Raw genomic sequence first — 259,292 nt, 5'->3', positions numbered from 1 at the left:
AGAAGGAAAAGTGCTCCAGGTTGAGGGAACAGCCAGTACAAAGGCCCTGAGGCAGGACCCTGCCTGGTATGTTGGACAAACAGTGAGCCCTCTGGTTGGAGCTGGGTGAGCAAGGGAGAGAGAGGGAGGAGGTGAGAACAGGGAGGTGAAGGCCATGCAGGGCCCTCTAGGCTTTGGGGAGGACTTAGGGATTTTATCCCAGGGAAGTGGGAGAACAAACGGCCCAAGGAGAGCAGAATCTAGTCCCCATTTCCCACAGTCCTCACCATTCCCTGTTGCACTCTCCTAAAGCTCCCTGTTCCTGGAAGAGCCTTGGTGCAGCACAGGCACCTCTGGGCTGTGGACTCAGCCTGCCAGTTTGGAATCCCAGCACTTTTACTGACCAACTGGGAACATTGTCCTTAACTTTGTGCCTCAGTCTCCTCATCAGAAAAATGGGGCTGATAAAAATAGCTGTTTTAGAAATTATAGATTCAATAAATAAGTCAATAAACATTAAAGAGTACTAGGGCTTCCCTGGAGGCTCAGAGGTTAAAGCATTTGCCTGCAATGCAGGAGACCTGAGTTCAATCCCTGGGTTCGATCCCTGGGTCAGGGAAGATCCCCTGGAGAAGGAAATGGCAACCCACTCCAGTATTCTTGCCTGGAGAATTCCATGGACGGAGGAGCCTGGTGGGCTACAGTCCACAGGGTGGCAAAGAGTCGGACACGACTGAGCAACTTCACTTTCACTTTCACTATTGTTGCTACTGTGTGCTACTTCAGTTGTGTCCAATGCTTTGCAACTCTATAGACAATAACCAATTTCTTGGCCGCCCGTGCATTTTACCGCTAACCTTGACAAAGCTTTCCTTGAACAGGGAAATGAGACAGAGACTATATTCCTTGAGTGACAGAGGGACAAACTGAGGCCAGAGGAGGGAAAGGATTTGCCTGAGGCCGCAACAGGCTCAACACCAGCTTTTCTAAGACCTGGGGGAAAGTGGGATGGGGGCGGGGGAGCAGCTTGTCTTCCATCTCTGGCCTCTGCCGCCCTCTATAGGACAAACTGGAAATAAAACTTGGAATCAGGGACTGGAAGAAACCACCGCGGTCCTTGGGAGACTCTGTCCCACTCACCCACCTCCAGGGACAGGAACTCACTTCTTGAGGTCCCCGCACCATTGCCCTCTGAGGTTCTACCATCGACTCCCCAGAGATCATCCCACAGGCATCCAAATCTCTCTGGGGAGACAGTTGTTCAGGTGGAGAACTGAGGCCCACAGAGAGTGACTTCAGGAATGTGACTCCCCTCTCTGGGCCTCAGCCTTCAAGAAGACCCTTCTTAGGGCTTCCTGGCTTTGCCCTGTGACAACTAGCCTTCTCTGTGTAAGGTGATCCATAAAGCCTTCCTGTAGGGAGAGAAAGGGAGATTGTGGACTGGCAATTAATAACAATGTGCTGTGCTCTGAGTAGTCACTCAGTCATGTCCAACTCTGCGACCCCATGGACTGTAGCCTGCCAGGCACCCCTGTTCATGGGGATTCTCCAGGCAAGAATACTGAGTGGGTTGCCATTTCCTTCTCCAGGGGATCTTCCTGACCCAGGGATTAAACCTGGGTCTCCCGCATTGCGGGTGAATTCTTTACTGTCTGATCCATTAGGGAAGCCCAAGAATACTGGGGTGGATAGCCTATCCCTAGCTTCCTGACCCAGGAATTGAACCACGGTCTCCTGCATCGAAGGCGGATTCTTTACCAGCTGAGCTGCCAGGGAATCCATAATAACCATGATATGGGTATTAATATAAGTGACACATTATTAATTGCTTGTTATTATTTTGTTATTGCATTATTTTAATGGCATAGTAGTAATCATTTACCAGTAGCTGCACAATTATTGAGCACTTACTGTATATTGGGCTCTGTTCTGAGCTCTTTTCATGTATTAGCTCCTTTATTCCTGTCTCTGACCTTGTGTGGAGGAAACAGACATTCATCCCAACTCTACCTGAATCAATGGCTTGCAGAGGTCCCGGGTCCAGGGGCTGCCCCATTGCCTAGCCAGAGACCTGGGCATCAGCCTCTCCTCCTGCCACAGCCTGTCAGTCCCCATGTCCAATCTGCTTTCTCTCCAGAGTCTCTTTCTAGCCTGTCCCCTTTCCCGGCAACTCCCCTTCCAGGCCTCAATCTCCCAACCTACCCCCAATAGCCCAGCCACCCACAGCTCTTTCTAAAACCGAGCGCTGACCATGACCCTCCCCTGCTCCCACTGCTGCCCTGGCTCCCTACTTCCCTAGTCCTAGACTATGGCCCCAAAGTTTCTGCATAGTCCAGCCCCTGCCGCCTTCCCCAGCGTCATGCCTCTTCACCTCCTCACTCCCTGAACTCAAGTACCAAGTTAATGCCAGAACTCCCATGAGCTGATCTTACCTCCCAGGCTTCAAATATGCAGTTCCCTCTCCCAGTAACACAGATTCCTTCACCCAGTCACCTTGGGCACCCCACTCACTCTTCTGTTCTCAGCGTCATCTTCTCTAGAAAAGGGAGGCATTGAGGATCTTCCCCTCATTAAACTAAGTCCAGAACTGGTGGGCATCGGGTCGGCTTCGGCTCCTCTGTGTCTTCAGCATGCATGTACCAGGCCTGGCACACAGTAGGGGCTCCCTGAACACTTGCTGAGTGATTGTATCTTCTCATAGCTAGGGAAACTGAGGCACTGGGGGCATACCTCCTCTGGGCCCCGTGGGGTGTCCCACCCTCACTGAAGCTGTGGCAAGGAGCTGAGGACTTCCCAGGTGCCAGCCTGGAGAGTGTGGGGACACCGAGAAAGATGTCCCCGCAACACTGAACTGGGCCTGAGTCATACAAATGCCTGACCTTGGCTGATCTGAGGAAGCAGGAGGGAGGCAGGTTGCCCTGGGGCTCCCCGAGCAGGTGGGGAGACTGAGGCACTCAGGAGGGGGTGGAGCTGGGCCTGGGAAGGTGCCGCTGGCACTCTGCCCAGGCACTGGGGCTCTCCCTGCTTCCGTCCCTTCCTTTTATTCTTCCTGTTCCTGGCTTAGCCTTTCTTGCTTCTCTTTCTGTATTTCCTTCTCTCTGTGTGTCTATCTCATACCTTTCTCTGCCTCACTCTTTTCCCCACATATTGGCTCTCCATCTCTCTCTCTGTCATCTTTTGCTACATCTGTCTCCATTTCTCTGCTGTTGTTACCAGCCTCCATGGTTGCCCTGCCTCCGCTCTGTCTCTCTCTCCCTCCACCGTCTCCCCTGCCCTTTCTCTGTCCCTCTTGGCTGGTCGGATGGGGGAGGAAGCGCAGGGCAGGTGTGGCCCAGGCTCTTTGCCCGCTGCCGCTGGGCCGCCCCGGATTTGCGGCTTTCGCCTCCTTTATCTGGGGCTGCAGCTGCCCCTTATCTTCTGGCTTCAGGACACGAGACCAGGATTAGGGCAGCCTGGGCCAAGGACGCAAGGAGGCAGGGCCAGGCTGGCGGGTGACGAGGGCCAGGGTGCTGGGAGGTGTGTGCTGTGGGGCGCGCCTGTGAGCCTTAGCATCTGGAGCTGCCGTGCACATCTGAGTGTGTGTGTGCGCATTAGTGAGTGCGTACGTATATCTGCAGAGTGTGACTGACTTTGGGGGGTGCCTGTGTTTTGATGTGCATATTTATGAATCTGTGAGCATGTGTATCTATTGTACCTGTGTGTGTGTGTGGATACACACTCAATGTCCACACACTTGTGGCTTTCGTGTGTGTGTAGGGGGTTGTCTGTGATCTCAGCCTTGGCTCCACCTCTCAGGTGTCTCCCAACCCCAGACCCAGCCCCCTTTGCCTCCCCAGCCCTCTGCCCCACCCCCCGGCCTGATGGCTTTCCTGCGTTGCCGACCTGGGACCCCCAGGGACAGGGCCTTCGACCTGTGACCTGGGGCTGCAAATGGCCCTGCAGGGACAACTGGCGGCCCTGCTTTTTCCATCATCCTCTCCTGGAATCAGCCTGCTCCTTCCTGCCGCCCACAGGCCTCATGGGTCCCCATCCTGGCCAGTCCGGCTGGCTCCTTCCCTGGTCCCTGGGGCCCTTGCTCTGACCCCTGGCCAGGAGTGGGTGTCCAGCTGTGTTCTCGGTAGGAGCCGAGGCCTCTCTCTGCCCTCAGCATTGTCCAGCTCAGGGTGAGGATAACTTTGATGAATCTAGAGCTCCAGAGCCTCGTTTCAGGGAGCTTCTTGGCTGGGCGCCAGCAACCCTGTGCTGAAGAAACATGGGAACCATTTCACAAATGGGAAAACTGAGGCACAGCGAGCTCAGCCACCAGCATATTGAGGGGGATGGAGTAACACTCAGTGTGTGAGGATGCTCTGACTGGAGGGGTGGCTGGAGGGACAGAGAACACAGAAGGCACCAGTCCACCTCACCCCACATGGGCTGGTCCCTGGAGGGGTCCCCGAAATGCAGCCATGGGCCTGCAGGGCCTGGACCAGCTCCTGGAGTTAAGATGGAAACTTCTCCACCAGCCAAGTCTCTGAGTCTTGGCCAACGGCCACCAGCCTCCCTAACCCTCTGCCTCAGCCTCTACCCATGAAGAGAACACTCCCCTGGGAAGCAGTGACCATCGGGCGGGGGTGGGGGGTGCAGAGGGCCCTCTGACCAGAAGGGACAGGGTTGGAGGAGCAGTGGGGGACAGTGATTACATGTTTGGTAGTCACCTAGCCCCAGAGTTGAGCTACTGTCTTACTGTGTGACCTGGGGCTGATGTCTTGACCTCTCTGATCCTCAGGTTTCACAACTGCCCCATGGGCTTACAGCACGCTGCGGAAGGGGAGGCCTGACCTGGAGCTACCTGGCGGAGATATGCTGTCGAGGAGTCAGTAAAGGAGCAGAACTAATTTCCCAGTAAACATGGGAGAGGAGGTAGCGATAGGCAGGCGGCTGGGCCTGGCTGCCCCTGCCTCAGCCTTGACCTTGGGGCCAGCCAACTCAAATCAGTCACAGAGGTCACATGCCTTTGAGTGCCCCCTGCTCTTCACTGAGCTTCACCACCACCCCCAATCCGTGCACTGAGAGACCACAGTCCCTAGCCACGGGCTGACTTTTAGCGTGGGAGGTTCAAGGCTGGGTTCCACCCACCCTGCCTCACAGTAGCCCAGTCTGGAATAAGCAAGGTTTAAAAATAAAGCATTGTAAATATCCGTGTTTCCTGCAAATAGAACCAACCCCTGAATCCCCTCGGCCTCCCAGGCAGCCCGGCGCAGACAGCTCCCTTGACGGAGGTGGGGGGGCGTGTCATGTGTGCATCAGTTTCCTCTGCTGTGTGAGTCAGCCAGTGTGACAGGGTGTCTGTCTGTCACCACCTGTCCAGGGGGTGACAAAGCCTCTGGTTGGCGACAGAGAGTGGCCAGCGTGCTGGGTTGTATGAGGTGACATGCATTGATGTCAAAGGGGGGTCACATCTGTGTCTGGTGTGATCACGTGGGGCTGGCCTTGAGGAGGGTAGGGGGTCTGGGGGCCTGAGTGTGACAGGGGCTGCCTCCTCCGTGTGTGTTTGGGTCAATGTGTGTGTCCCTGAGTGTGCAGGGGTCTCCTTCCAAGTGGGGAGCGTGACCGAGTCTCCCCACGGTGGTGGAAGGTGGGCATGAGTCCTACACCCCGGGGGCCCCGCCCTCAGTCCCGCCCCTCAACCCCGCCCCTGTCCCTCTGCCCACCCCAGAGGAAGAACCTGGTCTTTCAAGTTGCTGTTACCAGGGCAACCATTTTACGAGTGTCCACATGGTGGGCACATGTGTATGTCCTGCACCCCATGTGTCTGTACGCCCCTGCCCCCATGGCTCCCAGCCCAGGCGGGGAGGGAGGGGGGTCCAGGCGGTGTGCAGTGAGCGGAGGCGGCCAAGGGGCCGCTGGTAACAGTTTAATGAAGGCTGGCTGGGAGGGGGTGGGCTCCTGGTCTGGATACGGGTGTGCAGAGGGGCTGTGCTTCCCGGACCGGCACGGTGTGTGCGTGTGGGCCTGAGTACGCATGACAACAGGGTCTCCTCGACTCCTGTGCGTTCATGGCTGTGGAGTGGGCACACGATGCTCGGCCTTGCGTGTGACTGTCAGAGGGTTTTGTGTGAAGGCGTGTGTGTATGTGTAACAATCAGCCAAGTGGACACATGTGTGCAGGAGCAATCCTACTCCATACATGGAGTCCCGCTGGGGTTGCTCTGAGGGCCAGTGGGCTGCTAAGCGCGGGAATAGCACGTGTGTCTGTGTCTCTACAGGGAACTCTGCGTGTGTGTGTGTGTGTGTGTGTGTGTGTGTGTGTGTAGGGATGGCGCTGTTCTAGAAGGGTGTGCGGGTATGCATGAGAACGAGCATGGCGCTGGGTTTGACCCTGCCTGGAATAAGGTTTGGGGGTCAGTGCCTCACCCTTCCCTCCCGGCCAGGGTGTGTGTGTGTGTCGCTGAGAGTGAGTCCTTAACGACATCAATAGTGGCAGACGCGTGGACATTGCTCAGCAAGTGGCATGGTTACTCATACTTACCAATTCGATCCTTACTGCAACCCTTGCAGGATCTACTGCTAACACCCCGTGTTACAGACAGGGAAACCGAGGCACGGAGAGGCAAGCACAGACCCCTGATCTTTGCATCCTGGACTGGAATCGGGCAGGTGCGGGGCTCCGGCTCTGACGCACACTCCCTTTTTCCTTCCCCGACAAATTCAGAATCCAGGCTGCACCCCGCTCGCGCGTCCAGTGCGCCCCACACTCCCATGGCTGGGGTGCCTGTGTGGTGGGGGTTGGGGTGGGGGTGGGGGTCTTAGGAAGACCTAATAGCCATACAAACCCCAGGCAGCTGTGATCAGGGGAATGCAGACGGCCTGAGTCAGAGCGAGGAGGCAGAAAGAAATCAGGCCGCGGGAGTGAGAACCAGAGCACCCGGCTGCAAGAACTCAGGCGGCCGCGGGGACTCAGAGGACTGGAGCAGAGCGCTGGGGCAGGGGGCGGGGACTCTGGGACAGGGGGCGGGACTCTGGGGCGGGTGTTTCACCGTAACTAGGCCGGGGTGGGGCGGGGCCATGGCGGATCAGCCCCGCCCCCAGCCCGCCCCCTGAGCCCTTTGGAGCCGCTAGGGGGCGCATTGGGAACGCGGAGCCGTCGGGGAGGGTGCCGGGTGGGTTTGGGCTAGCTGGGCCACGCTGGGCCTTGGTGCCCAGAAGAGCGCCGCAAGGAGCCAGGGGTGGGAAGATATCCCCCCGCGGGATCTGGCTCGGAGGCCAGACTAGGGAGAACGGCCACTTGATGAGAGGCTCTGTGGACAGCAGATATCGTCCGTCGTCGGTCTTAGGGTCTCATTTGCTATCTTAGGGGGAAACTAGGTCCCAGAGGGGACCTTCTTTAGCTTTCTGGAATGAGGACCTGGGAAGGGGCTGGGCGCCCCTCAATACCCAGTGAGGTGAGGGGGTAAATTGTGGGCCATGATTACCGCCTCGGGAGAGTGCTGTGGCTCTTAATTCCACGGAGGCCGATCTTAGGGGGGTCTGGAGAAGCCTCGGATTTATGGAAGATGCGCCGTCGGGGTTCTTGAAGTGGGAGTGGGATATAGCTAACGTGGAGGGACGCTGTCCCGGGGGAAATCCCCCGAGGGGCTCCCTTGGCGAGAAGACTTCTTGGGGCCTTGCGTTCCGGAAGGGGACAGAGCAGGACTAGGGGGAGGGGTCTGGCAGTAAGACCGGCTCTCTGTGGAGTGGGGAACGCTCAAGGTCGAGGGACTGGCATGGGGGCACTGTGGCTCTTATCTCAGCAAGAGGCCCTTGGAGGGGCTTTACAAAGCTGCGCCGCCTGGGCCTCTGGGGCCAGGGGATGTCGCCGTCTAGGAGGTGCTGCTGTCCTTGCGCCCTTGCCACCTGCGTTGTTCAGGTCCCCCTCTGGCGGGGCGGAACTGGGCGGGGGCGTCTCCCAGTCCCGGGAAATCCGAGCCACCGCCCCTGGCCCCGCCCCCGGCCCCGCCCCCGGCCCCGAGCCGGCCGAGCCGTCCGCGGCGGGAGCGGCGGAGGCGGCGGGAGAGCGCGCCGTGGAGCCGCTCGGAGCGCCTGGGCCCCTCGCGCCGCCGCCTCGGAGCCCAGCGCCGCGCACCGAGGCCGCCCGCGCCGTCCGTGCGCCCCTGCGCCCCGCGCCCTCTGAGCCGCAGGCCGTCCAGGGCACCCCCTCAGCCCCAGCCTTCGCCGGGCCGGGATGGCCGCAGCCCGCGGCTGAGCGAGCCCGGGGGGGCCCCATGGGCCGGCCCGCGCAGCGACCCCCCGGCGGCCGCCCCCTCCGGCCCGGGCCCCCCCGGGCGCCGCGGGCCCAGGCGGCCCGGATGGCGGTCGCGGCGGCAGGGGCAGGGGCTGGGGCCGGCGCGGGCGGCAGGCGCGGCCGCCACTGACGGCTAGTAGGGCGCCCGGAGCAGGTAAGCAAGGGCAGAAGGGGGGCCCGCAGAGGACAGGCGCGGGAGAAGGACTGGCCCCCATGGACGGAGGTTGCGGGGGCGTCCAGGGACTCCCGGTAGACCAGTGGCTTCCCGCCTTGAGCCAAGAACAAGCGTGTGTATGAGGGTGGGGTCAAGAGGCGACAGGTCCGCGCGTGGCAGGGGGTCGGGAGGGCGATGCAAGCGCCTCTTTAAGCTAGGGTCTGGCCAGGGGAGGGATGGTCCCTGTCCGACGGGGCGGGCGCGCTTCTGCCTCCTCGGACCCCCTTGTATGCTTCTGGAGAGGGGGTGGAAACAGGAGCAGCCGAACACCCCTCCTCAGCCTTTAGGTGGGCGAGACCCAGACACCCCTTCGGCCTTGTGCTCTACAAGGGGCCGCGGGGGACAACCGGATCCCACGGACCCTGAGTGGGGGGCTGCCATCGCGGCCCAGCTGCACGCAGAAGTAAACATCTGTCAGTGGCGCGTTCCAGCCGCTTTCCCTGCGCGCCGCCGCCGCTGCCGCCGGGGACACGGTGTCCTCCGGTAAGGGCCCAGCTCTCTAGGCTCCTGGAGCCTTATGCAGCCGCAAGAGGGCGCGTAACCATTTTTGAGGGGGGGGGGTCCCTTAAGGGCAAAGACCAAATTTGAAGAAGAAAGGGCGGTCTTCCTTGCTCTTTTTACTAAAGGCATCTCTTACTCAGAATGGTCCCAAAATTCTCCCAAAAAGTGTGGTTTGTCAGTTCACAGTCTTTAAGCAGAGGGGCCTGCAGACAGTGGGCAGATGTGGGCTGGGACCAGAGACAGAAGTGGCTTCTCTCCTGGGATGGGTGTCACCACAGTCCCCTCCCTAGGAAGCACCAGCATACATATATCATGGTACCACTGGCCTGGCTCAGTGGGTCTGTGGTTACCTGCAAGGCTGAGGCCAGCAGCCCAGATCTGGGGAGTAGAACTAGGGCTTATGTTGGGGGCATGAAACGCCAGACCTCTGATTTTCCTCACTCCTGCCTGCCCACCCTGTCCAACATCCTTTTCTGTCTGTTCCATGACATTCTTTGTCTGTCTTTAAAAGAGCCCCGGGCTGAGGAAGCCCTAAAAGGGCATGACTGGTCTAGGCGGATGTCAGCTGGGGGACACTTTCAGATTTGCCAGCTTTTTCCCGCCCCCAGCCCCTTGCTTTGGGCCCTTTGGACACCCCTCCCCACACCCTTCATTCTAGGACTACTGAGGTTTGAGGTTCCACAGCCACTCCCAGGCCTTACAGCCCACTCCCAGAGAGCTGCGAAGAGCTAGTTCCAAAGGTGCAGGGAAGAAGCCAAATCACCCCTCCCTACAGTTGGGCACAGTGTCTGAAGTTCTACCATCACTGCTTGTCCCTCAGGTGATAGGCCTCAGTTTTCGGGGTGTGAGCAATGGATACAGCTTTCAAGAGTCTGGGACAAGAGAGGGAACCAAACAGTTTGCAGCCAGGCAAAGAACACAACCAAGAGATCATTTCCACCAACGTGTATTGAACTGCCATGGTGTAGCTAAGTCTGTTTGGGGTCAGACTCCTGGGCTTTGTCCTTCCAGGAAGACAAACTTGAATCCAAGGTGGAGGCCAGAGTGGGGAGCAAAGGCACTACCTCCGGGTAGGAAGGTCAGGGAAGACTTCCTAGAGGAGAGCCACTGGGGTTGGGGCTGTGCAGGATGAGTAGGAGTTTTCTAAGTGGGACCAGTAAAGGCATCCAGCTAGTAGCAACTGTATATGCAAAGATCTGGAGGCAGGAAAGTGCATGGGTGGTTTTGGAAAATCCAGGGGGTCTGAGTGTGGGAGGGAGAGATCGTTCTGAAAGGTTGACAGAGACCTGGGCTGGGGCCTTCAAGGACAGATTCCTGGAGATGGGAGCTGGAGACACAGAGAGAGGAACAGGTCCTTTAATGCATCTGGCATCATTGGGTGCAGCCATCTTTGCTGAGAGGTTCTGGGATTCCTCTGCAGATTCAGCTTTCCTGGTCCCCCAAGGTGGGGTAGGGGAGTCTAGACATCAAGGCCCATGAGGGGAGACAGGACCTTCCCTCTGCCCGGTGAGCATCAACTGAGCAGGCACAGTGGGAGGCTGGTTTTCTCCATTTCACATCTGAGAAAACTGAGGCTGGGCAAGCTGGAGGGATCTTTCCTTATGTGCCATGTAATTAATTCCTGAGCCCTAAGCTACCGTGTGCCAAGCTGTACGCCAGGATGAAGCAGAAAATAAGACAGGCCCGGTGCCTGCTGCACTCATGAGGGGGAGGGTGGGGGGCATACCTGAGGCTCTCAAAACAGCCAGCCAGCCTCCTGGACTTTCAAGGTGTGTAACGGCCACCAGGGAAGCCTGAGTAAGGCCTGGGACACTTTGGCATCGGTGTTCAGGAGCAGAAAGATCTTCCCTTCCAATCTCAGAGGACTCGGGCTTTGTCTGGCCCTGGAAGAAATCCAGCAGGTGGCCCTCACTTCCTAGTGGGGGAAACAAAGCCCAGAGCAAGGGCCCCATCATCCGTGCCTAAAGAGCTCAGTATGTCAGGACCCCAAGGCAGAATTTGAACTTGGGGACATGGAAAAGGTGACTCGGGTCCCCTGGTTCCCAGGACACCTGTGTTAGAGTTTGAGAAATGTCAGAGGTCTGTGCCTTGGTTTCCCTTTCTGTCACAAGGCCAGATTTGTGTGGCGTCCTCCTGGAGGACCCATGTCCCTCGCGCCACCCACTGGGCCCCATGCCAGCTGCTCAGCCGTGCCAGGCCTCATTAGGTTGATCCTGTTATTCTCCCCCGGGGAAGTCCACCCCCAACGCCCGCCCCAGATGCCTATAAGGCCTGTCCCAGGCCAGCTTGGCTAAGACAGACCAGGCTGGTATGGTCGAGGTGGGAATTTTATGGGCCAGCCGCAGAGGGCCAGGCCAGAAACAGCAGGTCTGAAAAGCAGGCGGCCCCACCACACACATGCTCCCCGGCCCAGCCTCCCCAAGAACACGCCTGCACAGTGGCTGGTATAGGAAGTGGGCACTGGGCACTGGTGGGGAATAGGGCCCCCCCATCTCTCCTCCTCTCTCTCTGCTGTTCCCTGGCTACGTTTGCTCTGGTCACCCCGGCCCCTTTGAAAAGCTATCATCCTGTCTCTGAGCCTTTGCTCATGTGGTTTTCTCTGCCTAGAACACTGTTCCTAGATCTTCACATGGGCTCAGCACAAATCCTGCCTCCTCTGAGACACCCTCCTCGACTACTCAGCCTAAAAGCAACCCTGGTCACTATTGCTTAGCCCCCCAAATTTAGAGGCTGACAACCTCTAAATTACCCTTTCTTTCTTTTTTATTGGGCTTTATTTTTATTTTTTTCTTTTATTTTTTAACTGAAGTATAATTGCTTTATGATGTGGTGTTAGGTTCTACTGTTTTCTTCTCTCTCTCTCTCCTTCCCTCCCTCCCTCCCTCCCTCCTTTCCTCCTTTCTCTCTTACTTTTCTAGCCACACAGCTTGTGAGATCTTGGTTCTCCAACCAGGGACCAAACCTGGGGCCCCAGCAGTGGAAGTGCAAATCCTAACCACTGGACTGCCAGGGAATTCCCTAAAATACCTTTCTCTCTCTTTCCTTATCCATCTCCCTGAATGGATGGTCTGAGCTCGGCAAGGGTGGAGTCCCAGGTCGGCCTTGGCCATCCTGTGTTCCCTGGCTACCCAGCACCTAGTGGGCTCTCCATAAGTGTTGAGTGAATGTGTTGGGGGCAGAGCAGCCTGGCACACTCGGCTTCCTGCCATGTGGGTCTTCTGTTTACTTGCTAGTTCTGCTCTGCTCTGTGTCTTTGAAAAAATATTCTCCTTCCTTGGACCTCAGCCCCTCCTAAACAGCAAGACCTTGCTTTTCTCTGTCCACCCCCAGCATCACCCTTGTTACGGGGGTTGTGGGGACATTGAGAGAACAAGTTTAGAGTCAGACCCCGGTTCAGCTGCAGCTCAGCCACTTAACTTCTGTGTGATCTTGAGCAAGTCATTTTACCTCTCCAAGCCTCAGTTTCCATGTGGTAAATGGGGCTAATAATGGGCTAATAATGACAGTATCTTTCGCAGGGACTGTGGGGGAGAAATAAACTTGTGGAAAGCACTCGGCAGAGGGCTCAGCACTAAATACATGGAATAGCCAGCACCGCCAGGTGTTAATGTTATTATTCCTGTTCTGGTTGTACGAGGAAGGCCATATGGCACAGTGTTCACGAATGTGGAACAGAGGGCACTGAGGCTGGAGCTTTGAAGGATGAGTAGGAGTTTGCCCAACCGCCTGAGTTCAAATTCTAGCTTGGCCATTCATGCTCTGTTTGACCCTGAGGAAGACACTTCAGTCTTTTGGACCTCAGTTTTTCTGTCTACACAATGGGGATAAAATGGTCCACACCTTTCTATGAAGTCACTAGTTGTAAAGCGCTTAGAACAGCAGCAATGGTGTTGTTCACTAGTGTTAATATTAGCTATTTTTCTTCAATACTATTATCACAAAGCAACCAACACAGAAGTCCTCCCCAGGTGTCCACTCCTCAGCCTCACTTTGGTGAAGACAGACCCAGAGCCCCTTAAGATAAGCTCAGGACCTGAGACTTGATTCTCAGAGTAACAGGGAGCCAGCAAGCGATGGTTTTAGCAATCAGCCAGCAGGCAGCTTCTGGGTTGGAGGAAAAAAAGGAGAGGCTGGGCTCCCACCTCTAGCCAGGCCTGGAAGGTTCTGCAGTGGGTGTCTGTGCCTGCATCCTCCCATGAGGCCACCCCACAGGCTGGCCCCTGGCCCCCGCAGACGCGACATCGGAACCAGCTGTGCTAGCCAGATGTTCCTGGTTTATCCGCAGATGTGCGACGCTGGCTTGTGCCTGCCCTGGCCTCCCCATCCCCACCACAGGGTGGGGCTGGGCCCTGGGGCCCTCCAAGGGAGGGGGCACATTTTTGTGGGCTGTGGAATTTGTTTCTTGTTTTGCAGAACCATTGAATCTTGTCTTGAGAGAGGCCCAAGTCCCACCCATTTCCCCATCATGAAACGGGGCCTCAGTTTCCCCATCAGTGGATCCCTAGGGAACCCCCAGGGGCCATCTGGGGTAAACGAAATGAGCAAGGCTGCCCGGGGAATGGGCCCAGCTGCCAGCCCCAGAGCTGGAGGACTGATGGAGGAAGCAGAGAAGGGTGTGCAAGCACACGCGTCTGACACCCGGGCCCCACTGCTGCCATTGGCCAGGCCTGCAGGGCTTCACTGAACAAAAATGGCCCTCCAGATGAGGACATGTCCTGGGCAGCCCATTGTACAGATGGGAAACCAGGGCTCAGAGAGGGGGAGGAGCTTGCCATGTGGTCCATCCAGGAAGAGGCAGAACATGGATGCACATCCAGCTGTCTGGACCCCAGGTGCCACAGCATCCAGAAACACCCTCTCCAGGGGCAGCCACTCCCTCTTCTGCCCACATGACTTCCCGGCCTGGCTCGTTCTGCCCATGGGTGGCGATGACAGCACCACAGGCAACCCAGTCATTCCTATAGTGTGGGGCAGACCCCCTCGGACCCTTTCTGAAATTGGGGAAACAGATACAGGAGGACCAGACACAGATCTGGGAGTGAGGTGCAGGGGGAGAACAGTGTTAGTGGAGGGAGGCACCACACGGGCAAAAGCCTGGTGACTGTGGGTGGAATTCTCAATGTCCATCTTTGCCTTGAGGGGACCCAGCCCAGACTGTCCCTCCAGAAGCTCCTCCTGTCCAGCAAAGACAGATATGGACCCACATACTATGCTGGCAGAGCTGGGCAAGAGGGAGGGCCCTGCAGCTGTGGGGGGATGGTCAAGATAGGGAGCAGGCATGGCTTTTGGGAGGAGGGGCTATAGGAGCTGGGACTTTGAAGGATGAGTAGGAGTTTGCCTGATGGAGACAGGCGTGCTTCCCCCAGACTAGAGAGATGAGTGGGTGGACGGAGGGTTCCCCTCCCCTCCAACCTCTCCCTGGGAACAAGCATGAAGCAGGTTCCTCCCTGAGGCCAGCGGCTCCGCAGGCTAAAGGCTAGTGACCCTGGGAACAGGTATGCCTGGTGGGTGTTCCCTGGGAAGCTCTGTAGAAAGGTGGAAACTTGGAGCATTGCCGGGACATCAAGATAACGAGCAGTGTTTCCTGGCACCATCAAAGAAGCTGCCAGGAACACCCCCACACCCTCACCCTAATTGTCTGCTCCTTGGATAATTGGAAAGATCCAGCTGGCTGTGTGTCGACAGGCTGTTCATCACCCCTCTCTGAGCCTCAGTTTCCCCTCCCTCCCAGCCCTGGGGACTCTGTGACCTCCACCTAGAAGTTGAGGTCATTCCAGAACCCTCTTGCTGTAGTTCAGACTGACTTACCTGACCCCCATGAAGGGAGGTGCCCCCTTCCTTAGGCAATGAGGATTCTCCAGGGTCTGGACATTGTTGGCTTGAGAGGGACCCCTGAGCAGGTCCTGTCTGGCAGATGGGTGGCACCTGAAAGGCCAGCAGGTGTGGGCAGAGCAGGCCCTCTCCTCTGGGCCATTCTGCCTCCCACGCTCCCCTCTCCCCACTCGCAACCTGCTGTGCCTCCACTGCCCAGTGTCGCCTGGAATCTTGGTGGCCAAGGGCCACCAGCACTGGCAGGACGTGTGTGTCTGCATGCCTGCTTGCACGAGTGGCTGGAATATAGGATGCAGGTGATAACAGGCACGCCTGTGCACGCACGAGATCAAGTGCTCAAGGGATGGCTTGGAGGCGGCACGTGTGTGGCGTGCCCATTCTCTGTGTCAGCGTGCAAGACATAATATGTGTCTGAGTGTGAAGGTGCTTGATTTGTGTGGGAGTATGAGTCTCAAGGGTGTGCAAGAGCTCCCATGGGCATGAGAGAGTGTAAGGGGTGTGATCAGGGGAGCGCCCAAGGGCAAATCAGGATGTGTGTGCACGTGTGCAAATACTAGTGAGTGGTAGTGCTTGAATGCTATGTTTGTGAGTAAAATGCCCACATGTGAGAGTATCACTAGCATGTGAGTGCAGTGATGTGAGGGTGTGACAATGTTTGAGTGCACGGTCATGTTCTAGGTGGGAGAACACCGGAGTGTGTGGTTGTGTCCAAGCATGTGAGTGGGATTCTGTTTGAGGGTATGTGAGACCACTGAGTGTGTAAGCAGGATGGCATCTGAGCATGTCAGAACGTGTGAGCTGGGCAGTGTCTGAAAGTGTGCATGCAATACTGGGCACACATGAGAGAGAGAGTGTGTGTGCACGCGCACATGTGCTAAGCGAGTCACAGTGTGTGTGAGTCTGGGTGTGAACATGAGCCCCCAGGTGTGCTGTGTGAGTGCCCACCTTCCCCATGACACAAGCACACAGATCGTGCACACCTGGTCTCCTCCTCCATGCCCCCTGCCACACCCGCTCCCCATCAGGTCCATGCCAGAGACAAACCAGTTGGGTGACCCCCATACAGAAAGGCCCATTGTTGCAGACGCTTATCAGCTGTGCCTGCCAGGTCCCCTCCACCAGCAGTCCCCTGCTTTCCCATCCCCCTCAAAGCTCCAGGAGGTCTGCAGCTCCAAGGCCACCAGGGGCTCCTGTGGCTGGGCCATCTTGGGGCTGGAGAACCATCTATCCTTTCAGCCCCCTGTTTTACACTAGTGCTGTACAGGGACCTTGTTCCAATCTAACAGGGAAACTGAGGCACGCCACTCCAAGACGGGTGTGACGACCAGAGGTCTTGCACCTGGAGGGGTTTCCCTGTCTCCCCCTGCCATGGTGGGTGAGGCCACCAGAGTTTTCATCTTAGCTCTGTGACCCTGGCAGGTCACTTTGCCACTCGGGGCCTCAGTTTTTCCATCTGTAAAATGGGAATAAGGACTCTTATGAAGTTAAAATGACTTAATAACATGCATTAAGTTTGTACAATGGGATCTGGCATCAAGTAGGGGCTCATTAAGAGTAAAGGCAGTGGGTTTGGGCACTTGACAAATGCCAAGACTGACCTGTTTGCTGCACAACCTTGAGAATGAAGTCTTCTCCCAACCCACAGGGCTGCATGACCTGCACAACCTGTCCTCATCACCTCCCTACCTTCACCTCCTATTGCTCACTTTGCTCCAGCGACATGGGGTTGCCTTGATGATTCCTTCAACTAGCCAAGCATGGCCCTGCCCTAGGGCCTTTGCACATGCTGCGTCCTCAGCACTCCAGGCTGGCCCAGGGTTTGTTTACATGGCCGCAGGTTGGGGCCCTCATTATCCATCACCCCACTGACAGTAATAATATCACCACAGTAATAATAACAGCAGTATCAAATACCACCACGGACTTCCCTAGAGTCACCTGGCTGGAGAAGATCCTGCATGCCTCATGGCCAAAAAAAAAAAATCCAATACCACCAACAGTGGCAGGTCCTCAGAATGACTCCAGAGCATTTGCTCCGCCCACGTGGTGTGCATTGTGTCAAAGAATCAGGGTGTGTCTCTAGATCCTTTCCTAGCTGTGCCCTTGACTCAGTTTCTCCAGTTATAAAATGGAGGTTACAATGCCTCCTTCCTGGGCTCAGCACCGGTTCTGGTACACAACAAGGGGTTAATAAGCGTTCTCCGTTACTTACTGTCTGGTGTAGGTCCTGTGCGGGTGCACCGTTGGGGCGAGGGGAGAGGTGGTTCCAAACTTTCTGCTCTTAATCACGCCAGGCCCCCCTCCGCCGACACAGGCACATCACTCGCAAACGAAATGCAAATAGCACGCAATTAACTGCCCTGGGCAGCGCGCAGGTCAGCCTGTGCGGCCCAAGGCGCGCGCGCGGGGACGCCCAGCACCCCGCAGCCAAGCTGGGGCGCTGACCGTCGTCCAGCCCTGCTTTCATCGCTCCGTGTAAATGTTTACACCGGGCCGGCCGCCAGGCCCCGCGCCGGGCGGCCGGCGGAGTAATGTAAACGCGGGCTGGAGGCCGCTCAGTGGCGGTGAGCTTCTCAGACAGGGTGGGGGTGTGGGGGTACGCAGGAGTTATTAAACAGCTACTGTGAGCATGACGCGACTAGGCAACCACAACACTGAGTAATCAGCGCCCCAGCAGGAGAAGCTTAGACAGAGCGCCCACAGAGTGTCCTTGCACGGGCCTGGGGCTGGGGAGGAGGCGCAATCAGGGAAAGCTTCCTGGACTGAAAGTGGAATGGGAGTGGGCGGCAGTGGAGAAGAGAATGTTCTGGATAGAAGGACTCACTTGTACAAAGGCCTGGAGGTGGGTTGAGGGCAGCTTTGGTCCATTGCTGCCCACTTCTGGGCATCTATTTGTCTTGGGGGGCAGGGAACCTAGACCCAGAGCAGGGCGCAAAGTCACTTCCAGGGACATTAATATGGCTCAACCCCAGGGCTCCAGCCTCCCAGACTGTATCTATTCTAAGCACCACCTCTCCTCACCACCCTTGTCCCACAGTGCCCCCTGCTGGGGATGTCCTCACCTTCCACTCTTCCCCAGACTCCCTGGATTCCAGCCACTGCAGCCTCCTGGCTGGATTGGCCACCACGGGTCACGCCTCAGGACCTTTGCACCAGCTGTTGCCCCTGCCTGAGATGCCATTCTCTTCTGCCTGGCTAGCTCCTACCTTTGTTCAAGTCTCAACTTCAATCCTCAGGAAAGCACTCTGGGACGCCCAGATGGCGGTGGTTCCCAGGTTACCCCTGGCACAGTGCCCACCTACTCCTTGGCAGCATTTTCCACAACCTTGTTTAGTGGTTCCTAGATGAATCACTTCTATATTATTATTGGTCATTAAGCAGGAGTGGTTCAAATTCAGGGGCCCCACTGTATCCCCACTAGCTGGTCCAGCACCCTGTGCCCATTCGTTTGTTGCCTGACAGACGACGGAGGCCGTGTGGCTGACCATCCCGTGGACGCAGGCTGAGGATGCAGCGCTGGAAGGCGGCGGCCCTGGCCTCGGTGCTCTGCAGCTCCGTGCTCTCCATCTGGATGTGTCGGGAGGGCCTGCTCCTCGGCCACCGCCTCGGACCTGCACTGGCCCCGTTGCGCCGGCCGCCTCGCACCCTGGACGCCCGCATTGCCCGTCTGGCCCAGTGTAAGCCCTCCCCCACCCCGTCTTGAGTCAGATACCCCCAACATCGCAGCGACCATAATGGTGGAATGTTGTACGCAGTGGAGTGGGGCCACAGAGGCTTATTTTAGATGGGGTGGAGGGAGGGTGCAAATCCCCTCAACGGTCTGGCAGGGGTGTCAGAGGGGATGGATGCTGGGAACTGGGGTCCCTCAGCTCAGCTGTCACAAGGAATTAGGCTCTAGCCCTGAGGGGCCCGGGGGCCAGATGGAGATTAGACCTGGGCATTCGGCCCGGGCGGCCCCTGCAGCACAGCGGGGGGTGGAGGAAGAGGGAGGCTGGACCCGAGCCCCTAGTGACCTGCCGGGAGGGGGGGTGATGGGGGAGGCAAAGAGAGACCTAGAAATTGGACGAGTCCTAGAAATGGGAGAAAGACAGACATAGAGGAGCAGAAGATGGGCAAGAACGATGTGGGAAAAGGCCAGGAGGTAGAAAAATGGAAATGTCAGCCCTGGGGGGTGTGGCTGCATGGTCCAGCTCCCCACTCGCCCCTGATGCCTGCCCCCTGCAGGTTCTGTGGGGCTGGAGCGGTGCGTGGGCCCTGACTTTGTGGGCGCATGGGTGTGTCCATACGTGCATCCGCACGGGTGAATGGGGATGAGGTGTAGGCGGGAGAGCGTGCGTGGGCCCCTGTGGGTAGGGGGTGCGTGCACGCCTGTGTGCAAGTCTGCACGCGCCCTGCCAGCCTACACAATCCTTCTTTCTTGTCTTCACAATGGACAAGGGTGGCCTCCGGCGCAAGCTCCACTTCCGCCCCCGCCGCTCCCCCCTTCAGGCTGCTAAGTCCTTCCCAGGACTCTGGGTCCCAGAGACCCGGGCTCCCCAAAGCTAGTGCTCCAGGCCCTGGGGGCAAAGGCCCAGTGGTGAATTTCAGGCACCAGGGAGGATCTCAGCCCACTGTCGGGTCCTGCCTGCCCCGCATCCTGTCCCCGGATCCAGCCTTACTGGAGGAAGGACATGGATTTCCATACCCCAGAGTCCGTGTTCTAGATTCTGGGATTAATGCACTGACGGAGGAATCTCAGGCTTGGGCCAGGGAGGTGTGGGCATCATCTCCTTGTATTCCATGTGTATTCCTGTGCACGTGGCCAGGCCTGCTGGAAGGACAGATATACTAGAAGATTATTGTTTATCTGAAATTCACACTGAACCAGGGATCTGTATCTTAACCTGGCAATCCCATGAATTAACTCTAGACACACATCTTTGGGGTGGGCACACTGGTGGAATTGTAGGCATTGTTAGTGAGGTAGGCTCACCCTGATTCTAGAGCAAGCAGTGCTTGCCACCCTACTCCCACCCATCTCCCAGAAGATGCTGTTGGGTGGCCCCCGATGTCTACCCTCCCAGCCGCAGCCAAAGTAGGGACTCCGCAAGTCTCACTGAGCAAACAATGAAAGTAGGGTACAGCAGGGTACAACGGGTGCAACCAAAGTAGGGCTGTCATCTGCCTGAAACCACAAGGCTCAGAGTGGGCAGAGCAAGGCTCAGGACCGGGGCTTGTCTGCTCTTGAGACCCCCTATGGGAACAGACAGCTCCCAGGGTGAGACAGCCCTTCCCCCTTGGGCCTTCCAAGAAGCTATTTCTTTTGACAGCCAGGTGCGCCAGCCTTGGGGGCAGGTGAGAGGTTAAACTCGGGATTTCCTCTCTCATCCACAAGAGTGACTGCCACCTGCTCAGGGGCTGGAAGCCCCGTGTCTGCAGACCCAGTGTCAGTTCAGCGCTGTCTGCTATCCCGATGTCTACACTTCTCTCCTGGGGCTGAGGAGCACCGGGGCAGGACCAGCCGCTTGGGAAATAAATTCAGGCCGTGGAGCCCTGGGAATCTATGGCTCAGGGCACCTCCAGGCAGTTGTGGGAGAAGAGGGTTGGACTTGCACCAAACTTGGGCACGGGATGGAAGTGGGAAGGCTGTTTGGTTTTCTCTCTCTCTGCCACCTGCCAGTGGTGAGGTCTTAGGCACCTCTTTTCCCCTCTAGATGCCCGGTTTCCTCACCTGTAACATGGGGGGAGCCCCTGACAGTAGCTGTCACCCTATGTGGCGGGGCCAACACACAGGTCTCAGTGTCAGCTGCTCGTCTGTGCATTTTGAGAAGCTCACACATCCTGCTTTGGTGCTGTGAAAGGGGAAACTAAGTACTGCCACACGGTGGAGCAGGAGGGATGGGGGGAGGGGGAGGCGTTGGTAACAGGCCAGAGGTTCCGAGAAGATGCAGAGGTTTGGGTGGGGATCCCAGAGACCGAGTGAGAGACCCATGACAGCTCAACCAGAGTGGAGGGTTGGGGTGTGGGAAGCAGGCCCCCAACACTGCTCAGAGAGGATGTGCCAGTTTCCTGGAGCAACCAGCGTGGGGTGGGGACAGCTGGGGCCCAGGAGGGACAGGGATTTGGTTCACTACACCGCTTGCTGAGCGCCACCCCCCCCCCTTTTTTTTTTCTCCAGTGAGGTGAGAGCAGCTCAGTGAAAAAGGGAAGAATTTCCAGTGCTGCCCTGCATAGGGATGGGGTCCACAGAGAGTGGTGGAGGGGTGTGCCCCCAGGGAGACAGACACCGGGTCGGCTCAGCTCAAGTTGGGGCAGACTGGTATGTGGTACAGGAAATGGTTCTGGGCAGTCCATCTTAGGTGTAGGCTCCAGAGTAGAGTGCTGGTAGCCTTGGGGACCCAGCCTGGGGGCCTGGATATGCAACCCTCCCCTTACACACACGCCGCCCAGAAAGGGAGCATGAGCCGGAATCAGGGAGCAAGATAAGATGTGGTCGGGAGAGGGTGCGCTAGCCCTTGAGTCACCACAGGGTCCCTTTTCGCAGAGGAACAGCGTAGATGTGGCGCTCCTTCCCATGCATCCACCCACTGACCGCCCCCCGGCCCTTCTCCATCCCCTCGCAGACCGTGCGCTGCTGCAGGGCGCCCCGGACGCGGTGGAGCTTCGAGAACTGACGCCCTGGGCCGGGCGGTCCCCTGGTCCGCGCCGTCGGGCGGGGCCCCGGCGGCGGCGCGCGCGTGCGCGGTCGGGGACACGGCCTTGCGGGCTGCGCGAGCTCGAGGTGCGCGTGAACGAGCTGGGCCTGGGCTACGCCTCGGAAGAGACGGTGCTGTTCCGCTACTGCGCAGGCGCGTGCGAGGCGGCCGCGCGCGTCTACGACCTGGGGCTGCGACGCCTGCGCCAGCGGCGGCGAGTGCGGCGAGAGCGGGTCCGCGCTCAGCCCTGCTGCCGCCCGACGGCCTACGAGGACGAGGTGTCCTTTCTGGACACGCACAGTCGCTACCACACGGTCCACGAGCTGTCGGCGCGCGAGTGCGCCTGCGTGTGACCCTACCTCAGCCGGCCTGGAGAGACGGCGGCCACGGCCCCCGCCCCGACGGCACCCACGGTCCCGCCTGGCAAGCCCCGCGACAGACTGCCCACGAGCAGAAGATGCCGTCCAGGGCTCAGGACTCTCGCGTTAACTGTACCAAAATAAAGTGTGGAAAATCCAGCCGGGGTTGTGATTCTGCGCTGAAGGCCTACGGGGAGGAGACGCCATCTCCATTGGGAAGAGGGGGACGGGTACCACCTGCACTATGCTGGGAGGATCCCATTTGCTTTGGGCTGGGGGAAAGAAAGACGGTTTTGTTCAGGCGTGCAGAAAGGAAAGAGGGGCTGAAAGGGGGCATGTCCACAGGGACCTTCCTTCGCATCTCTCTACAGGCTCTCTTGCCCCTTCCAGGTGTGTCCTAGCCTACTCCCCGGCAAGGTGTCCTTCTGGGTAGGAAAGATTGAGCCACAGTGCAGATGGAAAAACTGCGGTCCAAGTGGTCCAAATCTCCCTCACCCAATAGACCTCTTCGGGCCTGGTCAGCTCCCACCAGGGTGAACTCGGAGCCACTATCTCCTTTCACTAGCTAAAAATATCGGCGCTGCCCATCTCCCTGCGGGGATAGGTCTGGGGCGGGCGCCAACCCCATCTAGCCCAAAACCGGCGCCTGCTGGGGCACAGCTGGGTCCCCAGGGACCTACGTCCTGGGCCGTAAAGGCTTTGGCCAGAGCTCGAGGGAGAATTTTCCAGGAGCCCCGTGGAGGATGGAAAAAGCGTGATGTGGTGTTTAGATTTGCCCACGGTGTCACCTTGATGCTTGGCACGCCCAGAACGGGCACAGGGTGTTGGGTTCCTAGCAGGCAGAGAGGGGTCTGCTGGTCAATGGTCTGAGGAGGGTGGGCAAGAGAGTGGCTGCTGCAAGCCCAGGACTGGCTCACGGGAGACCAGATGGAGTGGACTCCTACCCTTCTTCCCCTCAGACTGGGTAGCACGGGAATGTCTCCAAGGCACAACTGCCCCTTGGCCCAGTTTGTCTAAGGGCACAGTCCCTTCTCTTCCATCCTCCCACACTAGACTGGGATTCTCAAAAGAACAGCCCCTCCCTCTCCTTTACTGTTGTGTCTCCTAGACTGGCCTCCTCTCTGCTGCGCTAAGGACCACCTTCTAGAACCTACCAAACATGGTGTCCTGCGCAGACCCAATCCCCATCCTGATGCTGGGAGACTCAGGTCAGATGCTCCCCCCAGGGAGGCTCACCTGGCTGGGCAGGAACACTCCCAGCTCCCTGCTTTCCAGTCTTCTATTTTGCTGTTGCGGCAGCTGGACCCCCTGGAGTCAGCTAATAGGCAGGACTTCCAGAGAGGCCCAAGAGCAGCACTTGGAGGCCAGGCCCCAGACCGTGGGTGGTCAGCTTGGAAGGCAGTTTCAGAGCATGCTGGCTGGCTGGGGTCCCGACACACCCCCTCAGTCTTTTGACTCTGAGGTTTGGGGTGGTGGATTCTTACAACATTCGGGCTGACTCAGCCCAGCAGCCGTGGCAGAGAGGCCAGAGTTCCCAGAAGCCGAGGAAGCTGAGCCTCAGTTTCCCCATCCTAGAAGGCCCTGAGCCTCAGAGAGGGAAGTTGCTCAGCCCAGGACACACAGCAGGAAAATCAACTTTGGTGCTTGGGCCTGTTGTCCCTGAAGTGCCTTGGGGGTGTGTATGTGTGTATGTGTGGCCTCCTGGGACCACAGCCTCCCTGTCTCCCACTTGGATCCAACCACAAGGCGCTGGCCCAGCCCACCAGAGAATTGGAACATAAACAAGCGCTGCCTTCGCAGAACCCAGGGCTGGGGGTTCTCAGCAGTGCACATCATACACACACACACACACACTCACAGGACACAGAGACTGCCACTCACATGGGGCTTAGAACCATGCACAAACCTCCTTTAGGGGCATGCCCTGCCCCTCCTCTATCCTTGCAGTGGGTATAGACAATTCACTTGTCTCAACCTTGCCCTATGTGACCTCCCAGATAGCCCCACCCCCACTATCACCTGCTCCCGGCCTCGGTCTTCCCACCCTGCTTGAGGGTTTTTCCTACCTCTGAACACTTGGGGCCGGTCCATTCTCACAAGTTCAGGGCCACTCTGGGCGCTGTAGACTTTTGGGCAGGATGTCTGGCTCCCCATCTACTGGATGCTATCAGCCCACCCCATTTGTGACAAGCACAGATGTCGCCAGACCCTGTGAGTGACCCCTGGGAGCAGAGTTGCCCTGAGAGGACAATGCTGGTGTGGAATAAGGGAGGACACGCCAGTTTTCCTCAGAGCATTCCCATATGGAAAATGGCGTCAGTATTGCCAACCTTAATACCTCAGAGGCAGTTCATCAACAGCAGCAGTAATCACAAACCAGTCCACCAGAGCCATCACCAGAGGGCAGGATGCCAAGGCCAGTTCCCCAGGGGCAGCCATAGCCCCTGGCAACTCACCCCTGCCCCCACCAGGTAAAGTTTCTAGCAAGCGAGCTCCCAGGGAGGAAAGACCCCTGGTGAAGCCCCAGGTAAGGGAGAGCTCCAGCCACCAAGGTCCCCAGATAGTCAGCAGTGCAGGTGCCAGGCTGGCCTGCTCACTGGAACCAAGACGCGATACTGGGCACCGTCTGGTACCTGGGCTCCTGCTGCAGCTTCCAGCAGGCCTTACAGAACATAAGGGCCCAGGAGAAGTACCGAGGCCGCAGCGTCTCCCGCCAGCGGAAGTAGTTCAGGTAGCTGGCGTAGTCCTTGTCCAGTGCTAGCAAGTACTGCGCCAGGTCTTTGGGGCTCTGGAAGTCGTCGACATGGATGAAGGCATTGGGTGGCAGGAACTGTTCATAGTTGGCCCGGCTGGGGCCCAGGACCACTGGCACGGCCCATGCCTGCAGGGCATTCTTCCACAGCTTCTCTGTGATGTAGTCGGGGTGCAGGGAGTTCTCAAAAGCCAGGTAGAACTTGTACTGGGACAGCTGCTTGGCCATGAGCGCATAGGGCAGTGGGGTGTGGAAGCGTCCGTACACGTCCACTTGGAGGTGTGGCTTCAGCAGCTTGTAGTAGTGCACCCTGATAGAGTCTTCCTTCCAGTTGGACACCACCCAGGCCACCAGCTTGGTCTTGGCCGAGATGTTGAGCAGCGTCTCCACAGGCTGGCCAGGCCACGGCTCGAGCCAGCCGTAGGGCATGAAGATATGAGTCCCGGCGGTATGACATGGTGAGGTTGAAGTAGCCGTCTAGGTCCTTCAGTTTCAAGCAGTTGCTGGGCGATTCCATGCTGAACCAAACCCAGCGCTGGCCAGGGGGCCGTGGGGAAGGCGGGAGCTGCATCTGGGGCCGGTTGCTGACCTCCCGGTGGTGCACGAGGACTGCGTCCGCCTGAGGGTACTCGCTTCGGTTGACGGTCAGCTGGCAGTCAGCTGTGCCAGGCCACAACTCCGAGCAGCGGGACAGAGCCACTGGCTGGTTGAATGGCCACGTCCACAGCAGGACGCGCAGGGGCAGGTGGGCGGAGGGCCCCTCAGTGGCTTGGGAAGGGGCCCCCAGTTCAGAGACCCACATGGGCTTGGGCTTGTCTTGAGACAAACGCAGATAAGAGAAGAAGCACAGAGCCAGAAGCAGCTGCAGCAACAGCCCGGGAAGACAGTGGTGCCAGGAACACTTCACCTTGGTGCAACCGGGTGGATACATGGTTTGGAGCAGCTGGGAGGAGGGGAGAGTGAACATGGCACCTTTGACAAGAAGGATAATAACACATGCGTAGGGACTTCCACCTCATGCGAAGAGCTGACTCATTGGAAAAGACCCTGATGCTGGGAGGGATTGGGGACAGGAGGAGAAGGGGACGACAGAGGATGAGATGGCTGGATGGCATCACCGACTCAATGGACATGAGTTTGGGTGAACTCTGGGAGTTGGTGATGGACAGGGAGGCCTGGCGTGCTGCGATTCATGGGGTCGCAAAGAGTTGCACATGACTGAGCGACTGAACTGACTGACTAAGGGACTTCCCTGGTGGTCCAGTGGCTAAGATGCTGAGCTCCCAATGCAGGGGTCTGGGGTTTGATTCCTGATCAGGGAAGTAGATCCCACGTACCACAACTAAAGATCCTGGCATGCTGCAATAAAGATTGACAATGCCTTGTGTCACAACTAAGACCTGGTACAGCCAAATACATAAATAAATATTGAAAAAAAACCAATAACACCCATGCCTAGTGGGCACATGTGGGTTATTTCTATTTTACAGATGAGAAAACTGAGTCTAAGGGACTCAGTGAGAAAACAGCAGAGCTGGCCCCAGAGTCCACACTCTCCTACCCACCAGGTCACACAACCTCTTGACCTAGGATAGGTTCCAATGGTTCTCAGGTCCCACCTTGACCGTGACTTTGCCCTTGCCCTTGCCCTTTCTTAGCTTCCCCAGAGTCTTCCCCAGCCTAGGGAGAAGACAGGGCTGGTTACTGGGTGTTCCCCATGGCCCTGGAGTTGAGGCTTGGAGCCAAGACTCCGTCTGGGAGGAGTACAACAGAATTATGGTAGAGGGCTCACCAGGCAGCATACGAGTTGGGGGAAAGGACACTCCTGGTGGACAGAACAGCCAATGCCAAGGCCCGAAGGTGCCAGGGAACCTGAACAGTTTGCGGGGAGAGGACAAGAAGAGCTCAGGGAATAAGCACTCAAGACACCTCCCATCCCTGGTCGTGCTCTAGGGGATCCTGGGGGTCTCTTGGTCCACTCCCTGGTCCTTTCTGTTCCTGCAAGCGGTCACAAAGCCCTCCCAGACTCCAGACCCCAGCCCCGGGAGTGGAAATCTAGGACCTTAGCCCTGTGCCCCTCCACTTCCTGCAGCCATGGAGCCGCCCTTTTTACAGATGAGAAAACAGAGGTTCTGAGTATGTCTCTTGCCCCAAAACACAAAGCTGGAGCAGTTGTGATCCAGAATCCGAACTCTCCTCTTTTAATGTAACTGCAAACTCCTCTCCCGAGTTCAGATTGGCTAGTTGTCCGTGACTGTAGTTTCAGTCTGTCTGCCCCCTGATCCCCTCTCTCAGTGCCTATCGTCTTACCTGGGTTTCTCTTACTTTGGACCTGGGGTCTCTCTTCACAGCTGCTCCAGCAAAGTGCAGCCGCCGCTCCTTACCTTGGGCGCGGGGTAGCTCTTGCACCGTCGCAGCCGCGCTCAAATTCTGAAAGAGATGGGGACTACCAGACCACCTGACCTGCCTCTTGAGAAACCTGTATGCAGGTGAGGAAGCAACAGTTAGAGCTGGATATGGAACAACAGACTGGTTCCAAATAGGAAAAAGAGTACATCAAGGCTGTATATTGTCACCCTGCTTATTTAACTTCTATCCAAAGTACATCATGAGAAACGCTGGGCTGGAAGAAGCACAAGCTGGAATCAAGATTGCCGGGAGAAATATCAATAACCTCAGATATGCAGATGACACCACCCTTATGGCAGAAAGTGAAGAGGAACTAAAAAGCTTCTTGAGGAAAGTGAAAGAGGAGAGTGAAAGAGTTGGCTTAAAGCTCAACATTCAGAAAACGAAGATCATGGCATCCGGTCCCATCACTTCATGGGAAATAGATGGGGAAACAGTGGAAACAGTGTCAGACTTTATTTTGGGGGGCTCCAAAATCACTGCAGATGGTGATTGCAGCCATGAAATAAAAAGACGCTTACTCCTTGGAAGGAAAGTTATGACCAACCTAGATAGCATATTAAAAAGCAGAGACATTACTTTGCCAACAAAGGTCGGTCTAGCCAAGGCTATGGTTTTTCCAGTGGTCATGTATGGATGTGAAAGTTGGACTATAAAGAAAGCTGAGCGCCGAAGAACTGATGCTTTTGAACTGTGGTGTTGGAGAAGACTCCTGAGAGTCCCTTGGACTGCAAGGAGATCCAACCAGTCCATCCTAAAGGAGATCAGTCCTGGGTGCTCATTGGAAGGACTGATGTTGAAGCTGAAACTCCAATACTTTGGCCACCTGATGCGAAGAGCTGACTCATTGGAAAAGACCCTGATGCTGGGAAAGAGTGAGGGCAGGAGGAGAAGGGGACGACAGAGGATGAGATGGTTGGATGGCATCATTGACTCGATGGACATGGGTTTGGGTGGACTCCGGGAGTTGGTGATGGACAGGGAGGCCTGGTGCACTGCGGTTCATGGGGTTGCAAAGAGTCGGACACGACTGATTGACTGAACTGAGCTGAACTCCCGTGTTGCACATGGAGCTCCAGTCTACAGCCTGGTGCTGTCTACAAGAACGTTCTGCTATCGTGGAAATGTTATTTGTCTGCCCCATAGGGTGCACCCGCTGGCTCTCAAGCCCTTGAAATATAGCAGTTGTGTTGGACGAACTGTTAGCATTAAGCTAAATTAAATTAAGAAAAGCTTCTCTATTCTGTACATTGAAGACAATTTCAAGATAAAAAGTAAAAACACTGGCGGGTCCAGTAGTTTAGACTCTGTGCTTCCACTGCAGGGGGCATGGGTTCAAACCCTGGTCAGGGAACTAGATCCCACACGCCCAAGATGAGGCCAAGAAAACCAAACCCAAACGTCCACCCCCCGCCCCCACAGCAAAACCCCACCAAAACCAGTGTTTGATAGCCAATTCAACAGCTGAAAATCCTGACAGGATATTTGGGACATCGTGGAGGGGCAAATCTGCTCCCACAGGACATTTTTACAAAGTCTAATTAAAGATCAAAGATTTAGAGTGAAAACTGAGTGTCCGGATTAGGTGTGCTATCGATGTAAGATACACCCCAGTTTCTAAGCCTTGGGCTTCCCCAGTGGCTCAGCGGTAAAAAATCTGCCTACAGTGCAGGAGACACAGGAGACACAGGTTCTATCCCTGGGTCAGGGAGATCCCCTGGAGGAGGAAATGGCAATGCACTCCAGTATTCTTGCCAGAAAAATCCCACAGCCTGGTGGGCTACAGTCCTTAGAGTTGCAAAAAGTTGGACACAACTGAGTGACTGAGCACACATTCCAAGACTTGGGAAGCAAATGAGACAAAATTATCTCAACCCTTCTGCTGACTTCACATTGGAATAATACTAGTTTGGAACTTCCCTGGTGGTCCAGTGGTTAGTACTCTGCACGCTCGCTGCTGAGGGCGAGGGTTCGATCCCTGGTCAGGGAACTAAGATACCATATGCTGTGCAGGGCAGCCAAAAAAATTAAAGAAGACTCTGATGGCTGGTGGGCTACTTCTCTTGGGCATAGCTGGCATAACCCTCCAAGCGCGGGATGGAGGAGCTGGCAGGTGGCCTCGGGTGATGAAAAGGGAGTGGGATTTAGAATTGTATGTTCATGCCAGAGTTCCTGGAAAGAGACCCAAAAGACAAAACCTTTGAGGAGGTTCAGGAGGCTGAACTCTGACCACAACCTACTTTGTGCAGCTGGGGTTTGGGGCCACGCACAGAAGGTTAGTGTGTGGAAATGCACTTAAAATGACTATAGTTTTTTTTGTCCTGGGTTTATAGCAGCTCCTCCTAGGAGGCACTGAGGCCCTTGACAGGGAGGAGGAGCCTGGATCGGGGAGGGGTTGGGGAGGTCAGGGCTGAGATTCCACCCAAGCGGAACCTGAGATATTTTTTCCCAGAAAGGAATTGAAGAATGCCACGATGCCGGGACGCCATAAAGATCAGATAAACAGAACAAAATCCACCCCCTTCTCCCCCCAACTCAGGTCCTCTCCCCACAGAATGGGGTGGGAAAGAGGAAGGGCTCTGGGGTGCTCATGGGGGCCAAGAAGCAGTGGGGGTTCTAAGCCAGAGCTTTGCCAGAGAGAAACAGATCGACAGAAACAGAGAAACGCAGCTCCTCCCAGTTTGGCAAATCAATCAGAACTGCCCACACCTGCTCCACCTCTGGTGCACCTGGCACCCAGAAAGACCCCTGGGTGGGACTTCCCTGGTGGTCCAGTGCCAAGGATAGGAATCTCCCTGCCAGTGCAAGGGGCACAGGTTCAATCAAGATCCCACATGAGGCAACTAAGCCTGGGGTACCACAACTACAGAGCCCGAGCTCTAGAGCCCTTGCGCGGCGACTGCTGAAGCCATGTGCCTAGAGCCCACGTTCTACAGCAAAACACCACAATGAGAAGCCCGCACACCACATCTGGCGAGGAGACCCTGCTCGCCGCAACTAGAGAAAGTCCATGCACAGCACCGAAGACCCAGCACAGCCAAAACACCAAAAATGTCTGGGAGTACAGCCTGCAAGCCCTTGCCAGGGGGCATCAGCGCCTCCAGGGAGAGGGGACGTGTTCCCCAGGAGGCCTTACCTGGAGGGGCAGTGTGCAGGGCAGACAGCAGCCGACCAGGAGGCTTAGGGCCGAGGAACAGCTGGTCACGCTGGGAGGGGATGAGGCGACTCCAGGGAGGAGAAGGAAGTGGACCTATAGGTGCAGCACAAATCAGTCCAGCTGCACCACACCTGAGTCGGATGACACAGTGTACTCTGCCCCATGAGCCAGGCCATAGTTTAATAGCAAGGGTGGGACGTGGCTAATCTCTCCCATATGGCCTGATGAGGAAGGGGTGGGGAACTGGGGACTAGTCACTGCCCTGGTCTCCCGTGTGGCCTCCAGGCTTTCCTGGTTTTGGGCATAGAGTTGACCTATCCATAAAGGGAAAGGGCTGGCCCAGACCACTGGCTCTCAAAGTGGTTTCCGTGGCGGGTGGCGGGGCACCAGGGGTTCCTTGGAGTTGGGGAGGGGCAGGTGAGGAAAATTTCAAGCCTCCTACCCTCCCTTCCCACACATCCCACCTCTTCATTCCATCTCAGTCACCAAATGTTTCTTGAGCACCTGCTGTGTCAGGCCCCAGGAATATGGCAGGAAGCAAGTGGGTGAAAGAGATAACCTGTAAGAAAACTTGTAAAAAAAAAATTACAGATTGCAAGGACTTTCTTGCTGGTTCAGTACTTAAGAATCTATGTTGCAATGTAGGGGACACGGGTTCAAGCCCTGGTTGGGGAACTAAGATCCCACATGCTGTGGAGCAAATAAGCCCTTGTGCCAGACTGCTGAGCCCGTGAGCCACAACTAGAGAGTCTAGGAATCACAACAAAAGGTCCTGCATAATGCAACAAAGCCCCTGTGTGCCCCAACTAAGATCCAACACGGCCAAATAAATAAATGCTCTTTAAAAATGTCTATTGCATCAATACTAAAAATAAATAAATTGCAAAAAAGAGGCTGCAGCCTGGTCTGGACTTCTCCCAGATGTGTGAGCTGGGGGTTAAAGCCCCATTAGAATTCTCTAACTAGGGCTTCCCTGGTGGCTCAGTGGTAAAGAATCTGCCTACCAATGCAGGAAACGTGAGTTCCATTCCTGGTCCAGGAAGATCCCACATGCAATGGAGCAAGTAAGTCTGTGCGTCACAACTACTGAGCCTGCGCTCTAGAGCCCAGGAGCCGCAACTACTGAAGCCTATGCACCCTACAGCCCGTGCTCCGCAAGAGAAGCCGCTGTGATGAGAAGCCAGCGCACCGCACCTAGAGAGCAGCCGCCGCTTGCCACAGCTAGAGGAAAGCTTGCGCAGCAAGGAAGGTCCAGCACAGCCAAAAACAAACAAAAAAATTTTAAAAAGAATTTTCTAACTAAAAAGCAGTATGAGAGAGCTTTCCAGGCAGAGGGACAGCCTGCGCAAAGGCCCTGAGACAGCAAGGAATGGCAGCATTGGAGGGGATCCAGGAAGCCTTGGCATTCGGGAGCAGGAAGTGAGGTTGGCCACATTGAGCTGCATCTGGCTGTGGTCAGAAATGGATGTTTAACACGGGGTGACAGTGGGGCCATGAGGAGCTTCCAGTGGTGCTGTCGCCACCGCAGAGACTCCTGTTTGAGATGCTCTTTCAGGCTGTCATGTTGGGGACAGACTATTGGGAGGGGAGGGAAGCAGGGCAGAGGCAGGGAGGCTGGGAGGGGGAGGCTGTGGCGGGTGGGTGAAAGCACGAGGGACAGCTGCCATGTACTGCCACTCCTCCATTCACAGATGAGAAATTGTTTCCATGAGGCTGCTTCATGCTGCCTGGACATCCACCATCCAAGTGTCCACTTAGTTCCAGGCTGATGGAGGCTCCAGGAGGCTAGGTATCCACCGGGGCAGGGCATTTGTAATACAGAATAATAAGTCTTTTTTTTTTTTTTTTTTTTTGCTGTACCATGTGGTATGTGGGATCTTGGTTCCTACACTAGAGATCAAACCCACATCCCCTGCAGTGGAAATGTGGAGTCTTAACCACTGGACCATAAAGGAAGCCCTGGGAAGAACAAATCTGACTCTGTATTAAGACATAACCCTCCTAGACTTCAGACAATACTACAAAGCTACAGTAATCAAAATAGCATGGCACTGGCACAGAAATAGACATATGGATCAACGGGACAGAATAGTGAGCCCAGAAATAGGCCCACACACCTATGGTCAATCAATCTTCAACAAAAAAGGCAAAAATATACAATGGGAAAAGACAGTCTCTTCAGTAAGTGGTGCTGGGAAAGTTGGACAGTTCAGTTCAGTTCAGTCGCTCAGTCGTGTCCGACTCTTTGCGACCCCATGAATCGCAGCACGCCAGGCCTCCCTGTCCATCACCAACTCCCAGGTTCACCCAGACTCACAGATCATTGAGTCCGTGATGCCATCCAGCCATCTCATCCTCGGTCGTCCCCTTCTTCTCCTGTCCCCAATCCCTCCCAGCATCAGAGTCTTTTCCAATGAGTCAACTCTTCACATCAGGTGGCCAAAGTACTGGAGCTTCAGCTTTAGCATCATTCCTTCCAAAGAAACCCTAGGGTTGATCTCCTTCAGAATGGACTGGTTGGATCTCCTTGCAGTCCAAGGGACCTTCAAGAGTCTTCTCCAACACCACAGTTCAAAAGCATCCATTCTTCAGCGCTCAGCCTTCTTCACAGTCCAACTCTCACATCCATACATGACCACAGGAAAAACCATAGCCTTGACTAGACGGACCTTAGTCGGCAAAGTAGCCACAAGTAAATCAATGAAGTTAGAACATTCCCTAACACCATATACAAAAATAAACTAAAAATGGCTTAAAGACCTAAATATAAGACATGACATCATAAAACTCCTAGAAGAGAGCATAGACAAAACATTCTCTGACATAAGTTGTACCAGTGTTTTCTTAGGTCAGGCTTCCAAGGCAGTAGAAATAAAAAACAAAAATAAACAAATGGGACCTAATGAAATGTACAAGCTTTTGCACAGCAAAGGAAACCATAAACAAAATGAAAAGACAACTTTCAGAATGGGAGAAAATATTTGCGAATGATGCAACTGACATGGACCTAATCTCCAAAATATACAAACAGCTCATACAGCTCAACAACAAAAATACAACCCAATCAAAAAATGGGCAGAAGACCTAAGTAAACATTTCTCCAAAGAAGAAACAGAGATGGTCAATAGGCACATGAAAAGATGCTCAACATCGGTAATCATTAAAGAAATGCAAATCAAAACTACCATGAGGTGCCACCTCACACTGGTCAGATTGTTACCAAAAATGGAAGTCTGTGTGCCCGACGTGCAGTGAGATCCATCACTACTAAAACACTGGAGTCTGGAACAGAGAAAGGCTTATTATAGGGCCATGGAAGGAGATGGCCAGGCCCTAAGAACCCCCAAAGTTACTGAAAGCTTTCGGCAAAGCCCCTTTAAAGCAAAATATGAGGGAGGGGTGTGGTGAGTTGTTGCAAACTTCTTGGGGTCAGATCCTTTGTTCTTGAAGTCAGATCATGGTCAGGTAACGATGTTCCTATAAATCTCTACCAAACGAATGTCATTCTCCGTCCTAACAAAAAGGGGCCAGCTCCCAAGACAACTGACACCTTCCAAAGTCCCTGTCCAGGCTAAGAGGAGGCAGAGCTCAGCTGGTGGCTCCCTCAGGGCTAAGTCCCCAGACCCTGCCCAGCTGTCATCGCTGAGGGAGCCAGGTGCCCAACCCAACTGGCCCTCAGGCTCCTCAGACCACCAGACGGGGAGGCCAGGTCCCACAGTCTGTGACCCAGGCAGACGGTCACTGCTATTAGCTTGAAGGGACAGGGATGGAGGAGAGGTTCACTGCTGCCTCAAGGCCTGGGGGTGGGCCTTGCTGAGGGCTCCGGAGCCCTGCAGGACACAGGCCCCAGCCTGATCCCTGGGACCCCCCAGCTCACCTGCTGGCCCAAGGCCGGGTGAGCTGGAGGGCCTCGGGGAGAAGGCTGGGATCTGGCTCTTACCTCATTCTCCTCCTCAGAACCACCAGCCCACGGCTGTCTGAATCCGCTCACCGTCAATTCTTGATGGTTGGTTGCTGGTGGGCAGGGTCCATGAGGCATCAACCAGTGGCTGAGCAGGATCCGTTCTCTGGTACAGGGTACAGAGTAATCACGTACAGAAATGGCTGTTTTGCATCCAGTAATGGATGTGCTCAGTGGGCTTTGTTACAATTTCCCCCCTTTCCCTTGATACTCCTCAGTCTTGAAGATAACACGGGAGTATGTTTAAACTCGGCAGAGGAACTTGGTTTTAGAGGGACTTAGTTTCAACCTCCAATTCCATTTCATCCTTCCCCATGTCTTTCAGGGAATGGGGTGATGAGCGCTCTAGCTACCTCCTTCCAAAATGGGGCACAGTCCTACCCTGGTTTGGGGAATGGCTACCAAGTTGAAAATACCCCTGAGTTCCAAGTCCTGGATCTGACTCTTATGTACAAAGATCTTGTATAAATTCAGGAGAATAAGCCTGAAAACCAGTCTGAACCTGGCAGTCTCGGGGAGGCTTGTTGCGAAGTAGCCCAAGTCATAGAAGTATAGTTTGCCAAATTGCTCGAAGTCATGAGTAACTTGAGAGGAAGGGCTTCCTTATATCTGGAGATATACGGAAGAGATAAAACAGAGATAAAAAATCAGTACTATTCCAGACAGAATCTATAAACATTATAACCATATATATCAGTTTAATCAGTAACCAATCCTTTTGTTACCCTTATCAAAACGATAAGGTTCCAGCACACCAGCAAGAACAACACATGTCAGAAAGGCCCTATAAAAGGTGGTATTTGGTAATGGAGGGCTGTCCCTTTTTGCTCTAAGAGTCATAGCTTGCCCCTGAGTTACTTACTCTTTTTCCCTTGATCTTCCTGCTGCCAAGGGATTGTCTCAGTAGAGCTGTGTTATTTCAGGGGGCAAAGTAAGCAATACTGAATTCAGCCTTTCATTATGCTTTTATGAAAACCAAATTTTTCCAAAGCCAGTACTTCATGTCTACAGTAGTAACATTTACCCATACAGTAAATCCTCAACGGCTTATCACTCCTTTGACAATACTTCCCATGTAATTCAACATACCAAATAAAACTCATTAAGTACTCCTCCTTGAGATGCCTTATGGGCCCCCTAATGAACCTCAAAGTTAGCTAGAGGTCAAAAGAAATTTAATTAAAATTTGATATTTTGGAAGTTTGTCAAGAAGTTTCAAAACATTAGGTCAAATAAGATAGTTGATCACTGTAAGACAATACAAAGATTACATAAATTATGACACAAAGTCTGGTACTCAGTAAATACTTAATAAATGGATGCATGCATGCTAAGTCACTTTAGTCATGTCCGAGTCTTTGCGACCCTATGGACTGTAGCCTGCCAGCTTCCTCTGTCCATGGGATTCTCCAGGCAAGAATAACATAATCTCAGTTGACCATGCATAAAACTCCTTTTTAACTCAAAACATATATCCTACTTTCCTACTTAATACTGAAATTTTTTCCTTTAATTAATTTTAGTAACTTCAATTATATATTTATATTAGAATCCTCAACTCTTAAACACCTTAATTTTTAGTGAGAACCAACAGGTAATTATAAACTGTTATACCAGCATTTTCTGACTAGAAACTTATGCTATAGTTTTCCTCTCCTAAGAAGGCAAAGGTTGGTAAACTTAGATTTGCCCAGCAACCGATGACCCAGATAGTCAATGAATTCTTGCCCTTTAAACTTAGTTCAGTTTCAAGTTGCCAAAATCTGGAGAGGCTATTTTAGACAGACTTATCATTTCATCATATCAAGGTGTTGATATTTTCTTTGCTGACTAATTTGTAACAGATATAAAGTCTTATATGATCTCTAACAAACCTAGGTACAACGAAGTGTTATACTTAAAAAACCAACAAGCTTAAGCTAACTTCAGTGAAGTGAAGTGACGTGAAGTCGCTCAGTCGTGTCCGACTCTTTGCTAACTTCAGTAGCAGATATCAATTCAGTACTGAATATTTCTCAGATCACGAGTACTTGAAATACATTTTGGCCAATTTTCTAAATATTATTAAGTATTTAAGCGCGGGCGGCTGCGACCGGCGCACTAAAGGTGCGGGCGGCTGCGACCCGCGCACTAAGCGCGGGCGAGAGGAGCTACCCCACGTCCGAGGCCAGGGGCAGAAGCCAGGAGGACCCCATGCCCGAAGGGCGGCGGCCAAGAGGAGTTACCCCACGTCCGAGGTCAGGGGCAGCGGCCTCGAGTGCCAGGCTGCGACGGCGCAGGAACGGCCGAGAGGAGCTACCCCGCGTCCGAGGCCGGGGCAGTGGCTGAGAGGAGCTACCCCACGTCCGAAGTCAGGGGCAGCGGCCTCGAGTGCCAGGCTGCGACGGCGCAGGAACGGCCGAGAGGAGCCACCCCGCGTCCGAGGTCAGGGGCGGCCGGGAGGAACAACCCCACGTCCAACGAAGGGCGGCAGTGAGGAGATACCCTTCGTCCAAGGTAAGTTGCAGCGGCTGCACTTTGCTGGAGCAGCTGTGAAGAGATACCCGACGTCCAAGGTAAGATAAAACCAAGTAAGATGGTAGGTGTTGCAAGAGGGCATCAGAGGGCAGACACACTGAAACCATACTCACAGAAAACTAGTCTTATCTAATCACACTAGGACCACAGTTCAGTTCAGTTGCTGAGTCATGTCTGACTCTTGGCGACCCCATGAATCGCAGCACGCCAGGCCTCCCTGTCCATCACCAACTCCCGGAGTTCACCCAGACTCATGTCCATTGAGTCAGTGATGCCATCCAGACATCTCATCCTCGGTCGTCCCCTTCTTCTCCTGCCCCCAATCCCTCCCAGCATCAGAGTATTTTCCAATGAGTCAGCTCTTCACATGAGGTGGCCAAAGTACTGGAGTTTCAGCTTTAGCATCATTCCTTCCAAAGAAATCCCAGGGCTGATCTCAGACAGCCATTTTGCTTTTTTGCATTTCTTTTCCATGGGGATGGTCTTGATCCCTGTCTTCTGTACAATGTCACGAACTTCTCCATCTATTAGTACTTGGATGCAGTCTCAAAAACGATAGAATGATCTCTGTTCGTTTCCAAGGCAAACCATTCAGTATCACAGTAATCCAAGTCTATGCCCCAGCCAGTAACGCTGAAGAAGCTGAAGTTGAACAGTTCTATGAAGACATACAAGACCTTTTAGAACTAACACCAAAAAAAGATGTCCTTTTCATTATAGGGGACTGGAATACAGAAGTAGGAAGTCGAGAAACACCTGGAGTAACAGGCAAATTTGTCGTTGGAATGCGGAATGAAGCAGGGCAAAGACTAATAGAGTTTTGCCAAGAAAATGCACTGGTCATAGCAAACACCCTCTTCCAACAACACAAGAGAAGACTCTACACATGGACATCACCAGATGGTCAACACCAAAATCAGACTGATTATATTCTTTGCAGCCAAAGATGGAGAAGCTCTATACAGTTAACAAAAAGAAGACCAGGAGCTGACTGTGGCTCAGATCATGAACTCCTTATTGCCAAATTCAGACTTAAATTGAAGAAAGTAGGGAAAACCACTAGACCATTCAGGTATGACCTAAATCAAATCCCTTATGATTATACACTGGAAGTGAGAAATAGATTTAAGGGCCTAGATCTGATAGATAGAGTGCCTGATGAACTATGGAATGAGGTTCGTGACATTGTACAGGAGACAGGGATCTCCAGGCAAGAATACTGGAGTGGGTTGCCATTTCCTTCTCCAGGGGATCTTCCCGACCCAGGGATCGAACCCAGGTCTCCCACATTGCAGGCAGACGCTTTAACCTCTGTGCCACCAGGAAAGCCCAGATCTGATAGATAGAGTGCCTGATGAACTATGGATGGAGGTTCATGACATTGTACAGGAAACAGGGATCAAGACCATGCCCATGGAAAAGAAGTGCAAAGAAGCAAAATGGCTGTCTGGGGAGGCCTTACAAATAGCTGTGAAAAGAAGAGAGGCGAAAAGCAAAGGAGAAAAGGAAAGATATAAGCATCTGAATGCAGAGTTCCAAAGAATAGCAAGAAGAGATAAGAAAGCCTTCTTCAGCGATCAATGCAGAGAAATAGAGGAAAAGAACAGAATGGGAAAGACTAGAGATCTCTTCAAGAAAATTAGAGATACCAAGGTAACATTTCATGCAAAGATGGGCTCGATAAAGGACAGAAATGGTATGGACCTAACAGAAGCAGAAGATATTAAGAAGAGGTGGCAAGAATACACAGAAGAACTATACAAAAAAGATCTTCACGACTCAGATAATCACGATGGTGTGATTACTCATCTAGAGCCAGACATCCTGGAATGTGAAGTCAAGTGAGCCTTAGAAAGCATCACTACGAACAAAGCTAGTGGAGGTGATGGAATTCCAGTTGAGCTATTTCAAATCCTGAAAGATGATGCTGTGAAAGTGCTGCACTCAATATACCAGCAAATTTGGAAAACTCAGCAGTGGCCACAGGACTGGAAAAGGTCAGTTTTCATTCCAATCCCAAAGAAAGGCAATGCCAAAGAATGCTCAAACTACCGCACAATTGCACTCATCTCACACGCTAGTAAAGTAATGCTCAAAATTCTCCAAGCCAGGCTTCAGCAATATGTGAACTGTGAAATTCCTGATGTTCAAGCTGGTTTTAGAAAAGGCAGAGGAACCAGAGATCAAATTGCCAACATCCGCTGGATCATGGAAAAAGCAAGAGAGTTCCAGAAAAACATCGATTTCTGCTTTATTGACTATGCCAAAGCCTTTGACTGTGTGGATCACAATAAACTGTGGACAATTCTGAAAGAGATGGGAATACCAGACCACCTGACCTGCCTCTTGAGAAATCTGTATGCAGGTGAGGAAGCAACAGTTAGAACTGGACATGGAACAACAGACTGGTTCCAAATAGGAAAAGGAGTACATCAAGGCTGTATATTGTCACCCTGCTTATTTAACTTCTATGCAGAGTACATCATGAGAAACGCTGGACTGGAAGAAACACAAGCTGGAATCAAGATTGCCGGGAGAAATATCAATAACCTCAGATATGCAGATGACACCACCCTTATGGCAGAAAGTGAAGAGGAACTAAAAAGCCTCTTGAGGAAAGTGAAAGAGGAGAGTGAAAAAGTTGGCTTAAAGCTCAACATTCAGAAAACGAAGATCATGGCATCTGGTCCCATCACTTCATGGGAAATAGATGGGGAAACAGTGGAAACAGTGTCAGACTTTATTTTGGGGGGCTCCAAAATCACTGCAGATGGTGATTGCAGCCATGAAATTAAAAGACGCTTACTCCTTGGAAGGAAAGTTATGACCAACCTAGACAGCATATTAAAAAGCAGAGACATTACTTTGCCGAGTAAGGTCTGTCTAGTCAAGGCTGTGGTTTTTCCTGTGGTCATGTATGGATGTGAGAGTTGGACTGTGAGGAAGACTGAGCGCCAAAGAATTGATGCTTTGGAACTGTGGTGTTGGAGAAGACTCCTGAGGGTCCCTTGGACTGCAAGGAGATCCAACCAGTCCATTCTGAAGGAGATCAACCCTGGGATTTCTTTGGAAGGGATGATGCTAAAGCTGAAGCTCCAGTACTTTGGCCACGTCATGCGAAGAGTTGACTCACTGGAAAAGACTCTGATGCTGGGAGGGATTGCAGGCAGGAGGAGAAGGGGACGACCGAGGATGAGATGGCTGGATGGCATCACGGACTTGATGGACGTGAGTCTGAGTGAACTCCAGAAGTTGTGATGAACAGGGAGGCCTGGCGTGCTGTGATTCGTGGGGTTGCAAAGAGTCGGACTCGACTGAACTGAACCGAGCTGGTCCATCACCAGGTGAGTGGATGAAGAAGCTGCACGTGGTGGAACACTACTCAGCCATAAAGAGTGTGCCGAGGCAGCAGCATGCACGCAGCCAGCGATGACCAGACTGTGCGGTATCACTCACAGGTGGGACCTAAAACATGGCACACGTGGACCTGTCTATGAACTAGAAATAGAATCAAAGACAGAACAGACTGCTGGTTGCTCAGGGGAAGGCAGAGGGAGAACTGGAGTGAGAGGTTGGGGTAGCAGATGTAAGCGTTTATATATAGAATGGAAAAATAATAAGGTCCTACCATATAGCACAGGGAACTACTTTCAGCATTCTATGATAAGCCCAATGGAAAGGAAGTATGTCTCCTTGCCTGGCCCTGCAATAAACCTTTCTCTGCTCCAGTCTCCATTTCGGTATTATTTGGCCTCACTGTGCGTCGAGTGCATGGACTTGCGTTGTAAGAGGAGGCTTATTCCAAGCTGCTCATGGCTCACTTCTGACAGGCAGAATTATCTGGTGACTTATTAAAATATAACTCAAGGAGGTCACTGTGTCCTCGGCCCAAGGCCAAACCTCGATGGGCAAGTCTTCAGCCTTCCCACAGCCACCCTGCCAATATGGACACTGAGACCTAGACAGGGTCACTCAGAATCTCAAGGGCACAGAGGGGTCTCCAGCTACAAAAGCTGATCTGCCAGGAACACTCTTTGCCCCTCACTGCCCTGTTAATCCCTAGTCATCCCATAGAGCTCAGTGCAGACACCTCCTCCAGGGAGCCTGCCCAGATACCTCCCCATCCCCTCAGCTGGATCAGATCCCTTCTCTGGCCCCCACAGCTGTCTGCTTGTCCCACTCAGTTGTGGCCACTCGGTGTCATTTCCTCTGCTGGGCTGACAGCCCCATGAGGACAGAAAAGCTGGGGAGAGTGTGAGAGTGAGAAAGAGAGAGGAAGAAATTGGGCTTTAAATTTCTTAAGGATTTAAAGCTCCAAAGCAGAAACTTCCCTGGTGGTCCAATGACTAAGAATCCACGCTCCCAATGCAGGGGGCCCGGGTTTGATCCCTGGTCAGGGAACTAGATCCCACATGCCGCAACTAAGAGTTCGCATACTGCAACTAAGACCCGGCACAGCCAAATTAATAAATAAATAGAAATAAAGATGAAAAAAAGAAGAAGAAAACCCCCACAATCCTCAAAGCAGGTCTCTTATGGAGGGCTGAGGAGAGGTCAAAGCCATTTCCACAATTTGTCATCAAGTTCCGCGGGCTCTGTCTACCTGTGTGTGGATGGGGACCCTGGTCCTGCCTGTTACCCCTGCGGGGCCTGAGGAGCGGGACTGCCTCTCTGGGAGCCTCTGCTGCCCCCTCTATAACACAGGGCCTGTGCTAGCACTGAGAATGCTCCCTTACTGTCTCTAAAGGGAATGAGCTCCCCGTCAAGGGGTGGATCCAGGCAGGAAGGTTCTGCTGTGGAAAGAGTTGCTGTTCAACATTGCTTTGAGATCCCCCCAGAAGAGCTGAGGCGGGCTTTTATCTGCCCCTGGGCCAGGCTGGGAAGGTTCCAGGAGGCCTCTCTGTGACAGGGCCTGATGGGCTGGGCCTGCAACCAGAGGGAGGCCTGGGTGCTCCTCTCCCACCTGCTTCTGGACTCTGTGCTTCACACCCACTTGTCACTGTGCAGCAAATACGTGGGTGGTGGTGCTGCTCTCTGCAGTGGGTCCCCGCACACATCTGGACTCAGGACTCTGAGACCCCCCACATCCCCTGGGAGTTCTAGCCATCTGTCACCAGGCCATGGGTGCGGTGGGGACTGGGGCAGATGAAGCCAGGCTGGAGGCACAGGTAGCAATTTTTCTGTACCCAGCCTGCCTGAGCCTCCTAGAGGCCTGTCGCAGCCTGAACTCGGTCCCACAGGGCAGCAGGAAGCTGGAAGACAGGGCTGGCTTCTGGGGATGGTGCTTCTGGGGTAAGTAACAACAGTCTTCCCAGGTGGCTCAGTGGTAAAGAATCCACCTGCCAAACAGGAGATGCAGGTTCGATCCCTGGTTGGGGAAGATCCCCTGGGTAGGAAATGGCAACCCACTCCAGTGGAGCCTGGTGGGCTGCAGTCCATGGGGTTGCAAAGAATCAGGCACAGCTGAGCACACAGGCACGCAAACTGGCCAGGCAGAGCCCCGACCCTGGCAGAGCCCCAGTCCCCGCGGAGCCCTGATCCTGAGCTTCAGAGAAGGGAACGTTGGAGACTGGGGTTCGTGGGAGGCATGCAGGGTTCCTGATCACCGATGCTCTGCCCACCTGCACCCTCCAGCAAGTCCCGTCACTTTGCAGGGCCTGGAGACGAAACCTGTGTGTGTAACTGGAACACAGGTTACCTCTTGCACATCCAATCCCCCACTGGACCCGCCTAGCGAGTTCCTGCACTGCCCAGATGTCACCCCCTTCCCAGTTTGGCCAAGGGACACACCTGACCCCATCCTCACCCGTTGATCGCCTCCACTCCCCACCCCGACATCCTCCTTCTCAGAGGCCTCCTTTCATGGTCTCTCCCATCATTTAGTTTTATAGCCTTAAATCCGCCTATTCTGCCTACAATTTCAGATTTTATTGCCATTTTTGCCTGCTTGGCACAGCTGGGAAGTGGAGCATGGGGTGGGGTGGAGGGGGTTGCAACAGATTTGAACTGAGGTCTCCTTGCCTCCGGATGTGTAGCTGGACCAACCACCAGGCCCTGGGGTTCAGACTTTAGGGGGCAGAGAGGAACCTCCTGCCCAAAGCCAGAGAGAACCAATGAAGTAATTCCTGACCCTCTCTGGGGGTGGCTTCCCCGGCTGATTCCACCCAGGTAGGGCCTCTATGGAAAGGGGTTGGTCCCAGGCCAAGTGTGGGGGACCTTCAGGCTTGGAATGAGCTGGGGCCAGCCAGGGTAGGGGGTGAGTTAGGGCTGTCTGCACCCCAGCCCTGCTCTTTGCCTGCATCAGACCTGCAGCGCCTTGGGTGAGTGACAGAGCTGGTAGATCACTGGAAAGTGCAGGTCCCTGAGGCGTTGGGCTGTGAGCCAAAGGGCGGCTGCCAGCTCAGGAGAAGGGCACACCCCCCACGTCTGGGATGGGTGAGAAATGAGCCACATGTGTGATGTGAGGGGCACAGGAAGGTGACGGTGCAAGGATGGTGCTTGGGTGTGAGGAGTGCTGGTGTCTCCTGATGTTGACCCACATGGCCGGCGTTCAAGGTGGGTTCCCATCCTCCTCTGAGCCTCAGAGAAACTTCCAGAAAGAGGGAGAGAGAAGGAGAAACAATGAGGTGTTCAGCTGTCAGTTTAGTTGGAGGCGGTGACCACTCTATACTCCCCAGCCCTGGGAGGCCAGTCCTGCCCCAGCCTGCAAGGAAACCCTGGCCTGGCCCTCCAAGAGCCCCGTCTGCTTCCCAAGACCCTGGCCTACAGCCAGCCCATGGGGAGGGCCGCAGGTGTGTGGTGTGGGTGGCAGGTGAGCGATGGGCCTGGCAAGGCTGGCTCAAGCCTGCGGTCACTGGCGGGCTTGGCAGAGGCCCTCGAGGCCTCTCTCCTGCCATCCACCAGTGGCCCCCTCTCCCATCCTGGGTTCTGGCCCAAGTCAAAGGCATCACAAAGATCCCTGCTGTGCAGACAGGTACACCACCGAGGCTCAGAGTGTGCCTGGAATTCTTCCCTGCCCCAACTCCATCTCCCTTGGCATTGTCCAGACAGTAGCATTTTCCCCCAGCACCAAGAAGTTCTGGAACGTTCAGGAAGTCCTCATTTAATGTCAGAATCCATCTGTGGCCCCTAAGTGGTGCATCTGGGCTGGTACCTGTCTATCTGACTCAGAGTTCTTAAACCTAAGAGCTTCAGAGCTTATCTGGCCAGCAGCTATGTGGCCTCAGGTGAGTGGCATAGCCTCTCTGGGCTTCAGTTGTGCCATCTGCAAAACGGAGCCCATGCTGAGACCCCCTTCAGGTGGTTGCCCTCCCACACCTTCTCTGCAGGGTGGGATTGTGTGCAGGGGCTGGAAATCCACAGGCCTCAGTTTCCCCTCCGATGGTATGTTAAGCTGTGAGGCCTCTCCTTGCCTAGCATTATGGTGTTGGGGCTGCCCCCTGGAGAAGGAGTGGGGGAACTCACGGTGACAGAAACCTGTCATCCCTGTGCTGCCTGCTCCTGGCCTCTCTTCACCCAGGGGCCCCTGGCACGTTCGGGTCTGCCTGCCCCTGGCACCCCAGCCCTGCCGGGTTCATGGGGCTTAAATTTCAGCCCACAGTGGGTGAGGAAGGGGATTGCCAGACACGCTTCATTTTCCAATTTCTGGAAATAAAAGCTGTGGGGCCACCTATTGTTGAGTGGAAAAAAGCTGGTTGCAAAACCGGGTAAGAAAAAAAAAACAATAGTGCCTAGGTGCGTTGCTGCTGCGAGAGACAGAACATTCCAGGGACTCTGCGGGGCCCCCAGGGAACAAAGGGCCCTTTCTCTCCCCTTGGAAAGGTCTGGTGGAGCATGTGTGGCAGTTTCAGGGTCGGAAAAGCCAGGGAAGGTATTTTGCAAGAAAGAAAATGGTTCGGAGAAGATCTGTCAGGACAAGGAGACAGAAGAGCGTAGATTTTGTTGTTTTGTTTTCAGAGGATGTTGTCCAATTTTCTAAGACACCTGTCCCTCCACTGGCAAAACTCGGAGCCAAGAATGCTGGCAAGCTGGGCTCCGGGCCCAGCCCTGCAGGGAGTGTATGGAGATGCCACGTGGGGAAGAAGTGCTCAGAATCCCCCCCCACCCTGCCAACTCCACCCCCATCATCACTGGCAATCTCCAGGGAGCAGCAATTTCCCCCCCCCACCCCCCACGCAGGCTCTCCAAATGTTCCGGAAGTCCTCATTTAGGGTTAGAATCCACCTGCAGCCACTTGGGTCTCCAGCCCAGCTGCAGCCGCTGGCCCAGTCCCTTGGCCTAAAGGGTGACAATTCTGGAGATGTACCTCAGAACGAGGGGAGAGCCAGGCAGGAGGGTTTCAGGCCACCTCGGGCTCATCCTCCGCTCAAGATCCTCCCGTGGCCCCTACAATCCCAAAGGCAGAGCGCACAGGTTCTGTGGCATTGCCCCAGTGGTTGAGCCCCAGGACCTTTGCACGTGCTGTTCCTGCTGCCTGGAACTCCCTCCATCCTGACACCCTCTGGTTCCTTCAGATATCTCCCTCTCAAATCACTTCCTGCTTTATTCTCTGTACAAAAGACTACCATTTCACAGACCATGTATTAGACTTTCTGGCATGATTAACTGTCTCATGCCTCTCTACCATCAAAATGTCATCTCTGTGAGGGATCTTGGCCTGCTTTGTGCCCTGCTGTGCTCCGAGCAGCCTGAACAGTGCCTGACACATGGGACGGCCTTGATAAACACACCTCGAATGAATGAATGAATGAATGAATGAATAGTATTAAGCGCAGCTGAAAACTCTCCTGTTTCCCGGCTTGTCATCAGTTTTCCCCAAGACTGGGAGCTCCGTGGGGCAGGGGCTGGGGCTCCAGCAGGACTTGGCACTCAGTAAGCAGGTGCCAAATAAATTAAGGCGTCTGAGAGTCCACACAGACAGAAGCTTGGAGTGCTACTCGGGGAACTGTAAACGGAGACTCCGGGCGACGCCAGAGCCTGGGGCAGGAGTGACTATCACCCACCCTTTTCCCTGCCCCCACCTCCGACTGTCCCGGGCCACAGGCTGTCTCCAAGAGGCCTACAGGTGAGGTGGTCCTGACCCAGGGTGGGTGACACCCACTCGGATGGAGCTGGATGGCAGGCACAGGCAGGCAGGCAGGCAGGCGAGGAATGCTCTGGCCGACAGGAATGAATAAACAGGCTCCTTGGATGTCAGAGGTTGGGGGGTGGGGGCCGCCTTGAACCTCATGCTTGGCCGAGGATGTTTGGACAAGGCAGGCAGCCAGGAGGTGTCATCAGGGCTAAAATTAGCCTCTGATTCCCGCTCAACCCCTCCCTCCTGGGCCAGGAGGCTGGGACAGGCCATTGCTTCGGTGAGCACTAACTTTGTCCCAGGCCAAGCTCCTCCAAGCCATGAATGCATTTAATCCTTGCAATGACCTGACCCTCAGTACTATTATTAGCAGTGTTATCATTCATCCCCATTTTACAGGTGAGGAAACTGAGGCACCGACAGAACCCTGGGTGATCTTACCGCTCATGAGGGATGGGGCTAGGATTTGAACCTGGCTTTCGGGTTAACACAGTCACCATCGGGGCCTTGCTGAAGGCTGTGGGAGACAACAGGGCCCCTACGCAGTGAAGACTTGGGGGCAGTGGGCTGACCACCCGTCCTTTCCTCTCCCCCAGGGATAATTTCAGCATCGAAATTCAAATACATCCACTGCGGTTGGCAGCTAGATGAGGCCTCAGGTGCCCCTATCCAAACCTGGGCCCCAATCCCAGGCCCCAGGTCCAGTGCCTGAGAGGGAGACCCACCTTACACGGAGGCCCCCAGGGTCCCGTGGGGCTGCGTCCCTCTGATTGGTCAGTGTGGATCTGCATCCAAATATCTGCTCCAAATGCAGGGAGGCCCACCGTGGCCCATTGTCCACCCAGGCAAGATTAGCGGCAGGCCGCTGGAGAGTCGGGCTGAGTCAGGACTTCAGGTGAAAACCATAACTATGTCCCGTGTAGGACATGGCTCATTGCTTAAAGGAAGCTCAAACTTCACTGGCCGTCTGCATTTTTATTTGCTTAATCTGACAATTTGAGGCGTACCCCCCCTACCCAGTGCAGGCAGCAAGGAAGAGGGTAGGTAAGCCACAGGAGGCGCTGGGTGGTCGAGGCGACTCTGGTTCAGTTCCCCGCACCCCGGACTGGTCCGGGAGGAGGTGGGGGAGTGAGGCCTCTCTTCCCCACCCCCCTCCCCTCCAGGTCACGCCTGCTGGGCCCATTATTCATTATTCATTTTTAATGCAGAGTGGGCAAGGAACGCCTGGGCCTGATGGTCCTACGGCACTAGGGGGGAGTGGGGGCTGGCCTGGAGCAGGAAGCGTCCAATTGGGGCAGGGGTGGGAAGCCGACTCCCACTGCAAGGGGCCGTTTCCTTTGAGCTGAGACTGGAGACCAGAAGCTGCAATTCTGGATGCTTTTATGTTATTCCACCAACCGCCGGGCAGATCCTCCTGCACCCCCAAGTCCCAGATCCAGGAGCTGGGGGTGGCGGGGCGGGGGCCTGCTCTTGCCCTCCCGGTTTCCTCCTGCCCTCTGGCTCCTGAGTGCCTGCTGCGCCCAGCATGGTGCCTGCAGAGGTCACTGAATCCTCACAGCCAAAGTGAGGCCACTGAGCCATCACTGAGGCCCAAAGAAAGGGCTGATTGGCTACCAGTGGGCAGAGCAGGGACTGGAACCAGGATCTTGTTCCTGCCACAGCCAGCGCTCTTGACCACGCCACTTTCCCTCGTGCCTCTGAGCCATCTTCCTTGCTGTTCATCTGGGCTGGTTCGCTCTCTCCCCTTCTGGAAAGCTCCTACACATGCTTCAGCACCCTATTATCCCTGGACAACCCAGGCCCGGTCAGGTGCCTGCCCCCTGACCCTGTGCACGGGGCAGCCACATTACAGACCTGGTTAGCCCAGGCTGTAACTGCTCACGTGTTTGTCTCCCTCATTGGACTGTGAGCCCTGGGAGGGTAAACTGGGCCTGTCTTGTTCATCACTGCATCACTTAGTGCCCAACACAGGGCCTGGGACACAGCAGGTGGAAATGCTCTGGGGTCTATCACAAGGCCTTGGCTCTACCCCATCTGCTGTGTGACTTTGGGCAAAACAGCTATCCCTCTCTGAGCCTTGGTATCCCCATTTGCAAAATGGGGTACTAGCACCTCCGTCCTAGCCTGAATCATATAAGAGACGTAAGGAACCATGCTTGGCTCCCAACAGGAGACTCAACAAATCTTTATCTCATATTTAAGCAAACTGAAACCACAACAAGTTGCAACTACACACCCACTGAAATGCCCCGGATCCAGAACACAGGCAACATCAAAGGCTAGTGAGGATGTGGAGCAACAAAACTCAGGTTCATTGCTGCTGGGGATGCAAAACGGGCCAGCCGCTCTGGGAGGCGGCTCATTCTCGCAAAACGAAACCTACTCTGACCAGGGCCCAGCATTCACACTCCGTGGAATTAGCCTCAAGGAGTTGGAAACCAGTACCCACAGGGAAACTGATGCCCACACAGAAAGCTGCACGTGGATGCTTATGGAAGCTTTGTTCATAATTGCCAGAACTTGGAAGCAACTCAGACATCCTTCAGCAGGCAAAGAGAAACAAAAGTGTGTAACATTCAAGCAATGGGATGCGATTCCGTGCTAAAAAGAAATGCGCTACCCGGCCATGATGAGATGTGGAGGGGGCTTCATTGCACGTGACTAAGTGAAAGTAGCTGATCTGAAAAAGGCGACGGACTGTGATCCCAGCTACAGGACACTCTGGAGAAGGCCAAGGTGGAAATGGTAGGCCCTCCCAGATGGCGCTAGTGATAAAGAGCCCACCTGCCAATGCTGGAGACATGAGAGATACAGGGTCGATCCCTGGGTCAGGACTATCCCCTGGAGGAGGGCATGGCAACCCACTCCAGTTTTCTTGCCTGGAGACTCTCAAGGACAGAGGAGCCCAGTGGGCCATGGTCTATAGGGTAGCAAAGAGTCAGACACGACTGAAGTGAGCCCGAGGTGGAGCCCCAGTGGAAGGCTGAATGGTCGGAGCGCAGAGGATTTTCAGGGCCGTGAAACCTCTCTGAGTGATACTATTTGGTTGGCCAAAAAGTTTGCTCAGGTTTTTCTGTAAGATGTGATAGAAAAACCCAGACAAACTTTTTGGCCAACCCAAAACAACGGTGAATGCTTATCATTTGACATTTGTCCAAACCCATAGAATGGACAACACCAACAGCGAACCCTCGTCCAGTGTGCACCGTTGTGCTGTTTACAATAGTGCACTTCTGTGCTATTTACAATCGCCAAAACACAGAAGCAACCTCAATGTTTGTTGAAAGAGGATGGATAAAGAAGACATAGGATATACATATGCAGTGGAATACTACTCAGCCACAAAAAGGAATGAAGTCGTGCCATCCGCAGCAACATGGATGGACCCAGAGACTCTCATACTAAGTGAAGTAAGTCAGGCAGAGAAAGACAAGCATCATGATACCACTTGTACATGGGTTCTAAAAGATGATATAAATATACTTCTTTACAAAAGAGAAGTGGATTCACAGACAAGAAAACAAACTTATGATTACCAAAGGGGAATGGGGGAGGGATAAATTAGCAGTTTGGGATTAACAGATACACACTGCTGTATATAAAGAGACGAACAAAGGGTTCTACTGGATAGCACAGGGAACTATACTCTGCTGCTGCTGCTGCTAAGTCGCTTCAGTCGTGTCCGATTCTGTGCGACCCCAGAGACAGCAGCCCACCAGGCTCCACCATCTCTGGGATTCTCCAGGCAAGAACACTGGGGTGGGTTGCCATTTCCTTCTCCAATGCAGGAAAGTGAAAAGTGAAAGTGAAGTCGCTCAGTCGTGTCCGACTCTTAGTGACCCCATGGACTGCAGCCCATCCATGGTATTCTCCAGGCAAGAGTGGGCTGCCATTGCCTTCTTCGGAACTATACTCAGTATCTTGTAATAACTTATAAAGGAAAAGGATATGAAAAATATATACATGTATGTATAACTAGCGATGAAGAATTGATGCTTTTGAACTGTGGTGTTGGAGAAGACTCTTGGACTCTAGGACTCCCTTGGACTTCAAGGAGATCAAACCAGTCAATCCTAAAGGAAATCAACCCTGAATATTCATTGGAAGGACTGCTGCTGAAGCTGAAGCTCCAATACTTTGGCAAAGAACTGACTCAATGGAAGAGACCCTGATGCTGGGAAAGATTGAAAGCAGGAGAAGGGGTTGACAGAGGATGAGATAGTTGGAGGGCTTCACCTACTCGATGGATATGAGTGTGAGCAAGCTCTGTGAGTTGGTGATGGACAGGGAAGCCTGGCGTGCTGCATCCCTTGGGCCCGAAAAGAGTCGGACATGACTGAGCAACTGAACTGAACTGTCACTTTGCTGTACATGTGAAATTAAGACAACAGTGTAAATCAACTATACTTCAATAAAAAAAGAAAAAAAATCCTATCTTTAGAACAGCGGGTGGGGGGTGGGGCGGGGGCGAAGAAGAGGGAACCCTGATGCTGGTTATGGACTTCAGTTTACAATAATGTATCAGTGTTAGTTCATCAGATGTAAGAAATAAAACGCACCAATACAAGATGTTGATAATAGGGGAGGGACTTCCCTGGTCCAGTGGCTCAGACGCCACCCTCTCAATGCAGGGGCTCATGTTCCATCCCTGATCAGGGAACTAAGATCCCATGTTCTGTGTGGCTCAGCCAAGAGACTTTTTTAAAAAAGCAGGTGGCTGGGGAAGGAATTGTGTGTGTGCACTAGGGGAGTAAGGTACTGTGTGAGAACTCTGCACTTTCTGCTCAATTTTCCTATAAATCTAAAATGGCTCTAAAAATGTCGTTTATTTATTTATTTTAAAATATTTATTTATTTTATTTGGCTGCACCGGGTCTCAGTCTCGGCCTGTGGGATCGTCAGTTGCAGCGTGTGAGCTCTCAGTTGCACCACGTGAGATCCAGTTCCCTGACCAGGGATGGGGTCTGGACTCCGTACTCTGGGAGCGCTGAGTCTGAGGACCACTGGACCACCAGGCAAGCCCCGAATATCAAGTTTATCACTGAAAAACAACTTCAGGGACTTACCTGGCAGTCCAGTGGTTAAGACTCTGAGGTTCCACTTCAAGGCATGCAGATTTGATCCTTGGTTGGGGAAGTTCTGCACACCATGGGGTGTGGCCAAAAAAGAAAAAAATTTTTAGGAAGGGTGCCAGTATGTTGACCCACAAGAACAGTGACATTGTTACAGCTTGTTTCCCTTTAATTTACCCTGACTTCTTTTTTTAAATACAATTTTATTTGTTTATTGTTTGTTTTTGGCTGTGCTGGGTCTTTGTTTCTGTGAGGGCTTTTCCCTAGCTGCAGCGCCTGGGGGCTACTCCCTAGGTGTGGCCCCTGTGGCCCTCCTGTTGTGGAGCACGGGCTCCAGGGCACGTGGGCTTCAGAAGCTACAGCTCCCGGGTTCTAGAGCACAAGCTCAATTGTCGTGGTCCCTGGGCCGTGTTGCTCTGGGGCATGTGGGATCTTCATAGACCAGGGGGTCAAACTGGTGTCTCCTGCATTGGCAGAGGATTCTTTACCACTGAACCACCAGGGAAGCCCCGCTACAGGGTTTATGGATTCACCGTTTAAACCCGCAAAATGCTGGGACCCAGGGCATATGCTTTCATGGGGACGGCCATCCAGCCCCAAGAGGAAATATTATACAGCCGTTAAAAGGCCAAAGAAGGTTCTTTATGGGAAGAAATCTGGGACATATTGTTATGAGGGAATCAGAAGGGCTGCAAAACAGCAGGGATGGATGGTATGCTGCTGTTTCTATGAGGGGAAGGGAAAAGTACACGGATGCGCTTGTTTGGGGGAGGAGCACTGCTGGGAGGGGAAACGAAACACTGGCTGGCGGCCTCTGGGGAGCCTGGGGGGCTGGTGTCTCTCCTGAACACCCCTGGTATAGTTTACATGTGTGGCCTGAGTCTGTTTTGCCTATGAAAAAGAAATAAACTAAAATATATTTTTAAAAGACTGCTGTGAAAAAAAAGGAGGGGCAAAATAAAAGCGTTTGGATGGGTGTTGTGGGGGGAAATTTTAGGCCACATCACAGGTTTGTTGCAGACCCTACTTTCGGGCTGAAAGCCTCTGGTGCCCCCCAGTGCCTGGCCCCTGTGGGAACTCACACCTTTCCTGTTCGGGGTCAAGGAGTGTTCAGAGTCCTGGGGCCCCCAGGGGTGAGACGTGGGCTGGCCTCGGGCCGGGACTGACAGAGGCCCTCGAGGCTCCGGGAAGACTCTTGGAGGCTTGGCAGGCTTCAAGTGGGGACCCATGAGTGCCTATGTGGGGCCGGCGGTCCAGCAGGACCTCTCTAGGTGCCAAACCCAAGGAGGGCCAGAGCAGAGGAAGGAAGGGTGACTGGACGCGGGGTGGAGACCCCTGGTCGGGGGGGGGGGGGTTGGTGTGTACCTCTTTCCCATGGCAGTCACTCTCCGGCCGGGGGTGCTAGAATTGGCCAGTATCTCAGGCACTGAGGACTCCCCTGGGTTCTGAGCCCTGGATGTCGAGCCAGACAAGGTGATGGGTGTTCAAAACTCTGCCCTCCACTTTCAGACCCCTGAAGTGACAACTAACCCAGCTTCAGGGTCAGGGGCTGGGATTGGCAGGGTTAGGGGTGGGTGATGATGGTGGGCCAGGGCCCCAAGTCCCCCAGCCCCCCAGCATGCGTACTAAGTCACTTCAGTCGTGTCCAACTCTTTGTGACACTATGGACTGTATGTAGCCCACTAGGTTCCTCTGTCCATGGGATTCTCCAGGCAAGAATAGAGGAGTGGATTGCCATGTCCTCCTCCTGGGGAGCTTCCTGACCCAGGGATTGAACCCAGGTCTCCTGAACTGTAGGCAGATTCTTTACTGACTTAGCCACGCCCCCAACAGAACCCAGACAGGGATCCTTGGGTCCCCCTTTCCCAAGATCCCCCACCCTTCAGTCTCCTCCTTGCTCGCTCTACCCTCCCCTCGGTGTGGTGACCCTGTGGGCATGGTGGTAGGTGCCCTTTTCGGGGGGCTCAGAGGAGACGGGGCCAGAAGCGCCTGCTATGGTGGGTGCAGGATGGGTTCTAAGGTGTCTGCTTTGACAGGCTGGGTCCACCCGGGGCCATGCCTGACTCTGCTCACAGTCCACCCTGACCTGCCACGTGGCTTCCCAGCTGGCATGGGAGGTTGCTCCCCGCTTCTTCCAAGCCCACAGCCTTTGCACCCTCTGTTTCCTCTGGCTGGAATGTCCTTCCTTCAGTCACCCCAGGCTGGTCTTTCCCTCCCTGACTGTCCCCACCATGCCCACTGGCTCATGGCCCTGTTTTTTACCGTGTCACTTAAGTTCTCTCTCTCCAGCATAGTTCTGTGTAAATCACTCTTGTTCATTTACATGTTTGCTCGTTGTATTGTTTTACTATACATATATATATTTCTTTTTTTTTTTTTTTTTTTTACCATTTTACTATTTCTTCCTCCAGACCAGATTTTTAGTTCTAGGAAGGTGGGAGCCTCGTGGGTCTTGTCACCTGATGGGACTCCAAGCCCAAGACTCTGCCTGACACATGTGTGTGTTCAGTAAAGATGTGTAAGTCTTGCTTTTTTAAAGAATTCTTTTTTTTTTAACTTTTGAGGTGGACCATTTTAAAAGTCTTTACTGAATTTTTTACAGTATTGCTTCTGTTGTTTTGTGTTCCGGGTTATTGGCCATAAGGCACGTGGGACCTTACTTCCCTGACCAGGGATCGAACCCGCACCTCCTGCATTGGAAGGGGGAGTCCAAACCACTGCACCACCAGGGAAGTCCAACGCTTCCAAGTCTTGACTTTGAGACCCTCATTCACGGATGGTTCCTGCCTGACACTGCCTCCTCCCCACACCCTGCCGCCACCATCAACTATGGGGGTGAACTGAGTGGGTCCCCACTCAGAGCAGGGCTGGGCCATGTATTTACAGAGCCCTGCTGTGTTCCTAGGCTGGGTGCTGACCTGAGGGTGTAACAACTGGGATATGCCCCATGTTCCACTAAACAATGCACGCAGTGATGACAGGGGATTTAGGAGCTGGTAAATGCAATGGACAAAAATAGAAGAGGGCAAAGGGCATGTGGGGTGCTGGGCAAGACGCAGGTTCAGAGGCGTGTCAGGAAGGCTTCAATGAGGAGGTGACGTTTGAATTTGGAACTGGAGGTGGTAACTGGGGAGCTGTAGGGGAGGGGACAGGTCAGGGGAGAGAGGTCTGGGCAGAGGGCATAGGCTGTGCAAAGGCCCTGGGGCAGGACTGTGTGGCTGGAGCAGAGTGAGTGACGGGGAGAGAGGGAGGAGCAGAAGGCAAGGGAGGGACCTGGGAGTTTTACCCCCAGGGAGATGGGAGCCCTGGAGGGCTGTGGGCAGAGTGGGGTGGGACCTGACTCAGAGCAGGGTGGAGCCTGACTTGAGTGCAAACAGGGCTGCTGCTGCGGGGAAGACAGACTTGGGGGGCGAGCGCAGAGCCGGGGACCAGGATGGGGGTGAATACCCGGGTCCAGGTGGTGCTGATGGGGGCAGCCCTGGGTTGGGGGGAGTGAGGTGTGGGTAGGTCCTGGATGGATTCTGGAGCCGGAAGGGTGTGAAAAGGGGTGAGAAGACAGCAGATCAGCCTCCAGGTCCGGTGCGGGGCAGATGGCTGGCCCGTGGGGCCTCCGCAAAAGCCTTATGTATCCCCCTAGCTCATGTCCAGCGGAACTTTTTACAAGAGTTTTGGGGCTATAATTTTGCTTTTAAGATCTCTTGGCCGGGAGCACACATCCCTCCTCCCACTGGGTTGCTTTTGTTGTCACCATGGCGACCACACGGGAAGTCTTTCAGAGGCAGTCTATAATGCTCTTTGCCAATGACAGCTAATAATAATAAAAGAACTAACACTGGGGACTTCCCTGGTGGTCCGGTGGTTAGGATTCCATGCTTCCAATACAGGGGGCGCAGGTTTGATCCCTGGTTGGGGAACTAAGATCCTCCCATGCTGCTCAGTGTGGCCCCCCCGAAAAAGAGAACTAAGTGCCCACTGTGAGCTGGGCCCTGTGACATCACCTCTAGGGGCCTCAGTTTCCTCATCTGTAAACAAGATTAAAGTGAAGAGCTCACTCTGGAGCGGGGACGGGCATGGGTTTCGAGGACTCAACAAACTGACAAAATGAGCTGACAGTAACAATGCCATCCACAACTATGTCCTGCCGGTGGTGGGAAGGGCTAAAGATTTTCCTCCTTTTGTTTTGGATTGCTCACATTTTCTTGGCCTGCAAACAGCTCAGAGACTTGGCCTGGGCTGGAGGGCTGGGTCAGTCCTTGCAGCCTTGTCCCCAGGGGTCTTCAGTCCTTGGATCTTCCTTGGTCCTCTGCCTGGGACACCCTTCCCCTCGGCGCACATCTGGAAAGCCCCTCACCTCCAGGTCCTCCCTTTGCCTCCTCCAGGAAGCCCTCCTAGTCCCCTCCAATGAGGCCCCTGCTCCTCCTCTGAGTTCCCCCTCTGCTCCAGTCCAGACCACTGGGGGCTGGGGATGGCTTGGTCTAGGTGGGTCCAGAAAGGCCCTCCAGTGCCCCACACGGGGGTGCTGCTGGGGCAGTGTGTGGGGATCCAGGTAGAACAGTGGGAGCACAGGGTGCTCTGGTTGGGGGCCATCCCCATGGGGTACCTCCCAGCCTGGTAAATGTTTATGGGAGAGGGGGCCTGTGTCTGGGGCTCCCTGGGGTCCAGTGAGCAGCTGCTCTCTCCTGCCCCATCCTGGGGGCCCTGTAAGGCCTGCTCCAACCCTCATCCCTGCCCACACAGGGGAAACCGAGGCTAGGAGGCAGGCTGGGGCTGGCTGGCTCTGAATGAATTTTTCCTCCCTTCTGTGGGCCCTTGGACCTGGCACTCGGTTTGGGCTTCAGGAGAGCCAGACTGAGGAAGGTTGTGTGGGGGTGAGGTGGGGCGCCTAGGAGGATCTAGTTCTGGAAGCTACTGTGGTGCGGGGGCCGGGAAGTGACCAGCTGCGGGGCCTTGAGCCGGAGCTTTTGGCAGCCCCGACACCATCACAGACACTACTGATTCTGAGAATCTGTCTACCCTGCTCCCCGATGCTATAAGCAGGACAGATGGGAAGGTGTGGGAGGACGGGCAGGGAGGCAGGGCTGCAGGGCCAGGGACCTGGGGGCACCGGACTGAGCAGGGCAGGCCCTGCCCCCTGCCGGCCACCGCAGGGACAGGACAGGCTGGTGCTGGAGTCAGGGACCTGACCCCTACTCAGCGGGCATGGAAGGGGCGTTCCCGTGGGTGGAGCCACATCCCCTCTTCAGGAAAGAGCTGAAGGAGGCTTGCACTCCTGTCCACTTGCCAGGTGGGGAAACTGAGGACAGAGCAGGAAAGAACCAAGTGCTGGGTCTCGAATGCAGGTCTGGGAGCCCTGAGGCCGGCTGGTCCCACGGCAGGGGTGAGGGGGTATCTCCATTCTCTCTGAGACCCCCAAGTCCGGATCTGGGTACCTAGGCCTGGATGTGACTCCAAGTTGGCGCCTGGTTCCAGGCTGCACGTGGACACTGGTGCCCACTCTGGGGTGGTGTGCTGGGAAGGGGCCATGTCCAAGCAGAGGGGCTCAGCGTGGCAGGTGGGGAGGCCGAGGGGGCAGGGCTGGGAGGGACCCGAGTGGCTGTAAGGGGTGCGGGGGCTGGGGTGTCAGCAAACAGTGGCAGCAAGGGCGGCCCAGCTGACAGCCACGGGGCTCCGTGCTCTGCTTCACACTCGGGTGAATTATTACCTGGGCTGGACACAGCGTAAATGCAAGGCTCCAAGTTCGGCTTTCAACCGTATCAGGCCCCGGGAGAGAAGGAAAGGGAGGGAGAGTTGGGGCAGACACTGGGGAGGGCCACTCCTGCCATCCCTGGACCCCTTGGGGTGCTCCTGCAGCGCCCAGACCCCCACCAGGACGCGATCCCGCCCCGCAGGGTGGGCCCTGGAGAGCACTAATTTATGGCCCACTGAGGCGTGCTGGGACACGCAGGGCCTTCCTCTCTGGCTGCCAGGAAGAACTGAGCTGGTTGTGCAGAAAGCCCAGGACTGCGCCAGCATTCTGGGGCCGCCTGCATCACTGGGCCTGACAGGCGGCTGTGTGTGCAAGGCCCTGAGTCCTCACACTGCCGACGAGGGCCCCTGCCCTGCAGGCTCCCGGTGGCCTGTCACCCACCTGTCCCACCTGATGGGGATGGGGCTTGGGGGCCAGGCCGTCTGGGGCTCTCCGCTCCAGTGCCCAGGAATTTGGAAATGGGCCGTGCGTGGGGCCTGGGCGTGTTTTCCACATGCTGTTGGCTTTGGGGGAAGGCCCAGAGAGGGGCTGGCCTGTGAGCTGCAGGGGGGCCACAGGAAGGGCTGTGGGCTGCGGGGCCCAGTCCCCCCCCAACCTCCCCAATGTCAGTCCCCAAGGCCATTCACAGAGAACTGGCTGAGGCCCGGCGACCTCTGCCTGACACCTGCTCCCACACTGGGGCCCAGCTGGCGCCGTGCCTACCCCTTCGGGCACAGACCCAGACGCCTTATCTCCTGCCGGTTCCTCACTCCCTCCCACGTCCGCCCTGAGCCGCCCTGGCCTGTCCCCCAGCCTCTGTCACCTGGACAGGGCTTCACCCTGGAGAACGACAGAGGAGGAGAGACGCACACAAATATACACAGGATTTATTATTTTACACGAGTTTCAAACTGCCCCAGGTCCTGGGAGGCGGCAACAGGGCTCACACCTTGGGTTCTGCAAACACCTTCCAGCCCTCCAGCTGGCCCATCTTGACCAGTGCAGCCGTCAAGCCCATGTATGCACAGGCAGCGGCTCCGATCCCATAGCTGCGGGCTGCAGGGGCGGAAAGACTGGCATCAGACAGCATGCGGGGAGCGAGGCTCGCCTACGCCCACCCTGAGCACCGCCCGAGGACGGTCCTCCCTCCAAGCTCAGGTGACCAGGGCTGGACCACATGCTCCTTAGGGACGGAGCCCCGGGGCCTCTGCCTTTGAAGGTGGGTGGCGGGAGTCCAGGCGTGGGGGCGTGGGGGACTGAAGGCCGCTGGCAGGTCTCAGTCCTGGCCGAGTCTGCCCTGTGGTCTGTGGAGTGGAGAACACAAGATGCCTGCGGCCTGAGAGGTGCCCTGGGAAGGGGGTTCTGCCTGCTGAGCGCCAGACTCACATACCCGGCTGCAGGCTCAGGGGTGCAGGTCAAAGCCGGACCTCAGCCAAGGTCTCCCAGCAAAGGCCAGGAGGGCGTGGCACCCTCCCTCTCTTCCCGGCTGGAACCTTCCACAGACACTCCAGCCAGCGGGCTGGGGTGTTTATCTGCGTGTGGCCTCCATTTCTCCCCTGGCTGGCCGCCCCCACCCGCCAGGCTATGGGAGGCGGGAAGAGCGGTGTCTGCTTCCTATTCCAGGCGGCTCTGCTGTACCAGGCTGGCCTGGGGCCCGGCCTCCCACAGAGGAGACATCCTCTTCTTCATGTGGGTGACCTCAGGCCATCTCATCTCCTTGGGGCCTCAGTGGCCCCGTCTGGAAGGTGGGGATGGCGACAGCCACTTCCCTGTGGGGCCCTGGGTGCCAGCAGCTCCGAGCCAGCCCCGACTGCTCCCCCGACGGGCAGTGACCCTGTGCTCTCTGACAAGACGAGGCAGAGGGAGAGACACACAAGCCAGGCAGGCGGGGGCCCAGATGTACATAGCGGGCTGGGGCAGTGATTTCTGGGGGGAAGGGTGTTCTGGCAGAGGGCACAGCCATGCCAAGGCCTCGAGGCGCTGGAGGAACAGCGAGGAGGCCGTGGAGCTGCAGCAGAGAGAGCAAGGCAGCGAGGGCAGGATAGGGGCAGAGCAAGTCCATGCAGGCCACGCCAAGCCATGGGGGCAGGAGGGTGTAGCGAGGTGGACGTGCAGTAGGCGCCTGAGCAGAGCTAAACCAGCTGGTGGCTGAGACTCAGAGGCACGGGGCCTCTTGCGGGCGCTGCCCCCTCCCCTGCCAGATGTACGTTCTGCACACCCACCCCTGATGGGCAGAGGGAGGAGGGTTGGCAGAGGTCAGGGGCGCGGGGCTCACTCACTGCGCGCTCCCAGGGTCAAGCCTCCGGCACAGCCTCCGATGAGGTAGTTGAGAGGGTCATCGGGCTTCTCGCGGACCTGGGCGCTAATGCAGGAGGTGAGGCCAAATATGGCTCCGATGGCGGCTGTGGGGGCAGGTGGGGCAGGAAGGGCCCCAGTCTGAGTCAGGGGTCCAGACCAGTGCCGGAAGGGCCCCTGAGGAGAAGCCCAGACGTCATGCGGGCTTGCTCACCTGCGGTGAATGTGTACCGTCCCGTCCTCGCCACTCCCTCCAAGAAGGAGGTCGGGGTTTTGAGAGCAACGCTGTAGGCAGAGACAACGAGGCCTGCAGACAGAGAGGGACAGAAAGGCGGCCAGGCAAGTCAGCCCTGGGCCCTGGAGGGGGCAGGCCCCTCCCCAGTCCACAGCGCTGGCTCCTTGCATTTCCATGGCAACCACCAAGGTGGCTTGGGCCAGGGTGGGCCAGGAAGCGGCTGTTACAGGGCTCACCTGAGGTCCCACAGTCGATGAGCTGGGATCTAACCTGGCTCTCCTGCTCCAAGGCCTGGGCTCACACCCCCCCTCATCCAGCCCACCCCACAGGGCACCAGCCCAGAACACGGCCCCCACTGAGGATGAGCCAGGGCCTTCGTGGCCAGACCAGCACCCCAGCGCTACTCCCCACTTCCAGCAAAGCTGTGTCCCTGCTGCAGGGCCCAGGGCTCCTGACGCCTCTTCTCGCCACTCTCAGACCTGACCCTCACCCCGGCTGGCTCAGCCTCACCACTCTGGTAAGCTCTTCCATCTCCACCGTTACCCCAGATGACCTGCCCCTGATGTTGGTTTTTACGTGTGAGGGGCCCTGGTGGGCAGCCAGGCCCAAGGTCCTACCCTGGCGCATGCTGAGCCAATGCTGACCCACTCCATGTGTCAGCCTCCTCAGCCAGACCCTCTTTGGTGGATGCACAGACCTGGCTGGCTCCCTGTCACCAGAACAGCACAGTACAAGGCTCCCCATCCTCCAGCTGACCCTGCACCACTCCTCTCCAGACAGACTCACAGTGAGGCCCAGCTGCCAGCACAGACCTCCTGGGGCCAAACCGTCCCAGACAAAACAGAACCATCTCCTGCCAGGTGACAGGGCACCCACTGCCCTCTCCCTCCTCAGGGCCTGATGGGCTGAGTCCCCTCTTGTTGCTTTGTCGGGGGGTTGGGGGGGGGCCCTCAGACAGGCAGAGAGACTCCCTTGATGCCACCCACCTGGCAGAGCAACCTGGAAGACCAGAGGATCTGAAGGCCAACCACCTTCACCGATGCCCCAGGGACGTGGGCCCCGCCCAGTCTCCAAGTCCCCAGCTTCTGCAGACCCAGCAGCTGGCGTGCTGCACTCCCCCACCATGACCTTCCCAGCTGAGCAGCAGCCCTCCAGCCCTGCTGAGGTTCAGCTCACAAGAGCTGTGGGGGATCTGTCACAGCGGACAGGGCCAGTAACCTTGGGAGCAACTCCGAGGAGGGCCAAGATGGCCAACCCACTTCCCAGATGGGGACGCCGAGGCCCAGGGATGAGGGGAGAGGAGCCGCATATACAGAGGGCACCCATATGCCAGGTGCCCACTTGGGGGCTGCCCAGGTCCAGTCCTTCCGCATCCCATGCTGAACCCTAGTGTCCCCACACTCCTCAGAGGCTGAAGGCTGGGAAGGAGGGAGCGGGCCGGAGTCTGGGGCTCCCCCTGCCTGCACTGCCCCAGCAAGCCCCTTTCCTCAGTTATTCTCTCATACGAGGGCCCGACCTGCGCCCCAGCTTGTAAAGACTTAATCAGAGCAGCTCCCTACCCTGTCTGGGACCTGGGGATGCATGATCTCTAGATGATTCTCTGAAGAGGAACCACAGACAAGGTTCAGCGATAGTCCCCAAACCACAGTGAGTCCTGGGGGAGAACCTTATTGATCCTACCCCCACATGCCTGCCTTCCTTATAGCTCAGGTAGTAAAGAATCTGCCTGCAATGCAGGAGATCTGGGTTTAATCCTTGGGTCAGGAAGATCCCCTGGAGGAGGAAATGGCAATCCACTCCAGTATTCTTGCCTGGAGAATCCCATGGACAGAGGAGCCTGGTGGGCTATGGTCCATGGGGTCACAAAGAGTCAGACATGACTAAATGACTAACACATACATACCACATGCCTGCGACCCTGGCCGAGGGACACCCAGTTGCCAGGCCGTGCCGGGCATAGAACGCACCCCAGCATCTTATGAGCCCTCAGAAGTCCTTTAACTGGGAAGGGATGACCTGGAAGCCACTGGATTATCCCAAAGTCAATGACTGTCCGTGCCGCGCCCCCAACAATCATTTAGTAGATGACATGCCAGCCAGCTCCCCCAGCCCACTTAACTCCTCAGATGCTACAGCCACCACCACCCACCCCCTCAGCACTTGAGGGTCTCCACTGACTTGGCCCCTTCCACAGGTTCCTGTCACCCCCTCAAAAGACCCCTCCTCAGCCCCTCGGCCAGCTCCTGGCTCCCCATCAGTCTTCTGAAGTGACTTCCAGACACTTCACATGAATGAATGAATGCACAGTCATTCACTCATTCTCACATTCATTCACTCACTGTTACTGTGTACCTTCATTCATTCATTCGTAAAGTCATTCATTCATTCCTAGTTACTACCTCGCCTTCCTTCCCTCGCTCATTCCATCATTCAGTTACTGTGTGCTCTGTGCTGGGTTAGAGCCTGGCCCCCTGCCCTCAAAGGGGCTCACCATCCCACAGAACTCAAGTGTGAATTCTCGCTATAGAGTGCTGAGGGGAGGCAGGGATGGAAGAAGGGAGGAGGTGTGGAAGGACAGAGGGGCATGTGTAGTTAGGTCCTGAGTGTTGAGTGGAGTTGGCTGGTGAGGCAATTCGGGTGGCAAAATGAGTGTCACAGGCACACAGCAACGCCCTTGAAGACCCACAAGCCCCCTTGCAGGGCTCCTGGAAATCAGTGACAGCCCCCCAAATCCGAGTCTCTCCATGACCACAAGACATAATGCCTCTGTCAAAAGTTTCCACCTGCAACCTCTCAAACACCCTCCAACAAGCTCCTCCAGACTCCATTCAAGCAGACGCCACAAACACCCAGCACCCAGGAATTTTGACTACCCCAGTGATCAGCTTGTCACAGATACCACAACCTCCCAGGGCCCAGGAACCCTGCTAGCTCCCCCGCCTCTCCCCGCAACGTCTACCTCACACCAGAGGTCCCCATGGCAGGCTCAGACACTCCAACGAAGACCACGTACCCACTCCACGAGATTCTCAGCCCTCATGGGACCCTCTCGGATCCTATGATCTCTCTGCGCCCTCTGCGTTAGTCCGATAACCCCACAAAGTCTATCTAGTACGAGAGCCCCCGGCGTCCCAAGGCCACCCCACATACCCCGACGACGACTACTGCCACCCCTCGAGGTCCGCAGCCCCTCCAGGACGCCCTCGGGCAGTCCCCGAGGGGATATGACGGCCTCCCTGCGCCCTATACCCTGGGGACCCGGCCGGTGCTCACCAGCGGCACCACCGATACTGGTGGCGGCGTAGGTCTTGCGGTGGCACTCGGTGCCTTCGGGGATGTCCCAGTACTGGTGAAGAAGCGTCTTAGCCATGACAGCACAGCCCTAGTCCTGCACTTTACCACCCGGCGGCTCCTGCGGCCAAGGACGGACGCCGCTGACTCTCGCGAGACTTCCTGGGCGGCGCGCGCAGCCTCTCGCGGGGGCGGGACAGCAACAAGTGAGCAACTTTATTGAGGGCCTCCTACGTGAACACGGGTTGCGCTCAAGTCCTGGAGTTGGGATGGGAGTAAAAGAAGAGCACGTGCACCACTGGCCGATTTCTGAAGGGGGAAACTGACCAGGATCAGTGAAGGCAGTTGTCGTTATTTTAGGTCAGAAGATCCTGGGTCAAGAATAGTGTGACCCCGAGAGGTAGGACCTAACTAGGGGCGGTACTATCAAAGGTACTAAGCCTATCCACATGCAGAGAGGAAACCGCGGAATCAGACTGTACTGGAGCGAGACGTCATTATGGGGCGGGAACACGGAGGGATGTGGCCACTCCCAGTGCCAGTATCTGTGGGGAGGCGTGGTCACGCCCGATGGCCAGTTTTAAGCCTAGTTAACGGCGTGCTACTATTTGGGGGCGTGGTCAGGCACAGAATTACTGTTCAGTAGCTAACTTGTGTCCGACTTTTTGCCACCCCATGGACTGTAGCACGCCAGGCTACCCTGTCCTCCACTATCTCCCGGAGTTTGTTCAGATTCATGTCCTCTGTCGCCCCCTTCTTCTCCTGCCCTCTATCTTTCCCAGCATCAGGGTCTTTTCCAATGAGTCGGTTCTTCGCATCAGGTAGCCAAATATTGGAGCTTCAGCTTCGGCGTCAGTCCTTCCAATGACTCAGGCTCAGGGGCTTAACGAGAAAGTGTCCACTCCCAGTGCTTGGATTCTTATCAGGACGGGGTCCAACCCCTGGGCGGGATGAAGAATGACCATCCACTGGGTGTGGGTCCAGAATCCCAAACATAACCTGAAGGGGACTGGACCAATCAAGAGCTGTAAAATTGCCTAAGGGGCGTGAACGGCCAATGAGAGAAGCGTAACGGGTTCCAGGGGCGTGGTCAGACTTGTGGGGCCCGACCAACTTGACGCGTTAGATTCTGAGGAGGGCGGGGCCTGCCTCGAGAGAATGACCAATCCTGTTGCCAGAGCCTGAGCTGGCCACCGGAGGACAAGGCCAACCTGGTTTGTTAAGACCTTGGCCAATCTTGGAGTTAGTCGGGGCTCAGGGGAGGAGTTTCCAGTTGCCGGAACCAGTGAGGGCGTTCGGGTTTGAGTACTAGACCCAGCCCTGAAGGGCGGAGCCTAGCGGTGAACCCGGCCAATCACGCCGAAGTCTTGAACGGACCCTCGGAGGTGTGGCCCTCAGGGGGCGTGTCCAGGGCCGGTTCCGGGCCGCCCGTGGGCGTGGCCAGGCCTGGTACTCTGCAGGGGCCATGTCAGCGCCGCCGCCCCTGCAAATCCGCGAGGCTAACGCACACCTGGCTGCCGTTCACCGGCGCGCGGCGGAACTGGAGGCGCGGCTGGAGGCAGCCGAGTGCACGGTGCGCGCCCAGGCAGAGCGCCTGGCGCGCCACGACCAGCAACTGAGTGCCGCTTTAGACGAGCTGGGACGCGCCAAAGACCGGTGAATCTTGGGACCCGGCAGGTGGACTTCTCGGAGGAGTTGGGCAGAGGCAGATCCGAGATAGGAAGGGAATACTGATAGGGGAGACGTGGGCATTCACGTGGAGCTGGACTACTGGTGGGACTGGAAAAACAAACACAAAAATACTTGAATCGTCACTAGATAAAAGTTGAGAGATGTCACTTGGGTGTGGCTATCTAACTTAACAGGGTCCATTTTACCACTAGGCAAAACTGGCTGGTCCTGAGTGGTACAGGGACCACCAGCAGCCTGATGTAGGTATTGGAGCCATGGCAGGTTCTTGGGAGGATGGGATTATATCGGCAGTTTTGAAGAGTCTTTCTAGCTGAGGATTCAGAGGGATGAGACAAGCGCCCAGGGAAGTAAGTGTTTCTGAGGACCCGGTGGGAAAAAATTCAGAGCTGGTTGGACTTGTTACTCTATCTTTACTGAGCAACCTACCATGCGCCAGGCCCTGTGCTGGTCATTAGGGCACATCAGTAAGACCTGTACAGCCCTGCCCTCAAGCACACTGTTTGGCAGTTACAACACAGGGTGACTGGGATGTGTGTGTATGATGGCTGGGGAGGGAAGTGGCAACCCACTCCAGTATTCAACCTGCTCACAGTATTCTTGTGTATGATGGAGGGCAACACGGCTCTAGGAGGGCCCGGAGGGAAGGCTTCTTGGAGGAGGGGGCATCTAAGCTGAACAGCAAATAGGAAGAGATGGAGGGGACAAGGGAACTGATAGGGGGTGAATGAGGGAGTGTGTTAGTCTGCTGAGGTTGCCATTATAGAATACCACAGACTGGTGTCTTAAACAATATCAAATGAGTCCTCACAGTTCTGGAGGCTGGGAAGTTCAAAATCAAGGCAATGATTCAGTTCTGGTGAGCGTCCTCTTCCGGGCTTGCCAACAGTCATCTTCTCACTTTGTCCTCACAAAGCACACACACACACACACACACACAGAGCAAGCTCTGGTATCTCTTCTTAAAAGGAAACCCTTCATTACATCATGTAAACTTTCCTTACCTCTCAAGGCCCCTTTCTCCAAATACTATCACTGCGTAGGGATTCAATCTATGAATCTGGGGATGGAGGTTGGGAGCAGGGGGAAGAGAACCTCTGGTGGCCGGGTACCATAATGGTTCCGTCTTGCCTTCCTGCCAGTGAGATTGCCGCCCTCCAGGAGCAGCTGCTGACCTCCGAGGCTGCTGTTCAGAGTCTGCAGGCTGCCGTGCGCCAGAGGGACAAGCTCATCGGGCAGTTGCAGCCCCGGGCTGAGTTGCTGCAGGATCTCTGCCGCCGCCGGCCGCCCCTGGCTGGGCTGCTGGCCACCCTGGCGGAGGCCGAGCGCCTGGGGCCCCTGCCGGCCAGTGGCTCACTCCCTGGTAGGCCCAGCTCACCCCTTGCCAACAGTACTGGGGAGGAAGAGGACAGCGACCAGCTCGAGCCCGCAGTGTTTGGGACCACTGTGTGAGTCCCAGAGAGCAGGTTCCGGAATGGAGAAAGAGGACTCCAGTGGGGACTTCTACTGCCTGGGTATCCTCAGGGTTAACATATTCCAGAGAGGACCCCTTGGAAGAGCCATAATCCTCAGCGTCAGAACCTGTTAAAAAGGCATAGGTTTCATATGGGTGGCCTGCAGGCCAAATGCAGATGAAATCAGCCAGGTTTTCTTTCTTTTTTTCTTTTAAAAAGCAAAACTGAATCAATCACCCTTGTTGGAGAACTGGTTGTGCTTACACACGAATCTGGATTTCTGGCTTCGGGCTGGGCTGTACCTGCCTGGATCTGAGTCCAGGACACCCTCTTTAGCAAGGGCAAGTTTCCATTCACCCCCTTATCTCTCAAGGCCAGATGTCTGGCCCTTGAAACATCTGAGTTAGAGACCTCTCTTTTTCTGGTGGAGGTGGATGGCATCAAGTGCCACGTGATTTGAGTCTCTCCCTGTTTTCTCCCTCTTTTCCTGCCCCGGTTTTTGTTCCTCCGGAAGTACTCTTCATCCTAAAGCCTTATTCTTCATCTCAGTCCAGAATTGTGAACCTCAAGCCTCAGGCCATTTTGCATTGGTTATACTTAGATATTTTCCCCCCTAATTCTATCCTCCTCTCAACCCAGGAAGGAGTGTGCAGGTGGGATGTGCCGAGATGCTGGCAACCAGGCTTCACAGCCCAGGCAAACTCAGGCATCCCGTAACCTTCTCTTCATAGCATCCTGCCTTGGGGTCTTTACACTGGCTGTTTCCTCTGCCTAGAATGCTCTTCCCCCAGATGCCACATGCCTGGCTCCTGCTCACTCAGGTCTTTGCTCAAACGTCACCTCTTCTGAGAGGGCTTCCATGATTGTCTTATCAGAAGTCATTGTTCCCCATTCCACCCCCGCTCATTGCCCCATTTTACTTCCTTTATGTAACTTTTTACCATTGGAGTGGAAGCTCCATGAGGGCAGGTTTTTGTTTTCTGTCTCCTGTGCCTGGCACACCCTGGGACCCAGCACATCTGATGAGGCCCCCGGCAACTTTCCTTTCGTAGCACCAGCTGGCTCCTTTTTCTAATCCTCTGAGAATCTATTTTTTCACTCCTTATTTGTATGCTGCCGTTGTTGGCCAGAGACATTTGAGGCACTTTGCTTTTTTTATCAGAACAGGGAGCAATGTCTCTTTCTCTGCCCAGCCCAAGTGCCTGGCCTGGGACTATGGCAGCCGTTTCCTGCCTCCTGACTCAGGGAATCCCCACCCCAGGAACCACTGCGGGGCACAGCCCCTTTCAGCCCGGAAAGCTCAGCATCTGTCCTCCGCCCTGCAGAGGGTGCCGCCTGGCATCACACAGTGACCCCCTCAGTGTGTAACAATGGCCCAGTTTTCTCCTCTGGACGAATAAGGGGGCTGCTGTTTGTACAAGGGGAAGGCAGGCTAGGGCCTGTCTACGCTCAAGAATAAACCAAATGACTTCATGGCACCACTGCTCCCTCCTGCTTTCTTCCTACTTCCTCCCCTTCCTGCTGGAGGTGGCTGTTGTGCTGCTCCTGGGTCCAGGGTGGGGCCCCACTGGGTGGGAGCTTGTGCCAAGCACTCCACATATACAGCTCTGTCTCTTAAGCCACCTATGCACACAGGCATTGCCCCATTTTATAGCTATGCAAAGTGAGGCTCAGAGAAGTAAAGTGAAAGGGCCTCTGGGTTTGGAGGGCCCTTGCCACTTCCAATTTTTTTAAAATAAAGTTAATTAAAATAAAACACAACCATTTATTTGGCTGTGTCAGCTTAGTTGTAGCACATGGGTTCTTTGTGGTGACACAGAAGCTTAGTTGCCCCATAGCATGTGGGATCTTAGTTCCCCAACTAGGGACTGAACCTGTGTCCCCTGCACTGGAAGGCAGACTCTTAACCACTGGACCAACCAGGGAAGTCCCCCCAATTTTTTATTGTTGAGATTCTGATTCTCTCAGAGATGCAGAGATGCCCAAACAGAGCTACAATAATTGTGATTACGTTTTACATTTCTTTATAGAAAACCCCGACGTTTATAATCCTCACAAAAGCACACGATGGAGCTATTTCTTTGTGCCTGCACAGAGAATGTTGGACTGCATGCAGCAAGTCACGAGAACTTCTGCAGCAGAATGTCACTGCAGTTTCTCCTAACAGTCGATGGTGTTGCATCCGCTGTGGCGTGAATCACAGTGACAGGTTGCTTGTGATCCACAGCTTGGCTTCATTTGGGAGCAGCAACTTCGGACAATACCATTGTGCTGGGTGCAACTCCCAAGCTTTGAAAAGCCTCTGATGATCTCTCGGTCTCTGTGGGTGGGCAGGGGTTCCCCAAACAGGGGCCTGTATTTTAAGTCCTGTAAAATCCATTATCATCTTCGATCTTAGCCTGCTGATATGAGACTCAGTTGGCCAGATGTCCAGTCTGATGGCAGGCCTTCTCTGCCGGTGGTCTTGGTTCCTCTTGGATTATGGAAGTCAGGGGGCCAGGGGTCCTTCTCTGGCCAGATAAGCGGCTTGTCATGAGCAAGCCCACCAAGCGATGTCTGAGAACCGGAAACCAACCCCCAAAAGACCCATGTTGACAAAAGTACCACAACTGGCCATAATTAACTACTGAGAATTGCTTCGTCCAACTCAACATTAATGTTTACACGACTGGCTGCGTCTCAGCTCAGCCAGCGCTCGTCTGAGCAGCTCCTGTTGGATGTGGGCCTGGGCCATCTCGAGTCTTTAAACTTGAATTCCTCAGCAGCTTCAGCTGCAGCCCTGTGGAAAGGGGCTGGGGGCTGGTGAAGCCCAGAGAGGGGAGGGGTCGCATAGGAATTGGGCCTGGCCTCCCCTCATCTGGGACACTGGTCCCTGGCAGGGCTGGGACCGCAGCTCCCCTCCCGCACTCCCCCCACCCTCCTCCCAGCCTGGGTCTGGCTCTCTCCCAGGGCTGGGAGAGAGCAGGCGGATGGTGGTCGGGCAGTGCTGACAGCAACAGCGCCGGCCTGCCCTCCTTGGCCTTCTCCACGCCCCGCAGGGCTGTGCTTGTGGCCACAGGGCCCTGGCATAGGGAGAGTTACAGCGGGGCCCCTCCTGGTCTCCAGGGCCCTGTCCCCTAGCAACAGCCCTGCCTGGCAGGACGCACTGCCAGCGCTGGGCACAACGGGCAGGAGGCAGGCAGAGCGGCCACCCGGACTCCAGGACAGATCAAGGCGGCCAGTCCGTAGCCTGGTGGCTGAGCAGGAGCCCCTCCTCCCAGATCTCTAGCCTGTCCAGCCACCCAGAGAGCCCGGAGCCAGCATGGATGCTGTGGACACCACCATGGAGAAGCTCCGAGCCCAGTGCCTGTCCCGAGGGGCCTCGGGCATCCAGGGTGTGGCCAGGTGAGCTTTCCTCTCACATCTCCCCGACCCCCAGTCCCACGGATCTTTTCGAACCCCATATCCCTGCCCCCCAGATATTTTCGCCGCCTGGACCGGGATGGGAGCCGCTCCCTGGATGTGGGGGAGCTCCAGCGGGGCTTGGCTGAGCTGGGGCTGGTGCTGGACGCAGCTGAGATGGAGGGCGTGTGCAGGCGCTGGGACCGTGATGGCAGCGGGACGTTGGACCTGGAGGAGTTCCTGCGAGCGCTGCGGGTGAGCTGGGGGGTGCAGCAGTGTCCCTTCCTCCCATTGGGGTGCTGTGGAGGCCAAGGGGAGCCTCTGTGCTTCCTACCCCCCGGTCACCACCACACCCTCCCCAGCCCCCCATGTCCCAGGCCCGGGAGGCGGTAGTTGCAGCTGCGTTCGCCAAGCTGGACCGCAGTGGTGATGGCGTGGTGACCGTAGATGATCTCCGGGGGGTATACAGCGGCCGCACTCACCCAAAGGTGCGAAGCGGGGAGTGGACTGAAGAGCAGGTGCTCCGCCACTTCCTGGACAACTTCGACTCCTCCGAGAAGGATGGGCAGGTGGGTGCCTGCATACCCCGGTCCCTTGTCCACACCTCCGGAACCCCCCAACCGCCTGTCTGCCCCCAGGTGACGCTGGCTGAGTTCCAGGACTACTACAGTGGTGTGAGCGCCTCCATGGATACGGATGAGGAGTTTGTGGCCATGATGACCAGCGCCTGGCGGCTGTGAGCCATGCACCCTCATGCAGCCGGCACCCTGGAGCCAGGACCCCTCTCATCTGGGCTTGGAGCTGAGCAGCCCTGGGGTGGGGGTGGGGAGGAGTGTGGCAGGTCTGAGGCCACAGAACCGGCTGGACCAGGTCTCCGGGTGTACTGCTTGGCCACCAGTTCCCCTAATGGGTCACTGGCTCAGGACCCCAGGAAGAAAGGCCCCTTGCCCACATCGTGCTAACCCCAAACCTCCTCCCATCCCTGCTCAGTGAACCTTGACTGCCAGCACCCCTACCCCTCCCTGTGGGTCCCCGGGAAGCCAGGCTGCACCTGGTGGGGAAGCGGACAGCTCTTGTGTGAAGCCAGCCGCTGCAAGTCTCGGAAGGCAGCCATTCTGGGTCACCTGCCCAGGTCTGCAGTGTGGGGCAGAGGCCACCACCCTGCGGGCAGGCCAGGCTGCTTCCTGGTCAGGTTGTCCAGCTTCCTGAGGCCCCTGGGGCATGCAGGAGGCCAGCGTTTTAGTTAAAAGTTTTAATGTAGTTCCCAAATACATTTCATATGACAATCTTACATAAATGTTCCAAAACACGTGGGCATTATCTGGTTTTTACTTGTCACTAGTTGACTAAGGCTTAAAGCAGAGAAGTGTGACCGGATCTGCTGGGGGGGCCTTTGGTGATGTCCCATGGCTCAGGCACGGCTGCAGGGCCACCCCGGGGTGCGGGTGGCGTGGCTCAGACGGCCCCCTCCTCACCCCGTCAGGGCGGGCGGGAGGTTTCCTGTGAACCCCTGGAGCCTCCTCTGCGAGCCCCGATGTGGGGGAGGCAGCGCCCAGTTGCTCTTGGCCACACTCCGGGGTGGGCAAGCAGAGGGCGCGCTCCTGTGTGTGCTGAGAGCACGGGTTCTGCCTGCTATCTGAAACCGCTCTGCTTGCTGGCCCCTCCGCGAAGGCCCCACCAGGGTTGCCCTCTCAGAGGCCCCCAGCCCTCGACAGTCCTGGGGGGCAGAGACGTCCAGGGCCTGGTGAGGGAAGAGTGGCCAAGAGCAGGAAGCAGGCTTGCACCTGGGTACCCAAGGCTGGGTGACCCATGTCATGGGCACAGACAGGAGGATGGAGACCCCCCGACCCCACATCCAGTGACCCTTTTCTAGACAAGCTCTCCAGGCCCAGGGCCCAATCTGTCCACACCCCACGACTTGGCCTGGAGGAATCCCAGGTGGGGAACCCATGGGGCTGGCTCTCAAGCAGTCCTGAGTGCCCCCACCATGGGGGCTGGGGTCACAGGGGGAACCAGGGTGCAGCCCACAACGCAGCCACGCCTGCTCCACACACAGAAGTGCCTCGCTCAACCTAGGAAACCAACACAAAGCCTTGGGGGGAGAAAAGATCTAAAAATAAAACCCCCAAGTCAGAACGTGGGGGCGGGAGGTAAAGACGGTGGTAACAGGCGGTCCAGCAGGCCCAGTGTTACACTGTGAGACGGCCTGGCGGCCTGGGCAGGCGGCAGGGGAAGCCGGCGACACAGGGAGGTCGGGGTGAAGAAACGAGGTGTCCCAGTCCCAGTGAGAAGCCGTGACAAGTCTTAATGTGCCATTTCAATTCAAGGTGGGGAGGGAAGAAATGTTCTTTTTCGTTTTGCTCATCAATATGATGAGGTTCGTGTCCCAAACCACATTCAGGCAGTTCCCGAGTCTGCTTCTGAACGGGACGTGCGGATCCAGACTGTGGCCAACCCAGCGGGGAGTGTGGTTCCCGAGCCCCGTGCCTCGATGCTGCCGGGGGAGGGGCGGGTGGGCAGACAGACGGACAAAGCAGCAGGCTCGCGGCGGCTGGCTCCTGGCGCTATGTGCTTCCAGCCGTCTGCCCGTCGCCTTCATCGCCGGCGCCTGTGGGAAGCAGTGGCCTTGCTGTCAAGTCCCTGCCTGGGACACAGCCCCAGCCCAGGCCACCCTGGGACATCCGACTCACCGCCTGTGGGGGCCCCCGACGGGGTCAGCACATCGTCGTCATCACTGTCATCCTCGTTGGATGGGGCGGTCCCAGGCTCAGGGGCTGGTGCCTTGGCCTCCTGCTCCTGCTCCACGCGGCTACGCAGGGCCAGGATGCGGTGGTGCAGGGCCGCATACAGCTGGCCTGTGTCCTTGGAGCTGGCCTGGGGGCAGAGGGGAGGGCCAGGTGACTAGGCCTCTCGGGGAGACCCCTCCTCAGTCAATGAAGCCCCCAGGCCAGGACTCGGAGTGGGGTGCCTGACCTCCCTCCTCAACAAACCCTGGGGGCAGCAAACAGAAGCTCCTGCGGGTGTAGGTCTTGCCCTCCCGACCCTGGAGGCCTCCCGCTCTCCCTGGCCAGGCCCCCGTGCAGGGCGCCCAGTGCTGCCCGCTTGTGCCTGGCAGCCGCCTGGCCTCTACCGGGGCTGCTCACCGAGATCAGGAAGACCTTCACGCCCTGGTCCTCAGTGTCCATGGCCGTGATGCGGATGCTCTTCTCGCTGGCCTTGTCCATCTGCATTTGGGCCCACAGCTTGGTGTTGAGGATCAGTCGCAGGCTGCCCTGGGTCCGCATCACTGCAACCAGGGAGGACGTCAGTCCTGCCCGCCCCCGCCCCCCACCCCAGGAAAACACACACCTGCAGGAAAGTCAACATCCCAGGGAGAAATCCCACAACAGCCTCCCACCCGCCCGTCTGCCGAGCAGCAGCCCTGGCACCCCTGCCACTGAGGTGAGTGCAGTGGGTGGAAGTGGTGCCTGGACAGGCTTCCTAGGAAAGGGGCTAGTTAGGGGGCAGTAGGGGGCATGCTGCATGAGGGTGGGCTGCACACTGGGGACATGCCACATGAAGCTGACACCCCCTGACCGTCGTCACCCACAAGCCAAGGTCCAGCTCCCGCCCCATGAGGAGGAGCTGAACACTAGGAGGAAATGCTGGGGCTGACTGCTGCTCAGCGCATCCCTCAGGAGACGGCTGAGGGCAGCACGCGGTGGAGAGAACCTGGGACAGACCCTTCCCTCGGAAACGCAGGTGAGACCTGAGTTCCACCCACAGCCAGCCCGAGGCCAATGTCATCCTGCTTGACCTGTCCCGGCCTACCCTCCTGTCTACGCCCCAACCTTGAAAACCTGGAGCAGGTTAGATGTGGTCACCCCAACCCAGGTGCCCCCACCCCACCCCCCAAGGTGAGTTCTGAAGGAAGGTCTGTCTGTGCCAAGGGTCAAAGGCTGTGTGGGGTGAAAGGAGGGCATGGCCAGAAAGGACCTCAATGAGGAGGGGAGGGCATGGCTACAAGGAAGCTGACCACAGCCTGATGACCAGGGGATAAGCCACGACCTGGAGGTCTTGAAATCCTGTGCCCTCTCTGCCCCCTGCTTGCACGTTTCCATTAGAAAAATTGGAAAAGAAACAAAGGGATGTCTATGGGCAGGGGTGCAAAGACCTGTGCCCGAACAGGAGGGCCATTTCCATCTCTGTTCCAGTTCTGAGCCCAAACACATAAAACACCGTTGAAAGGACACAGTGTGAGCTACACCTGGGCCAGGGATCAACATTTCTGTAAAAGTCGGATGACAACTTTTAATTTGGGAGGATAACTTACAAAAAAAAAAAAAGATGAGTACACATGTCTCACACATATGCAAACACACTCACATACATACTTTTTGTAACAATCATACTTTCAGGAATAAAATTCATGTAAAAAATAGTACCGGAAACATTATTTATGGGTCAAGAAAAATTAGGGACCCAAACGTCCATCAAAAGGGAAATGGCTAAAATATATTCAGTCGGTGGAATATTAATGTGGAAGTTTTTCAAGAACTTTTTAAGTCATGTTTTAAGGCAAATGGAACAAGAGAGGAACATGCTCACTAAAGAGAGTGAGGGTAAGAGGGTGAGACAGAATCGCCCCACTTCCTTAAAAAAGGGCCACAGAGCAGGAATGGATCTACCCAAACGTTCTCAGCAGGGATTTCCCTTTTTCATAAAGAGATTTTAGCTGATGTTTGATTTCTTTGTTTTCCCACCATAAAACAACTGGCACTTTTATTATCGAAAAATAAGTTCAAAAACTGCTGAATCCTTTTATCTATTTTCAGAGTCAGAAAGAGAATCAGAGAAGGACTGGCAGTGGGAGCCTCTGGGCTGGGTGGGATGGGTCCCTCAGGTTGAGGGCTGGCCATGGACACACGTCGGGGGCCCGAATCCCCCAGGCCCCTCACGGGAACCCGGCCACAGCTCACCTAGTCGGGACTGCAACGTCCCGTCGTCAGTTGACGCCATGTCGTTGAGTCTGAGCAGCCCCCGGCCTCTCTCCACCCACGACTGCGAGGTCTTGTCAAAGACAAACAGCTTACATTGGATCTGCAACACAAGGTGAACGTGCATGAACCACCAGGTTCAACAAACTATGGCCCAGGGGACACATCTGGCCCTTCGCCACTTTTCTGTCCTGCTTTCAAGCTAAAATGGATTTTACATTTTCAGAAGAGTATTAAAAAAAATCACTATGGAAATGCAAATCAAAACCACAATGTGGGGGACCTCTCTGGTGGTCCTATGGTTAAGAATCTGTCTTCCAGTACAGGGGACACAAGTTCACCCCTGCTCGGGGAACTAAGATCCTACATGTTATAGGGCAGCAAGACCTGACATAACCAAGTAAATAAAAAGATAAAAAATCCACAATGTGATACCACTTCACACTCACTAAGATGGCTGTAACCAAAGGACAGATGGAAACAGGTGCTGGAGGATGTGGAGAAAGCAGAACCCTCACACCTCGCCGATGGAAATGGAAACTGGTGCAGCCGCTGTGGAAAACTGTCCTTTAAAGCGTTAAACACGGACTTATCACACAGCCCAGAAATCCCACTTGTAAGTATCTACCCAAGAAGAGTGAAGCAGGTGTGCACGGAGAAACCTGTACACGAGTGTTCATGCTGCTGCTGCTGCTAAGTTGCTTCAGTTGTGTCCGACTCTGCGACTCCATAGATGGCAGGCCATCAGGCTCCCCCATCCCTGGGATTCTCAAGGCAAGAACACTGGAGTGGGTTGCCATTTCCTTCTCCAATGCATAAAAGTGAAAAGTGAAAGTGAAGTCGCTCAGTCGTGTCCGACTCTTAGCGACCCATGGACTACAGCCTACCAGGCTCCTCCACCCATGGGATTTTCCAGGCAGGAGTACTGGAGTGGGGTGCCATTGCCTTCTCCGCGAGTGTTCATGGGGTATCATTAATTCCCCCAAAGTGGAAACAAAGCAGGTGTCCACCAACAGGAGATGGGATGAGCAAATGTGGTCCATCTGTACAGTGGACAGTCACTCAGTCATGAAGAACGAGGCTCTGACACATGTTCCAACAGGGACGAACCCTGAGAACATGCTGCTCAGTGAGAGAGACCAGACCCCAGAGACAACACAGCATGAGTCTGCTGACATGAAATGCCCAGAACAGGCACATCCAGAGAGAGAGAGAGGATTCGTGGTCGCCAGGGGCTGGCGGAGAGGGGGATGGAGAAATCACTGCTGAAGGGCATAAGGCTTCTTTTGGGGGGCAAAAATGTTCTAAAGCAGTGATGACATTTGTACAACTTTCTGAATGTGCTAAAAATCACTGAACTGTACACTTTAAAAAAGGTGAATTTCATAGCATGTGCACTGTATCTCAACAAAGCTGTTTTATGTTTAAAAAAGTGCAACAGAGACCATAACTGACCCTTTACAGAAAGAAGTCCGTAGATCTTTGTAAGTCAACATCTCTTGGTAGTAAAATCAATCTGTGAGTAGGGATAAGCAGTACCACAGAAAACTCCCCAAAGCCACATGTACATGGTTTACAGACACACATTCGGGTACGTGTGGAAGGATGAAGGGCAGATGGAGCCCTACTGCCCTGACCTGCCTCCCCAGAAAGGGAGGACCGTGGGGATGTGGCAGGAGGGCCGTGAAGTCTGGGCTAAGAGGAGGATACAGCACACTGGGACAAGACAGTCACAGCTGCTAAGCGGGCGGCAGGAAGAAGTGTCTGTTTCAGGTCTGTAATTTGTCTTTAGACAGACCATGCGGCACAAGCAGGTGGGCACTCACCTGCAGCACGTTGCTCTCGGCCTCCTCCCCGGTGATGACCTCCACCTTCTCTAGCAGGCACTTCCGCGCCGTTGCCTTGGTGTAGGCGGCTGCTGACTCAGCCAGGGACTCTGCAAAGTGATTAGCTCAACGCCACTGACTATTGACTTGGCTGGGGGGACGGTGTACCACATGGGACACCCCAAGGGGGCCAGTGCCTCTGGGAGCCACACCTTGGCCCACAGGGGACCCTGCTAACGCACCCTGTGACTCTGCCAGGAGCAGCCAGCACAGCTCCGCTTCCCACTCTCCTGGCTCCGGGGAGAACAGAAGATAGCGAGACCTCTGAGGGTGCTGAAGAGTACCCCCTCAGCCACCTCGGTCGGGGACAGACACCTCACCCCATTCTGGGTCACCAGGCAGTGCCTGGGCCTGGCTGTCCTGAGCTGGCCAAGCCCCCTTCTGCTAACTGGATGCCCGCACTCATGGCTGCAGTTCACAGTGTCCCCGGCCACCCTCCTGGGACAGGACCAAGGCCTACCTTTCTCAGGGGTGGCCTCCTGGGACGAGGACTCGGATCCGGACTCTGCCGCTGTGTTTTCTCTGTTGGCATCTGAGCTGAGTTCATTTAACTTGGGTGGGCTCTGTGGGGAGTGAAGGTATACAGAAGAAGGTGGCTATGTGGGGAGGTGGTCCCAGTGGGCTGACCGCTGCGGACAGGAGGCCCCTCTGCTGGGAGGTGGCTCTCGGCACGTTCTCTTCTGGGCAGAGGGTTTCTCTCCACCAGCTTCCCTCTTGGGAGCCTGGGGAGCTGCCCAGCCCTAGCCCCTCTCCACTCAGCGCTCGCTGAGCATCCTCGGACGACACCCTAGACATAGGCCTGCCCTGGATGTTGTATGTGAACTGCCTCTGGAACCTCTCTGGCATCACCAGGAGGCGGGGGCCACTAACTGACCACAGGCCACCTGGTCACCTTGGTCTGTGAGGTAATTCTTTGACTACTTCATTGTAATCGAAAAAGGACACTGCTGATACTCAAGAAAAGCAGCAGGGAGTTCCTCAGCATAATCAACACAGAGACCAAGGTGCCCGGAGTCAGGTGAGCCCCCACCAGCACCTGAGCCACCCTCACAAATGGATACAACAAGGGTGGGAATGTGTGGTTGGGGGAATAAAAGGAAAAAATAAGGAAGCAGGTAACAATTCTAGAAGCCCATCCTGGGCCAGAAGACGACCCGAGGTATGTGTTATGGGTGCAGGGGACACTGTGGGGGCCTGTCCGAGGGTGCCACCCCCACCACCCACTCCGTGCTGTGGCCTCACAGTCGGGGTGGGGCCACCCTCCCCTGGCGTCAGAGGTGGCTCGTGGTAGTCCCAGCAGCACAGAGCTGAGGGCTCTGGCCGCCAGCTGCCCCGCTTGCCCTGAGATGAGCAATGACAGGAAGTGCAACCCAGGCTCCCGCAGAGCCTCCCTGGGCCGCCAGGTCTGTCCCTCCTGGCCCCGCATGCTGTTTAGGCTGAGTCTGAGTTGGGTCTTCTTTCTCTTACTCGGCAAAAGAAAGCACTCTAATGTCACAGCAGGCACACCCCATGTGCCCCTGTGACCTGCGGGTGGCTCTGGAAGTCTCTGGGCCCCAAGGATCATCTCCACGGGGTCACTCACCAGCACGCGCTCACTCATGTTCTGGCCAAACACGAATTTGCTGCTGGCGGCGTCGGCACTGTTGGTTGCATTCTCTAAGCTGCAGAGGAGATGCACTCTGAGTGAGTGTGGGGCGTCAGGGACACAAGGCCAGCGGTGTGCACGCCCGCACACATAATATGCACGGCTGGAGCAGAAAGCAGCCAAGGCCCCGCAAGGCCAAGTGGGCCGGTCTGCCTCGCCAGGGACAGGACCCCACAGGCTCTGGGTTGGGCCCCACTGGGAGGCAAACAGGAACCCTTGGCTCCAGTTGCCTGGCACCAACTGCTTAGTCACTGTGAGACACACCGGACGCCCATCTCCCCAGCCCCCGGAGGAGGGCACCATCACAGAGAGGTTGAGTGCAGGGGCCATCTGCCCACTCCCCGAAAACATGCCCCTGAGACGTGGTGCAGCTCTCTGGGCCCCTCCCCCGGCCCCACACCAAGGAGGTGACACCTCCTACCAGGCTGCGGGTGGGTGACAAAGGATGGCCCTCAGGGAGCGCTCAGCAAATGGCCGCTGCCACGGCCGTCAAACTTCATCCAGGTTAAGACATCATAGGCTGCACGCGCCTCCCAATGTGGGAAACACTGAGGTGGGTAAAACATGTCTTAAAACAACTGATGTGCTCCACTAACTGGGGGCCAGGCTGCCAAACAGCAGGTCACTGATCCCGCCAGGCCTCTTGGAGGCTGGCGTCTGCATGGTGCCTGCCCTGCTGGCCCAACTCCCAGGCAGGGTGTGCCTTCCTCCCCAGACACCCCAGAAGCCAGGCTGTGGGTGAATGCCCCTGCCAGCAGCGCCAACAGGGAGCCCGGATCCAGCACCTGGTGACAGAGGCCACTTCCAGGATGGGCTGGACAACCCCACGGGACTGCAGTCCTGCCTCAGCTGTCCACTGCAGTGCCCCCCACCCCCCGACCAAGTAGGGAAGGAGGGCTGGAGGTGACTGGAGTTTGGCTGCCTAGGCCCCCCACCCTCCCGAGGAAGGACTGGGCTGGTCCAGGGACAGTGGGTGACTGTGGGTCCCCCTGAGGCAGAGGCTTCCCCGAGCAAGGCTAGGCCCCAGCCCGAGGCGCACACCTGGAGCTGATATACTGAAGGAAGTAGTTGGTCGCAGCTGGCGTCTCTGAACTGGGGTGTCCGGCATTCTCCATGTCTGCCACTTCAGTGTTCTCATTGATCAACTGGGAAATGAGGGAAAACACTGTTCAGGGGACGGCATGTTCAGGGCCTCAGCAGCTCAGCCCATCTGCACAGGCCCTGTGCCGACACACAGCTCCATCTACGTGCATGCGTTCTGGGGGTTACAGTTAAGATGTAAAAACAGTCCATGCTAGGAAGCCTTTTCTCCGTTTAAAAAAACACTCGGGCTGGCAACCTGTTAGCATTTTCCACCAATGCTTCTGCACCAAGAGATTACAGATCATGTACAAATTTCATATTTTAAAGGGTTCATCATAAACAGAAGCCTCATTTCTCGAGGCTTCTTTTATGCCAACTGTCGTGCTGCCCTGGTTAAACACATTTTCCAATGCAATTCTGGGAACACTGTGAGGTGGGTGTTAGCGACTGTGTTCTGAGAGGAAGCAGAGGCTCAGAGGGGTTAAGAAACCACACCTTCAAGTCATTCTCCATGCAGAAGCCAGGATGTGGCCCTGAGACCCAGGGGCCTCCATGAGACGCTGCCCCACCCCAATCTCAAGGCAGCATGGAAGACTCGAACTGAAGGCCCAGGTCTTTCTTTTCCTCCTTCCTGCTCCGGAAAGGGAGAGGCTGCCAAGGGACTCGTTATTTTGCCGAAAGCTGTGCAACATCAACACCTACTTCTGTGTCTCTGGGGGCATCCGTGCTTCTGTTGGACAGCAGGCACCAAAGAAGGAAGCAGCTAGTGCGGCTGGACACCTTCCCTGCACCCCAGACTCTTGTCTCCTCACTTCAGGGCTCCCCACTCTCCCCATCACTGACCCCGCACCTAGCTGGGTCCCTGAGTGGGGAGGGGGCATCCTGGGCACTGCAGTGTGTTGGTTAGTGGCTCTGGCCTCCACCTACTCAGCATCAGTGCACCTACCCTCCAGTTGTGACAATGACTGCTGTCCCCAGACCCAGCCTCCAGAAGCTCCTGCCTGATGAGCTGATGCACATGGTGCAGAGGGACCTTCTGCATCCAGGGCTGGGACAGGTCTCCCAGAGGGCCAGAGAGCGGGGTCCCCAAATGAGAGCCCCTGCCATGGCCACAAGCTCCCTACCCCCGACTCAAAGCTCCCAGAGCAGACCAACACAGCTGGGGGCAGCCAGGAAGGGCAGAGCCTGCTGCCTTCTGGGGAGAGAACAAAGCATCGTCCCAGCTGTCCTACCTGAAAACAAATGGCAGCAGCTTTCACTGGGGGTGATGAAGCCCCCGGGGTCAGCACTCGTGGGAATGCTTCCTGTGGTCACCACTGGCAGGGAAAGGCATCCAGAGGGCGGGGCTGGGGAACACCCTCAGTGCCTAGGACATGCCTCCCGGAAGTAAGAAGGATCCAGTCTAAACACTGCCAGTGCTGAGAACTCTTCAGTAAGGATAAGAGGCTCTGGAGACGCTGAAAGCATCAGACACTAACATCTGCTCGTTTCTTTGCCGTAAAAACATTAGCTGTCAGGGCTCAGTCACCTCCCTGACCTTGTTCCTGGAGCATGAGGGGGCTGGCCACTGGGAGCCCTGCCGAGCTCCACAATTTGGGGTGGGGGTGGTGCACGGCCAGCAGTGCAGCAGGGTACCATCCTGGACACGGCCCCGCTCCCCATCTCTGGGAAAATGAAGCTGGGGGAGGCATAGGCAGGTTGCTTCACTAGTCCCCAGCTCACCAGGCTCTCCAACCACCTACCTTCACTCTGTCCCTCAAGTTCTGCCCAAACACAAATGCCTGCTGGGTCCCCTGCTCTTTCTTCTCACAGTTCTCCTCCTCGGAAGCATTGCTAGACTCATTTCTCTGGGACTTCTCCTGGTTAAAACAAGCAAACAGGATAGCTGAGAAGCAGGAACACCCCACCCCTAGGAAGCGAGACGAGCTGTCTCACGTCCCTACATCTACTCAGCATGAATCCTGTGGTGCAGGCCCTTGGGTGGGGGGTGCTGGGGAGACCACCTAGGATGGGGCAAGCTCTGGGCAGTGCCCTTGTCACTGGGGATGCTGGTGAAGGATGGTGGGGAGTAGGATGGGTGGGCTGGGGTCACTTCTGGGTCTTCCTCAAGCTCACTGCCCTGGAGACCCCGGCCACCAGTTTCTGAGAAGCTGTAGGCTGTGGGAACGATTCCTCTTCCAATTCTGCCGACTGTGGTTGGAGGGTGGGGGGCTCAGGGACGTATGAAGACTGAATTGCACATGTTCATTTTCCCCATTTGAGCCTCAACATCCGGTGGGGGTGGGGAGCGTGGGCGGGGAGGTGGAGAAGCCCAGGCAGCATTGTATCTGTCCAAATGGATGGAGTGGAAATAAACACACGGGTGCAAGCGGTCTCTGCACATGGACCCTCGGGTTATGTGTGACTGCAGCTCGGGTTTCAGGTCTGACTTGCCAACCACAAATGCAGGCTCTTCGTTAAATGTCCCATATTTTCCAGCTGCTGTGAAATGCTATAGGAAAACACATCTGGCCTATAGAATCCCACAGCTCGTCTTCTCTTCTAAAGAACGATTTCTGAGCCAACTCCCAGGCACACTTCTGCCACCAGAAGCAGAGCGCGTGTACAAATCCCTAGGAGCTGCTTGTCTGTGCAAGAGGGTGAGGAGACAGCTCTCCGTGGAGAGACGCAGGCCCCCTCAGTGGTACAGCCCTGCTCGTGGCCCATTTCTCTCAGAACCAAGCATGGGGTCCTGGCAGCCTGGTGACTTGGCCAGTCAGCTGTGGTTACCCAAGGATCCCTCCGGGCAAATCAGGCAGCCTGAGAACAGGCCAGCTCAGACACGGCCCAAAGTGGCCCACAGCCCACGAGCTCAGCTGTATCCCGAGAGGCCTCGCATGTGGCACGCTCCCTGCCCCACTGAGGACAGACCTCAAGTGCTGGCGCCTCATCAGATGGACTTCTCCGGGCTGGGTTGTCAGGCAAGGCTGATGTTGCTGCCCCTGTGCAGTCTGCTGGGATGCTGACCCCGTTGGTGCCACTGCTCGGGACTGTGGGAAAAAAAGACAGAGGGCATCTCAGAGGTTGGACCACCTCTACTGCCCCTTCCTACCACTGGGGCCCAACAGTGGACTCTTTTTTTCAAAGGAGAGGATCTGGGCCTTCCTTGGGGGCCCAGTGGTTAGGACCCTGTTCGTCCATTGTCGGGGGCCCGGGTTTGATTCCCAGTTGGGGAACTCAGATCCCACGTGCTACGGAATACAGCCAAGAAAATTGAAAAGATAACCATGCTTAAAGAAAAATGATACGGAGTCAATACTGAAAATCACAAATTCTTAGATTAGAAAAACCCAAATACCAAATGAAAACTTCACAAAACTGACTTTATTATTGTTAATTCTACAAAGAACCCTATGAATTTTCAGTTTATTTAGACATACTACTAATAAGGAGGAAAAAAGAGAACGTATTTGGGGAATAGTTATAAATTTTATAAAACTAGTTTTACTAATAAAGTGTTTTTTCTATGCACTCCTCTCCCTGGTGGCTCAGACGTTAAAGAATCTACCTGCAATGCAGGACATGTGGGTTTGACCCCTGGGTCGGGAAGACCCCCTGGAAGAGGGCATGGCAACCCACTCTAGTATTCTTGGTTAGAGATTTCACAGACAAAGGAGCCTGGCGGGCTACAGTCCATGGGGTCGTAAGAGTCAGACACAACTGAGTGACTAACATTTCACTTTTCCCTTTTAACTAGTTGCAACTATGTGACTTGTACAACTTTAAATCTGGCTTTGTTCAGTGTTAGATCAAACAATTTTCCATGTAATTAAAACTCTTCATAAATACCAACTGCTTCTCCCAGGTGGGCTGTAGCACTGTTCCCGATGAGGAGTTCTTAAATTGCAGGGAAAGATTAAGAAGAAAAGCCCATCGTGATTAAAAAACTACAGATCAACTGCAAACCACACTTGGTATGTGGATATAACAGAAACATGGTTTAGGAGTTACATCTCGAGGTTGGGGAGTGAGGTGAGACTACCTCTAATCAGGTCACTCCTCCAGGCTTGGAGATGCACAGGGCTGAGCTGCACACCCGGGGTGGGCCCTGGCTCTTGGGAGCCTTGGCACCGCAGCAGGGACAGTGATTGTACCCTCCTGTGCAAGCCTGGCTCGGGGCCGTGACTCACCTGTCTGTGAGAGTGCCTTTGGCTGCGGGGCCTGTAACACTGCCGGGCGAAGCACGCTGCGCTGCTGCTCCTTGGGCTTTTGGCTCGGCAGACCTGGCGACACAGGCTGGCTTGCCCTGGTCCCTCCGACCCCACGGGCAGGAGTGTCCCCACCCCCACGCTCAGGCACTTGTAGAAGTACCCCCAGTGCCCCACGTGATGTCCCTCCTAGGCTGGGCTTTACAGGAAGTACAGTAAAGAAAGAAAATTCAAGCTATTTTCTTTACAGTTAGACACACACATTCCAGCTATTGTTCTTTTTATACGTGGCTCAATAAAACACTCCGTGAAACAGATCTTGCCTGTAGATTAATCCAGGGAGTATGGCAATACTACAGGGGAGCCAAAGGACAGCTGGTCTTGCGGGTCAAGGGCAGACGGTGAGGGGAAAGCAGTGAAGGCATGGTTGACCTCTCAGAGTTTAGGACTCCACAAGGGGTCACGTAAAGGTACCCCTTACATGTGCTTCTCAAAATGCCACATTGAGAAGATCCCTCTGCCAAACACGGGGCAAGGACCACGAGAACGTCTCCAGCCCTGCACGGGCTCCCCACTGGATGTGGATGGCACCAGCCTGGGCCCCGCTCACTCATGGCCACTCTGCTACTCTGGGTTAACACTGTGGCCAGAATGCTCTGGGAAGATAGTCCGATGACTGAGGACTGCCGTGCACAGAGCCTGAACGCCCCACCCCAAGCCGAGCCTACCCTTCCCCGCCTCCTCCTCCTCCGGGCAGCGGGCTCATTGGACGGAGCACCTCCTGATCTGAGGGCACTCTCGGTGCTCAAGTGTCAGGAGAGGGAGCCCAGCACGCACCGGCACTTGGGAGGCTGCTGCCCTGCACGCCTCCTCGACGGCAGATACCCACCTGCACTAGGGGCCTGGCCATGGATCAGCGTCGGTGGCTTCAACCGGAACCCACTGCTCTTTTCCTCTACAAGCACAAAACAGAAGATAGAAAGCGGGCCTGCTGGGGCAGAGCAACAAAGCCGGAGGGACCTGGGGCGGCCAAGGCCTGCAGTCTGGGCTTCAGTGGCCGTGAGCCTGGAGAACCAGGGCAAATATTTCCAAGTTCAAACAGAGAAGCAGAGGGTGGTCCAGTCCCGTCTATGGGGCAGCCCAGGGAGGAGGCCGGAGGGCCGCAGGCAGTGCTGGCTCTAGAACTGCTGGCAGCAGAGACTGCAGGGTGAGTGCAGGACTGGTCAGGCCTCCGCCTGTCTACCCAGCTGCCTGCAGGGGCTGAGGGCCCCAAGGACAATCAGGGAGCCCCAGAAGACTGGCCCTCCCTGGGACCCAGCTCCCTATCCTGGAGGACACACTGCTATCAGGAAAAGTTCTGCATTACAGCAGATGTCCGGGAAATGAGATACGGTTTTCTGTGGTGAAAGATCAAAGGACGCCGATGGCAGGCTTGCTCTCTCCAGATGTGCCAGGAAGGCCCGGGAGAAGGAGGGGGCCTTCTGAGGATGGGGTCTGGGACTGACAGCCAAGGCTCAGAGCCCGGTTCAGCTCAGCCACTGGGGCACCCAGACCCCTTCACTCTGCATCCTCGTGACTGGCCTACCTTAGGGAGCGGGGGAGACAGGCTAACACCACTCCTGACCAGAAGGGTCAGTAGAAAGCCTTGTGGTTCCGACAGGATAGTCTGTCCCCAGAAAAGTCAAGGGACGGCCTCACTTTTGTGCTAAGGTCCAACCCATGGGAAAAAAAACCTTTTCGGGTCGCTACAAGCTCAATACACAGAAATCATGTGTGTGTTATTAGACACGAGCGGTGAATAATCCAAAAATGAAGTTGAGAAAAAAAACTCCACTTATAACAGCACAGAATATAGTACCTGGGAATAAATGTAACCAACAAGAACTATAACACATTGCTGGAAGAAAATAAAGACTTAAAGAAACGGAAAGATGTCCCCAAAGGCCACACAGTTGTGCGATTCCATTCACATGAAATGTCCAGGGCAGGCAAATCCACGGAGACAGAAAGTGGATTTGTGGTGGCCAGAGGCTGGGGAGACCAAGTGGGGAGTGACTGCCCAAGGGCATAAGGTCTCTTTTTGGAGTGACAGTCATCCTAAAATTAATTATGGTGGTGGGTATACAACCCTTCAGCTACCCTAGAAACCCTTCAGTTGTACACAGAAACACCACCGTATTCACAAGTTGTCAGGCCACACAATTAATTAAGTACGAAAATCAAATTGGAACTCCCCATCAGGCAGAAAGGCCCTGTGCTCTCCTCAGGCAAACACAGGTTCACAAGAGTGATGCCCCCTGCTGGTCAGCACGTGGGAGCCCATGCTGCTGGAGCTGGGGTCCCTCCTGAGAGAGGCCTCAACAGCCAGACAGCCCAGGATGCGGGGGAAAACACGCTGCCAGGTGGGCCTCTCGGGCAGGGAGATGCTGAATTACATTCCCAGAGCTCAGGGTTACCAACGACGACTGGCAATTTAGAAACACTGGAAAAGACTGAGGTAAAATTCACAACCGAGGTAATTTTAGAAGGTCCTTGGAGCTGGCTTTGCAATGCTCTTACTGCGACTACTATTCACCACTCTGCTCTGACAGGCTAACCCTCGGGGTCGACCCTGAGCAGGTGCAACAAGCCTGGAGAGTCACAGACACTGACCACCACCTCCCGGCCTGGTGCTGGCCCGCCCATGGATGTATAGGACGTCCACCCTGAATGCTGCGGGGAACTGACGTACCACATGCCTCACGTGACTGGGAACATTGGACAGAAAGATGGCGGGGCCCAGAGCAGCAGGGGGACACTTATGGGGCAGGGCCCCCATCTGCACTAGAATAAATGTGCTCTCTGCTTGTGGCCTCTGGAAGCTCCCTCTGCAGCAAGGTCAGTGTGTAATGGAGCAGCGGTCAGAGCCCTAGCATGCATGCCCAGGTCATAGGAGTGCACAGGCCGTCATGCCCGTGTTCTCTCAAGGGCACACGCGTGGCCCAACATGAGCCTGCTGTGGGAGAACAGGACTCCTAATGGGGCAGCGTCTGCCCTCCTCTGAAATCACACCCAAGCAAGCAGGTTTCTCTGCCTTGCCTCAGAGAGACCCCAAGTGATGTCTGAGAGGGCAACGCTGGCTCCCAAGGGAATTCCAGGAACTCTTGGATTAAATCAAGGAAGACAGATCAGAATTTAGCCTGGTGCAGACCAGAAGCTAGAGAGAATCTGAGAGGAGGCTCCCTGGTGGGGGCTCAAGCAACAAGTAAACACACTGAGGAGAAAGGGAGCAGGTTTCTCACTGTCAGGAAAGGGGCAGAAACATGAAGAAGGGTTTCAATGAACCTTGTTGGCACTGGACGGGAAGTATCCACATGAACTGGGGGGACCTATACATGCAGACAGAGGAGCAGAGACACAGAACGCATGCAGACGTGAGTGCCCGTGTGTGAAGAGGTCCATGTGTATGTATGTATGTACTCTCAGCCATGCATGTTCCCAGCTGTGCGTACAGAGAGGGCCTGGGAGCAGCAACAGCCCCCGACAGCGCGGTGGGCCGAGCACTCAGATCTTGGTTCCAAGAGACCACTTCCACTAAGCAGAGCCAGGACCCCCCTGAGGACAGGGAGAGATGATGATGAGCCTAGAACTGCTTCTGACAAGAAGAAAAGGGCATGCTCAAGAGAAGGATGGGGCCGTGGCGGAGAGCAGAGAAACCTGCTGGGCGGGGCTCCGCCAGCCAGATCAGCGGCCATTAGAATGAACTGACGTTGGAAGTAAGAGCTGAATGTTAAGATAAATACTAGTGACAATGGATTATAGCTCACTGACATAACCAGGTGAAGCTGAGGGACTGTTAGAGATGTGTGACTCAGGAGCCAGAACGGGATGCCTTTGCTTATCACTAGGGTGCCTGGGGGAAGATCGAACAGGGTGTCTAGGTGGTGGGGTGAAGTACCTTATTCTTAAGGGTTACATTTTTTTCTTTTTTTCAAAATAAAAGCTAAAAACAATAAAAAGGCAGGCGGGCAAGGAGCTGAGCAGTTCACTCTGCAGAGTGGACAGGTCAGCCTGTCCCCACTGCACACTGCAGAGGGGACCAGGGGCCAGGCTGACCTTTTATGACCCGGCCCCTACAGTCCTGAACGGGACTCACGAGGCCGGTGCCCAGGCTTTCCCCAAGGAACCCTGAGAACCAAGCTCCTCAGGACTTCCCGGTGGTCCAATGGTTAAGAATCCACCTTTCAATGCAGGGCACTCGGGTTCAAGCCCTGGTTGGGGAACTAAGATCCCCCATGCCACAGCATGGCCAAATAAAAAACAAAAAGCGACCTAGCTCCCTTTCAGGCCCCATGAAGGGGTCAGCTCAGAACAGTTCACCTCTGGAGTCAGAACAAATTCAACCGCTTGAAACAGTGCCATCAAATCAACCCTCAAAGTTACAGCTCGCCTCTCCCCCCACGGCGCCCTTGTGCCAGAGGCTGACTGAGTTTGCCTTGCTTTTGAAGTCAGCAGTGAATTTATACAAGGCGGGTTGGGTTACAGAATTCGGATGGTCATGTTCGCTCATTAAATCTTTTACGAGGAATTCCAGCCACGCGGGAGAAACTTTCAGGAAATCTTGGAGCTGGTTCTCTAGTGAAGGACCGAAAAAGGAAAAGGCTGCACATTCTTCAGAAAGGATCAAGCTATTCGCCGTAAAGTTTTAAAGCTGTGATTAAATGTATTTATCTAAACAGACCTAAGTAATATTAGTCAGTGTGAGAACTTAATACACAGAGAAGGGGTCTGGAAAATTACATAAACTTCAGAGTGGTGACCATGGGGACGGCAGTGTGGCGGGAAATGAACAGGAGGACTCTTTCACTCTATGTATTTCCGAGTTTTTAATGACACAGAGATACAGTCTTTGTGTAAAAATTTGAAAAACAAGTCCTGTATTTCACTATGGATTTTTGTGTGTGTTTGCTTTTGTCTTTTAAAGGGACCTGAAGCTCCCTGTAACTAGGCTCTGCTCACAGAAACCGGTATTAAGGGCCACAGAAGTCTGCCTCACACTGGATTCTACACCTGCCCGCAGAAGGTTGGGAAACACGAACCAAAAAGAGTGCTGATTTCCAACTGCTCTCCCTCGTTTAAGACAGTGTTTTATGAGCGCAAGTGCTTTTCATCCCAGGACACCCCCAGTGACCAGCTGGTGAAGGGCAAAGGCACGCGAAGGCTCACCTGGTTCTGAGTCAGAATTGCCTGCAGATGGCTCGCAGAAGGTGGATGGCATAAAAACATTGTTTTTGGATACTGTCGACAAGGAGGTGCAGGCAGGGGAGGAACAAGAGGAAAACAGCGTGAGTAGGCAAGACAGACATGCCTGGGAGCATTTCTCCCACCTGAGGGGGCATCTCCAGGCCCCACTGTGGTGCTACGGGGGGTGGGGGGGTCAGCATCGCGAACCTGGCCTTCAGCCACTCTAGCAAAAGTGAAACCCTGGGACTCCTCCTACAGCCCTAAAACATGGGTGTCCAGCGGAACAGCCTGAATCTGCCTGACACCTAGCTGTCGACTCTGGTCTGCTGTGGCCTCCTGCCTTGCCCGTTCGTCCCCAAGAGCATGGCCGGGAGGGATGCAGACGCTCCCCGGGGTCGAGCCCCAGACCCTGCTCCCTGTCAGCAGTTGGCGCTCGGTTGGCTGCAGCCTTCCCCCACACCCCCTTTTAGAATCTTACAAAAGCAAGTGGTTCCCTTGTTGTGGGCCAGGCAACACCACAGTGGGGCTGAAGACCAAACCGTGCAGACTGCAGGCAGCTAAGTGGAATCAGAGTGCAGCACAAAGCCAAGGCCTCTGAACGCAGACCACTTGTCTTTACAGGCCTGATGGCTAAGCTGAACCCTGGGGGGAATGTGCCAGAGGAGAGGACTAATGTTTCATGTCCACTGGTCCTTGGCTTCTCCAGCCTACGGCCAGAGCAGACTACCACCTCTCTTCTCCGCTGTAATTTCTTGATGGAAAAAGTGAGGCTTAGCAGTGGGCGGGGAGGAATGTGATCTATGGCCAGGAAGTGGATGCTGCCCTCCTGTATCAAGGCCCATGCAACAAGCGTGCAGAAAGCCTTAAAAAAAGAATGGACCCCCAGCCTGGACTGCAAGCTGTCCGGAGGACTCCTCAGTGCAAACCACAGCACCTCTGTTTGGAGTGAGGAGTGAGGGGAGTGTCTCCTGCAGTTATGAAAAAGGGTTCAGCTGTGCCCAAGGCAAGTGTTCAGGGAACAGGCATGAACTCAGGTGCGTCACAGGGATGAGGGTAAGAGGACGCTCATGAACTCTTTAAGCTTCCAAGAGTCTTCTCTCCTAAAGTGACATCCTTAGGGCTCACAGCTGTAAATGCTTTAACTGAATTCCCAAGACTGAACTTCAAGCTAGGGGGCTGGAGGGCATGTGAAAGCCAGTGCTGCAGAGAGCACTGGGCAATGCTTGGGCTGGGTGGGGAGTTGGGGGCCCTGCTGCAGCTTTGACCCTGCAAGGAACAGCAGCAACCCCAGGCTTGCAGAGGCCCCCCACTCAGTAGCCCCAGCGCCTTCTACCCCAGGAACCCGCCTTTGTCCACCAGATGGTCTCCTGGCCTCCGTGTATGCACAGAGCTGGTTCTGGCCTGGAGGCTCCAACCCCTTGGGCCCAGCCTGGCCAAGCCCTCTGGGCTCCCCCGAGCTCCCCTCCTTGGGGAGTTCATGCCATCCCACCACCACAGTGTCTGCCAGGGCTGCTGGACTCCCCACGTACTGTCTGTGTGTCTGGGCTTCTCAAGTGGCCCCCCTACACACTAGGCTCACTGCTGAAGGGCGAGGGGGACCCTCCACTTCCCACACCTTCAGTCCACACATAGCCAGCAGCCCATACAATGTGGACATGCACTTAATGGTCAGAGCCCCAAACATGGCCCTGACATCCCACCTCTCCGTAAGTGTCACTGATTCTCGAGGGCGTCTGTGCTGTGCTCAGCCAAGCTCCAACCTTACTCCCGCCTCCCCAAAAAAACTGAGCCTCAGGCTGAGCATAACTGGAGACACACAAGGGATGGGAGGCACCACAGGAGGCAGCAGGCTTGCAAACACGGCCGCTTCACCACCCAGTAAAGGGCTGCTGTTACCTGACTGTGATGGCGGGAACTGCGTTAAAGAGGAGGTTCTTTCTCGCTTGACGGGAGGGCAGTAATTTCCATCTTCTCGGTCAGAATCTACACAAAATGAGGAGGAGGAGGAGAAGAAAAATCAGGCTGCTTCCACTTTTACGCCCGAAGCTGGTGAAACATTTGAGAGATATCCTCACCTTCTCCACCTTCGGGGCTGGAGCTGCCGGCTGACCTCTGAAATGAGAACACACGTCAGGGCAATCAGAGAGAGCCACATGGCTTGGTGGCTCTTGACTTCTGCCACCAATGGATCCTGAAATGCGGCACCAAGGGTGTGGGGCTTGGGTTCAGTTGCCCGGGTCACAGACTTTCGACCTAATGCCTGAAAATCTCCCGTGAACCTTCTGCCCTCACCTCGCCAGGCCTCACGCCAAGGACTAACAGCTGGGAATGTTCCCGGCACAGGATCGGTATCCAAGTTTCTCCACTGGGTACAGCTCACTGGCATGTCCCCCGCACCCCTCACCCCAATCAGAGAGAAAAAATGGCCCTGGCCAAAGTCCATTCTGCCGAAGTGACCTCTCCACCCTGTAGGGCAGCAGGGCCATGGACACTGGGTCGGGGGGCCCCATCCCTGGCACCTCCCCTGGTGTGGAACCAATTTCCACGGAGGGTGCTGTTTCCAGAGTAGCTGAGTGCTTCGGTGCCATGGGTCCAAGTGTGCAGTACCTCAGACTACAGACCGGCTGAACAATCACGAGCTGAGAGAGAAAAGTGGATGAAGAACTTCCTCCCCAACAACCTCTGGTTTTAGAATGCAAATGACTAGCAATTAAGAAGCTTAAAATGAGCCCCTGGCCCCATCTGGGGTGACACATCCTCTCTCAGGGACTTGTGATTCTTCAGAGCTAACCAGCCTAGAGCGAACTCCGAGGGTCAACATCCCCACCCCCCAGCCCCGAGCACCAGAGTTGAAGGGGAAGCAGGGGAGCCAATTTTCTTATTTTCAGAAAAGCCCCTCAGGGGTTAAGTCTGGCCAAACGAGGACCACCTGCCTTGAGCCTGTGAGGGATTAAATGAGATGACGCATGTGAAAGTGCTTTGCAAACGGCAGGGCCGCGGGGTCGGGTAAAAGCTGTAAAATAAGGAAGCTGCAGATGAGGAGGCTGGGACCCTCGAGAACCGGGGCGGCGCTTTCCAGTAAAGGGCCAGCTCCACAGGCCCCATTCAGGCCACATGTATATTCTGTTTTTACAATCCTTTAAAAACCTGAACACCATCCGAGCTTGTAGGCTGGACAAAAAGAGGCAGTAGGCAGAGTCTGCAGACAAGTCCTAAAGGACAGTAAGAAAAGGACCCCAGACTGCACCCCCGCCCCATCAGAGACCATCTATCAAAATGCTCGGGAAATGCGAAAGCCTCCTAACACGACGGGCTGTGGTCCTCGGGGCAACTGTGAACATACCATGGGGCTCAAAACAAAATAAAATACCCACGGAGGATTCAGCAGGCAGGCACTAGCTGAGCACAAGACAGTGGTCAGGGCTTGGAACGTGAAGGCGCTCAACTCTCTCTCAAAGGCTTGAGAGCTAGTCGGCCGTGTCTTGAATGTGGAACCTGAGGCGAACGGCTTCACTGGCCCAGGTTTCCACCTCCTAGCTTGGAAGACAGTGCGGCCAGTGCTTCCTCTGCAGGGGTGAAGGTGCAGGGGTCGATGGGTGGCCTCACACCTGGACTGCCCGCACCCTCCCGGCAAGCTCACCTCCTGGAGTGTCACACCAAGGGCAGCAGGGCTTCAGAGCTCAGGGGATGGTGTGGACAGGAGGGACCAGGGTGGGGCACCCTCTCACCGTGGGGGGCCGATGAGAGAGGCACCGTTGCAGCGCTGTCATTCAACAGGCCTGGGCCGGCAGCTGACGGCCAAGAGCCGTGCCCGCGTCACCAGGACATCAGGGGCTCCTCTCGGATGCCCCCTGCCCTGGGTGACACTGTGAAGGCACAGGCTCCAGGGGCTCCTCCTGCTGCTCCTCTAGGGCAGGCCTTGTCAGCCCCAGACTACCCCTGCTACCCTGCCCCCAAGTCCTGGCCTCAACTTCTTTCCTCCTTTTCATTCAACAAGCATTTCGACTCTACCAAATCTCCCCACGGCAGGCAGCCTCCGAGGCCCGTGGCACCTGTGGCTTCCTGAAGGGTGCCTGGGACCTGGAACAGCCAGCCCCTGTAGACACTTCTCTCTCACCAACACCCTCCCTTGCCTCGCCACCCAGGTGCGAATCTCTCAGGCTATGGCCCCACCCCTCCCTGCTCTTCTCCATGGCTCTCGCTCCGGGTCCCCCGCTAGCCTCTAAGTTCCGGGAGAGTCTGGCCCCAGTGCTCAGTGGGGCTCACTCACCACGTGTTCAGGGGAAGCACCTGGATCCCAGGTGCTTGCTGGCCACAGAGAAGCAGCCAAGTCACATACCACCCCGACTGTATGCAGAGTGGGGGCCCTGACAGCTGCACGGCCAGGATGGTCCTCCTGGTTCTCAGCTCCTGGGGAGGACGGCCCTCCGCCACCTCCATCTCAAGGGGCCCCCGTCTGGCTGCCTCTTCCGCTGGCTAATTTCCATGGGTGTGAATGCCCCAGGGCTCCTTCTGCTAGGAATTTCTAATTTCATTCCATAATGAATGAAATTAGGCTGGAGAAGACTGTGATTTCTGGACTCCCTTTCTTCTGTCATTTTTTTTTTTAAGTACTTTGGGGCTCTTTTAACAACACGTAACTTGCTTATCCTTGCCAGCTACACCCCAAGCCTCTCAGGGATCCGGGTGTCCCTGAGAATTTGATGGGAGCCAGGAGCCTCTCCCCTGAAGTGTGCCTAGGCCTCTGAGCTGCAGCCCTGCCTCTTGGGGCCTAGGACTGCTGGCTCCAAGTGGCCTCCTGCTACACTAGGCCCCTCCGTCTATCACACTCTGGCTCTGCTGTCTCCCTCCCGTTTTCTGACACGGTGACACCATTTCTGCCTCAGTGTTCCTTCTCCGCGTGCGCGCTGCTCCCACGGCTGTCCTGACCACCTCCAGGGTGAACCAAGCTCACGTGCCATCCCATGACCCAGCGAGAGGAAGCAACTCCTCTGCCCCCACCCTCCAGCCTCACTTGGGCCTCAACTCTGTTTTGGGCTTCACAGTGACAGGTGATCTGCTGTGCCCATCTGTTGTGTGCCTCCTGCTACCACAAGGCCCCACCCTGCCTGTTCGGCTTACAACTCACACACCCAACACCTAGGATACTTGCTCAGCAGGCATCTACTACACAGACGGAGCCCCGGCTTCTGCCACAGCCCCCTTGGTGACCTGGAGAAGAAAGGGCACCTGGCGAGACAAGACACTCCCAGACCTCTGCCCTCAGGAGACCCTCAAGTCCACGCTCTGAGTCTCAGAACCATCCCACAGCCGTGTGGCCAGCCTGCTGGTCCTGGACAGGCTGGGAGGTGAAGGCCTGTGAAGGACAACACAGGGGACTCCTCCACTGAAAGAGCCTTTCAGAAGCTGCTGGAACTTCCTGTGGGTTCTGAAACAAGCTGACTCGGAAGCAGTGAAGACAGTGACGTCAGTAACTCTCCTCAACAGGGGCCAGCACGAGGACGCAGGCGGCCAGAAGTCAAGTCACTTTGGCTTGCCTTGGGAGATGCTCTTCATGTTGGAAAGCCCCCTCTGCTGCTTGTGTGAGCTGCAGCTTGGCCTCTCCCCACCCCGTGGCCCCTGTCAGAGAAGGCCTGAGCTTGCCGTCTAGGCCTGGTGCCTCGTGCTATCTTCCACTCCCTGGGGCACACGTGGGGTTGGGCCCAGTGACCTGTAGCCCAAAGCTTGGGAGCTGCTGCTCCAGGGATGACTGTGAGGAGGGTCTTGAGAGCAGGCTCTCAGGATCTGTGATTTGGGGGAGCAGTCAGGACGGAAGTGGGGTGTGGAAGCCCCACGTCCTTCTCTGCTTCTTCCCATAGCAGAAGCCGACTCTTGATGATGTGGGCTTCGGGCCGACACCTTGGAGATGCTCAGATCAGGGCACCCTAACTGCGCACTTCACAGCGGCCGTAGGTCCCACATCAGTGGGTGGGGTGGGCAGGGTAGCCCACCTTCTCAGAACACACTGGAACCCTGGGGAGAAGCAGCTTGTCCTGTGAAGGGCATACGAACCTGTCACCAAGCACCAGACTGGAGGGAACACCTGGCTCAGGACAGGGCCAAGGGGCTGAGAAGCGCCCGTCCTTTGTGTAAAGGCTGAATCGACGGCAATTACTAGTATTCCGTTTACTGAGACTTGCACCCTCCCCAGACAGGGCTTGTGTGAGGCTGCCTGGCGTGGGTGGCCTTGAGGGGACAAGGGCGCCAGGCCAGTCCAGGAGGTGGAGAAGGAGCAGGAGGCTGTGTCACAGAAGCTGAGACAAAGACACACGGACAGTGAGCAGGAGTGAGCGGTGCTACCTTCTTGGCCTCCCAGAAAGATGAGAAACCAAGACCATGTCAGGGACATTCCTTCCAGAAAATACTAGTTGGCCTGCCAGGGACTCGGTGATCCGCACCTGGATGGACCCCCATCTGGACAGTCCAGCCAGAAAGTCTGCTGCTGTGACTGCAGGAAAATGGACACCTGGATGAAGACCCACTTGAGGGAGGCGCCTGCCAAGGCAGCCTCACCTTCACGTGGACCGCAGGCCCACTCACCACTGTTTATCCTTTGACTCAGGGAACCAGCTCAGAGCTTTTTACCCAAAAGGCAGACACTGAAAAATAAGAGAAAATGAGGTAGCCTCCACAGATGCGCCTGCTGGGCAGGGGCGGACGAGTGGCGAAGCCCGTGCACATCCAGAGGACGGGCAGGCGAGCAGTCCGGCCAGGGGACTTGGTCCAGACTCTCAGTTTCCCAATGGGGCTCGTAACACATTTCAGGCTCGGGACTTCAGCCGGCAGACTTCAGCCAGGCCCGCGGTGAGCACTGGGAACACTTTCTCCAGGTCAGATGAAGAACTTAATCTGGATGTGGTTTGCTGTCCCTCAAGCTGCCTTGTGAGAGCCAGGTCTGCTATAAGGAGGCTGTTTCCTGGTCCTGGGGCTTCAACGGCCAGGGCTCTGATGAGACTGGAAGATGATAAGGGCCCTTTATAGGCAACAATTCAGTGTGCGATATATCGCAGCTTTACAATCCCCCGTAGGATCGTGGAATGAAGAACATGGAATGAAGAACAAGCTGAACGTGAGGGATGAGCCCTGTCAGGTTACATGTGGGTGTTTCCTGAACTCCAGAGTGAGACAGAGTGAGCGCCAAATCTGCTCTGAAGCAAGAGCAACTAGTCCGAGTTCACCATAGAAATATCTCAGCCCAGGAAGCAGCTGGGATCGGGGTTTATCCACACCCTAACTGACCTAAAAAACAAACTCTGCTGTGTCTTAGTGCCCCAAAGCAGAAAAAGCTGCGGATGGCTGAGAGTTGTCACAAATGGTGTGATGGCGGTACTGCTGGGGCTTCTGATGGAACCAGGGATGCCCAGCTACCACGGTAAAACCACACGGGGTATGCACGGGTGCGCGCCACAGGCACGGCCCTGTCCACGAAGCTGGCATGTTCAGAAACAAGCCCCCCTCCGCCCCAGGCCCTCTCCCACAGCAACATAACAACCATCTTCACGTTCCCTGCTATCGCCCTCGACCTGGCATCTTTCAGTCTGGGCACTGCTTGCATTTCTCAGAATTAGAGCTTCTGACCTACAGTCCACAAGAATTGAGAAGCTGAGTTCTGCTGGCCAGGCCTCAGAAATCGGCATCTGGACTGGCCACAGAGAGAAGGCGAGGCCCTGTCTCACAGGCATTAGCAGAAAGGGGTCTGAAAGAGCCTGGCTTCTGGAAGGGCCGCTGCCGTGATGTCACCTCTACCATTTGCCACTCTCCACAGAAAACCCTCGACCTCTGCAGCTGGAGGTTCTCCGTAAATTGTGTTCTTCAACCCAGACAGCAGTGGAGGGGCCCCGTGTCCTGGGCAGATCCTCACAAAGACCACCTGTTCTCAGGGAACTGGGAACATGTGCCTGCTGTCACCTGACTCAGGAGAAGGTTCCAGCGATGCTCTTGCCCAACCCAGAAAATGACTGCCTCTGAATTCCTGCTCTTGGCCCTCAAGTGGGGACCTCAGATTGGAATTTTCCCTGGGCTTCCTTCCCTCAAGCCCCCTTCCAGGCCACGAAGGACAGCCCCCAACAGGGACAGACTGGTTCTTCTTTTTCCACCACACACTGATTCCTCCAAATGTTAAGATTTGGCTCCAGCCTCACTTGGCGGAACATCACTTCTTTCTGTGAATCCCAGGGTCTGGTAGCTCTAGCTGAATTTCAATGGTTTCCTCAAGGACATGGGAGACTGGTGCTGTGACACAAGGAATCACTAAAGGTCTGGGAGAAGGCTGGGGCTGTGATGACCTGGGTGCCATGTGGTGGGGTGGGATCCTGTTCTCTTGAGTCACTTTTCCCTGATGTGGGAACGGGGGGCTCTGCCACTAGGTACCGAGAGGATGAAGCTTTCGATCCTGAATGGAGGATAATGTTTACCTTTCCCGATTTATCAAACTCCAAAAATTCCAGACATTTCTTGTTCTGGAGAATTCACAGTCTTCTCCACCTATAATCTTCCAAAGCCTTCTGAATACAAAGAAAAAGGGCTCAGGGGGCTCCCTCCGATTCAAAGGAAGCAGCTCTTCTTCCTGCTTTGATTGAAGACAAGCAGTTCACAGCCCAGCCACAGTCCAGACACAAGCGGTCTTGCAAAGCAACAGGCGTTAGACACCTTTTCCTACAGATCAAGGAAGCTGGAGCCTTTCGTGTTTTTAAGATACTGAATTTGAAAGCCTGAATTCAGGGAGAGACGGAAAAACGGAAGGAGGGAGAAGGGGCTGAATTGGAGGTGGAGAGTTCTACCCTGCTCCTCAATTCCTCTTCTGACCCTTTGCTTCTTTCACTAACAGGATTAGGTGCAGGCTGTGGATGAATGTTACCCTGACTAGAAAGGTCTCAGCATAGAAGGGGACGTGCTCCTTGCTGACTTTTTGGCAGCGGGAATTAAAGGGCGCCGAAGAGAGCCTTGTCATCTTTTCAGTTGTCGCCAGCTGCTGGTGACCCGGGGTCTGGATGTAAGGGCCGAGGGGGAGGGGCTGGTCTGGGTTGGGAGCCCCAGGCTGGGGGATACCAGGGGGAGGTGGACTTACCCCTGCCAGTTCTCGTGGAAAAGGAAGAAGCTGGGCTTCGGGAGCGCGGGCCAAAGCGCTAGCGGGGACAGGAAGCTCTAGGGCATGCTCACCAGCTGACTCGGGGTGACCCGTGCCATGGTGGGGGGCCTCAGCCTCCCCCCGAGGCTCCTCTCCCGAATCCGACAAGTCTTTTTGCTCTGCAGAGGACTGGGAGCAAAAAAGACAATTTTCCTTCAATGTAAACAAAGCCTGCAATGTGGGGCAGGGGAGGGGGTGGGATTCAAAGGTTGAGCATCTCCTGACGCTCCTGCCCGGGAGGGACGTCGGGCCAAGAGAGCTGGCCCTCCACGCTGTCAGAGGGCGGTGACATGGGCCAAGTGTCAGACCTGGCACTTTCTAAGGTGTCCAAGAAGTTGGACCCAGGTTTTGAAAACTGGCAGGCGGCCTCTGCGGCATGAAGCTCCTCTGCTGGTGGCAGCCATGAGGAAACGGTCTCAGTGACCAAACTGCCCCTGGGGTTAGTAAGCCATCCACTCAGACAACTCGGGAAGGGGGGTGAGGGCCAGCACCGTGTCTGGCCGCTGGGACTGGGGCTTCAGCAGGAGCTGCAGCCCCGGCAGCACCTCCCATCTGTGCCCGTAAACCCGAGAGGAAGGAAACGCATCCCTGCTCAGTGAGTGCAAGTGTCCAAGTGTCGGGGACCCAGCAAGCTGGGTGGAGGTCTGGCTGAAGGATGGAGCCCCTCAGCCTAGGAGTCTCCCGGGCCAGGCCTTATCTAGAAAACAGCCAGAGTAAGGGGAAGCCGGAATCCTTTGAGGCAGTTCTTAGGGTTCAGGAGGGGCTTCTATGGAAGTGGCTTGTTGCAAAGCTGGTGGCCTGGATCCAACAGGTGGGCTCCGGTCCCCAAACCTCATCCACCACAAGCTTCTCTCACTTTGTGAATCGAATGACAACGGGGCCACCCTGTCTCCCTGTAGATGCAGTCACATTCCTCCTGCCTGTGAAGTGACTGAACCCTCTTTAGACAAGACTCGGGACTATTTTTAAATGTGTGAGCCTGCTGGATGAAAGCAACTACATAAAAGATTTAAGAGAACGTTCAAACACTCTTGGAAAAGCAAAAGCCACGTGACGTTAACACATCCGCATGTCTGAAAAGTCGCCCAAGTGGACTCTTCTTATGCAGGGAGATCACAGACGTAAAGCCCTTCCTCCTCAGGCTGCTCTTCCAACTTGTGCCGGGCGCCGAGGCGGGGCCCCACACCTGCCTGCTGCTGCTTTACGGCCAGCACTGGACGCCCAGCCAGGGGACGAACCCAGAGCTCCATGGGAGACTGTCCATCTGTATACAGAACATCTAGGGTTTTTAAAACAATCCCCACTTTTCGAACAGAAAAGTTCAAATGCCCTTGCGTATGGCAGAGATGAAGTCTATACCAGAGAAACAAAAGAAATACAAATGCCACCCCAGCATTTTCTCCTAGGGTCTTGAGTATTTCTTCTGGACAAGGAAAGTAAGCTCTAAAGAGCCTGTAGGTTTTCAACATGTTTGTTAAAGTCAGACATTGGGATTTTGGCAGCCTTTAACATCATCCTAAGATACAGATGGCTGACAAAAAGCCACACACACAGAACATGCTTGTTACACACACAGTAAGCTCCCAGCATTGTCAGCGACACCCTGCTTTCTGCCCAACAGCAGACTGCTGTTGTAACTGCTTTCTGTCTTTTTACTGAACTGCTTTTTGTCTTTATTCTGCCACGGCAACCCCAAAGTCTTCTGCCTTCAGATTAACAAATATTTGGAAGATAAAGTAAATGAAAGGAACCTTCAGTTATCACAAACACTGTAACAACCCACAGAAGGAGATTCAAATTCTCTTCCTGTTTAAAAGAAAAAAACTGTCTTCATTCAAGGCAGTTAAGAAGGTTTCATTTTTGCCCCTAAAACACAAACGCGTGGAAACCCAAGCATCTTGTGAAGAGCGCCATCTTGAGGAAGTTCGGGCATAGGGAAGCGACAGGAAAGGCTCTTGCACTTGGTCTGGGTTTTGGCATCAAGACTGCAGTTCCAGCTGCCCGAGGCTCTGACACAGAACGATGGGAGGATCTGAGGACTCTTCCCAAGACCTAGGGACGCCGCCGGCAGGCCACCGATCTGTGGTTTGCTGTGAAGGCAGCTCAAACCTTGTCTATGGGACGGAAAGAAAATCCTAGGTGGTTTCATCACCAAACCAGCACCAAAAATGCCTGGGCTGGCAGCCTAACTTTTTTCTTCTCAGTTTCCAATTTTTTATCTTGATCATGATTTGGTAATAACAGCTGGCCCTCTGAAGGGGACTGGGGGCTCCTGGAGTACATCCCGTAGGTGCACTAGTGGTTTACGGATTACCCACCAAAAGAAGGGAATGGGTCCACAGGTGACAATGGGACTCCTTGATCTCTGTGGATCCAAAAGTGGCTCAGAAAATAGCTGTGTGGGTGACACTTAGGACAATTTCCATCTGGACTAAATATATTACAGGATGTTTCTGAACTAATGATCACTCTCTCAGGCGTGACCATGGCACTGGGGCTGTGGGGAGGAATTCCGCGGAGACAACTGTCTTTAAGGGAGAGCCGTCGGGGGCACAACTTACAGCTGAGTGTTTCTAGAGCCTGCTGGGCTGCAGTCCATGGGGCCGTTAAGAGTCGGACACTATTGAACATCTTCACTTTCACTTTTCACTTTCATGCACTGGAGAAGGAAATGGCAACCCACTCCAGTGTTCTTGCCTGGAGAATCCCAGGGACGGGGGAGCCTGGTGGGCTGCCGTCTATGGGGTTGCACAGAGTCGGACACGACTGAAGCGACTTAGCAGCAGCAGCAGCAGCATTTATGATAACGATGTTAACAGTGAAGCCTACCCAAGGTGGCTTCCCAAGGGTCCAGTCCATGGTACCATTCTTTTAATTTCTCTGAGGACTTGACAAAAATTTCAAAACAGAAAGTTGAAAACGGGCAGAAAAGCTCACTTGGAAAAAAACAACAGCAGCCTGTTGTTTCCCAACCCTGTGGTGTCAGCAGGGAGGGCTGAGATGGCAGCAAGACGGGAAAGCAGCTGGGGCCCCAGGAAGGCGTGGTGGCTGCTCCTTGCAGACCCACCTTGCCCTGGCCCCGGGGGCCACACAGACACCAAGCCAGCTGTCTGGGCCTCTCCATGTCCTTCCCACCTGATGCACAAGTGGTCACAAGCAGCAGAGAAGAAGGAGGCCCCATGTCTACTGGGCAGCTGCCCACTCGGCAGCTCAGACATGGGCCTTGATGAACACACAGACTCCCCTGGCCTCTGCTGCAGAGGTTTTCCACGCCCTTCCAGTGATCTTGTCACACAAGTATGACAGTAGCGGAGAGCCGGAATCTGAAGAGCTGATGGTCAGCTATTTTTAGAAGCCCATTTAGAGCTGGCACCGAGTCAATATTCGGAGGTGCATGTTTTCATGAGGATGAGCATCCTGTTGGCAACTCTTCAGGTTCGAACTTACCCTGTTCGCATAACTAGAATCAACCTTCTGAAGGTAACGAGTGTAACTCGGCCTTTGAATAGACAAAGCAACAGAGCCATCTCAACCATGAAAACAGTACTGAAATAAGAATTAGTGATTTTAAAAGCATTTTAAATTCAGCTGAATAAACGTTACACTTTAGTTTTTCATCCTGCTGATTGTTGGAAAGTCTTCAGAATTATCTATTTCAATTACTTGTTTCAAATCTGGGTTGCCAACCATTTTTTCTGTAAAAAGCCAGGTGCTGAATATGTTTGAATCTGCAGGCTGCCTGGTCTCAGTCCAAACTCCTTCATGCTGCAGCTGACAGGGAGAGAGCAGCCACAACTCCCAGTACACACTGGGCGGGGCTGTGCGCCAATAAAGTTTTATTAACAAAAACAGTTATGACAGCCCTTAGTTTGTTGATAATCTAAAAGTGGTTCAAAAGAGAATCACAGTAAAATTCAAAATTCTAGAAGGTCCCGATTTTATGGAAAGCCTGAGTAAAATAAGTGACTTTCATATCTGAAGCAGAAACCAAACACGTTTACTTCTAAAAGCCAGAAGAAACACATCAGCCCCTTCACAGAGGCTGAACTTCCAAAGGACAAATGATAAAAGCACGTGAAACTAAACTGTATGTATCGGTCAGGGCCCAATGGGGAGGAGGCAGCTGAGGCTGACGGACCTAGAAAGCATGACCCAGGAAACAGAAGCAAAAAGGGAAGAACCTTTTCTTGTGTTTTCTGATTCCTCAGCAGAAGAACTGACAATGGGAAAGATTCATGCGAGAACAGCAGATAACACAGAAAACACCCTGCCAGGGGGTGTGGGGGTCTCAGGGCAGCTGCCGCTCCTCCCGCCCCTGCCTCCACACTAGCACCATTCCCCACAGCCCTCGAACGCTGCACCGCACACAGGGAGAAGACTGGCCTCTTCTCAGACCACGGGGCAGGGTCTACAGGCAGCGGCTTGGCTGCCAGCAGCCCCCAGCCTCAGGGCCAGTCACCTTCGGGAGGACCCACCTGGTCTGTGGCTCATGAGTCCAGAGCCGAGGGGCCCCTCAGAGGCTGTCCTCACTAACGAGACGCACACAGATTTCAGAATACTGGTGTCAACGCAGTGCAGAGGTCACTCTGAGACCTTGCCGTGGCCACGACATCACACCTGCTGTCCCCGGGCACGAGGACAGGCACTGTCCACGTTTTTTTGACAAATAGGGGGAGTCCCCATATACCCCTGGGTCATCACAGAACATCGACTAACTCGAGACACAACCCCAACCTTCCACGCTGCCCCATCAGGGAGGGACACGGCCTGATGACTTCAAGGTGAATGACCACACATGACAAGGACCACACATGGGAAGGCACTGCCTCGCCCTCCAGGCGCGCGAGCTGTTTACCATGAATTTGGTGAAGTATCTCCAACAACAGAGCCAAGCAGAAACGTAAAGCAACCTTTAAGGACAGGCAATGAACACATGATGCAAGCCGGCTGCCAATTATTCTAAATGCACTTACGCCAAGTTGGCTGAGGCCAAAAACTCCCCTAAACGCAGTAAAGGTCCTGTTTTTCCTTACTCAGCACTGCTCCCGCTCCTCCCCTCTCCTCCCACCTTCCTTCCCTCCTACCAGGTTCCCTGATGCACAGCAGTACTTCAACAGTGAATTAGAAGGAAGCGCTCTCTCTCTGTTTCTTAACAGGGTCTCTGAGCCTTGTCCACGCACCCTCTGTTAACCCTGGGCCATGGTAAACCTAAGGCCACCAGGCCTTCTTCCCTGAGCCCCATGGCGGCGCTGCGACCTTCGGGGGGAGGTGGTGGGGGAAGAGGGGATGGGAGAACATACCGGCCCCTTACCTTTTGTCCTTTCTCCTTCTGAAACACAAAGACGGGCGGAGCAATGGCAGGCTTTTCTGCAAAAAGAAAAATTGGTGTTTTTCCCCCCAACACTGTATTCATACAGTAAACACAGCTACATTTGTTTGTGATAAGTTAAAAACAAAACACAAATCCAATATAAAACTAGTAACTCGAATGATCATCGGATCACCTAGAAAACAGTTTCTTGATACAAATGTGCAGTGTTCAGCGTGTAAAGCTATGTGCATCTTTCTGTGTGCACGTACACACCAATAAACGGTTTCGAGACTGGCTGAGGACGGCCATGTCACTGGAAGTCCGCAGGTTTAAAATGTTTGTTTTCAAATCTGCAGGTCAGCTGGGGCCGGGGGCAACCCATCCACAACCTCTGCCCACGAGGCACACGCTCTTTGGAGGATTACTGTGCTCAAGTCAGCTCTGCATCCCCACCGGGGCGTCTCAGTGAGCACCCGTTAGGGAAGAGTGTGGAGCTGTGAGGAGTTAGGGAAGAGTGTGGCGCTGTGAGGACTGAGAAGCCCAGCCTGCACAGCCGCCGCTGGAGGGAGAAGCCCAGGGACACTGTCACTGGGCCAGGAGACGGCTGCCGCCGGTCGTCCTCAGTCAGCACCACTGGTCTTCCGTCCGAGGGGCCACGTCCCTGGCTCTCTGCCACCCGCCGGAGCGGGCACCGCCTTTCTGTCTGGGGCCTGAGTGCAGGGCTCTGGGTGTGCTCCTGAGCCCTGTTGGGGGCGGCATGGATGGGAAGCGGGGGCAGGGGGGTGTTGTTACGAACTTGGGCAGCATCTGCACAGCCCTTCCCCTGCCTGAGTCCTGGGCTGAGCCAGGAGCCTGCACTAGCACAGCCTTTACCCGGCAGGATGGGTGTGCGGTTCGCAGGCCACGAGGGCACTCGCGGGCACCTGGTCGGAGGGTAGGGTCTGGGGCATCTTGGGAGAGGAGGCTGAGCTGAAGCCTCAGCAGAGGAGCCCGGAATGGAGGGACAGGTGTGAAGGCGGCTCCTGAGGTGACAGGCAGCCTGAGAGGCAGATGGTGGCGATGTAAGGAGGTGGGGCAGTTGTGAAGGGGTGGGGGGAGGAAAGCACAGAGAGACCAGAGTGTGGGGAAGGGGCGATGGCGACCACCCATATTGAAGAGGAGGGTGTGGGGACGAGGTTCGGGGAGATGGCCTCAGGACACTGTGCCCGCCCCACCCCCAAAACTCCCACGCCACGGAGGAGCAGGACAGACGCCCAGCTGCACTTTGGGACCATGGCCCACTGATGGTGACCGTTTCCTCCACTGCCTCCCTCACTCTGGCACCCGAGTCAGATTCACCACGACAGTCCTCACCAGGCGCAGCCCACGTCGCCACCACTGGCGTGAGTGACAGCTTAGAGTCTGCAGTGCCACAGGGCAGGAGAGTGGGGGGCGTGGAAGGGTCTCCCAGCACAGATGTGCAGCTCCACAAACCCAGGTGAACGAAGAAGAACGAACGTGCTTACTGCTGGGCAGTAAGTGACAGCGAAGGTGAGCTGCAGGGACTCTGGGGACAGCAGCAGCTTTTCCACACACACGTCTACCACGGGGATGGCCAGACACCTGCCACTGCCCTTTGCCCGACAAGCCCAGCATCGAGGGCTGCGGGCCCGGGTCCCAGCCTTACTTCCGCATTCCACTCCAGGCCAGCTGCAAGGCTGGGGGCACGCAGGAAGGAGCTGGCATCAGCCCAAGGCCCACTTCCTATAGCCCTGGCTCCAGGCCAGAGGGGAGATGCTGTTTGCCCTGGCCCTAGGGGGCACCAGGCACGGCAGCGAGGCCAGACTGCTGGCAGTGACAGCACTCAGGCCTGGGACTTTCGCCAGAGCTGCCGGGGAAGGGGCCCCCTCGCTCTGCTGGGGCTGCTAAGCTGGTGGGACAGGATCCCAGGGCTGCCAGCGGCACAGTGTCGCCACAAGGGGAGCTGGAGCCGAGCCAACGCAGCTGGGAGCAAAGCTGGGGGTGGAGAAGGAAGCGGAGCCCTGGAGGCTGGGCTGGAGGCCCCCAGTCAGCAGGCCCAAAGCTAACCCCACCTCCCACCCTGACTCTTCAGTTAAGCCAGCAAATGTTGACTTTTGCTTAAGCCAGCCTGAGCTTGATTTCTGCCCCTGAAAGGGGAGGCCTAGCCACTGCAGACCTCACTAAACACACAGTCACCTGGAGAAGAAACCACGGACGGGCCTCCCAGGGAAGACAGGATGCCTCCTTGCTCTCATAGCAGCACTACCACCTGTCACACTGTGTGTGTGTGTGTGTGTGTGTGTGTGCATGTACACGCGTACGCGCGCGCCTGTGTGCGCGTGCAGGGTTAGGGCCTCTCGCCCGAGTAAGACACCAACTCCATGAGATGGGAGGCCTTGCCTTGCCCCCCTCCTGTCCCAAAGCCCGAGAACAGTCCTGGGCACCCTGAAGGGACTCAACAAGTAACTGAGGGAGGGACGAGTGAGGGGAGGGGCACTGAGAAAATGAGCGCCATGCTGGGCTGTAAGGAGGCCTGAGACGGAGAAGCAGCATGCAGACAGCAGAGGAAGAGCTCCCTGGTGCTGTGACTAGAGGCCCCGGGAGGGGCTGCCCGGGGGCCCCCAGGGCGGGGTGGGAGTGGAACTGGTTTCGGCAGGGGGCTGGCTGTGGCTCACGGGGCCTGCCCAGTGTCTTCTGGAGCAGCTGGGGGCAGAGGGCAGCGAGGGGCACACAGGGCCCTGGGCTCTGTGAGTGGATCCACCCTCCTTACCTCCACGGTCACGGCTGAGACTTCCCGTCTTTTCCCGCCTCTACCCTCACCCCTTGGGGTGGCCACCGAAACCACTGGTGCGAAACTCACGCTTACAACCTGGCAACATCCTCCCCAACTTGAGGCACAGGCCCTCTGCACAGGCCAGCCCCGCCGACCATGACTGGGACACTGACGAGCCCTGGTTCCCGTGTGCCCCATGCTTCTGTCACTTTGGGACTTTCGCCCGCTTTAGTCCCTCTGCCGGGAAGACAGTCTCGCCTTCTCTTCCCCAGGTGCTGACACTGCTTCCGCTGGGAAGCTCCCAGTTTGAACTGGGCTCCTGAAGCCTGCTCTGGCTTATATCTGCATGGGTGACACCAAGGCTGCCTGTCAGGGAGTCTGAGGGACCACAGACAGCCCCCAGAATAGCTTTGTGCCCCCATGACCCGGTGTGTGGAGGGTGAGAACTGTCCGTCATGTCTGCACTGAACCCCCCTCCCCCGCCCTTCTTCCTGTGGGAGTGCCAGCTGCCATGTAATCACATAGGCAGATGAAGCCCTTACTCGGTGCAAGGCACCATGGGAAAAACGAGGACGAGGAAACTGGGGGCAGAAAACCTCAGGGTAAAACATCTTGTGAAAGCAGAGGGGGTGTGTGTACATGTGGCCTGGCACCACGGAGCCTGGGGGCTCCAGGTGGCGGTGGGACAGGGCGGGGCGGGTTATTTGCTCGCCGGCTGCGTCTACCCCTGGACCATAAGCTTCCTGAGAGCCTCTGCCTGTTCACAGCCAAACGCAGTCTCATACCTGACACGTGATCGACACACAGTCACAAACTGAGCGCAATGCTGCCACTGGGGCCAGGGAGACCCCTTGGATGGGAGGTTTGGCAGTCATGAACTTCAGTCAGTTCTCTACCAAAGACACAGAGTACCAGAGCCACGCGAGTTTCATTTCTGCTCATCCACTTCAGGGCCCCAAGCCTGTAACCCGTAGATCAGTCCTGACTTCACGACAACACACACGTGCCCTCCTCCAGGCAGGCTGGTCTTCAACTGGCCCGTGTCACCACCTGTGTGGTCACCAGATGAGCACCATCACACAGGAGACTGAGATCCCAGTGTGGGCAAGGAATGGGGACAACGGCAACGAGGCTCCTAAGGTATGCCTGAGACCCCAGCCCAGCTCTGCTTTCTCAAGTGAACTTCCAGATGTGTAAGCTGGATTTAGAAAAGGCAGAGGAACCAGAACAAGCTGCCAACATTCGCTGGATCACAGAGAAAGCTAGGGAATTCCAGAAAACATCTACTTCTGCTTCACTGACTATGCTAAAGCTTTTGTGCAGATCACAATAAACCGTGGAAAATTCTTAAAGAGACAGGAATACCAGACCACTCTACCTGTCTCCTGACAAAACCTATACGCAGGTCAAGAAGCAGCAGTTAGAACCAAACATGGAACAACGGACTAGTTCAGAATTGGGAAAAGAGTACATCAAGTCTGTATATTGTCACTCTGCTTATTTAACTTATATGCAGAATACATCGTACGAAATGCCAGGCTGAATGAATCACAAGCTGGAATAAAGACCTGGAGAAATATCAACAATGTCACATATGCAGATGATACCAATCTAATGGCAGAAAGTGAAGAGGAACTAAAGAGACTCTTGATGAGGGTGAAGAGGAGAGTGAAAAAGCTGGCTTAAAACTCAACATTTAAAACACTAATATCATGGCATCCAGTCCCATCACTTCATGGCAAAGAGAAGGGGAAAAAGTGGAAGCAGTGACAGGTTTTATTTTTCCTGGGCTCCAAAATCACTTCGGACAGTGACTGCAGCCATGGAATTTTAAAAGACACTTGCTCCTTGGAAGGAAAGCTATGACAAATCTAGAGAGCATAACAAAAAGCAGAGACATCACTGTGCTGACAAAGATCCGTCTAGTCAAAGCTATGGTTCTTTCAGTAGTCATGTATAGATGTGAGAGTTGGACCATAAAGAAGGCTGAGCACCAAAGAACTGATGCTTTTGAACTGTGATGCTGGAGAAGACTCTCGAGAGTCCCTTGGGCTGCAAGGAGGTCAAACCAGTCATTCCTAAAGGAAATCAGTCTGGAATATTCATTGGAGGAACTGAAGCTGAAGCAACAATACTTTGGCCACCTGATGAGAAGAGCCAACTCATTGGAAAAGACCCTGATGCTGGGAAAGACGGAAGGCGAAAGAAGAGGAGGGCAGCAGAGGATGAGATGGTTAGACAGCATCACTGACTCAGTGGACATGAGTTTGAATAAACGCCAGGAGATAGTGAAGAACAGGGAAGCCTGGGGTGCCGCAGTCCAGACACAACATAGCAACTGAACAACAAGGGGGACGGGGCAACGAGGCTTCCAGGGAGTGCCTGGAATCCCAGCCCAGCTCTCCTTTCATGTGTGAAGAGAAAACCACCTCCACAGATTTGTAGAGACTAAGGCCACCACAAAGACCTAAGACAGTAAAAGGTTAATCAAATGCATGCTATTTAGTGCAGAGTCTGTCCACCAGGTGTTTTAAATGTTGCCCAAAACTATCTGACCAGGGAACCCTTTGCAAGAACACCTGTGACGAGGCCTGAGAACAGTGGGTAACTGCAGTCAGCACTGCTGTGTGAAGTGGGGCGGGATTCGGAACCCCAAGTCCCCGGAAGAATGGCCCTCCTCTGGACAGAGCGGGCACTACTGTCAGGGGTGCACTGGGGGTGCCCGCCTCACCTCAGCTTTCCAAGGTGCCGATGCCAAGTCCAAGGTGGCTGCTCTTGGTCTGAAACCCTCCTCCACTGTCCCCCACACAGCCCTCCTCAGCTCCAGGGCCCCAGGGGGCTACCCCAGCCCAACTGTGATCCCAGCTCCCAGCCAGGGAAAGCCCTTACCCCTGCCTCAAGAGGGTTTCTAGGGTGTGGTGGTGACACAGAGAGACACGTCCCCTGCCTGCCAGGAGCCGACTTCAGACTTAGTTGAACATTACAACAGAGAGGAAGCACAGAGTGCAGGGCTGGGGCACCCAGGCCGGTGAGGCTGCAGAGGAGCAGACCATCAGGGAAGGCTTCTGGAGGAAGCGCCTCTAAGCAGAAGGCGGAGCAGCACTTGGCCAAGCAGCCAGGAGCAGGGAGGCATGAGGACGCACTGGAGGAACTCAAGGAAGGTCAGGGTGGGAAACGCCCCAGCCCGGGGTGAGAGGAGCGGGGGGCAACCCCCCGTGACTGCACAGCCCAGGGGAGACGCTCCTGGAAGGTAAGCACCAATAACACTTAGGCGGGTAGCTTCTTTCTTGAGTAAAGGAACTAAGATGGCTGTGAAGAAGTCAGGGGGTCCCTGAGGTGCAGGCCGCCTCTGGACCCAAGGGTCCATAAACCATCCTCTCGGTTGGGAGTGGAGGTCTCTGGGTAAGAAAGGGATCACCGAGGAGCCAGGTCCTTCTCCTAAAGCACAAACTACTGACCCAGGGCCCAGGTTGGGGGAAAGTCCTCAGATGGCTGGGTGCCTGTGTGGGAAGCTGTAAAAGCCCCACCCTGAAGGCACCTCTGTTATCTGTGTGACACCTCTGTCAGGAAGAGGGCCCCTTAAACTGTCTCCTGAAAGAGGAGGTGAGGAAGGTCAGAAAGAAGAAGAGAGTTTTACAAAGTGTCATGCTTGACAGATTTAAAACCGTGGGCTTTCTGACACCACCGCTACAGGCAGGGCAGGGGACAGGGAGGGTTCACTGGTGTCTTTTCTGCCCAGAGATTGACTGGTGGTAAAATCCTTAAAACAAAATGACTTGTGTGTCTATTTTGGATGCAGCAGGAAAGGGGGATGGAGCGGGTACAGACCTGAAGCCAGTCTACGATGGAGGAGTCCCGAGGGAAAGGGTGGGTGGCCAGATGCAAGGAGCTGGCCTGGACCGCAGCGGCAGCCCCGTGGTAGGAGGGTGTGTGTCCCAACCCTCCAGGGTGACACAGGTCTTGGGAGACCCATCTTTAAACGCCTCCCAGCCTCTGCCATGCAGTCACAGCAAGAACACTCCAGATGGGGTGTCCAGACCCTCAGATGGTCTCACCCATCAGTGGTCACTGATTGTGGGGTACTGATGGACCAGGCAGGTGCTCAGTGCTTTGCTGGCAACACTGTCCTGAATCTTCACAACCACCTGAAAGGGCAGGTCCTTAGTTTACAGAACAGGAAACGGAGACTCAGGCCAAGTGACTTGTCCAAGGTGGGGCTGGGCCTCCAACCCAGGCAGGTCTGACTCTGGCCCCTGACCTCCACTGCTATCCCCCCACCGCAGGGGCAAAAGGGAGAAAGTCACTACCCTAGCCTGCTTCCTCCCATCTCTCCTGCTTAGGAGGGCCTCGAAGCTGAGACACTGAGACTTTTCTTTTGAGAAGTAACATCAGGAATAAAGCAGCTACAGTGAACATTCTAGACAGACATCTCTGGAAGAGTCCCAAAGAAACTAGCCGGTGAGCGGTGGGCTTTCACCAAGTCACGAGACCATCTGCTTCGGATGAGCAAGCATGCAGTTAAGCCAAGGGCAGATTCTTATGGTCCTCAGAGAAAAAATGAAGACCCACTCCGAGGTGCACGCTCCACGGAGAGGCAAGCCACGCCGTCTTCATCTGTCAAACGTGTAACCGTGGGATGTTCTGTGTAACACTTCCACTGTCTAAGCTGGAAACACACACACACACACACACACACACACACACACTCACCCCCGCACGCAAGCTTTCCTTCTCCACTGTGCTGTGCAGGGAGGTATGTACACAGAAACCACGGGCGGCTGCTCCATGACAAGCTCTGGCACCCCCCCGTGGCGGCTTGACTGCCTGTGCCTGAGGACGTCTGTTAAACTAAACAGAAGAAACTGTAGACCCCAGAGAGCACACTGGACCACCTTGGCCTGTTCTGTTTATCCCCCTACTAAAATGATGTCTCCAACACCTGCCAGGAAACAGCTCCCATCTGGAAAGCCACTTACAATTCTTGACCAAAATGTCAGTAAGGTACTTGTGCGAAATGAGCTTTAATCCTGGGCCGATGTGGCTTAATCTTCTTATCTGTGCAAAAAATATGGAAAGCATCTTGCCAGCACAAACAACGGTCTGTTAATACGTGGCAACCGCCTTAATCCCCCAATACTTACTATCTCAACCCTTCGAGCCGTTTCTTTTCTCAGCAATTATTATAAACAGTTCGGTGCAGCAACATAAAGGTGAATTTGTCACCAATGTGTCAACACTGTCCACCAGCTAATTCTCCAGTGAAGAATGGAACTGATCTCCATCGTGCTGTTGCTAGGCGACGCCTCTGATCTCATGCACCGCAGACTCCGCGGCCCCACGGCCCAGCCACTGTGGGGTGTGGGCCCCTTCGTTCCTTTTTTGGTGTTCGAATGTGTTTTGCCTCAGGCAGCTCTCAACTGGTCTCACAGAGACCACAGGAGCACATGGCTGGGAGATGATAATCTTATCCCTTCTTTCTGGAATGCTCTTCCTCACACCGTTACCTTCACATACTGAAATCAAGCCACTGCTCAGGGCTCCAACCTTACCCTGACAACTGCAGGGATGACAAATGGCTCATATTTGTTCAGTGGCCCTTCCTAGACCCTGGCACTTCACACACTCCATCTCATTCAGTGTCATCACAGCCCCATGGCAGAGAAATCATTTATCATCTCTGATTTGCAAATCATGGAGCCAGACTGGGAGGCCTTGGAGAGATGGGTGCCCTAAGTCATGATGGGTCCCCATAGCGGGGGTGGGACCAGAACCCTAAGCCTGACCTCCAAGTTGGCCGCCTCACATCCCTCACAACCTCTTGGGCCAAGCTACATCTGCCTTCTTCTCTTCTAGAACTATCGGCCCGGCAGACCCCTACGACCTTCCCATCCTTGCCCCATCCACTCAGACTACAAGATCCTGGGGCACACCCTGCACTGTGCATACCCCTGGGCCTTAAATCCCAGAAAAACCCCATTCGCCTATTACTAAATCAAAGTCAGCAACCTCACCTACAGCAACCAAGAAACCAGGGAGCCAGCTTCGACAGTAGTTCTCTGTTCTACCACTAGATGGCGTGACAAGAGCACGGCTGAGCTGAAATTGGGCATGAAGGGGGGCAGCTCCCAAAGGCAATCTCAGGACTACAAGACCTCTGCGGAGGCTGCAGACCAACCAAGGAAACCTGGGAACGCGGGCACTGGGTTCTGTGTGCGTTCAGGTGGGCCTCCACCACCCGGGGTTGGGATCCCCTGCAGGTGAACTCTCTCCACACATGCCTGTGTCTGTCAGCGCAGATGGGACCCCCACTCTGTCGGTTCAGAAAGACTGGACCCAAAGACGCACATCCAGAGCTCGGGAAGCGGCTGGCTTTATTATCTTACTCTAATTACACACAGGACACTGCAGATACACGGACGCCATCTCAAAGCGTGGGTCTTGGACTCAACTCCAGTTGCCAGTCCCTCTCCAAGGGCCGCCTGACCACACACTCTCCATCTCTCAGAATCCCTGGAACCCTTCTGAGGCCGAGAGAATCACCGAGATAATTGGCCAGTCCACCGGCCAAGCCCTGCTCGCAGCAGTACGCCCTCCTGAGCACCCACAAGGGCCCAGGGGCCAGAGACAGGACGAAAGATGGATGAGGCCACAGCCCTCTTCTAGTGGGAAGAGGGAAGGAAAAACATGAAGCAGAGGCGTGCAGGGGTCACAAGGGGGCACTGGGTGGGTGAGGGAGTGAGCCAGGCGAAGGCAGAGTACCCGGCGGGGGGGCGGGGGGGGGCCTCAGCGTGAATGAACAAAGGGCAGGAAGAACCCTGAGGCCTACGTGAGCCAAGAGCTCCTGGGGGGGGGGGGAGGGGGAGTGGGGAGGGAGGGGGTGTGTGGTGAGGAGTGAGTGGAGGTACGGAATTCACATCCCACCCCACCCTGGCAGGGGTCCTCGGGCAATCTTTCCCATCTTGGTGCGCTGGGATGTTTTTAATAAGGTCACCGGGGGTGGTGAGGAGAAGAGATCTCCGGTGGATGGGAGTCTGACTGTTCTGGGGACAGAGCCTCCAGTGTCTGAGCTGGGGGAGGGCTGAGACGACCGTGCGAGGCTGTGGAAGCATGGTCCGCTCGCTCAGTGGCTGACAGGACCCTCACTCTGACAACAAGACTCCATGAACAGGGGTCCCATCCATGTGGCACTGATGATGCGTGACCCAGGCCCTGGGTGCTCAGATTCCCTATGGCCACTCAATGCTGCAAAAGGTTCTTTCTCCTCTGAGCACAGGGGGCCTTCTTTTCTAACTCCTGCCATGGTAGAGGCCACATTCTCTGGAACTATTTTGCCCAAGCTTGCTGTGCTGTGACAGATACAACACAGGCGTTCATTCTGGACTGACGAATTCCTGAAATCCAGTGTGGCCAGCCTGGAGGATGTTTAATTTAGCAAAGGCATTTAAAATACGATGCAAAAGTGAGGCTTGCCTCCTGAACAGGGCGTGGAGAAACCACTATCATCTCTGTCAGGAGAACAGGTGCCCGGGGAGTCAGAATGACCCACCGGGAAGCATGAGCTAGGCTCTGAGACTCAGTGGCTGGAGGTGGGCACACTGGGACAGGCCGACTCTTCCAACAGACCCGGCCCTGAGCTTCAACCCCTGTGCAAGGGGATTGCTCAAACACAGAGCATCTTGGAAGGCCCTCATCTTGAACTTGGAACAGTGCTGAAGGTCATGGAAAACACTGTTCCCCTTAACTGGGACATGAAGTCCATCACACCATGATGCCAACGGCTGCCAAGAGGCCATATGGGAAAAAAAAGGTCGGCAGGGTGAGCCCTAAGCTCTAGCTGGCAAACAATTTACTCCTGGACAGTTTTATTTGCCCCCCTCCCTCCCACTGGGTGATGTCTGAACATTTTTGGTTCCCATGAGGGCAGGAGCTGCTAACGGCATTCGGCATTTGGTAAACAGAGATCACAATGCTGACCAGCATCCCACTGTACACAGGATGACCCCCCCATGCCCAGAGAATGAGCCACCCACACATCAACTGTAAAGAGGTTGAGAAACCACACATTGATTATGTACAAGGAGGCCGGGTCAGATCCCTAGCTCATGCTGTACACCGAAGTAAATTCTCAGTGGGTCAGATGGCACAAATCAGGGTGGCACCCCAGCTTCTGTGAATAACCTCCTCTCCCTCCCCACTCAGTCTGTATATTTAAATGTGTGCAGCATCTCAGGACTTCAGTAGAGATGACTATGCCACACAGTCGTGTGTGGGGGGGGGGGCAGGTAGGGGGAGGTCAACAGAATCCCCTAACCCAGGGGTACTCAAACGGTGGTGACTTTGCCCCCAAGGGGACATCTGACAATATCCGGAGACATTTGGGTAGAGACCAGGGACACTGCCAAACATCCCATGAGACACAGTGCAGCTGGAGGACAGCTCCCACCAGCACCAATGAAACTTGGCTATGGCCCGAAAGGAGCTTTCTCTCTCCCTAGGATCCATCAGCAGACTAACAGCAGGAACCGACACGGCTCCCCACATGCTAGTGGGCCGATCACCCGCCACGTGTTCCCTTCACAACAATCCGCAGACTAGAGAGCACCGTTCCTATTTTACAGATGCAGGACCTGAGGTCAAACAATTTGCCCAAGATCCTGGGCAAGTAAGTGACAGAGATGAGACACAAACCTAGAGCACTTCCAACTATGCCACAAGCTATCAGCTGGAGGCTGCCTGTTAGCTCCAGTCTAAGATTCCTGCGAGGCCCAAGACAGGGGAGAAAGTCCCACAGACCCTGTACAGGCCCCACTCAGGCCCTTCACACTGGGCTCCACTGGCCCAAGCCAGTGTTTCTCAAACCTTTTGACCTTGGGAACTGGAGAAGGAAACAGCAACCTATGCCAGTATTCTTGCCTGGACAGAGGAGCCTGGTGGGCTACAGTCCATGGGGTCACAAAGAGTTGGACACACTGAGTGACTAAACGATAATAACATGTTAGAAACTGAACTAAGAAACATCAGAAATTAGTTAATTTACTTAAGACAATAATAGTGAAGTTTTATCTAGATAACACACTTTTATGAATAATAACTATTATTTTTGAAACAAATAAAAACACTAGGGAGAAGAGGGACATTATTTTATATTTGGACCCATGTTTTAACATCTGGCTTAACAGGAGACAGCCAGGCTTTCTTATCTGCTTCTGCAGCCCATCTGTTACACTATACAACCTCTGGGAAAAAAACAGCACCATCCATTCACAAGGACTGTGAAAAGGGCAAATGATGCCTTTGCATTGTTATGAAAATAGTTTTGAACTCGCAGTCCCCTTGAAAAGGTTGAAAAGTCCCCTTGAAAAACTCCCAGTGCCCCTGGACTATCTTGGAGAAACGCTGCTCTGAGCACTAGCATTTCGAGTGCACAGAATCCTGAATTAATGATGGACCGCCAAGACCCGTCTGCTGAGGGTCTCTGCCACGGAGCACCCAGTGCTCTGAACACATCTGAGAGGTGCTAGAGCCACTGGACTGAAGCCCACAGGCCAGCCGAGGTCAGGCAGGCCCGGGGAGGGGGGAGCAGGCAGGTTCCCAGCTGGCCGGGGTGGCAGGGGGCTGGGGCGGGGGGCTGCCTGTGGTGACTGGGAAGCACAGCCTGTCTCAAGGGGGCGCTGTGCCTCAGTCCTGGCACATCACTGCCGGGCAGGAACACCAGCTGAGGCTGGTGCTGTTTTCCAAGAGAGATCAGAAATCTGGATTGTTCTTTTCCCTGAGGCCTTAGAATCCTTACTCTGCTCCTAACTAACAGCAAACAAAGACAAACCCAACGGACCAAATTACATACTGTTTGTCCCGGAAGTGAGGTCACAACTCCTGCCTGGGGTTTTTGACTCTGGCTCTGTGCTGCAGAAAACCGGTGGGGTCCTAGACACCGCAGACCTCCTGGCCTCCTCCAGCCATCTCCGACGGTGCAGCCAAGTGTTGGTTCTAGTTTTCCTCCACAACCTCCTTAAAGTAAGCGTGAAGTGCAGTCGGGGTTAGGACTCGCAGTGAGGGCTACACAGCTGCCCCAGGTGGAGACAACCAAGGGTGAGGCAGAGTGTGGACACTCGGGGGCCTCACCTGCTCTGCGGCCCTGAGCGGCCTAGCTTCCCACCAAGGAGCGCACAGCCACGCTGGACAGGGCTCCACGGGATCACAGGAAGGCGGCAAAACAAATGTCCAAACAAAACAGAGAACCCCTGCTGCTTGCTGCTGGCGCCACCACCACCAGATCTTTCCTCCTGCTCGCTTCAAAGTACCATGGAGAGCTACCTGCCAGAGGCTCGGCGAGGCGGCAGCAGCTACCTCTGCCCGTTGCCTTTGTCAGGCAGCTCCCATCACATGAGAAACAGGCCCTGTCCAAGTCCCCCAGACATCCCCCAGACGCATCCTACCGCTCCCCAAACGGCCCCCATCTCCCACTTTACTCCAGACCATTCTCTGTCTCTGAACTCAGGTGGGAATTCGACTGGTACCTAAAACACCCTCTTCGCCAGGCCCAAACACCGCCCCCCTTCCCAATACCATTCAAAGCTCTGCCCTTACTTCTGTCACCTCTCTCTCTGCAGATGCTTCAGCGTGTAAGCACACAGCAGAGCTTGACCTGTCCTATACCCAACGATGCCCGCAGGAAATGGTGGCACAGTGTGAAAGAATCCACCTGTCAGGAGATTTGGCTTTGATCCCTGGGTTAGGAAGATCCCCCAGAGGAGGAAAAGGCAATCCACTCCAGTATTCTTGCCTGGGAAATACCATGGACAGAGGAGCCTGGTGGCTACAGTCGATGGGGATGCAAAGAGTTGGACACAACTTAGTGACTAAACAACCACAGTGGGACTGCTGGGTGAGTCCGTTTTCCAGTTAACTGAGAGGCAGGCTGAAGACACGGTGGAAGAGTTTTAAACTTGCAGAACTACAACCATGTTTCGTCTGTACACAGGATCTTGGGCAAAACTTAACATTTTCTTCCAAGTATACAAAGGCATGGCACCCTCAGCCCTAATCTGCCTCAGGTGAGACGCACGGGGGAGTTCAATGTACACTCTGCAGGGCAAACCTCAGGGTTAATGTTTATTGTTTAAGTTCATGAAACTTTGAAAAATTGTTTCTCACTTATCCTAAGTATTAAGTTGAGGGCAGGGCAAGCGGGTGGTAAGAATCAAGGGAACAGAGAACTTCAACCATTGGAATTCTAGCGCATCAATAAACAGTCAGCTGCATCTCATCCTCTCAGGGGTTAGGTTTGAAATTAACAAGGTGAGGGACTTCCCTGGCAGTCCAGTGGTTAAGACTGAGCTTCCACTGCAGGGGAGATGGGTTCGATCCCTGGTCAGGGATCCCACATGCTGCACAGCATGGCCAAAAGCCAAACAAACAAAAGGCAAAAAACAAGTCAGGTGAGTAAAGAAAGACAAATCACCCTTGAAAATCTCCGGACTGCTATCTGGTCAGGCCAGATTGGGGGTTCTCAATGGGGGCAACTATGGGAGTCCCCCACCCCGCCACTAGGGGACACTGAGCAACATCTGGACATTTCTGGTTGTCATGACAGCGGGAGGGTGCTACCAGCATTCAGCAGGTGGAGACCAGGGAAACAGATCAACATCTCAGGACACCCAGCACAGCACAGAGAATGCTCTGGCCCCAAATGCCTGGAGTGCCCAGGCTGGGAGCGCGTGGCTAGACGGTCATGTGATCAAAGTCAGGACAGAACCAAAGAGGACAGACAGCCCAGCTCTGGCTGCATCCCATCCTGGGCGCGCCCCAAGGCCACCTCGTTCAGACTCGCTTCTTGCTCTCTCTGACTTTGCCTTGGGCACTTCAGCTAAACGTGTCTATAATATAAGTCCTCCACAATAAAAATAGCTGCCATTTCCTCCTGACTGTTTATTACGGGGCTGAGATAGGCACTAAATCATTTATATGTATTAATTCAGCCAGGGCTCAGAGCAACCGTGTGATAGGTACAATCACCATTATCCTCATTTTACAGGTGAGGAAACTGAAGCTCAAAGCGGTTAAGGAGTTGCCCAAAGTCACTCAGAGAGGACAAGGCAGAGTCAAAGCACAAGCCCAGTTCCAGGGCAGAGACTGGGGTCCACCATCACGCCACACCACAGGCCTCAGCTGAGGGGGACACACTGTGTCTGAAGACGGTCACGGCCCCTAGGGTAGGGGCACCAGGCAGGGAGAGTGCTGCCAGCGTCGCATGGAGGCAAAGATGCTGTGGGGACGCTCAGCATCCTGCACAGCAGAGGACAGCCCCTCAACAGAGACTCATCTGGTCCAACGTGTCAAGAGGATGAGAGCTGAGAAGCCTGCGCCGTACGTCTCTCAGGTTTCTGCCATGTGGCTCTGCAGGCCAGCAAGGCGTCATGTGTATATGGTGTCAAGTTTTAAGGTGGGGATCTAGAACCCAAGGTCTCCTGAAGCTCCAATATGCTCTGCTCACCTTCTTCACCTTCACCAGAAACCAAACGCTGCCTTCACATCCTGATGCCAGTCTACCAGGCAGAATAACTCCAGAGACAAGATGGTTAACGACTTTGGGATGTGTCAACAGTGAAGTGCCGGGTGGAAGATTCCAGGACACAAGTGTACCTCCCCCGCCCCCCCCCCCCCCCCAACTCTCTCCTAGGAAACATTCCAACGGGACTTTAAAAGTCACAGACTACAGGACTACCAGCAAGGGTTGTGGGAGTGGCTGTCACCATCCCTGAAGAGATCACCATGGCAACGAGAGCCAACAAGACACTGAACTCGATGCACATCTGGAAATGCTTCTCTCTACACAAGTATGGCCCTCCTAACCAGTACCGCACCACTCAAGCTGGCGGTTCTCAACCCTTGTTGCACAGCAGGATCACGTGCACTGCTTTCTGTCTCTACAGACACCCAGGAGTAAGGATGGGTCTGCTTAGGATCCCAGTCCAGAAAGACAGAAGCCAAGAGGGCGTGTGAGCTTCAACGACAAGTGGGAAAGCACACGTATGGGGCAGTCCCCTAGGCTGCACAATGCATAGAAAGGAAGTCCTAGTTCACACAGAGGATAAGAAACTAAACATGCTGGCGGGCTGCAGAAGCCAAAACCCGAAATAGAGTTGAGAAACACATGACAACCAACTAAAGGACGGTAGAGATAAGGGAGGCATAAAAGGCCACTAGGATTTGACTTTTTTGAGGCCAGCTAGGCCAGAACTAGTGTCAGAGGCAAAATACTAGGTGATTGTGGCATTTACTAGGCAAAAAACTTTAAGTACAGAACATTCCATTGTCTCTATTTTATACACTGATCAGTTCAGCTATGCAACTGACAGCTCATGCGCCAGCACCTATGCTAGACATGGTGTCCCTGGATAACCAGAATTCGTATTTCCCTTTGTGCTCACAGGTACACCTCAGTCGTTCATTCAACGAACATTCCCTGGATCCCTATACCCTGCGCCAGGCACTACTCTGCATCGGGGTGGGGTGGGGGATCCATTAATGACAGACAGAAACCCTGCTCCTCATGGAACATACATTCTCGAAGAGGGGTAGTCAGACAAGCAAGTCAACCCAGCTTGCTGGTAGGTGATAAGCACTGTGGAGTAACACGAAACAGAGTAAAGGGGATAGGGAATGAGGATAAAATTTAAAATAGGTGGTTAAAATAGAAGTTCTCAACAAAGCAACATGCGAGGAGGAACTTGGAGGAGGTACAGGAGCGAGCCACAGGGACAAGTGGAGAAGACTGACTCAAGCGGAGGAACCAGCAGGCCCAGCGGCATAACAGAGGCGGGATACGGAGTGCGAGACGGGCGCTGAGAAAGCTGCAGCAGCTAAAGCAGGGCAAGTCGGGAGAGAGCGGTGGGAGGGGAGGACAGGGAGGTCTTGGGACGCAGGGGTCGTCTGCCTTCTGGGTTGAGAATCTGCCAGATGGGTGAAGGTGACAGGGAGGACCAAGCAGTGGCAGCAGCAGTGGTGAGAAGCGGTCATTCTCTGGAAAGATTTTGAAGGTAGAACAGACAAAGATGTACTGCAGCATGTGAGAGAAAGTCATCAGGGGCAACTTCAAGGCGTCTGGCCTGAGCAATTTTAAACAATGGACCTGCTATTTACCACTAGGGGAGAAAGTTGGCAGGGTGGGCGGGTTTGGGGGAGAAAGATAGGGGTTTCATCTGATATGACATCCAAATGGAGGTGCTGAATATGAGCCCTGAGTTCAAGAATGTGAACGGGCCAAACTCGCAAATATATAAGGTGTGTCCTATTGGCTCTCTTTTATCCAGTGCCCGTTCTGCCTTTAAATGGATCCTGTGAATGGAATGCCTCAACCCTCCACCAGCTCCTTTAACTTATCAAAGATATGTGGTACAGATGAGAGGTGAAGTGGGGGCTCTGAAGTTAGACCACGTTGATGCCCATCCCTGCTCCTTACTAGCTGTGTGACCTGCCCTGGAGGAGTAACTTAACCATTCTAACTCAGTTTCCTCACCGACAACCAGGGCTGATGGTACCTTCCTCTGGGAACTTCTATTCTCCAGATAGCTGCCTGCCCAGGTCTTTGAACAGTACCTGGTACTGCCCCAAATGCTCCACCAGGGTGAGCACTTAGGACCGTCATTTGTGCGGGGGGGAAACCTCAGGCCAGCAGGGAGCAGGGTATGAGGGGGAACCAGGGCCAGGTGACCGCTTGCCCGCAGCTGTGCACCTAAGAACGAAGGAAGCTAAACACAAGCCTCAGAAAGTCCTGAAGCTACGAGCGATCTGAACATCACAGTTGATTTCATCAGACGGCGGCTGATGGCGCGCTTTCTCTCAGCCATTCGGAACTGTAACCTTGTCAAAATCGTTCAGCTGGGATGTCAGCGCTTCGCAGAGGAGGGGATCACACAACCTTGTCTCTCTCTGGAAGTGCAACCAAAAAAAGGGCCGAAAACCAGCTGGGCTTTCAGCGGCCCACACCCTGAGGCTGGGGCCTCAAGGAGCTAAGACGAGGCGCGACTCTCGGTCGCCACTAAGGATCCGGGGTAACTGGCGGGAATTGGGGGGCCGAGTTGAGGGTGGGGATGAAAACAAACCCGACGTTCTCAATCCTCGGCGTGGGGCACCGCCACAGGATTAGGGGGTGGGCCGGCTTGGCAGCCAGGCCAGGGAGGAGGGAAGCCTGGGTCCCCGAGAACGAGGGGGCGGGGAGAGAGCGTGGCGCGCTGGGCCCGCGACCAGGCCCCGAGATCTATTTACATCCGAGGTCGAGGCGCTGCGGCCGTGCCTCCCGCCCCCTTCGGCCCCCAGCCTGGCCTGCGAGGCGGAAGGGCCTCAGGATCGCGGTCCCCGCCGTCTCCCAGGCCGTCTGGCCGGACGGTGGTAGGGCCGGGGCTGCCGGGACTGATGGGTCGGGCGGGTGAGCCCGGCCTGAGGGGACGCAATGGGGGGCGGCTGCAAGGCCCGCTGGGCCGCTCTTCCGGAGCAGACAGATGCCCCGCACCCGGAGTGCTCACCCCTCGGGCCTGTGGCCCCCGGACCTCCCGCCGCCCGTTCCCTGGCCGCCAGCTGGCCCCAGACGGCGCCTCCCCTACCTTCGTTCGCCAGGTCCGCCATTTTACTTCCTTAAGCCCTCCCACAAGGCCCCGCGCCGGCCCGGGCTCGTCTGCTTTCTGCCAGAAACTCCCGCGCGTGCGCACTCTCCAAATCGACTCCGAGCGAGGTGGGCAGCTAGCGCCTGCGCGCGGAGCCCGGCTCTGCGACGCGCTCCGGATCTCAGTCAGGTTGAGGCCAAGCTCGTAGCACGCGCCTGCGCATTAACCGCCCCCGCCTCCTTTTCCCGCCGACCCAGGGGGCGTGGGCAGGGCCGGGCAGGGCGCACGCGCAGTGAGTCTCGAGCGCGCGGCGGGCAACAGGATCCGAAGTTCTTTACAGCTGCCCGGCCGGAGTGGGTTTTCATGCCCCTGCTTTCCGATTGTTTTCCGGCTCTGCCCCCCGAGGCTGGAGCGTGGACAGTGGAGGGCTCCGCAACAAAGGCCTTTTTCTAGGTAAATCCCTGGGTTGGGGCGGGGGCAGGCTTTTCACGTGCGCAGGCCCGGGGCTTGAAGGGGACCCTGGAGGGGGTCTTGGGGCTCCCTATGTCACCTCAGGCCTCAGTTTTCCCTTCTAAGGAACCGTACGTCAGGCAAATTTTCTGAGGCCACGTGGAGAGGTGGGGGGATGGTTGGGAGAAGTAGAGGTCAGAGGTTGGAGATCGCTGGCCAAAGGGAAGGCCCATGGGGGTGGGACGGGGCTCAGATGTTGGTCGGGGGATTCAGCGCAGGGGACCTGCCTCATTGAACCATCAGAATGGGCGTTCCGGGACCAATGGCCCACGAGGCCCTGGACCTTGCGGCGACTGTCTTCATAGATCACGAGGGCTGGCTATCGCCCAACGTCTGAAAGACAGTGAAACCTACACAGGCAAGAAAAGCAGGCACCGGGGCAACCAGGCAAAAATTGAACTATAAGTACTGCCTTGGTGGCTGGGCATTTTCGGAGGTCGAGTGTGTGTGACTGAGATGTAAGCGAGTATGGAGTCCCAATCCTCGGTTTCCTTCTTCCCGAGGAAAACGGCGGTGAACGCTAAGTCATGTCAGACTCTTCGCGACCCCATGGACTGTAGCCCACCAGGCTCCTCTGTCCTTGGGATTCTCTAGGCAAGGGTACTGGAGTGGGTTGCCATGCCCTCCTCCAGGGGATCTTCCCCACCTAGGGATCAAACCAGCATCTCTTAAGTCTCCTGCTTTGGCGGAGAGGTTCTTGACTACTAGCGCCACCTGAGAAAGGGCCTGAGATGGTCAAACCTATTCTCAAGAGTGTGCAAGAAGCCTCCAGTGTAGGGGGCTTGAGTGCACAGGGAAACTCAGGCATAGGGACCAGCTGAAAATGGGGAATAAATGTTCTAGGCCTAGGGAACCAAAGAAAGGGGGAAATAAGGATTCTTCCTCTGACATCCCCCCCACCCCCACCCCATAGTCCACTGGGGAGGATGTTGAGATTTGGGGCAGGATAATCCTCCTGCCAGGACTAGCCGCTGAGTAAGGCTCTGATGAAAGACAGCACTGTTGCCTGCTTGTAGGAGACAGAGCGGTCTATGCTGAGCAGTTGAGTTGGAGGCTGATGTGATGCTTTTCCTCTGTTTGCTTAACTAGAATTTGTCCGGATGAAAATGAAGATTTTTACATGAGAGCTTTGCTCCAAAGAAATGGGACATTACTCTTCCCGGCCGCTCATGATTCTCAGGTGACCGAGACATTTCCGGGAATGGTGAAGGCCAAGTCCTCGTACCGTGCAGTGGTTCCCTAGGGAAACCCACTCATTAATTAAAACACTTGCCTGTCCAGGGTCTTAAATAAGAATTGGCTATTGAGACACGTAAGAGGGCTGAAACGACTCTGGGGTGACTCCTGGAGGAGTTAAGCTCACATGCAGCACACTGGCCCACCACACAATTTCACTAGTAAATTTTACCCATGACAAATTCAGCTTAAAATGGGAAATAAAATCCCTCAAACACAGAAACACAGGGCATCAGAAAACAGCCTCTAACACCAACCTGGTTTATGCATGTACAAAACTTATTCTTGCAGGTTTCTACTTGGAATTAAAGGAAAATTTTTGTCCTAAAAATAGCCAAAATGGGCTCTTTTACTGCATAGGCAGTTGTTAAAGAAAGCTAGCTAGAGATAATCTAGTAAATTTTAATCTGAGCTCTCTTTGTTTGTCTGTAGGTATGTAATATGCTTTACCTGTGGATGATGTTATCAAAATTATTTTGTAAATAAGCACTACTTAATTGGCTTGAGAAAATTAAGAGCCTATATAAATTCTCAAAATACAAAAGATAACTGGCCAGAATTTTAGATTCATGAAAACTAAAAAAAAATTCAATATTAAGTTAATATCTGATGTTAAAGTGTTAATATAGCCATGTCTTTAGACTTCCCTGGTGGCTCAGACAGTAAAGCATCTGCCTACAATGAGGTCGAACCCCGGGTTCAATCCCTGGGTTGGGAAGATTTCCTGGAGAAGGAAATGGCACCCCACTCCAGTATTCTTGCCTGGAAAAATCCCATGGACAGAGGACCTTGGTAGACTACAGTCCATGGGGTCGCAAAGAGTCGGACACAACTGAGCAACTTCACTTTCATTTTCACCTTAGAGCCATCAGCGTTAGGTACAATACTTTTATTGATTAAACAAATGCCAGAAAGTCTGCTTCCAGACAAGGTAACTATAGCTTATGTAAATGGTCACCAGGAAGGGAATTCTATGGAAGCCGCAGGGGACAGCCTCACAGATGAAGCCACTAAGCGAGCCTCTCTAGGGGAGAAAGTGAGTCTATTGAACCTGATCTCGAACACCCAAACTGAAGACCAAAGATGGGTGTTACCTGATGGAAAGAAAATGATAAGCAAGCCCATGATGAGGGAATTAATGACCACTGGGGCCCCTGGGCTATGTATGATGCAATACTTAGAAACTGGTTGCCTGAGAATTTACACCATTGCGAAACAGGTTTACAGAAGCTGCGCAGCCTGCCAGGAAATTAACAAGAGGGTGATTAGGAAAACACACTTCAGGAGGCAGACCTCCTGGGCGAAGACCAATTTCTAAGAAACTATATACTGACCATTTCCTCTGCCTTATCATCCCCCAGATTAAAAGGACACCTTGCCCAGACTCTGCCTGTAGAATTCATCACTTCCAGCCGGGTGACTTGGAGTTAATTAAAACCTGGAAAGAAGACAAACTCCAACCAAGCTGGAAAGGCCCTTATCAAATGCTCCTGACCACTGAGACAGCTGTGTGCACTGCTGAAATGTTGTACTCGTTATACACGAGTCAAGGGGCCAATAAAAGAGACCTCAAAAGGAAGGGAAAGGACCAATGAGCAGCCTTTAAAGGTAACTTTAAGAAAACCTTGTTAAATTCCTCCCTGTGAATCCTCCCCTCCACAATAACCATTAACCATGTGGCCACACCTTTGGAAACTGGTATTGAAACCAACAGGTAAAAAGTCAGAGTCGAAATTGACAAGGAATCCCTGATTATCCAACCAGGTTGGTTGTCAATATAACCAAAACCTTGTCACCTCAGACTATTAAGTTTTGATGCCTGCCAAATTTTACCTTGTGGAAACTTAGAAAACCAGAGACAGTTGTCGCAGGCAGATAAGTATCTTTGCCCTGAACCAGATTTGGTTTATACTAGAGCAAGCCCCTGCCCCAGTTGGGATGATGTACAGTGGACCACCAGGTTTCAGGACTGGATGGTAAACATAGGGTAGGTGAGGCCTTTGAAAGACAAAATATACCTAAAGGGCATTCCACCAGAAGCCTGTCAAAATCTACAATGCAACCCTATCCTCTTGACTGTTAACAACCCAGCTACCCTAGATTAAGAGCCAAAAGTAGCATCTCAGGTATATGGGTTAGGGACAGATGTCACTGGGAGAGACCCCCCTAGGGTGATTTGTTCTTAACTTTATTGAAAATAAAAACCTCCTGTGTATCGGAGACTGTCCCAACCCCAAGCTCCAAAAACCATGTTAGTTCTATTAATGATCCCAAAAGAATAGAAATAATTGAGGTACAAAGATCTAAGACAGACTTTAGAAACTGACACAGGGTATGGAGATACGAATGCCTGGGTCGAATGGGTCAAATTTACAGTGCAAGCCCATCATAAGAGTGATGTGATGCGTGTGTGGCCGGACGCCCACAGGCACAGGTGGGGAACCAGTTCCCCCTCAGATGGGGCACTGACCTGGGAGGAACGCACCACATGTTGGCCCTTTACCGGGACAAAGATGCGTGGGGAAAAGACCTGCAAGAATCTGTCGTGACTCTTCCCGAACTGCAAAGGTCAGACCCAAAAGCCATCCCCTCTTTCTCCATAGGCAATATGAAACAGTGCAGGAGACGCAAGAGACTTGGGTTCGATCCCTGGGTGGGGAAGATCCTCTGGAGAAGGAAATGGCAACCCACTCCAGTATTCTTCCCAGGAAAGTCCCATGCACAGAGGAGCCTGGCGGGCTACAGTCCACGGGGTCGCTGAGTCGGACATGACTGAGCACAGCGAGTGCTCTTGCCTCTAGGCAGGGGGCAGAGTTCAGTAGACCCCTGGGAGAACTTGCCACCTGTGCCAGCATTGTGAACATTACCGGTGAGCCAGACAACAGCACCTACTCAGCCTTCCATAGACCCCGGGCTGATGGCTGGTGGTGGTTTTGTGGGAAAAGGAACCTCCTAGACTGACTGCCGTCAAGTTGGACAGGGACTTCTGCCTTCATTCAATTGGCCATTCCCTTCACCCTGGCATTCCACAAGGTACCTGAAAAGCCACCCAGCCAGCGAAGTCAGAGAACAGCGGTGGACTCCTTTGATCTACATGTATATGTGTATATACATATATATATAGATTCAATAGGAGTCCCTAAGGGAGTTCTTAATGAATTCAAGGCCTGAAACCAAATAGCTACAGGGTTTGAGTCAGTACTTTTTAGGTGGTCCACAGTTAATAAAAAGGAAAAAAAAAATGTAGATTGGATTAATTACATATATTATAACCAACAGATTTATCAGATTTATCAGAGATGCCCTCCAAGGAGTAGCTAGCCAATTGGATGCCACCAGTCGATGGCTTGGGAAGTAAGATCGCACTGGACATGATAACTAGCAGAGAAAGGGGGCGTTCATGTTATGCTGGGTGGGAAATGCTGTACTTTTTTTTCCCAAAAATACAGCTCCTGATGGAGCCATCACAAAGGCCTTAGAAGGACTAACGACCTCAACCAATGAGCTGGCAGAAAATGCTGGAATTGATGATCCATTCACAGATTGGTTAAAAGGATGGTTTGGAAAATGGAAAGATTTGGTTGCCTCAGTTCTCATCCCTCTTGTAACAGTTCAGTTGCTCAGTTGTGTCTGACTCTTTGCAACCCCATGAACCGCAGCAAGCCAGGCCTCCCTGTCCATCACCAACTCCCGGAGTCCACCCAAACCCATGTCCATCGAGTCGGTGATGTCATCCAACCATCTCATCCTCTGTCGTCCCCTTCTCCTCCTGCCCTCAATCTTTCCCAGCATCAGGGTCTTTTCCAATGAGTCAGCTCTTCGCATCAGGTGGGCAAAGTATTGGAGTTTCAGCTTCAACATTAGTCTTTCCAATGAACACCCAGGACTGATCTCCTTTAGGATGGACAGGTTGGATCTCCTTGCAGTCCAAGGGACTCAGGAGTCTTCTTCAGCACCACAGTTCAAAAGAATCAATTATTTAGCGCTCAGCTTTCTTCACAGTCCAACTCTCACATCCATACCTGACCATTGGAAAAATCATAGCCTTGACTAGACGGGCCTTTGTTGGCAAAGTAATATCTCTGCTTTTTAACATGCTATCTGCTGCTGCTGCTAAGTCGCTTCAGTCGTGTCTGACTCTGTACGACCCCATAGACAGCAGCCCACTAGGTTCCCCCGTCCCTGGGATTCTCAAGGCAAGAACACTGGAGTGGGTTGCCAATTCCTTCTCCAATGCATGAAAGTAAAGAGTGAAAGTGAAGTTGCTCAGTCGTGTCCAACTCTCAGCAACCCCAAGGACTGCAGCCTACCAGGCTCCTGCATCCATGGGATTTTCCAGGCAAGAGTGCTGGAGTGAGGTGCCGTTGCCTTCTCCGAATATGCTATCTAGGTTGGTCATAACTTTCCTTTCAAGGAGTAAGTGTCTTTTAATTTCATGGCTGCAATCACCATCTGCAGTGATTTTGGAGCCCAGAAAAATAAAGTCAGCCACTGTTTCCACTGTTTCCCTATCTATTTCCCATGAAGTAATGGGACCGGATGCCATGATCTTCGTTTTCTGAATGTTGAGCTTTAAGCCAACTTTTTCACTCTCCTCTTTCACTTTCCTCAAGAGGCTTTTTAGTTCCTCTTCACTTTCTGCCATAAGGATGGTGTCATCTGCATATCTCAGGTTATTGATATTTCTCCCGGCATCTTGATTCCAGCTTGTGCTTTATTGAGCCCAGTGTTTCTCATGATGTACTCTGCATATAAGTTAAATAAGCAGGGTGACAGTATACAGCGTTGACGTACTCCTTTTTCTATTTGGAACCAGTCTGTTGTTCCATGTCCAGTTCTAACTGTTGCTTCCTCACCTGCATACAGATTTCTCAAGAGGCAGGTCAGGTGGTCTGGTATTCCCATCCCTCTCAGAATTTTCCACAGTTTATTGTGATCCACACAGTCAAAGGCTTTGGCATAGTCAATAAAGCAGAAATCGATGTTTTTCTGGAACTCTCTTGCTTTTTCCATGATCCAGCGGATGTTGGCAATTTGATCTCTGGTTCCTCTGCCTTTTCTAAAACCAGCTTGAACATCAGGAAGTTCATGGTTCACGTATTGCTGAAGCCTGGCTTGGAGAAATTTGAGCATTACTTTACTAGCATGTGAGACGAGTGCAATTGTGCGGTAGTTTGAGCATTCTTTGGCGTTGTCTTTCTTTGGGATTGGAATGAAAACTGACCTTTTCCAGTCCTGTGGCCACTGCTGAGTTTCCCAAATTTGTTCACATATTGAGTGCAGCACTTTCACAGCATCATCTTTCAGGATTTGAAACAGCTCAACTGGAATTCCATCACCTCCACTAGCTTTGTTCGTAGTGATGCTTCCTTAAGTCTCACTTGACTTCACATTGCAGGATGTCTGGTTCTAGGTTTGTCATTACACCATTGTGATTATCTGGGTTGTGAAGATCTTTTTGTACATTTCTGTGTATTCTTGCCACCTCTTCTTAATATCTTCTGCTTCTGGTAGGTCCCTACCATTTCTGTCCTTTATTGAGCCCATCTTTGCATGAAATGTTCCCTTGGTATCTCTAATTTTCTTGAAGAGATCTCTAGTCTTTCCTATTCTATTATTTTCCTCTATTTCTTTGCATTGATTGCTGAGGAAGCCTTTCTTATCTCTCCTTGCTATTCTTTGGAACTCTGCGTTCAAATGGGTATATCTTTCCTTTTCTCCTTTGCTTTTTGCTTCCCTTCTTTCGACAGCTATTTGTAAGGCCTCCTCAGACAGCTATTTTGCTTTTTTGCATTTCTTTTTCTTGGGGATGGTCTTGATTCCTGTCTCCTGTACAATGTGACGAACCTCCGTCCATAATTCATCAGGCACTCTGTCTATCAGATCTAGTCCCTTAAATCTATTTCTCACTTCCACTGTATAGTCTTAAGGGATTTGATTTAGGTCATACTTGAATGGTCTAGTGGTTTTCTCCACTTTCTTCAATTTCAGTCTGTATTTGGCAATAAGTAGTTCATGATCCGAGCCACAGTCAGCTCCCGGTCTTGTTTTTGCTGACTGTATAGAGCTTCTCCATAAGGAATTTGTAAGAAATAAAAAAAAAGTGGTCCATTTTCAAAGGTAGCTAGCTCTGAGTGGAAAACTACTAGCAGCCAAGCTTGCCTAACAGTTTGCTGATGTAACCACCACAAAGTTCACACACCTGCAAAGTCCCTAAGCAAGCGGGATGTTGTGAGAGAGATAAACTAAAATCTTGGTTGAGAAATAACAGAATTAGGTCGGGAAGGGAGAAGGAAGGATACTCTATAACCAAACCTCCAGGATGATCATACACCCCATAGTACCCAGCCGATGAGGAACCGAGGGAGGGACCTGCGTGCTAGCGAATAAAGTGCTTGCTATAACTGTCCTGGCTGTGCCTGCCCACCAGACACTCGGTCTCGCAAGACCGTCATTAAAAGTCTCAACTTTCACCGTGCTTCGTGTCTCTATTCCTTGGTTTTGGACATGTGAGCATACTTCTCACACTTTGGAGCTCCCCAAACTCTCTGAGCCACTGGCTGATCCCTACGCTTGGAACTTTGTGCTCCAGGTCTTCGGTTTGGGCCCCAGTCCCACTCCTGCTCCAGTACGATCGTGACGAGGAGGTCCTGTAGCCTTTGGGCCACATCTGTCTTCAAGCTAAGGGTGGCTGTTACATTTTTAATTGTAGGAACAAAACCAAAAGAAGAATCATCTCTCATGGTGTATGAAAATCATGTGAAATTTAAATCTCAGTGCCCATAGATTTACTTGAAAACAGCCATAGTCATTGACATAATGTCTGGCCGCTTTCAAGCTGCAGCCACAGAGCTGAGTTCTTTTAACAGACTGGCCCAAAACTCTTAAACTATTTACTTGGGTCTTGATAGTAGTTTTGTTGTTCAGTGGCCAAGTCTTGTCTGACTGGCTCTGCTCACCCATGGACTCTGGCAGGCCAGGCTTCCCTGTCCTCTGCTATCTCCCAAGGTTTGCTCAAACTCGTGTCCACTGAGTCAGTGATGCTGTCCAACCATCTCATCCTCTGCCACCCTCTTCTCCTTTCCTCAGGGTCTTTTCCATGAGCTGGCTCTTCACATCAGATGGCCAAAGTATTGGAGCTTCAGCTTCAGTCCTTCCAATGAGTACTCAGGGCTGATTTCCTAAGATTGACTGGTTTGTGGTATTTATATGGTTGTCCTATACACTTCTGTACAACCAGTGGGTGTGGTGAATGTTCAACAGCTCCTGCTGCTTTGGGAGAAGCAAAGAAGCGTGTGTTTCTGTCTATAAATACACATGTGCCTGTGTATATATAGTTTCTTGTAAATTTTACCATTTTCCCATACTTAAGTTTTGAAGACAATAGAACAATAAAACGGACCCTGCCTTGTAATGCTGATTTCCTTGATATAAATACTTCATATGGCCAGTCTCAGGCTACCAGTGTGAATATCACTAATCAGAGTTGAGCAGAGGTGTGCAGTAGCATACTAGATTTTTCTCTCTAGAGCCTGCTACTTTCTTGCTGTGGCCTCCAAACCAGCAGCATTAGCATCACCAGGAAATTTGTTGAAAATACAGACTCCCAGGTTCCAACCTAGACCTGAATCAGAATCTGCATTTTAGTAAGATACTCACTTGCTACCTTGGATTTTTCCTCCAGGCTGCAGGCACAGGCCATAGAGATTGGCTAGAAATTCTTCAGGAATAGCTAGAATGTCAGTGCTGGAAAGGCACTGAAATGAAGTCGCTCAGTCATGTCTGACTCTTTGCGACCCCATGGACTCTAGCCTACCCAGGGATCGAACCCAGGTGTCTAGCCTGCAGTACAGAGACTTAGTTTTCTTAGGTCTTACTGGTATCACTATGTTTGGGCTTCCCTAGTGACTCAGTGGTAAAGAATCTGCCTGATCATGCAGGCGATGCGGGTTTAATCCCTGTGTCGGGAAGAACCCCTGGAGGAGGAAGTGGCACCCCACTCCAGTATCCTTGCCTGGGAAATCCCGTGGACAGAGGAGCCTGGCGAGCTACACTCCATGGGGTTGCAAGAGTGAGGCACGACTTAGCAACTAAAGAACAACAATCACTGTATTCATTACATTTTGTTATCTGTAACTTCTCTTGGGTAAGTGTTCTTGGCTGTTGCCATGTCTCTGAACCCTCTGACCCGTAATGAACTTAATACTTTATGTGCCTTTTATTAGTTGAAGTTGACATTAAATAGATACCGTATATTGCCACTTCAGATAGAAAACCACTGAGCCGTAGCAGTAAAAAGAAACACAAAAACTGTAAAAACAGTGTTCTGTAATTCTGGGTGGATATTGTTGCCTGCCAAGGTGTTGAGCCCCAAGCCTGCCTTTTTTTTTTTTTTTTTTTTTAAATGTAAAGAGATTAGCAAAGTATTAGAGGGCTATTAAAGGCATATTGTCACTCAACTGAAATTTCTTGACACAGCGAGAAGGAATGGAAGAACTGAACCGAGGTAACTCTAATCCATGAGATTCTGTGTCAGTAACGCTGTGTCTGCATGCCTCCAAAAGTCAGTTGCATGGACCACATCCATCCCACACTTTGGGAGACTCCCAGCAACATGTCATCACTGGCTAAATATAATCCAGTTGTGGTTTCTCAAGGGACGCTAAACCCATCACCCTGATGTTCATGCACGCTCAGTTGTCTCTTTGCGACCCTATAGACTGCAGCCTGCCAGGCTCCTCAGTCCATGGAATTCACCAGATAAGAATACTGGAGTGGGTTGCCATGCCTTCCTCCAGGGGATCTCCCTGACCCAGGGATTGAACCCGTGTCTCCTTCATTGGCAGGTAGCTTCTTTACTGAGCTACCAGGGAAGCCCCATCAGCCTGATGAGCCAACTAAATTTCCCCTGGTTTCATGGTTTTCATCCTGGTGGCCATGGTTGCCTGTGTCGTGTCCCTTAGACCTTCCTTTGCTTTCTTTATCTGGTCTCCTCTTACACATTCACTTAGTCAACATTTATTTATGCAAGAAATATTTGTTGATTGCCTACTCTGATGGTTTTAAAACATGGCCCCAAATTCTCTGACCTTCCCATCAAAAGGTCAGGTCTCAAATGCCACCTGATACCACTTAACATGTGGAATCTAAAATACAACACAGAGGAACTTATCTCACGAAACAGACACAAAACAGGCTGTGGTTGCCAAGGGGGATGGAGGTGGGGGAGGGAGGACTGGGAATTTGGAGTTCACAGATGCAAACTATTACATACAGAACGGATAAACACCAAGGTCCTATTGTACAACACAGCTATATTCAATGTCACAAAAAATGGAACATAATGGAAACCATGATGGAAAAGAATATGTACAACTGAGTCACTGTTGTGTAGCAGAAATTAACAACATTGTAAATCAACTCTTCTCCAATTTAAAAAAAAGGTGAGGGCTCCATTTTCCATGAATGGGGGCAGGCTGGTTACGCGTCCATTTATGGAAGTGGAAGTGATACCGTGTGACTCACAAGACAGGATACAACTTCCGCCTGCTTCGCTGGAGCCGTTGCTGACCTGTAAGCAGTCCCCCTGCCCTGAGGCTGCCATGCTGTAAAGGCGCTAAAATGAGACCAAAAGGCAGGGCCTTCCTGGTCCTCCAGGGGCCAAGACTGCTCCCAGTGCAGGGGCCTGGGTTCAATCCCTGGTCAGAGAACCAGATCCCACAGGCTGCAGCTAAGACCTGCCATAGCCAAACACATTAAAAAGAGACCAAAAGGCAAAGCCCTGAGAGACTGGCCAGCCTGGCCCTTTCCATTCCTCACCTCCATGAAAGATAAATGATGCTTCCTGTTACAAACCAAACCACAGAATACTCGTTACACGGCAGCATATATTCACCACACCTACTACGTCTCAGATATTGTTCTACGCTTGGGGGCCCAGGAACAAGACAGCCTGCTGTCACCGAGCTTTGCATTCTTCTGTGGGGGGACTGACAATAGACAAGGAAGTGAAATGATTTGAGATAGTGACCCAGTCAGTGTTACAGAAAAAATAGTAAAGCATCAAGTGACAGAGGGTACTTTAGGTTGGCTGTTCAGGGACTTCCCTGGTGGCCCCATGGTTAAGAATCCACCTTCCAATGCAGGGGTCGTGGGTTTGATCCCTGGTTGGGGAACTAAGATCCCATGTGTTGCAGGGCAACAGATCTGACACTGCCAAAAATAAAAAATAAAAAAAGATTGTTCCCAGGAGTCCCCTCTGGGGATCTGAGGAGGTGGCATTCTAGTGGAAGACCTGCAGGAGAAGCACTCTAGACAGTAGTGAGTGCAAAGGTCCCGAGGCAGAAACCAGTTTGGTGACGAGTGAGGAGCTCAGTTTGGCTGGGGCTGAGTGAGCAAGGAGCCCCACAGGGCCTGGGAGGCTATAGAGTTCTTGGAGGAGTTTGTGATTTTTCTCCAAGACAAGGGTCAGAAGTGGGAAGTGGAGGGACCCCAATGGTTTCCCTTAAGCTGCTGACCAGCCTCTCTGCTGCCTTCACCTCTCCTGACCCCGGGTCTGGGCTGAAGCCCTGAGGAGCAAGAACTTCCTTCTCCACAGCCAAGCTGGAAAATGGCTTCTGTAGTTAGACCCCAGGAAAAGGGCCTTCACAGCTGTAATTTAGTTATCGTCTACCCATTGTGGGCAGGGAGCTGGCGTGGGAAGTAGCTGCTCTGTGCCCAGCCCCACGTGCAGGGTGAGGACCCAGAGGTTAGTCAGCAGGAGTTCCTGGCCGCCTCTGTTCAGTACCTCTTCTCCCACTGTCGTCCACTGGGTCAAGTTCTTGCCAGCAAGGTGTGGCCGACGCAGAAGCCGAGAGGGGGACCCCTGATCCAATCTAGGTGCATCAGCTTCCCTCCCATGTTTTGCCGCAGCTAAATGTGCATCTAGGAGGAAATACTGATCGTGAAGCTTCCCAAGTGGCTCAGTGTCAAACAGTCTGCCTGCCATTGCAGGAGTCGCAGGAGACCCCAGTTCCATCCCCGGGGAGGCTGGAAACGGCAACCCACTCCAGTGTTCCTGCCTGGATAATCCCATGGACAGAGGAGCCTGGCGGGTTACAGCGCATGAGGTTGCAACGAGTCAGATGTGACTGAGCACGCGTGCACTGACCTTACTCTCTTTGTAATTTAAAAGATTTTTTTTTTAAAGGTCACTGTGCAGCATGCAAGATCTTAGTTCCCTGACCAGGGATTGAACCTGTGTCCCCTGCATTGAGCGTGTGGAGTCCTAATCACTAGACCACCAGGGAAGTCCCTGTAATGAAAAGGATTTAACCTTCAATTAAAAATAAATTCGGCCTCCCCTAACTCTAAAAAAAAAGAAAGAAAAAAAGATTCAGACTTACAAAGAAGTTGAAAAAACTGCCAAGAAATTCCATGTGGCCTTCATCCAGCTTCCCCAAATATTGCTTAAACAGCACAATGCTCAAAACCAGGATATTCGCACTGATCAATATGTGATCAGTACACTAGTGATTACAAACCTATTCAGGTCTCATCTGCTGACTGCCAGTGTTTTGTTCCTATCCCAGGATCCAGTCCAGGATTCCTCGTTTAATTTTTATTTTCTATCTTTTGGCTTTGCACGGCATGTGAGATCTTAGTTCCCAAGACCAGGGGATGGACCCTGTGCCCCCTGCAATGGAAATGCAGTGTCTTTACTGCTGGACTGTTAGGGAAGGCCCCCTTGTTGCATTTAGATGTCATTTCTCCTCGGGTTTCCTTTAGTCTGGATTAATTCCTGTGTCTTATTTTCCCTTCACCATGACCCTAGTGAGGAATTGTTATTGTTTAGTTGTTCAGTCGTGTTCGAGTCTTTTGGGACCCCATGGACTGTAGCCCACCAGGCTTCTCTGTCGACGGGATCTCCCAGGCAAGAATACTGAAGTGGGTTGACATTTCCATCTCCAGGGATCTCCCCAGACCAGGGATCGAACCTGCGTTGCGTGCATTGCAGGCAGATTCTTTACCACTGAGCCACCGGGGAAGCCTCTCGTCAGGAATACTCCCAGCTCTTTTGTAGAATACGCCTTCATTTTGGGTGTGTTGGATGTTTCCTCCTGATTTAATTAAGGTGATGATTTCTGGGTGGGAATAACACAGAATAACCTACCTGGAAGGCACCTGATGGCAATTTGTATCATTACTGACAACTCAGATCACTTGGTGTTGGTCAGGTTACTGTTTTTCTCTTTGTATTAACAGTTACTGAATATCTTGTAGGGAGATAAACAAACAGGAAATATTGAGAAAGAGGAGGAGAGATGGGATGTGGAAGAGAGACAGCTAGCTCTGGTCTTTCCAGGCATGATTGCAATTTCAGTGTAAACAAAACAGCCTCGCCTCTAGGCAAAATCGGAGTTGGCTGTTTTCCCGTGTAAAGGAAGAGGCAGTGTCACAAACTGACCACAGGGGGGCGGCAGAGGATTGGGATGAAATAAAAACGGCTGCTGCTGCAGTCGTGTCCGACTCTGTGCGACTCCATGACAGCAGCCCACCAGGCTCCCCTGTCCCTGGGATTCTCCAGGCAAGCACACTGGTGTGGGTTGCCATTTCCTTCTCCAGTGCATAAAAGTGAAAAGTGGGCTCCAGGTAAAAAGCAGTTGAGCTCCTTCAAAGTGAATAAATCTGTGGAAACCCAAAGGCTCTGTACTAGTTGAGGTTGGGCATCTTCTTGGAACCAGATGAAGTAGGCGCCGGCTGCTCAGACTGCATTCGCAGCATTAGGGGTGGGCCATGTCTAAAACAGGGGCTCTTGGGGTTGTGGTGAATTTGGAGACTGGGATTGACACTATACTCTACTGATACTGTGTATAAAGTAGATAACTAATGAGAATCTACTATACAGCACAGAGAACTCTAGTTAATGCTCTGTGGGGACCTAAATGGGAAGGAAATCAAAAAAGAAAGGATGTATGTAAGCTGATTCACTTTACTGTACAGTAAATGCAACATTGTAAAGCAACTATCAGTCAGTTCAGTTGCTCAGTCATGTCCAACTCTGACCCCATGGACTGCAGCACACCAGGCTTCCCTGTCCATCACCAGCTCCCGCAGCTTGCTCAAACTCATGTCCATCGAGTCGGTGATAGTCCAATAAAAATTAAAACGGGGGCTCTTGGGCAGTGGGGTGGGGATTTGGGCAGGAGGTCTGGACTTTCAGATGCTGAGCGAGTCAGCAGCATGTGGATGAGGTCACAGAGGGTGTGGAAGGAGCAGGACCCAGGTGTAGTGAGTGGGGACAGAGGGACAGCCAGAGAAGCGGGAGGAAAACTGGTGCAGGGGGTGCCACTCCCAGCCGGGAGAATCTCTCTTAGCATTCTTGCAGCTTCACGCTCGTGTGTGTGCGTGTCATATGCAGGTGCACCCCATACTCTGCTTCAGAGTTCTTGCTACCAGAGAGTTCTTAGAAGCAGGAACATCAGTGGGTCCCCCTACAACCCTCCTAAATGGTGGTTTACTGAACTCTGACTGGAGGGTTCACTGGGGCCCTGGGAATCCAAGCGCCTCTGTCTCATTGCTTTGCCACTCTGATTGTATGATGTCCACCTCAGGGTCCAATACGGCTGCTGGGGCTCCAGCCATCCTGCTTGCTTTCCAGCCAGTAACTTTCGATTTTCCCATGGGTATGACAGTGGACGGGGGTGGTTAATACCTACCTGGGAAGATCGTCAAAAAGAATGGACCAGAGCATCTACAGAGAAGCCACTGTGATGGGTCAGGACCTCCTGAGGCTCTTGGTAGGACTAGGTCCCTCTTATGCACTACCCAGTGGGCCATCAAGGGACTTGATGACCCAGGAGCCTTCAGTGGGCTCCCCTCCTTCTCTCTCTTCTCTGGCTCCTGGGGCATCACCCATCATATGGGCATCACCTGTGCTCATGAGCCTCACCAGCTACCCAGGCCCTAAGGTGCCCTCCCCTACCAGGGACCCTATTGCCTGGCCCTGGCTGGGATCTCTGAGGGGGACGGTTAGGGGTGCGGCTCCTGCCCTGTGCAAGGGTTGATGCTGCTCAGGGGCCATGGGCTGAAATCCTGAACCATGAGAGGGTGGGGACACCTCTGGGCTCCGCTGGGTTTTCAGAGCCTGGCAGGGCATTGCACAGAGTTGGGGCCTGGCCACTGGCTGAGGGTTACGCTGCGTGCTTGGGTCCTGGGAGCTCCTCCCCAGGACTGGCCACAGTATTTGTGAGGCCCAGTGTGAAATGAAAGCACTGGCCCTTTGATGGAAAATTCTTAGGAATTTCAAGATGGGGACCGCAAAGGCATTAAGCCAAGCGCAGGCCCTGGGGTTGCCAGCTTGGGATAATTTTCATGTAGCCTGGAGTCGCCTGGGCTGGGGCCGAGGCTGAGCAACTTCGGTGGCATACCGGGCACCTGCCTCGCCCCCTAGAAGCAGCTTTTACGGGCAACTGAGAACTGCGTCCAGGTTTCTAGAACATCATCCTGCCCCTGGGCCCTTCCTGGTTCCTGAGTGCATTGCTCTTCTCTGCAGGATTTCTCCAAAGTCCCACAATCCCGTGTTGGGTCGCCCCATGCCCACCCCCACCCCCTGCAGAGAGGGTGGTGGCAATGGTTATGGATGCCCAGCCCCGACCTTAATGCCACAAGCCGGGCTCCCTGGAGCTAGGGCCTGGTGATTCTACAAGAGGCTCAGGCACTGATCCTTAGGGGGTTCTGAGGTCCGGCCCATGCCCCCCCGCCCCCGCTTTACCAGATATGCCTGGTAAACACTCAATGGGCTGCATCAGCGCTGGAGCTGGGTTTATGCTGCACCTCTGGATTACTCTAGCCTGGACACACTGTGTTGCCCATCCTGGGCTGAGCTGCTTTGTTGTCCTCTCGGCCTGGGGAAACTGCCCCTTCTGGAACATTCCCCAGGGAGCCGGAGGAAAGCGCCATTTCCTTCCTGCCCCTTCCCAGGCTCTGGGAGCCCAGTCTGGGCCGCCCTGCTGTCCCAGGACTGGGGGCCTGCGAGAGGGGGTGCTGAATCTTCCAGGACCACGGGGGGCGGGGCAGGGGTGGGAGTGTGGACCGTGACCCTCAGTGGGTACATTCAGTGTGTTTATTGCAACGAAAAACAAGAATGGGCTCGAAAGTCTGGTGTCTTTATGTCGCTTATATTCCTCCTCACGGAATCCGGCAAAGGACTAGACAGGGCGTAAGGCAGAAACGTGGAGGAAGAGGCAGGCGTGACCGTCCAGGAACCATGAACTTGACCGTCTCCCAGGAAAGCAGATGTATCTTTAAAGATATTCTTTTTGTCTGAGTTCATCTGAGTCTGCAGTCTTGAGAGGAGATGCACTCGGTGATCGCCACAACAGGCCGCTGGTTCCTTAGAATGAGATTTCTCATCTTTCCCCTTAGCTCCCTGCCCAGTGCACTCGAGGACACGGATGCACAGCGCTGCTTGTCAAGAAACAGGGTTTGCAAGGCCACGTGAGTTTCCATTAGTACCTTCTTCATGCATGAGGAAACCATTGGGGACCGGATATACTGCCATATACACATTCATAAGGAATGTTCTAATAACAATTAGATCACGAAACTATCGGTATGAACATATTTTCAAAAAGAGAAGCGAAGCCGGGCCTTAGACCAGAGGCTTGCCGTCTTCTCTGCAGCTGCTGTGGGGGCAGCCCTCTGCCCCGGGCCCATTGTGCATCAGATTAAATTATGAGGGATGCAGACACGAAGCGTGTAGAGTTTGGGGCCTGGCTGGGCCTTGGGGTTTGTCCCCAGAGAAGAGTTTGGACTCTGAGCAGTTCAAGATGGGACCTGCTGGAGTTACAGTGCTCAGGGATCGCTACTTCAAAGGGAGGCAGTCTGGAAGGTTCTGTGAAGCGAGGCTTAGACACAGCTGTTCATGCACAGTCTTGGCTGGATGGGCTGCCCTCTGAAGGCGCCAAGGGGACACTGATCTCCCGAACTCCCTGGAACAAACTCATTCCAGACCTCACTGTTGAGCTTGATGTTGGCTATGAACTTGGGCAGAATCCCAATCCTTCCGGTTGCAGATCAAGCTTCTGGGTTTGATGGAAAGGTCCCACTGGGTCTTGGCACCAGGGAGCCTGTTTTGGTGACTGGTTCTTGAGCCACGTGGGGCTGTGGGCTGAGCCCCATCCAGGGATCATTTGGCAGCTGCTTCTGAACCCTTTGGCATCTAGAAACCAGGCTCTTGGGGACCAGCTGGGCAGGAGGCCATGAGGCAAGGATCAAGACGGCCCCTGCCCTCTGCAGGATACGAGGGGGGCTTCGGGACACCCCCTTCCTCCCAGGGGCCACTGGAGTTCCCAGCTGGGAGGGGAGGCAGCAACTGGCCAACACCGCCTGGCCCCTTCCAGCTCTGAGCCAGGGTGTGTGCCGAAGGGGGAGGAGATTCAGGAGGAGGAGAAGGTGGGCTGGGTGCTCCAGTGTGCAGCTCAGGCCCTGGGCACCTGGCGCACAGTTCCTCCAGGGTCACAGCGGTTTTCGTCTTGAGGAAGAGGAGGGTGTCTTTTATGGGCACCCTGGCCCAGGGCGCCTGGACTCGGAGTAAAGGTCACTTGTCTAAGAGGCACTATTGTGGCGGAGCTCAGGCCTGGAGCTGGGGGCCCAGCTAGACGCCCTGCAGGGGGTGGTTGGGGTCGCTGCGCTCCCGCTTCACCAGGGGCTCGCCCCGTCCTCGGGTCTCTGAGTGGGCCTCACTGATGTCATCTGTGGGGTCGGGTGGGGTGGGGGACACGAACAGGCCAGGTGAGGGCCCTGCCTTGGCTCGGGGGTGGGCTGACTGGGGGTTTCCTGCCCGCGACCACCCCTCAACCAGTGCCCATGTGCCTGGGTCATGCACCTGGTAGGGTCCCCCTTGGGCACTGGGCCTCCCATCCCCGTGGGGCAGGGAATGGGCCCCAGGGGTGCTCACTGCCCCACCTGCCCCACTCCCTCTCCAGACGTGGAGGGAGGAGGCACTTAGCCGCCTCAGTCCCGTCTGTGGCCCTGCTCCTCCGGGCCTGGTGTGGATGGCCAGGGGAGCAGGACAGTCATCTAGGAGGAGCGCGGGGGCTTCTGCTCTGAGCCCCGGTGGACATGCGGGCTGCTGCCCAGGGCCCCGCCTTAGGGGCCGCCCCCACCTCCACTATGCCCAGGATGGGAGGGAACGCCCAGACACACCCACCTTTGTCCAGCAGTGTCAGCGACAGGGAGGCCAGATCGTTGAACTGAAAGAGAGAGGCTCAGAGTGAGGGGCTCTGCAGGGTGGTCCTGGGGAAGGTGAGCCGTGTCTACAGTGGAAACTGGTTTGGCTTTGTAAGTGAGGGGGCTTATGCCCTGAGAAATGGCCCTGAAGCTGCAGGGGCCTGGGCTGTCCCCTCTGACACTCTCTAGGCCCTGCCTGGGAGTGGCTGGAGGGCACAGGGGGTGCCGACTGCCCAGGCTAGCAAGGGCACAGAGGCTGTGACCTCTGAGTGCTCAGGGAAGAAATGGCCGCTTTTTCTCACTGCTTATCATGCACTAAAATCTCTGTGCACTAAAATCACCTTGTTTATTCCTCAAAACAAACTCATCATGACCCAGAAATACACTCCCAGGTATGTACCCCAAAGAATTCAAGCAGATGTTCAAACAAAACGTGTGCAGGAATGCTCACAGCAGCATGATCCACACCAGCCAGAAGTTGAAAACAGCCCCTCTATCAGCAGGTGATGGGTCAGCCAAGTGGCAAATAGCCAGGCAATCGGAGAGTACTCTGCCATGAGAAGGAAAGCCCTGACGCTCCACATGGACGGACCCTGAGAAACGATGCTCGGGAAGAGTAGCAGACACAGAAGGACACACAGGCTGTGACTCCACGGCTGGGAAATGTCCTGAACAGGCAGATCCACGGAGACAGAGAGGGGGTGAGTGGTTGCCAGGGGCTGGAGGAAGGGGTACATGGGGGTCCTGCCAGTGGGAATGGGGTTTTCTCTTGGGGTGGTGGAATGTTCTGGAACAAGATAGGTGGGGGTTTCACAACGCCATGAATGTACTGAATGCCACTTGACTGTTTACTGTGAGATGACTGAAAAGGTAAATGACACGCTGTGTGTGCGCTGCCACCAGGAGGCAGGACATCCTGCCCGGGGTCTCACAGGGAGGTGACGGGAGCCAGGGTCTGCCCGTGTCAGTCCGACTGGGGCAGGCAAGCTCTCTCCCAGCCGCTGACCCCCCTCACCCGAGCCCCTCGATGTGTCCTCTTGGACCCCGAGGCCTGCCCTCTTGTCCCAGGGTGGGGGTGGGGAGCGCTCACCTCTCCCATCACAGCAATGGGTGTCTCCCCAGTGGCCTCGGCGACCCGGTGCTCCACCAGGTAGAACATGTACTCGTCATAGAGCAGCCGGATGAGGTGGAAGGAGCCGAAGCTGGCGGCGCTGCGCAGGGTCAGGTCTCGGATCACCATGGAGCTGGAGCGGCAGACACAGGCTGGCACCTCCGGGACGCCAGGCTCCCCTCCAGCCCCAAGCTGGCCCACAGGGCGCCAGCCAGCCGCCTGGACCACCCCGCCTCCCCTGCCCTGCCATGTCCCCAATCAGTGGCTTTAGGCATCTAAAACAAAGGCTCAAGTTCAGGGTGCCTTCGCTGCTTTCATCCAAAAGCAGGGGCTGGTGAACTGTGGCTGACCCAGACTGGATCCAGCCCGTCACCTGGTCTGGGATGGCCTGCATGCCAAGAACAGTTTTCTCAGTTTTGAATGGTTGGGGGAAAAAGTGTCAAAAAAAATTCTAATTGGTACAGTAATGCAAATTAACTATACTTCAAAATCAGTACATAAATAAAATAATTCTATTTCACAACACGTAAGAAGTACCTGAATTCACATTTCAGTGTCCATAAGTAAAGTTTTATTAGTCATGTCTGCTGCTGATGTGCTGTGTGCCATCTGCCTGGAAAACTGTTGCTCAAAGAGCTCTCCTATCTCATTCTTTACAGAGAAATCTAAAGGGATAATGTGGTGCCCAACCACACAGTCTGGACTATACAGCCAGATGCGCCATCTCAGAACCCACCTACCCTCGGTGACGTCTAACTGCTGTGACAGCGAGAAAAGCGGCAGAAAGGGACGAGACAGGAGGGGACCCACAATGTGAATACCACCCGTGACAGTAATGGAACTCAGGGGGCATCACCCCGGAGTCCAAGCATCCACAACCCGATCAGATCAGTCAGCGCGTGCCAGCCGCAGCCATCAAATCATCTCCTGTGTGAACACCTCTCCCCTTGCTCCCGGCTGCGGAGGCTCCTCACCATCTTGGCTTTGGCGCTGCTCGGTTCAAAGCAATGTTTGCTCAGAGAATCTTTTGAAAAGTTAACAAGCCTCAGTTTATCTTTTAACAGGTTGAAACTGTTGTTACTTGCGAGTCAGTAAAGACAACTGACAACAAATCAGTTTACTTAATTCTTTTTGCATCTTCTGGGGCCAGCGTGTAGACAGACACACTCTGAAGGCAGGTGGGCTCAGCAGTGGAGATGGAGAGCTGGCTCCAGCTGGCTGTGGCTCCAAGATGCCCTAGGAGGCACCAGGTGGTGAGTGCCTGCGTCCAGAGAAGCACATTATTTTTTAAAAATTTATTATTATTTTTGGCCGTGCTAGGTCTTTGTTGCTACTCATGGGCTTTCTCTAGTTGGCAGCAAGCAGGGATTACTCTCTGCTTGTGGTGTGCAGGCTTCTCACTGTGGTGGCTTCTCATGTTGCAGACCATGGGCTCTAGGCACGTGGCCTTCAGTAGTTGTGGCGCACAGGCTTAGCTGCTCCGAGGCATGTGGAATCTTCCCAGACCAGGGATCGAACTAGTGTCCCCTGCACTGGCAGGCAGATTGTTACCCACTGGACCACCAGAGAGGTCCCAAATGAACACTGTAGGAAGCAAAGGTCACTTGAAGAACTTTCACGAACGCAAAGGCTGTGTAACTGAGCCATACTCCCAATCAGGCTCACGGTCCCTTTCCTGTTCATTCATTTGTTCATTCAACATTCAGATGCTGAGGATGCAGAAGTGAACAAGAATAACACCCTGGCTCTTGAGGGGACGCTCCCGATGTCGGGGAGACAGGCAACAGACAGTCACACAAAGGACAGGTGACAGGCAATGGAAGAAGATCGGGTGCGGGGGATGGAGGGTGAGAAGGGGTGTGCCACTTCACAGGAGAGGCCTGCAGGCTTCCCTGAGGACAATCTGGCCACAGGGCTCCTTGGGGAAAGCACGTTCTGGGCAGGGGAGGGCCGTGCGAAGGATCTGAGGATGGCGGCACGTGAGGACGGAGTTGGGGACTGGGAGTGACTGGGCCAGCATAGCCATCTGAGGGGTCAGAATACGCTGATCAGAGTCGGACAGTAAATAGCCTTCTGATCCCTCTGCTCAGCTCTGCTAAGAGTTTGCAAATGAGCGGGCCTGGTAGACTGCCAGGTGGACAGGGATCTGAACCCTCAGCTATAGTGGGCTGATGGGCTGTCCAGCGCCTAGAACAGCTGGTGGTCTTCCTGGGCTCAACTGTGACAAAACGACTCATTTCCCTGTGTTTGCCACTGCCTGGGACTAGAATGCCCCACAGGACCCCTCTGGGCTGGTCCTCCTCAGCCTGAATTTCCCGCTTCTGTCTGCCCAGGTGAGAACTGCACGGGAGGAATAGGTTTCCCTGGGTCTCCTGGCGACACTGTCCCCCGGCACCCTGGCCTGAATGCTGTTCTGGCTCCTGGCCTACATACGATCTGCTGTCTTTTCTCTGAAAACCTTCCTGATCGGCTCTTCTCGGTGTCTGTGTCTGAATGTCACAGGGAGGCTCGGGCTCCTTCACTGGGCAGGGAACCCGGCAGCTCTTGGAAACTTGGGCCCTTAGTTCTGAGATGTCTTCTTTTCTTCCTTTAAATTTTGGCTGCACTGGGTCTTCACTGCGGCTCACGGGCTCAGTACTTATGGCATAGCCTTAGTTGCTCTGAGGCATGTGGGATCTCAGTTCCTCAACCAGGGATTGAACCTGCATCCCCTGCCTTGCAAGTGTTTTAACCACTGGACCACCAGGGAAGTCCCCGAGATGTTTTCTTGATTATGTTTTTATTATTCTTTCCCTCCGATTTCTCTCTCTAAAAAAATTTCCCATCAACAGGAGAGTAAACTGCATGAGGTGATCCCTTTGGGTCTTTTTCTCTCTCTTTTTTCTTTCATGGGTCCTCTTTCTCACATTCTTCTTTCTTCCTCCCTCTGGTTTTCTCTCCCATGTTTTCTTTCTGTGGCGGTTAGTTTTCTGTGTCAGTGATGGGCAGTGATTCATTTCAGTGTGAGTCTGGGAGTCGCCGTGGTTGCTGTCCACCATCTCTCGACTAGAGGTTAGAGAAGCTTAGCCTCCACACCAGGGCTGGGCCTCACCTGGTCAGCTGAGGGGCCTTGGGAGCAAAAGTGAAGTTTCCCTGAGGAGGAAAGAGTCCCACCTGTGGACAGCGGCATCTGCTCCCACCTAAGTGTCCGGCCCGCCAGCCCACTGTACAGCCTTCACGCCAGCCCATTCCCAGAATCTCCTTACATTCACGCACACGCGTCTAATTAATTCTAATGCAGTTCTGTTGCTCAGTCATGCCCAACTCTTTTGCAACCCCATAGACTATAGCCTGGCGGGCTCCTCTCTCCATAGGATTTTCCAGGCAAGAACACTGGAGTGGGTTGCCATGCCCCCCTCCAGGGGATCTTCCCAACCTAGGGATCAACCCCTCATCTCCTGCATTGCAGGTGGATTCTCTACCACCAAGCCATCTGGGAAGCCTGTAGTACAGTTACATACATCATTTTAAAATAGGTCTACCTAGGGACTTCCCTGGTGGTCCTGTGGTTAAGACTCTGCCTTTCCACTGCAGGGGGCTGGGTCTGATCCTTGGTCAGGGAACTAAGATCCTACAAGCGGTGGCATGGCCATAAATGAATAAATAATCAATGGTCCACCTACCCCTCACCCAGGACCACTCTGTGGGGAGCCGACACCTGTCTCTGCCTCCTGCCTGCACCTGGCAGTGAGGGGATAGAGACTCATGTCACATCCTATTTTGTTGGTCACCGTCCTCACTGGAGCCTCTCACTATGATTCTCTAACTGGTTCTCACTCGCCACCATCTGCGCCTCCCGTTCTCTCTAGACCTTTCCTTTACCTCACTCTGTGGGGACACTCTAGGGGCAGAAATAAAGGCTTGTGCTGTGTTCTTCCCAGCAGGGAGGCCAGAAACGGAGGTTTTTGTCTGCAGAAGCCTTTGTAACCTGGGACCTCCCTGGTGGTCCAGTGGCTACGACTTGGCGCTCCCAATGCAGGGGGCCTGGGTTCAATCCCTGGTCAAGGAATTAGAACCCACACACCACAACTAAGACCCAGCACAGACAAATAAATAAATGTGAATTAATTAAAACAATAATGGTGAATTAAAAGGAAAAAATTAATTTTTAAAACAAACCTCTGTAACCCAGTTTGAGGTCCCAGGAGAGCCTGTCCCTGGGAGCCCCCAGGAATGAGTCCCGAAGGCTGGCCTGCATCTGTGGACCTCAGCCCCCTCCACCCTCCCAGCTCTCTGGGAGATGACACGCACACTCACCTGTAAAAGGACCATTTCAGCAGGAACTGCCGGGCGGCCTTGGGGAAGCTGGGGCTGCCCGCATGCTGCTTCAGGACCTGGGTGACCACATTGTCTAGCCAGCTGGCCCACTGGTCCAGGGAGCTCTGCTGCTGCAGGGTCAGCTTGAAGTCCTGCTCCAGCCGCTGTACTACACCCTCCTCGCATTGGCACACCCACGAGGCCTGCTCCTGTGGGCGTGGGTGTTCTGCGTCAGCGACACGTCCTGAGCGTGGCCCCCGGCTGGATGCACATGAGCATAGATGCCCATTGCCCTCGGCCTTTTCCAGCACGATACCCATTTCATGAGGTAGAGACAGAAGGATTTTAGGAGGGGACCTGGCAGGCTCCTAGGGCCTACATCCAGGCTTCTTACATCTGAAGCTCAGACTGTACTTCATCTTTGCCTTGTGGTTTTTTTGCGGGGGTGCTGCCTGGAGCAGCATGTGGAATCTTAGCTTCCAGACCAGGGATGGAACCTGTGCCTCTCGCACTGGAAGCTCAGAGTCCTAACCATAGCACCACCAGGGAAGCTCCCGTTGGGTTGTTTCTAAGTGGTCGCTCCTCTGCGTGTGTGTATTTGCTTCACGGATCAGCTCAGGGCCTGAACTAGACAGATATGGCGGCAGGGCCCACCTGACGGCAGCACGTATTTTTCTAAGCCCAGAAGAGAGCCGTAAACATGGCACGGGGAAGGCACACTTTTAAAGAAAACAGATCAAGGTCTTGGTCCCAGCGCCTGGAGGCCAGGGGGATGATCACAGAGTAGAACCTAGGGGTCCCAGACTGGCTGCGGAGGGCTTCAACCCCAACCGTTCCCATGCAACAGAAATGTGGGCCCCGGTGAGGTGCCCGGCTTGCTGTGGGCTAAGTTTGGTGGGTCTCTGCATTTTTCTAGCAGGTGGGAGCTCAGCCAGTGGGTTCCCATGCCTGCCTCTGGTGGGGGAGGTGCCTGGGAGAAGTCACCTGCACATTGGCAAAGTCCACGCGGTTGAGGTCGCTGAGCATCTGGTTGATCTGGGAGGTGTTCTGCAGCACCGCCCTGGCCGCCTGAGCCAGATGGTTGAGGGACGTGTACCTCCGCAGGGTCTGCGCAAAGGCACTCACCACACCGACCTGGGGAGGAGGCCCGGGGTGAGCCTGTGTCTGCTCAGGGAGAGTGGAGGAGGAGGGGTGGGGAAGGGTGGTTCCGGCAGGGACCCACCCTCTGGACAGGCTCAAAGACCCCAAAACTGAAGATCAATGAGGGACATGCATCGAGTGGCATCTATCGTGGATGCCGAGCATAGGGAGGCAGAATTCAGGACAGCAGCTCTCTGGGGTGGATGGTAAAAATACTAATTCCAGGGTGCCACTGGACCAGCCACTCTGGGGGTGTGGAAATCTTCCATTTTATTTTCAAAACATTTTAATTATTATTTTTTTGCCACACCACGTGGCTTGTGGGATCTTAGTTCCCCTACCAGGGACTGAAACTGGGTCCTTAGCAATGAGACTGCAAAGTCCTAACCACTGGACTCCAGGGAATTACCGAGTTATTATTTTCAACAGCTTCCCAGGCAATTCCTGTACATCCTGAAGTTTGAGACTCACTGGCCTCAGGGATCAATTCCAGGTTGAGGTTGGGACAGGCAGGCCAAATGCCCAGATCTAGCCCCACCTGTGTGAGGCTGTAGGAATGCTTGAGATAGGAATGTGATCACCTCTTCTCTACAAAGAGGCCTCGTCTCCACATTTTATAGTCTCATCTGTGGTCAAGGCTATGGCAAAAAGGGTGACCACAAAGAGATTGAATCCCCCTCCTACAGTGAGCAGAGAAATATTCAATTTATTCCAATTCAGTCCAAAAGTCTCCCAGCAAAGACACCTTTGGTCAGGCCAGCAGCTGTCAGCACCCACCCTCCATCAAAGGCATCCCTGGCCCTTCAGGAAGGACCCCTTATCTTTAGGACACTCGGGAGCAGCCTGCTTTCTCTGGAGCCCAGGGGCCCTCAGGTTCCCCCGGGACAGAGAGGAGTCCCCTCCCTTCACAGCACAAGGCGCTCCCGGGGTGACCAGTGTGGTCTGGAGGCCCAGACCCTGACCATTACCTTGGTCTGGATGACCTGCTGTGGGAAGTCGCTCATGGCGTTGGTCAACCAGCCTTCCAAACTCTTGGCAAAGTTGCGGATGGCTTGTGTCAGGGTACCTGGGGACACAAGCCGTGGTATTAATTGTGAGGAAGGCAGCCTCCCCCGTCAGAATCAGCTCAAGTGCAAGAGATGCACATGCCGTGGGAATCACCCCCACCGAGAACAAGCAACACAGCCGAGAAGAGACTGAGAATTTGGGGCTCTTACGAGGGAGCCTCTGAGTAGGAACACTGAGTGGACCCTGACACCGGTGCCAGCCCTGCATCGCTCATCTCTGCTTATCCGTGTCTACACTGGCGGCTCTCACCCCAGCGACCCTGCCCCACATGACGTACATCTGTGGCTACCATGACCAGGGGGCTTCTGGCAGCCAGTGGGTAGGGGATGCTGCTCCACAGCCCCCAGTGCTGAGGGGGAGAGCCCCGGATACACACAAATGTGTGTAAATGTATTCCACCGACTTCCAAATTTGAGACAGCTTGCAATAAATGAAACACATTTTTTTTTTGAAAAACCAAAAAAAAAATCCCAGTGTTATAAAAAGAAAGATACCCCAATTTCAAACCTTAGCACAGAGCCTCTAAAAGAACACTGCACTGAACAGTTTCCAGGAAGGCAAGGCCAAAGGACAAGGGCAATGGTTTTGCTATTTTCCTTTCACTGGCATAAAAAGCACAGGCCAGCTTATCAAAGACGGAGGTTCCCCAGCGCTAACAGTCACGAGTGTTTACAGAGAGGCCTTGGGGAAATGAGGCTCAGAGCCTGGCCCCCTCACTCTCACGGGGTGGGGACCCCACCCTCAGGGGCCTGGGAGCCCCAGGGAGAGCTCCTAAGTAGGGGGCCAGCAGGCGGGCTCCTCCTAGTGGTGGGCGTGTCACCGCCTCCGGAAGCCACGGGGGGCGAGTGGGGACAGGCCCCTGGGATGGTCCCGAGTTTCAGTCGTATCAATCGGACCAGATGAGTGGGGGCGCGGTGGGGGCGGGTCAAGAAGGGGCGGGGCGGGCGCTCACTGGGCGCTCGCGGGGGCGGGGCCAGGAGGGGGTGGAGCGTTCACTGGGTGTGCTAGTCTGGGCAGGGCGCTCACTAGGCACCGGCCGCAGCACGTCCGGAATGAGGATCTCCACCAGCGCCTGGTACAGGATGTGGTCGCAGGTCCTCATCCACCGGAGGACGGGGTCGCACTTGCACAGAGACACCAGCTTGTCCTTGGGGAGGACGGCGCCTTCTGGCTCCTCATCACTGCAGGGGACAGGGGACACCAGGGCAAACGGGTCAGCCTTCGGCTCAGGGGCAGCTCTCCTGGGATAGATGAGCCGGGTAAGGCTGCTCCCCGGTGCAGGCCAGCTCCCCGTCCCGTGGTCACCCTGAGACCACAAGTGCACGAGGGTGTCTGAGCGCCAGTTCTTGGAAAGCTAGAGCATGTGTCTGGGGGTGGTCTGCAGGGTAAACCCGGGCCAGTGAAGAAAGCCACGTCTGGGGGCCGAGGGGCAGGCAGTACCTGGCGGGTAGAGAGGTGGGACCATCGCTAGAGGATTTAGAATTCCAGAAGGAGAGCCACAGCTTCTCAATGTAGTGGAACTGGAGGTTCATGACGACGTCTAAAGTGGCCTAGGAGTAAACGCACTGGTTAAACACATCCATGTGCGCAGGTGTCTGTCGTCAGAACATACTGGCAAGTAGCCGGGCTGCAGTGGGGTCTTTCCAAACCCAGAGAGAACATGAGAAGGGATGGGGTGAACAAAGGGACAGTCCATCTGCTCCTCAGCCACAGGGAGGGAGGCTGGTGCTATCTGCTCCCTGTTGCCCACCAGGGACACCCAGGGATACTCTGGCGCTGGCCCCATGCAGCTGAGGGAGGCGCCCACCGGAGCCCCAGGGCCAGGCTTGGGGCAGTCACCTCACAGTGCCGCCGGTAGGCCAGCTGGAGGGCCCTGACGTCATGCAGCGTGACGCTCTCCTGCAGCAGGACGCTGCCCAGGTCGGGCGCCGGGAACTCGGGGAAGACGTGGGACACATCTGGGGGAGGAAGGTGGGGGTCAGCAGGGCCGAGGACGGCGTGCAGGAGCTGCTGCCAGGCCGGCGGGCTGGGGACGCTGGTGGGATGTGCTAATGGCCCCACTGTAGCCCCAAGGATGGAGTCCTGGCTCCCCTCTCTGCCACACCACCTTTAAGCTTTGGTTTTCTCAGATTCAGGGTGGGGACGACTTTGTCAGCTCCTGGTGATGTTAAGTACACATGCACACCACACACACACACACACACACACACACACACACTCACACAAAGGAGGGGAGGAGGCCTAGCACACAGCAGGCTCTCCATTCCCACCAGCAAGGGGGCAGCCGGTGGGCTGGGGTGAGAGCCTCTCCAGGAGGCCCTAACTCGGGAGGGTTCTGTTGGGGCTCAAGCATGCACTGAAGTGCACAGAGCACCCCCTGTCTTCAGGTGTGTGTGCACCTCCCGCGGCTGCCCTGGGAAGTGGGCTGAGTCAAGACGCTTTCTTGTTGCTCCGGAGCAGTGACTGTTTGGGCTGGGGAGGGACCCTCCCAGGGAAGAGGAGGGGAGAGGCCAGGCTGCCCTGTGTCAGGGCCCCCAGGAGGGGCCAGGCTGAGGGGTCAGACCCAAAGTACATCTAGTCTTCTTTCCGATGGGCATTTCATTTTATTTACTTATTTTTTTCTGATGGTCACTTTACTCCATTTTGGGGGGATTAATATCCATTAATATGGGAGGCACATGCTGATAATTCAAAAACCTCAGCAATTCCACAAAGGAGGTCTACTCGAACTTGAAAAGGTGGCAGGAAAGCTGTCTGAAGTAGCTCTTTAGATGCTGCTGGTGCCGAAACCCACCCCAGAGGTGCTGAGTGGCTCCGGAGCCTTCCCAACAGGCCCTGTGCCGGGGTGGGTGTAGGGGCGGAGGCAGGGGTGGGGGTGGGGGTGGCTCACCGATGTACTGCTGGTGGTGCTGGCTCTGGGCAGCCATAGCCTGCTCGGGCGTGCTGTGCAGGCTGCTATGCGAGCCGCTCTCCCCAAGGCTGTCCGTCTTCTGGGCTGGCCGGTACCTGGCAGGGAACACATGAGCCACCATGAGGCCCCAACGGCACTCCCCAGAAGGGGCCGGAGGACTGGACAGGATTTGGTTTGGGGAGGGTGTGTAATTTTTAAAAACTTGTGGTCAAATAGAACACACAAAATTTACCATTGGGACCACTTTCAAATGCACAGCTCAGCAGCATTAAGTCCATTCACACCGCTGGGCAACCATCCCCACTATCCATCTCCAGAACTTTTGCGTGTCCTCATACTGAAACGCTGTCTCCTTTAAACACTCACTCCCCATCCCCTCCCCCAGCCTCTGGCCCCGCCTACTGCCTGTCTCGGTGGATCTGACTCTAGGGACCTCCTGCGCGTGGAAAAGACAGTGTTTGTCCTTCTGTGTCTGGCTTCTCTTCTTGAGCATCACGTCCTCAGGGTTCATCAATGCTGTATCAGGGCTCAGAATCCCCTCCCTTTTTAGGGCGGCATACTACTCCACCATGTGATTGGACCACATTTGTTTGTCCATCATCTGTTGATGGACCCCTGGGTTGCATTTATATGTATATATTCTAGAAGACAAGTGAACCTCTTTACATAGGGTCCCAAATGTTTATATGGTCTCGAAGCAAATTCTGAGACTTTGTTTTGCCCTCAGCCAGAAAGCAGTGGACAACCTGTCTAAGCAGCAAACTGAGAAACTAACAGAGACAGGCTTCCCAGGGTAACTGTCTGGAGCCCAGATGGACAAGGGGGATCCAGCTTGAGGTAGGAGTTCCTTTCCTTGTGGGACATGGGGCCAGGCTCGCTGGGAGGCGGGAGGATGTGGCTCAGATGTGCGTGGCCTTCCTGACCGGGGGATGGGCTCCCCATGCCAACAGCACAAGCCTGTCGCCGTGAAACATGCATCTAAATTCTCCAGGTGCTCTCAGGGGCCTGAACCCCACAAAGGAAGCTGGACCCCTTTTCTGGGGAAAACCAGGAACAGGAAGGACTGCTGGATCCGGAGAACATTCTGGACTCCCTCCCGTGACCTCCATGTAGTTGAGAGTCACCGGGACCCCCTTAAGCAGCTAAAATGGGGTGTCAGCCATGCAGCTCAACAAAGGCACGAAGGTGCCAAGTGGAGGTGAGTGGGGTGCGCCCCTGCCCTGGAGCTGAGTAGACTCTGGAAAGGGGCTTGGGACACAGCGGGGCAGAGGGGTGACTGGAAGGGGCCAGGGAGGTGACATTCCAGTGGGGCCCTGAACCAGGTATTTCCAACTTGGGTGGTGAGAGGGCCATTTCTACCACCTATTTTGAAATATAGTTTGATCCCCACCTGGCCACACCTGTTTCTTCATGCCTGGTGTGTAATGACTTTCATGCACACAGACAGAGCTGAAGACACCCCATAGAAAGTGTCTGCCTGCAAAGCCGGGGGTATGCGCTCTCTGTCCCTTTACAGAAAAACTGCTGATTCCTGCTTTAAAAGGCGAGTAGGTGTGTGATGCACAGAGTACATTCCCAAAAATGACCAGGCCTTTCCAGCCATCAGACCCAAAGGTCAGGAAGAAGCAGCGACTTCAGTGTACAAGCCTCTTTTTCCTGCTTCTGGGGCTGTGTTCAGTGTCCTTTCTTTGTAGACAGGGAGGAAAAATGCAAGACTGTGATTCTAACTCTGGGGCACTATGAAAAGGCAAAAACAAAGGAGCAAGTAAAACACAGAGCAGTGGTTGCTGGAGGCTGACGGGGAGGAGTGCAACAGGAGGAGCGGCGCGTGCCCTCAGGGCAGTGAAACTATTCTGTGTGGTCCTATGATGGTGGATGCATGTCATTACAACTCTGTCCAAACTCACAGAATGTACACACACGGAGTGAACCCTAACGTCAGCTGTGGACCGGGCGTGACAAAGATAGATCTGTGCGGGTTCACCGACCATAACAAAGGCCCGGCATCGGAGGCGTCCTGCTGGCCTCACTCCATGCCAAGCGGAAGTGAAAGGCTGATCTTCATCCACCTCCAGGATGTGGTCAATGGCCTGGAAGCCCCCTCCGTCCACTGCCCCCAGTGGAACTCACAGGCGGGCCGGCCGGTCCCCAGGCTGGCCTGAGGCAGCTCACCCACCTGGGCTTCTGATGCACTGGCTGCTGCCGCATGGCCATGTACTGCGTGTCCTCCTGCAGTCGGTTCAGGGGCGAGTCTGGCTTCAGGCGGATCCCGTAGTAATGGTACTTGGAGTTGCCCCTGGGAACCGAACATCTGGGTCAGCTCTCTCCGCAGGGGTCCTGAACCATGAGACCGGGGCTCTGTCCCGGCCTCCTCCCTGGGCTCTCGGGGCCCATGTTCCCTGGACCGTGTGGGGAGTCTTCACAGACCGGTCCGTGGTCAGAGAAGTTCAGGAAATTCTGTAGACTTTGCTCTCCGGGAGATTCTACCTTAGTTTATTTTGGGGGAAATGATGATCAAAGGGTTTTGAACAATTTCTTTAAGGAGACAGGTCAGAAGGGACGCCTAGGAGGGAAGAGACACGCGGCCTGAAGACACCCTGCTTCCCGAGCTGCCATGTCTCCCGAGCTGGAAACGTGGGCAAGTAGGTGGAGTCTGCGCCCCTCCCACATGAAGTGTGAGTGGAACCAGTGCTGAGAGGCGCATAGCGGGGACTGAGCCCCCGTCTTGAGGCAGCACCCAGGACCCTGGGAAGGTGGAGGCCCCGGAAGCCTTCTGGAAAGGCCCAGGGTAGTGGTGGTCATGTCCCTGAAACCAGGGCCCAGCTGCCCCTCCTCCCCCCATCCATTCATGGTTTGTAAGAATCTCCTGTGTCAAGGATCCCAAGGTGGCAGAGAGCTCTCCAGGGTGCCAGTTTCACAAAGGCTGCAGGTGAACCCTTCACCTACCCTGGCAGGCCGCAGGCCACAGGCCAAGGCCACGCAGGGTGGCCTCACACATGGGCCAGCCCCTGCTCTAAGCATAGCAAGGCTGTCTTTTTCTAGCAGGAGGACCTGATTGCTCTTGTGGGGTAAGTTTCCTGCTCATGATAGCCCCTGGCTGCTGTCACCCAAGGGCAGCCCTCAGTGGGCCAGTCCAGGCTCAGCAAAAAGCATCAAGACACGGTGAATCCCACTCTGCTAGACAACCTGGAGGCTGCTGTTTAAAAAGTTGGTTACTATGAAAAATTTCAAATGGAGAGAGAGAGCTGAGGGGAAGCCTGTGTCCTGTCCCCAGGAGATGAGTGACCACTCCCCCTCCCCACGGGGGGTGGCCTGGCTGCTACCCATTCAGACCAAGTCCAGGTACACCTGGAGCTGTGGACATCAGGGTGTGGAGAGGAGGGTGCCTCGCCTTCTCTGAAAGCTGGGTGTCTGGATGAGGGAAGGGGGTGGGCAGGCAGGTCAGGGGCTGCCAGCCTCCCCCAGGGACCCACCTGGTGCCCAGCCGCCGTGTCCGCAGGCCCATGAACACGGAGCGGATCAGCTTCCCAAAGGAGGCGGCGTTCACGGGGTCCAGCTTGTGCTCCTGACAGTGCCGCAGGTAGTGGTTGTAGAGTGAACTTCTGGGGAGACTCACGCCCTCCGCGGTCTCGTAATTATCCAGGAGCCACTGCAGCTGGACGGAGAAAACACGCCCGATGCTGACATGGACCCACTGGGACCATCGCATGTCACATGCTGGCCCACCTCGAACATGACCGGGAGACTCACGGCTACTGTCACCAATTCGGGGTCAAGAGACCTGGGCACACCCATTAATCAGTAGCTTCTGTCTACCCATTTATTCCCTCTATTTCTAGCCAGACTTTCAGGTTCCCTGACTTAATTTATAAAAACCTGAACGTGATAGAGACCTTAGGATATGTCTTCATCATCACTGAAAGCCCCCCAGGTCCTGCACACCAAACGTCTCCTAAACCCATGGGGACAGAGATCATCTGATGCCAAGAGAAAGACGGATGAAGGCGAGCTCGACGGTGCATCAGCATGGTGCCCAGGGTAAGGGAACATCACCGATGTCCCTGTACTCACAACCCAGAAAGAGAAAGAGAGAGAGAGAGAGGAAGACAAATGGCCAAGTCTTGTGCTCAGGTTGGGGGACAGTCTACAGGCTCCATGAAGGCAGAACCTCACCTGCCGCCTGAGCAAGCACCGCAGGGTATATGCAGGCGCACTGCCGGATGCTGCAACCTGGCGTCATCCCCACCCACTGAGCATCACTCGTCAGTGACACTACACGACCAGGAGGCCCAGTTTCCTCCCTACACAGCTCTGCCTCACCCACGGCAAACCCACTGCTGGGGTCCCAGCACCTTCATGCAAGCACAGTGAGAGGGTGACAGGATCACCTTTTGGTTCTGGGTGATTCTGCGCCATTTTCTCTGCCAATATTTGCATGATTTCTAAGTCAGTAGCAAATAAAATAAAGAGAATCTTTTCCAGGAAAAAGTACGTTTTTAGCCGCATTTGTGATCTGTCCGGATTGCACTCCTCTTGATGATACGGTCAAATCCCTTTTTTAATGAGGAAAGTCACAGAACCCAACACCCACGCTGGCTCTGGGCTCCCTGGTGGCACAGGACCCCCGACACCAGACTTGCCCACCCACCCAGCGCCTCTGTCCTTCAGGATTTTTCCACTCTTGGGAGCAAACGCTCCTGACTGTGGCTCCTGAGCCACCCTCACTCTGTTCATATAATTCAGCTTTGCATCTACCCATCTATCCACCCGGGCTTCCCAGGTGGCACTAGTGGTAGAAAATCTGCCTGTCAATGCAGAAGACTCAAGATTCGCCAGTTAGATCCCCGGATTGGGAAGATCCTCAGGAATAGGAAATGGCAACCCAGTTCAGTGTACTTGCCTGGAAAATTCCATGGACACAGGAGCCTGGCGGGCTACAGTTCATGGGGTCACAGAGTCAGACACAACTGAAGTGACTGAGCCCACACATTTATCCACCCACCTGCCCTGGGTGGTGGGGATACAACTGTGATCAAAATAGACAAAAGCCCCCTGCCCTGTGGAAGCGCCCATTCTCGTTGGAGGATCGACCCACAAAAAATAAGTAAAATGCTCAAAATGAGAGCTGGTGCTGTTATGAGGAAAATCCAGGAGAGGGAGCTGGGAGCTGGAGGGATGGGGCAGGGGAGAGGAGCTGAGGGAGTGAGTTGAGGGAAGGTGTCCCAGGCGGAGGGTACAGCGTATGCAAAGGCCCTGGGGCAGGACTGTGCCTGGTGTGTTGCAGGAACAGTGGGGAGGTCCAGGTGGCTGAAGCAGAATGAGTAAAGGGGAGAGAGGGAGAAAGGGAGGGCAGGGAGGGGATGGGGCAGGTCGTGCAGGGCCTTCTGGGCCACGGGGAGGCCTCAGGTTTTTACTCCAAGGAGGCGGGAGCCCTGGAAGTCTGTGTGCATAGAAAGGGTGGGGCCTGACCCAGGTTTTTAGCAGGACCACTCTGGCAGCTGCCTTGAGAAGGGCCTGGAAGCTGAGCAATGCCTGGCTAGCAGGCCTCTGCTACAATGTCCGGGAGATTTGGGGGCTGGGGGTGGGGTAAGAGGCTGTGGCCGTGGGGGGAGGGGTGGGAGGAGTCGTCCAATTCCGGGTGGTTCTGAAGGGGCACTCCTGGAGCACTGGGTGTGGCTGCAGGAGGAGGGAAGGCAAGGTAGAGCCCCCAGCAGGACCTCGCTGTCCTAGGTGAGCTGGGAAGATGGCGGGAGGTGAGGCGAGTGTGGGCTTCGGGTGGGGGTCGGGTTCCAGCCCTGAACACCTGTGTGGTACTGCTCCTCCAGGCAGGCAGGCACCTTGGACACTTGAGGATGCAGCTGAGGGGAGTGGTGAGGGGATTTCAGAGACTCCAGAACAGAGCAGTCCAAACTCAACCACCGCTGGAGGCATTTGCCACGTGACCTGGAGCAGCTTCTGGGCCGAGGACCAGCGCCCAGAGTTGCCAGTTCCAGCCCAGCCCCACCCCAGACTGCAGGGCATGGCCCTGTCACGGTGCCACTAATGAAGGTTAAATCATTTTTTACGATATGTGTTTCTTGATTAAAAAAACAAAGTCATATAATCTGAATGATTCACCTAAAAGCGGGTCCTTCTCCCAGGAGAGGAATAGATTATGCAGTAGGCCAAGGTCATTTCTGCAGGGACCCACGACTGGGGCCTTCTCCAGACAGACTGGGGGACAGCAGAGGGGCAGCCCTGGGGCGTGGTGTGTGCCTGGCCAGCGTGGCTACACCCAGAGGCTGCAGACACCCTGGCGGGCTATGGTGTCTCCATCCCCAGAGCCTCCTTCCTCCAAAACAGCTGTTCTTCGTTTCCTGCCACCAAATTACTGCTCCTCCCCGTTTCAGAGATGCCTTGCGGCCCACTTTCTCTCTTGGGGGTTCCCACACCAAGCCAGAAGGTCCCTTCAACCCACACACCCCCTTGTCCAAGCCCCCAGGGCAGTCTGGGGAGCTCAGGTGACCCTGATGTCGGAATGGGTCTGGAAGCACAGGCCAGCCTTCTCGGGGCCCGGGCATCTCGCCTGCCCCACACCAGGCTCGTCTGCCCGGGCATGGGGACTGCGGTCGGTGGCGCCCATGTCAACTGTCTCCAGTGAGCATGGCCGGGGAGGACCACGAAAGGCTCTCCGTGCAGGACACACAGCCGCCGGTCTCCAGGCCACACCTCAGCTCTCTCCTGGTTCTCCCGGCCCAGACAAGCTCCTGGCGGTTTTCCACCAGTGAGCGCGCCGGGTCACTCTTTCCAGAGACCTCATTCCTCTTCTCTTTGAGTCGCCATGCCCCAGATCCTACTTCTCAAGCTCCCGATGGAAGAAAAGACTCAACAAGCCAGCAAGCAGAAAACGGACACAGAGAGGTTCTTCCTGCTCGCAGTTGAAACTCAGGAATGGATGCTAGTCTGGGGGAAGGAGCCAAGGCAAGCCCACCTTCCAGAGAGAAGTGTCAGAAAGTCAGAGGCGGCCCTGCGGGCCAGAGACAGGGCGTCTGCGTTTCGCAGAGACATTGTAAATTTCCCGGGGCCACGCCCACCCTGCCTTCCTCACGCCTCTCCGAGCGCTGGGCGTCGCACGCGGTGCCCCTGCTGCGCTGTCCGCTCCAGAGCTGAAGAGCCCTGGTCCCAGAGCAGAGAATGTATCCTGACGACTTTCTACTCTCTCTGCTTGGAGTCTAAGGCTGCTTTTCCTCTGGCGTTCAGCTTCTGGCCACGCCTGTGCCCTGCCTCTCCACAAACCCATAAGTTTCTGGATCTTTCCCTACTGGGTGGGGCTTCTGCCTCTCCCCACCTCCCACCCCCCCCCACCCCGCCCCGGCCCGAACAGTTCCCTTTGAACTTAAGCCAGTATAAAAGTCGGGCTGGGGTCACATTTGGGGTCAGATTTGACTAATGGGGATTTCTTCTCTTTGATGTTTTAATTCTCCAAGGACCGTCCAATCCCAAGCCAAGTGCCTGAGAAAAGATGCCAAAAGCGCGTTCTGACTGCTGCCACTTGTCCCTCCTTCAGAATGCTGAACCAATCTCCAGTTAAGTTAAAGCTGAATTCAGAGAGTTTAGGTAAAGGGAACAGGGAGGAGTTTGGGGGAGACTGGCGCTTTCCCTCCTCAACTGTCCCTTTCCCTCCTCAACTGTCCCTGGCAGCTGCGCCTCTGGGCTGTCACCCGCTCCTGCCCCCATCCTGCCCAGAAAAGCCAATGGGAGGCAAGACCGTTTTCGCCATCCTGGCCTGGAACCTGTGATCACAGTGTCCCCAACAGAGAAGGGTCTTATGCAGCTAAAATCAGTAGGATTTAGTTGATTTACCCTTTCTCAAATTACCTTTTTTTTTTTTTTGCCACACTGTTAGATCTATTTCCCTGACCAGGGATCGAACCCATGATGCACTGGGGGAGTCTGCAGTCTTAGCCACTGGACAGCCAGGGAAGTCCTTCCAATTACCAACTTGTTTTTCTTTTTTTTTTCCCCCCAAAAAAAATCACAGTATTAGCCAAGAACCTTTATGGCAGCCCCCATAAAATCTGGTATCATTCTTTGGTGGTGGCTTGAGTATGAATTTATTACAATGCTATCCTCTGCCAGGCCTGGTGGGCAGGATGTTAGGTACACTAAGCAGTTTAATCCCTGTCCCACCAGGAGAGGGATTCTCCTCTCACAAAGGGAGAGCCTATCTTGATTTCCTTTCCCTGTAGAAGGATATTCTTGCTGAACTCTAGGTTGGCTTCCCCCTTCCCCTTTTTGGCACTTTGAAGGTGTCAACTCATTGTTTTCTTTTTTCTTTTTTGGCCTCACGGCACAGCTTGCCAGATCTCAGTTCTGGGATCAGGGATTGAACCTGTGGTCATGGCCACCAAGGGAACGCCCTGTTTGACTTTAAAAATGCCTATGTAGGTAACAGGCAGAGCAGGGCAGACCAGCAGGTCGACGCACACTTACATGGCTGTTGAGTAAACCGCTTTTGTGAGAGGTGATCCCTTCGCTTTTTTGGAGGTTTTCAATCGCCATTTCAAGCTAAAGAAAATGTGCGCAGAAACAAAACAAAACGGAAAAAAAAAAAAAAGGAAATCAGATAGTTAGCATCAGCCAAGATTTGTTTGTATTAATATCCAAACAAAGATCCGCGTGCTTATGGAACAGAAACCAGGCTGGACACAGGCAGGGGATGGGTTAGGTGAGGAATGGATTGTGAGGGGGTAGTGAAGCCTTGGCCCGGAGTGTTACTTCATCACATGCAAAGGTGCCCAGAGCCCATCAGACAACAGCAGCAGGTGGGGTCCTCCCGTCTACACAGGCCGGTCTACATGGGTAGCTAAGTTTTAACGAGTCTGCATGTGAGCACGCACAACAGGAAGACTTAGTGGCTGTGTAAGTTCAAGTTTAAGCGAAGTCAGCATAATAACCGCCTGCTGCTCCCCACACTCGTCAAGTGCGCTGGGAGACTCAGAGGATCACTGACGGTGGGGACAGTTTGTGGCGCTGGTTTACAGGTCAGCCTGTCATGCTGCAATCCCCAGGGTCTCCTGGCTGCAGGCTTTGGGAGAACACTAAGAGCCCACGACCCCAGCCCTGCCATCGGGGGGCACAGGTTCCTGGGGTCACAGAGATGGGACCGACTGGCGGGGAGTCATGTGCAGCTTACAAGGGGGGCCTTCCTGGGAGAGGGCTTCTGAAATAGAATCTCAGGCCTCTCAGAGGTGTGAGCTGAGGGGCCACGGCAGCTCTGTGCAAAGGAAGAGACACCTGGTCATGTGTGGCAACCACCACATCTGAGCCCAACCCTTTTTTAAATTTATTTTTTATTTTAATTTTGGTTGCACTGGGTCTTTGTCGCTGTGAGCAGGCTTTCTCTAGCTACGGAGAGCAGGGGCTACTCTCTAATTGTGGTATACAGGCTTAGTTGCCGCGAGGCATACGGGATCTTCTCGGACCAGGGAATGAACCAGTGTCCCCTGCCTTGCAAGGTAGACTTTTAATCATCGGACCACCAGGGAAGCCCCTGAGCCCAACTCTTTCATGGAAAACAAACATGAGCTCTGCTGGAAGAAATGACCCTTCAAGACCTAGGGGAGGCAAAGACCACAGAGATGCTTCTGTAAAAAGCAGGCCCAGTGCATTCAGAAAGTCCAGGTGGACCACTTCCTGGAGCCATGTTCAGGAACGACGGGCTTCCGCTTCACCCACCACCTCTTCTGACCATGGCTGAGAATGTCCATTCTCACCACTGCTATTTGACATTGTACTGGAAGTTCTAGCCAGGGCCATAGGAGTAAAAGGAAATAGGAAATAAAAGGCACCCGCATGGAAGAGGAAGAAGCAAAACCACCTCTGTTTTCAGACAGCATGATCTTAAATATGGAAAATTCTGAAGGAGCCATAGAAAAAACTATCAGCACCAGAGTTGCAAGATACAAGATGCATATACAAAAATCAATTATTTTAAGCAGTGAACGATATGAAAATGAAATGAGGAAAACAGTCCTATTTGAAACAGTATCAAAGAGAATAAAATACCTAGGAATATGTTTCACCAAGGAGGTGAAATAATTGTACACTGAAAAAGCTATGAAATGTTTCAAGAACTTAAAGACGATCAGAACAAATAAAGACATCCTATGTTCATGGACTGGAAGACTTACTATTAAGAGGGTAATCCTCTCCTAACTGATCTATAGGCGCAATGCAATCTCTATCAAAATTCTCTACACAGCTTCCAGGTGCCTTCTCAAACGGATAAGTTGATCTTAAAATTCACGTGGCATTGCAGGGGACCCCAAGTGTCAAAACAATCTTGAAAAAGAAGTACCAAGTTGGAAGACTCACAAGTCCTCATTTCAAAATTGATTACAAAGTCAGTAACCAAAGTAGTGCAGTACCAGAACAGGACAGACACAGAGAACAATGGGATGGAACTGAGAGTCCAGAAATAAACCCATGCATCCAGGGTCAACTGATTTTCAACAAGGGTGTTCAGACCAGTCAATGGAGAAAGAAGACACTTTTCAACAAATGGTGGTGGGATAAATAGATAGCCTCGTGCAAAAGAATGAAGAGGGACCCTCGCATCACAGCGTATACGAAAATCAGTTCAAAATGGATCAAAGGACTACATGTAAGAGCTAAAACAACAAAACCCTTAGAGGAAAACCTGAAGTAATCATGTAAAATAAGGTTATTTCCATGACTTTGGATTTGGGAATTGATTCTTAGATATGACACCAAAAGTAAAATTTAAAAAAAGGTGAAAACTTTTAAAAAGATAAATTGGATTTCATCAAAATTGAAAACTTTTGTACATCAAAGAACACTATCAGGACAGTGAAAAGACAACCCACGGAATGGAGGAACATATTTGCAAATCATCTGTCTAATCAGGGCCTATATCCAGAATATTATAAAGAACTCTCACAACTCAAAAACAAAATGACAAGATGACCTAATTAGAAAATGGGCAAAAGTCTAGAATAGATATGTCTCCAACGAGCACATTAAAAAGATGCTCAACATCAGTAGTCATTACGGAAATACAAACCAAACCACAATGAGGTACTACTTTATACCCACGAGGATGGTTAGTAAAAGAAATAAGAAAAATATTAATGTCAAGTGTTGGCAAGGATGGGGAGGAATTGGGAACCCTTGTCCATTGCTGGTGGGAATGCAAAATGGTTCAGCCACTGTGGTAGACATTCAGTTAAGCCACATGACCCAGCAATGCCATTCAGTTCAGTTCAGTTCAGTCGCTCAGTCGTGTCCGACCCTTTGCAACCCCATGAATCGCAGCAATGCCATTAGACCCAAGATAATTGAAAACAAGTGTTCTAATAAAAACTTGTCCATAGTAGTGTTATTCATAATGACAAGAAAGCAGAAAAATGAAATGTCAGGCACCGATGAATGGATAAACAAGATATGGTCCACACATGCAACAGAATATTATTCATGCCCCCAGAGGAGTGAGGCGCTGACACGTTACAACGCAGATGAGCCTTGAAAACATGATGCTCAGTGCAAGAAGCCAGACACAGAAGGCCACATGGGAGGGCTTCACATGTGAGGGCTTCACGTGTGAGGGCTTCCATTTGTCCAGAACAGGTGAATCCATGGAGACAGAAGGCAGATCAGTTTAGTTGCCAGGGGCTGGAGGAGGAAGGAATGGGGTGGGGGGGGGGGGGTGACTCCTAACTGGTACAGGTTGCTGAGAATGTTCTGGAACTCGATAGGGGAATGGTTACACAACATTGTAAAAATGTACCAAATGCCACTGGTTTGTACCCTTTTACATAATTAAAATGGGGCATTTTTATGTTCTGTGAAATTTACCTCAATAAAAACTATATAATTAAAAAAACCTTTAGTCTCACTTGCAATTTGAATGAATCTTTTTACTCACATGCCTTTGTTAACACTGTGCACCGGTCACTTGGAAAATATTGGTTCACCAAATTTGCAGATCTTCCAAATACTGACACATTTCATCATACAATATCAAAAACATCCAGTCATTTCAGCAAGATACCAGTTTTCCAAAATTCAATTTTTTTTGTAGAACATATTGGCAATAAAATCTGTCAGTTGTTTCCCTGGATGTGTCAGGCTCACAGACGTTCATTTTTGAGAAAATGCGGGCCAGATCTCCAAGTCTGAATAATCATAATTTGTCTGTCATCCTTTCAAGGAAAAATAGCATTTCATGTGTTCATAGACTGCAGCCTGCCAGGCTCCACTGTCCATGGGGATTCTCCAGGCAAGAATGCTGTAGTGGGTTGCCATGTGCTACCCCTGGAGATCTTCCCAACCTGGGGATTGAACCCAGGTCTCCCGCACTGAAGGCAGATTCTTTACCGAATGGGCCACCAGAGCTCCTCTCTAGTTGTGGTTCGAGGGCTTCTCATTTCAGGGGCTTTTCCTACTGCACAGCACAAGCTCTAAGGTGCACGGGCTTCAGCAGTTTCGACTTGTGGGTTCTAGAGTGCAGGCTCAGTAAGTAATTGTGGCACAAAGGCATGTGGCATCTTCCCAGACCAGGGATTGAATCTGTGTCCCCTGCATTGGCAGGTCGATTCTTAACCACTGGACCATCTGGGAAGCCCATGAAAACAATTTAGATCGCATGGAGCACCTGAGAGGGTGCCAGACATACGTAAGATTGACTGCTAAAAGGCATGGAGTTCTGAGTATTGTGGAAAAGAATACAAATGAACATTTGCTGTGTAAGGCCATCCTCAAAACCCTCTAGCTAGTAAACAGGGTCTGAACAAGCCCACTGATATTATACACTAAATTAACTTGATTCACAGTGGAACCTCCCAAGGTGTTCACTGCATTTTAAAATTAAGACATCGGGGACACTTCTGAAGGTCGTGAAGTTCAAGAAAACATCCCTCCTTCCCCAAGTTCCGATGGAGAGGTTGGTACCCTGGAGTTAGGACGGAAGGCACAGCGCAGTGCATCCAGCAGAGGGCGCTGCGGTGCCACCTCCCAGCCCCGAGCAGCACCCAACCAGCTAGCATCCTTGGAAAAGGAGCCTCTCACACTGGAACTTGAAGTCGGGGCAGGGAGTCGGGGTGCAGGGGTTAGTGGGGGAGGGTAGGGGGGGTGAGTGAGAGGGGAGGCTTGCTTACAAACCTGGCCCAGGGATTCTCACTGCACAAGTACAAAAGGCTTGCTCAGTCCTCTCAGGGGCTGGAAAAGTTAGTGTTTAAAGTGGAAATTAATTTTATACTCCACTGGAGTTTAATTCTTATTGTTAATTTTTTTTTAAAATCAAAGTGGTACCTGCACATGTCCAACATGTAAGGAAGAGCCAAAGATGGACGTAGAGGTGCCCCATTTCCACCCCAGGGCTAGGCTGCTGCTGCTGCTAAGTGACTTCAGTCGTGTCCAATTCTGTGTGACCGCATAGACGGCAGCCCACCAGGCTACCCCATCCCTGGGATTCTCCAGGCAAGAACACTGGAGTGGGTTGCCATTTCCTTCTCCAATGCATGAAAGTGGAAAGTGAAAGTGAAGTCACTCAGTCGTGTCCGACTAGGCAGCTTTCCTTAAAATCATTTGTTTTCTGAACTTTTTGAGGATTCCTTTACATCTTGGTATTATGTATAACATGGATGCATGTTATACATATATATTATACATATATTATGTATGTGTATATAATATTATGTATATTATGTATATATAATACACATATACAACATATATATACATGTTATACATATATATATATACACACAAATACATATTTCTTGACTTACCAGGAGTTTTACCTTCATTTAAGATTTTTTTTTTTGATGTGGACCTTTTTGTTTTTTTAACGTCTTTATTGAATTTGATACAATATTGCTTCTGTTTTATGTTTTGTCTTTTTGGCTGAAAGGCATGCGGAATCTTAGCTCCCCAACCAGGGGTTGAACCTGCAGCCCCCGCATTGGAAGGCAAAGTGTAAGCCACCGGACCACCAGGGAAGTCCTCCATCTTTATTTTTGATCGGGCGCAGTGCAGCCCTTATTCCTTTTCCTTGGCGATTTAATTTCACTGGCTTCCACTGCAAGAATTATTAGCAGAATGCCTGCGGAAAAGGGTACACACATATCATGCTTTAGGGTTCTGGAGAAAGGTGGGGAGACAATGCTTAAGGACTTATGATCAAAGATACAGTGTCTCAAGAACTTAATGTAATAGCAGAGCGCAGATACGTTTTCAGTTCAGTTCAGTTCAGCGCTCAGCTGTGTCTGACTCTTTGTGACCCCATGAACCGCAGCACGCCAGGCCTCCCTGTCCATCATCAACTCCTGGAGTTCACCCAAACCCATGTCCATCGAGTCAGTGATGCCATCCAACCATCTCATCCTCTGTCGTCCCCTTCTCCAAGTATCACCCAGGTGGCTCAGTGGTAAAGAATCCACCTGCCAATGCAGGAGACGCGGGCTTGATCCCCAGGCCAGGAAGATCCCTGGAGAAGGAACTGGCAAGCCACTCCAGTATTCTTGCCTGGAGAATCCCATGGTCAGAGGAGCCTGGACGGCTACAATCCATGGGGTGGCAAAGAGTCGGACATGACAGAGCACCTGAGCATACACGCACACGTATACTGAAATTTAGTCTAGCATTTTAAAATTCCTTTCCTGTTTAATCCTGGCAAGGTTTTGCCTGACATAAGGACTAGACTCATGTCTTCTAAGGGAGGGTGAAAGTTACTTCTCCTTTGAGTTCAATAGCGTCCGCCCAAATGGTCATTCCATCCATAACACAGTAATCTCATTAAAATGACCTGACAGACCAAGATCACCCCTGCAAAGGGCCAGCAATGACCAGTATCTCAAGCCTGGATCTGGCCGTGCCTTGTGGCATGTGGGATCTCAGTTCCCTGACCAGGGATGGAACCCAGACCTCCTGCATTGGGAGTGCAGAGTCTTAGCCACTGGACCCCCAGGAAAGTCTAAGTAGTCATTTTTAAAGGCTAACAAACATGTTTAGCTCTTTTTGTAGTTCCTAGAACTTAAAATATTGTAGTTCTACTTCTTAATTCATCAATTAAACTTAAAAAAAATTTTTTTTTTAGTTTGGAAATAACTCCAGACTTAAAAAAAGGTGCAAAAAGAGCACAAAGCTTTCCTATAGGCCCTTCAGTCAGCCTCCCCAAATGGTCATTGACCTCATTGACCCAATGGCCTCCCCAAGACCTGGAAACCAGCCCCCACTCAACACTATTAACCAATCAGAAGTCCCATCTGTGGACTTCTGATGACTTCTCTGGAAAATTAACTGAGACTTTTTAGAATAAGTGCCAGAGTTTCCAGTAGCACTCTTTAATTTTGTCACTTAAAGCAGAACAAAGACAAAAATTCAGGTAGATCTTTCAAAGGGATATTGCTTCCCTCTTTGCAAAGAAATGTGCAAAACCAAATTCAAAAGTGATGATATCGTTAGATGTTCGTCAAAACCCATGGAACGTACAACACAAAGAGGGAGCCCTAATGTCAACCAGGGGCTTTAGTTAATAACAATAAGGTGTCACTATTGGCTCAGTGGCTGTAACAAATGCACCAAACTTAGGTAAGATGTTAATGATAAGGAGAACTCTTGGGTATGGGGTGGGAATTACGGGAACTCTCTGGTTTAGGTTCAATTTTGAGCATTACTTTGCTAGTGCGTGAGATGAATGCAATTGTGTGGTAGTTTGAGCATTCTTTGGCATTGCCTTTCTTTGGGATTGGAATGAAAACTGACCAGTCCTGTGGCCACTGCTGAGTTTTCCAGATTTGTTGGCATATTGAATGCAGCACTTTCACAGCATCATCTTTTAGGATTTGAAAGAGCTCAATTGGAATTCCATCACCTCCACCAGCTTTGTTCATAGTGCTGCTTCCTAAGGCCCACTTGATTCTCATTCCAGGATGTCTGGCTCTAGGTGAGTGATCACACCATCATGGTTATCTGGGTCATGAAGATCTTTTTTGTACAGTTCTTCTGTGTATTCTTGCCACCTCTTAATATCTTCTGTTTCTGTTAGGTCCGTACCATTTCTGTCCTTTATTATGCTCATCTTTGCATGAAATGTTCCCTTGGTATCTCTGATTTTCTTGAAGCGATCTCTAGTCTTTCCCGTTCTGTTGTTTTCCTCTATTTCTTTGCATTGATCGCTGGGGAAGGCTTTCTTCTCTCTCCTTGCTATTCTTTGGAACTCGGCACTCAAATGGGGATATCTTTCCTTTTCTCCTTTGCCTTTAGCTTCTCTTCTTTTCACAGCTGTTTGTAAGGCTTCCTCAGACAACCATTTTGCTAGCAAAGTAATGCTCAAAATTCTCCCAGCCAGGCTTCAACAGTACATGAACCATGAACTTCAAGATGTTCAAGCTGGATTTAGAAAAGGTAGAGGAACCAGAGATCAAATTGCCAACAACTGCTGGATCATCAAAAAAGCAAGAGAGTTCCAGAAAAACATCTACTTTTGCTTTATTGATTACACCAAAGCCTTTGACTGTATGAATCACAACAAACCGTGGAAAATTCTTAAAGAGATGGGAATACCAGACCATCTGACCTGCCTCCTAAGAAATCTGTATGCAGGTCAAGAAGCAACAGTGAACTGGACGTGGAACAACAGACTGGTTCCAAATTGGGAAAGGAGTAGGTCAAGGCTGTATATTGTCACCCTGCTTATTTAACTTATATGCAGAGTACATCATGAGAAATGCTGGGCTAGACTGAAGCACAAGCTGGAGTTAAGATTGCCGGGAGAAATATCAATAACCTTAGACACACAGATGACACAACCCTTACGGCAGAAAGTGAAGAAGAACTAAAGAGCCTCTTGATGAAAGTGAAAGAATAGAATGAAAAAATTGGCTTAAAACTCAACATTCAGAAAACTAAGATCATGGCCTCTGATCCCATCACTTCAGAGCAAATAGATACAGAAACAACGGAAATAGTGAGAGACTTTATTTTGGGGGGGCTCTAAAATCACTGCAGATGGTGACTGCGGCCATGAAATTAAGATGCTTGCTCCTTGGAAGAAAAGCTATGACCAACCTAGACAGCATATTAAAAAGCACAAACATTACTTTGCCAACAAAGGTCCATCTAGTCAAAGCTATAGTTTTTCCAGTAGTTATGTATGGACGTGAGAGTTGGACCATAAAGAAAGCTGAGTGCCAAAGAATTGATGCTTTTGAACCGTGGTGTTGGAGAAGACTCTTTTGAACCATGGTGTTGGAGAAAACTCTTGAGAGTCCCTTGGACGGCAAAGAGATCCAACATATTCATTAGAAGGATTGATGCTGAAGCTGAAACTCCAACACTTTGGCCACCTGATGCTAAGAACCGACTCATTGGAAAAGACCCTGATACTTGGAAAAATTGAAGGCAGGAGGAGAATGGGACAACAGAGGATGAAATGGTTGGATGGTATCACTGATGCAATGGACATGAGTTTGAGTAGGGTCTGGGAGTTGGTGATGGACAGGGAAGCCTGGGGTGCTGCATTCCATGAGGTCACAAAGAGTTGGATATGACTGAGCGACTGAACTGAACTAGGTTTTTCTATAAACCTAAAATTTCTCTTAAAAAGTCTTATAAACAGATAAAAAGTGATGATGAATTATTTATTTATTTATTCATTCATTTATTGTTTTGGTTGATTGCACGATCTTAGTTCCTTGACCAGGGATCAAACCCACTTCACTTGCAGTGGAAGCACTGAGTCTTAACTGCTGGACAGCCAGGGAAATCTGATGATGAATATTTTAGAGAAAAAAATGGATGTGCTTTTGCTGGCAAAATGTTTCTTGTGGTATTTTGACAAAGGTCTGACCAGGGGGAAAGGTAGCCTCTAGCAAAAGCCCAGTAGGCATGTGAGCTTGCCCTCAAGATATCCCGATCTTCCCTGAAAACACAGGCTACAGAGAAGAGCTGTTTTGCAGCTGATGAGCCACTGTGAGCTGTGAGGCCACGTGGATGGTGCACCAGCCCCGTGGGCCACCAGGAAGGGTGCCATGAGAATGGAAGGGCCCGCGTGGGAAGCCAGGCCAGACACAAGGAGGCGTGGATGGGCTCTCATCAGTCTTACTGAGCGTAGACGGAAGCCAGTCCCTTACAGACACAGCTACTTGCAGTGACTGTGTGACGGTCTTCTCGCAGAGCTGGACGGAGGGTGTGAGATTTGGCTCCTCTATGCCCACGAATGCAGGTGGCCAGAGCCAGGATGTTTGCTGGGGTCCTGAAAGCAAGAGCTGAGTCTCTGATGACTCAGACAAGAAACTCCTAGGATTTCTAGTGGCACATCTCAGAGACATCTGCTGTAGGCTGCACACTGCAGAAATTGAATCTGTCATCCCAAGGCCCCAGATACTGCAACTAAAATATATATATTCTTTTTCATATTGTTTTCCATTTGGGTTTATCAAAGTATACTGAATATAGTTCCCTGTGCTGTACAGTAGGACAGTGTTGTTTATCTATTTTATGTATAGTGGTTTATATCTGCTAATCCCAGACTCCTAATTTATCCCTCCCCCACCCACTTTCCCCTTTGGTAACCATAATTTTGTTTTCTGTGTCTGGGAATCTGTTTTGTAAATAAATTCATTTGTAACATATTTTAGATTCTACATATTGTTGTTGTTCAGTTGCTAAGTTGTGCCCAACTCTTTGTGACCCCATGGACTGCAGCACGCCAGGCTTCTGTGTCCTTCACTGTCTGTCTGAGTTTGCTCGAACACATGTACATTGAGTTGATGATGTCATCCAACCATTTCATCCTCTGTTGCCCCTTTCTCCTCCTGCCCTCAGGGAAAAATCTTTCTCCTGCTCTCAATCAGGGTCTTTTCCAATGAGTTGGCTCTTTGAATCGCGTGGCCAAAGGACTGGAGCTTCAGCTTCAGCATCAGTCCTTCCAGTGAATATTCAGAGTTGATTTCCTTTAGGACTGACTGGTTTGATCTCCTTGTAGCAAGGGACTCTCGAGAGTCTTCTCTGGCACCACAATTCAAAAGCATTAATTCTTCAGTGTTCAGCTTTCTTTATGGTCCAATTATCACATCTATACATAACTACTGGGAAAAGCAAAGCTTTGACTAGACTGACCTTTGTTGACAATATAATGCTTTTTAATACACTGTCTCAGTTTGTCACAGTTTTCCTTCCAAGGAGCAAGAATCTTTTAATTTCATGGTTACAGTCACTGTTCGCAGTGATTTTGGAGCTCAAGAAAATAAAATCAGTCCTGGAAGAGTGTCAAAGTAGAGTGTCAAAATATAGACTGTCCATGGATTTCCAATCAATTAAAAAACTTGAAACCCAGATATCAGACCACAGTGACTGGGCAGCCAGGGTCTGAGCTGCCTTTGTTTGTGGTAGGGTTGTGTGGACCACAGAGAACATCACGACCTATGATTGCACTTGGTCTGTGACCTGTGACCCTAGTTTATTCACTAGTATGAGTCGATGCAGTTTGCTGATGTGGAGGCATCATGTCTGTGAGGAACATTCCCTACTGACAGCAACTCCACGCTCACGTCTGCCAGCCAGTCCTCTGAGAGTGTGCTGAGGGCCTTGCAGGGGGCAGGCGGGGAGGCACAGGCTGCTGGTGCCCTGGATGGTGGGGTGGGCGGCACTCACTGCCCGGCTCTAGGGAGCAGGCGGGGAGGCACAGGCTGCTGGTGCCCCGGATGGTGGGGTGGGCGGCACCCACTGCCTGGCTCTAGAGGGCAGGTGGGGGAGGCACAGGCTGTCGGTGCCCCGGGATGGCGGGGCGGGCAGTGCCCACACTCTGGACATAGAAAGGAGAGGCCAGCAAGACTTGGGGGGCCTCTGATATCACGGTGACCCTGAAACACATCAGGATTGAGAGAATAGGGATGAGGTTAGAGCATCCCCTTCTATTGAAAATTAGGCCTCCACAGAAACAGGAAGGTGTTTTTTAATTGACCCATTATATCAATAGTCTAAAGAAGAAAAAGCACATGATCGTATCGATGAAAAGAAAGCATTTGACAAAACTCAACATCCAATTATGATAAAGACTCTCAGCAAACTGGGAATAGCAGGAAACTTCCTCAACCTGAAAAAGGGCATTGTGAAAACCCTACAGGTAACATCACTTGGGGATGAAAGACTGAAGCTTTTCCCTGAGGGGTATCCACCCTCACTACTCATATGCAACATTGTACAGGACGTCCTGGGCTTCCCAGGTGGCGCTAGTGGTAAAGAACCCACCTGCCAATGCAGGAGACATAAGAGACATGGGTTCGATACCTGGGTCGGGGAGATCCCCTGGAGGATGGCACAGCAACCCACTCCACTATTCTTGCCTGGAGAAGCCCATAGACAGGGGAGCCTGGTAGGCTACAGCCCATAGCATGGGAAAGAGGGGGACATGACTGAAGTGAATTAGCACGCACAGGATGTTCTAGCCAGTGCAGCAAGGCAAGAAAAAGAAATAAAAGTCATCCAGATTGGAAAGGGGGAAATAAAACTGTTCCTATTTGCAGACCACAAAAAACTCTTAGAACTAAAAAGTGAGTTTGCTAAAGTCTCAGGAGGCAAAGTCAAGAGCCAGAATCAACTATATTTTCATACATTAGCAATGTAGAGTTGGAAATTAAAAATCAATACCACTTACAATAGCTCCAAACTCAAAAGATACTTAAAGATGTCAATTCTCTCCAAGCTGATATAGAGCTTTAAGGCTATTTAATCACTTAATAGCTTAAGGCTATTTAATCTCACTAGGAATTTTTTTGTAAATATAGATAAGCTGATCTAAAATTTATATAGAACTTGTAAGAGAATAAAAAACACTTTATAGACTGGGAAAGAATATTTGCAAATCACAAATCTGGCAGGGGACTTGAATCCAGAATATACAAACAATTCTCAAAATTAACAGTAAGAAAACAGACAACACAGTTAAAATAATAATAAACTTTAACTGACACATCCCCAGAGAATATATATATATGAAAGGCAAAGCCCATGAATGGGTTCTCACCATCACTATTGATTATGAAATGCGAATTACAACCACCGTGAAATACCACCGCACACTGATGAAAATGGCTAAAACAGAAGATGCTGACGACACCTGAGAACAAAAGATGCTGGCGACAAGGTGGATGAGAGGAGCTCACACCTGGCTGGGGGAGGAACTCAGACTGCGCAGGAAAACATGGGTGGTTTTGGATAAAGTTAAACATGTACTTACCATAGGAGCAAGCAATCCCACTTGTAGGCATTGATTAACCCCAGAGAAAGCAAAACATGTGTCTACACATGTGAGTACTTCTAGCTGCTTTATTCAAAATCATGAAAAACTGGAAAACCCAGGCGGCCCTCGGCTGGTGAAAGGATGAATGAACTTTCGGGTAAAGGAAGACGACTGAGGAACAGGAAGGAGCCGGTGATTCACACGATAACTGGACAGGATCTCCAGGATCCACACTGGGGGAAAGGAGCTGGCCACAATGGGGATCTTGGGGGTGATCCCCCCCAACCAAAACAAAACTGCGGTGACGGAGGACAGACCGACGGGTGACAGGGCTCATGGGTGAGAGGAGGGTGTCACTACCAAGAAATACTCAGGGAATTCCGGGGGCAATGCCACCATGCTGTATTCTGAGGTAGAGACAGGCACCCGAGTCTGTGTGCGTCAGAAGTTGTCTCTCTGTGCATCCAAGCGGGTCACTCTATTCTGTGCTAATTTTAAAAATTAGAGTAAGTATGGGACATAGGGTTTTCAAAGCAGATACATTTCCAAAGCAAATGAGCCACGGTTGGGGCAGGGGCAAGGGGTGCCCATATAGCTCTGCTTTGGTTCAGCCCAGTTCCGCAGGGAAGGGCCGATCTCCGCCTCCTAGAGGCTGACGATGATGACCGTGGTCATGGTGGAACACCAGCACCAGCAGCGTCCGCCAGCTCGCAACATCGCTCCCAGCAGCTGCCTGGCTATCCACTCTGTCTTTACCAAGGGAGGACCCCAGGTTCACAGAGGGGGCACCTGTTTGAGCCTGGTGGGGCCCAACGCCCGTGGTCCCAGCTGCCTTCTACTCACCATCCTGCTGCTTTTGGGGGTTTAACCTGCCCCCTCCAGAGCCCGGGATGTACATACCGTAGCTGGCGACGAGCGGGACGTGTGGGCCAGGGTGTGCCTGGTGCCGTCCATCCCCCCGTGGATAAGGTAGGCTCCCGCGCTGGAGACGATGGGACTGCCCCCGACATCCATGGTGATGCCCACCATGCTGTGGGAAGGGACTGCGGACGGGGAGGAGCCTGCCACGGTCACCTGGGCGCCGCCTGGGGCCTCAAAGTAGGACGCGGCGCTGCTGGGGGCGTACATCTGAGGCTCGGGGTTGTAGGCGTAGGCCGTCCGCCTGGTGGAGAGGGAAAAGGCGTCGTGTCAATGCCGGGGCCCAGGGCACCGAGCGCATGGCTAAGTCAGCCACGGACTGTCAACACAGCCAAGTTCACAGCCAGGGTCTCAGAAAGCACGTGGAATCCCAGCTGGCACAACTGGTCATTTACAAATCTTAGGTGCGAACTGCCCGCGGGGGCCCCCTGGGGGCATGGGGCGGGACTGCACCCGACCCTGGTTACGGGAGGGCTACCCTGGGATAAGATGATGTAAAGTCACCCACCGACCCACCCACACCCACACACACACCCACACACACACACAGAGGCTCATGGGCACAAGTGCGTGTAAGGGCTGTGAAGCTGAATACACCCGATGTCAGTGTCCTGCAGTCACAGATGCTGTCACCACTGGCGGCAGGGAGCGGGATGGGCAGCCTGGGTGAACGGTACAAGGGACTCTGGGCTCATTTTGCAGCTTCCTGAGAATCTAGTTCTTTCAACCCAGAAGGCCAGTTGTTTTTTTTAAATGTAACTGCTTAATAAAAAGGATATCTAAAGGATTCCAAGAATTCGTCTGACGTTCCTTTAACATCTGGATCAAATCATTAACCATGTGCATCAATGTCCAGCCTGCTGCAGTAAAAGGAGGTCAGCAGGGGTTTTTCCTCAGGGGTGACTGAGGAAAGGCCCCTCTGGGGGGTAGGGAGGTCCCTCCAATCTCTGGGGGACATCATCTCTGACCACAGTGCAGTCAAACCAGGACACTACCACCAGAGTGCCCCCCAGAGCCTGCTGGGGCCCCAGGGTTCACTCATCCTCCTCTGGGTCAGCGCTGAGCTGTGGACACTCAGGATCCCAGCAGTCACATCTCTAACCACAGCCAGGCCCCCACGCCCTCCCAGGACCCCAACGGGGAGTCGTGAAACCAGAGTCAGAAGCAGGCAAAAGGATGCATGCCGAGCAGTGAGCTTCTGGGAACTGCATCACTCTGCCCCCAAAATCACAGAGTTCAAAAGCAGAGAGCCCTGGACGTCCTTGACAAGTAGAAGATCAAGTTCTCAAAACATCAAGATAAGCCAGAGGCTAACAGAGGCCACAATGAAAAAGCAGAGATGGAAATGGTTTCTGGGTTTTGAAGGTGGGCTCTCCAGACTTCAAGGGTGGACTGGAGTTTCTGCTTTTTAAAACTGCCTTTCCTTGAAGTAAAACCACAAAGGCCTATGATTTCTGATATCTCCACTGGGCTGAGATGTCCTGATGGGGGTGTAATAGCTGGGTCACCCCACCAGGAGGTGAAGGGAGAAGATTGTGGGCAAACCCATTGCCAGGGGAGCTTAGTAGGCATGGTGGCCAGGTTGGTTCTCTGTAAACCCCTTCCTGTGGAGGGGAGAAGACACCCACGTACAAGGCTCCGTTGGTGAAGACGGCGTCCCCGCCCTCCACGTACTGCACCTGGGGGGGGTACACGTGCTGCACCGGCTGGACCTGAAACAACAGCAGACACTTGGTGTTACACGGTTTCCAGAATACGCAGGTGGAAATATCTCCTATTGCCTTTTGTGAACACTTAGTGCCACGTTACACTTGTTCTACCCCTGGCTGGCATGTCTGAAAACTAGGAGAGATGGTCACGTCGAGGCCACGTATTCTGGATTAGCCCAGACAGGGATGACTGCAGCAGGTTGGGGCCCCTATTCCATGCGGAGAGGAGCCCCGCTGGCACCTGGGAGCCGAGATGCAGAACAGGGCGGGAGGTGGTGGTGGTGATGGTGCCTGGGGTCTACTGGCCACTGGGCAGAGGGGCCGGTCCTGCTTGATGGTGGACACCAGAGATGTGGACAGAACTGGGACCTTGGAGCGTCTGATCCCACTCCCCATTATTCCCACCCGCCGGCAGGGAAGGGGTTCAAGTGGCTCACTTGCTCTATCACCCCCACACCACCCTCTTTGGTGCCCTAGTGGCAGTCCCCAGCAGCTGGGTTGGGGGAGGGGCCTTGGGAACCCCTCTGGGGAGAGACTGTGAAGGTCTGAGCAGAATCAGTAGGAGTGCTGGGCCTGGAGTAGGGGTTGGGGGCTGCGGGTAGAGGGCAGGGCCCCTCCTTCCTCCGTCAGTCCACAGCCTCAGCTGATGACCCCTGGGGGATGCAGGTGCTCTGATGGAGCCCAGAGCTCTGTGTGGGGACTCCGCTGTGGAGGGAGGCTTAGTGCATGCTTGATTCAAGCTCACTGGGGATGAGGAAATCAGGGGCAGGTCTCATTATGGCCTCTCTGTAGACCTTCATGCAGCGGCAGGATTGGATCGACTCCCACCTCTGAGGACACAACCCAGGGACATGCGCACACACATAACCCCTCTCGTCCGTAGGGGGTGGGTGTGATGCAGAGGTCGGTGTGATGCAGAGGTCAGCGGAGAGAGGAATGGTGGACACATGCCCAGCCCCACGGGACAGGGGAAGCTTCTGGAATCACGGAGCCATGGTCGCGCCCCTCCCTTGAGGAGCTGAGGCAAAGATGCAGGGTCCCTGCTGGGTACCCCCAGAGCCTTCGCTCCTCCTGCAGGAAACCCCAAATCACACAGCATCAGGCAAACCTCTCTAAGGAGTGAAGTCACTCAGTCATGTCCGACTCTTTGCGATCCCATGGACTGTAGTCTACCAGGCTTCTCTGTCCATGGGATTTTCCAGGCAAGAGTACTGGAGTGCGTTGCCATTTCCTTCTCCAGGGGATCTTCCTAACCCAGGGATCGAACCCAGGTCTCCTGCACTGCAGGCAGACGCTTTACCCTCTGAGCCACCAGGGAAAGGCCAAACCTCTCTAAATACCTTGCTAATCTGAGCAGAGCCCCTTGAAGGGAGAAGCGTGTTGTCTGGGACCTCGCCATCTCCACACTATGCTCATAGGTCCTGTTGCATGGGAGCCTGAACGAATTTGAACTCAGCATCTCACATAGAGCAGGAGTTGGCAAACTTGGGTCCTTAGGTCAAATCTGGCCCGCCTGATCTTACAAATAGTTTTATTGGCACACAGCCACACCATCCCTTCCACGAGAGTTGCATGGTTGTACCTGAGACTGTCTGGCCTGCAAAACCAACCAACCAAACAAAAAGCACTGTGAGGCCTTTTCCAAAAAAGGTTTGTCAACCGCTGCTAAGATCACGCTGCCTGTCTGAGCTGATGATCTGGGCTGTGATCTGGCTGCTGAGCCTACACTTTCAAGCTCTGTTCTCTAATCATTTAACTGAACAAGAGGCGCCTGTCTGAGGGTCCAGCACTTGGCTGCGGGTGGGTCTGCCTCTCCTGGAGGCTCCATGTTCCTCCTATTCAGAAACCTCTGCTATCTGCCTGTGTGTCTACAGTTGCACCCCAGGCTCTACCTAGCAGCTCACTTGTGCCCGAAAGGCTGAAGATCTGAATGAATAAAGATCATCAGTTTTCTTGGCTTGTAGCAAACTATCTGCAGCAACAGATTTTTTTTTTAATGCTTCCAAAGAGAACTTCCTGGTAAGGAACCAAACATGTCACACAAAAGGAAACGACGAAACAGGAAAGGAAGCACTGTCATTCGGATGGGGGCTCCCAGGCATCCCATGCCAACCGTGTCCCACATCCCCTGTGCTGCGGTTACCTGCTGTGGCACCTGCTGGACTCTGGGGAGGGAGAGTGGCTGCATCTGGGCCCCTTTGGGAGCCGAGCCCGCTGCCTGGACCAACACCCTCTACAAGGGAAGGAGAGAGGACATTTAGGCTCATCATACGTGAGTCCTGAAAACAAATACAGGTCACAGCCGGCCTGACGATGCCTGCTGCCGCTTAATGGAAACGTATGTAGGGGAGCAGTTAAGAAGAAGGAGGGCACACACGTGCCCCCAGCAGCTTTGTCTCCTTGGGGTCTGTAGTCATCAGGGTGATGTGGGCTGAGAACTGGGTGCCAGCCACACTGCCTCTCCGGACAGGCTGGGTCACACCCCACTGTGTCTCTCACCCTCGACCTTCCCTCATTTAAGAAGAAAGGAAGCCCAGAGTGGTCACTGCTAGGTTGCAGTCCCAGCATCTCAGTAATGGAAGTTCCTTAACCCAGACTCAGGCCAGCCCCCTCCTGGCCTCCATGGCTGCTGTCTGGGCCCCTGGGCCATCTCCCCAGAATGGCTTTGTCACTTTGCTGGAGAACTGGTTGAACAGACAAAGCTATGAAAGCGGAAAGGATCAAATGCACTCCGGAGGGGAGGGAGGAATAGGAGGGATTTGGTCGACTATGATTCTGTGATTGGCCTCGTGGACCCTATGCATCACCAGGTGCAGTAATTCTGCAGGGCTTGGCCTCATGAACACCACTGCACTAAGAATTCCACACACTTAGCCCTCCGTGAACTCGCCCCCAAAGACACAGAGAACACAGATGGCACACAGGGATCAACAGGATGGAAGGACAAACCCCAAGTGTCCATCCACACAGGAGAACATCACTCAGCCAGGAAAAGGAGAGAAGCCCAACTCTCAACACAATGTGAATGGACCCTGAGAACGTGATGCTCAGTGAGAGAAGCAGGCACAGAAGCACACACAGTGTGTGATTCTATCTACGTGAAACATCCAGAACAGACTGATCCACAGGGACAGAGTGGATTCCTGGTTGCCAGGGGCTGGGGGTGAGGATGGAGGGTCATTGCTAATGGGGAGGGGCTTTCTATTTGGGAGGATGAAGATGTCCTTGAACTAGCCAGAAGTGGAGGTTGCAAGACACTGTGAATGTCTCGAACACTGCTAAATTGTTCACCTTAAAATGGCAAATCTGTGTCGTGTGAATGTCACCTCAAATACATAAGAATTCTGAGGACTTGCAGGCACACACTCCAAAGCTGAGGCATTCAATATGGAAGGTAATAGCTGTGCATCTCCGTGGCCACTGACATTCACTTCGATTGAAATGAACTGCAAATTTCAGTTGCTCTGCAGCCCTGGCTACACTGCTGGTGCTTGGAGCCTGGTGGCGCTGGCGGCAGGACACTCCCACTGTGCTGGGAAGTTCTGCTGGACAGTGTGGGGCTGAGAGGAGAAGTAGGAAGTGTGCATCATGGCATGGAGGGAGCAAGAAAGCCCCTTACTGGGGAGGCACTGGGTGCTCACTCTTCAGGAAGCCTGCAGGCGAGGCAGGTGCCCAAGGGGTGGGGGATGCAGCCACTGATCTGCGCTGGGGGGCTGGACCCATCTCCGGCAGGGACGGAAGCCCTGGAGCCTGGGATGGACATGGAGCTCATGGCAGAATGCTGGGACCAGTCTGCCTGCAGTCGCCAGAGTGAAGGCGGCTGCCACCCAGACCTGGGGCCCTTGAGACTTGGGCTGGTGAGAGGGACCCCAGGGAACAGGGGCTGGAGGGCCCATGCATCAGATGTGGTTGGCAAGGAAACAGTGAGGCCACAGCTGCAGGTGATCACGCCCTCTAGGTACCCAGGCTGGGGTGGCCACACTTCCAAGAAATAAATGCCACACATGCCCAACTACGTGTTCCAAACTGAATAAGTGGTCTCGGTGTCTATCTACTTGCTTTTGCTGAATCATGGGTTTTATGTTTCTTTTCTGCCTATACCAATTCTTTCTGTCCCGCTCCTAATTTTCAGACTTGTAAATCATGGATAGTGGGCCTCTGCATATGTCTACGATTTCTGGTCTGTTCCATTATCTTCAGTTTCATGTGGAATTATGTTTATGTCTATTTTCTGGTGTATTCCAAACTACTGTGGAAATCTAGGAGTTGGGAGAACCTTGATGTGAAAATTCTCCGCAAATTTGAGAGAATATGCCACTTCTAATGCTAGATTCAATTATGAACCAATCCTAAGACTTCTCATTTCTGTGTAGAAGGCTCACTTCCAAGGTACCAGAAAACTGCCGCTAGCAGATGAGAATGAAGTCGATCAGAGTCCGAGAAGGGCTTTGGTTCTGAGTTTGGATCATTTCACCAATTCCTTGGTGGGGCCTTTTAAAACAAATGGTGGAAAAGCCAGATAACATGGGAAGAAGGAGGAACATGAAGGCGCATTTCAACAGCAGCAGCCGTGGAGCTGGGAAGTCAATTCAGAAGAATAGAGATGCCAGGCTCTGCAGATTCAAATGCTTTTTGAAACCTCGGTGGATACGTCCATCCTGGCTGCACTGGTTTTCCCGGGGCTGCCTAAGCAACAGGCAGCCTGATCTGTTACCTGCGGAGAGGCTGTCACTGGCTGGGCCACGGGCGCCTGGGCAGCCGCCGACGAGCACAACGCCACGGAAGCCGGGGAATCCGATCCACTCTCTGAGTTCTGCATGCTCAGGTCTAAAGAGAGGCGGAGAGAGAGGGAGGGGAGGGCGGAGAGAGAGGGGGGGCAGGGCTGCCATCACGAAGCCTGGAGAGGTGATGTACAAGGTAGTGAGGGAGCGGCAAGGACCAAGTTCAAGTGCGAGGATCCTGGCCAGACTAGGTAAGTAAGGGGCGGGGGGAGAGGGGCTTCGCAATCATTTCATAAGAAGAGAGAAGGGAGGCGCAGGAGGTACTTTTCCCAACAGAAACCTGAAAAATAGCCCAGCAGGAATTCCTTAAGGACAGGTGTGGGACAATGGCGTTTCCCTTTCCAATCACATCAAGCTCGACTATTTTCAAGGGTTCATGCAATTTTTGAACCATTTATGGAGAAAATGAAAAGCGCTCGTTGGATGTTTGCCATCTGGGGAGCTACCACACCCCACTATAAGCGCATCTCTTAGGGCAGGATGTCCTCTTGGCACCGTGGCCAGCGAGCAGGTGTCAGCGAGCAGGCTGGTGAGCAGGAGGTCTGTGGGACCTCCTGGACCAGGTGAGGGGTGGAACAGCACCCCTGCGCCCCCAGTCATGACAACCACAGATGTCCCCAGATCCCAGTGTCCCTTTGGGGGCAGATTCAACGCCAGCGGGAAAAAAAGTGATGGCAGAGGAAAGAATAGGCAACTTCCTTTGGGCTGGGGAAAAATCCTCAGGCATTTCGGCAATAAGAAAAGGTGCATTTTGTTCCTCTGCCTATGAGAAAGTGTAAAATTATTGATATATTTCTCTGCAGCCAGGTGCAGACATCTCTCAAATGGGTCATTTAAAAATTCTCTACCAAAAAATTCATGTAACCGCAGCACAAAGTGGCAGATGAGACTGACTCCAGGAAAATGCTGAAAGGCAAACTCTCTACATTAAAAAAAATTTTTTTTTGGCCACGCAGCAGGGCATGCGGGATCTTGACACCCCAGCCAGTGACTGAACCCATGCACCCCGCAGTGGAAGTATGGAGTCTCAATCATTGGACTGCCAGGGAAATTCCTCTCTACTTTTTAACAAACACTAGCTTCCTTCAAGCTTCAAGAAACAGATCAGCAACTGCAGACAGAGGAGATGGCTCTGGGGCCGCACACAGCTGTCTCATCTCTGTCTTGTCCCCTCCCGGCCACGGCTCTGAGCATGTCCTCCCACGAATGGCGGGTCTGGGCTCCCAGCTCCCGGGGAGACCTGGAAAGCATGGCACACACCGCGGTGCCCAGGACATGCTGCCAGAAACTCTGTGTGTCTCTGTAGCCCCAAGAGCCCCACCTCTAATAATAAGTAGATAATTTTTTTAAAGGCTTTTATAAAATTCAAAGAAAAATTGATAATAGATTTAAACAATTTGCCTAAGGGAAGCAGAAAGGTGTGCATGTGTGTTTGTTTGGATCTGAGAGTGCTGGCTAAATTCCATCTTTATCGATTATCCCAGGTCCCTCCCACCCGCCCCCACCCCCACCCCCAGTGCCTTTGGTACCACAGGAACCATCTGATGGACGGTGGCCATGCCTGTGGCACTTTTCTATTTCCTGTGACCTTGATGCAGTTCTCACCACCAGAGGTCCCCAGATCCATACAATGACTGCTGCTTCTTATGCTCTTTGCCTCTTTTGGAGGAGGAAGAAGAGAAGGGAGGGAGAGGGATGGAAGGGGAGGAGAAAAAGGAGGGAGAGGAGAAGGAGACTGAATTCCCAATCTGTATTTGCTAGGTCTCCAACTTGCTCTCCTTCCTGATGAAACTCACTTTCGGAATTATTCTACTGGAATTTGCCTAACTTGTGGTCTTATGTTCACGGTTTTCTCTGACCATTTAAGCCAGTCAGTTCCCCACTCAGTACCATTCTGTCCCCATCTGAAGCCAGGAAGTGGGTAACTTCAGTGGCACTAGGGCGAAAGTGATTCAAACTCTCTATGAAATGAATCCACGAGTGAGAAAGTGAGGAGGCTGACTTCACTGAGACCAGTTCCTTAGTCCATAGTTGAAGTCTAATGGAGACAAGGAGAGGCTGTGAGTGAGTGGGATAGATGGCGGGCCCATGCTCTGCTTACTATGGCTAGAATGCACCTTCCAGAATGTGAGTTAGTCTAACACATTCTTGACCAGGATGTACTATCTGTCTCACAGTGTATGGCGTTTAGTGAAAAAGTTGGCTTAAAACTCAACATTCAGAAAACTAAGATCATGGCACCTGGTCCCATCACTTCATGGCAAATAGATGGGGAAACAATGGAAACAGGGACAGACTTTATTTTCTTGGGCTCCAAAATCACTGCAGGTGATGACTGTAGCTATGGAATTAAAAGACGCTTACTTCTTGGGAGAAAAGCTATGATAAACTTAGACAGTGTATGAAAAAGCAGAGACATCACTTTGCTGACAAAGGTCTGAATAGTCAAAGCTATGGTTTTTCCAGTGGTCATGTATGGATTTGAGAGTTGGACCATAAAGAAGGCTTAGAGCCAAAGAACTGATGATTTTGAACTGCGGTGTTGAAGACTCTTGAGAGTCCATTGGACAGCAAAGAGATCAAACCAGTCAATCCTAAAGAAAATCAATCCTGAATATTCATTGGAAGGACGGATGCTGAGGATGAAGCTCCAATATTTGGCCACCTGATGTGAAGAGCCGACTCATGGGAAAAGACCCTGATGCTGGGAAAGATTGAAGGCAGGAGGAGAAGAGGATGACAGATGATGAGATGGTTGGATGGCATCACTGACTCGATGGATATGAGTTTGAACAAGCTCCGAGAGATGGTGAAGAACAGAGAAGCCTGGCATGCTGCAGTCCTGGGGTTGCCAGTTTGCCGTGACTGATTAAGTGAACAACTGCAACAAATGCCACTCAGACCAGAGTCAGCAGACTTAAGTCCCGAGTGGGACTTACGGGCCCACCTGATCTCTGTTACAACTACTAGACTTTGCCATCATGGCATAGGAGCAACCATGGCTGACACAGGAATGAATGACCTTGGCAGGGTTCTGATAAAACTATTTATAAAAACAGGCGATGGGCCATGGTTGTTGGTCATTGATCCACATAATTTGGGTTTGATAAAGTGGTGTGGTTTTGGAAGATGTGGAAAAATTACACTGCCTTGATTTGAAGCCTGAGGCCCACGGGCCTTCCATCCAGCACCTTGTTCCTGAGGCGACATCTCACCAACACGACAGGACTTGGGGGGACCCCAGAGGGTGACTCATATTGGGAGAAGAGTGAAGTCACTGACATTTGAAGACAAACGGAAATATCAGACATTGGTTAAATGCCAACTGTGGTCTTCCTGAAGCTTGCTGCTGCTGCTGCATGCTCAGCCATGTCTGACTCTTTACGACTCCATGAGCTATAGCCCGCCAGGCTCCTCTGTCCATGGCATTTCCCAGGCAAGAATACTGGAGTGGGTTGGCATTTCCCTCTCCAGGGGATCTTCCTGACCCAGGGATCAAACCCGCATCTCCTGCACTGGCAGGTGGATTCTTTACCACTGTGCCAGCTATCCTGAAGTTTATGAAGCCACAAAGAAGGCTGATTCATTGAATGCCAGAACCCTAAAAGCCAGGGGTAGCCCTTAAAACTCAGGATGGGCAATTGGGCACAGCTCACTTTGGGGGGCTGTGGTGGGTTGAAGGGTGTCCCCCAAAATTCATGTCCCCCTGGAGTCTCAGGATGTGACCTTATTTGGAAACAGCGTCCCTGCAGATGTACAGAAGAGAAGGATGGAAAGGAGATCACAGGGGATGAGGGTGGGCCCAAAATCCAGTGATAGAGTTCTTAGAAAAGGACACACAGGGAAGAAGGCCATGTGACGGTGGAGGCAGAGACTGGGGTGATGCAGCTACAAACCGAGGATGCCGAGGCCCTCAGAGTTGGAGGAGGCAGGAAGGCGCCTCCCCTAGAGCGATCATGGCCCTGCTGACACTCTCCGGTCTCCCGAACTGCAAGAGGATTTTTTTTTTTTTGGTTGTTTCAAGCCACCCAGGGTACTTTGAATGGCATCCCTGGGAAACCCACACAGGGGTCTCCCTATGGTCCACCCCATGAGGTGCTGGGGTCCTGCTTTGGTCCCAGGCACATTGTATCAGGCAGATGATACACATTTAGCAAATGAATGAACACCAGTAATGCCTCAGTATTACATCTGACATTGAGTGATAAAAACTTACAGATAGCATTTCAGACAGTGAGAGTCTATGATGGCACTTTATGAAACAGACAATGATACATGGAATCATTATTTCAAGTGACGGTACAGTTGGGAAATACAAAGAGGTTCATAGAGGTTTCAGAAAAAGTACAAACCACCTGGTTATTTCAGGGGTACCTAGGACTCTCCTGGGAAGGATAATGACTCTTTGAGACCAAATTCTCTGCTCCCTCAATTCATCCTTTGACACTGGGATCAGAAACAGAATGACAGATGCCTGGTGGGTCAGTTTGGCTGCTCCTGTACATGAAGATACAGCGTGCCCATCTGCAGACAGTGTGATACCCTTCCTTTCCCACCTAAGATCACCAAGGTTGTAGGTTGCACATAAGCTGATCCAGTTTCCTGCAAAAACGTTTTATTTGGGTCCATTAATCAAGGGCTCTTAGCACATCAAACTTCAGGTTTTTTAAAACATGGTTTTTCGAAGGCATGCAAAAGAAATACTGGCTTTCAGTAACGGAGCAGCAAATTGGGTGGATTAAACCTCCTGCAGAAAACAACTGCAAAATCTGGGCAAATTATTATTATTTTTAAAGCAACTATTTAAGACACTGGAGGGTGACCAAAGCAGGAGGACACTGCCAGGGGTCCCGCCCTTGGAAGACCACTGTCACAGATCAGACTGCCTGGGGACTCTGGCTTTCGCTTGGGGGTAAATCCCCTGTGCAGGAATGCTTGGGTGGCAGAAAGCAGCAGGCTGGGCATCTTCAAGTGTCAAAGGAGAGAGTTCACCATGTTGGGGGGAATCTTGGAAGACAGAGAGCCACAGAGAGGGTGAACTCCCAAATCTGACTACAGAGTACACCAAAACCCCAATTGGCTAAAAACCACACACGTGGAGGAGACATGGGGGTCTTGGAGAACACCCGGCAGTTCACAGATGAAAATGCTAGGAGATTTCAGCTGCTACTCACTGCAGGAGGGCAGTTTGAGTCCAGCCAAGTTAACGGCCATCAGGGGGACATGGCAGAATCCAGAGATTCTGTAACATATCACTCATGGTGTCCAGGACCCAGTAAAGACCGTGAGCTATGAGAAAAAATAGGAAATTGTGATTCATGCCCAAGAGAAACAAAAAAAGAGAAATAATTACAACCAAACTAAGATAATCCTGCTGTTGCTGATAAAGCATACATACTGTATGACTCCAGCGATATGACATTGTGGAAAAGGAAAAACTATGGAGACAACAAAAGATTGCCAGGAGTTGGTGGAAGGAGGAATGGATAGGAGGAGAGAGGGTTTTTAGGGCAGTGAAAATACTCTGTGGCTTCTTTGGTGGCTCAGCAGTAAAGAATCTGCCTGCCAGTGCAGCAGACACAGGTTCGATCCCTGGGTCAGGGAGATCCCCTAGAGAAGGGAATGGCAACCCACTCCAGTATTCTTGCCTGGGAAATCCCATGGACAGAGGAGTCTGGTGGGCTGCAGTCCATGGGGTCGCAAAAGAATCAGGCATGACTGAGTGACTAAACAACATCACCAGAAATACTTTGTAGGCTACTATACATTTGTCCACACCACTGAAAGTACACCACCAAGAGGGAACCCTAGCGTAAAGTCTGGACTTGGGTTAATAATGATATGTTAGTGTCGGTTGCTCAGTCGTGTCTGACTCTGGACGGTAGCCTGCCAGGCTCCTCTGTCCATGGGATTCTCCAGGCAAGAATACTGGAGTGAGTTGCCATTCTCTTCTCCAGGGGATCATCTCTAACTAGGGATCAAACCTGGGTCTCTGGCATTGCAGGCAGATTCCTCACCATCTGAGCCCCAGTGATGTGTTAGTATACGTGTGCTATCAGCTGCGACAGATGGACCGTCTGGTGAGGGACGTGGATAATGGGGGAGGCTATGCAGGTGTGAAAGCAGAGTATACACAAAATTTCTGTACCTTCCTTTCAATTTTGCTGTGAACCTAAAACTGCTCTTTAAAAAATCTAGGAATAAAAAGACTGACAACCTTCTATTTAAAGGCTGACATGACAAGAATGAAAGAGAAAAGAAAAGGAAAAAAACACAGATTGCCAATGCCAGGAATGGGATGAGCTGTAGCAGTACAAATCTCACAGAAATTAAAATGATAAAACGGAACTATTATGAACAACTTTAGCCAATAAATTTAACAATTTAGATCAAACTAACACTGTTTTGAAAAACACAACAAACCCAAACTGACCAAGGTGAAGCAGAAAATGTGCAGTCAGGGCTTCCCCGGTGGTCCCGTGGTTAAGAATCTGCCCTGCAATGAGGGGAGAGCCAGTTCGATCCCCCGCCGGGAAGATCCCACATGCTGTGGGGCAACTGAGCCTGTGCATCACAACAACTGAAGCCCACGCTCCACAACTACCGAAGGCCCGTGAACTGTAGAGCCTGCGCGCCACAGCGAGAGAAGCCACAGCAATGAGAAGCTCATGAACTTCAACTAGAGAAAGCCCCCACACAGCAATGAAGACCCAGCCCAGAGAAAAATAAAAATTAATTAAAAATAAATAAAAAATAAGTTCTTAAAAAAAGAAAATATATGGTCACACAAAGAAATTGAATTGAAAACCCCCTTACAAAGAAAAGTCCAGGCACAAACAGTGTCACTTGTGAATGCTATCCAACACCATAAAGGGAATTAACACACAAATTCCACCAGAAAATAGAGAAAGTAATACTTAACAACTCATTTCATGGGTCAGCAAAGTCCAGAGGCCAAAATTTGATTTAAAAAAATTATAAGAAAAGTATTTAGACCATTATCTCTCATGAGCACACTTACAAAAATCATAATAAAAATAACAAATCAAATCTAGAAATATACAACCAATATAACCCATACTTACATTGTCGATTGACTTTTCTAATGGTGCCCCAGCTCTCTTCCTTCTCAGTTGATTTTTGACAAAGGTGTCAAGGTAATTCAACAGAGAAAGGAAGTCTCTTAAACAACTGATATATCCACATGGGAAGAAGAAAACAAATGAACTTCGACCCCTGCCTCACACCATACACAAAAATGATTTTGAGTTAGATCACAGACTTATACATAAAAGTTAAAACATGATACATTAGATTTCACAAAAATTTTAAACTTCTGCTCATTAAAGATTTCATCAAAAGGCCAAATTGTTAAGTCCCAGTCTAGGAGAAAATATTTGCAAAAATTGTATCTGACAAAGGGCTTTTATCCACAATATATAAAAAACTCCCTACAACTCAATAATAAGAAGACAATCTAATGGGCAAAAGACTTGGATAGGCACTTCATAAAGGTATACAGATGCCCCATAAGTATATGAAATAGTATTTAACATTGATAGTCACTAGGAAAATGCAAATCAAAACCACAATGAGATGCCACGAAACACTCAACGACTAGAACAGCTAAAATAAAAATCTGACAACCAGTGTTGTGAGCACATGCAGAAACTGTAACTCTCATGCACTTGTGGGGATGTCAAATGATACCACCACATTGGGGAAAAGGTTTGGTAGTTTTCTAGTAAGTTCAACCTACCATTTAAGGCAGAATTCTTCTCCTGGATGTTTATCCAAGAGAAATGGAAACATATGTCTTCAAAAAAACTAGCACATTCATAGCAGTTTTCTAGCCAAAAGGGAGAAAAAACCCAAATGTCCATCAGAAGAAGAATGAATCAGAAACTGCAGATTGTGGTAAGTTGAAGATGCAGAGCATAATCCCTCAAGCAACCACTGAACACGGACACACACACAGACACAGCCAAAAAGCTGATGGGGAAAGCGACTTACTGATAGAGAAGCATGAACTGCTGATAGCACGCGGGTGAATCTCAAAGTCAGTACACTGAGCGCAAGAAGATGGATCCGAAAGAGTATGTTCATAATACAGACTGGCTAATTAATACAAGGTTAAAGAAGAGTCAGAGGAGTGTGGGCGCCGGGCCTGAGAAGGGACAGGGGAACTCTGAGAGGGGTGGATGGGCACGTTCTCTATGTGTCAGGACGCGTATTACACGGGAAAGCCACCTGCCCAAACTGGACAGCTAAAGATTTCCACATTTATTGTCTGTCATTTTTTTTTTATGTGGACCGTTTTTAAAGTTTTTATTTAATTTGTTACAACACTGCTTCGGTTTTATGTTTTGGTCTTTTTGGCCATGAAGCATGTGGGATGTGGGATCGTAGCTCCCTGACCAGGGATTGAACCCACTTCCCTGAACTGGAAGGTGAAGTCTTAATTACTGGACCACCAGGGAAGTCCCTATTGTCTGTAAATCTTAACCTATAAAAACCTTTACTAGCGAGTGGAGGATGGGGAGGGGGTGTCTGTACAGCAGGCACAAAATGTAGAGTGCTGATGACTGTAGAGACTGGTGGCGGCTACTAGGTATTCATCACCTGCATGTTTCTCCATCTATTTGCCCTGAAGTGATGGGACTAGATGCCATGATCTTAGTTTTCTGAATGTTGAGTTTTAAACCAACTTTTTCACTCTTCTTTTTCATTTTCATCAAGAAACCCTTTAGTTTTTCTTTGCTTTCTGCCAATAAGGGTGGTGTCATCTGTGTATGGAGATCCAACCTGTCAATCCTAAAGGAAATCAGTTTCCTGAATATTCATTGGAAGGACTGATGCTGAAGCTGAAACTCCAATACTTTGGCCACCTGATGCAAAGAACTGAATCATTGGAAAAGACCCTGATGCTGGGAAAGATTGAAGGCAGGAGGAGGAGGGGATGACACAGGATGAGATGGTTGGATGGCATCACTCATGCAATGGACATGAGTTTGAGTAGGCTCTGGGAGTTGGTGATGGACAGGGAGGCCTGGGGTGCTGCAGTCCATCCATGGGGTCGTGAAGAGTTGGACACGACTGAGTGACTGAACAGAACTGATCCTGCATGTGGATTTTGATGATGCTTGAAAATTCCATAACAGAAAGTTAAACCAGAAAAACTCATCCTGCTATTAGTTTTCATCCACAAAGAATGAGTGCTGGGTCCTGCCTTTCTCCACAGCACTGGTGCTGAGGTAGCAGCCCGTGAAGAGGGGACCAGCAGTTTCAGGGGTCCTTCTGGAAGGTGTGAGGCAGGATCAGGGTGATTGACCCCCCAGGGGCTGTGGGAAGGTAGCCAGCCTCAAGGACAAGGGCAGCAGACATCGCACACAATGTGAAGTCCCCGGCATTTCCATTCTCCTGCTCACCTGGGTCAGGCTCATGGATGACTGCAATCAACTTGGGTGGCTGAGCATCTGCTCTGAACTTGAACTTGTGATCAGAACTCGGAGTCATTCCATTGTGTCTTCCTGCTTGTTCTACCACACTCACTCGTCCTCTCTCCTGTTCTTCCCCAGGCCAGGACTCAAGCCTTCTTTCTCTGATGGCTTTCCGTCTTTGGCCGCTGCCTGGAACAGAACCCATGGCCCAGCCTGGCCAGGTTGGCCCAGAGCTCTGCATGGCTCAGAGACACGCCCAGTGTGTTGTTTGTAAGCCGAGCATGGTTCCTTTGTCGTGTGCTCCAAGATAAGGGCAGGCTTGAGAAAGTGGAAACACGCAGGGCCATGGGCGCAGCTTTCCCCTCCTGGGCCGGCCTGGCATTTAGAATGCATGTCTGACCTGCTGGAGACGCTGCCCAGGAACACCCACCAGTGCGAACAGGGGCGAGGGTTCCTGAGCATCTGTGAGGGGACCCAGTAGAGACCCACTGTCAGCAGCCCTGGATCAGGGCCTCGATCAATGAATCTGCCCGGGCACAAAGGGAAGAGGCTTCTGTTGACAGGAAAATACTCTGGTTACCCAGCAACCAGTAATGACAGGAAAGGAAATGTAGAAAAAGCTGAGGGCAATTTCTGGGCCCGGTTCCTAGCCTGGTGCTGACTCACCACGACCTGAAGCAATGGCCTTTCTATTCCTGCTCCTCCCTGAGCCAAGTGGAGGGATCACCTGCCTTGCATGGGTCTCTCGACATTTAGGAAGCTGCTTGTCATCTCTGGGTAATTAGGGGAGAGCAGCCTGCTGGGTTTTGGTTCCCTTTGTTCTGAATGGCCAATTAACTTCCACTCTGGGGCTTCCCTTGTGGCTCAGCTGGTAAAGGATCTGCCTGCAATGTGGGAGACCTGGGTTTGATCCCTGGGTTGGGAAGATCCCCTGGAGAGGGGAAAAGCTACCCACTCCAGTATTCTGGCCTGGAGAATTCCAGGGACTGTATAGCCCATGGGGTTGCAAAGAGTCAGACATGACTGAGCAACTTTCACTTCACTGGGGAGTCACAGACCTTTTACTCTTACTTTAGGGAGAGACACGTGGCCTCTGCTGGTATTTGGTGGCATTCGATGGCACCTGGGTCCATAAGCAATTCATGTCTTCCCTATGGACGAGAAGCCACAAGTCCAGAATGTTCTCAAGAGCACAGGTTGTCTTGCACCCCGGGGTCTGGCTTGACACTTGTGTTGACATTCGCAGACTTGTTACGGGGACCAGAAGCATCAGGTCACTTTGCTGCTCATGGGTCCCCGCCAGTCTGAGGCCGGGCCTGGGGAGCAAGCCATGTGAGGTCTACTTTCTCAATTGGCCCTGCTGGGGTGTGGCCCCTGCTGTGGGCTGGTTACCCAGCGGAGACCCGTATGCTTGCAGAACGAAACGCCCCTCTCCTCTTTGCTGAAAAGTGGATCCTACAGCACTCCATCAAGGAGATCAAACCAGTCAATCCTAAGGGAAATCAACTCTGAATATTGGAAGGATTGATGCTGAAGCTGAAGCTCCAATACTTTGGCCACCTGATGAGAAGAGCTGACTCATTGGAAAAGACCCTGATTCTGGGAAAGATTGAGAGCAAAAGAAGGAAGTGACAGAGGATGAGATGGTTGGATGGCATCACTGACTCAATGGACATGAGTTTGAGCAAACTCCGGGAAGATAGTGAAGGATAGGGAAACCTGGCGTGCTACAGTTCGTGGGGTCGCAAAGAATCGGACAATATTCAGTGACTGAACAACAACATAATCATCCATGGAGGTGGAAATCACATCCTTTCTATCTCTGGCCCTCCCAGCCCCCTCCCCTCACTAGGCACTGATGCAGGGTCCCCACCGTGGATAATCGGCAGGTCATTCTCTGTGAGGGGCTGGCCCAGGCACTGTGGGTGCTGATGGCACCTCTGGCCCCCACCCACCAGATGCCAGGAGTACCTCCCCCACCCTGAGTCTCCAGACACTACCGACCGTCCCTGGGGCGGGGGACAGGGTTGCCTCACTGGAGCAGCAGCGTCTTCAGGGACTGTGCAGCCTCTGGGACATGAGACAGACAAATGGTGCTTGAGAACGAGACTCAAAGACAGGTTGAGAACAGGGACAATGATAGGGCGGGCCCTGCGGTGACCCGGGCCCCAAATAGTTGAAATTCTGCTAGATGAGGGGCACAGAATGAGGGGGGAAACAACTGGACCCTTTAGAATCTACCACTCTTTCTAAGCTTCAGAATTTCAACTCACATCAAGGCTGACCCAACACTGGCCTAAACCTTTCGGATGCCCTGGCATTCCTCTGTCAATTCTCAGGTTTTTTTTTTTTCCTTTTGCAGCCATAGACTCTGAGGGATCAGAATTGGCTCTGAGTCGCTCTGGAATGAAGTATCTTCAGAATTCAAATTCCTTTTTCTTTTGGTCAGAACTGGGCTTCTGTTGCTGTTTTCGTGACGGGAGCCAAGCCATCCCTCCTTCTCCAGCAGAGACAGGATCAGGCCCCAGCCCTTGAAACTGGCCGTCGGAGGCCTCTAAGCATGATGTCAGGGTGGGAGGCAGGCAGGTGCTCAGCTGGTCACAGGGGTCGGAGTTGCGTGGGACATGCCCCTCCGAACTCCAAGGACCACGACCTTCCCCCACATTGTAATGGGGCAACGCTGTCTCACTTTCCTCCTAAAGAGACATGATTTGACTATGAATGTAAAAATCGTCCAGACTTAGGTATGGTTACCTCATCTGGGATGTGGTCTGATTTTAGTTCCCACTGACAACATCACAGATTCAGGGGAAAACGTGAATCAAAAAACCGTCAGCCTGGGACTTCCCTGGTGGTCCAAGGTCTAAGACTCCGTGCTCCCAATGCAGGGGGCCTGGGTTCGATTCCTTGTCAGGGAACTAGATCCCGCGTGCTCCAACTAAGACCCCCTCATGCCATAACTAAGATCTAGCACAGCCAAGAACAAACAAACAAAAAACCACACCAGCCTGCCCTGATATTCTCATCCAGCAAATGTACTTCTGGAAAGCACTCTAATTCCATCCCCTTATAGTAATCACTTAAACTGCATGACTTGGGTTCCAGGCAATTCCCCCCTGGTTGGGCAGGGGGAGGACCCTGAAATTCAGCGCATCAGCCACTTATCTGTCCCAGGAGGAGGGTTGCTGAGAAGTGTCATCTGCTCACTCAGGTACACATGCACCCACAACACACACACACACACACACACACACACACACGTATACCCATACACAGGAACCAACGCACATTGACATACCCGTGTATACACACCTGCAAACACAGAAACATATAGGGCACACAGACACACAAATACACATGCATATGTACACACACATATACCCCCCACAGGCTAACCTGAGAAAATTGGACGCAAACACTCGTAAGACACTGTTGCCATTTTCTTACTCTGGATGTTTCTACTAAACTGAAGGTTGACTAGATTCCCGGGCTCAGGAGGGAGAAACAAATGATTCTTATAGTAAGAGGAGGGGACTGCTGTGTGTACATGTTTGCACACTTGCATTTAGTTCTCTCTGCAGAGAAGTTCCTCATCCTGGGGTTCTGCTCTGAACTGTACCTCTGCCACCCTACTTGGTGAAACAACCTCTCCATCCCAGACCTACCGCCTCCACCGCATCGTCTACCTGCCCCCCACATCCTCCTCCATCCAGCCCGGATCCCAACCTGCTGTTTCTACCCCTCTCTTGCTGGTCAGCTCCAAGGTGTTTACTCTGGCCCATGGGGCTGGGTCACTCTTGGAAATGAGGCTGTCCCGGGCCCTGTGGGTACCGAGCAGCATCCTGAGGCCCCATCCCCCTTCGAGGCCAGGAACACCTCTCCAGTCACAACAACCATAAATGTGGAGACATCCCCCAGGGTCCCCTGGAGGGGTCGGGGGGTGAAGCCAGCTGGGATGAGAGGAGCTGCCCGTGTTTCCTGGAACTGTTCATAAATCACAACCTCGTTTTCCACACAATCCCAGGAGCCTCGTCTGCGTGTCGAAAGTTTGAGAAGAGCTGCTTGCGACAGTGTCGGCCTCAGCACTAGTGACTTTGGGGGCCCAACATCCTCCATGGGGGGCAGTCCTGGGTGCTGTAGAGCAGCCTCCCGGGTCCCCACCCATTCGATGCCAGGAACACCCCCAGTCGTGATGACCACAGATGTCCTCAGACATCGCCCAGTGTCCCCTCGAGGCAGGGTCATCCCCCAGGAGACTCCCTGGTCTGAGGCCACAACCTCGCTAAGCATGGCGTTTCCACACCCACCACACACCCTTCTGGGTGCCAGGGGCCTCGCGTCTGCCTCCTATCATGCAGCTGTGCATGTTAGAAAACAAAGTCTGGGTCTTAGTCATCCTTGAGGACCCCTCCCAGCCCCTAGCATGTTGCCCACGATGGATGACCCCCCAGATGTGGTTTGGAGTGAGTGGGTGCAAGGGGACCCCTCACAGCTGTTGGGAGCTGCCTGCCTGCCCTGTCTGCCTCCGCTGAGCTGGCCACCGGCTCTGCCTCCCACTGGCCAGGGTCCTGGCCCTGGGGTCTGGGGCGCAGTGCTATCAGTGTTTTGCTTTTTTATTTGGGCAGGTGTGAAAGGCATTGAGTTAACTTGTCCCCTTCTTGAGTGGCCCCTACAAAACAGAGGAGCGAGCAGGAGGGGGAGGGGATAGGATGATGAGGACCAGGTCAGGCACTGCTTCCTCAACCGGCATCTTCTGGGTCTGAGCCGGTGACAACCCAGCCCAGGATAGGGCTGCCTGGTGCCAGGCCACTTCCTGTCCCCCTCAGCATCCCAGAGATAGCCAGCGACCACGGGTGATGAGCAGCACCTCTGTGACAGATTCGGGCCCAAAGGAGAGGCTGGCTGGCTTTACCCGCGTGACAGCACACCCAGGACCTTCCAAGTCACCCTCAACTCCCTGCCGGTCATCACCCCACTCCGGGATTTTAAAAGCAGAGAAACAGACTACCTAAAAATGGAGAATGTCTCCTTGATGTGAGAGCAGGGGAGGAGCCCTTAAAAACTCCAAGCACGATAACTCTATCCCCCAAGGGAGGAAGGGCTACTTCACCCAAAGATGTGAGGTGCCCAAGCTGCCAGGCCTGCTATATAGGGGTGGGGTGGGGTGGGGAGATGTCCGTGGGAATTTTATTAAATGATCAATTTAAAAGAAAAGTTTAAAATTAGGGACTTCCCTGCCAGTCCAATCCTGGAGAAGGGAGTGGCTACCCACTCCAGCATTCTTGCCTGGAGAATTTCACAGAGGAGCCTGGAGCGCTACAGTCCATGGGGTTGCAAATAGTCGGACATGACTGAGCAACTAACACAGTGCTTAAAAGAAAAGTTTAAAATTAGAGACTTCTCTGGTGGTCCAATGATTAAGACTTGGCCTTCCAATGCAAGAGGAGCGGGGTCGATCCCTGGTGGGGAAGCTAAGATCCCACAGGCTTCTGGGCCAAAAACCAGAATGTAAACAACAGAGGTAATATTGTAACAAATTCAATAAAGACTTTAAATAAATGATCGACATAAAAAAAATCTTAAAAAATAAATAAAATCAGGCTGTGCTGTGCTCCGTTGTATCCGACTCTTTGTAACCTCATGGACTGTAGCCGGCCAGGCTCCTCTCTCCAGAGAATATCCCAGGCAAGAATATGGGAGCGGGTTGCCATTCTCTTCTCCAGGGGATCTTCCCAACCCAGGGATCTAACCTGGGTCTCTTGCACTGCAGATGGATTCTTTACGACTAGTGCCACCTGGGAAGCCCCCAGATCAGGCTACAAGTCCTGAAAGATGACTTTCCTAAACTGGGACCGCATCCAAAACAATTTTCCAGAATGCAGAGCAGCATTTCTTTTGGAAGAATTTATATTCCTCAGTATGTAACGATCTACATTTCTCCTGCTGCAGGAACAATCATGTGTTCTAATTAACCTTTGGGGTAATCTTCATGTAAGTCAGAACTTACTCATCTTGATTCCAGCAACGTTTGACCTAATTGGATATGTATGTATCTTTTTAAATTTATTTGGCTATTTCGAGTCTTAGTTGCGGCATGTGGGATCTAGTTCCCTGACTAGGGATCGAACTTGGGCCCCCTGCATTAAGAGAGGAGTCTTAGCCACTGAACCACGAGGGAAGTCTCATAATTAGATCTTGATTACATCTAATAGGGATGACATCTAACAAGATTTTTTTTAACAGCTTGCTTTATTTGTTTTAGAACACAAATGACATCCTGTGATAAGTTTTGGCTGCAAAACAACATCGGGAAATGTGTTCAGATCCGTTACATTGTCCTAAGACCTGAGCTGAAATGCTGATATGAAGGTGCAGAGAGCATGTTCTGGGGGCTTCAGCCAGAATCGCCCGCCAAAGAGAAACACAACAACAACAACACAAGGAAACACAAATCTGCGCGACTCGGCAAGTCTCCCTGCGAGGGCTGCTCTACTGACCGCAGGCTGCTGCGTTCTCACACGGGTGGCAGTCGTGGGGTGGCGGCGGCCTCCGTCAGACGGCCCACACTCAGATGAACAAGGCAGGATCAAGTCCCCACCAAAAACCTGCCCTGGCTAACATTTCTCAATTTATAGCCCTGGTTGGTGGGCGGGTGGTGGTGCAGGGAGGAGGGAAAGAAATGTGTCACCGGCTTTGAATGAAGTTCATGGGCAGTGTTTACCTCAGCAACCGAGTCCAGTAAACAAGCGTTCTCTCTGCTGGGGAGTGACACTGTTTTGATCAAAAGCCACCCTGTGCAAAGTGGCTGCAAAGCGCCCCTCAACAGGGTGAGGATCTGGTGGGAACATCCTGCTTCTCTTTTTCTGAAAAAATCTTTTTTGGAGTATAGTTGATTTACAACGTTGTGTTAGTTTCTGCTGTACCGCAAAGTGAGTCAGTTGTACGTACACATGTATCCACTCCTTTTTAGATTCTTTTCCCAAACAGGTCATTGCAGAGCACTGAGTAGAGTTCCCTGTGCTATACAGTAGGTCTTTATTAGTTATCTGTTTTATATATGGTAGTGTGTATATGTTCATCTCAATCTCCTAATTTCCCTCCCCCTCTTCCTCCCTGGTAACCATAAGTGTGTTTTCCACATCTGTGACTATTTGTTTTGTAAATGAGTTCACTTGTACCATTTTTTTTTTTAGGTTCCACATATAAGCAATGTCATAAGCATAATGTACACACTCCCCTGAGGATCACCTGCATTCCCAAATTCTTAAGAGGAATACTGAAGAACCAGAAGGTTCAGGGTTCAGTTTCCATCACCAGCCACCCTGACATGTGACTGTCTTTACGAGTGAGCTGTTGAAGCCTAGATTTTCTGATATTTTGGAGCAACAGGAATAAAAACTTTATGCTGAAAAATGACAAAGGAGTTGAAGTTTATCAAGGACCTAAGATAAGCAGGCTAGATGGGTAAAGATTTTTATAAACACAAGAAATTAGATCAAAAAAGATATTCGACTGGAGACTGAAATAAGTCTCCAGCTGAGAAAAGTCTAGGACATATTCAAGGGACTGAAAGTTCCTTTGTTGTTGTTGTTTATTTTCTCCCAACAGCTCCTCCTGGTTTACATGGATGAGATACCAGTGTGACAATACAGTTTCTTCTAAGTCGACCCTCGGTGGACCCACGTCTACCTGTGGTGGCAGATCAAACTCAAACAGTTTCACCAGGGAAAAATATATGCAGATGTTCAATTAAAACCTGGAGTCCGCAGTCCTGGCACTGTTTGCCGGCCCTCATTGTTTGCTGAGTAACAACGGTTGCCAGGGGCGACGCAGTCCACTCCCGTCTCCAAGAGCCTGTTGCTGGGCAACTGCGAGAATACTTCCCAAACCAAACAATGTCATCCCAGAGCAATCCCCTCTATCTCACATTAACCAGATCTAAAAAAAAACCCTCCCAAATATGTAATCTATTATTTTCAGAAGCCCAAAGAGAAAGGCAAATAATCTCCTCTCTATAGTAACCGAGGGGAAAACAGTTTACCATATTTGTTCTGAAATAACAAAACCTAAGAAGGACCAACTTTCTCCGTGGAAAGCATCAGAGGAGGGACTTCTTTAAGCCTTCCTAGTGCTGGGAGGAGAAAGTGCCTTTTCCTCCAAGAGGAAAGAATTTATTTATCACCAAGCCAACAAGGTGGGGTAGCTCGTAACTGCACCCAGGTTTTCTGGGCAGTGATTACACAAACTGAAACAGCCTGGAGATTCAGCTATTTGAAAAACACATAAGAACAGAGAAGTAGATACCTAATTAAAAAGACTTTTGAGAACATCAAGTGCGTAAGAAATAAGTGCAAAGGAAACCATGGACTTGGCATTAGAAACATCCTGCGACAGTATCCTGCAACAGTACGGGAAGAAACCGACAGCACCTGGCAACCTGGTGTCTGCTCTCCCCCCCGCCCCAATCCCCCCCCCGCTCCGAGAAGGGAAGTCTCCCGGAAGAGGAAGCGAGGCCACACTGGGGCCCCCAGATGGCAGGAAGCACAGGGACACACAGGGAGAGGCCACAGGGAGGTCCCTAGTGTTGGCCAGTCTTGACCCACAGGAAAAAGAAAGCCAGCTGAACTCAAAGACAGAGAGCTCCAGCTTGGCAGAGCAGTACAGGCTGTGCCTGGGTCCCAGGGGTCTCTGGACCAGGAAAAGGGAGAGGGGGCAGCCCCCCATCTTACAAAGGGATTGTGGGGTTCTAAGCTATGGTCTGATTTTAGGGGGAGCGCAGCCAAGGATCTTCGAACACATTGACTGAATGGGGAGCACGTGACTCCAGCCGCAAGGGTCAACATTTCAGATGATCAAAGCAAACGACAGTAAGAGACTGGTGCATAACTAAAGCTCTTGCTTGGGACCTGGCCCGTGGTACACAGAACCTTTGTCTTAAAACAGCGTCCAGGAGTCGCTCCTAGGATAGACGGCTGCATGCCCTTGAGAAGGGAAGGTCGATTCCCATGTTGTTAAGACTCTGAACCTGGGCTTCAGGGAGACCAGGAATTCCAGGTCAAACTCTTGGGCCATTTACCCAGGGCTAAGCGGTGATGTGAAGTGGTCATCATGCCCATCTCTAGTTCTGGGGTTGCCAGGGGACAGGGCTCAGTCTGCCTGGACTCCCCATCTGGAGGGAAGCTCTGCCATGCAGCTGTGAGGACCCCAAACCCCCTGTCCAGAAAGAGGACAGACACGGGCATCCTAGTTGCATTATTCATTGATTCGAACCAAAATCCATTTACTGACTGCTCAGCCTGGGCAGGCATCGCCCAGGAATCAAAGCAGACCAAATTCCCTTCCCTTATGGAGTTTATGTTCTAGTAGGCAATGCGGGGACAGGGGAGAGAGACTGTAAACAAAATGAGCAGATAAATACATACCGCGTCAGGTGGTGACAGATTCCAAGGGCAGACGGAGCAGAGTTGGGGCTGTGGGGTGGGGGGAGAAGGGGCTGCAGCTTTTAAAGGCTGTCACATGCCTTCCTGAAAAGACTCATTACAGAGATGAGGAGCGTGAGGGGCAGAGCCATTCAGGTATTTTGGGGAAGAGCATTCCTTTGAAGGGAACAGCCAGTGCAAAGGTCCTGAGGTGGGATCATACTTGCCCAGTGACTAGTGCTGAGGGAACCAGGAGATGAGCAGCAAAGAGCCACATAGACCATCACGTGGGCTCTGGTTTTCACTTTGGGTGAAATCCAAGCGACCAAAGGGTTTCAGCCCAGGAATGGCCTGATTTGACTTGTGTTTTAACCAGGTTCCTCTGGTTACAGGGTTGAGAGTGGGTGAAGAAGAAAGAGGGTAGAGGCAGAGACTGCAGGTAAGAGGTGAATGTGGTCACGCAGGTGAGAGATGATGACGTGGCCCAGGCTGGGTGACAGCGGCAGAGGGGTGCCAGCCAGACTCTGGATAAACACAGGGGGTGGAGTCAGCAGGATCTGCTTACGGGCGGATGCAGAGTGTGGGAGAAAGAAGTCAAGAGTGTCTTAAAGACTTTTTTGCAATTAAAAGGATGAGAATAGGAAAACTGAAACAGAAGCAGGCCTGGGGTGCAGCCAGGAGTCGATTTTTTAAGGTGTGAGGGGTGAGAGGCTCAGACATCTGAGTTGGAATACTGAGAGATTCAGGTGGATACACAAGTAAAGATTTGAGAGGCAAGAGTAAGCTGGAGTCATCGTGTATAGATGACATGGTCTGGAGCCATCAGTGTATAGAGGAGGTGGGCTGCAGCCAGCAGTATACAGATGACATAGGCTGGACCCATGAGTGTATATATGACATAGGCTGGAGCCAGCAGTGTATAGATGATCTATTTTAAGCCACAAGACTGGCTGAGCTCATAAAGGGAGAACAGAGAAGAGACCCAGAGCCAGGCTCTCCATCATTTAGAGATCCTGAAAGAGAAGGACTCCAGCAAAAGAGCCTGAAAAGAGGAGGACATAGAAGTACGAGCAAGTGGTATCCTGAGCACCAAGGAGGGGGAAATGACCACTGGACTCAGTGAGGCAAAGGTCACTGTGACTCTGACAGAGCAGTTTCAGGGGAGTGGTGTGGCCAAAAGGCACAGGGATTGGGCCAGGTTCAGGAGAGACCAACAATTATGGAACCAGAGAACCAGGAACAGACAAGATTCGTCAGGAATCTCTACTGGAAAGAGGAAGAGAGGGATGGTGTGGCAGCTGACACAGGGTTTCTGTAAATGGAAGAAGCAACAGCAGGTGTGTGTCATGATGGGCAGGATCAAACGAGAGGGACTGACTTGGGAGGGGGGTGAGGATTGCTGGCGGCTTGTCCATGTACAGATGGGACAGGAACAGAAGTCCTGCAGGAAAGAGGAGGGGCTGGCCAGAGATAGGTGCATGGATGTCTGTCCACCAGCCCAGGATGGAAGGCAGAGCCTTGGCCCAGATGCAGGTGTCATGAAGTCATAGATGGGTTACCCCAAACCCGAAAGTCCCTCCTGGGAGCTCCCAGTCTCCAATCCCATTCCTCAGCCACAGGATCCACTTGTTATGATTCCAGGGCCCTCGGGAGTCTACTTGGGGTTGGGGGGAGCTGGGCATCACACACAACCACTCATCAGGTCTCCAGACTCACAGCAGGGCCTCCAGCAGCCCCCAGGCTTGGGGGCTGACTGTAGCTGGGACGGAGCCCTCAGGCTGCCTCTCTGACCCCACCGCTCCATGTGACTTTGGAAGGAGGCAGGGCCTGGGGGAGGTGCTTAGGTCATGAGGGTGGAGCCCTCATGAATGGGATTAGTGCCCTTATAAAGGAGACCCCAGTGATCCAGCTCACCCCTTCTATGCCATGTAAGGACACAGTGAGAAGGTTGTGACTCAGAGAGGGCCCTCATTGATCACACTGGCGCCCCGAACTCAGACTTCCAGCTTCCAGAACTGTGAGCAATGAATTTCTGTTGTTTATAAGCTTCCCAGTCTGTGGTATTCTCTGAAACAACAGCTTGAACGGGCCAAGTTAGGCCAAGAGCTGTCCCCTAACCCCATGGCTCCCCATCAACAGTCTAATAGAAGCCCTGTCCTCCATGTTGACACACAATCTGCCCTTTTTATTGGTCTTTATGGTGACTAGAAACCTCTTTGGAAATCCATCAACATGTCTGATCTTTCCATGTCCAAGTAGTACCAGAAATTCATTTCTAGACATAGATTTTTCTTGCCAGGTCAACATTCAAACCTGCAACCCTAAATAGGAAGCTCTAGGGTCACACAGAAAAATAAAAGCGTATATCTTGCTAAGTCATGCTTGAACTATGTGAGATTACTGAGAAATTTAATGCAAGATAAGCGAGCGAGGCCAAGAATCTTGCTGTGAGGATTTCAAGAGCAGAGCTCTGTGGCTCTGGGTAATGTGTGGACGCGGGCCAGCTCCCAGAGTCTCGCCTCTTTTAGGGAGGGGAGGACCCTCCATGGCTTGGAAGTAGTCTCAGGTCTCTGGGCTACAGCTTTATCTCGACTGGCCTAGGACCAAAAATCTGGTCTGAGATCCCTTCCACAGCACCCAGGGAGGTCTCAAGAAATGAAAATAAAGCGACAAAGGCAAAATCAGGAATATCGATCTCATCCATCAGCTCCTCTCTCCCTATCACAAACCCCCATCCAAACTTACATGGACAAAAGGACCTTCTATTCACGGCCCCATGCAAGTTTCAACCCCAGAGCCAAACCTCAGGGTGCTCTGACAAAATGGAGCAAAACAAGGTTCTGTGGTCATTGTTGTTAAATCCATTATTCTAATTAAACCCAAGGAGAGAAATCATGGAAGTATTTTACATTTTTAGCCTTAGTAAGACTAATTAAGGGCTTCCCTGGTGGCTCAACAATAAAGAATCAGCCTGCAATGCAGGAGATGTGGGCTCAATCTCTGGGTTGGGAAGATCCCCTTGAGAAGAAAATGGTAACCTACTCCAGTATTCTTGCCTGGGAAATCCCATGGGCAGAGGACTGTGGGGGGCTACAGTTCGTGGGGTTGCAGAGAGTGGACATGACTTAGCAGCTAAACAACAAAAAGCCTAATTAATGCCAAGAAGATACACTCAAACTGATTCCATTTTAGAAAGGTATTTTCATCCAAAGTTTGGGGGAGGGGAATGTTAGTTTCAAAATTGAAAAAAGCACCAGAAGACCCTGAAAGTGTTTTCAAGGACATTCCTGTTATTATACATCAAGATTTGAGATGAGTCTTCGTTTTTCTCAGCAAACAGTTTCTACAGGTGCAGGGTAGGGAAGGACCAGGAGCGGGAAACCAGCAATAGCCCTCAGGGCCCCTGACAAATGCCCAGCTCTGTCTGGTTCTGTTTCTGGTGTCTCCATTCCCAGCCCCATGTTAAGTCAGCTTCTGAAGCAGAGTGAAAGATAATTGGGGGAAGAAATGAAATAAAATGTTCTAGCTCTGCTTGAGAGGTGAAAAGAGAAGCAGATGAGGAAACTTAACTCAGGTAATGGCAGGCCAGCCTCCCCATCTTCCTTCCCTCTTTTCTCTCACTCAAAACGCTTCCTTGGGAAAAAAGCTGCCTCTCGAACCCTCCCACGTCCCAACACTGGTCCCAGCTCCTCTTGCTTCTAGAAGTCCCTGTGGCTTGACCACTGTGACATTTGAAAAACATTTACCACTACTTTGGCATATATATTTTTTAAGATAAATATTTGAAAGATTTCTGTCCAAGTAGAATTGGAAATGATCTGAATAAAGAAAAAAGCAAGGTTGAACTGAAAGGAACAAAAAAAGCCCTCTAATGCTTACTGTGGGCTGGAAACATGAAGACACAACTGCATCTTTGTGTAAGTGAAATCCTCTTTTTCAGGACACAAATGTGGTGCTGAAGGTTAGATTAACTGTGGATGGCTGAGCTCAGTAATTTGGACTGAACGCTCCTCTTTGGGGACCTCAACATCTCCCTGGCCTGCTGCTCAGTCCTGCTGATTCAGAGAGCATCCCTGAGGATGTGGGACACCGAGAGAAACCCACCCGCTTTCTGATTCTCCAGTAAACAGCAAGTGTGCTTCACCCCTACACGTGAATGACCATGGACAAGCACACAAGGACCACCTAACGACCTCTAGGCAGGCCTTCCCCGGGGGGCAGGGGCTCTGTGCAGTGCCCTGGTCAAGGCCAACTCTCAGGAAGATAGAAGATGGGTGAGGGGTGGCCCCGTGCGAAGTGACCAAGGGGACAGATGTGGAATGGGCGGGGTCTTTAGCAGGGATAACACAGAAATTGCCATCATTCATACAGCCGAGAGAGTTCTAAAGCATTAACAGTTTTTTTACAAGGCTTACACCTTATAAAAGTTACTAAGTATATCTATTTTAAATTAAGCACCCAATCCAACTATAATGCAAAAAGTTGCTTGGTAAGTTTGGTACAATTCCTGCTAATTGAAAAATAGAGCATCTGTCCATTAGGGTCAGAGGTGGAGCCGGTGGAATCCTGATTGTACCCACAGTGGACGAGGGAGAAATTGTCCTGGACATGTGAACCGCCCCCTCCACCCGACACACAGCAGCAGCAAAGTATCCCGCCCCCAGGGTACAATGCGATGGCTGAGAGCAGGTACTCGGATCTGAATCCTGGACTCCCCGTTTACTGGCTGGGCAACGACCTTCAGCCAGTGACTTAAACGCTTCTGAGTTTCCATTTCTTTCTCTGTAAACAGAGAAAACAAATTCTGTCTGCTTTGGCTGGTTGTTTCATTCAATAAAATGAAGCCTACAAAGATGGCCCAGCTCACAGTAGATGTTCAGTGGCTGTTAATTAGTGTCAAGTCACTCCATTCGAAGGCAACCAAGATCAGCGGCTAATGTTCACCTATTTAAATACCTGCAACCCCCAAAGCAGTTATGCACTTTGCTGTTTGGAATTTCAAAGCAGATGCGCCAGATTAGCCCTTCAGGGAGCGCCTCGTGCTCTGTGCTGTAACGCATTCCAGGGCATACTTGTGGGGTTCGTCATTTTGGCCCAAGACTTTGTATTTGTTTCTCTCCCAGCATCATGCCAAACGTGGCAGCTTTCCTTCCAAGTGAACCCTGCCGCACTGCTGTTATGAAGATGACACGGGATCACAGTCCCTTTCCTTTCTCAGAACCATGTCCTTGCCTGAGACTCAAAGCAGTCCATCATCCTTTTGGGGGAGTTTAATACCCCATAAGGAGATCCTTTGTGCATTGCCTTCTTTGCCACAAGTTCCTAGGGTTTGCAGTGAAACAAAGTGAAAGAGAAGTCGCTCAGTCATGTCCGACTCTTTGCGACCCATGGACTGTAGCCCACCAAGCTCCTTTGTCCATGGGATTCTCCAGGCAAGAATACTGGAGTGGGTTGCCATTTCCTTCTCCAGGGGATCTTCCCGACCCAGGGATCGAACCCAGGTCTCCCACATTGCAGGCAGATGCTTTAACCTCTGCACCACCAGGGAAGCACTGAAACAAGGTTAGGGCTAATTCAAAGACAGGTAGTATCCCCCTGAGCGTGTGCCAGGAGCGAAGCAGAATCGGGCAGCCTGGGTGGTGGAGAGGAGGGGTGGTTCTCACCCGGAAGCAGGGTTTGCCTCTGCAGAAAGTGACCTCCGAGCATCTCTCGAGACCAAGGATATGTGTGAGCCTGAACCACCAGAGAATGAAGAGCTAGCCAGAGTGGTGTCTCTTCCCCACCTCTCAGAAATTATCTTACAGAAGCACACATGTTCTGAAAGGTACACAGACACTATTCACCAATGTGCACAACAGCATGGCTCCTCATAGCCTCAGTTGTCTGTCAGCTGATTCAACCAAACGGGTTCCATCCATGGCTGGAATATTATTCAGCCATGAAGAGGTGACAGGCATGGACACTCACTGCAACACAGATGGGCCTCAAAAGCATGATGCTCACCAAGAGAGGACAGACGCAAAAGGCTGGACAGTGTGTGATTATGCTGATGAGAAATGTCCAGAACAGGCAATCCACAGAAACAGAGAGTGGTTGAGTGATTGTCAGGGGCTAGAGAGAAGGAGGGTTGGGGAGTGATTGTTAACAGGCATGGGGTTTCTTTTTGGCATGATGGAACATTCTGGAGTTAGTGGTGATGGCTCCATTCCCTGGATATACAAAAATCCACTGAACTGCACACTCTAAATGGGCCAAAGTGATGGTACGTGAAATTTATCTCATTAAAGTTGTTTAAAAAAAAAAAAAGGACATATGGGCAACATTCTGGGTGGCATTATTTGAAGTCACAAAACACTGCAACTAACTCAAATGTCCATCATTTAGGGAAATCATCCAATAAATTATGGTACATCCTTGCTGTAATACCAGGATGTAACTGAAAAGAATGAGGTACTTTCTCCACGAAAGATCTCCAAGACCTACAGTGCCTTGGCAGAAGATTTTCAAATATTTGAGAAAGAATCTGTGTTAAAAAAATTTAGCTATCAGGACTTTCCTGGTGGTCCAGGGGCTAAGACTCCGAGCTCCCAATGCAGGGGGCCTGGCTTCCATCCCTGGTCAGGGAACAAGATTCTACATACTGCAACTACTAAAGAGCCCACAAGCCTCAGCATAAGACCTGGTGCAGCCACACATATATATAAAATGCAGATATATATGCTATAAGGGTTTCCCAGATGGTGCAGTGGTAAAGAATCTACCTGCCAATGCAGGAGATCAATGAGACTCGGGTTTGATCCCTGGGTGGGGACGATCCCCTGGAGGAGGAAATGGCAATCCACTCCAGTGTTCTTGTCTGGAAAATTCCCCAGACAGAGGAGCCTGGCAGGCTACAGTCTTCGGGGCTGCGAAAAGGTTGGACCCGACTGAGCACACATACGAGATATACGCTATAAAACAGGTAAATCTATTTAGGAGGTCAGGAAGGACACACCTGCTGTTAACAACGCTTATGTCGCCAGAGGCGAGCGAGTCAGGAGGACGAGACAGAAACTTACATTTATTAACGACTTCTACAGATGACAGCCCTTTATAGGTTTTTAAAAAATTGTATGTAGGGTTGTTTGTATTACTTGGAAGTGAAAGTTGCTCAGTCTTGTCCAACTCTTTGCGACCTTTGGAATTCTCCAGGCCAGAATATTGGAGTGGGTAACCTTCCCCTTCTCCAGGAGATCTTCCCAACCCAGGGATCGAACCCAGGTCTCCTGCATTGCAGGAGGATTCTTTACTAGCTGAGCTATCAGGGAATCCCCGTTTGTATTACTTATGTATCATTTAAAAAATGGTAATACATTTGTAAGCACTTGAAGGCAAGTCAGTTCTTGCAAATGTGCAGGCTGTACCTAAAGCATGCTGTTTCAGCAGGGAATACCCATACTGTTCAACCTACTTGGTCTACAGTACGCTGCCACTCTCAAGACTGGAGTCTTTAATATTGATATTAATTTGACACTGAACATTAAAAGAAACCGTACTGAATAAAGCGACTGTGGTGCATTCACACGATGGAATACAACTCTGGTAAAAAGAACAAACTCCTGCAACACCCATCAGCCTGCTGAGTCTCAGATGCATCAAGTGAGTGAGGGAAGCCAGTCTCAAAAGCTGCATGCTGGGCTTCCCTGGTGAGTCAGTGGTGAATAGTCTGCCTGCCAACGCAGGGGACACCAGTTCCATCCCTGATCTGGGAAGATCCCACGTGCCTCGGAGCAGCTAAGCCCATGCATCACAACCATTGAGCTTGTGCTCTAAAGCCCAGGAGCCGCAACTACTGAGCCCGAGTACCCTAGAGCCTGTGTTCTGCAACCAGAGAAGTCCCCGTAATGAGAAGCCTGTGCCCTCCAACTAGAGAGTAGCCCCCTTTCACCACAACTAGAGAAAAGCCTGCACAGCAGTGAAGACCTGGTACAGCCAAAAATAAATAAAATTATTTTTTTTAAGTGGTTAAAATGGCAATTTTTGAAAGAAAAGGTAAAGGTACATGCTGTGCACCTCCACTTAAATGAGGTTCTGGAGGTGAAACCGCAGGCTGGGGACAGAGCAGGGTGGCCAGGGGATGGTGGGGGGGGGGGGGGTGGCGGTTGAGCGTCTGACTGTAGATGGGCAGCTCAAGAGAACGTACTGGGGTGTTGGAACTGCTCTCTGCCCTCTGGGTGGGTGGTGGTTGCAAGAATCTGGGAGTGTGTGTATGTAACTGTCCACTACTCATGAACCAAAGGAACAGCGTGAATTTGCTAAGTGCAGGCACTACTCTAGGCTCTGAGGATTCACAGGTGATGACAGCCCAGCTTGGGGCACCAACATCCTTGGGCAGGGGAGTCAGACAGGAAACCAGTCACCAGCAACACAAGGTGACTCCAGAGATCTGATGGGGGACAGTCGGGGGTCCTGGGGGAGAAGGGGGCCTTGACAGGCCAGTTAGGGGTACCATGGAGGGTGGCACTGACCTGAGAGTAGGCCAGACCCGCAGGGAGGTGGGAGTGAGCACGCCCAGCACCGGGAGTCATGGGTGCAAAGGCCTTTCAGTAGAGGAGGGCAGGGGGGTTAGAGACGCCAGCAGAGACTCCATGGGCACAGCCAAAAGTCAGGATATTATTCTAGCTTGTGAGGGAAGCCCCGGGGGCGGGGGGTGGGGTGTGTGGTACACTATCATCTCACTTATATTCTTAGAGGATTCCATTGTAGCTCAGCTGGTAAAGAATCCTGCAATGCAGGAGACCTGGGTTCAATCCCTGGGTTCCGAAGATCCCCTGGAAAAGGGAAAGGCTACCCGCTCCAGTATTCTGGCCTGGAGAATTCAGTCAGACATGACTGAAAGACTTTTACTTTCAACTTTTCATGTTCTTAGAAGAGCCCTCTTTTCAGACCATTGGGATAAAGAGTGAAAGCAGGAGAATCAGGGAGGAGGAAGCTTGTGTGGCACTTTACTGATCATTAATGTTTCATAAGTTCCTAATCGAGCTTCTGAAGACCTAGATATGGAAGATGGACAGGACTTTGCAAAGAAGCCAAGGCACAGTCACCCCAGTGAATGAAGGGTTAACTCATTCAGTATTTAGTCAACATGAAAGTAAATGATGGGGACTTCCCTGGTGATCCGGTGGCTAAGACTCCTTGATCCCAATGCAGGGGCCGGGGTTCAATCTCTGGTCAGGGAACAAGAGTGCATGCTGCAGCTAAGACCCAGCATGGCCAAATAAATAAATATTGAAAAAAAAAATAAAGTAGTGGCCTCTATTATTTTCATGCAGGTAGATTATCACAGCCCACAAGCGTTGACTTACTGATGAGCTCAGTATTAACTGTCCTTATTGACTTATCAATACCATTATCCAAAAATGAAATATGAGTGTACATTCATTTTTTTAAAAAAAGAGCACCCAAGACGGAGGCAATGGACAAAGTGTTGAATTTGTATTTTGGTTATATTAATAGTTATTTGCTGTTTGGGATCAACAGAATAAATTGATTTCAATCAAGTATTGGCAAACTTTCTATAAAGGGCCAGAGCATAAGTGGTTTTGCTTTCATGGGCCCCAAATTCTCTGTTGAGGCTACTCTATTCAGTGACTATCTCTAGAAAACTGCCCAGGACCTTCCACAAGGAATGAACCTGGGGTAGATGAGAAAAACTGGAGACACTAATCCTGTCTTTAAGATTTTGATATAGTGCTCATCATGGATTTTTCTGGCATTGATTTTGATTTTTTTAAATATGCATTTATATGTATTTACTTGGTTGCATTGGGTCTCAGTTATGGCCAAAGGATCTTCATTGTGGTGCAAGGCCTCCAGAAGTTGGCAGTGTGCAGACTTAGCTGCTCTGTGGCTTGTGGGATCTTAGTTCTCCAACCAGGGATTGAACCAGTGTCCCCAGCATTGCAAGGCAGGTTCTTAACCACTGGACTACCAGGGAGGTCCCTGATTTTGCTTTTTTTCCAATACTGCATCAAGATAAAATTTGTGTGAGATGTATTGAAAAAGTAACATGGAAATTTGCATTACCATATGTAAAATAGATAACCAAGGGGAATTTGCTGTATGGCTCAGGATATTCAAACAGGGGCTCTGTATTAACTACTCTAGAGAGGTGGGATGGGGAGGGAGATGCAAGGGAGGTTCAAAAGGGAAGGGATATATGTATACCTATGGCTGATTCACGTTGAGGTTAACAGAAAACAGCAAAATTCTGTAAAGCAAGTATCCTTCAATTAAAAAATAAATATTTAAAAGGGATACAATTTGTGTTGATGGCTGGGTTTTCTTTGGCCTTTCCTTACATTTTGTGTCCAAGATGACTGTCTTACTGGCCTTGCCCTACTCCTGACTCTCTTCTAATAAAACTTAATTTATGAACATTGAAATTTGCTTTTCATATGCTTTTCACGTGTCACAAAATATTATTCTTTTGATTTCCTTTTTTGAACCACTGGAACATGAAGAAACTATTCTCAGCTTGTGGGACCTGTAGAAAAACAGGTGGCATGCCAGATTGGGCCCCTGCATGCGGCATGCTGCGCTGTTTCCGAGGGTCATTTAAGATTCATGTCTTAAACAACGTAACAAAATTTTAAACGCTTAATTAAAATTTTTTTTCATTTTTACTCATCTTCATATTCACATAAAATGATTTTGTGTTAGTTGCTCAGTTGTGTCCAACTCTTTTGTGACCTCACAGGCTGTAGCCCACCAGGCTCCTCTATCCATGGGATTTCCCAGGAAAGAATACTGGAATGGGTTGCCATTTCCTTCTCCCTGGGATCTCCCAGACTCAGGGATCAAACTCGAATCTCCTGTTTGGCAAGCAGATTCTTTATGCCTGAGCTCCCAGGGAAGTCCTGGCATAAAAATACCTGCTATCATACGGGCATTCAAATGACTCTGAACCCATCGATTCTACTTTTCTTCCTTTGTGATGTACCTTCTTGCGCCCGGGTTCCCAAGCACAGGGCGCCTGCCCAGAATAGCCCAGGAGGCCTGGTGGTTGGTGCAGGAACACCTGTGAGTGGCCAGACTGGCCCTCAGTCTCCCCTCCTCCCCTGCTTTCTCATCTAGGAAGGCCCGTCAACCCTAGAGTATAAACTTCCCAAGTGAGGGTGTGGAAGTGAAATGAGCTAATGACATGTCACTCAACTAGCAAATGACTGCTTACAGGTTCTCAGGGCCCTTACCTAAGCTGTGATCCTAAGGTTTGGCAGGAGAGGTGGGACTTAACAAGGTCTGAACTATGAAAGAATATGCCTCCTCTAGCGCAACACTGCAAAATGCAAGTGGAGTGAAAGATGTACTATTATTTTCTAAATTGTGGTGAATATATATAACACAATTTACCAGCTTAACCATATTTTAAGTGCTCAGCTCTGTGGCATTAAGCACGTTCACACTGTTGTGAAACCATCCCCAACACCCATCTCCAGAACTTTCTCAACTTCCCAAACTGAAACTCTGTCCCCATGAAACACGCACTCCCCTCCCCTTTCCCAGCCCCTGGCCCCACCATCTCCTTCCTGTCTCTGTGGATCTGACTCCTCCAAGGACCTCCTGTGAGTGGAATCAGACAGTGTGTGTCCTGTGTCTGGCTTCTCTCCCTGAGCATTAAGTCCTCAAGGTTCATCCAGGTTGTAGCAGGTGTCAGAATCTCCTTCTGTTTTAGGTCTGAATAATAAATAGTCCATTGTACAGATGGACTATATTTTATTTATCCATTCATCTTTCAATGGCCTCTTGGGTTACTTCCATCTTTGGGCTACTGTGACTAGTGTTGCTGTGAACATAGGTGTACAAGTATTTGTCCAAGTCTCTAGGTATTTATCCAAAGAGGAACCGCAGGACCATAAGGTAATTTTCATGTTTAATTTGTTTAGGACCCGCCATACTGTTTTCCACAGCAGCGGCACCATTTTTCATTCTGCTGGTTATGCACAAGGTTTCCAACTCCTCTATCCTGTTGCTAATACTTTTTATTTTCTGGGTTTTTTTTTCAGTACTAGTCATCCTAATGGTGTGAAGCGGTATCTCATTGTGGTTTTCATTCATTTATTTCTAAATGATGAGTAATATTAAGCATCTTTCCTTGTGCTTATTAGCCCTTTAAATATCAGCTTTAGAAAAATGTTTATTCAGATATTTGTCTATTTCTTGTCTTTCTTTTCTTTTTTTGGCCACCCCAAACGGCAGACAGGATCTTAGATCTCTGGCCAGGTGGCAAACACCACCTTCTGCATTGGAAGATGAAGTCTCAACCAATGGACCTCCAGGGAAGTCCCCACATTTTGACTTCTTTAGCATCTGTTCCAACATGAACACAATGGTTCTAGATGCTGGATTTCCCACATGAGCAGTGATTCATTTCAGAAATTACTCTTGGGCGCCATGATTCGGGCACCAAATTCCAGAGCAGGTGTGACCCTCTGAGAGGGACCTGTCCATGGGGGACTGCTACCAGGGCTGAGTGTTGGTGAGCAGGAGATCCGAAGGAAGAAGAACTGGAGCTTCCTGACGGCAGAGGACCTGCCCACTCCACGTGTTGGTCTAAACTCAGCCCGGCTCACCGGGCCTGAAAGATGAGGAAGCTTCTCAGAGAGAACGGCCAGGGTGCTGGGAACAGGGGAAGGCCCAGCCTCACGGACATAGGAAGAAAGGGGACTCGGCCTACAGGATGGGTGTGGCCAGACCAAGACTCTTTAATTACAGCAACCGGGAGAAGATAATACAGTAAATATTATCCCCTTTGTCTTAAAAGAAGTGAAAAATAACGTTAAACAGTGCCGGCACGTCCAAGTGTTCACACACCTCCAAGCCAGCATCATGTTCATACACGCTCGATGCTGTACCCAATGCAGGTCAAATATAACCAGAGGAACTGGGCGATCAGCCCTTGGCCAACTTTTCCTGTAAAAGGCCCCACAGTGAATGTTTTAGGGTTAGATGCTCATTTCGGACACTACTCAGCCCCTCCAATGTAGGGTGGAAGCTGCCACAGTTGATACGTACATGGATGAGTGTGGCCGTGTACCGATAAAACTTCACTTATGGCCCCTGGAATGTCAATTTCATGGAATTTCATGTGTTTCTAAACTATTATTAATTTTGTCTTTTCCTACCGCTTTAAAATGTAAAATAATAATAATAATCATTCTTATCTCTAAGGGAGAGCCTAAAACAATTGAGGGTAGATAAATGGACAGGTGTCCAACAGGCCATGTCATGTCTAACTGCGTGTTGGTGTGGAAATGTGAGCATTCAGAGACCAAGGACATTTGGAGGGTGATCGCCCACATCCCTGCCCAGTTTCCCTCCTCAAGCAAGAGGATGCAGGCTGTCAGGAAGTCTCTGAAAAGGACGTGCCCACAAGCCAGAGCAGGAGATTGGGTCACAAGGAAGCGAGAGGACAGCCCTCTTGCCCTGTGGCTTCTGACCCTCACTCCCCTCCACCACCCCCTCCACATAGCTCTGACGCGCATCTCCCCCATCTTTATGATTCAGGGTCTTTGCGCATTTCACAAAGGAAAAGAATTTGTGGATGCAAGAAAATTGTAGAAGCTCACACTTTTGAGGTGACATTTCTCCAAAGGAGGTATACAAATGGGCAAGGAAAAGATTGTCCTCAAACATCACCAGTCATTTGGAAAACGAAATTGAAAACCACAAGATACTGCTTCACACCTACTAGGTTGGCTATAATAAAAACAAGGGAAAAGAAGACCGTGTCGGCGAGGACGAGGAGAAATTGGAGCCCTCCTACGCTGCTGGCGGGGACGGAAAATGGCGTGGCTGCTGTGGAAAACATTTGGCACCTCCTTTAGAAGTTGGTCACCATATGACCCAGCAACTCCACTCCTAGGTAGTCACCCAGGAGAGATGGAAATCGATGTTTACGCAAAAACTTGTCCACAAACATTCACGGCAGCATCACTTGGAATAACCCCAAGGTAGAAATAATCCAAATGTCCATCACTGGATGAACAGATAAACAAATTGTGGTCCATGCATACAATGGAATAAAATTCAGCCATAAAAGGGAAGGAAGCACTGACACTTGCTACAATGTCCATGAACTTCGGCACACGATGCTCAGTGGAAGAAGTCAGTCGCAAACGGCCTCTGATTATAGGATGCCACTATAGGAAACATCCAGAACAGGCCAATCCACGGAGACAGGAGCTAGGTTAGCAATTACCAGGGGTTGGGGGAGGGGGAATGTGGAGGGGCTCATAACAGGCACAGGGTTTGTTTTGGGGGCGATGAAACACTTCCAGAATTAGATAGGGATGGATACAGAACATTGTAAATATCCTAGAAATCACTGCATTGTACCTTAACATGGTAAATTTTATGTGAATTTTATCTCAATTAAAAGAAAATGACCCAGCAGGTACGGGCAGATGCCAGACAAGTAGCAAAAAAGATGTTCTATAAACGAATTTGTTCCCATATTTTTTTATTTTTACTTTTTTGGCTGCTCCAGAGCATGCAGGATCTTAGTTCACTGACCAGGGATTGAACCCGGGCCCTGGGCATTGGGAGTGTGGAGTCTTAATCACTGGACTCCCAGGGAAGTCCCTGTCCCTTTGTTCTTTACCTGGAGAGAAGTGAAATACAGCACTGCTCCCAACCATGAGGATGTTAGGCCTGAGAGCTGACTCAGTCGGAATTCTTTGTACCATTTTCAGAAGTAAACTTGGTTAAGGGACAAAAATCCTTCTCACACACTATTCCAAAGAGACCTTCTGTTTGAAAACCTCAGTGACGTGGGGGAAGGTGTAAGAAAGCCTGCTTTTAAAACGCCACAATGTTTGGTTAGATGTGTCCCGTAAACATAACCAATTTCGGGAAGGAAGGAGGAGGGGATAGCTAGGGGCGGGCTTCCCACCATTAGGACTTTGAAAGGAGAATATGTCCTAGTTTGAGAGTTGAGAGAAATGAAGACTTCCTGCTCTGTACCCCTCCTTCCAAGTGAACCTCACCACTGGAGGATAAAGAAGCAAGCAGTTTCTAGAAGATTTCATATTCATGAAACACTAATAAAGGAAAATCAAATTAGGTGTCTCAGAAGTCTTCAAGGATGTTAAAAAGAAACATCTGATCTGTTACACTTAAAGTGGGGGGACAGCTTTGATTAGGGGTGGATAACTTTATTCCACTTGGTCTGGATCCTGGTTTTGTGTCATTTGTGTAGAGTCACAGTGTAAGCTCTATGAGAAGTCAGATGACATGGAGACAGGTCGGAGAGCAGCATCTAGAGGCTGCACGAGAAACGGGGTCCCCACTTGGGAGGAGACACCCCGGCAGGAGCGGGCCCCCACTTGGCACTGGAGGACGATGACCCCGAGGGACCAGTCATCTGGTTTCACCACAGCTGAGCAAACGCTTTGATGGGGATTTGAGGCAACAGCTGGAAACCACGTACCAACAGGGAACTGGAAGGGATGGGAGTGGGGAAGCGCTGCTGCCACGCAAGCCTCGGCTCAGAGTCAAGGCAACAGGTGTGAACTTGTGTCGGCACAAACCTGCCGAATGGCTGGGCCTCCCCCAGAGGCACAGGCGGCGCAGCTGGCGGTGATGGACGGGGCTGAGTCAGCTGCACGTGGGCTGCGAAATGGGCTGGTCCAGGGAGAGGGGGTGAGGAGCCCCAGAATCTTTGAAATCCCGGGCAGATCCAAGGGGGGTGATCACTGTGCATTCTCCTGGTGGTCAGGCAGGGACACACAAGTTCACCCGATTGTCCAAAGTTCTGTGACCTGCTATGCTATGAATGAGACCGGAAGTTAAGGGTAAAGGACAAGCAGATTGTGAAGGAGTGTGATGGTGCTGGGGCCGGGGTGGGAGAAGATGGCGTAAGTTTCAGGCAAGGACATGGTTGGAAGTGACCACTGCTGCAAGACTGGAGTAAGAACATGAGAACAAACTAATGCAAAAGAAAGGAAGTTCCCGCCCACCCAGCGATTCCCCTTCTGGGAATCTGTAAACATTTCACCAAATGCATAAATATATTTGGATGAGGACATTCACTGCAACATTGCTGATGAAAGCGAAAAAGTACGAATGAAATGCCCCTAATAAGGAGCTAAGTAAGTGCCTCAGGACACATCTGTACAGAGGAAGCTCAGACAGTCAGCATAGAGAGACGCAGCAGACACGCAGTGTGACAAGGAAAGACACAGACTGAGTATCAGATGAGAAGAGCACGCGCAGAAAAGTGAGCATCCCATGCCTACGAAAAAGGAAGGGACACTGACACACGCCGCAGCACGGACGAACCTGGAAAACATGGCGGCGAGAGAAGGCAGCACAGCAGGCCAGACCGGAAACACGCGGCACAGGCAAGTCCACTGAGTCAGAGTGGAGTAATGGCTGCCAGAGGCTGCGGGAGGGTCAGGGGGTTTCTTTTGGGGGTGATGGAATGTTCTAGAAATAGCAGTGATGACTGTATAATCCCGTGAGGATACTAAAAGCCGTGAAATTGTACACTTTACATAGCGGTGAATTTTTATCAGTTACATTTCGATGAAAGAATGAGAAAGCATCAGTGAGGATGTTTTATCTGCGTACAAAATTGGAAAGCAACCGCACTGAACTTTACCATTGGTGGGATGGGCAGGAGGAGAGAAGAGGGGGAAGCCAGAGGCTCTCTTTCTCCTCTTTATTTTTTAAAACGAGTTGGATTTTTTTCTACAGTGAAAAGATATGACTTCGGCTCCGTAATGGAAGAGGGGAAGTAAACAGACTTCCAGGAACTGCCCACAAGGATCCCAGAGTCCCCAGATGGTCCCTCGGGAATTCTGGGATCCAACTGCCCAGCCGCCAGGCATGGACACCTGTTCACAAAGTTCAACCAGGATCACTTTAGAAAATGGCAAACATCTGAGGTGGGGGGACCTGTGCTCCTCAGATCTTGTGAGTGACCTCAAACTGAGAGACTACGAAGGACTGAAGACAGTCAAGAGCTCAAAGATGGGTCACCTTTTATCATTATTATTATCGTTTTAAGTGGTTGTCTTTTAAAAAGAGTTGGGATGGGGACTTCCCTGGTGATCCAGTGGTTAAGATTCTGCCTTCCAATGCAGAGGACGTGTATTAAATCCCTGGTCACAGAACTAAGATCCCACCTGCTGTAGGGCAACCAAGCCCTCGCACCAAAATTAGAGAACCTTGCTCAGCCAATCAATCAATAAAAGACTCAGGATGATCTAAAGGTTGTGCCTGACCTCATTTGACACTTTGACCCACACTGTCTAATATGTCCATGGTGGCCATATATTACTACTGAGTTCTTGAAATGTGGCCCACCTGAACTGAGACGCGTGCTGGGTGTAAATCACACACTGGATTTCAGAGGCTTAGCCCCCCAAGAAGGATGTGGACTACCTCAATAAAAATGGTTTCATATAGAGGCTGTGGTTAAAAAAAAATATTTTGTAGATACTAGGTTAAATAAAAAATATTATTCAAATTAATTTCACCTGTTTTTACTTTTGAGACCATGGCTACTAGAAAATTTTAAGTTACACACAACTCACGTTATATCTCCATTGGAAAATCGTGATCCAGGGGACTCCTAGGGTAAGTCACCCAACTGTGAAATCACAAATCTCTCATGAGGCCCTATGTTACTAGAAAGTAATAAGCGAAATGATTTCAGAGAATGGTCAGATTTTGATCTAGTAAGAGCTAGAGTCAATTCAGGAGAAGGCAATGGCACCCCACTCCATTACTCTTGCCTGGCAAATCCCATGGGCAGAGGAGCCTGGTAGGCTGCAGCCCATGGGGTCACTAGGAGTCGGACACGACTGAGCGCCTTCACTTTCACTTTTCACTTTCATGCATTGGAGAAGGAAATGGCAACCCACTCTAGTGTTCTTGCCTGGAGAATCCCAGGGACAAGGGAGCCTGATGGGCTGCTGTCTATGGGGTTGCACAGAGTCGGACACAACTGAAGCGACTTAGCAGCAGCAGCAGAGTCAATTCAACGAATTATTTGGTGCTCCACAAAGACAGACCTGATCTCTGCCCTCAGGGGTCTTATACTGTGTGTGAGAGAAAAGTGTTAGTAGCTCAGTCGTGTCCAACTCTTTGGGACCTCATAGACCGTAGCCCACTAGGCTCCTCTGTTCATGGGACTCGCTGGGCAAGGATACTGGAGTGGGTTGCCATTCCCTCCTCCAGGGGATCTTCCTGACCCAGGGATTGAACCCGTGTCTCCTGCATTGCAGGCAGATTCTTTACCATCTGAGCCACCAGGGAAGAGAGAAAAGGAAACACACAAATAACGCCATCGGAGCCAAAGGTGACAGGTGCTGACTCCAGGTAGAACTTGGGAAGATAAACCCTGAGGCAGGGAACCTGAGACTGTCTCATAATGGACACTGTGGGACAAGCAGGACCTTCCCATGAGGGTGGAGGGGTGAGGGTGGGGTAGATGGGGAGGGTGGGGCAGTTCAAGAGCAAGAACCTTGTGCAGGGAAGTGTGTGTGTCCTGGGGGTTGGGACCAGAAGGAGGGCAGAGAGATTGGGCTGGTGGGGGCTCTCGGGGAAAACAGGCTGTGAATGCACTGGACTCCATCCTTCATCACAAGGCAGAGGCCAGAAAACCATGGCCCATGCCCAAGGCCAACTCCAGTCCAGTTGGCTGCCTGGTTTTGTACAGTCCACAAACCAAGAATGATTTTTACTTAACAAATTTTTTTAAATTTATTGTTTACTCTTTGGCTGCATCGAGAGATGTGGGATCTTAGTTCTCCAACCAAGGATCGAACCTGTGTCACCTCTGCAATGGGAGCCCAGAATCTTAACCACTGGACCGTCAGTAAAGTCCCTTTACATTTTTTAATGGTCAAAAAAAAAAAGAAAAAAAGGTCGGAGTCAAACTATTTTGTGGCACATGGAAATGATAAGAAATTTACATTTCGGCGCCCGTAAGTGAAGTTTTATTGGCACTTGGCATCCTTTGCAAATGACCAGAACCACCATAAATAAAATCTGGTTCCAAACAGTGATGAGTGTGGCCCTACCCCACTGCAGAAAGAAGAGTTCTTTCACAAATTTTGAGTGCCATGTCTTGTGGAGGAAATAAATCTAACTGACGTAAGTATGCTTGTTTCAAATCGACTTTTTAATGGAGTGAAATCTTTGAAAAGCTCCAAAGCAAACGAATATGAATCAAGCCATTGCAATTGGCTTGATGTAAAATTAGGCATTTAAACATCCTCCACGGTGTATGGCATGGGCTTCCGTGGTGGCTCAGCAGTGAAGAATCCGCCTGCAACGCAGGAGACACAGGTTCATTCCCTGGGTTGGGAAGATCCCCTGGGGGAGGAAATGGCACCTCACTCCAGTATTCTTGGCTGGAGAATCCCATGGACAGAGGAGCCTGGTGGGCTATAGTCCACAGGGTCGCAAAAGAGTCAGACACAACTTAGCAGTCGCTAAGAACAGCAACAACTGTGTACGTGGCTCCTGGCTTTAGGACCCAGCAGCAATTGGGTGGTAAGACTTCCTGTCTGCAGGAAGAGCCCTGCTTTCTGGAGAAGAACCTTCAATTTCAGCTGGGCCAAAAGGAGAGTCAATTAGCAGCAGGGGTCTTTGATTAAAATTTCTCTGGGGATTTGGTACAAAACAACAACAAAAAAACAAACTACATATTGAAGGGGCTGGAATGTTAATCTAAGCTGAATCTAAAACACAGGTTGTTGTTGTTTTTTAAATATCAAATTTACTGATTCTCAAATGTATATAACCATCACTATTATTTAATTCCTGAATATCTTTATCATCCCCAAAGAAACTTTTATATATTACAAATCACTCCCCATTGCACATCCCCACCCTCAAAACCTCCAGCAACCAAGTGACTTTTTGTCTCTGTGGATTTGCTATTCTGGATGGTTCCTATGAATGGAATCATATAATATGTGACCTTTTTTTTGGCCTGGCCTCTTTCCTTTGGCATAGTGTTTTCAAGAGTCATACAACTCCATGTTGTAGTATTATCAGTATTTCATTTGCTTCAGTTGGCAAATAGTAAAGTATGTGGTTACATGACATTTGTGTATCCATTCTTCTACAAATAGATGTTTGGGTCTTCTTCACATTTGGCTGTTATGAGTAATGTTGTTATGAACACTGTGTACACGTTTTGGTGTAGACATGGTGGGTTTTGGATTGTTTGGGGTACACACTTGGAATGGAAATGCTGGGCCATATGGTAAGTCTATGAGGAACTGCCAAACTGAAAAACACGGAGTTTTGAGGGTTACCAAATTGCAGGCAAGGATTTCGGGATTTTTACTTGCTACTCAACGTAGGCCTGAAGAGCTCTCTGGCTCAAGGGTTTGAGTCACTCACGTGTGAAGTACAAAGACGTGCGGGAAGTGTGGCAGGGACAGCTGTCCCCTGAGGGCTCACACCTGAGGACAGGAAGTGAGACACATAAAGCCACGATGGCACATTCATGCAGCGTGGGATGCGAAACCTACATGCCCTGGTACTTCTGACTGATCGGTCCAGGGGCACCTAACGAGGGGCTGGTTCTGCCCCCCAGGGGGCATTTGCCACATGCTGGGGACAGAGTTGTCATCAGGATTGGGGGGCTGGAGTGGGCGCTCTGGTCAGCTGGAGGCCAGGGATGCTCTTCAACCTACTACGAGGCCCAGAACAGCCTCCCCACCATCCCACCAAGAACAATCGGGCCCCAAAGTCAATGGTGATGCGTTGGAGAAACCTGGCCTACTCTTCTGCTTTCCCACTTAATTCACCAATGACCATCTCAAGGGTCCCTGGAGAGAGCGCATCAGAGAAGAGGTAAGTTTTCATCAGCAGAAATGACATTTCAAAGAAAGGGGAGACCCAAGTATTAGACCTCTTTTAAGGCATCGCAAGCCCATCCAGAGAAGTCGTGAAAGATGGGTAATGAAGAGAAGCAGGATTGGATGGAGACAAGCCTTGAACACTGAGCTAAGTGCCACGTGGTTATAACGACAGGGAGGGGCCAGTCCATCTGTTTGGCTACAGAAAGCAGAGAGAATGTGCCCAACCCCTCCTCCTGCCGGAGCCCAGGAGAGCCATGGCGGGGTGGACTGCGAGGGGATGAAGAGGTAGGTAAGACTTGGGAGCCCAAGGCACGAAGTCTACGTGCAGGATCTGGGAGTGACTCCAAGTGTGCTCACTGCTGCAGAGCTGAGACTACAGAAACCCTCCTTCCAGAACAGGAGGGGAGAGGAAGGTGGGCTCCTGTGGTCATGAGAGCTACAAGACCCGGAGAAGCGAGGCCTTGCAGACCCCACATACTCGAGGGAGGGAGAAGCTTCCCAATCAGAATCTAGGCGGGGCCGCCACGTCTTACTCCGCCATCCTGCAGTTCGTTCAGCTAGAAAATCGCTCATTGGTGAGTCTCTTCCGGTCCCTGCCGAGTTTCCCCAAGGAGCACAGTCCAGTTCCAGTGATAAAGGCTCGGTCAGGCATGGACTAAGGCCAGCGATGAATTTGTTTTTTACAGGGCTTCCAGAAATACCTTCTTCTTGAAAAAAAAAAAAAAATCTCTATTTGGCTGCTCCAGGTCTTAGCTGCAGAACATAGGTGGGATCTTACTGTGTGCCCCGTGGGATCCAGTTCCCTGACCAGGAATGGAACCTGGGACCCCTTCATTGGGAGCTCAGTCTTAGCCCCTGGACCACCAGGGAAGTCTCCAGAAATAACTCCTATTCATGCCTGCCTGTCATTTTAAGAGTTGCCCGTATCACCATGCCTTGATTTACACAATTGAGGAGCTCTGGAATTATACCCACTTCACGTTTTAACTTCCAGTCCAAATGTCAGTGGCAAATGGCTGCTAGCAATTTAAAATTTCTCTATCACCTTCTCCCCTTGTAACTCCCTACATGATGATATATGAATACACTTAAGTGTTTGGCTAACTGTAAGTGACTCAGATGTTTCATATTTGGGGTCCATAGCACTGGTTGAACAGGTGGAGACCTTAGGAGCACTAAACACAGAGAAGTCCCCAGGAAGGTGAACTCTTCTAGAAGATGAAGAATTCTTTTAAAAATCCAACACATGCTTCAAGCTCTTTTCGGTGGGTCTGGAATTCCGAATTTATTTTTTCTCTAGCAGGCTCCATCTGTGCGTATTCTGAGAAGGACAGGCGAGGTGGGGAACCTCTGCGTGGTGTTTTCTTTGGGTGCTTCCTAGACGGGTGGAGCTGGAACACATTTTTGTGGGCTGTTGATTTTTGGGGGAAATTGCTTCCCAGGCCTTACCCTGCAGGTCACCCTTTGGACAGAAATGTATCCTGGAAACATGGCGCTGTCTCCAAAAGATAAACAGTTCACATTTTAAAAATACAAGCATAATTAAGTGTTGCTGCGACTTCAGGAATGGGCTGCTTCTATATCATTAGTGTGATTTCAACAGTTTGCCGAGGAGACAGGCACTTGTGAGCCAAACCTCTTGTCCTTCTCTGGAGACATATCCTTCCCCCTTTTTGCTGGGGAACTGTCTCTGTTGGCTCATCTCTCTGGTTTCTGCCAAATCTCACCCTCTGGTCCTCAGACCTTGAGTTGCTTCTTCCTCTGGCTTCAGAGCTCTTTGCCTGGTTCCCCCTGTGCCTGCCAAACCTCCTCTGTCCAGCATGATTCAAGTAGCCAAATGTGGAAGCAGCCCAAGTGTCTATCGACAGATGAATGGATACACAAATTGTGGTCCATCCACACAGTGGAATATTATTCAGCCCCAAAGATGAAGGAGACACTGACACCTGCTACACCTTGGATGAACCACGAGGACATAAAGCTCCGTAAGAGAAACCAACACAAAAGGACAAATGCTGTCTGATTCCACCCATAGGAGGTCTCTCACTGAGTTAGAGCCATAGAGACAGGAAGTAGATGCTGGGGCCAGGGGCTGCGGGAGGGGGTGGGGAGTCAGTGTTTCATGGGGACCGAGTTTCAGTTTGGGAGATGAGAAAGTTCTGGGGATGAGTGGTGGGGATGGTTGCCCAACAATGTGAATGTGCCTGGTGCCACGGAGCTGTGTGCGTAACATGGGTTAAAATGATAAATTTTATGTCATTGTGTTTTGCTATCATTTTTTAAACATGCTTTCCTCTGACTCTTGGTTTCCTGCTCTTGGAATTTGGATGGTTCTGCCTCTGGCCTTTTCTTCTCACTGTCTGGCTTCTCCCTGAGTGAGCGCATCCATTTTCACGACTGAAATGACCAATGACGTGCTGACAGCACCCAGATCCTGACATCCAGCCTGGACTGCCTCCCTCCCCATCTCCGGACCCCAAAATCCAGTAGCCTGGCGGAAAACTGCCTGCTCTCCAGTGGCCCCATGAGTCTCAAGCCAGCCAAGCCCATGCCCATGCCTCAACTCCTTACCCTTCTCCCCACTAGCATTTCCTGGGACCCCTGACTCACTGAAGTGGCCTGTTCTGCCTGATCCCCAAAGTCAGACTGGACTCCTCCCAGTCCTTTGTCCCACAAGAAGTCACTGGGCCCTCGGAGCCCCCAGAACCCTGCACCTCTGTCTCCCCAAGCATCCCCGGCTGGTGTAGTCGGCCTGGCCCCTGTCACCCCAGGCTTGGACCACACCAGCCATAATTCTCCATCACCAGCCTCCAGAGGCCATGCCTTCCACTCCACCTACCAAAATCCCATCGGATCGCAAAGATCTTCCCCAACAAACCTCTTGTCCTGGCAGCGGACAAGTCCCACTCATCCAGTCAGAGGTACGCAAATTGTCCCTGTAAAAGCCCAGGCAGTAAATACGTTAGGCTTTGAGTTTCACATTCTGTGCCCATTGCAAATAGTCTACCCCGCCGTGGCCTCTAAAAGGCAGCCAGAGATTACGTGGGTGGATGAGTGTGGCCGTGCCGCAGCGAGCCTTCACTTCCAGAAACAGACCATGGAGGCCGACACCTGCTCTCCTCTCTGGCCTGGTCTCCTCCATTCCCTGTGTTCAGCTTCCAGAAAACACAGTCGCGCCACAGCTCTCCCCACCTGTCTGCCTGCACTTCAAAGCTCCACTCCAGCCTACCTCCTCCTGCACACCTTTCATGGCCCCTCCAGGTGAGCGCCTGCCTCCTCTGTGTACCTGCTGGACCCTAGAGAGGCCTCCAGCCCATCCTTGTTCTGAAGCCATCGCCCTCTCCTAGTTGGTCTTAGTCTCTGTAACCTCACAGGATAGTGTTTGACTCAGAGAGTTATGAACAAAGGAATGAATGAATGAATGAGAGATGAAGAAATGGCAGAGGTCTAGAAAGTACGTTTTCCAGTGAACGACTGGACACCAAGGCTCTGACAGCTACGGGAGGAGGTTAAATCTCCCGAGACCTAATTTATACTTAGAATAGCAGCCAGACTGCTCCCTATGGCCCCTGGGGCCCTCTGTGTCTCCTCCTTTTGCTCACCAGTCATTAGCCACACAGCCACGTTTCTCTGCCCTCACCAGGGCCAGGTGATTCCACCTGCCACAGGACCTTTGCACCTGCTGCCCCCTCAGAAGGCTCTCCCTGTGAACTGCACAGGGCTGCTCCCTCTTATCAGTTCAGTCTCAGCTCAACTATCACCTCCTGAAGAGCTTTCCTGGACACCATAGCCCAGTTCTTACACTTAAACACACACACACACACACACACACACACACTCACTCAAAGTAACTGCAGAGATCTTAGTAGAAACAGGCTCACATTATATAGCATATCTGGGCTTCATTACGTAGTAAATGACAAATCATCACTATATTGGGCCATAACAAGTAAGTTCTAGGCTTTTAATGGCTTTATAAGGTGTTTTTTCTTTTTTTCCATTTTTCAACACAGCATGTGGCAGGTATAATCTAATTCACAGGGTCTGAAATCCAGTTGCTGTATGTATCATCAATAGGCTTTGCAAGTCAACTATATTTCTTGGAAAGTCATAGAATTGACCAGAATTAAAAATGAGGTTGCCAGGGCTCAAAACCCTGCTTTGAAACATACAAAACCTAAGTATCATAAAATAGGAATGCATTTCAAGAAAAAAAGAAGCAAGGTGTAACGAGGAGTAAGGCCAGGCAGTCTGCTCCTGAGGGCCCAACTCAAGTCCTGGCACGAACACCAGGCCGGTTCTCACCTCTGAGCCACTGATTTCCAGATTTTGACCTGATTGGCACCTAAGTGACAGCGATAACAGAGAGGGGAAGCCAGTTTTTAAACATTCTCATCTGGAGGTTCTGCTGGCTGAGCTGGCTGCTTGGCGAAACCCATCCAAAAGTGTGATGTTTGGGGAGTAATTTCAGATGAACCAATACCCCAACCAAGATGTGAGCTACTTTTCTGGTGACATTTGGTTTTGCCTAGAGCTTCACGCTTGCAGATACCATATCAGAGGATTTCTATGCAATTGAAGGGTATTTCCCAACTTAAAACAGACCATGTAAGGCTCACCCACTCAATAGAGCAAGAAGTATTTACTGAATGTCTCCTCAGCACTTGGTGGTCAGGAAACCAAACTGAAAAATCCATCCCAGGCAGGCCACACTGCTTCTTTGTTCTGTTCTAATAATAAAAATAACAACAGCAATAATAATAGCTACTCTGTCATACACCTATTCTGTACCAGGCCGTGGGCTACACAGTTATAATATTATTTCTAATATCAAGACCATAAAGTGGGGACTTCCCTGGTGGTCCAGTGGTTGAGATTTTGCCTTGCAATACAGGGGGTGTGGGTTTGATTCCTGGTTGGGGAGCTAAGATCCCACATGCTGCACAGGGCCAAAAGACCAAAACATAAAACAGAAGCAATTTTGTAACAAATTCAACAAAGACTTTAAAAACAGTCTACATTTAAAAAAACACAGTATTTAAAAAAAAATATGTAAGTGATTACCTCTTTCACCTATGCCAAACCTTACCTGAAGTCACTGAGCTAATAAACATTAACCCCCTTCTGCGCCAGGCCCAGAAGCCCACATGGGCAGCATCCAGGGCTGGGACTCATACTTTTCCTTCCCTTTTCCCACTGACTTCATTCATCCAATCTGAGCTGTACTGAGTCATACAGAAGGCGAGATATGGTAAATAAAGAGCAGCTCTTCATTTTCACAGCAGCTTTCCCATTAGGTGCATGGGAGATCATTTACTTATTCACTTAACAAATATTTATCAAGTGCCCACTCAGTGCCAGAATGATTCTCAGCCTGGGGGATACGGAAGTTCATAAAACACCCAGAGCGTCTTGGCAGTGAGCTGACATTCTAATGAGAGAACAGCAATCATAAAATCAATCTATGTAATATATGGGGTGTTAGTGATAAATGTGAAAGAGAGAGAAAGCCCAGGGTGGTGGGGGGAGGGGACAAAGGTACCATCACTTGCAAGTCAATGGCCTGGGAAGATGAGTTTGAGAAAAGGCTTGAAGGCTGTGAGGGAGGAAGCCCCCAGATGCCTGGACCAAGAACTTTCCAGGCAGAGGGTTTGAGGTACTCTGGGAAGGCCAGTGACGTTGAAGGCAGGCACATGGGATTGGAGATTAGGCTAAAGAGGGACTGGGCTGGGGGCCCCAGTTGGGGGATGGACTTCTGTTTTTGCTCCAAGTGAGATGGGAGCCGCGGGTGGGTTCTGAACTGAGGAATACACAAGAGGACATGATACAACCCTCAGTGAACGGCTGGAAGCATCTGGGCATGAGGAGCTAGAGGCTCAGACCAGGGGCTGATGGTGGAGGTGGTGAGGCGCGGTTAGATTTTAGTTTTTTTTGCTGATGGCTTGAGAGAGAGAGAGACTGAGGGAAAGACAGAGACATGCACACATACACACACACAGGGCTAGAGGATGACTCCGAAGTATTAGCCTGAGCAGCTGGGCGAAGCCGGCTGATACTCACTAAGGGACCTGGGAGTCTTCAGAGGAACAGATTGGGGGACTGTAAGCCCTTGCCCTTAAGCTGCCTCTCAGGGTCGCCAATTTCACCAGCCCTAGCAGCCAACCCACTTGGTGGGCTCTCCCCAGCCCTTCCCCTTATCCTCTGCCCCTACTCCTTATCCCCTTAATTCTGGGTCTTCCTCTCAAGTTCTCCCTCTTTGTTTGCCTTTTCTGATAAGAATTCCTTGGCTCATCTTGGGTTCAGTGAGGGTCTGATGAGGGAGAGTTTCTCTGAGAACCTCCCATGCTTTGAAAAAACGTTTACATTTTACAAATATGTAGGTGTGTAGCGGGGAGCACGTCATTTAAATAAGTGGTTGGCACTTCCCTGGCAGTCCGGTGGCTAAGACTTCACACTCCCAATACAGGGCACCTGGGTTTGATCCCTGGTCAGGGGACTAAGATCCCACATGCCACAACTGAGACCTGACACAGCCAGAAAAATAAATAAATATTTTTTAAATAAATAAATAAGTGGATAACCTGCATTAACTAAAAAGAGCCAAATGTACCATAAGATATGGTTCCTCCTGGCCTGGAATTTTATGAGCAAAACCACCACATGTGACTACCAAAACTGTACATTTAAAATGTTGACTCAATTCTATGATTAATGAAAGTTCAATTCATCAAATATAAATTCATATTAATTAATTTTAATTCAAATCTGAATTTACAAATTAGATCTAAAGAATGAGAGCCAGATAAGTTCCTGGCATGTATATTTCTGGTGACTAGCTCCATCCTGGCAGTGCTTCAGTGATCAACATGGTTAAAAGAAAAATATTAAGGTGATATGTACCCAGCACCCAGAAAGCACGTATCAGCTGAATTTCAAAGGAATTGTTCTCTTACTGGGTGTCACCAGTAACTCTGTCCCTCTCCTCCTGGACTCCCCTTCTCAGCATCTTAGGGGTTTATCTGGGATGAGAGGAACACACCTTCAGGGTTAAATAAGTCATATGGCTTGGATCACAGGGGCAAAGTGTTTCTGAACTCATTTCCTGACCCAAATCAGTTGCAATATCACAGGCTCTGGGAACCAGTTATCTTTTCCATCATATATTATGAAAAATCTTTTTTTTAAAAAAAGACTACCCAGTTCCCTCCCATACTCTACCTAGCCTGTTGGCAAAATTAGCAGCAGTAATTAAGGAAATCAAATTCCTTGGGCAGGGGGGATCCCATATGCATTTTTTCTCTGGCCAGAGTAGATGAGTAGCCATTTCTAAGATTATTTTAGAGTCAGTCCAAGCTTTTAAACTGGAGTGGGAGAGAGAACAGGTAATCAGCCCCTGGTACTCCCCAGCACAGAGGGTAAGGATCTTCATATAAGCAAAAAAATGTTTCAGAGTATGAAGCAACAAGACAAAAATGTGTTGCCAATACCTGCAGGCAACAGAGAAAATTGTTATTGTTAATGCTTTCTGTTGTTGTTATTACTATTATTACTGTTTTGTTGGGTAAGTCTTCGTTAACATGAAGAGCTTTGCATAAGGTTTGATATTTTGGATCTGCAGAGATAAAGCTGATTGGGAGGGGGGAAAACTCATGACAGCCTGCACTGACAGTTAAATGCACAGAGGCACAGAGCAAGAAAATAGCTGTATGGGGGGACTGCGGGGTGGGGTGGGGGGTGGGGAGGCGGGGGGGCGGCGCATAATTTAAACACCCAGAAGCCGAGGAACGAGCTCTCCGCGGAAAGGCAGCCCTGGACTTTCGTGCGGCACCCTGCCCTTCTCCCTCATTCCTGCGGGGCAACCAGGAGGTTAAAATTAGGACGATGAACCACCCCCGCCGCCGCCGCCAGAATGGCAGGGGCTGTTGGGCCCCGGGGGCCCTGTAAATAGCCACTAGGATCGGAAACCCAACTTTTCCGAGCACGGCAGCGAGAAAAACCAACGGGGACGAAGCTGGAGGGAGCGCCGCTGGCATGTCCCAGAGGGGAGAAAAAAAGGAATAGAGTATTTGGGGGCGGGGGTTGGGAGGTCGGGATGGGGGGAGAGACTGGGGGGAGGGGGGTCGGGGTGGGGGATGGATTATCACAGACACACACACAACCAAGCACTAGAACAACTCTCGGAGAAAATGCCACCGAGCAGTTTGGGCCACAAACCCTTTACAAAATACTTATTAAAAAAAAAAAAAATCCTTTCGGTGAAACTTTTCTTGCTTCGCGATCAGTCCTAAGATGGGAGCTGCGGGTGTGCACAGGGGCTTCCTGAGGGGCCCCGAGGGACTGGCGGATCCAGGATCCCCCAAACTGTGGAATGCGCGGTTACCAGGAGAGACAGCCGGGAAGTGTTCGAAGAGCCCTAAACCCGAGAAACTTTTTTGGTGAAAAGGTGAGAAACGGGTCTCCGGGGAAGCCCGATTCTCGGGAGTTTGTGGTCAAAAAGCGAGGAGGGGAGCGGTTCTTCCTCTAGACCAGCGTACCGACTTCGGATTTTAGAAGTGAGGAGGGGGCTACAGAAAACTCTCAAATTCAGAATTTGGGGGCGAGGTCAAAAGGAGGTGAGAACGAACGCTTTAAACCTTCTCAATTCAGTGACTTGAGTTTAGGAGTGAGAGAAGTGACTCTGGGCGCCCCAATTTCAGAGATTTGGGGAATTAACAGGAAGAGCCCCCAGGCGCCTTCAATTCAAGAAGTTTAAATGTCAGAGTTCAACAGGCGTTGCCGAGGCGCCCCCCAATTCGGGGTTTGAGGGAAACAGTGAGACAGGGGTCCTCGGGCGTCCCCAGCTTAAAAATTTGGGGAGTCAGAGTGAGAAGGAGTTCCCCACGAGTCCCATATTCAGGGGGTTTGAAGGTAAAAGTTCGAAAGGGGTTCTCGGGGCGCCGCCAACTCGGGGAGTTGGAGGGTGACAGTGAAAGACGGCTCCCCGGGAGCCCCCAACTCAGAAAGTTCTGAAAAAAGTGAGGCGATGGGTCCCCACCTCTCCCTGACTTTGGTTAAAAGGAAAAGGGGGACCCCCCGGGCACCCCAAACTCAGCTGCGACTTCGGGACTCAGGGTGAGGAGGGAGGTCCCGCGGGCGCGCCATCTCGGACGTTTGGGGTGAACGGCAGGGACTGCGCTGCCCGCCTCTCGACCCCCGATCGGGATCCCCGCCGCCCCCCGCACTCTCTCGCCGGGCAGAGCCCGGGGCGGTCGCATCGGTCACCTGGAGTTCGGGCCGGGAGTTCGGGCAACGGCTCCCGCGGCGGCGGTGGCGGCTGCTGCGTGTTGGTCCCCGTTGGTAAGTAACAGTCTCCACGGCTACAGTCTCTATGGCGGCGGCGGTGGCGGCGGCGGCCGCTCCTCCTCCGGCTCCCGGCGCCCGCCCGCCTGCCTGCCTCGCGCCGCCTGCCCTCCTGCCGCGACGGGGCGGGGCGTTGTTATCGGCAACGGTTACCAGGCTCCGCGCCCCACCCCCTCAACGGCCCGCCCACGGCCACCTCCCACGGGCGCGATGGGGGCGGGGCGCAAGACTTTGCGGCTCCCCACTGGCTGTGTGCAGTGCCTGTCAGCGGGCGTGAAGAGGGCGCGGCTCGACCAACCGCCGCGGAGAGGGGCGGGGCTTGGCGGGAGGCGCGCTCTGCGAAGGAGGGTTGGAAGGCCGGAGGCGCGCGCGGGCTCGGTGCTGGTGGTGCAGCTCCCGGAAGGCCGGGTTTTGGGGACCCAGACGCCTTACTACCGGTGTTCTGGTACAGTCTGGACCCGGGGTCAGCAGAATCCGATCCGCAAGCCAGATGACTTATATTCATGGCCCACGAGCTGGGAATTTTAATATATATTTTAAGCGGTAAAAAAATTAAAAGGATCTTTGGTAGCACGTGGAAACTATATGAAAGTCTATTTTATTTTACTGAATCCAGTATTTTCAACTCCTTTAAGGGTTAACAGACTAAGACCTGTTGGGCAAATTCCACCAGCCCCGTGCCTATAAAGTTTTATCAGAACATAGCTTCCCTATTTGCTTAAGTGAGGGGTCCCCAACCTCAGGGATCTAACCCCCTGATGATCTGAGGTGCAGCTGGCTTAATAATAATAGAAATAAAGTGCACCATGAATGTAGTGTGCTTGAATCATCCGGAAACCATCTCTCCCCTCCCAGTCCGAGGAAAAAATTGTCTCCCGTGAAACCTGTCTTCAGGACAGGGAAAGTTGTCCCACAGAGTTGGGTACCAGACACTTGAGTATTTGCACAAAGATGGGATGACACAAGCAAAGTCTAAAATATTTACTATTTGATACTTCACAGAAAATGTTTGCCAACCTTTCCCCCTCCTTCCTACCCCCAGGTAGTAGGTTCAATTTTTTTTTTTTTTGGCATAAGAGATACTAGATCAGCGACCAGAAGTTGAACCCAGCCCCCCACCCTCCTTGGGAGTGCGAAAACTTAACTACTGGACTGCTAGGGAAGTCCCAGGGGGTTCAACTTTTTAATGGGACAAACAAGACACCCTGGTAGAGTTTGGGTGTTTTGGGGAGCAGGGGGTGATTGACACTAAAAAAAGTAAACATAGTCATTTGGGAGAAGGGGCTGGAATTCTAGGAGAAAAAGCTTGTTCTGAGAAAAGGCAGGCAGGGCAATTTAAGGGAAGGTTAGATTTCATTCATCCATTGGACAAATCATCATATTAGTCAACACTGACTAAACTGTCCTTATATGCCAGAAAGTACTCTAAGCATTTTTCATACACTAACTCAGTTAAGACAGTGTATTAAAAAGCAGAGACATCATTTTGCCAACAAAGTTCTGTATAGTCAAACCTATGGTTTTCCAGTAGTCATGTATGGATGTGACAGTGCAACCACAAAGAAAAATTGATGCTTTCAAGTTGTATTGCTGGAGAAGAATCTTGAGAGTCCCTTGGACTGCAAGGGGATCAAACCAGTGAACCTTAAAGGAAATCAACCCTGAATATGCATTGGAAGGACTGATGTTGAAGCTGAAGCTCCACTACTTTGGCCATCTGACGTGAAGAGCCGACTCGTTGGAAAAGACCCTAATGCTAGAAAAGACTGAAGACAAAAGAAGAGGGTGGCAGAGGATGAGATGGTTGGGTGGCATCACCAACTCAATGGACATGAATTTGAACAAACTCTGGGAGACAGTGAAAGACAGGGAGGCCTAGGGTGCTGCAGTCCACGGGGTCGAAAAGAGTCAGACACGACTTATCAACAAAACAATCATCAGTTAAACCTCACAGTCTCATCCTGAGAGAGACTGGGCACTGTCTTCATTTTACAGATCAGAGAACAGAGGCCAGGGGAAAAAACGAATAAATTTGCATGAAGCAGCTTGTAAGGGCTTCCAACGCCAGCAGTCTGATGCCCAGTCCCACACTCTTGACCCCTAGATGCGTAGTTTTCAAACATTTTTGACCACAAAGCATAGCAGGAAATATATTTTACTCAGAGGCCCAGTCCACACCAACACATATATCATGAAAACAACATTTTCATGACATGATGCTTTAGGTAATGCTGATTTTTTTAGACTTTGTTTTAATGAAAATGATAAGATGATTTCGCCATGTTCTAATAGGTTGCTTCTTGCAGTGTTTCGTATGATGGAATTTTTTTTTTGGCTGTGCTGCATCTTCATTGCTGCATGCAGGCTTTCTAGTTGCAGTGCAGAGGCTTCTCATTGTGGCGGCTTCTCTTGTTGGGAAGCATGGGCTCTAGGTCCACAGGCTTCAGTACCTGCAGCATGTGAGCTCAGCAGTTGTGGCTCATGGGCTCCAGAGCACAAGCTCGGTAGTTGTGCACAGGCTTAGTTGCTCCGAGGCAGGTGGGATTGTCCCGGACCAGAGATCAAACTGGTGTCCCTTTCACTGCAAAGCAGATTCTTAACCACTGGACCACCAGGGAAGCCCAGGTGATGGAATTTTAAACCTAAGACTGTAAGAATCAATTTCTATCCTCGGTGATTAATCAAAAATATCTCTCAAGTGCTTACTATTTGCCAAGCATGGCTCCAGGTTCTAAGGACACAAGTCCCACACTTACAGAAAAAACAATAGGGTAGTAGCTTGCGGGGTGAGTAGGTGGGGCTTGTTTTGGATGGAACAGCCAGGGATGGCCTCTCAAGTGTGGCCAAACCAGGATAGTTTGATTATGGGGTTTCCCACGACATGGGGCTTTCAGTGCTAAATTTGGGGAACTCCCAGACAAAGCAGGAAGAGTTGGCCACTCTCAGCCTCTCTGAGGGGGTGACATTTGGGCCCAGGTCAGAATAATGAGGAAGAGTAACGGAACATTTCAGGAATTCAAAATCCCTGGGATGGAAACTTGGGTGGAAGAAACAAAAAGCAGGTTCCTGGGTGTGGCTGGAGCAGGGTGAATGGGGAGGGTGCGAGTGGGCGGGGAGTGGTGAGTCAGGAGATGTAGGGGGTCATTTCACTTAAGGTTTCATTTTGTTGTTGTTCAGTTGCTAAGTCATGTCCTACTCTTTGCCACCCCATGGACTGCAGCAGACCAGGCTTCCCTGTGCTTCGCTATCTCCCAGAGTTTGCTCAAACTCATGTGCATTGAGTCAGTGATGCCATCCAACCACCTCATCCTCTGCCAGTCCCTTATTCTCCCGCCTTCATCTTTCCCAGCATCAGGGTCTTTTCCAATGAGTCAGCTCTTTGCATCAGGTGGCCAAAGTACTGGAGCTTCAGCTTCAGCATCAGTCCTTCCACTGAATATTCAGGGTTGATTTCCTTTAAGAGACTCTCAAGAGTCTTCTCCAGCACCACAATTTGAAAACATCAATTCTTCAGTGCTCAGCCTTCCTAATGGTTCAACTCTCACATCAGTACCTGACTGAAAAATCATAACTTTGACTATATGGACCTTTGAATATGGAAAATGGCCCTCGTCAGACTTGGAAGCCATCAGAGGATTTTAAGTAGGGTGGGGCAGATGTACAGTAAGTTCTCTACATACAAACATTCAAATTGTGAACTTTCAGAGATGCAAACTTGCATCTGGTTCCAACAAGGAACCAAAACCTGTGTCATCAGCATCAGGCAAGCCTGAAATTGCAGCTTGCCCTCCATCTCCTATTGCTGATGATCCTTCAGCTCTCCCATCTCCCACCTCCTCCAGTCAGTAACTCTTGCCTGTTCACTCGATGCCTGTTGAACTGTATGACTGTACTTTTCAAGGTACTGTACCATAAGATTTAAAATATTTTCTTTACTTTTTGTGTTTGTTTTTATGTATTTGTGTGAAACGTGTTATAAATCTATGACAGTACAGTACTATATAGCCAGTTGTGTTAGCTGGGTGCCTAGGCTAACTTTGTTGGATGTAGGAACCAACTGGACTCACAAATGTGCTCTTGGAAGGGACCACGTTTGTGTGCAGGGCACTTAACTCTACTCCAGCTTGTGGTCTGTGATTTTAAAACCTCACGGCGTGGGGAATAGACTGTAGGAGACAAGACAGACACAGAACCTGGGAGTCTGTTACCGTTCCCCTGGACTTAAAATCATGGTGGCTTGGATTAGGAGCCAGAGGTGGAGGTGGGTCGGTGGATTCAGTGCACATTTTGGAGAACATGCTGATGGACATGAGGAGGTGAGGGGGAAGGTTTTAGAGTGGGACAGCATTGCTCTGGAGACACATTGTACAGTTCATTCTGCTATAACTCTTGTCTTGAGAATGCGAACTTGTCCCAACATGATGTCACATTTACAGCACTGTTTATGTATTTCTTCCCCCACTTAATAGGTGTAAAACTCCGCTATCTCAAAGAAGAAATCATAAGGGAACTTCGAAAATACTTTGAGATGACTGAAAATGAAACACAACATACAAAAATTTATGAGATCCAGTTAAAGTAGAGGAAAATTAATAGCTGTAATCATCTATGCTAAAGGGAAAAAAAAGAGAGAGAGAAGGACCTCAGTCAATAATCTAGCTATCCACCCTAAGAAACTGGAAAATAAGAGTAAATTGAAACTAAAGCTAGCCAAAGGAAGTAAATAATAAAGATTAGAGTGGGAGTAAATGAAGTTGAGAATAGAAAATCAAGACAGAATTATTAAAACCACAAGTAGCTTCTTGGAAAAGATCAAATAGGTTGATGAAACTTTAACTAGACTGATCAAAATAAAAAGAAGATTCAAATTACTAAAATCAGGAATGAAAAAGGGGACATTACAAGCAGCATTATAGAAATACAAAAATGAAAAAATAATACTATAAACAATTGCTTGTCAACAAATTAGATACCCTGGATGAAATGGGGGAAATTCTTAGAAAGATGCAAATTACCTAAAGTGATTCAAGAAGAAATAGAAACCTGAATGAATCTTTAACAAGTAAAGAAATTGAATTAGTAATAAAAAAAAACAAAAACAAAGAAAAACCCAGGCCCAATGGCTCCACTGATGAGTTCTACAAAATGTCTAAAGATTTAAACATTTAGCCTTCACAGACTTTTCTTAAAACTATGAGAGGAGAGAAAACTCCATGAGGCCATTCTAACATTCTCTGAGACCAGTATTATCCTGATACCAAAACCAGACAAAGACACCACAAGAAAAGAAAACTCATGACTAAGATTTCTTATGAACACAGATGCAAAAATCCCCAACAAACTACTGGCAAACCAAATCTGGCAACATATTAAAAGATTTATACACCATGATCAAGTGGAATCTGTCCCAAGAATGCAAGCTTGGTTGGCCTAATATTTTTTTAAAACCCACTCATTTTAGTTGATTTTAGTAGGACGAAAATGATGTGATCATCCCAACAGCTTCAGAAAAAGCATTTCACAAAATCCAACACTTTTTCATGACAAACTAGGAATAGAAGAGACCCTCAAGCTGATAAAAAAAAAAAAAACATGCAAAAAATGCCACAGATAATAATACTTAATGGTGAAAAGTCAAATGCTTTCCCCATAACATCAGGAACAAGACAAGGATATCTGCTCTCAACATATCTATTCCACATTGTGCTGGATGAGATAGCCAGGGTAATTAGGCAGTAAAAAAAATATATTAAAGGTACCCAGGTTGGAAACAAAGCAAGAAAACTATCCGTTTTTGCAGATGACACAATCTTGTATGTAGAAATCCCCAGGAACCCATTGTGTGTGCGTGCTCACTCGCTTCAGTTTGTCCGACTCTTGGTGATCCTATAGACTGTGGCCTGCCAGGCCCCTCTGTCCATAGGATTTCCCAGCAAGAATACTGGAGTGGGTTGCTGTGCCCTCCTCCAGGAGATCTTTCTGACCCAGGGATCGAACTTGCGTCTCCTGCACAAGAATTTGATTTATAATAACACCAAAAAGAACAAAAGACTTAGGAATGAATTTAACTAAAGCAGCCAAGACTTGTACAATGATAACTAAAAAAGAAAACAAAAACCAAAATCCAAAAAACACAACAGCATTGAAAGAAATTAAAGAAGAACCAAATAAATCAAAGGATATCCCATGTGCATGGATCAGAAGATTTCATGTTGTTAAGATGGTAATATTCTCCAAACTGACCTACACACTGAATGTAATCTCTCTCAAAATCCAGCTGGGTTTTGTTGTTGTAGATATTTAGAAGCTCATTCTAAACTTCATGAAGCAATGCAAGGAACCCAGAATAACCCAAACAGTCTTGAAAAAGAAGAACAAAGTTGGAAGACTTACACTTCCAAATTTTAAAACTTACTACAAAGCTACAGTTGTGGTATTGGCATAAACCTAAGCACGTAGATAAGTGGAACTGTACTGAGAGTCCAGGAGTAAACTTGCACGCTTATGATCAATTGATCTTTTGACAAGCATGCCAAGATTATTAATAGTGAAAGAATATGTCTCTCCAACAAATGGTGCTGGTTGGCTTATTAGCTCCTGGGAGAAGTCTGAAGTCTCTGGAGATAAAATAGCTGAGCTCCACCTGCCCCTGTCAGCCTGTAGCAGGCTGCTTGTTCGAAAGTTACTATGAACTTCAAGATGGCAACAGCACAGCAATAAATCAGGTACAAGAGACCTCGTCAAGTTCCCCAGGATACAAGCCACTGACCCTGCCCCATCTTGCTGGGTGGCCTACCACCTATCTTTCCCTTTACCCCACCAAACTCGTGACACTGACCTCCCCTTCCTCTTTCCCTGGTCCCTAGGAACTCAGGCCCCATGGCCTGCTGAACCTCCGTGGAGGGAAGCCAGGAGAGGCTCCAGGACAAGATCTAAAGTGCCCCCATGCCAGCTCTCTGAGCCCATCTAGTTCCTGAGAAACACACACCTCTTCCCAAACAAACCCGCTGTTTGTGAGCCCATCCTGATTTAGCAGCAAGTTGCCTTGGCTCAGCTGCCAAAACAACCAGCCCACCTCTTGCCCTGCAGCTTCTGCAGGAAGCGGACACCGATCCAGCACGCCTCCCTGGAAGAACAGCATCACCCACTCCCTGCTCCCAGGGGTTCTCCCTGGAGCCAAGGCACGCTCTTCAAGCACGCCCACTGACCCCCATTCTCCATACCAGAGGGAGAGGCAACCAGACCCCTCTGTGCACCCAGCCCTCAGCATCTGGATATTTTTTTGCCCAAGACATCCTTTTAAAAAGTTAAGTAATGCCATTTGGAGCAACATCGATGGACTTGGAAAGGATCAAACTAAGGGAATCAAGTCAAATATTGCATGATATCCCTTATATGTGGAATCTAAAAATAATGATAAAAATGAATTTATTTACAAAACAGAAAGAGACTCAGACTTAGAGAATGAACTTATGCTTACCAAGGGTGAAGGGGGAGAGGGACAGATTGGGAGTTTCAGATGACAAGTTCACTACCAACAAGAACTTACTGTTGTGGCTGTTGTTCAGTTGCTAGGCCTTGTCCGACTCTTTGCAACCCCATGGACTGCTTCACTGCCCTCCACCATCTCCCAGAGTTTGCTCAGATTCATGTCCATTGAATCGGTGATGCTGTCTACCCATCTTATCCTCTGCCACCTACTGTACAGCACAGCAAACTCTACTCAACACCCTGTAATAATTTGAAAAACAATAGATGTACGTATATGCACCACTGAATCACTTTGCTGTACACCTGAAAGGGTCACAAAATTGTTAATCACCTATGTGTATGTGTGTGCTCAGCCCCCAGCTGTGTCTGATTCTTTGCGACCCTATGGACTGTGGCCCGCCAGGCTCCTCTGCCTATGGAATTTTTCAGGCAAGGATATTGGAGTGGGTTGCCATTTCCTCCTCCAGGGGATCTCCAATATAAAATAGAAATTAAAAATAAATAGAAAGTTCTCTTCCAGTGTCTGCTCTTGCCCTTCTGTACCCTCTGGGTTGGTGAACAGCCTGTAGAGCTGGCATCCTCTTTCTCAGTTATTTCCTCTGAAAACATTTCCGTTGGGCTGGTGCCTCTCTGGAGAATTCCAGAACCTTTGTGTCTTGAGGCTGCAGCTGAAACTGCAGTTTCCAGCCCTGATTGATTAGCTTTTCCATGCGTTGCCTCTCCCTCGTCCTCTAGTCTAAGTAAATTCTATTAGAGCAGGGACCTCTTCTGTCTACTCTCAATCCTGTCATCTAAATCTGAGATTTAGCGGGGGCGGCCGGAGGGGGCTCTTTTCTGGTGGTCCAGTGGCTATGACTACGAGCTCCCAGTGCAGGGGGCCCAGGTTCCATCCCTGGTCTATGAATTAAGATCCCACATGCCCCGGAGTAACCGATCGGGGACGCCACAACCTGAAGCCCGCACACCTGGAGCCGCTGCTCGGCAACAAGAGAAGCCTGCACACCACAGCTAGAGTAGCGCCCGCTCGCTCCAACTAGAGAAAGCTCGTGCACAGCCACGAAGATCCGGCACAGCCAAAAGAGATATAAAAGATCCTGCGTGCTTCAAATAAGACCCAATAAGTAAATAAATAAATATTTATTTATTTTAAAGCATAGACTTTTTTTTTTTTTTAAGCAACAGTGACTGCCCCACAGGGGACTTTTGGCAATGTCTGGAAAAGGTCAGTTTTCATTCCAATCCCAAAGAAAGGCAATGCCAAAGAATGCTCAAACTACCGCACGACTGCACTCATCTCACACGCTAGTAAAGTAATGCTCAAAATTCTCCAAGCCAGGCTTCAGAAATACGTGAACCATGAACTTCCAGATGTTCAAGCTCGTTTTAGAAAAGGCAGAGGAAATTGCTGGATCATCGAAAAAGCAAGAGAGTTCGAGAAAAACATCTATTTCTGCTTTATTGACTATGCCAAAGCCTTTGACTGTGTGGATCACAATAAACTGTGGAAAATTCTGAAAGAGATGGGAATACCAGACCACCTGACCTGCCTCTTGAGAAACCTATATGCAGGTCAGAAAGCAACAATTAGAACTGGACATGGAACAACAGACTGGTTCCAAATAGGAAAAGGAGTACATCAAGGCTGTATATTGTCACCCTGCTTATTTAACTTCTATGCAGAGTACATCATGAGAAACGCTGGGCTGGATGAAGCCCAAGCTGGAATCAAGATTGCCGAGAGAAATATCAATAACCTCAGATATGCAGATGACACCACCCTTATGGCAGAAAGTGAAGAGGAACTAAAAAGCTTCTTGATGAAAGTGAAGGAGGAGAGTGAAAAAGTTGGCTTAAAGCTCAACATTCAGAAAAGTAAAATCATGGCATCTGGTCCCATCACTTCATGGGAAATAGATGGGGAAACAGTGGAAACAGTGTCAGACTTTATTTTGGGGGCTCCAAAATGACTGCAGATTGTGACTGCAGCCATGAAATTAAAAGACGCTTACTCCTTGGAAGAAAAGTTATGACCAACCTAGACAGCATATTCAAAAGCAGAGACATTACTTTGCCAACAAAGGTCCATCTAGTCAAGGCTATGGTTTTTCCAGTAGTCATGTATGGATGTGAGAGTTGGACTGTGAAGAAAGCTGTGCACCAAAGTATTGATGCTTTTAAACTGTGGTGTTGGAGAAGACTCTTGAGAGTCCCTTGGACTGCAAGGAGATCCAACCAGTCCATTCTGAAGGAGATCAGCCCTGGGCGTTTTTTGGAAGGAATGATGCTAAAGCTGAAACTCCAGTACTTTGGCCACCTCATGCAAAGAGTGGACTCATTGGAGAAGACTCTGATGCTGGGAGGGATTGTGGGCAGGAGGAGAAGGGGATGACACAGGATGAGATGGCTGGATGGCATCACGGACTCGATGGACGTGAGTCTGAGTGAACTCCGGGAGTTGGTGTTGGACAGGGAGGCCTGGCGTGCTGCGATTCATGGGGTCGCAAAGAGTCTGACAGGACTGAGCGACTGAACTGAACTGAACTGAACTGGGGACATTTTGGCAGTCACCGCTAGGGGCCGCCATTGGCATCGAGTATATAGATAAGAGACTAGGAATGCGGCTCAACAACCCCAACAGTGCGCAGAAAGGCCCCCACCACAGAGAATTTATCTGGCCTCAGATGCCAACAATGGCCCGACTAAGAAATCTGCCATTAAGTATGAGGGGAAAGGATTGAGTCTGATCCTGGTCTGCACCGTGCACCAGAATGAACTCTCAATGGGTTAAGCCCTGTACACCTGGGTGCCACCCCCATCCACTCCCAGCATCCGTGAATTACCTCCTCTCTCCCTCTCCACTCAGTTTGTGCACTGAAATGTGTGCAGCATCCTAGGACATCCAGAGGTCCGATGGTCACAGAACACAGATTATCTTGTGGGGGAAGGTCCATGGAACTCCCTAAGCCAGGGGTCCTCATCTGAGATGATTCTGCCCCTCCATGGGACACTGGGCAACGTCTGGAGACATTTACGATGTCACAATGGGGGGAGGGAGCGCTACTGGCATTTGGCTGGTAGAAGCAGGGCACACCGCCCCTACAATGCACAGGGTGGCACCACCACAGAGAATGATCTAGTCCCAAAGGCAGCAGCGCCGAGGCTGAGAAACCTTGGTCTAGAATTGGGCTTGGAACACAGCTGTTCCTCACTAAATCACTGTTGAATAAATGGATGGTGGAATACCAGGCCTGCAGGTGACAATTTCTTGCCCAGTCTATCTCAAATTTTTCTTTTTTTAGTTTGAGGTAAAATATACATAAACCACTTGTAAGAATCAAGTTCAGTGGCACTAAGTACATTCATCTTTTTATGCAATTCTCCACCACCCCTCTCCCTAACTTCAAGAAAAATTATTATTATTTTGGCCACCATGCATGGCCACTTCCTGCATCTACTTCCTGTCTCTGTGGATCTGACTCCCTCAGGGACCTCGCATAAGTGGAATCAGACAGTATATCTCCTTTGGTAACTGGCTTCTTTCACTGAGCATCATATCCTTGAGGTTTATCCCTGCTGCAGTGTGTGTCAGAATCTCCTTCCTCTTAAAGGCTGAATAATGTTCCATTGTGTGGATGGACCACATTTTATCCTTTCATCCATCAACAAACACTTGGGTGGCTTCCACCTATGACTCAGGCTGCTAATGAGCAAGGGTGTGCAAATATCTCATCAAGATCCTGCTTTCAATTTCTTTGTTGCCTGAAATCTCTTAAGGCAAGATGGGCAGAAACCTCACAGAATGCTTCCATTAGGAAAATGCAGGTGAAAAAAAGAATGCAATTCTGTGCAAATATGAAGGCATTTAAGCCTCTGATTCTAATCCAGGAAAGATATGGAAGGGAGATTAATCAACTTTGAACATTCACTGGAAGGACTGATGCTGAAGCTGAAGCTCCAATTCTTTGGTCACCTGATGCGAAGAGCCGACTCATTGGAAAAGACCCGGATGCTGGGAAAGCTTGAGGGCAAGAGGAGAAGGGGACCACAGAGGATTAAATGGTTGGATGGCATCACTGACTCAATGGACTTGAGTTTGAACAAACGTCAGGAGATAGTGAAGGACAGGGAAGCATTGCATGCTGCAGTCTATGTGGTCTCAAAGACTCAGACACGACTGAGCAACTGAACAATGAACCCGGAAGGATTTCTCTAAGATTCATGCTTAGCCTTTAAAATAAGTTAAGTTTAATTTTTTATGTTATTGGAGTATAATTGCTTTACAATGTTGTGAGTTTCTGCTGAACATTGTGCATCTACTATATGTATACATATATCCCCTCCCTCTTGAGACAACCCCCGCCCCCACAACCAATCCAGCGTTCTAGATCAACACAGAGTGCCGAGCTGAGCTCCCTGTGCTCCACAGCAGCTTCCCACCAGCTATCTATTTTCAGCAATATAGTGTCTGTATGTCAACGCTACTTTCCCAACTGGTCCTACCCTCCCCTTCCCCCCTGTACCCACATGTCAGTTCTCTACATAGTAATTCCACGATTTCCCACTCAGATGGTGGTTCTATATTATGTTAGGGCAGGAGGAAAGAGGTGTGAATTCCCAGATTTCAGCTCAGTACTTGGGCTCTGTTCTGTCACTCTTGAAAGTGAAAGTTGCTCAGTCATTTCCGACTCTTTGCACCCTCATGGACTGTACAGTCCATGGAATTCTCCAGGCCAGAATACTGGAGTGGGTAGCCTTTTCCTTCTCTAGGGGATCTTCCCAACCCAGGGATCGAACCCTGGTCTCCCGCATTGCAGGCGGATTCTTTACCAGCTGAGCCACCAGGGAAGCTCCCTATCACTCTTAGCTCCCCTTGGAATCCTATTCTGGCCCAAGTCATCTCTGATCAAAAAGTACCAGGTCCCTGCTGACACAGAACACCCAGGGCTTCCCAAGTAGATGGTGAAAATGCTGACGTTTCCCCCTAGGGGACTCTGCTTTCAGTCCCGTCCATTGAGAAGGCGTTGCTTGCTTAAAGAGGCAACTCAAACCACAGGACAATCTTTGGAAGACAATGGAGGGCACGGTCTGGAGGGGAAATGGCAGAGTCTGTGGTACAGGATGCCACAGAACCAGAAAAGTTGGGTGGCAGTGGAGGGAACCCATGGAAAGCAGTATCTTGACTGGGTTGTCCTCTTATCTAAGGTTCCAGGGCAAGTGATGTCAAGGAGGACTCATTTATAGGGTGTGATCAACTTGTTCTAGTTTCCCCAGAACTTTCCTGCTATTAAAACTGAAACTCTAGGTGAAGTCCCTGGGATCCAGTGGTTAAGACTCCGTGCTTTCACTGCTGAGGGCCTGGGTTCAATCCCTTGTAGGGGAAGGAAGATCTCAAAAACCACGTTTTGTGACAAAAAAATCAAAAAAATGGAAATTCCATTTCCTCAAGAAGTTAAACAAAATTACTACATAAGCTGGTAATCCTACTAGGTATGTATCCAAAGAGACTGGAACCATTAGTCCACCTGAAAATTGATCTACACATATTCATAGCAGCATTACTCATATATAATAGCCAGAAGTAGAGACTTCCTGGCTGTCCATTGGCTAAGACTCTATGCTCCCAATGTAAGAGGGTCAGGTTGGATGTCTGGTCGGGAACTAGATCCCACATGCTTCAACTAAGAGTTCACATACCCCAGCTAAAGACCCCATGTGCTGCAACTAAGGCCCACACAACCAAATAAATACATGTATTTTTTCAAATAGCCAAAAAGTGGAAAGAACACAGATGTCCATCAACAGATTAATGGATGAATGAAACGTGGTATATTTACACTATGAAATACTGTGTATGTACTCAGTTGCTCAGTTGTGTCCAACTCTTTGGGGCCCCATGGATTGTAGCCTGCCAGGCGCCTCTGTCCATGGGACTTCCCGGGCAGGACTACTAGAGTGAGTAACCATTTCCTCCCTCAGGGGATCTTCCTAACCCAGGGATCAAACTCGAGTCTCTTGTATCTCCTGCAGTGGCAGGCAGATTCCTTACCATGAGTGCCACCTGGGATCCCAGTGGAATACTATTCAGCCATAAAAAGGAAGGAGGCATTGACACCCGGTACAACGCAGATGAACGCTGAACACACGATGCCACGTGCAGTGACACGGTCACAAAAGAGCAGACACTGTATGACTCTATTTCTGTGAGATGTCCAGAACAGGCAAATCTACAGAAGCAGGAAGTGGGTTACTGGTTCTCAGGGGCTGGGAGGGAGAAATTGAGGGGCTTCTGGAGGGGTATGCGGGTGCAGGTTTCATGATGGCTGGCAGAAACATTCTTGAATTAAACAATGGGGATGGTTGTGCCACATTTTGAATATGCTGGAAATCACTGAGTTGTCCATTTTACTATGATCAGCTTCATGACATGTGAATTGTATCTGAATAATAATTAAAAAACAACTTTTTAAAGCTGAAAGTTCTACAAGGCAAAGACCACCTCAACCCTGAACAAACTGGACGGTTGTTCACTCTAGCTGTTGTAGGTGCAGGCTGGGGGGCAGATGGGCTGATGTTGAGTCCCTGCTACCCTGTCCTGAAGGAGTCTTGCTATAGACAGATCTGCTGTGAAGAACGGGCTCTGTGGTCAAAAGAGCCCAGCGGCCAGCGGCTTATTCAAGGCCCTGAGAAGTCCTGCAACGGCATCCAAGTTATGATCCCAATCTTTGGAACCATTCAAAGTCCTGGACATTAGCTGCATGCTCGGGGGCAAAATCACATAGCCCTGTAAACACTAGTCTCCCCTTTTGTAGAGAAAGATTTCCGATGAAAACCTACGTCATGAGGGCATCATGAGGATTCAGTGGGATGAGCTCTGGAAGGTGCTAGGGATCCCGAAGGTGCACAAGAGCTATCATTATTAGAAAAAAAAAAAAGAAACCAAAACAAACAGAAGCATTAGTAAAAAGGTTAATTCTATCTAACTGGCATTTTCCAAACCTATTAAATCAAGTGACCTATTTTCCCCTCATAATATCAACTAACACCCCTCACCTTGGGAAATGCAATTTACTATTAGGAATTGTCCTGGTGAGGGGATAGAAAAATTAAGAGGTTGCTGTTAACATATACACACTGTGTGCATGCGTGCTCAGACTCTTTGCAACCCTATGGACTGTAGCCCACCAGGCTCCTCTGTCCATGCAGATTCTCCAGGCAAGAATGCTGGAGTGGGTTGCCATGACCTCCTCCAGGGGACCTTCCTAACCCAGAGATCGAACCTGCATCTCCTGTGTCTTCTGTATTGCAGGCGGATTCTTTACCATTAAGCCACCAAGGAAACCCATCATATACACATTACTATACTTTAAATGGATGACCAACAAGGACCTACTGTATAGCACAGAGACCTACACTCAATATTTTGTAATAACCTACTATAAGGGAAAAGAATCTGGAAAATATACAAACGTATAATTGAATCTTCACTGTTGACCTGAACTGAACACACTATTGTAAATAAATTATATTAATACTTCAATAAAAAAAATCAAAAAGAAAGGAAAAAAAAGAGCTGTTCTGGTATTATTTCCAAGGAGGGCTTCCCAGGTTGTGCAGTGGTAAAGAATTTGCCTACTAATGCAGGAGATGCAGAAGACATGGGCTCAATCCTTGGGTCGGGAAGATCCCTTGGAGGAGGAAGTGGCAACCCACTCCAGTATTCTTGCCTGGAGAATCCCATGGACGGAGGAGCCTGGGGGGCTTCGGTCCATAGGGTTGTAAAGTCAGACATGACTGAGTGACTGCGCAAAGCACAGCACTTCCAAGAAGGTGGCTGTGAAATAAACTTCTTTGCCTCAAACAATCCCACAATGAAGCTGCAGATGTGTTCTCACGGAAGACTTGTGAAGCACGGAGAAAACACAGGATTAGGTGTCTGGGTCTGGGGTTAGACTGGTGAAAGGGGAGCAGTTTGAATTCAAGGCAGGGGGCACCAGAGAACACTTGGTCTCCTAGAACCACAGTTTAAAACCTCAGCACCGAATGCTTCCAAAGACAAGTCTTTTCCACCTGGAACAGTCTATGACTAGAAACATCGCATTTTAAGATGTGGCACTGAGACCAAAAGGAACAGTCTAGACAACGACCAGTACAGGACTGATTGAATGAAGCAGCATTCAGCTAAGCAGCAGGCCAGTATACAGCCATAAAGAAGGGTGAGACGCAGCAGTGTGGGCAGGTGTTGGAGAAGGGCTGTGATTTACATATTAAACGACAAAAAAGTAAGCACGGAACATTACACTCTGTTGACAGTGTTTTTAAAAGAGGATATTTGTTTCAAAGGGGGATAAACTTAAACACATATTACCTTTTAAAGTAAATACATAAACATTAATTGAGTGCTTACGATGTGCCAGGTAATTCCCTATCATTTGTCAATATATTCTCAATTCCTCTCCACGATAACTCGTATTATTAGTCCTATATGTTACATATGAGTTATCTCTTGCTGCACAACAAATCATCCCCAGATTTAGCAGCTTAAAATGATAAACATTCATGATCTCAGATAGTTACTGTAGGTCAGGAATCTGGATGCAGCTTCTCTGGGTGCTTCCAGTTCAGTCTCTCAGAAGGTTGTGGACAAGTTGTCGGCTGGTCTTATCTGAAGACTCGAGTGGAGAAAAATTCTTACTTTCTTTTTCCTTTCCTTCCTTCCCTCCCCCTCTTTCTTTCCTTCCTCCCACCCATTTTCTTCTTCCTTCGTTTCTCTCTTCCTTTTCTTTCTAAACTTGTGGTAAAAACACTTAACATGAGATATATCCTCCTGACAAAAGTTCAAGCTTATGACAGAGAATCGTTAACTGCAGGTGCCACACTGTTCCGCAGATCTCTGGAACTTATTCATTTCGAAACACTGAAACTTTACACCCATCAGACAGCGCCTCCCCATGGGGAAGAACTCACCTCTAACACACTCATGTAGTCGTTAGCAGGTCTCAGCTGCTCAAGGGCTACTGGCTGGAGACTTCTGTTCTTCACCCCGTGGGCTGTTTAACAAGCAGCTTGTGTGTCCTTCTGACGTGACATCAGGGACCAGGAAGTTGGCGCCCCATGCACTTGAGACAGAAGCCACTGTCTTTTGTCACTTGAGCTCAGTAGTGACAACATCTCATCAGTTTTTTTGTTTTTTAGCTTAAAATATTTTTTTATTTATTTGGCTGCTGCAGGTCTTAGTTGCAGCATGGAGTATCTTTGACCTTCGTTGTTGATGTGGGATCTAGTTGCAGCATGTGGAATCTAGTTCCCTGACTGGGGATTGAACCTGGTCCCCCTGCACTGGCAGCATGGAGTCTTGGGCACTGGGCCACCAGGGAAGTCCCTCATCAGTTCTGATATCATTGTAAGAAGGGGGTCAGCAAGTCCAGCCCATACTTGTTGGGAGATGATTACATAAGGAAGTAGATATGATGAAGTGGGGATTGCTGAGGGCTGTCTTCTCGGGGGTGCATTTTAGAAGCTGACAACCACTCCAGGGGTGGGGTACAGAAGTGTTCAGTCAAACTCATAGAGTCAGCTAATAAACTGCAGAGTTGGGATCTGAACCAGGAGGTCTGGTTTTGACACCCATATGCTTGACCTCCAACCTTCCCTGTATCTCGTCCATGCTCTGATGCAGCATGCTTATATACGCAGAGAATATTCCAGAGAATATGCAGAGAAAAGACAATCAATATAAACTAAGAATACACATGAAATGGAATTAAAAGATGCTTGCTCTTTGGAAGAAAATCTATGACAAACCTAGACAGCATATTAAAAAGCAGAGATATCACTTTGCCAACAAAGGTCCATGTAGTCAAAACTGTCAAAGCTAGTTTTTCCAGTAGTCATGTACAGATGTGAGAGCTGGACCATAAAGAAGGCTGAGTGCCAAAGAATGTATGCTTTTGAACTGTGGTGTTGGAGAAGACTCTTGAGAGTCCCTTGGACTGCAAGGAGATCCAACCAGTCAATCCTAAAGGAAACCAACCCTGAATACTCACTGGAAGAACTGATGCTGAAGCTGAAGCTCCAATACTTGGGCTACCTGATGTGAAGAGCCGACTCTTTGGAAAAGACTCTAATCCTGGGAAATATTGAGGGCAGGAGGAGAAGGGGGTGACAGAGGATGAGATGGTTGGATGGCATCATCGATTCAGTGGACATGAGTTTGAGCAAACTCTGGGAGATGGTAAGGGACAGGGAAGCCTGGCAAGCTACAGTCCATGGGGTCTCAAAGAGTTGGACATAACTAAGCAAATGAACAGTAACAAAGAATACACATAACAGGAAAAGGGAAGACTAGATCTTCTCTGCAGATCCTTTCACCCTACTGAGGCTGTCTGCTTTGTATGTGTTTACCAAAAACGCAAGTATTACTTTTCCAATCTATTTTCTTTTTTAGTAAAAAAAACCCCCAGAGGCATAATAAAATGAAAGGATATTTTCTGCTCAGATATAAAACAAAAATTGAACCAAAACAAAATAAAACAAAACAAAAAGGTCAACCACATGTTTACAAGAAAAGAATTAGCCAGAAAAACCACAAAACCACTAAAAACTAGATGCGTCCAAGAATGGTACGAAAATACATCCTCCTGGGAGCTTTCCACATCTCCTGGAGAGCATTTAGCCTACGGGGTTGTGAAAACTTTTCTCCTCCCCTCCCAGACGGAATTCTTCCTAATTGACTGCTTTTATTTAGCTAATGACTGTTAATTGACCGGCACTGTTAGAACTTTAAAGGCTGTTGAAGCTTTGGTGGATGGTTTTGAGAGCCACTGATTGGGTGCAGACTTGAGTGTGAGCATCTGATCCTTTCAAGGGTAGCGTGAAAGGGCAATTTCCATAATGACGGGGCTTCTGATTGCTGAATTTTGTGTACGCAGCACCTGCCTGTTGCGAAGATCTTCATTTTTCTCCTGGCTTTCTTGCCGTCTGTCACATTTCTCCAAGACAGCAAGTCATTTCCGGGGCAAACTGCTGTGACCTTGAACAGCCTTAGAAGGGGCAGGCTGAATATGCACGGAACAACATTTTTTAAAAAAGTAACCCCGTGTTTTCAGCCAACTGCATGAACCACTTCCAGGCAACAAGGAAGCAGGGCAATAGAATGCCTGTACCTATGTTCCATAGTGACTGCCAGTGGATGGAAGAAGGAAAGAAAAGGGGGATGAAAAGAGAAAAAGATGAACTAGAGGAAAATGAAAGGGGAAAGGAATGAGAGCGAAAGAATTAAAAAAAAAATCAGGAAGAGAAACACTTCAGTGACACAAACTGTCAAGCACTCTTACTGTCCACTTTATAAAAATGAACCTAAGAACCAAATATTCTTAGCTTACACTTCCCTTGGTCCAGTGGTTAAGAGTCCACCTGTCAATGCTGGGGACATGAGTTGGATTCCTGGTCCGGAGGGAGAGACCCCACATGCGGCGGGGCAACTAAGTATGTGCGTCACAACTACTGAGCCTGGGAGCTGCAAGTACTGAGTCCACGCCTGCAACTACTGAAGCTCGTGTTTCCTAGAGCCCGCGCTCAACAACAGGAGAAGCCACCGCGATGGGAAGCCTGTGCATTGTGACTGGAGAGTAACCACCCCTTCTTGCAATAAGAGAAAAGTCCTCGAAGCAACAAAGACCCAGTGCAGCCATAAATAAATAAATAAAAATTCTTAGCTTGATTGCAACTGTACAAGTTGTAACAGTAATGTGGGTTGATGAATCAGAACTCCACTTCTGAACATATATGTGTCTCTCAGGAAATTATATTGATACGAGGTCTGCATAAGATTTTGGAAGGACAGTCTGAGGCGGGTGGGGGCAGGAGACTTGGCAGTTCCTTCACATCTTCATGAAGGACGCCGATCATCCACATTATTCAGGGACTATCACCCAACCAATATCAACTCTTCCATGTTCATCATTAACTGGAGGAAACCATGAATTGGAAAAAAGAGTATGGAATAGCATAAATTATGCGAATGGGTTCATGGAAGGAGCTATTCGTATGCATTTGGCTTCCCTCTGTATTTTGGCCCACCTGACCTGCCTCCTGAGAAATCTGTATGCAGGTCAAGAAGCAACAGTTAGAATTAGACTTGGAACAACAGACTGGTTCCAAATCAGGAAAGGAGTACATCAAGGGTGCATATTTTCACCCCGTTTATTTAACTTATATGCAGAGTACATCATGCGAAATACTGGGCTAGATGAAGGACAAGCTGGAATCAAGACTGTCAAGAGAAATATCAATAACCTCAAGTATGCAGATGACACCACACTTATGGCAGAAAGCGAAGAAGAACTAAAGAGTCTCTTGATGAAAGTGAAAGAGGAGAGTGAAAAAGCTGGCTTAAAGCTTAACATTCAAAAAACTAAGATCATGGCATCCAGTCCCATCACTTCATGGCAAATAGACAGGGAAACAATGGAAACAGTGAAAGACTTTATTTTGGGGGCTCCAAAATCACTGCAGATGGTGATTGCAGCCATGAAATTAAAAGACGCTTGCTCCTTGGAAGAATTGCTATAAGCAACCCAGACAGCATATTAAAAAGCAGAGACATTACTTTGCCAACAAAGGTCCGTCTAGTCAAAACTATGGTTTTTCTAGTAGTCATATATGGATGTGAGAGTTGGACTATAAAGAAAGCTGAGTGCCGAAGAATTGATGCTTTTGAAGTGTGGTGTTGGAGAAGACTCTTGAGAGTCCCTTGGACTGCAAGGAGATATAATCAATCCATCCTAAAGGAAATCAGCCCTGAATATTCATTGGAAAGACTGATGCTAGAGCGGAAACTCCAATACTTTGGCCACCTGATGCAAAGAACTGACTCACTGGAAAAGACCCAGATCCTGAGAAAGACTGAAGGTGGGAGGAGAAGGGGATGACAGAGGATGAGATGGTTGGATGGTATCACCAACTCGATGGACGTGAATCTGAGCAAGCTCCAGGGGTTGGTGATGAACAGGGAGGCCTGGCGTGCTGCAGTCCATGGGGTCACAAAGAGTCGTACGTGACTGAGCGACTGAACTGAACTGAAGTGTGTTTTGGAGTGGACGCTCCTGTGTTTGTTTGTTTGTTTTTTTCCAGACAATGACTGTTTCAGAACATCCACTTCTCATGCTCAGGGAAGTCCGCCCTGAGGTTAAAAACAAAGATGTAATATAATTTCTGAAGTTCTTCAAGTTATGGTGGATTCCGGTTTTCTCCTAGATTTTCAATTTATGAAGCAGTTAGTTCACATCAGGGTGTATTTTTTTACACTGTTATGAGGATAGGTAATGAAATATTAATTCACGTAATGATACAGATGAAAATCATCAGAGAGCAAGGCCATAACAGGAAGTCAGAGGATAAAGTCTAAGACGGAGGTTAGAAGGATACATACACCGCAGAGTTCACAGCAGCACTGTTTACAATACCCAGAACATGAAAGCAACCTAAGTACCCATGGACAGAGGAATGGATAAAGAAGATATAGTACCTATATATGATGTAATATGATTCAGCTGTAAAAAGGAAAAAAAGAAAGGGTGCCACTCGCAGCAACATGGGTGGACCTAGAGACTGTCATGCTAAGTGAAGTAAGTCAGAGAAAGATAAGTATCAGGGTGCTTATATGCGAAATCTAAAAAAATGACACAAATGAGCTTATTTACAAAACAGAAATAGTCACATAGAGAACAAGCTTCCAGTTCTGACAAGCATACATTTATATATGTACACAACTGAATCACTTGGCTCTACACCTGAAACTAACATACTATTGTAAATCAACTATATTTCAATATTAAATGAAAAACTAAGTTAAAAAACCTGAGGCTAATACCAAAGGAAATAGTCAAAGTGTTGATAACTGTTGGCTCCTGGAGAAGGGATGCCTGTGGAATCTGAGAAGGCAGAGGTGGAATCTGAGGAGGCAGAGGTGGAACAGGGCATTTTTTTTGCTTTGTTACAAACCTTTCTGATACTCAAACAACAACAAAACAAGGGGTATGAATTACCTTAGTCAAAAAGTAAAAACTTAGGACTTCCCTGTTGGTCCAGAGGTTGAGACTCTGTGCTCCCAATGCAAGCGGCCCAGGTTTGATCCCTAGTTGGGGAACTAAGATCCCACATGCCACCTGGCCCAGCCAAAAAAGAGTAAAGACTTAAAAACACAGCAGACAAACGTCAGGGCACTCCTTGTGTGCCGCACGCCACAGACACCCCAGATGCTGTGTTCTATTCATTCTGGCTGGGTAGGAGAGACGCACACTCTCACTAGCGGGAGCTGGGAGGAAAGTTATAGTTTTCCTCTGGAAAAATAGAAATGAGAATCACCCTGGGGCATCTATAGTAGGAATCTCCGAACTACCACCCCTTGTATCCAATCCAGCCTCTGCCTGAATTTGTGGAGTTTTTTTGCTTTGCTATTTTTTTTAAACTTTGTTTTTACTGAGGTATAATTGGCATGGTAACCCACTCTGGTATTCTTGCCTGGAGAACTCCATGGACAAAGAAGCCTGGCAAGCTAAGGTTCATAGGGTAGCAAAGAATCAGACACAAATTGAAGTGACTTAGCATGCATGCAATTGACATATGATGTTTCAAATGTGTACAACATAATGATCCCATATCAGAATACACTGCAAAATGGCCACCACAGTGTTTAGTTAATCACTTTACATAGCTACAATTTTTTTTTCTTGTGAGAAGGCTTTTTAAGATCAACTTTCTTAGCCGCTTTTAAAAAATATATTCATTTATTTATTGGCTGCACTGCGTCTTTCTCTCCATGCATGGGCTTCTCATTGCAGTGGCTTCTCTTGTCATAAAGCACAGGCTCTAGGGCTGGGGCTTCAGCAGTTGAGGCACATGGGCTTAGCTGCCCTGCAGTGTGTGGAATCTTCCTGGACCAGGGATTGAACTCATGTCCTCTGCATTGTGAATGTGGATTCTTAACCACTAGAAAACCAGGGAAGTCCAAGCAGCTTTCAAGTCTGTAACAGAATGCTATTAACTGAAGTCACCATGCTGTGTGTTACATCCTTACAGAGTTTATAACTGGAAGTTTATGCCTTTTGGCCACCTCACCCATCTCCCCATCCCCACCTCTGAAAACCAACAATCTGCTCTCTGTACCCATGAGTTCTGTGTTTTGTTTTGATTCTCTATATAAGTGAGATCATACAGTATTTGTCTTCCTGTCTGACCTTTCAGTAAGCATAATGTCTGTAAGATCCATCCATATAGTCTCAAATGCCAGAATTTCCTTCTTTTTAATGATTGAGAAGTATACCATTCTTGATATACACATAAATAGGTATCATTTTGTTGTTGTTGTTCAGTTGCTATGTCGTGTCCAACTCTTTGTGACCCCAAGAACTGTAGCTCGCCAGGCTCCTCTGTCCTCCACTATCTCCTTCAGTTTGCTTAAATTCATGTCCATTGAATCGATGATGCTATCTGACCATCTCATCCTCTGCCGCCCCTTCTCCTTTTGCCTCCAATCTTTATTAGCACCAGAGTCTTTTCCAATGACCTGGCTCTTCACATTAAGTGGCCAAAGTATTGGCGCTTCAGCTTCAGCACTAGTCCTTCCAGTGAATATTCAGGGTTGATTTCCTTTAGGATTGAATAGTTTGATCTCCTTACAGTCCAAGGGACTCTCAAGAGCCTTCTCCAGCACTACAATTCAAAAGTCTCAGTTCTTTAGCACTCAGCCTTCTTTATGGTCCAACTCTCACATTCATACATGACTACTGGAAAAACCACTGCTTTGACTATATGGACCTTTGTTGGCAAAGTGATGTCTCTGTTTTTTAATATGCTAGGTCTGTCATAGCTTTCCTTCCAAGGAGCAAGCGTCTTTTAATTTCAAGTCTGCAGTCACTGACCAGTGATTTTGGAGCCCAAGAAAGTAACATCTGTCACTGTTTCCACTTTTTCCCCGTTTGCCATGAAATGATGAGACCAGATATCATGATCTCAGTTTTTTTTAATGTTGAGTCTCAAGTCAGTTTTTTCATTCTCCTCTTTCATCTTCATCAAGAGGCTCTTTAATTCCTGTTCACTTTCTGTCATTAGCGTGATATCATCTGCATATGTGACACTGTTATTTCTCCCAGCAATCTTGATTCTAGCTTAATACATATCATATGTATACAGACACACCCCATGTCATCTTTATGCATTCACTTGTCAGTGGACACTTAGGTTGCAGGTCGCCTTGGCTATTATAAAAAGTGCTGCAGTGGACACAGGAGGACAGATCTCTATTCAAGATAGTGTTTTTATTTCCTTTAGATATATAACCAAAAGTGGATTGCTGGGTCACATAGGAGCTCTATTTGTAGTTTTTTTGAGGCGACTTTCATTTTGCCCTTGGCTCTGGAGGAGGGGTCTTCCAGGGTCAGCGCAGTTGGGGTGGACATATTTTTGCCAAATCAGGGCTTTTCTTTCTGCAGCTGCTGCCTCCGCGCAATCCTGTTTTCTACTGTCAGACTTTTCTCGATTAAAATGTGCGCAGTGGCCTGGAATCGACTCTGTCCCTCTGTTCAGAGGAGGGGCTCATCCACCACCCAGAGGGCATGGTCACTGCTGATGGCCAAGACTGGCGGGGAATGAAAGGTCCCCATTGTGAGCTTATCTAGGGCAGGTAAGAGAAAGGTGAGCCGAGGTCAACACCGGGATTCTGGGGGGAGACGATGACTCCTCTTGCTACATGTCAAGCTCATTGGGAAGCAGGGCAGACGAACTGAGCTTGTGAAAGGTTTATTTGGGGAGTGCTCAGGGTGGGCCCTGGGGGAAGGGGAGGAGTCAGAACCCGGTTTCCAAGGCAGAGAGAAGATGCCCTTCCCCCATGGAGGCTTCCTCTCAGTATTGCCCTGAGATGGGGTGATGGGCAGGCGGCTTGATGCTCCCACGTGGGTGTAGGTGGCCCTGGGAAGGGAGGGTGACCCTAGATGCGGGGGACTATTCAGGGGAGGCGGATCCCAAGCCACCAGGAGCGGAGGTCCGCTTCCAGCAGCATTTCCGGAAGCTGTCAGTGTGCCCTTTAATCCTGAACGAGATCTGGGTGGATGTCTGTTGAGGTATTTCTGGATGGGCTTTTCCTGAGTGACTTACTTTTCTGTGGTGAGACAGTTGTCTGTGCACGTGTGTGAGAATATCTGTGAGAAGGTGTGTGAGTGCACGTGAGCACATGTGTATGCAATCCTGCGTCCAATGAGGATGCACGAGAATGTGAGCTTGTCGTGCATACCCGTGTTGAGCACATGTGTATATAATTACGTGTTTGTATAGAAATTTGTGCATGAGTGCATCTGTGTGACTACAATTGTGTATCTATAAGAGGGTTTATGTGACTTGAGTGTGTGGATGTATGCAATTGTGGGTCTGTAGGAGGGTGTGTTTGAGGGGGTGAATGGGTATGGTTGTGGGAGAATGTGTGCATGTGTGTGAGCGCAGATGAGTATACATGTGAGTGTGTACATGTGAAGGTGCGTGTGTGTGTGTGCATGAAACTCTGTCCAGGACTAGCAAGGTGGCTGCACAGTCATTAGGAACCCAGGCTCCAGGCTCCTTCCCTCTTGTTGCATTGCCTCCTCACTTTTCAGTGAGGCAACAGTGGCAACAGGCAGGCAATTCCTTCCTATCCAAGGTGATTGCTTCAGATCTCAGCCTCCCACTAGGGAAAGGGGGGTCCCAATCTCCTTTCCATTACGGGCATGACTCTACAGCGACCCCTGCATTCCCTGTATCCACATTCCACAGGTCAGGATGTAGCCAGACGGCCACATGTTGCAACAAGGGGGCCTGGGAGATGATTTTTGGGTGAGGGGCTGGAAGAAGAGAGTCAGAATGGGTCCTGGTGGACACTGGCTTCAGGTGACTCGGTGCTCTGCAGCGTGACACTGCTCAGCCATGGATGGGAACTGCCCAGAAGGCTCCAGAGACAGTAGAACACTCCTGTTCTTGTCTCTTGGCAGAGCAAGATGTTTGGGTGGTTGTTGTTCAGTCACTCAGTCACGTCTGACTCTTTGTGACCCCAAGGCTCCCCTTGCTGGGCTCCCCTTCACTGTTTCCCAGAGTTTGCTCAAACTCATGTCCATTGAGTCAATGATGCCATCCAAACATCTCATCCTCTGTCGCCCCCTTCTCCTCCTGCCCTCAATCCTTCCCAGCATCGGATCTTTTCCAATGAGTTGGCTGTTCGCATCAGGTGGCCCAAGTACTGGAGCTTCAGCTTTAGCATAAGTCCTTCCAATAAATATTGAGGTTGGGCAATAAGCCTTTACTGACTGAACACACCTGCTGTGTGTCTGGCCAGGAGCTGTTTTAGGCACTGGGATGCAACTGCGAGAGGAGGCAGAAGCAAACTGAGAATGCATGGAGCCAGGGTATGTGATCAAAAGCAGTGAGTCAGGCCAACACCTGCCCAGACTTTATAACTTAGCTCCAGGGACCTCTCACGACCTCCCTGCCTAGGCCAGCCCCACTAGCAAACCCTTTCCACCGACATATGTTGGGTGTCTGTCTGACTCCAGGTTTCCCATGGTCTCCCTGAACAGACCTCATCTGGTTCTGCACATCTTCACGTCTTCAGCATCTAGCACGATGCCTGGTGTAAGCGCTGTGGCTCATATGAATCTCACCAACAAGGTGAGGAGTGCAGTGCATGAAGGGATGGATGGGTGGAAAGAGAATGGCTGCCCTCCTGCTCTGGGAGCAGGAGTGGAGGTGGGGTGGCATGGGAAGGCAGGGGCAGCCAGTGATGTCATAAGAGGTGACTGGGAGGAAGGTTCTGGAAGGCTGAATGGGATAGAAGGGCTGCTGGGAAGGGAAACTGCCTGCCTTCCTGCCTCTCATCACCACCACCATTCTGACGGTGACGAGGGCTGGGAAGGGGCAGCCCATTTTCAGGTTTCCAGGAGGAGCAACTTGTTTATCATCTCTGTGGAAGAAGAAAACACCCTGAGTGCCCAGATGACTCTGCAGCCCATGCTTTGCTGTGATGGCCAGAACCATACCTGGTGAAGAGTGGAAGGTGCCAGTTCTGGGGGGGGGGGGTGGAGCGGGAATGCCCCGGGGTCCTCTGGGATTTGCTGCTTGACAATCATACTGGACTTTCAATGTATCCGTGTGTGCGCTCAGTCTCTCAGTCACGTCCTACTCTGCAGCCCTGTAGCACTCCAGGCTCCTCTGCCCAGGCAAGAATACTGGACTGGGGTGACGTTTCTTACTCCAGGGAACCTTCCTGACCCAAGGAGTGAACTTGTATCTCCTACAACTCTTGCATTGGCAGGTGGATTCTTTACCACTAGCACCACCTGGGAAGCCCTCGATAAAGCAGTATGTCAATGTAACATTCAGGCATATTTGGATTCACCTCCAACACACCTTTTGGCCTCGAGCTAGACTCTCGATGTCTTTTCCTACTGCGTCTTCTAACTAGTTGCTGCTGGTGTACAAGAATGCTATTGGTTTTTAAATATTGATTTCCTATAATCACCTTAAAGAACTGTTTTTATTTTTTATTTTCCTTTTTCTTAGAATAGATGTTTTGGCTGTGCCAAGCAGCATACAGGATCTTAATTCCCCAACCACGGATTGACTCTGCAACCCCTGCATTGGAAGTGCAGAGTCTTAATTGCCAGGGAAGTCCCAAATCTGTTTTTATTTCTAATAGCTTTTCAGGTGATTGAATATCTATAGAGGCAGTCAATAACATGCGATGGTGATATTGCCTGTTTTCAATCTTAATTCCTCTCACTTCCTTTTCTTGTCTTATCGCATTGACTAAGGACCTCCATAGCAATGCTGACTAGTAGAAGTGACAGCTGATGTCTTCATCTTCTTTCTGACTTCATGGAAACTCTTCTGATGGTTCTGTTGCCATTGTTAAGTATAACATTCATAGTTCTAGTAGATAGCCTTTATTAAGTTATGTAGACTCTTCCATTTCTTATGGGCTAAGAGATTTTCATTTAAAAAGTGGATATTTCATCAGGTTATATCTTGAGAAGATATAGTTTTCACTCTTGTCCCTTAAATTCAATAAGAATTCTTAATACATTGCTATAATGAGCCCTACAGGGCTTTTTAAAATTGTGAAACACATTTTGCATATAAAATGATGCACAAAACATTTTAAGTACAGCTTAATAAATGTCTGTGTACCTACTTCACTTTATGAAATATAATAGTACTAGTAACTTAGAAGTCTTCTGTGTCCTACCTGTTTCTCCTGTTCCTCCCTCACCTGAATGAGATAACACTTCTGAATTGCCTGCAGAACTTTTCCTTCTAGTTTTACCAGTTAAACAAGGACTGACTAATGTTGCCTGCTTGTGAACTTTATACAAATAAAATCACACTGCCATCTGCTTCTTTGTCAGCATCGAGGCTGCGAGATGCACCCAGGGTTTTGTGTCTGTTTTTTCATCACTGCATAGTATTTCATGAAGGTTGTATCCTTTCTGCCGCTGATGAACTTTCAGGCTGTTTCCACTTTGCAGTTCTTATGAACCCAACCACTATAATCATTCTTGCCCATGTCTCCTGGGGCAGACATGCAAAAGGTATATACGTGTGTGTGTGTGCGCTCAGTTGCTTCAGTCATGTCCGACTCTTTGTGAGCCTGTAAACTGTAGCCCACTAGACTCCTTTGTCCATGGGATTCTCCAGGCAAGAATACTGGAGTGGGCTGCCATGCCCTCCTCCAGGGGATCTCCCTGACCTGGAGATCAAACCCTTGACTCCTGTGTCTCCTGCATTGTAGGCAGATTCTTTACTCACTAAGCCATCTGGGAAGCCCTTGGGTATATATATATCTAGGAGTAAAAATGCCAGATCAGGGATATGCATGTGTTCACTTTGAACCATTAATGCCACAGTGCTTTCCCAACGGGCCATGCCATCTTGAGCTCCCTTAGCAATGGAGGAGAGCTCCCACTCTTCTTCCTCTCCAGCATCTGATGCATTTTTGCACATCTACTGGGGATAACGTGATATCTCACTGTGGTCTTACTGTGCATTTCCCTTATCACCAAGGATCCTGAGCATCCTGTCCTGGGTTTATAACCCATTCAGTTCTGTGAACTCTCTGTTCAAGGCTTGCACCCATTTCCGATGGGGTTGCCTCTCTTAGTACTTATTTATTTAGCTGTGCCAGGTGTTAGTTGCAACATGCAAGATCTTTAATTGCAGCATGCAGGATCTCTCAGTTGCAGTATATGGAATCTTTAAATTGCGGCATGCAAAATTTTCAGTTGCGTGTTTGAACTCTTAGTTGCAACATGTGGGATCTAGTTCCCTGAGCAGGGATCGAATTCAGGACCCCTGCCTTGGGAACCTGGAGCTTTAACCACTGGGCCACCAAGTTAAGTCCCCCAAATTCTCCATTTTAAAGTGAATACTTCAGTGGCATTCAGTACATCCACAGCAATGTAATTCCAAAATATGTTAAGCACCCATTCCCCACCCCCTTCCCTCAGCCTCAGGCAGCCACAAACCCACTCTCTGTCTGTGCAGATTTGCCTGTCTGGACGTTTCCTGCAAACGGACTCACACACTCGGTGCCTTTTGGTACCTGGCTTCTTTCTCTTAGCCTGATGCTTTCAAGGCGCATCCTGTTACTATCTTAATTGATCTTTGTTCCCTGGCTGTTTCTACCAACTAGAATGATGGTTTCAGGAGGGATTTCTGTACATCTGGTTGCCCGCTGGCTGGAGCCCTGCCTGGCTCACAGTAGTAGATGCTCAGGAAACACCAGGGTAAGAGAGAGGCTGACCCCTGGGGTGGAGCCCCTCCTGCCCCCTTGCTGAGCATGCAGGATGGGTTCCTGGTGTTGGTGAAGCCAGACGAGACCAGCGCATGGCCGCTGATGGCCACAGGAGCCTGGGGCTGAGTGACTTGAGACCTCTCTCTCACCTTCCTGTTTTCAGGGAATTGGTGGTCAACTCTGGGCTAGACTGCTGGCATTTTTGCATCGTGTCTGCCCAGGAGGTAATGACCTCTTAGACTAAAGACACAGAACTTTTTTTTCTTGAGTCACATACGTGGATCCATCTGCCTGCCCAGTCACCTTCTGTATTTGTTGTCCAGGATCTTGCTTTTTTTATTTAATTTTATGTCTTGGAGGACGTTCCATTTCGGGAACCGTGAATCAACATTTCTGGTGTTTTTTAATTGAGGTGAGAGTCGCATAACGTGAAATTAACCATTTTAAGATAAGCGGCTGGGTGGCATCTAGTACATTCACAATCTTGAGCAACCTTTGTTTCTGTTTAGTTCCAAAACATTTCCATCTCCCCACAGGGAAACTCTGTGCTCATAAAAAGTTACTCCTCATTCCTTCCCCAGCCCCCTGGCAACCACAAACCCACTCTGTCTCTATGAACATTTATATAAATGGACTCACACCCTGTGTGTCCTTCTGTGTTTGGCTTCTCTCACTGAGCAGCGTGTTCTCCAGGTCCATCCATGTTGTATCGAGTGTCAGCGCTTTTATCCTTTTCATGGCCAAATAACATTCCACTCTATGAACAAAATGAAATTCATGAGCTCATTTAAGAAACAGTTTTCAAGATATTTATGTAACTGTCTGCTGGGGCTGCTGTTAACAAAAACACTGTAGAATTGGGTGGCTTAATAGCAACTTGTTTTCCTTGTTGTGGCTGGGCTGGAAGTTCAAGATCAAGGTCTCAGCAGTGCTGGTGTCTGGTAAGGCCTCTCTTGCAATGTCCTCACGTGGTGGAGGAAGAGAGTTGTTTTCCTCTTCTTAGGAGGACAGCAATCCTATTGGATTAGGGCCCTACTCTTGTGACCTCATTTAACCTTGATTATGTTTCTCCAGGGGCTTCCTTGGTGGCTCAGTGGTAAAGAATCCGCCTGCCAATGCAGGAGATGTGGGACTGATCCCTGGGTCGGGGAGATCCTTTGGAGGAGGGCATGGCAACCCACTCCAGTATTCTTGCCTGGAGAATACTTGGGGACAGAGGGGCCTGGTGGGCTACTGTCCATGGGGTCACAAGAGTCAGACATGACTCAGTGATGAGCAGGCACTCAACTTTCCTCAAGGCTCCATCTCTAAATGCAATCACTCAGGGGTTAGGGCCTCAACATACACATTTCGGGGAAGACCATTCAGTCCATGCGAATAACTGTTCTTTACAAATCTTATCATTTATTTGGCTGCACTGGGTCTCAGTTGCCGCATGCAGGATTTTTAGTTGTGGCATGTGGACTCTTTACTTGTGGTATGTGGAATCTAGTTCCCTGACTGGGGATGAAACTCAGGCCCCCTGCACTGGGACTGCAGAGTCTTAGCCACTAGACCATCAGGGATGTCTGGAGAATAACTGTGAATTCCTGTTATGTAGATGTTTAGAAAAATGTTATTTGAAAGGATTAACACATTGAAAGTCAAGGATGGTTAAGGAGTGGTGCTCGCCCCACATCACACACAAAAGGATTCAAACAGTGGTGTCCAGCTCCTGAACATGCAAGGACCCAGGGTAGCCCGGAATCCGCACTGGCCTCTACCAATGGATTCATGATTGTGTGAACTTCAGTCTGATTACTGACAAAACATCCTCTAAAGGGGTTGCATCGGTTTTTACCCCAGTGTAGGAGAGCCTTTGTTATCCCCAATCCTCCCTCACTAACATGAGTTCCTTTTGTTTTCTGGGTCTTACTTCATCAATGTGAAAACTGCATCGTGTTTTCTACTGCATTTCTCTTTGGACTGAGATGGAGCATGTTGTTCTGGTTTTTTAGAAGTTAATTTGGTTGTATCAGGTCTTAGTTGTGGCATGCAGACTCTCGGTTGCAACATGGGCAGTCTAGTTCCTTGACCAGAGATCAAACCCGGGCCCCCTGCACTGGGAG

General features: G+C 51.6%; 7 protein-coding genes and 1 long non-coding RNA gene across 19 annotated transcripts; 4 read left to right on the top strand and 4 right to left on the bottom strand.

Moving 5' to 3' along the window:
• Positions 1–18,297: 18,297 nt before the first annotated feature.
• Positions 18,298–21,816, top strand: NRTN (neurturin). Of its 2 annotated transcripts, none has more exons than XM_052644013.1 (2): positions 18,298–18,466; positions 21,392–21,816. In XM_052644013.1, the coding sequence occupies exons 1-2, from the start codon at positions 18,298–18,300 to the stop codon at positions 21,814–21,816; spliced, it is 594 nt and encodes a 197-aa protein (XP_052499973.1). The 2 variants fall into 2 exon arrangements, 1 of the variants encoding a protein (XP_052499973.1); XR_008199714.1 differs by having other exon boundaries at positions 18,369–18,466; positions 21,313–21,444.
• Positions 21,817–24,415: 2,599 nt separating this feature from the next.
• On the bottom strand, positions 24,416–26,510 carry LOC128051431 (3-galactosyl-N-acetylglucosaminide 4-alpha-L-fucosyltransferase FUT3-like). Its single transcript, XM_052644010.1, is given in 3 exon segments — positions 24,416–25,010; positions 25,012–25,517; positions 26,367–26,510. Coding segments are annotated over 3 exon segments (1,245 nt in total).
• Positions 26,511–57,359: 30,849 nt separating this feature from the next.
• Positions 57,360–62,475, bottom strand: NDUFA11 (NADH:ubiquinone oxidoreductase subunit A11). Its single transcript, XM_052644016.1, has 4 exons — positions 62,292–62,475; positions 58,998–59,090; positions 58,768–58,890; positions 57,360–57,544 (listed from the first exon to the last, which is right to left on the bottom strand). Exons 1-4 carry the CDS (start codon positions 62,386–62,388, stop codon positions 57,432–57,434), a joined length of 426 nt encoding a protein of 141 aa, XP_052499976.1. The 5' UTR covers positions 62,389–62,475; the 3' UTR covers positions 57,360–57,431.
• A 1,291-nt stretch (positions 62,476–63,766) lies between these two features.
• Positions 63,767–67,522, top strand: VMAC (vimentin type intermediate filament associated coiled-coil protein). Of its 2 annotated transcripts, XR_008199715.1 has the most exons (3): positions 63,767–63,965; positions 65,141–65,512; positions 67,483–67,522. XR_008199715.1 is itself a non-coding variant. In XM_052644015.1 (2 exons), exons 1-2 carry the CDS (start codon positions 63,775–63,777, stop codon positions 65,448–65,450), a joined length of 501 nt encoding a protein of 166 aa, XP_052499975.1. In that variant the 5' UTR covers positions 63,767–63,774; the 3' UTR covers positions 65,451–66,960. The 2 variants fall into 2 exon arrangements, 1 of the variants encoding a protein (XP_052499975.1); XM_052644015.1 differs by lacking the exon at positions 67,483–67,522 and having other exon boundaries at positions 65,141–66,960.
• Positions 67,523–68,753: 1,231 nt separating this feature from the next.
• Positions 68,754–69,573, top strand: CAPS (calcyphosine). The gene is made up of 4 exons (XM_052644014.1): positions 68,754–68,836; positions 68,911–69,088; positions 69,196–69,402; positions 69,472–69,573. The coding sequence occupies exons 1-4, from the start codon at positions 68,754–68,756 to the stop codon at positions 69,571–69,573; spliced, it is 570 nt and encodes a 189-aa protein (XP_052499974.1).
• Positions 69,574–70,076: 503 nt separating this feature from the next.
• Positions 70,077–120,803, bottom strand: RANBP3 (RAN binding protein 3). Of its 6 annotated transcripts, XM_052644002.1 has the most exons (18): positions 120,686–120,794; positions 102,311–102,366; positions 96,940–97,128; positions 89,909–89,945; positions 89,730–89,816; positions 87,816–87,887; positions 83,500–83,565; positions 82,593–82,685; positions 81,334–81,452; positions 80,166–80,282; positions 78,382–78,485; positions 77,278–77,356; positions 76,156–76,258; positions 75,636–75,745; positions 73,792–73,912; positions 71,977–72,119; positions 71,524–71,707; positions 70,077–71,441 (listed from the first exon to the last, which is right to left on the bottom strand). In XM_052644002.1, exons 1-18 carry the CDS (start codon positions 120,705–120,707, stop codon positions 71,398–71,400), a joined length of 1,746 nt encoding a protein of 581 aa, XP_052499962.1. In that variant the 5' UTR covers positions 120,708–120,794; the 3' UTR covers positions 70,077–71,397. The 6 variants fall into 6 exon arrangements, with proteins under 6 accessions (XP_052499962.1, XP_052499964.1, XP_052499963.1 ...); XM_052644004.1 differs by lacking the exon at positions 82,593–82,685 and having other exon boundaries at positions 120,686–120,801; XM_052644003.1 differs by lacking the exon at positions 87,816–87,887 and having other exon boundaries at positions 120,686–120,800.
• A 157-nt stretch (positions 120,804–120,960) lies between these two features.
• Positions 120,961–141,865, top strand: LOC128051440 (uncharacterized). Of its 2 annotated transcripts, XR_008199717.1 has the most exons (5): positions 120,961–121,138; positions 123,793–124,039; positions 137,837–137,908; positions 140,146–140,343; positions 141,413–141,865. It is a non-coding gene; the product is annotated as an uncharacterized LOC128051440 (long non-coding RNA). The 2 variants fall into 2 exon arrangements; XR_008199716.1 differs by lacking the exon at positions 137,837–137,908 and having other exon boundaries at positions 120,964–121,138; positions 140,143–140,343.
• On the bottom strand, positions 137,539–227,939 carry RFX2 (regulatory factor X2). Of its 4 annotated transcripts, XM_052643998.1 has the most exons (18): positions 227,808–227,939; positions 178,754–178,866; positions 176,183–176,272; positions 173,963–174,042; positions 172,313–172,574; positions 158,641–158,715; positions 153,642–153,823; positions 152,345–152,464; positions 150,148–150,263; positions 149,097–149,215; positions 148,698–148,807; positions 148,284–148,438; positions 147,158–147,255; positions 146,034–146,183; positions 145,050–145,258; positions 140,733–140,886; positions 139,623–139,665; positions 137,539–139,165 (listed from the first exon to the last, which is right to left on the bottom strand). In XM_052643998.1, exons 2-18 carry the CDS (start codon positions 178,856–178,858, stop codon positions 139,068–139,070), a joined length of 2,166 nt encoding a protein of 721 aa, XP_052499958.1. In that variant the 5' UTR covers positions 178,859–178,866; positions 227,808–227,939; the 3' UTR covers positions 137,539–139,067. The 4 variants fall into 4 exon arrangements, with proteins under 4 accessions (XP_052499958.1, XP_052499959.1, XP_052499960.1 ...); XM_052643999.1 differs by lacking the exon at positions 158,641–158,715; XM_052643997.1 differs by lacking the exon at positions 137,539–139,165 and having other exon boundaries at positions 139,489–139,665.
• Positions 227,940–259,292: the final 31,353 nt, after the last annotated feature.

The sequence above is a fragment of the Budorcas taxicolor genome, chromosome 7 (genome assembly GCF_023091745.1).
Source record: "Budorcas taxicolor isolate Tak-1 chromosome 7, Takin1.1, whole genome shotgun sequence".
Taxonomy (NCBI): domain Eukaryota; kingdom Metazoa; phylum Chordata; class Mammalia; order Artiodactyla; family Bovidae; genus Budorcas; species Budorcas taxicolor.
Note: the sequence above shows the minus strand (reverse complement) of the source record. Positions and strands in the feature narration are given on the sequence as shown.

Coding starts and splice junctions, on each gene's coding strand:
- RANBP3 (XM_052644002.1), bottom strand. CDS start 120,707: ATGGCGGACCTGGCGAACGAAG. Junction 82,686..83,499: donor TGGCCAGGCCCCTAGTGCAG/GTGGGTATCTGC, acceptor CTGTGTCGCCAG/GTCTGCCGAGCCAAAAGCCC. Junction 71,442..71,523: donor GTCGGGGGCCCCCACAGGCG/GTGAGTCGGATG, acceptor TGCTTCCCACAG/GCGCCGGCGATGAAGGCGAC.
- NDUFA11 (XM_052644016.1), bottom strand. CDS start 62,388: ATGGCTAAGACGCTTCTTCACCAGTACTGGGACATCCCCGAAGGCACC. Junction 59,091..62,291: donor CAGTATCGGTGGTGCCGCTG/GTGAGCACCGGC, acceptor CTCTGTCTGCAG/GCCTCGTTGTCTCTGCCTAC. Junction 58,891..58,997: donor ACGGTACACATTCACCGCAG/GTGAGCAAGCCC, acceptor CTGCCCCCACAG/CCGCCATCGGAGCCATATTT.
- NRTN (XM_052644013.1), top strand. CDS start 18,298: ATGCAGCGCTGGAAGGCGGCGGCCCTGGCCTCGGTGCTCTGCAGCTCC. Junction 18,467..21,391: donor CATTGCCCGTCTGGCCCAGT/GTAAGCCCTCCC, acceptor ATCCCCTCGCAG/ACCGTGCGCTGCTGCAGGGC.
- VMAC (XM_052644015.1), top strand. CDS start 63,775: ATGTCAGCGCCGCCGCCCCTGCAAATCCGCGAGGCTAACGCACACCTG. Junction 63,966..65,140: donor CTGGGACGCGCCAAAGACCG/GTGAATCTTGGG, acceptor CCTTCCTGCCAG/TGAGATTGCCGCCCTCCAGG.
- CAPS (XM_052644014.1), top strand. CDS start 68,754: ATGGATGCTGTGGACACCACCATGGAGAAGCTCCGAGCCCAGTGCCTG. Junction 68,837..68,910: donor GGCATCCAGGGTGTGGCCAG/GTGAGCTTTCCT, acceptor CCTGCCCCCCAG/ATATTTTCGCCGCCTGGACC. Junction 69,089..69,195: donor AGTTCCTGCGAGCGCTGCGG/GTGAGCTGGGGG, acceptor CACCCTCCCCAG/CCCCCCATGTCCCAGGCCCG.
- RFX2 (XM_052643997.1), bottom strand. CDS start 178,858: ATGCAGAACTCAGAGAGTGGATCGGATTCCCCGGCTTCCGTGGCGTTG. Junction 176,273..178,753: donor CAGTGACAGCCTCTCCGCAG/GTAACAGATCAG, acceptor CTTCCCTTGTAG/AGGGTGTTGGTCCAGGCAGC. Junction 172,575..173,962: donor GTCTTCACCAACGGAGCCTT/GTACGTGGGTGT, acceptor CCTCTCCACCAG/GCGGACGGCCTACGCCTACA.